Here is a 209979-nt window from a genome sequence, read left to right as displayed (position 1 = left end):
GAAAAGGAGCCAGTTTTCCCATTTATGCTGATTATTTAATGTAATTGCATCATGTGTTGAGACGAAATGACTCAGTGTATCTGTCACACAGTGCATGGTGAAGCCTTCCGTTTCTCTGCGGCGTATCAGTAATTGATTAACAGTTTATAGTTGATAAGAGTAGTTCATTGAAGATCAAGTAAACAAACAACAGCAATCAGTGGCTTACAAAGACAATAAGTATACATATATAATATCTGGGTCAGGCACTCAGAACCTCTAACATAAACAAGCACAACATTTGCATTAAATTGTTAATACACAGACATTATACATATATAATGTATATGTATAATGTATATGTATATGTATTATATATATATATATATAATTAAATATATAATTGAACAATTATTTAATTATAATTGTTCAATTTGGCTTACCTTCAGGGTGATGTGAGCAACAATCTAATGATTTAGTAAACTCACCAAAGCTGCTGTTTATATTCTTTTACTGGTACTTTCAGTTTCTGTCTGCCTCCGCCCCCTCTGTCTCTCTCTCTCGCTCTGCCTTTCTCACTGTCTTTCTGTCTTGAAGAGTTTCACCTTCTTGTGGTCAGTGAAGTGTTTCTTAACGAAACACACAAACGAGACCAAGTGCAGGAAACCACCTCATTGCCATGACACAAAATTGCCAGATTTTTTTTTTTTTTTTTGACTTTACAGAAACATTTAGATTTACGGCATTGTGTACCCCAACAGTGAGATTAAACCAAGGAATTATTATTTTGTGTAAAACTTGAACTCCTAAATTCTGAAACTTCTGCCTTTTTTTGTCAGTTTTTTATTTTGTTTGTTTGTTTTCTTTTTTTTTTCTTTCTTTCTTTTTGTCAAGAGGATAGCTACGTTCAGCCTTCACTGTGCATTTTGGGGAAATCTTTCAGGACTCTGAGTAAACATGAATTACTTAGTTTCAATGACTCTCACAAGTGTAGAAAATTACTCTAGAAAAGACCGTGTCATCATGATTATTTGGTCACTCTCATTCCTGGAAACAGTAAATATTTTCCAACAGCTGGAATTGATGAGAGAGAAAAAACATGGCTTTCTATTATTATTATTATTATTATTATTATTATTATTATTATTATTATTATTATTATTATTATTATTATTATTGTTGTTGTTGTTGTTGTTAGTAGTAGGAGTATTATCACTGTCTGAACCTAACTTCTCCTTTTTAGGTCAATTAGACTTACCAAACCTATTTCTATTTTCTAAATAACAATAATTAGAGAAAGAATATGTCATTTTTATTAATTAATGTCTTCAAAGTGAGAAGTTTACATTCAGAATAATTTCTATCTCTTTAAACAACGGGGGAAAGAGCTGATGATGATGTCATGACTTTGTAAACCTCTGTGAGATTAACATGGCGCATCCGTCACCTGCGGATGTATTTCAGGAAAATACCTAGAACACACTGCTTTCATTTTTAGAAAGTCCAAAGAAATCAGTTAGCCAAGACACTGGGACAGAGATGTGGAGCTGCACAAGTCTGGTTCATCTTTGGGAACAAGGATAAACCAGTATGAAATTACTTCAGTGCAGTTAAAAAAAAAATGTTTTAAAGATTTTTACCAGATTTTTAATTGCATATTAATTGTAATCACTTTAAATTTATATTATTTATGTACAGAGTGCAAGAATCTAATTAAAAAAGATTATATCTATCTTTAACTCATGGTTGCTTCCCCTATAGTGGAAATGGTTTTTCAACTGGACTTGTGTATGACTAAAAACAATTGTGAATATTGTCAAAAAATTAAAACGCAGCCACAGCTCTCACAAAAATAGCTACAATCATGCAATTGTGAATAAAATAATACAAAAGTTGTAAAATAATAAAAATTCTCCAAATACCCTGTTGTCATATTTGACTGACATTTATATTTTTTTCATTTCTTCATTTACATTGACTTATTTGTACCAGTTTTCCAGAGAAAGCTGAAATGAGATCTCTCCTTCCTGTCAGTGTAAGACCAGAGGCCTAACAAACCTGTTTTCATTAAATTGAGTTTGAAAAGTCTTCATAAAATCTCATCATAAGAATTTCCACTTAACGGATATTCATATGTATGTGGAAAAAATCTCAACTTCCCTCAAAAACTCAGTTTATTTCACCTCTTAAACATGAAAAAAAATCTTCCTCTCCAGCATGCTCCAGTAGGACTGACACACTTCTCCATCGCTTTATCACGAGAAGGTTTCAACATCATTTTCAGCATGACACATCAGGAATTCACCCAAGCTAAGCAAGCTTGTCTGAAGACTTTCTTGATACTGGCCAGTGTTGATTTTCAGGTTGCTCAAATTATGTGAAATTCCAAGTTTAGTTGTTGACAAAACTTTATGTGTTTTTTGTTCTTTTGTAGGAACCAAAATTTCCTTGATTCTAAAATCAGTTCATTTTAAGTAGTCAAAAATATCCTGGGCTGGAAACATCAGAGATAAACCTGGAAGACTTGTTATCAGACGTTTGCCCAGCACTACATTCTAAAAACTGCTTTAGTTAAATTGGCTAATTGCCATCTTCCATAATCCAAGAACACACATTTTCAGTCTGAAAGCAGGATTTCATGTCTTTTGTTCTCACAACTTTTAATACTTTTACTTAAATTTTTATTGTTCGGACTCTCCTCTCTTTTCTGCTTGCTTCTGGAACAAAATGCACCGTTGCCTGGCAACCTCTCAGCCAATGGAATGAAAGTGTTGTACTGGGTGCGTTTGTTTCCTTTTAGCGGGTGTGCCTGTGTAACTACAATCGATTGTAGCAACCTGCGCCACCCACTGGATGTAGGGAGAAACAACGGCCTCAGCTTTCTGCTCCATGTTACACTAAACGTCCGCTAGCAGTGTGCTATTTGTCGCTAACAGCCTTCTAATATTAGGCAGGAGTTTGTTCACCCGACCAACTTCAAAACCAACCAAAAGCAGAAAAATTTTCCTAGAGTGTTTTGGATGTGACAGTTAAGGGGTTAAGCACCATAATTTAATGATGTTATCGTTTCTTTTTAAAATTAGCTCACTTCTGTCCCGCCAGCATACACCCAGCATTTGGATTAATAATCCAGCTGTTTCTGTGATCGTTAAAACCAAGTCTTCCTGAGGGGAAGTCCCGTTTTTTTCTTTAAAAAAAAGAAAGAAGATAAAGATAGTATAACCTCTTATGTCTATTTAAAGTAAAGCATTGCTCAGCTTTACAGTGATAGTCTGAGAGTGTGAATCAGTAGACTTCCAGTGACTTATTTACTGTCGAAACCACAGTAAAGCTCACTTCCGCCAGTACAGAAATGAGCTAAACATTAAGCAAGCTAACAACCCACATGGCTAAACTCTCATTTTTGTTCTATATGAATATTAGAGACAAAGCTACACTTAAAAAATGTTGGCTTCTTCAAGTATAAGTAGTTTTAATCAATTGTGACTCCTTGGTTGAGTTACATAAGACCGCCATTTTGAACAGCCTGAGCAGCCCCATAGACTAGGGCAGGGGTGTCCAAAGTCGGTCCTCGAGGGCCGGCATCCTGCACGTTTTAGTTCTCTCCCTGGTGGTAGTAACAACCTTTTCAGCTTGTCAATGTTCCTCATATGGCTTCAAACGAGCCATCATTTGATCCAGGTGCATTAAACCAGGGAGAAAACTAAAATATGCAGGATGCTGGCCCTCGAGGACCGACTTTGGGCACCCCTGGACTAGGGCGACTCTTTTCCCTGGACATGTCCACTTTCCACAGTCTGTGAAGGGACTTCATCAGTTTATGACAATGCCCAGGTTTTCATTGTTTTTCAACAGACATGTTGAAATTGACTAGTGCAATGAATATTTGACATCCTCTTGGAGCAACTGAGTAGTGGGTGGATGATTATGTTCTTAAATAATTTTATTTGGATAATCTTTCTCCCCAACTGTCCAGTTTTACGCTCAAAGCCGTTTCATTCCTGCATTCCATTTAGCTTTAAGTTGGATGTTTGAGAGATATTATTTTCTTGATTCCCTACAGTCAGGAATGGCTTTTCATGCTAAGTGTTGTCACATAGAAAGCAGTAAAAGACTCTGTAAACCCATTCCAGAACCTACTCTTTAATAGCTTCCAGATCATGTAACCGGAAGAGTTCAAATTAATGCTCAGTTGTGTTACTATGGTGGACTAATGAGAGTCACCAATTTCTATTCATTTTAATTCATTTCCTTCTTTATGTTCAAATTTGATGGAGAAATAACTGATCATATATTTGCTATAGCTTTCAATATCACTAAAAAATTGAATGTCATGAAGGAAAGTATTAAAATAAAATCCATAATTCATGCCGTCCAGCACAACAAATGGCTGAGAGTGCATCTTTCACATCGCTGACATATGTGTTTCTTTGTATGAAGGTGTCAAAGATCCTGGAAGTCACATGGACACAAAAAGGCTGTGCAAAGAGAGTTCATTTAATCCCTCCACTTTTGACACTGTGTAAAAGTAACAACACAGCCTTCATTGTATCTCTGCTTTAGTTAAACAACACATAACCCTGTGCTGCATCACTATAAATGTCACATGACTGAACAAATACCACATGGCTTCCACTCTCCTCCTGAAACACACACACACATGGTAACAACATTAAAATACACAGGTTGTTCATGTCCGACCAGTTTTGCTTATTGGACTGATACCAATGTTGATACTGATATATTGTGAATTCCTTGGTTATTTACATTTGTCCTAATCTCAAATTAGATTGCTTTTTTTATCCCACAGTTATTAAATTAACTTATATAAATGTTCTGAATAAAATCTGGAATAATTGACAGTAAAACAAACAGTGCTAAATATCTCTTATCGAGACATGACTATGTCTTATCTTGCTGGCAAATTTTATTTAAAATTCTTTGTCACACTACTTTTCTTCAATGTACGGTTGTGTTAGCATACATTACTGTCTTATGAGCACGTAAATAAGGGGCATAATTTCCCTCTTGTGTCAACCATTACATACCACTGAAACCACAACCTAACCAACATGCAGTTTTTAATGCCAATTTCTACTTTTATGTTATTTCAAGCTTTTCTGTTACTCAGCAACATGCATGTACGTTTCCCTGTTATTTGCAGAAAGCATTTCCACTCAAAACATATGGGATTTTAAAGTTTTCTAAATGTTAACAAAAATTTGTATCTGTGTGGCTCGTTGATTCATTTGCCTTGTAATTTCATGTGTTCTATTTTGTAAAGGAGATATTGGTTCTGATGAAACTTGCTGAATGTGTCAATTTTCCAGAGGCAAAAAATAGTAATGTAACTAAAAAAGACATTAAATTTCCTCCTTATAAACTATTTGTGATGATCAATACATAATATCTAACTGAATGAAAACTGCAAGAGAATTTGCTTGCCATGGGTGATTCCTTTTGGGGGGAAACTGATGTTGTGGTTAGTAAAGGGGGAAGATCTGCATGAAGAAGGGCTTTCCTCATTTTCACTTCCTCTTTTGAAACTTACCGATATGCTAATACTAGCTTTCTCATGTGACACTTGCAATTTACTATCAGCCTATTACCAATCTGGTTCATTTGTGGTTTTAAAAACCGCTTGAGCTTTAGTTTTGCTTTTCCTTCCAAAAAGTGCTTGCAAGTCTGAACAGACACCCACTCACCAAATTCATTTTATCGTAAATTGCATACAGGCACATGTGTTAATCATGTGCGTGGCATTGCAAGGAGGGATAAGTCATGTGGCTTTTTTTTTCTCCCTTTTAATTGGTGTTGTTAAAGGGCTAATGAAGCAAGCAAGAAAATAGCACTCTGTTTAATTTCACATACAGATTGTGGTCGTTTCATTCAAAGTGTAACTCGCAGGACATTAATGAATGAGGAGACGGAGAGAGAGAAAGTGGCACAGGGGGCGAGGGAGAGTATACACAGGGGAACAGGAAGCCCATCTAACCCTAAAGAATAACTAAAGAAACATAAAACTAGAGTATGAAGAATAACTATGAACAAGAAATAAACTTAACTAGAAACACTAAGAAGAACTGAACTAGAATGATCTAATCAAAGAAAAGATAAGGAATGCAAAATAATCAGAGTTGAATAAACTCCAAAACAATCCGGGATTCTAATACTAACAAATATAAGAACACAAAATGAAACTAGAATAACTAAGAAAGAACTAAACAAAAACATGGCTAGTCCAAATAAAAGAGGAACTAAGAAACATAGAAATAAACAAAACCCAAAACCGAGTCTAACAAGCTTTGTCCACCTTAAAGACTTTCATACACCAGGCTGTTTTTCATTGTTCATTGTTGTCCTGTGCAAATCAGCAATGTTAATGTTACAATGGGCATCATGGCTAATTCCCTGACTAATTACATTCTTTACAGACGCATTATTTACTCACCAGATGGATTCTGGAGGCAACTGGATGAATTGGATTCTTTTTTCAGAATTAAATTTATAAGGAACTTTTAAACCACCTATAATATTTATTCACACATTTGGTGTCGACAGTGGCGCAAAAAGTGGGCATGCAGCGCATTCAGCGCATAGGGGCGCTGCATCGGAGGGGGCGTCAAAACCCCGTCTGGACGGCGCGGCGCGCCGATGACGTGTTCGCATGCACTCGAGCGCCCTTGCTTCTTCACCTCGCGCCTATAACGGGGTAAATGTAGCGGCGAGTTTTACCTTTCACGTATATTGTGTACGCATCCACCTGAGAAACGTAGCACGTGCCTTCCTTCGGTGGGGGGCGCCAATTTATGTGTTCGCATCCACCTGGATAATATGTAGTTGCAACCCTGGATGTCGGTGTATCATGCAAAATCCTCCAACCATATATTGAAGTTTGTGACTGTATTGCAAACACATGACAAAAAATTTTTCAAACGGTATACATTTTTTACCTGCTATAGGCTCAGCATACACAATATGCAGAAAAAATGTATATAGCCAAAACATTTCCTAGCATTAGCATTAGAAATAATTCATCCAGACTGTTAAAAACAACTTTAAATGGTGTCATCTGTTTAAATGTTAACATATATTTTGATTAATCAGACTTTTTAAACAATCCAGAGGATGGATATTAGATCTTCTTACCATTACTAAAGAGAAAGATACAAACACATGCAACACACTCAAAGATTTGGGAACAAAACAAATGCGCTAAAACAATGTCATTCTCTGTTTGATCCTATTTCTTACCTTTTAACTACATAAGCAGTAAAGTTTTGATTTAGTTCAATTAAGCTTATTTCATTTGCCTGTCACTGAATTACAGCAAATGTCATCTGAAGGTACTGCAAAATAAAGACTGTCTAATGTTTTTAGACCAAGTAAACCAAAGTATCGTTACTTTGGTTTACTTGGTCAGCACTCCGTATTAAATAAATGTCAAAATCTGCATGACTTTATGACCTTCATCTTTAAAGTAAATTCTACCAGTACAGTTTAACTTAAAATGATAAGTTTAATGTTTTAGTTTCAAATCCTGATTGTAGTTCAGGGAAAAATTTACTTCCTATAAGATTGCCTTTTTGCAGAACTACTCTCCCCTTTAGTGGCGAGGCCCCTTCCCGCTCCCTCTCATATAATGACTCATAAAAATAATGACTCCTTGGAAACGTATTCCAAAGTAGTTTCTTTTCTCAATTTCTTTTTTGGATGACCCAGGAGTTTTATCAAGCATACACATAAAAAAAATGCTATATCTATGTTGATCTCCAGTGCAGAATACTGTATATTCACAAACAGATTCAATATTGTATAACAAAAATATATTTTTAATTCATCTATCCTACTTGATATGTATTGAATTTGTACGAAGTTGACATCTTTCAGAAAAAGTACGGCCTCTGTATGGTACACTTTTACAATTTGTAAAGTATCACTGTTTTCCTTCCACTTCACAATCATTCACCAATTTGTGTTAGTCTTTTATACACAATCTTAATCACATATTAAAATTTCTGATTTTAAATTGAAAGACCTACTAACATATTTTACTACAGCTTTCTGTGTCTTTGTGGAGATGTCATTATTGAAATAGATAATGATTTAAAAGCTCTTTGCAAACCAGAATATTTCAGCCAGCCATGCAAATAACCCATATTTAGCTGCAGGCTCTAATTTCCACCTGCAGTCTGTAGCAGTTTGATGTACAGAAATGATTGAAGCATTAAATGACATGATTGTTGAATTACAAAGTATTGGAAAAGTTATACAGGAGAAAATGAAAATATACTGCTAATACGCAACAATTACAAACCCACATGTGCTTATAAGTTTGCCAAGAGTCTAGTCACTGTCTTACAGAAAATGTCCTGCACGTATTGTTCCAAGTATAAGAAAAACGTTGGAGGCAAAATAGATTTTGTGTAAAATATTATTAATTCATGAGGGTCCTGATCATGTAACAAACCTCTGGAAGACCTTGTTGCCCATTTCCCTAAAGCTCTATTATGTCTAAGGAACATCACTGCCTTCTAAAAGACATCCAAGCATATTTTGTGGTTGTGTGCTTTACCTCACATGAACCTTTCCTTCCCCTTAGAGGTCATGCTCACACTGAAGGGGTCTCGAAGAAGGCAGCGAGACGTTGAACAACAGGCAAGGACAGCTGGACAAACACAACAGAGAAGCTGGACTAAACATTTGATCATCTGGGTCACCACCTGGGGAGTCACAAGTTGAGATGCTAAGACGATGTGATGTTTGAAGTCCAGGAGGGGGCTATCGTCCTGGGTATTCTTTACACAAGCATCGCACTCTGTGCCAGGCTCTGGTTCTATAAAAGCAGCTGTTGGTTCACAGACAGACAGATGTGCTCTTGGTTGCTTCCTTTTTTGCCATCTCTAACATTATTTTGTCACCGTTGTTGGATCAGGAAAATGTTTGCAACTGCCGCGCTGCTGGTCTTTGTGTGCCTGACCACCACCACCACTCATGCAGACCATCATCACGAGCCTTGTCGTAAGACACTTCTAACACTTCTGTTGATACCCTTTTGTCTATTTAAATCTGAGAATGTTTGATGCTTTCTGCAAAGGTTGTACAATTTTATTTTTCAGTGTGGTTTGCCTGGTGGATAAATTTGCCTTACTCTTTTGTTTCAGATACACACAACATGACTGGATTGATGAGTGTGGTGAGTCTTTATTATGATTAAGATCTAACCAGGAATGCAAAAAAAACATGTAAAATGTTCTTGTCTTTGGACAGATGAACCTAAAAGGTGAAACAAAAGCTTTTGGGTCGTTCACTTACGACTCAGTGGGCAGAAAACTGCGTTTCACCTCCAACGAGAGTCACCCGGCAGACACATCACTTGGTTTGGATCTGCTGATGCTTTTCGATGAGGTAGCTCATAAATTTTACCCCTTACTTCGCTTCAAATAAATGTCACGTTGAGGTTGTGTCGTGACTTGACAAGTGAATATGTTTTTGCTTTCAACAGGGGATTTTCTATGAGATTGACATCAAAAACCATAGCTGTGAGAAGAAAAAGCTTCAAATGTCCTTGCATCCTTTTGACATTCCTGATGACGCCAAGTTTCACAGTACAGTGACCACCGGGAGCTCCTCCGTTAAAGGCGAGGGGCTGAAAGTCAATATCTGGACTGGACCACTGACAAATATGAAAGGTGGAATAGTTTCTATGAGATGTGACTTCAGTACGGCTTCATAACTTCAGCAGTTTTCAAGTCTGACTTCTGATTTCTCTGTCAGGTTCTTACTCCATGTCTGTAACCAAGGGATGTTTGCCAGTGTCCACTTTCTATTTCACTGAAACCACATCATTCCTCTTCAGGTTAGTTTTAGGTGGTTCTTTTGGGCATGTAGAAACAGGATGTAATGGGTAACATCGCCAAATTTCCCTGTAAATTTCATGCTTTTTTTTTTTTTTTCTTCACAGCAACATGGATGTCGAACTGGAAATCAAGGATCCTGACCTCCTTGTGGTGCCCTCTGTTTGTCACGGAAAGCCTGTGGAAGACACCCCCGAGGGAACAGTAAACAGCTTCCTCAACGAGTTCATGTAGATGAAACCTGCCAGTGAAAAATGAAACTCACATCAAATCATGACTTCCCTGAATTTTTATTTTGCTTTTCTTTAGTTTTTATGCTTAGCTACAGTTTTTCTCTTGATGCTCCTCTTCATCCCATCTGCTTTTATCACGTCTCTCTGCCCTGAGAAAAAAAAAAAAAAAAACCTGTGCTGAATTGATATTGGATTTTGATGTAAGGCTAAAAGATATGGTAAGGATTGCAGAATTTGAAAAGAAAACTAACAAATGGTGGCTGTTCAAATTTGTACCACTGACAAAACATGTAAAATATGATTCATAAAAATGTCGAAGCTGCCAAAAGTGTGATGTGTTTCATTTTTGCCAGTTTTTTTGTTTGAACAAAATGATTTTACAGCAGAGGTGTGGTTTGGATCGTGGAGCATTGCAAACTTAGTCAAGTCCAGAAACCCTTCTACACATTTGTTTTTTGCACAAATGAATATTAAATTAATGTTACGCATGTTGCCATGAGCGTCCCAATCCAGTAAGGAAACAAATTGTTATATGCTTCCACATGGCATTATTTAAATAAAATCATAAACAAGCACATTAAATAATCAATGGAAATATCAAAGCATTCTTTGTGTCACCAATATAATATAATGCATAATTACACAATTAACTGTGTCAATAGAGTTTTAATTTTTCACTTGCATAATTGTTTGCAATTTATTTAAGATTTCATTGTACTTGTGCTGTGTGTGCGCTACAGCGGAACACTGAATAAAAGTGTCACATGTGATTGGTTACCATAAACAGCATGTTAACTTACAATCAGTCACTTTAACTGTTGCACTTCTACAGCAACCCACTGACCAACTCCCCAGAGCCTTCAGGAAAAAAGATTGATAAATTCAATAAATGTAATAAATTATCAATTCTTAAATTATTGTGAAACATGCAAAGAAATTTTAATCCCCCTCCGCACCCAAAAATGATTCTATTATTGAGTTTGCAAGAACTTTTCCATTGTTTTATAGGCTTGACGCTACTTGTCCTCCGATTCAGGGACTTTCTGTGCAATGCCTTATTACACTCTCATTTTTCTGTTTTTCAATTAATCTTCATCATCATGTTAGTGTTAGTATGTGATTTCCCTTTTGTGTTTTTACTTATCTTAGCAGCTTTGAAAGTGAAAACATGTTTTGCTGAGTTTACTTAAAATTTAAACAAAGCAAAGTGGAGAATGAAAAAAAAAAGTGTCAGGCTTAAAGAACTAAATAATAAGCACAAAAAAATCCCCCACGGGACCTGAAGGAAGTATTATATTTCCGAAGATCATCAATTTGTGTTTGAGTAATGATCTCAAAACACAAAGTTATTTGATTGATTGCTTATTTTCCTACTGCTAATAAAAATAATGACAAACTACAGAAATTGTTTACCATCTTGGTCAGAAACAGCTTAGCAAGAGGAGATATAGAAAGTATTGTGTATAGAAAATACACAATACCACCTCTTTAATGTTTCAGGATGCGGCCCTATCTGCTTTGACATGACTTGCAGAAATAAAGCACATCATTCCTTTGACAGCTTTGATGTTTTGGGATTGGTGTGAAACCTACGACTTCATATTTTCCAATGAAAAACCTCAACTTGAGCTTTATTTTTTGCCAGCATTGTTGAGCAAAAGAGTCCTTGGGTCCCTCTTGTACAGGCTGCACAAGTCAACAAATCCTGTGAAGTTGACATATTTCATTATTTTTTTAAATAATAATCTCTATTCAGAGAAATAGAGGGACAGACTCATTCAAAAATGTTTTACTTGGGACAAAAAAAACCCAAGTACGTAAACGGAAAGGGGGGTTTTGAATACGTTCAGAAGTAAAGTCGTTAATTACATTGGAAAGGGTTAAATAATCATCTCGAAACAGTTGCAAAATGACTACAAAATGAGGAAACCAAGACCACTATTACCTTCCTCTGTGGTGGTTAACCTTAAAGTATCATTCTAAGAGTGAAGTGTATGACAAGGTCACAGAAGAACCCTTGGTAATTTTTAAGCCACTGGAAACACTTCTCACGTGTCGGGAGAAAGCCAGATGATTGATATTAACTGAAGAATAGTTTCTGAAACATCCTGTTTATTTGTGAAGTCCACTGGAGTTTTCCATAAGCTTCAAAGTGAGCATGATGAAAGTCATGGTAGTTAGATACATTTCTCCAAAATGGTTTGCTGGACAAACATAGTTCATGTTACTGCCACAAGTGTCAAAGTCTTTTATTTGAGCTAAATATAATTTGGATGTGGAAAGAGAATGACAAAAAAACAAGATGTCACAAATAAAAATCTGAGAAGTGTGATGCACACTGATAATCTTCTCCCTTTACTCTACTACCCCAAAATAACATCTACATCTTGTTCTAATATTGCTTTGCAGACTGGGACTATTTTATGTCATTTGGTACTTATGACTTGGAGCAAAAAAAGAGAGAGAAAATCTCTCATGAAGTTCCTCAAAGTCTTTTCGACTTACCTGCTGTTTGGAGCAGAAAGTGGTTCAACAAGATGAGGGTGCTAAATGAAAATGTATGCCACTGTTTTGAAATGTTGACTTTTTGAAATTGAACACCAATTATCCTCTTTCTACCAGAGGTCATTAAATATACTTTATAATACATTAAAATGAAAACATATAAAACAAAAAAGAAGACAAAGAAGAGGAAGAAAAAAGTACTAAGAAGAGTTATTCTAAGTCTACAGCAGGGCAGCCTCTATGTGCATTTATTTTCATGTCATTTCTAATTAATTCTGCAATAAAGAAAAACAAACAAACAAAACAACTACAAGGGACACAAGCAAACCATCAAACTTTGATGAAAGTTAATATTTTCCATCTAAGTGCCTAATTCACCGTACAGTTGTATGTTTCTGTGTCGTGTATGTGAATTCTTACCTGCAGTACACCGGGCCACCAAGAGGTGTCGTTGTGCGCTGCATGAACAACGACAAAATACACAGTGTACCTTGCTATGTTAGCCACCAAGGGGCTCCTTTACGCTAGCTTAAAATTACCCAAATATTTAGAGAGGTAGAAAGTGACAGCTTGTTCTGGAAATTAATGAAAACAATCAATGTACAAAGCCCGCAGCGTTTTACTTATTTGGTTTCTGTACGTCTTTGAATTAAAACGAGGTAAGTTGTAAAATGGCGGATAGCTAACGTTAACATCTTGGTAGTTTGTTATTGATGCCACTGTTCTTGGTCACTGAGGAGATACTTGAGAGTAATGTCACCTGTAGGTGTTAATGCATAAATCAACTCCTGTAAGAATACTTTAAAAATAGCATGGAAAAATAACTGTATCTTATGGCTTCAGATAGTTTTTATATGCTAATAGTCTTGTTAGCCATTCGCTGCTAACGGTAAAGCTAGCCAAGCTTAAAAGTATTGGGATAATATTTATACATGTATGTTCAAATATTAAAGTGAATATCTGTCTTTTCAGACGGGTAGCAAAGCTTATAAAGAAGTGAAGACTGTTGTCTAATGGAAAACATTGTCAATGTTGAGAGTTAATGCCTCGTATTAATAACATTGGCTCGGATTAGGCAGATCCGTCATATCCAAGACGTACATCAGACAGAGCTGAGAGTGAGCAGGAATCACCCTCCAGCCTCCCAAACATCTGCGTCTGGGATCTTTTTAAGTCGACAACAGCGCTTGACAGAAATGTACTGAAATCATCCGCTAGAGTGAAGAGTCAAGGTGGCGTGAAACTAGACTTTTCCTGTAGTGCGATGTTTATTTTACAGAAGTAACTGTTGTAGAGGCGCTAAAATCCAGTTGACATGTCCATTTATGGAGGTTAAAATCAGCCCCTCTCTGCCAGATAGACTAATCTGTGTACTCTATGTTTGGAAGCCCAATAATGTGAAATTATGATTTTTCAAATAGGTCCCGTTATTCAGAATACAGATTTCAGGGTGGCAGTATATCATAGATAAGATAAATATCATAAATAAGATTTGGCTTTTTTTTAGCCCATCTACAGCCACAGTAATGGTTGTGGTAAATATAACAGGCATTATTACAAGGAATGGAATGGCTGTGCTAATGTGGATTTATTTACTACTGGCAAAAAAATAAATACTTTTTATGTTTATAGTCTTTTTTGTTGATTCAGTGGTTATCAAAATTCAAGACTGTTGTGTGGCCTGTCAGACAACTTATTTTTAAAATTTTCGCTAAGGAAATAAAAAGTAGTTAAAATACTGAGAAATATAGCAGTAAGTAAACTGCTTTTAAAAGTGAAAGCAGTTTACTTGTAGTCTTTAGGACATAACACAAGCACAAACACCATATAAATATTTCTTGGTAATATACAGTAAGTACTTTAACTTAGATATCCAAAAGACACTGAAATTACCCGAGAAATTACTGATGTTAAGGCCTGGGGTTCATGATCAAATTCATAAATTTTATTGTGTTTTATCAAAGAATTATACACACATTCTTCAGTAGGTAGGGAAGCCTAAATTAAGTAGACCAATCTAAATAACACAAATCAAGACGGGCTAGACAACCTGTCAAAACAGCAATGGCTTTTATTAATTAATTAACATTTTTATCATGCCGTTTACTATTTCTTCTTATATTGCAACTTTCAGGACACATTGGTATGTTTATGTTTGAGTCAGATAAAAAAATATATATATGACAGCTATATATATATATATTTATGTAGAGAGACAAAGTTTGTGAAAAACATTTCTGAGTTAGTATAGACTGGACTCAAGTCTGGGAAGTGATAAAATTGTGAAATGGAAACATGTAGAAATCCAAAATTTCCTTTTTGTATGACAGCTAATCTTAACACTGAGTACCACAGTGATCACCATCACAAATAGTTTAGTTTCATTGTAATTATTGAAGCAGAACAACATGCGATTATTAACTAGTTTGTTTTTGACTATTTTTGTTGATATTTATGTACTATAAACAGCCATAGATGGTTGTCAGAAGTTTGTTGAAAATCTGTTTTTGGTAACTCAAAAGCTTGTGAGGTGTACAGTACACAGTGCAATCTTTTTACATGAAAGCTCATTTCAGCTGAATGAAATGGAGAAAAGTAAAACTGATGCATCTGGACAGCAGCAGCCTCTGTGCTTTACCACTAATTCAAATCAAATATATCCCATTCTCCTTTCTGAATTAGCTCAGCAAAAGGCACAAAAGGTGTAGTTTTACTTGTGTTTTCAGGGACCATCCAAATTTCCTCCACGTTGCTGCTAGTGGTCATAGAAAACACAGTGGATAGCATTTTTAAAATAATAAAAATGCTATGGTAAATAATCTGCACAAGCAACTGGCTGTTTTACGCCAGCAGAGATGATTAAATATCTCTTTTTACATTCTGCTTTTTTAGAATATGTTTACAGTACCAATATTAAAGTTAAACTAGCGACCGTTGTTAGCTGGAGATGGGCACCAGCAACCCTCCCAACCCCACTAGGGACAAGGGTGTACAGAAAATGGATGGATGGATGGATAGCGACCATTGTGAATAATTAACTGAGTTAAAGCAGAAAGATGTAGTAAATTTGCAAGTCCTAAGTGTAGTGGAATTTCATCATTTCATGCTATGTGTTTATGGAAAAGTTTTCACACCTGTGCATGATCCAACGCTTGCTTTTTTCATGACAGGAAACAGACGGTGAAGTAACAGCGTGTGTACTCTTTGTCTAGGACGTTTGTTCCTTCAGTGATCTGTGTTTCTGTATAAGATGTGGAGGTAGAGGAAATCTTTTCAGCGAAAGCTTGTCGGCACACTAGCAAACTACAGGAAGTGATGTTACATCCCTAAATGTGAGAGATAAGAATGATTTACTGCTGGAGGAGGGAAGAAGATGTGCATATGTTTAGGCTGACTGTGTGCTTTCAGAGCAGATCAGAACCGTGCAGAGTTCTCCTTGCCCGTAAAAAAACAACCTGACCAACTCTGAATACCTTTTCCCATCCGTTTTTATTCAATTAGGCGCTGACGTTCATCTTTTCAAAACACAAGCAAGTAGTTAAACAAAGAGATAAAAAAAAATCCTGTTGGTTTATTTTTCTTTTGCGTTTCAGGCTGATGAATTCATAATGGTGAGAGACGAAATGAGTCAGTGCAGTACTTGAGGAAAGCACCTCGTTTGACCTGGTTGTGGGAGATTCATTGTTTCTGTTTTGCTTCCTTCTTGTTTTTCATAATGAGAAAAAAAATTAGAGCTGCATCACATAACAGCCAAGGAAGGGAAAAAGAAGGTCTCTTTTTCTCAGCTGGAAATGGGAAGGTGCGGAAACAATGGCTGCGTTCCACTTGGACGAAGAATTTGCTAATGCAAAACAGAAATTTCTGCTGAAAGTGGGAACGCATTCCTCTCGTGTGCTTTTGTATGGAGGTTATTTGCTGAACATTTTCAAAATGCAGAACTTGATTCATAAGCTATATAGATTTAATTGTACACTTACTGCAATATAGTATAAAGCTTTTATGCATGCCATGTTGATTATTATAAATTAGAGCTCATGAAAACAAGAAATCAAGTTTCTCAGAAAATTTGAGAGGAAGACCAGTAAAAATCTAATTTGAAGTCATGCCACAGCCCACACAAAAGTGCTGACTTGACGCCCTCTACGTGTAAGGTAAAAACCACTAAAGGTCAATGGTGAAGAAGCAGGGAACTCCCAGAATGTTGCATCAGAAAGTATTAATGGAAAGTTGAGTGGAAGGAAAACGCCTGGTAGAAAATGATCCACACGTTTTCGGGATGCAGCCCTGAGACAACTATGAGGCAAAACGCAAAAAACTGTTGGAGCCAGCGCAGAAGTCATCAAGCACCGCCACACAGAGGTGTCTCCAGGATAGGGACTAGAACTGTTGCATGCCTTGTTTTAGGCTCAAAACAATGCATGCAAAATAGCTGCATAATTAATATTTTATTGCTTTTGTGTATTTTTAAATTTTCTGAGAAACTGACTTCAACGTTTTCTTTAGCTGGAAGTCTGCATCACCAAAATGACAGAAATACTGTTGAAATATGTTGCTGTGTGTCATTACTAAACTGAGAAACAAACTAAATGTTCAATTATATTCCAATTTATTAAGATACACTGGTACGCGTCAGAATGTTTGCAGTAAAAAAAAATATTGTCAACTGGCTATTTATTTATTTTTGGCAAAACTACAAAACTAAGCTGAATTCATCTGTCATGATGACAAGAAAAAGAAGCAGCACATTTCTCTGTTTAGGACATGAAGCTAGCAAGTGTGGAGCATTTACGGATTTATGGGACTTCAAAAAAGTACCTGCTAATATTAAAACTGTTGATGTTTTATTTTTCCCATTTCACCTTTTCAAAGTCACTTTTTCTTTTTCATCGCAGGCTTTCTGACATAGCCGTAAAAAGCCCGGTGTTATATTACGAACTGAAGCGGTGCTTATTTTGTCAGGTGTGTCCCACAAAGTCCTGGCAGTTTGACAGAACCACAATGCTTGGAACAGATATAGTGAAACTAAAGTAGCTGCTGGAATTTAGCAATCATTCTTCTTAATTTATCCGTTCTTTCCTTTCAGGCTTTGGTGGTATTTTCTGCGCTTTACTGGAAATAATTGAGTTGTTTTTGTTCCTGCTCAGAGCAGAAATCATTCCCGTGTCACTTTCCTTTCTTACTGATCTTTTGATAGAAATCATAAGCTTGTAAAAAAAAAAAAAACACAGCGTTTTACTTTTTTTTTTTGTTCAGTTCTGATGTAGATAAGCTAACAAAGCAAAATGTCAGAAAACTATAAAAGTGTGTAAATTCTCCATCATATAATTTTTTTTACAATTTAAAGTATGTTTAATGATAGATAGATAGATTTTTTTTTGTTGTTGTTTTGTTTACATTTCCATTAAAGTAAATGTTATACGTTTTTCCTCATTTCCGTTTAAAAGTTTGAATAGTTACAAGAATTTTGGTTTAGTCCATTTATTTCGGTGAATAACAAATATGCGCAAGTCACACTTAAAAATAATGACTATTGTTTTGAACAATTATCCTAATAATTATTCTCATAATAATAGAAGAGTCTCTCGTTTGTCTCATTTATTCCTAGAATTTTTTTAATTCTTGAAGATAATCTTTCAAACTAACTGTAAAGTTATAATTTTAATGTGCAGCGCTGTCTCTTTATGGGTAGTTTAGTGATCTTTTGATGCATGTTTAATTTGTGGTGTTCTATTATTTCATCCCACTTAGATCTTATACTAAGCGGGTTTTAATGTTTTTATCTTTTTTAACCTTTTTTCTTCTTTTAAAAAAATTCTCTTTGTCTTTCTGTTTATTCACTGTCACATGCTGTTTTTATTTTAATTATGTAAAGCACTTTGAAATGCCTTGCTGCTGAAATGTGCTATACAAATAAAATTTGATTGATTGATTGATACTTCCACGTTGTGTATTGTTGTTCTGTGGTTACTCAGCGTGATTCGTTTCTGTCTGCAGGTGTGACTGAACCGATCTCTTCTTGCCTGGGGGCCAGAGCAGACTGAGGTTCTACTTCCACAGCTCCAGAAAATGTTGCAGAAATGATAGCGGCACAGGATTTGCACGCAGAGTTCCAGTTTCCCCAGTAAGCAGTAAATCACAGACATGTTGGCGGGTGTTTATCTCATCTCTCTGATGGTAATGGATTATTTGAGCTGTGATTTAACATCTCGTGTTTTTTTTTTATACGCAGAGAGACAGAATCTCAGTTGTCTTCAGATGCAGACCTTGAGGATCCTGATGGAAGAAATGCTACAGCGGGCAGAGGCATGGTAGGTTCATTGAGCTTATTGTTAAACGTTTGGGAGAGCTCCTTAATTATTTTTTTTCATTTGGTTTCCCGTAGCCAGATTGTCTTCTCAGTCTACTGTTTCACTGGTTGTACTCAGTTATCATTATTGCGCCTTTAAACATGTTTAATTTTTAAACATTGTTCTCATTCACAGGGAGCCAAGAGGGGGAGGAAGGTGCTGGGAGACAAGGCCAAAGGTGGGGGAGCAGGGAGGGTCTCTGGTACCGGCTTAATGAACGGCCATCATCAGGAGAACGGCTCGGAGAATATGAGCCTCTTCGAAGTGGTCAAAATAGGGAGGAGCGCAACACAGGTGAGTACGTTGCTCTCATTTTTATACCTGTGTAGCTATAGCTGCGTTTCCATTACAAGTACCGTATTTTCCGTACTATAAGCCGCACCTAAAAACCTTCAATTTCCTCAAAAGCCGACAGTGCGCCTTATAATCCGGTGCGCCTTATATATGGACCAATATTGAGCCACAACAGGTCTAGCAACTACGGTAAGCAGCCACCGACTTCATTTTCCCCCGTAGAAGAAGAAGTGCGCGGTGCATGCTGGGATAGTTGTCAGAACGCTGGTTTGTTAAGAAAGTTTGATAATGCATTTAAAAGGGGGGGGGGGGAGAGAGACAGAGACTGCGACGGCAGCGTGTCAGTTGATCTGTGTTACCCAGAAAGCAGTTGGGCACAATATCGCAACACCATGAGTGAAACAACGACTGGGGCAGCCTACTACATAAAGTACTCGGACACCTTCTTTACACATGTGGATGTGTAATAATAGAGTACGGAACAAATTGGCAACCCAAACTGAAGCGTCTATTCTATGCGCCTTATAATCCTTACAGTGCGGAATATACGGTACGTATATTCCGCAATCTGCTATTGTCAGATTTTGCTATTCCGATGTTTCTATTAAATAAGAAGTAAGAACAATGAATAAGCAATTACAGGGGAAATATTTATATTTTAGCCATGATGCTAGGGCTCATCATCATCATCATGAGCCATCAGAAAAGTTGTTGGCGGCAAGTTCCTTATATTTGGAAGTGGCTACATACGCAACGTTTAGAGGAAACTGTAGCAATTTTACAGAAGAGCTATGGACTCAGCATTTTTGAATGACAAATTCAACTTCTGAGAGCTTGAGTGGAGCCAAACTGTCATGACGCAAAATAAATGTTTTCGTTGCAGTTTTGAGAAATATGCAAATTTCAGTCCAGCTGAAAAACCACTTCACTCTTGTGCAAAAACATTTTGTTGAAAAACACGAGGTTTTTTTGTAATTTTCATAAGTCCAGTTTGTGGAGTTTCATGGTAAATGGAAACGCAGTTTCCATCGGTGTAAAATATGGAAGGCTAATAGTCCCAACATTCAATAAATTATTCCATATTTATTAAAAGCTAAATCAACTTCCACTCTTGCAGGCTATTTCTATTTCAGTTTGTATTTGTGTGTATTATATGAACAACTTATGTTGTAAATTGCTGTTCTGGTGTACATCTAGTCTGTTGTTGATGAATGGATTGAGGCCTACAAGCAAGACAGAGATGTGGCGCTTTTGGAGCTAATCAACTTCTTCATCCAGTGCTCGGGGTGTAAAGGTACCTGTCAGACACGATGTTGGCAGAAAGCATTGATTTTTGCAGAGTTTGGCTGAAATTTTTTTGTGCAGGTGCTGTGAGTGAAGAAATGTTCAGACATATGCAGAATTCTGAAATCATCAGGAAAATGACGGAGGAGTTTGATGAGGTGAAGTACTCCGTGTCTGTTTGTTTGGTTTGTCTGGAACGACCCTCATAGACATCTCAAACATCAGCCAGCTGGATGTTTTTGTCCTCAGTCTGATTGACTCTCTGGTCACCAAACAGGACAGCGGCGACTATCCTTTAACACTCTCAGGGCCACAGTGGAAAAGATTCCGGATAAATTTCTGCGACTTTATTGCCGTTCTCGTGCGCCAGTGCCAGTACAGCATCATATATGACGAGTACATGATGGACACGGTCATCTCTCTGCTCACTGGCCTGTCCGACTCGCAGGTCAGGGCATTTAGACACACAAGCACACTAGCAGGTCAGTTTCTATCTGCTTATTTATGTCGTCTACGTCTTGGTGGCATTGTGTCTTCGGACTTGTGTTTGAGCTCCGCTGTGTTCCCCAGCCATGAAGCTGATGACCGCCTTGGTGAACGTCGCTCTGAACCTGAGCATCAACATGGACAACACTCAGAGACAGTACGAGGCAGAAAGGAACAAAGTCATTGCAAAAAGGGCCAATGATAGGTTGGAGCTGTTGTTACAAAAGCGAAAAGAGGTAAGAGAGAAATCTTGCAGAAGTTTTTTTTTTTTTTTTTTTCCCATTTATCATTTTAAAACCACTTTCTCCTACATTTATGGCTAAATGTCTGGCAGTTTTTTCCATCAGTGTTGCACTAATTCTGATTTTTATTTTGATCTGGACTTTGACTTGACCAATACAAATGTTCACCGAACTTTTCAGAATTTTATCGGTAAAACTTTTTGAAAGCCATGACTCACTGTCCCTGTGCTTCTTTCGTTTGGTCTACCACAGAAAATCCCAGTAAATTAAACTGAAATTTGTAGTTGTAATGAGATAAAAACATTAAAAAAAACTTTGATACTTTCTGCTGGGTATTTCAAACTTTTAGATTTTGAATAGCTTTTAGCTAGAAAATCCATATGTTTGAATTATAGTCAGATTAGACAGTTCATAAGGAGCAATCTTCTTATAGCAAAAGTCTTTTTACTAGAAAAGAGACCTCATTTTAGGGCTTGAAAATTAGATAAAGTTGGTGAGATCAAGGTTTTTCAAAATATCTGTCAGTCTTACAATAATTACATTCAGTCCATAATGATAGAGTCTCACATTATTCACTTTTTCTTCTGCAGCTATTAAAACCAAACAAGTACCAATCTATTTTTTTGAGTAGATCTTAGTGAAACTGTAAATGCTACTGAATTTATTTTGCAATTAATTTATTCAACTTATTTCTACTACATGCTTAAAAAGAAGCCATGGCATACAGTTGGACATTTCTACTGTTTTCAAGTTGCATTTGCTCAACAAGAATGGTATATTTATAGAAATAATTTTTGCAAGATTCCTTACTTAACAGACTGAATGACGGTAAAGGTTTTGGTGTAAATAGGTTATTTTATCATTGCTTCATGTTTATTTTTCAGCTCCAGGAAAATCAAGATGATATTGAAAACATGATGAATGCGATTTTCAAAGGAGTCTTTGTTCACAGATATCGGTAAGTATAAAATGGTTTGATGATTTGATTTGCAAGGCTGTAAGACTTGATGGATCTCAGCTGAGCTTTAGGTTCAGACCTTGCTTTTCATATTTATGGCATTTTTGCTCCACCTAGTGGAAAACTGGTGTCACTACAAAATGTCGTCTGAAATTTTTGTTGAGAACTTTCTTTTAGTGTGTCTTTTTCCTAAGGGAGTAATGATGACTTTTTCGTATAAATATCAAAGGGTAATATTAGGCCTCACTCTTTATGCTTTCATCTTTTCCAGTGATGCCATTGCTGAAATTCGAGCTATTTGTATTGAGGAGATTGGAGTGTGGATGAAGCTGTACAGTGATGCCTTCCTCAATGACAGCTACTTGAAGTATGTTGGCTGGACAATGCATGACAAGGTGAGTTTTTTTTATATATTATTTTTTGAGAGCTTCTATTAATTTAGTGGTAACACGGTAGGAGAGGTTTAAAGGTTATGTTTTTTTAATTATCACTGGTGAGCTTCACTGATGTTTTTGTTCATAAGAATAAACAACTTTTTGACATCTGCATCTTTTGCTACATTTAATCTGTTCCAAAATACTTTCTTTGGACATGATTGGGAGAAGCTGTGAATGAAAGGTTTCACATTCAAAGAAAATTCAATTTTATAATTTAAATGTTTTAAAAAATATATATTGAATAAATAATGCATGTATAATTTTTTTAATTTCTCAACAATTTATTTCAAATTTATTTCAAATAATTCATTATTTGATTTTTTTACTATCTGTATTATGAGATCATTTTTTTTCAGATCACAGAAATGTTCAGATGGTACATATTTTTTACTTATCGGTGGATGACTCTTTGACCCTTCACCGCACAGGCTCTCAATCGTTATGCAGTGCTGTTTATCACTTGTTATTCACAAAGAAAGTTGATATGCAAGTTATGACTTGTCTTTCTGTCATGCAACACATATTTGAAGTATCATGGGTGTAATTTCAGCAAGGTGAGGTGCGGCTGAAGTGCCTGACTGCCCTGCAGGGCTTGTTCTACAGCAGAGAGCTCGGCTCCCGCCTCGAACTCTTCACCAGTCGCTTTAAGGTGGGCCAACAGCAGGGCCAACCTGTTGCTTAGCATCACACATCTTTAACTCATACCATTTTTAAATAGTAATTAAACATATTTGGATGTCTAATCACAGCAAAGTACATTGCTTTAGCTTTTTGACACTCAAATCTAATGTGTAACAGTAATCAGGTACTAAACACTGATGGTTTCTTTCCGACAGGACCGCATTGTGTCCATGACTCTGGACAAAGAATACGACGTTGCAGTGCAAGCTATTAAGCTTCTGACGCTTATTTTACAGTAAGCACTGCTCTATTTTTATCTTTATGACTGGGTAATTCCTGAACATACCAATGGAAGTCACTGTGCTAAATAAATGTTTCTACAGATTCAAACATTAATGTCTAGGCACAAACTAAGGAAAATAACATTTGTAGTGTATGACTTATAGATGTAAATCTATCACTTTTTTTGCTAGGAATAGCAGGAATATGTTATAGAACATAAAATAAATCAGGCACAAATGGACAAAGCTGGTTTTATTCCCACTGCCAACAGGAGCAGCGATGAGGTTCTGACAGCAGAGGACTGTGAGAGTGTGTATCACCTGGTTTACTCAGCGCACCGACCCATCGCTGTTTCTGCAGGAGAATTTCTGTTTAAAAAGTAAGTAATGTGCTGCAGTGACAAGACTGGAAGAAAAATTATATGATGGCTTGTATTCCATCAATAGCCTTATTGATCGACTAAAGTCTGATTGAAACGAATGAATCAAAGATTCAGCTATTCAGAAATAAAAAGGACTCACAGGAATTTTACAACATGCCGTTTTATTGGCTTGATGGTCCCTTTATGTTTCTTCTTTGTGTAAGATTTGGATAGATTTCTTTACAATATATAAAAAAGTCATACTGCACTAATGGCACTATTCTGAAAATAATTCTCATACAATATGCAGACAGCTAAAATAGTTATAAATCAATTAAGTTAGGTATTAAATAGTGCATTTAATAAATTGACAAAAATGTTAACTTTTTCATTAATCAATTAAGAAATCTGTTTTATGAATTAAAGCCTAAATCCTAACCAGTTTTATTTGCACATTTTTATTGATGTTTTGTTGATTTATCTCTAATTATGAGCTCCAAGGATTTAAGTTGGGAAGTCCTCTTTACCATCACCTCAAAGCATATTGAAGTCTCTCACTGGTCACTCCAAAACATTAATGTTACGTCTGGTCATAATAAATATGTTGGTCAAATAAGAACAATACACCTAAAACTTCCAAGGGTTTGAGTAATTTGAGGCTAAACTCAAATTATAAGTTTTTAAGTTCAACATTTAATGTTTCTCCCACCTCAGAATATAACATTACCAATCCATTTCACCCTGCACTGTTTTATGTGTAGCCCGGGAAATACTTAGCCTCACAAGACACAATAACTGGGGTTGTTAATGTGCCGTATATTTTATTTTCAGTTGGGACAGATTGAACAAAGCTGTCTTGTTCCTCACTATTATTCAAAAATCAGAACATAGGTGTACCAAAACATTAGGTAAATATTCATGAAATGTGGCAGATCTCCAAAATAACAGGGAAAATACACAAAAAGAAAATACAATATATAAAAGAAAAGAAACAGAAATACGGCAGTGGCCTCTGAATTTGACAGTAATGTCTCTGTTCACTCTTAATGCTGGAGCACACCTATGATCGGACATCTTATGGTCACGTGCACAAAATGGCCGCCCTGCACCGCACATACAGGCTCCCGAATTTCTGCCGAAACTATCACCTGCAGATAAACCACCTACAGTTCACGTCCAAGTTCATCACATAGCATAGCAACACAGGAAGAGAACAAGATGCATTTCCTGCCCCGTCTTGGGAAATGGTAATCACTTTGAAACACTGCTCTCTGGTGGTCAAAATGTGCAGCACCTGAGGCCAACTACCTGAACATATTTAAATATGAAAAACATAGACAGGAAATAAAATTACATAACTGAAACAAAATCACTCAATAGCATTGCTACCGTAAGATAAAAGAAAACCAATACTTTGAAACAGTACAATTATTTAACCTAAATTTACCACCCGTCTGCATATTGCTTATTTATAGCAGCTTTTTTCTAACGCTGATTAAAGGCTCTTCAGCCATCGAGGTCCAGAGGATGAAGGTCTACCGAGGAGGGGCAGACAGAGCCTCAACGGCAGCCTCATCAAGACGACCGTCTTCTTCTTCTTGGAGAGTGAGGTAACCAAGCCTTTGAGGCTTTGCGTTTTTGTATTTTTTTTTTATGCATTTTTAACTCTAATCTTAAGATTTCATCATAAATGTGTTGTCAGTTTTATTCACTTTGCTGTGTACGGTTTTTTGCTGGGAAGACTGTGTTGTCCTTGTGGTGTTGCGTTGTGTTCAGTAACAGGAAATCTGATTTTTCATTAGCTCCATGAACACGGGGCTTATTTGGTGGACAGCCTGTGGGAGTGTGCGTCAGAGCTGCTGAAGGACTGGGAAACCATGATTAGCTTGTTGCTGGACGAGCCCATGCCAGGAGAGGAGGGTAAGGAGATAAACACTGAAGCAGATATAAAAGTAAATGGAAAGAATGAATCATTTCATATCAGGTGTTTTCTTTTTCTTGTTTTTTTTTCTTGTTAGCCCTCACTGATCGACAAGAGACGGCTCTGGTTGAGATCATGCTCTCTGCCATTCGACAGGCTTGTGAATGTCATCCTCCAGTAGGCAGAGGCTCAGGAAAGAGGGTGAGAGGCGTATTGTTTGATAAATCAATTATAAAAATAAAACCAAATGATTTCTGAATTAATTTGTGTCGGTAATTGGGTGACCGTTTGTGCATTAGGTCTTGACTGCAAAAGAAAAGAAAACTCAGCTGGACGATCGGACACGAACCACAGAGATGTTTGCGGTTGCACTACCTCTGTTATTAGCAAAGGTGACAGCGTGTTACAGCCTTTTCAGAGTTGATTTATTTTGAAAAGTTTAATATAAGCCAACCTCTTTGGTTTTCACGTCTCAGTACTGTGTGGACATCGATAAGGTGACCAGCTTACTCCAAATACCAAAATACTTCGATCTTGACATCTACACCACCGGCCGGTTAGAAAAGGTTCGTGATGTTTCACTTGCTTAAAGATTTTTTTTTTTTAATACGACTCTTGTAGATTTTGTTCAGTGCCAATTAAATTATATTTCTCAATTCAGCATATGGATGCCTTGCTGCGCCAAATTTGGGAGGTTGTGGATAAACACACAGACACTGAAGTGCTGGAGGCCTGCTCTACAACCTACCACTATCTGTGCAACGAGGAGTTCACCATCTTCAACCGCGTGGATATCGCCCGCTCACAGCTTCTAGATGAGCTGGTAGACAAATTCAACAGACTTCTGGAGGACTTCCTGCAAGAGGTAGGTTTGAATTAGTTCGTTTTTTTGTTGCTTTTATTACTTTAGAAATGTTCTTGGGCAAAAATCTGAAGGGATTTCACCTTTGGTTCATTCAGGGGGAAGAACCAGATGAGGATGATGCCTACCAAGTTCTATCAACACTTAAGAAGATCACTGCTTTTCACAAGTAAAAAAAAAACAAACAAAAAAACACTCTCGTTGACATTTAAGTTATAAGTTGGGGTTCTTGGATTTACAGAATTTTATTTTTTATGACAACTGTGTAAATATTTCCGTGTAAATATTTCTATTCGCATTTGTTCTCTTTTTGCTTAACCAGTGCACACGATCTTTCCAAGTGGGATCTGTTCACCAGCAACTACAGCCTCCTCAGCACAGGTCTGCAGAACGGAGACATGCCTGAGCAGGTATTACAGCACTAACAATGTCCTTAATGCCACAAATGTTCCTAAACAAACATGGATTTTATCAGTACTTTGGATCACTTTTGCAGTATGAAAATCTGATGCCGAGAATTGAACTTGTGAACATTTGGTTTTTCTGTTTACGCACCGCTTCTTGTCAACTTTTGTCTCAACAGATTGTGATTCATGCAATGCAGTGCACACATTACATAGTCTTGTGGCACCTGGCTAAAGTTTCAGAAGGCAGTTCAATAAAGGTATTTATCAACAAACTTGCTGGGTTACTTAGCGAAATTATTGATTTTAAGAATTACATGACATGACTGGTATGGTCTGAGATGCATCTGCTTCTTTTAGGGTGATTTAGTGACTCTGAGAAAACAGATGAGAGCTTTCTGCTTAATATGCCAGCGTTACCTGAGCAGCATCAACACGGCCGTTAAAGAGCAGGTGGGATGACGACGGACCCATCCTGCCTTTCTTTTCCTGCAACTCGAAATGCAGTCGGTTCGCGTTTATAAACGAGTGCTGCGTCTATTCTAGGCTTTCACAATACTGTGTGACGTGTTGCTGATCTTCAGTCACCAAATCATGTCGTCAGGCCGGGAACATCTGGAGAATCTGGTCTACGTGCCAGACTCCTCCCTGCAAGCGGAGCTGCTCAACTTCATCGTGGATCAAGTTTTTATCGACCAGGATGACGACAGCAACAGCACAGGTTGGAACCTGTGCCAGGTTTTTCTTGTTTTACACCCTTTGCTTCACACATCTTAAGACGTTTTTTTTATGTGTTTTATTTGTTTTTATTTATTTATTTTTTCTCAGATGGACAACAAGATGATGAGGCCAGTAAAATCGAGGCTCTGCACAAACGGAGAAACCTTCTTGCAGCCTATTGCAAATTAATCATATACAACGTTGTTGAAATGAATACTGGAGCCGATATATTCAAGCAGTACATGAGAGTAGGTGCAAATATGGTAAAAGATTTATTATATGTGCAGTTTTCTACAATTATTTTAATTATCTTTATCTTTTATTCCTCAGTATTACAATGACTATGGTGATATCATCAAAGAAACGATGAGTAAAACAAGACAAATCGACAAAATCCAGTGTGCAAAGACGCTCATATTGAGCCTGCAAACGGTAAAGTTTCTTACAGAGACTTAGTTCAAGATAGATTACAGCTCAAGATGACATAGACTCTTAAACAAAGTCACCGCTAAACCTGCTTCTCCCAGATTTTGTTGTGTGCTTCTGTAATCTAACTGTCAAGTTTTCAGCTCAGTAAAACACATTAAAATTGATTTATGTAATACTTTTCTCAAGTAAAAAGGAAGTTTCAGCAATTTAACGAATTACAGAAGTAAGAGTTTGCTGTGTGGGACAGCTCACCACGTTTCAGGAACTGGAGTTTCTATCAGGAGCTCAACTTTCCTGGAAAATAAACCAACGTATCACCAAAAAAATTAAACTCCTACATATCTTCTAAGATTGGAAAACACCTAAAACACCCGTGGGATCTAGTTAAGACGTAACAAACAGTCAAAATTATATACATTTTTTTGTAACTAGTGCTTTACACTGTTGAATCTAACAAAGTATGTTCTGTTGTTGTCATTCTGTGTTTTTATTCCAGTTATTCAACGAGATGATGTCTGAGCTCGGCTTCAGCTTTGACCGCTCGTCGTCGGCTTTCTGTGGAATCAAAGAACTGGCTCGACGTTTCTCGCTAACCTTTGGTTTGGATCAGTTGAAGACAAGAGAGGCCATTGCAATGTTACATAAGTGAGCACCTGCTCTGAGAAACAGCTGCAATTCCAACAGTGTGTGTTTTAACAAGTGGGAAAATGCCATTTGTTTTAGGGACGGCATTGAGTTTGCATTTAAAGAACCCAGTCCTCAAGGAGAAGGGGGTCCGCCACTTAATCTGCCATTTCTGGACATCCTGAGTGAGTTCTCAAGCAAACTCCTTCGACAAGACAAGAGGACAGTGTAAGTTTCTGGCCTGTTGTGTCATTTCTGATGAGCTCTGAAAAGACTCTTGACGTTGCTTTGTCATTCTGAACTCTGCAGTCACCTGTACCTGGAGCGATTTATGACGTTTCAAATGGCCCTTCAGAGAGACGACTGCTGGCTGCCCCTCATCTCGTACAGGAACTCACTGCAGGCCGGGATGGACGACGACACCATGTCTGTCATCAGTGGGATCAGCAGTCGGGGGTCCGTTCGAAGCAAGAAGTCCAAACAGTCCGCTGTAAGCAAAAGAAAACTGCCTGAAGGTGAGTTTTATTGAAATTACTTATTACTGCACTTGCATTTTGGGCCAAATCCAGATTATGAGTGCTCTTAAAGGGCCGGTTGTGCCATAATGCATTGATAAAACCTGTTAAACTGCTAAAATATCAATGAATCCTTAAAATTAATTTCTATTATTGAACAATTTCTCAATCCCTCCAGGATTTCATGTTTCTTTTTGTAATTCTTTTGCAATACAAATCAAAGTGCTTGTGGTTCTAATTTGCTCTTATTTATGACGGTAAATGTGACTTTTTATTACTCGTTTTATAGATCATGGACTATAATCTGACATCAATCAAAGCTGAAGCAGCTGTTTAGTAAAAGGAAGAAAGGTTTTGACAATTTTTGAGAAAAATCTGCAACAAACTCCCAATTATGTATTAATGACAAAATATGCAGGGATTTGTTGATTTTACATGAATTTCCACGCTAATTCTCAAGAAACTGGAGGGACTGGTTGATATAATTTGGTAGTAAACAGATAAAAACTCCATTGATTTGATTGATAACATGATATTTAAGCATATGTAGTGGTTAATCAAGTGAAAAGTTCTGAAATGTTCGATTCACATTTGTATTTACCCCTGAACTCCAGAGTTTGTAGAACAACCTTTCACTGTCACTTTTTGGAAGTACGTCTCCAGAAACTGAGATTTTTGATCATCCTTCCTTGCAAAGTAACTCGGGCCGATTTAAATGTGCTGAGACAGATTCTACTTTGGATTTAGGTCTGGACTTTAGCTAGGCTATTCTAACCGACTTTGATCTAAAGTACCCAGCTTTAGCTGTGGCTGTATGTTTAGGCTTGTTGGGCTGATAGAAAAGGAACCTTTGCACCAATATCAAGTTGTTCCTCTTTCTTTGTTTGCATCCTGCAATGTGTTCTCAGTACATTATAGGGACGGACTGTATTTAGCTCCATCTTTCTTCAGATCAACTCTAATCATCTTCCTTTTCCCCACAGCATAATGCTGCCACCACCGTGTTTTCCACCAGGGATGTTAATATATCGTCTTCTTGCAGAAGAGAACAGCAGCAGCAGTTTTGACGGAGTCTGGATGAATCGTGAGCAGAGTGTGCCCACGCCGGTCATGATGCACTCGCCCCACCTCACTTCCACTGTGCTGAGGGATCCAAAGAGGATGAGGCCGGAGGACGGCTACGCCGCCACGTTCTCCATGCCAGCAGAGCAGCACCTTCATCAAGCGCTTCCTCCTCAACCGCTGCCTCATCACCATCACCAGGCTGCCATGGATTACAAGTACAAAACTTCCCTTAAGTAACTTTTGATTAAAGCCTGCAGTTGTTTTTGATTGGAGTGTCCTGTGCTTCTTGAATTGTTTGAAGCAACTTGTGAATGAAATGATATCACCTCCCAGCACCCAGGTTACCTGGATGTTGACGCAGAGGCAACAGGCTGAAGCCCGTCAGCACCAGGAGCGGATCAGCATGCACTACGCTAAGATGAGGAACCACATGCAGCAAGCAATGTGAGCCAACTCGCGCTTTTTCGTCTTTCTCTGTGACAATAAGAAAACAGGCTAAATATCACTGCTGATTTCTTTTGTGTTTTCCACAGTCGCCGAGGATCCGGATTAATGGAGGATGACGAGGAACCAATCGTGGAGGACGTGATGATGTCATCAGAGGATCGCTTGGAAGATATCAATGAGGGCATGGATTTTAATACGATGGAGATCGATTTGGTAATTTATAAAATATTGACGTAACTCAGCTGATTTTTTGGGACAGCATAGTGTTGAGCTAAAAAAGCATTTTTGTCCCCAGTTTCTTGTATGTTGTGATTTGTTTTCTAACTGAGCTGTTGCTTCTCAGCCTGCATCTAAGAATCGAAGAGAAAGAAATGAACTAAAGCCAGATTACTTTGATCCGTCTTCCATTATGGATGATTCGGTAAGAATAATTTCTGCATTACGCTTGTACAGTAGTACATTTGTTATGAATGCTTCATTAAATATGCTTTTATTGGCTCAGTGAATCTGATTGCTCTCTTGTTGCAGCATGAGATGAATTAATATGATCTGAGTCGCAGTTGCGTAAAACGTCAAGCAAAACAGTTTTGTCGACGTTTCATATATGTGGTTTGTCTAATTTACGATGCATGTGCTGCAGAATGGTTTATAGCTAGGAAATAAACAAAAGTAAACTAACCACTAAAATTTTTGTTCAGGATGTTCATGCACCCACCCACATAGACGTGTTACTGAAATAGCAAAATGAAACTGTTATGTTTCTATTACTATTATTAAGTCTAACTCTACCTCTGTCTGTTTTTAGGTTCTTAATGTTTCAATGTTCTAACACGAATTGGATCAAAGACGATGCATCATGGAAATCCTCTTCTTGGAAGAAGAAATGACCGTTCTCTGTGAAATCTTTGAAAGGAAAAGGTTGAAAGGAACTATTACGATGGTCTTTTGAGACTCCAGCATTTGCCTCTTTAACACTTAAAGACTTGGAGGGAGAGCCTCGTGTTAAATCATCCTGCTGTTTTCAAACACTGTCGTCAGTCAAGATTCTGTTTCAGTACCTGAAGTCTAGAAGAAACCTTTAGAGGCGGGTACATGTGGCCGGGGTGTGCAGGCGTTTAATGTTTTTCATTTTCCCCTTTTCTTGCATTTGGTATATAAAGAGTTGTCTAATGTAAATACATAGTGGCCAACAATCAGGTGACGCGAACACAATTTCATTAACATTAGACGAATTTCTCATGATTTTGGTGTTCAGTGGTTGTCTGAGAGTCTTTAATAGGAACAGATTTTGTTTTTTAAAGACAAGGCGGCTCATCTTTCTTATGGATGTTACTTACAGGGTTGATTCCAGGTTAATCTAAAGACAAACTTGCCAAACACATGAACATGGAGTAGTTTCAGGATGACAGGACTTCTACACGGCCACTAAATGAAATAACTCAGTTAGTGCTATTGTGTTCACTTCTTGTACTGGTGAACTGTAGATTTTGGCATGGCATGTAGCCATATATTCAGATCTGTACGCAGTAAATTATAACGTGAACTAGCTTGTCATACTGTTCAAAGGATTTGCCACAAGTGGAATACAGCGTTTCCAGATTTCTTTGTGACGGTATTTTTAAGGAACATGTGTTCTGCTTTTATACCCTATAGATAACTTTGATTTATAGATATTTTGTATTGACAATCAAGTGTAAATTAATGGTTTATAATCATGCTATTTCACCTAGAAACATAAGTAATCCTTTTTAATAGAATGGTGTTACTGCAGATGTGGCCAGTTGGTTCTGTTTTCGTTTCTTCTCTCTATAATGAATGCGTGCAAAAGGTATGTATTATTTCCATGTAGTTGTAAATCAAATGGATGGTTGATTCTAGAAATGTTTTTTTAGAATTGGAAACCTTTACAGTTCCATCAATGGAATCTTGACCCACAGTAAACATTTAATCTTTCCTATAGCCTGTTTTTACATTGTATAGTAACTAATATCTGATATTACTCATGCCATATATTTACATTTTTGTTAAAAAACAAAAACAAAACAAGAAGACAAAAAACGCATAAGAAAGTTGGGTGGTGTTTGTTATTTTTTTAATTCTAGTATACAGTTGTGCAGAGGATTTTTATACATTTTGGTTTTCCACTGTTGATATTAAGAAATGATGCTCAATTACTAAGGCTCAGAGTACTTTAGTAAGCTATGATAGTGTCTGGATTGTAAATTGTACAATTACAAAGGTGTAATATATTGTGTGTGCGTTTATATGTGCACTTTCCTCATGTGTGAAATTTTATGTAGCGGTTAAAGTTAAAACAATGTTACTCCGACATTAACCCACTAATTTTTAAGTACAGTATGCATCCATAGTTGTTTTGTTTGTTGCTCAGTGGGTTGTTGTGTTAATTCTTTTTTTTTTTTTTTCCTGTACTGACCTGGCTGGCAGATTCTACCTTTATAGATGACGATATATACGCATATTGTAGCTAGACGCAAATCCCTAATTTCTCTAAACTGAAGACGGATATCTTGGTCATATACAATAAGTATTCACTTTGGGGAAATAGGAATGGTACACCCTCTAAAGCATTTCATTTGACATTGTTTAGGTTTTGCATTGAACTGCTAAACATCTGAATACATCTGTATGTTTATACATATTTAAATATTTGCATATATTAAATTTGTGTTCTTTTTTTTCTATTTACAAAGTGCCCATTGCATCTTTTAATATTTGTATTTATGTCTGGAGATGTAACACAACCAAATAAATCCTTTAAAACTGTGTGATGATGATTGTGAGGCAAGTCTGGAAACTGTCCTGCTTTGAGACATTTTTATTTAGCTGTCGAATGGTAAAAAATTATTTTCCATTACAAAATTACAATCCATGCTATTTGTCTTGGATGTTGGAGCTGGGATGTGGGAGTTAATTCAAATCTAAGTGGAGCATGTTCTAGTTGTAAGTTGGATAATCAGTGGAATTTGCAATGCAAGGTGATAACAAATTTCTCTAAAGGAACATGTTTACAAATTAAGATTGCACAGCACTATATGTGGCACTGGTTGAGAACCAAACTGGTAGAAGTGCTAATTATACAGCTTATTCCTGCAAATATTTCAATAGCACAGTTCAGAACCACCAAGATTTCCCCAGAAAACTTGTTAAGCCTGGTGGTTGGGCGCCAGGGCAGGGCAGTCATTCATCCAGCGACCCGTCATGTTTTGGAGTTAAAAATGTTTAAAGTTGACAGGAAATGTGAAAATATCACTTGATAATTGTGTTATTGAAAGATTGGAAGATTAATATCTGTACACCAACTATAAAATCTTTTAAAAATGCAAACATTTTAAAAAAACAAAAAAAACTTGAATAAATAAGCAATGTTTAGCCTGATGGGGACACAAGTAAAGTCTGGTGGCCCGCCTGGCTTATTATACCCTGACCACTTTAATACTCACAGTCAGTCTGAATTCTGAATCCAGAAAGCCTTTATTTTTCGTTTCTAACTGGGATCTAGGAAAATACATATTCATAGTACAAAGAAAAAGCACAATTATTGCAGGATATAGTGGTTGGGAGGAAGTTTTCCCGTTTTGTTTACAAGGTGAAACTTTATTATGTACCTACAAACAGTTACAGTGCATGAAATGTGACACCAGGCCAAATATAAACAGCAGAAATATATTAATTGGCATTTGTCTATTTACATACTTTAAATCAATAATTTTTGCTGGTATATAGGACTGGTTGATCTGTAGGCTAAATCTGAATTTGATCCCACTTGGGCCCCTCACTCCAGCAGAGGCAGATAAAAAGTTTGCATGTCACAGTTTACAATATGCAATATTCTGTCGTATAATTTAGACACATTGTATGTTTTCTGACTAACGACCTGTTCTTATTTTAATTAACTATTGTAAAGGTCATATTAACACCTCTTTGCCATGTGTCTAGATATTAATCTATATTTACGCCAAGATAGCAGCCCAAATTAACAGTAATTTTGCATAGGTAAACTTAAAAATGAAAGCTTCCCTCACCTACTACTTAAAGTAAAAGACGCCACTGTTTGGCCATTGATTTTTGTGCTGACACTTCTCTCACGATCCCACCATGCAACAGCAAGCTAGCATTGGCGGCTAACCGCTACATTTGACCCTGCAGTGTGTTCCATGATGCTCAACTAGACATCCGGACAGTGTGTATGGAAGATGGCGACACTTATCCTCCCCGGTGAATGGATCAAAAACTGGGAAAAATCAGGAAAACACGAATTGTGAGTACATTTGAGCGTCAATAAATTTCCGTATAATAGAGGGGTTTTATCGTTTCCGTAAAACAAAACAAAAAAAAATTGAGAGCTAGCACTAAAACGCCCTGCGGGCCAGTGTTTGGAATATGCTAGCTGTAGCAATCGAGGATAACGTTAGCAAACAGTTTAAGTGGCCTAACTTGCATCGCCGTAAGGAAATGTTGAATGTACATATTATAAGTATACTTTAATATAAAGCATAATCGTTTGACTCAATTTTATAACATTTTGAATTTGACGTATTCTAGCAAGCTAACCACATCTGCTCGCTAAGAGACTAGCTAAAATTGTAAACACGCACCAAGCTAGTTAAAATCCACCTAGCTAAGTCTTGCGCTAAATTTATCTGATCCCTAGTTTGTAAATAAAGTGAAAAATAGTGCCAACTTTGGGGGATTGTGGCCCACTGACGTCCTACAGACGAGTGATAAACAGTTAGTAGAAAAAAAACTTCGAAGGCAATCTTTAATAATGTAAAAACTAACAAATCATGTGGAGGGAAACAACGGAGCTTGATGCTACAGCTAGTTAGCAGTAACGTTAGCTTCGTTATTGGCGGTTTCAAGCGCTTTATTGAATTTTCTTTGCTATTATCAATTTTCTGAACTCGAAATGACGATTTATTGTTAATATTGTTCCCCTAATCTTTTCAATATAATGACTCGTCGAGGAGATACAGAGACGGTGTTAAAAAGGCGACAGCATTTTGTTTTGACATGACAGTCAATCGTTTTTTATATATATATATATTATTATCTGAAATTAGATGCATTTTTAACAAATAGCAAATTAGCAATCGAAGCTAGTGTAAAAATCTAATTCTTGGTTTCCACCGACGGAATATCAACAACAAGCATCAAACTTTACAGTATCCAAACAGTTGCCTCTGGATCGTCCATACCCCGTGAACGATTTTTTTTAAAAATTTGGGATAGAGGGATGTTTTCACACGACTAGAGACAAACTTGGCATGAGTGAAAATTTACCAGATTTTTAATATATCCGTCTATACACAGCTACAGTAGCAGTTGGTAACCGTAGGCCTCGCATATCTGAGAAAGGCCTACAGTTGAGCTAATGCTAAAACTCGTATGCTACAAGCTTGTGTATGTGGCCGACAATGCATTCGCACAAAATTGTTTTGCATCATTCAAACATATAAATCACATTTAAACACTTCTGTTCAGTTACATCAATGCATGTTTGATTAGTGAGACATTTGGTGAAGACATTCAGAATGTTACTTTAGCAGCAGGTGGCAAATGAAGTGAGGGAGTTTCCATTTTCTGTGTGTAGTTTTGAATGTTTTTCTAAACCATAATATTAAATCTGGAATGCTCTGCAGTAAACAAATGGAAGTTAGAAGTGATTTTGAATAATATATTCTTATTGAGAGATGAACTGTAGCCACAATTGGGGTATAAATTATATATTAGATTTAAGTGCTATTTATGTAGCCATTGCGCCCTTGTTTAAATGTAATAGTTTAACAGACAAGTCCACATTACTAGCAATTCACCCCTTTGCCTATTTTTACCCTCATATGCTTATAAGCAGATTATGGAGGGGAAAAAAAGTTGCTTTAAATATGACATTCCTTGTTTTTTCTGCAACAAACTCTGCAAAGTATCATGGTTGAAGTTAAGATCGCCCCTGTCCAGTTTGTAGTTAATTTAGCTTTTTATTGTCATAATTTTGAACAGTTGTGTATTAAGTGCTGTCACACTTTATTTGATGGTAACGGGGGTAAACATGTACATTTTTTTCTGCTCTCTTAAAGATCCGTAGGTGGCATGAAAATAATAATAAATGACTTTTTGTTTCAAAGCCAGCAATGATTTGCATTTGTTTTTAGCTGCCTTCTGTCACTAAAAACACTTCAGAAGGCCTTTTCTTCATCGGAAACCGGGTCACGTGGGCACATCTGCAGTTAACAGTCGTCACCGCAGTGTTGTCAACTTGGCCACTCTGTTGCAAGATTTAGCGACTTTACGAACAAATAATCGGTATTGACCAAAATCAGGAGCACTGACTTTTAAAATAAATAAATAAAAATAAAAAATAAGTGATCAGCCAGAAAACTGCAATCGGTGCAGAGTTAGAGTCCATCCAACTGGCCAAATATATTAACATGCAGAGGGGATGAATGAGCGATTTTAAAAATCGTGCCAAATATTTCACCCAAGTGGTCCTTTGCGATTTCCCACACTGATTTTTGCAATAACTGTTGAGATTAGATACATTTTGCAGCTCCGTGTGAAAATCAGCAGAAGCTTTACTTCTTGTTTGTGGGTCGTTGTCTGGCTGCAGAGTTTATTTCCACTGTGCAGCTGGTTTTCAACAACCATGAGGCACATAAGGGCGTTATCCGTCACAGAGACGTTATCAAGTGCTTCCTGGTTTGGTTAGTATTTGGCTTAAGAAGCAGAATAAGGTGAAACTTGTATGGAAATATGTTCTGTTAAATTGATTTTGTTGGCCATTTATTTCTTGATTAAACTGTAAAAAAGACAAAACAAGCAATTTTTTGTCATGGTAAGTTGGATGAATTAATCTCAGTTTGTCTATTTTACTTCCCAGTGTGCAACTCTGCAAAGAGCTAACAGAGAAAACTGATCATGGGAATGAAACTAAAGGTAAGTCGGATAATAATTTTCTTGTCAATGTGAGTTTGGCTGCGTAAAAAGAAACTTTTATAATATTCATCAATCATTTGAACATTTTCTGACTATTCCTCAGTCCCTGTTAAAATCTCGAGCCAACACTAGAAAACCTGATGGCAATGACGCTCAGATAAAATCTGTTATTCCAACCTGAAAACATCTCCACTCTAATAATTTGAACCGTGCACTTTTCTCATGCGTTCTCTGAAGTTGGTTTTAGCTTGGACGTGTTGTGTTTTGTCTCTTCAGACATACAGGCCGCTCTTTATGAGGTCTGCTCGCAGGTTGTCCAGGGTAACCTGAAAATTGATCTCGTTTCCGCTGTCCTCGGGGAAATGATGGTAGGAATATGTCCTCTTTTTTCACACAAACCCTCCGCCTCCATGAAGCAGAGCAGTACTAGCAAAACAGTCGTTTGCTGCTGTTCATTTGCAACATTTTTTGTGAATTATAGCTTTTTTAAAAAGTCAGGAACGTAATGACTTTATGTTCCTTTTGCCCTTCTATAACATGTAATTGATCAACAAAAGCAATACTAAAGTTTTTAATACATTTTGCAACAAAAATAAACCTACAACACAGTTTGCTCCAATGAGTCGTATTTCTTTATTGCACTCGCCTTAAACATGTCTTTGTTTTGTTTTTCAGGAACTCAGAGATGATTTGCCATCGATTTTAGCAGATGTGTTCTGTATATTAGGTAAACGATACAGTTTGAAACAATAGTTATTCAATTGAATAAAACAGAGATTGATATCTTCATCATGCTCTCTTCCCCTTTACATCAGATTTAGAAACTGGTGCACTAGAAGAAAAGAACAAGCGGGACCATTACACTCATTTAGTGGGAGCCTGTTTGGTAAGAACAACATTTGATTTTGGTTTTGAATTTTTTAGTGACTTGCTTTCTGATGAACTGAGTTGTTAATTCAAGTCAATTTTCCCAGCACAGCAGCTGAAACATTCCTGCTCTTCTGGTTGTTTTATTTTCCAGTAAAAGACGGCTTATATGAAAAATGGGTCATTTATACGAGGCATTATTTACTGTTTTATCGTTGGCACTTTAGTATTTGTCGTCTTGTATTTAACTTTCCGACGTCCACCTTTTGTTTCATCATGTCAGTCTTTTGTACCGGAGGCCATCCTGAAAGAACGACTCGACCCGGAGACCTTGGAATCTCTCGGATTGATAAAACAAGCTCATCAGTTTAATCAAAAGATTGTAAAAATCAAGACTAAGCTATTGTAAGTAAGAGCCGTCCGCCTCTTGTTCTGTGTGACGCATGTCTAGTACTTTACCGTACTTTTTTCACCCCCCCCCACACACACACACACACACACAACTTTTCTTTCTTCTCAGTTACAAACAGCAGAAGTTTAACTTGCTAAGAGAGGAGAACGAGGGCTACGCCAAACTGATCACAGAGCTCGGCCAAGACTTATCCGGCAACATCACCAGCAACCTCGTCCTGGAGAGCATCAAGTCCCTCATAGGTACTGATGTTGAGCTGTTTCATTAAGCATTTATCGCATTGCTTCAATGTGAGCTACTAATTATCGATGATGATTTGATCGTACCGCTGTACTCACCATCGATAATCGACAAGTTTTCCGCGTCGTTTTAAAGCAAGCTCTTATCGTCTTCTTCTTCCATCTCGTGTGTTTTCGCTGTAGGCTGCTTCAATTTGGACCCTAACCGGGTTTTGGACATCATCTTGGAGGTGTATGAGAGCCGGTCTGAACAAGATGAGTTCTTTCTGTCCCTCATCAAGTCCTACATGTGTGAGCCAATCACCCTCTGCCATATTCTGGGCTTTAAGTTCAAGTTCTACCAGGTGAGTGAGCGGGAAGTCCAGGGTTTTGTAACCCTGCAGTTTATTGTTTTAGTTAATTGAAAGCTGAATATCTTGGAAAAATTATTTTATTTCAGTAATTCCATTCAAAATTGTTCACCTTTTGTATCGCTTCATCACGCAAAAGTGATGCAGTTCAAATGTTTCTATTAATTTTAGTTATAACTTACAACTGATCCTTTTGCAAAAGCTGGTCACAGTACAGGCACTCAACTTTCCATCATTATGTCTGGATATATCAGTCTTGTGACGTTTTGTGGCGTTTTGTGACTTACTCTACATGTGGAGGGTGTGCATTGCTTTTTGGCAAGACAACTCTACAGTCCTCTCCATGACTATGTGAAAAGAATTTAACATGTTTGGTCGTTTTGTAATAATTTTCTCAAAAATTGTAGCATAGATTCTGATTATCATCAGTATTAACAGAGGTAAAGAAAATCTACTATATATATATATATATATATATATTAGTGATTTTCATTGTTTTGTTAAAGCAGTAACCCTGACAGGTTCTACTCAGCTTGGATAAAATAAAACAACCAGATTTAAAAACGGATTGTTTTGCCTGTTTCCGATAGATAATTTGCTGACACATCGTGTAATTTTTGTCCAGGAACCTAATGAGGAAACTCCAAAGTCACTTTACCACATTGCTGCTGCTCTCCTGAACCACAAGCTGATAGAGCTGGAGGATCTCTATGTTCATGTAAGGAGAATAACTGCAACCCAGATTCTAAAATATTTACATTTCTTCACTGGTTTCTTGGTCCCTTTACTGGACATTTCTAATGTGTTAAGTAACTGCAACCCTTCAATAGTTATTTCTTTTTTAAATACACCTCTTTAAAATGATTTCTGCCTGTTCTCCACTTCCAGCTTATGCCAGTAGATGCCACCATCGTAGAAGAACACAAACGGGAGATTTCAGAGGCCAAGCAGATTGCTCGCAAGCTGGTGACAGTCGTGCTTCCCTCGGAGAAAAGCGAAGACAAGGAGAAGGAGAAGGAAAAGGAAGAAGAAAAGAACGAGAAGGTGAGTAACTCTCGTGTCCGCTGCCTGTTTTAGGGCAGTCAGGGTGTACTCCATCCTGCTTCGCTCTCAGCATCTTCATTAGCGGGCTCCTCAGCCCATCAAATGATCGTCTGAATAATATATCGCTGCAGTGTGGCTCCTTCTGTGCTGAGCTTCATAACTAATGTGCTCATTATTTAGCTTTTAATTAATCTTAATTACTTTAATAACCATTTCTTTCTAATTCCTAAAGCCACCTGACAACCAGAAGCTCGGTCTTCTGGAGGCTCTGCTCAGGATCGGAGACTGGCACCACGCCCAGAGCATCATGGACCAGATGCCGTCTTTTTACGCTACTTCTCACAAGGCCATTGCGCTGGCGCTTTGCCAACTTGTACACCTGACCGTGGAGCCTCTTTACAGAAGGTGCTTATTATCACGTCGTACAGATTGTCCAGTGTTTGTTTTTTGTTTTTTTTTCCCCCTACAACAGCCAGACAAAAACAGAGATTTATTTGAGAGCTTCGAAGCCAGTAATCCCTGCACAGAAAACTGATATGGTGCTGCGTTCGTTCCAGAGCCGGCGTTCCGAAGGGAGCGAAGGGCTGCGCGCTGCAGCCGCTGCAGAACAAGCGGGCTCCTCAGCCCACCGAGAGCTTCGAGGACCTACGGAAAGATACGTTCAGCATGCTCTGCTACCTGGGCCCTCACCTCTCCCACGACCCCATCCTCTTTGCCAAGATAGTCCGACTGGGCAAGTCCTTCATGAAAGAGGTGAAGCCGCTTCCTGGTGTGTTGCCGCGCATGTGTGATGGTGACCTTTTTGACCCATTTTCTTTGTTTTTGTTTCACAGTATCAATCCGACGGTAGACCTGAAGTGAAAGATAAGATGGTTAGTGGCAGACTACAAATCCTCTGAAAGATGACTCCTCGTGAAACCGTCCAGCCAAGCTTGGTGTACATGAACCCTGTTAACACTGAATGTGTGTTTATTTCAGGAGATTTTGCTGAGCTGCTTCCTGAGCATCGCAGACCAGGTGCTGCTGCCCTCTCTCTCCCTAATGGAGTGCAACGCCTGCATGTCTGAGGAACTGTGGGGCCTCTTTAAGCTCTTTCCCTACCAGCACAGGTAAAGACCGTGCAACGCTGAACGCAGCTCTGTGAAACGTTAAAGCTCAGCGTCTTGTTTTATATGCGAATCCCTTCTGATAATCCGTTTGCTGAAATGTAAAGGCAACTTTTGTTGAGTTTTAAGATGTGATTTTCTTTGCAGGGGTTCCAGAGAAAAGGAATGAATTCAAGAGTATATTGATTTTTTAAAAATATGTTTATATATATATATTAAAGTATGAAAACAGAATTTTCTTCCTTTTCATAATTGCTTGGTGTGGGTCTGTCAGATAAAGTTCAGCCAAAATACACAAACGTTTGATTAAATATTAAAAAGTTTCAGTTTTTAATATTTAATAGGAGAAGGTCACCAGGTTAGGAATTCAACCTGATTACCACATATTAATATTATTAATTACTTGCTTTATGTTGTAATAATTTAAAAAAATGTTCCCTTACAGATCTTGAAGCTGTGGATTGTTCAGGGCTCTATTATCGTTGTTATATACCAACTTCCTGTAAGTGTCTGTTCTCTGTGTGTTTGTGCTCTAAGGTACCGGCTTTATGGGCAGTGGAAGAACGAGACCTACTCCGGCCATCCACTGCTGGTCAAAGTAAAAGCCCAGACTGTGGAAAGGGCCAGATACATTATGAAGTAAGGAGACTCTTTTCTGTCACTTTTCTAATATAAAGTTAGTAACTCACTAACGGCAACGTGTGAGTTGTTGTCGTTTCTGGAACTTAATATTTAAAATCTCTAACTCTAGTGTTATTTCTTTTTCTTGTCTTCATCTTTTGGGTGGAGACACATTTCAATGTTCATGTTAAGTATTTATATCGAAACTGAAGAACAGCAATATTAAGCTAATTGAAGCATTGCAGTTTTAGTTTCTATGTATTACCCACATGAGATTAAAGTTTATTTAATCTTTAACTGGAGTGACGTGTGAGGTTGCTAAGTATGTATCTTGTTAATGCTGCGTAATTACTTGCAAACCTCAATTACCGTATTTTCCACACTATAAGGCGCACCGGATTATAAGGTGCATAGAAGAGACGCCAGTTTGCCAATTTGTTCCGTACTCTATTATTACACATCCGCATGTGTAAAGAAATGGTCGCCGAGTGCATTATATAGCATCCTGCCCCAGTCGTTGTTTCACTCACGGTGTTGGTGTTGCAATATTGTGCCCAACTGCTTTCTGGGTAACACAGACCAACCGACACGCTGCCGCCGCAGTTTCTGTCTCTCTTCCCCCGCCCCTCCGCCCCCCCGGCTTTAAATGTATTATTAAACTTTATTAACAAACCAGCGTTCTGACAACTATCCCAGCATGCACCGCGCACTTCTTCTACGGGGGAAAATTAAGTCGGCGGCTGCTTACGGTAGTTGCTAGACCTGTTGTGGCTCAATATTGGTCCATATATAAGGCGCACCGGATTATAAGGCGCACTGTCGGCTTTTGAGGAAATTGAAGGTTTTTAGGTGTGGCTTATAGTGCGGAAAATACGGTAATTCGAATATTATATTAAAATTTGCTCATTTCAGTGACTCAGTTGACTAAATGATGGATATAAATACACAAACTGATGTTTTTAAGTCATTGCTTTTCTTATTGTTTTCTGCCTGCAACAAAAAGCAATTAATACTGAAGTATAGGCTTAATGAAAAGCATGTTGGATGTCTGCTTAAAGGTCGTTTAAAAGGTACTTTAAATGTGACAATCATCATCTGAGCACACGTCCTGATTGGCTGAGAGTGTTTCGCCTGTTATAAGTGTCCCACATTTTACTGTATATTATTGCTGAAATCACCTTATTTCTTTTGTTTTGTCTTTTTTCCTCTCCCCCAGGCGCTTGACCAAAGAGAACGTAAAACAGTCTGGACGGCAGATCGGCAAACTGAGCCATAGCAACCCCACCATCCTCTTCGATTACGTTAGTACAGCTGGCTGTAATTATTTCACTCTGAATCGTTCGGATAAACTCTGAAAAGACGCACAAACGCCATATTTTTGATCTAATAAAGTAGTTTTTATCACGTAACAGGATGCTAGCTTTATGTGGGTTGTTATCATTGTTGTTGTTCATGTTGTGGCAGTTGTCTGCAAAATAAAAACTGGCTTGGAAAACTCCATGAACAAAATATTTAAAATCAATTCAACTGGTTTATTGTAGTGTAATGTCCTATTTACTATAAATTGTTGTTTTTAACACCTCTGAAAATGAAATTGTATAAAATTATGGCATGTTATAAATTGTATGCCATTAGGAGTAGCTTGATTGTTTAGATCCTCGAACCGTTTCTGCACATTTACTTTTAAAAACAGCGTTTTTGTTTAGCTCTGCTTTTAAAAACGGCAGCTGTTGTCAGTTCTTTCACACTAAATCTCCTCCGCCTTCGACTTGTCTGTCAGATGTTGTCTCAGATCCAGTGGTACGACAACCTCATTGTTCCGGTGGTGGACTCATTGAAATACCTCACATCTCTCAACTACGACGTCCTGGCCTGTATCCTGCACTTTCTGCTCGTAAATGTTTCTGTTGATGTCTTAAAAGAAAAAAAAAAAAGAGCCATGTTTCCGTGTCGTTCCTCTGAACTCTGACCTCAGATTGCATCATCGAAGCTCTGGCCAATCCCGAGAAGGAGAAGATGAAACATGACGACACTACCCTCTCCTTGTGGCTTCAGAGTTGGTGTTTTCTCTCTTAAGAATCTGCATGAAAATGCAGAGATGCCTTTTTGACATTGAGCGTATGATTCACATCTGAGTGTGTGTGTTTTTTTTTTTTTCTTTTTTTTTTTTTTGTCATTCAAGGTTTGGCGAGTCTGTGTGGAGCTGTGTTCAGAAAATACCCGATTGAATTGGCCGGCCTGCTGCAGTACGTTGCCAACCAGCTGAAGGCGGGAAAAAGGTCAGAAAAGCCTAATGTGTCCGTACAGCAACGTGTTGCCTTATTCCGCATTTTACCATGATGCATTTCACTAATGTATTGAAGAGAAGCTTTCTAACGTAAACATTTGTGATGTATGCTAATGCTAGGCATTGCTAAGGGTCACTTTTTTATTAATTTGACTTGGAATGCTTTATTTATTTTGTTGAAAACAAGGTATGAACATTCTTTAATTCTTTAAATGAACAATTTAATGTAACTAGAAGACTTCCTAGCTGCTGTCCGTGTTTTTCTTATGTGGCTTTTCGTTGTTGCAGTTTTGACTTGCTGATTCTGAAGGAGGTGGTGCAGAAAATGGCTGGCATTGAGATCACAGACGAAATGACTTCAGAACAGTTGGAGGCCATGACGGGAGGAGAGCAGCTGAAAGCCGAGGTACAAAAGTCTATAATATAATCTGTGTGTGTGTGTGTGTGTCCTGCAGTGATGTCGGTGTTTATCAATGCGACCGTGTTCACAGGGCGGCTACTTCGGCCAGATCAGGAACACAAAGAAATCTTCCCAGCGCCTGAAGGACGCTCTGCTCGACCACGAGCTGGCGCTGCCGCTGTGTTTGCTCATGGCCCAACAACGAAATGGAGTCGTTTTCCTGGAGGGAGGAGAGAAGCATCTGAAACTCGTGGGGCACCTTTACGACCAGGTTTGCACCTTCTCAGTAGTCTATTTTTAAATACCTTTGAGTTTCTAACTTTTAAAAAAAATTCACCCTCAAGAAACTTTTCTGTTTTTTGTTTTTTTTTCAGTGTCACGACACACTGGTGCAGTTTGGTGGCTTTTTAGCCTCCAACCTCAGCACAGAGGATTATATAAAGCGAGTTCCCTCCATCGACATCCTCTGCAACCAGTTTCACACCCCGCATGACGCCGCTTTCTTCTTGTCGCGCCCCATGTACGCACATCAGATCTTGGTTAGTGGATTCCCATTTGCTACTCGGACCGTTGAACCTGCTCCGTCACCTGTAGCGAGGCCGAGTCTCGGATAATCGATTCAAATTATTTCATTTTCTAAAACCTGCAGTCAAAATACGAGGAGCTAAAGAAGGCCGAAAAAGGCAACCGGCAGCAGCAGAAGGTCACCAAGTACGTGGCGGCGTGCGAACAGGTGATGACGCCGGTGCACGAGGCCGTGATGTCGCTCCACCCGGCCAGAGTCTGGGACGATCTGCGGCCTCAGTTCTACGCCACCTTCTGGTCGCTCACCATGTACGACTTGGCCGTGCCGCACGCTGCGTATGAGCGGGAGGTAAACAAGCTGAAGGTCCAGATCAAGGCCATCGAGGAGAACTCTGAGATAGTAAGTGTTCGTTTAACTGGAATGTGTGCCGGCTTCATCAACAAACAGAAATCAGAGTAGTAGACGACGAAGAGCTGCTCTGACGGTTTTTCTTTTAATTTTAAGCCTTTAAATAAGAAGAAGAAGGAGAAGGAGCGTTGCACAGCCCTGCAGGAAAAGCTACAGGAGGAAGAAAAGAAACAAATGGAGCACGTCCAAAGAGTTCTGCACCGTCTCAAGCTGGAAAAAGACAGCTGGTTGTTAACCAGTAAGTGTCATCAAGCACACGTCTCAGTGATGATTTAACCATAAATCTTCAACTTTTCATGAAGTCTCATGTTCATCTTGCTCTGCGATCTCACGCAACTCTAAAATATTTCACGGCAGAATCCACAAAGAACGAGACCATAACGAAGTTCCTGCAGCTGTGTCTGTTCCCTCGCTGCATCTTCTCCTCCATCGACGCCGTGTACTGCGCCCGCTTCGTCGAGCTCGTCCACCAGCAGAAAACCCCCAACTTCTGCACGCTCCTCTGCTATGACAGGGTAAGAGATTCAGGAAACCTGTGAGAATATTTCAATACTAACATTGCGGGGTTTCTTCAAGCAGAGGTTCATCGATTTTGAGATTTATTTTTTTATTGGTTATTAGCGTTGGACATGTAGAAAAGTTGACAAGGACATGTAGACTCTAGGAGTGGGTGATGTGGCTTAAAAAAAAATTTTATTTCAAATTTTTATTTTTCATACAAGATGCAATTTTCTGATTTTAAGTGATTAAGATTTTTTATTTTTTTACATGATTTCGTTTCCCCCCCCAAAAGCTGTCTTTTATTTCAATCATCCCTTCTGCAAGTTGTATCAGTATCAAAGTATCAGGCTGTGAGGATTTCTGTTATGAGAACATCGTCATAATATTAGCAGGAAAAGGTCACAATTTCACCAGAAACATCACAAAATTGAGCGAAGTTGTCCTCAATTAGGACTGCACAGTGGAGCAGTTGGTAGAGCTGTTGTCTTGCAGCATGAAGGTTCTGGGTTCGATTCCCGGCCCCGGTCTTTCTGCATAGAGTTTGCATGTTCTCCCTGTGCATGCGTGGGTTTTCTCCGGGTACTCCGGTTTCCTCCCACAGTCCAAAAACATGACTGTCAGGTTAATTGGTCTCTCCAAATTGCCCCTAGGTGTGAGTGTGTGTGTGCATGGTTGTTTGTCCTGTGTGTCTCTGTGTTGCCCTGCGACAGACTGGTGACCTGTCTAGGGTGACCCCGCCTCTCGCCCGGAACGTTAGCTGGAGATGGGCACCAGCAACCCTCCCGACTCCACCAAGGGACAAGGGTGAAAGAAAATGGATGGATGGATGTCCTCATTTAGATAAACGTTACCAAATATGTCGTAACCTTCCTATTAACTAAAAAAAAAATGCTGTTTGAGATGCATAAAAACCCATAAATATTCTGTCTTTCGTTATATTTTTCATCGGTGGAGGTCGCCAATTTCCCACCTCCCGCTGTCGATGACCCGGTTCGTTCCGCTCTGTACTGAAACCTGCAACGTAAACGCAGGAAGGCTCAACTTTACCCGAGTTGTCGTACTGCGTTTGCTGTAAATTCAGACGACGCCAAACTACGTCGCTGTTGATTGTAAGAAAAAAACAACTAGTAAGATGAGTCTGCATCACTTCCCATGCGAATAAAAATAAAGAGGGAAAGAGCTAGAGCAATCGGATCTGGCATATCTCATTTACCCAGAATGCATTGTGGTGTAAACGTGACGACAACCGTGTGACGGTATTTTATTTAAATTTATAAAAACAGCCTACGTTATACCTAATGCTTTGTTTCTGCATCTAAAGTAAACTTTTCTCAAACGGAGCATATTGTTGCAGCTGATCCCTTTAAAAGCTGCGCTGGATCGTTTTGCAGGTCTTCTCTGCCATCATTTACACGGTGGCCAGCTGCACAGAGAACGAGTCCCACCGCTACGGCCGCTTCCTCTGCTGCATGTTGGAAACGGTGACCCGGTGGCATAGCAACCGCGCCGTCTACGAGAAGGTTCGCAGCTCTGCCCAATTCCTGCGCTCATTTGCGATAAACGACGTTTTGTCGGTTATTGTCGGCGGGTATTTGATGAGTTTCTTCTTTATTGCTCAATTTTTTAGGAGTGCGTGAATTACCCAGGCTTCCTGACAATCTTCCGAGCCGCAGGGTTTGATGGAGGAAACAAAGCGGATCAGCTGGATTATGAGAACTTTCGGCATGTGGTCCACAAATGGCACTATATGCTGACTAAAGTGAGCTGGCCTTTTTAAGATTCTTTGTTTTTTTTTTGAGTGATTTCTGATGATGACAATCAAGAGAAGATGCCGCATTTTCATGAATATTTCTAATCGATTCTCTTCTGTCTAGGCTTCAGTCCACTGCCTGGAAACGGGAGATTACACCCACATCCGGAACATTCTGATCGTGCTTACCAAGATCCTACCCTGCTACCCAAAGGTCCTGAACCTGGGCCAAGCGCTGGAGGCCCGGGTCCACAAGATCTGCCTTGAAGAGAAGGATAAGAGGCCAGACCTCTATGCCTTAGCAATGGGGTAACACAGCATTGTGTGCTCCATGTGGAGCCTTTAGCTAACATCTTTTTCTTCAAGCTTTGAGATAACACAGATACATACATGAAGTCTCTTGAGAAGCTTTTGCAACTCACTGGCAGGATTACAGCTTATTGATTCACTTCAGAATTATTTCTCAAAATAAGATAATCGTATCTGTTTGGGAATATTTAATTGAGTTCAAATTTTGGTCTCTTCTAGCTTGCATGCAATATATATATATATATATATATATATATATTTTTTTTTTTACACTTAGCCTGAAGGAAGCTTTTAATATTAGACAGCAAGGAATTCAACTAAAACTGAATCCAGTCTGATGTGGAGAGGAGGGCAGTTTCTGACCAGTCTGAGCTTGACCAAAGCACTTCAGGGTTAATTGCAGGGGGCTTCTCTGCTTATCCACATTCCTACTGCTTAGTTACTGATAGACGTTGTAGCTTTGAATCCTTCAGAAAGTGAATAAATGACTCAATTCATCCATTTTTAGGGATCAGTCACACATTTCTAACCTCTAATTCAGAACAAAGAACAATAACTGATGAATTTACAGAGGGAAAAAGTGGGATTTTACAGCTTTGTGCCCACTTCCCACATAAATATTTTACATTTTATTTAATTGCAAAGCAATCGGAGGATCTCATTTTGGCCCTGCAGAGAGTAGACCTCTGACAATACATCTGTGATGGTAAATAGGAATGTTTGACCAGAAGAAGAAGTGAGCTGCTCTGTGTGAGAATCAGAAGCTGTTTTTTGGGGGTTTCTCGTTCCTTTGTGCAAACTGCGTGTGCGTCTTGCAGTTATTCAGGTCGGTTGAAAAGCCAGAAGGTGCACATGGTCCCTGAGAACGAGTTCCACCACAAGGACCAGCCAGCTCGCAGCGCCACGCCAGCGAGTCAGCAGAACGGCCCTGGGAGCGCCGGCAAGCCCGCCGCCAACACCAGCAAGACCGAGGAGGGGGGGTTCGAAGACGGGGGTGAGTGATTAGTAACTGTTTATTACTCTTATCTGTTGCAAAGCCGTCTGCCTGTTGAATTTCTAATATATGCGACCGTGTGTTGCTCAGACCGGATCAAGGATAAATCTCAGGGGACCACAAAGCCAGTCAACAAAGCCAACAGCACAGCAGCCAAAGTGACCACCAGCAATGGGAACGGGGCCCTCAACAGGTAACCTGCCTCATCTGTGACACGTGAAGCACATTCCTGACACAATGTAATTCACAGGGTTCATTTGCAGTATTCAAAAGTATGGAGAATATATTCCAGGTTTGCGTAAGTGTGGAAAGATGACAAAATACTTTGGATTTTTCTGCAGATTTTTACTCCCTGTTCAGCAATAAGATCTGTCCATTTCTCACGCCGTCAAGTTTATCTGTGATCCGTCTGTTAGCCATCATCCATTCTCCCATCTGTTTGTTTTCATGCATCAATTTTTCCATTCAAGTCTCTGATCCATCCATCCATCATCCATCCATCCATTTGTTTGACTACCAAACATCCATTCATTCATTCATTTCTGATAGATTTAATCTTTTACATCTGACCCACGGCTGCGTGATAAATCAATTGATCAAAACATTTTTTAATGAAAAATCTGGAATGTTTTTTTTTGTCATTATTATTCCATCAATGCTCTTCTTGTGATTTTATTTGTCAGCCCACCCAAGGCCTGAAATCTTGCTTTATAGTTTGTAATTATTCAGACTTTGACTTCAGGTGAACTGCCAGATGGAACGATTGAAACTAAAGAAAGTTTTTGAAAATATTTTCCATCATTTTTATTTCTTTTTAAGGGAAAAAATTATCTGGTATGAAAAAAATCTGAGATTTTATTTTTAAGCTCTCAATAAAGCCGTCTGTGGTTAAATTGATTGTTTTGTTTGTACTATTAAAACTCATAAAGAATCCCAAGAAATCCTAGTCTGAAAAATCAATTTTAACATAAAAAAAAAATTATGCAGGAACTCTGATTCAACTTTATCAAATTTTGTCTTTAACAACTTTTGTTTTAGTGTTAGAAAAAAAACTGCTTGATTTTGTTAAGTTAAAAACAAAAAAACAACTTTGTTCTGCTTGCAGCACCAAAGCTGTGAAAGACGACAAAGAGAAGAGCGGGAAAGAAAAAAAAGAAAAGAAGGAAAAGACGCCAGGTAGCACTCCAGAGACAAAGGCGGAGAACCGCAGGGAGAAGCAGAGAGACGAAAGAGCGGGAAAGGAGGAGCGGTTGCTGCGCGAGGGTAAGGAGAAGACCCCGAAAGCAGACCGGGAGAAAGTCAAGCTGGACGAAAAGAGCGGCAAAGACGACAAGGCCAAAGCCGGAAACGGGGAGCCAGTGGAACCAGCCAGAGACGCCGTCAAGGAATCCAAGAACAAGGAGAAAGGAGACAGAAATGCTGCGATCGCAACCCTCAAGTCACCAAATCCGAGATCCGATTCGGCCGAATCTGAGAGGGGTGAGGAGCTGTTTACACTTTTGTCCTCCAAAGGAGTCAAAATTTCGTTTGTGATGCTCTTAAGTCTTACATTTGAGTTGGTGAAACCTGGTTAAAGGAGGAGATGAAGCGGCGGGTATTTTCATCGTGGACGCCGGCTGTGCAGATCAACAACTTCTGCTTTTCTCGCCTCTGCAGATCACAAAAGACGAAAGCTCGACAGTCACTCGTCCCCATCCCACTCCTCATCTGTTAAGGTTAGTATGGCCTGAGGAAGGCCGTGCCCGTTTCTACTCTGTCTGCCGGAGCATTCCCTGCCTTGCACATTCCAGCAGCTCCGAAGATCATCCCGGGAGCGTCGTCTCGCAACGCAGGCACGGCATCTGGAAGCCTCCACCCTGACCCATGGGAGTTGGAAACCATTCCATGGACTTGAGCTGAAAATTTTCCAGAATTTGGAGAATTCCTGAAGGACTTAGTCAAGAGAATATTATGTATATTATATATTTTCATATTGGAGAGAGAAAAAAAAGCCTATTTTCATAGAAGTGAAAGCAGTCTGTGTGCCTTCGGAAGAATTTTTCGACCACGTTTCTATATTCCTGTGGAGTTTTTTTTTTGTTTGTTTTTGTGCTTTTAAAAAAAAAAAAAATAGTATTCCCGCCCCGTCAAGAAGTCTCCAAAGGCGAAGTGTTTTTTCCTCCGACCGGGAGCCATATTCAACCAGTCGAAATAGTCCCCAAGAGTTTTTCCCCTCCATTTTTCTGAGCTCTTCCCTCTTTAACGCGATGTAAAGTACCTCGGTGTCCCCCTCAAAGACGGATGGTGTCCAGCAGACCTCTCTGGCGCCGCCTCCAGAGAACCTCCACGTCCGAGCCGCCGGGCCCTCTTCCTTCTTCGCTTCTCGAGACCGGCCCATGCCACCGCCACCACCACCGGCTTCGCATCGCACCGAGCACGCCCAGCCGGTCCCAGCGCCGCCACGCTCAACTCTACATCTTCCGGCCGTCTTCTTCGCATCCGTCGCTCCTGGCAAGCCGTACGCGGAAGAGAGAGCCGCCAGCGCCCCGGGGGAAGACGGGAGAATGAATGTTGCGAATCCACCAGAAATGCTGTGGAAAATAGAGCCTGCCTCCCCTGCCTACAAAGAGAGTGTGAGGGGGAGAGTGGGTGAGACCCGAGTCGTCTGGAGCCTCGGCCCAGCCGCTGGCAGCTTGTGATAGGCATTTATTTAACCCTTCCACGAGAGAAATAGGCTCCATGTGTCTTATCCATTCCTGAACTGTAAGTGACAGCAGCAGTTATCTCTATAGGGATGCACTCCAAACACACGCACACACACACAGGCACATAACTGCACTCCAAACACACACACACACACACAGGCACATAACTGCACTCCAAACACACGCACACACACACAGGCACATAACTGCACTCCAAACACACACACACACACACAGGCACATAACTGCACTCACACACACACACACATACACACACACACACAGAGGCACATAACTGCACTCACACACACACACACACACAGTCTCAGATATGACCATTACTAACAGCACACGCACTTTAGAAGTATCGTTATACCAGCTGCGCTGATATAGCAGACATTGTTTTAGTGTTGAGGCTTACTCCACATTTTACACATGCTCAGGGTTTTTCTATTAGATCTTATCTATTTTCTAATTGTTGACATTCCAGATGTCGAGTCTATGAACTCTCCTCTATGTAATAACTTTGTCAAAGCCTCAGTTCCTGAAGGTCAGAGATCAAGGGAGGAGTTTGCTGTTGGATCGGCTCCGCTCCTCCCCCCTCCTCTTCCTCTTCTACCGACTTTCTACTGCTGTCTGACAACCTCCTCCCACCTCCCACCCCCTCCCAGCTCATCTGTCATCTCCATTCATCCCTACAGGACAGTAGCAACGAACTCAAGGATCCTGCAACCAAGGTTGGAACCGTCTCTGCTACTCTTACGTACAGCCTTCCTGTTCCAGAGATCTGATTCTGTGCGTGTTGGCGAACTTGCCTTTTTGCCACATAACTTAGTTTCATATTTATAAACGGTTCTCCAATTGTCGTCGACAGTATTCATGTCTCAGGAAATTCCGCACACGTTTTACAAAAAGTGGTGGATAATCCTGAAGTGGAAAAGAAAATGATGCGCGGTTTTTCCAAAAAAAAAAAAAAGTACAAATAAGAAATTATGGTAACACTTTATTTGAAGGGATATGCATAAGACTGACATAACGGCACTCATGAACATGAAGTCTTCATGAATGTTTATGCAAATATGCATTAAACGTTACATTAAAAGTGCTTAAAAAGTGTCAACTTAGCATAATTTGGTAAATACATTTTTTATCCAAAGTTGCATTAAAATGTCCATTAAAGTCCCTCGGGGTTCTTATCCCCAGAGATACAACCACTATAGCCAAGTCTAATTATGAGGATCTTCTGACCAAAGTTAAATCAGATATACAACGATGGACTGTCGCCCCTTTCATGAGTTTAACCCAAAGAATTGAAGCTATCAAAATGAACCTACTACCAAGATTTATTTTCTTGTTTCAAGCCCTACCAGTAGAAATGGGACAAGAGTGGGACACAATGCTTTCCAAATTCATATGGCATGGATAAAAAGAATTTAAAAAGAAAGGTTTCATCCTTCAGGAGGTGTCTATTCTCAATATAATATACATAAAAGTATGTCTCTCCAAAACAATACCCCCTTGTTCTCTTTTTTGTTTTACTTTGTTTGCTTTTTGTTGTTTTTTGTTTGTTTGGTATTGCTTTCATAAATAAAAATGTAAAGAGAAGAAATGTATCGGATCACAGACTGAAACTGTGCTTTTGTAATCTTCTCAATACCTCAAAAATAAAGAATAAAAAAAAAAAAGTCCATTAAAGTCAACTTTGCATTAAAAAGTGTCATTAATTACCGAATGACACTTTAGGACAATGTTCATAAAGACTCCTTCATGTGTTAGGTCATGTTATGACGGCGTCCTCTCAGTCTTATGCACACCCCTTCGAATAAAGTGTTACCAAATTAATTTTTTTTACTTTTTTGCCCCTTCTACTCTGATTCTCCAAAATAAAATTCAAAGCAGCCAATCGCCTCCAGAAGCCGTTCAATTAAAATTTTAAGTGACTGGAGTTCAGCAAGAACCTGTCAGTCAGACACCAGTTGAAGTCCAGCGCGCCTCAATCAGACGAGCGGCTCGTTAGAAGCTGCATGAATTTAACTCTTGGGCATCATTGATCTGATATGTGTAGAGCAGTGCGCCAAGGTAGGACAGTACTGGAAGATGAGGATTTTTCCTTCCACTTCGGAATTATGTGTGTTGGTTTCAGAGATATTTGCATCTTTTTTATTTTTTTGACCGCTTAATAAGAAATAAATATATTTTTTTTTTTTGGGATGAACAAGGCAATTGTAGAAAGCTGGACATTTAAACATACAAGAGACGATCATTTTATTCATAGTTTAGTAATACAAGCCGTCTCTGCCTCCTGCTGACAGCTCTGCTCTTTGGAGTTACTTGCTTCTATTGATGTTTTTTATTATTATTATTATTATTATTTGTTTGTTTTTTGATGAACCAATGAGTTTAAATCAATATTCCCTGTCTTCAGTTCCAAGTGACATTGTTAAAAAAAATATTTTGTTCTGGATAGTTTTTTTGTTGTTTTTTTTTTTGGTGCAGCAAAAAACTTTTCCTTATCTCAGGTCCCATTCAGTTAAGTCATTTTACTGTCTTTAATTGTAAATTTCCACACTCCAACAGTTGTGGCGATTGCTGTTCTAATTAGACTTTTGGTTTTCTTGGTGATATTTTCATTTTTGTAGTAGTAATAGTAAATTGTTTCCCTTAGGGCTAAATCTGCTCGTACCCGTGGGCTGCTGTACGGATGAAATGGGGGGGAAAACTGTTGCCACAGTAGAGTAGAGCATGAATTTAATTTTAAAAACAAAAAAAACCCTGATATTATCCGTGATAAATTTGCAAGAATGAAGGGTAATAATTTCCCACGATGAAGTGCATACATTTGCAGTATTAAAACTAACATTCTCTGAAATCGTAAAGTCAGAAATGTGCAATAAAAAACCCCTCAAGTTTACAGAGGTCATAAAGTCAAATAAATTGCGACAAATAAATTCAACTCCTCTAAGGTGAAGTGGTGAATTTAGGAGAGGTGCATCTGGATATTTTCCAAAGTGTAACATTAGAACGGTTTCTCCACGAATGGCTTGGAAAAGGATCTGGGAAAAAAACAGCTGGGGCTGCGAGGAAGGAGAGGCTGTAACACGGCCGCTTTGGATCTGAGCCCGGAAGATGTTCTGATGCAGGGAAACGGACTCGGACATTTTGGAAAATGTTTATTTCTTTCCTACAAATTTCTGACTTTAAACTGTCACAGAATGTCTTGGTAAATGTATTCATTTATCATGGGAAAGGTTCTCTTTTTATTTCTTGCAAATGTGGATTTTTTTCAGCGTCGGTATCCATTTCCTTTATTTTGTAATTATTAGAAACAAATTTCTAAGGAGGTTTTTTTTTTGTTGTTGCTTTGGGTGGAGATGAACTCCTCCTTGTCTACATGGAAGCAGATGGAGTGTGCTTTGTGGTTTAAGGAGTCCTCTCTCACACACACACACACACACACACCGGTGTGAGGAGGACGATGGGAATGTTTGCTGGCTCTCGTCAGGATGGTAGCTGCAGAGTTTGGGACGTACTGGAGCCTCTGGAGGCTTGTGAGAAGTGAAGTGTGTTTCAGTTTTCTGGTCTGCAGGAGACAAAGACTTTTCACCATCTGAGAGGGAGAGAATGAGGCAAAGTTTGGAAATGTGCAGAAGTAGCTGATGTGGCATTCAAAAATGAGTCGGGGGTCCATATGTGTGGGTTCTTACTTATAAAGTTTGATCATTTAGAAGATAAAAAAAAATGTTGCCGGTATTTGGGCTTGACATTTTCTTATTGTTTTTTTCTTTGCAATACACACACAGGTCTAGAGGTGTTTGCTTTGCACTCTACTGAATTCAGAAGTGCATCGTTTGGATGGTCCAGTTCTGTAGAGGGCAGGTGTAATGGCTGCTTTCTTTTTTTCTTTTGTTTTTACCTATTGATACGTTTCTAATTTAAATTTTTGGCACAAAATGGATCAAATGCATGTTCTATGTCACAAAAGAAGCCAAAGTCTAAGTAATGTTTAAGAACTGAGAGTTCTCTCTAAGCAACTCATAAAGGGATATTCCTCGTTTACATGAAGTGTTCCTGTTGGCACAGAGGGGCTTCGACACAATAATCCTCTGCTTTAAACTTTATGCTGTTCATTTATGAAATGCAGAATGTAGCAAAAATATACTTTCAAATGGTAAATTCAAATCGGTTTTGATCTAATAACCAATCGGCTCCAACAGTGACGGGATGTTTCCCAGCTTTAGGCTCCAGGTCCGTCAGAGCAGGAAGTCTTGGTGGCCGATATGGACTTAAAGTTTTCTCAAGCTATTTTGTGGCATAATTGTGATCATGATAAAAATTGATGAGAATTATTTGTTACCTCTTTCATGGCGATCACTGCACAGCAACACATTCGTAAAAACTGCTCTTGGAAAAACAAACCCATTTGTGATGTTCTTCTTTAGGACATCGGTCACATAAAGAAGACGGATTTGCATCACTAGACTGAGTTTAATCATATTTCAAAATGTAATATTCGATATTCCCATTGAGCCAAACGGTGGAGAAAATGGTAAAACTCTGACGTCTACCTGCTCCTTATCCCGTCTATGAGATGCAACATAAAAAACCTTCAGTTTTAGTGACGTCATGATCAGCAGATCAGGTTTTGGATACGTTTGGTTTGCATAGACTTTCTTCCTCGTTTGCATCTGCAGAACTCGATGTGCTCAGATGGAAGATGGCATTTTATTTCTTTTATGACTCGTGTAAAATCTCTTATTCTCGGTTGTGATATTTTCCGATGTTGAATGTTTGGGAAACGGAAGAACTGCAGCAGCTGAGTCGATCTGTTTGCTAATCCCCGATTGTGTTCCTGGAAATCCCTTACGTTACTTTAGACGTGGTCTGACCTCACAACTATGCCTTCTTTTCTAATTGGCTGCGTTTTGTGACCGTTTTGTATCGCTCTCTCAACGGCAGAGTAAACGTTGTGTGGGGTTGAGTACTGATGACTCTAAGAGCGAATTAGAAAACGAGATGTTTAGGGAGAAAATGAGAGAATGGTGTCTTTGCTTCATCTTAAAGTGTCAAATCTACATCGACTTAGATTTTGTTAGGCTAAAAAAAAATAAATAAAAAATTGAATCGGTCTGAATTAAGGTTGATGAGCAAATCGATGTTTGATGCTCGTGTGGCTTTAGTGGCACGAAGCTCTTTCGTCTTGTTATTGTTGCCGTTGCGTTTTTTGGTGTTTTTCCTCCAGTGCTTACAAAAATCGTTTTAACTCAATTTTTTTTTTTTTTTTTTGAGGGAAGTGAATCCACCGTCTGACATCAGAGTGTTATTTTTCCTGTTCCCCTCTAGAGTAGGATAGAAAGAAGACGCATCGCATTAAACTGCAAACTCTCTGAGGCCACGGCAACGGGTCATTAAAGCTACAGAGTATGTTAGAGGAGGATGAAAAGGAAAAAAAAAAAATCAAAGACAAGTTTTATTGAAGATCCCTAATGTGATTGGGTTCATCCTCCAGAACCGTCCTAAAAACCCAGAGCATCTAACAAGAGATGAGAGGGATTTAGGCATGAGGCCATTTGGGCTTTTGAAGGTGAGCAGCAATGTTTAAAAATCAATACAAACATGGGGAGGAAGACGAGCTCAGCGATGAGTCACACTGGCAAAACCGAGTTTATATTAATAATTTGTAAGGATTGCTTACATCCTGACTATGTTTAATAGATTAGCTGTATTGAATTTAATATTATTTATAAAAATAAATAAAAAAAAAAGGTGTCTGAATACGCTGCCTGGACACGAAACGGATACCGACGTCGTCTTAGAGTGATGCAAGTCATTATTGAGGCGTCGGGCAGCAGTCAGGCTTCAACTTGTCTGTGTTCTGTTCATGTGGGATTGTTTCCAGCAGCACATCAACTTTAATTCAGTTGCCCGGTCCAAGAGCAGAGAGAGGGAAGTGGAGAAGAAAGACACAGAGAGCGTACAAGGCCGATCCAAAGAGAAGAAGGAGGAAAAGGAACGGAAAGAGAGAAAACGAGTGAGCGCTTTACGCTTAAAACTACTGACCAGTTAGAGACCGGACGGGGAAGGCGGCTGTTCAGCTCAGAGACTGCCACCGGCATTGAACTGCCACCAGCGGCAGAACATTTGAGCATTTTTAAGCGCAGCGATCCGCTCAACAAACGGCTAACGACGTCGCTTCTCTTTTAGGATCACGCCGTCAACGACCGCGAGGCCAGCCAAGAGTCCAAGCGGAGGAAGGACGAGAACGGCACCAGTAAGCGCTTTCTGTTCCGTCTCGAGTCGGCCGCGGCGAAGCGCGAAACGTGACGGCGGGATCGTTCTCTCCCCAGATTCCTCCAAAAACAGCCAGAGCACGAGTCCTTCCTGCGACTCTCCTCTGACGCCGGAGAAGGAGAAGACCAAGAGATCCAAATCCTCGAGCAAGGAGAAGGCCGAGTCCGTGAAAGCCGAACGAACGTCTTCCGGAGGCAAGAAGGTCAGCCCGGCGTTCGTTGCTACGGCGACGCTCATTATTTACCTGCGTTTGGGTAGCCTGTTGAGATGAAAACCCATACGTTTTATTGTTTGCATAAAAAAAGAAACGGGCGTCTGTGCAGATTTTCACGTTTGTGTGAAGTGAAAGAAGAATACTTTGGTTTCATATTTGTTATTCGTAAAGTGAACCTTTAATTTGTCCTGCAGGAGTCCAGACATGAAAAGTCTGAGAAGAAGGAGAAGAGGGACAGCGCTGGAGGGAAGGAGGAGAAAAAGCAATATCCTTGAGTGAACAGTGACTTGAAAATCTTACCGGTAATCTTCTTTTTCTTTTTCTTTTTTGACAAGTTGTATATTTTTGACCCAAGCAGTCTCAGTCGGACGCTCGTCTTTACTTCGGCACCCTAATCTAAGCAGCCATAGTTTCCTCCGTTGCTCTGTCTGCCGTGTGTTTCTGAATCGAGTTAAACTCGGGTTTTCTTTTTGCTTCCATCCTGATATCATTTCTCGTGGTTTTACTCGGCCGTGTTGCTCAGGTCCAACGAGTGTTGCTGTGTGCAGACAACAGAACTGGTTCACAGGTTCCTCTTTTAACAGCTTCAAGTGTCTAACTGAGGTCATGTTGGGGTTTAAACCGACCGTGTTCTCTGTGACTCGAACCTGATCCCTGATGGGTGAAAAGTTTTTGCTCTGTATATTGATAATTTGCCCACACTCTTGACACAAATCAGTGTTTTTTTTTTGTTTTTTTTTTGTGACTGTTTTTAAATAAACTTTTAGGAGATACTAATTTAAAAATGTTGAACGATATCAAAGGAAGCAGTTCTGGTTCCCGCCTGAGCTTTTTTCCTCTGAATATTGACGGAGCACATTTTAGACAATCAGTCGACAGTCCCTCGTCTTTTTATTTTTTTATTAAATTTTTTAAAAAGTGATTCAGTTTCCCTTAACGATCACACTCATAAGTCGTCTGACAAGCACAGATAATGTGCACTAATCAGTGAAGGTAAGAACCGTTCAGCTTCTCTCTCATCCGCTCTCAATCAGCCGTCTTTGCAGTCGCCTGATGCTCTTTGTTTCCTCCCCTCTCTGTGCTGCAGCAGAAATGGATAAGCTGTACTTTTATCTGCAAGACATCCACAACTCCACCTGTACCACTTATTGACTTTCATTCTTATTTACGATTGTATTTTTCTTTACTTTTTTTGTTTTTCTTTCTTCCCCACCATGCCTGTTGTTAGCTGTGGTTAATTCACACAATACCCAATTATTCTTCCTGTTTCAGACGATAAACCAGCTGAATAAAATTTGTCTTCTTTTTTTTATATATCTATATATATATAGGTATATATATATAGGTATATATAATTATATACATAAAATAGTTTGGGCACAAGGTGCTGCTGTAATCACAGTGTTACTCCTACCAGAAATGTGGTTACTGTATGAAATGATCTTTTGGTAGCAAATGGTCATGGATTCAATAATCTCATGTTTGAAAACTGTTTTTATTTTTGTTTTTGTACAATGTCTGGCCTTGCGTTTTTTTTTTTTTTTGCTTTTATTGGATATAACCTGCGTTTCCATACTCACTTACCTCATATCCTTTTTGAGCTACTTAGATCCTTTTATTTATTTATCTTCACCTTTTAATCTAAGTAGGACAGCAAAGCATAAGTGAGGAAATAATACCTAGGACCAGTTTGTATATTGTGTACAATAATAAAAAAAACATAACATGAAATTTGCATCATGTTATTTCATTCTTTTTATTTTTTTTTTCTCCATGTCCCATGCAAGTTCTTCTGTGAATTTGTGTTAATCAGGTTTTTACATAATTTATAAAAAAACAAAAACAAAAAAAAAAAACAGAAAAATGTCGGTTCAACTTTGATTCAGATGTAGAATTGTAAAGAAAAATTCTGACGCTCTGTACTCCAAATGCAACTGTTTCAAAAATGACGTTTGGAGATTTTATCTGCTGTACTCAATGAGTGTATGTTTTGTTTTTTAAGAAAAAAAAAAAAAGAAACTCAATAAATAATAGTTTTCTTAGTGTCACTTTAACACTGTGTCTGTCCTTTTTTTTTCTGTGCAAGAATGAAAGCTGTGGATTAGAGAAGTTTGATAATCAGCATGAATGTTCAGCCAGACAGGCTCAGTTTACATTTGACTAATTAACTGAAGAAGCCCAACAGTAATGATGTCTGAGTCTGACTTTTAGAGCATTGACATTAAACCTTGCTTTGCTAAAAAAAAAAAAAAAAAAAAAATGATTGAACTTTATAAATAAGAGTAAATATTTCTTGACGGTTCAGTTTAGTTTACATGTTTTCCTTTTACCATCGTTTAACTTTTTATGTGGTTTCTATTGGTGACTACTTGCCTTAAATTATTTCTAATCTGAAATAAATCCAAAACATTTTCTATACACTGCACATTCGCCACCACTAATATTTGTTCAATAGCGACTTGTATTAGTGCCACAAGCAACAGGCAAAATTCTTGTAGAGTTCCTTATAGCTGGTTTGTTTCCTGCTGCTGAACTGGCTTTTAAACATAAATGGTTAAGTTTTTGTTTTTTTTCCTCTCCTTTTAACAAGCTGTGAGTTGGAGACGCTCTGAAAGCTTCGTAAAACCCTGTTTGCTGCAGATTTGTTTGGATCTTTATCAATATGAAACAAGTGTATTCAAGATTTAACCATCTGGAAATAGTTTATTGCTGCGTCCCGCTGTTGGACCCTCATTGTGATGCTGCCACCACCATGTTTGACAGTGATCCCCTTTCGACGCTTCACTTTTATTTGTCCAACATCATTTCTTGTGACCAGATTGTGGCTCAATCAGGGCGATTCTGTCTCGGTCCGCATTGATCTACAGCTGGATTCGCTTTGTAGTCGCACTGGTGTTGCTGCAGTTTCCACTTCATGAGAAACATGAGCCCAGGCTCCGTCACCCGAGGGCAACAATTTGGGACGCATAAAGTTTGAACATAATCGGATGTTTGATGTCAAACATGCATCTAAACTCAGAGTCGTCTAAAGCGGTTAAGAGTGGGAACTAAACACACTGTCGGGTCGATGCCAGATAATTAAAACACTTTAAATGAAGCAGGAACCTTGTTGATGTCTGTAAGAAACATATGTTTGGGGTGTAGTTTGATTAGAAACATTCAACCAGTCATTAGTTTGGCTGTATTTTTATGTTTGATGAAAGCTTTTAAACTTTGTGCAAACTGGGGGGAAAAAAATCCACAAGTACAGCATCAAAACCTTCAAATAAACCATCGAAAGCCCAAATTTAAGAAATAGTCCCAGCAGATGAGTTCACGTTGCAGGATGATGCACTCTCATTCTGCTTCCTTCAAGTTTCTTTTGTGTTTAGAGCAATTCCTCGACCTCAATAACATACACCTATTAAAACACGTCAAGATTTGTAGTTTTAGAAAAGCAGCAGAAGAAAAATCCCAAAGCTGAATATAAATCTTCTTTTATTAAGGAAATGTAATAAAATCCTTTGTACAGGACCTCTACACAGAGGTTTGTTGTGTCCATACATGCAACTCTCATGGTTGAGGTATCAATAAATTAACCCAAAAATAACCCTTCCCTAAAATCAAACTGGAATAAAAGTCATTTTAGAGCCGACTAAACCGGGGTCCGTTTGGAGTTGCTATTTGATTAAACTACCACCAAATTCACATGCACTTTATGAAAAGGATGAGAAAGAGCTATCAAACAAGTGTAGGCGCAAATGGTTTGTAATGTCAGCCTCTTCCCTACGGACTGCAGAGAGTTTTAGTCGTACAAATGTTGGATTCGTCGCGCGGCCTCTGCGAAACGCACAGGAAGCTCGTCACGACCAAAAGAAGCTACGTCACACCGCCGTTTACCAAAACCGTTCGATGAAACCGCACCTATACGAGAGCAGTGCTGACGTGTGTACAGAGTGTAAACCATGAGCTCTTTAAAAATCGACTTTAATGCTCTGTTACGTAAAACGGGGTCTTTTTCTTCTTCTTTTCCTCCAAAGAGTTGGGAATTGTCTCGATCTCAGTAACGCGGCGCCAAGTTGAAAACAAGCCGACCTCTTAAGTAGAAATCCCCCCCTCCCCCCAAAAAAGTGGCAGTTTTAAAGAAATGACATACTTGATTTAAAACAAGCATCCAAGTAAATACAGAGTAGGTTGAATGTCCGGCAGGCTATGAAACAAACATCATCCCAGCTGTTTCAGATGTACACAAGCATGACGTGTTGAAGTTGCAGTAAAAACAAAAACTGGTAGAAAATGCTGCCAGTTCAACTGATCCTTAACCTTATTATTGTTACTGATGCTTGTCCTAAATGTTCTGACACTGGAAATATCCTTATAATAACACAAGAAAAGGACTTTACCTCACTAAACATAACATTTATCCAACTTAAGGTTTCACCACAAAAATATCTCTTTAAAGGATTTAAATTACTTAAGTACCTCAGGGATTTCATTGCAAACCATGGCTTTTTTTTTTTTTTGTCGTCTTCAAAATATAAAACAGTAATTACATCAGTCCATCTACATGAAGCCGTTTCTTATCCAATCGCCGCCATTTTTTTTTTTTTTTTTGTTCTGTGTTTTATCAAGTTGATTTAATTTGATCTGCATTGCCATGACGCCAAAATGCTCCTTAAGGCACTACAAGAGGCAATTCCCATGTTCCCGCAAACAGAAGTCCAGATGCGTGTGATTGCCCTCTGTTAGTGTGACGGTTCATAACCCCAAATGAGCACTTGTTGACTTATTGGCTTGAGTCCAAGCTGATGATGAGGAAGGCGTCGCTTCCAGGATTGCCCACCTTCGAGGGGTGGAGGGTTGTCGGGGTCATGGGTCACGTGTCGGAGTGGCTCTTTCTATCCTTTATGCACCAGTGGGGTTTAAGAATCACCTGCGAAACAGAAAAACCACGCAGATCAATTTGAGCGCCTCTGATTCCCAGCTGCTCGAATTTGGAGGGATGATCTTTTCGATTTAGTTGAGAGGCGACAAATCAAGGAAAATAGTCTAAAAGTGGTCAGTGTCAGCTGTTGTCCATTAGTATTACACTGGAAAATGCTGAAATCTTCTAATTAAAAGTGACCAGTTGGTATTTCTATTACTAGCAGACAAAACAGGTCAGATCTGACCTATATATTGTTTCATATCAGGATTTTAAACCGGAGCTGTTTAGAGGCAAGAGAAGAACAAATGCCCACATTTCATTAAATGACATTAGAACTTCTCACAATGTATATGACGGAGAAACATCATTGCAGAGAGACAAGAAAGACAAAGATAATTCTGTTATATTCTATTTTTACTAATCAACTTAAGGACCCACAGACACTGAGAGCAAAGGAATCTGTGTTTAATGTTCAGATTTTTCTAGCAAAAAGGCTAATCTAAGTTTGTGGCAATGCACGCTAGATAAATATTTTCTTCTTAAATATTAGGAAAACTGTAAAGTCTGGAAAAGTGTGGAATTTCCCCACTGGGAAATACAGCAGAGGAACACAACATCATTCTGTGAGAGCGCTTTTCATCTGGTCGTAATTAATGGGAGAATAAATGAACCTTGATACGGGACTCTCTCTGGAAGAAACACCAAATCTGTTAGATCCTGTAAAAAGTTTGAAAGTGTGTCTGGAAACATTTCTCCAGAGTTGCACGTTCCAACTGATCTATCGGAAAGAAACCCACCGGTGGCGGTGAATGTGAGAAACGGACGCGAGACCTACCCCTTAGATTTTCACGCTCTCCGTCCCGTAGACGTTGTAGCCTTCACGGTATGTGGCAAAATTCTGGGCGTTTGCTGGAGGGGCTGGCTTAAAGTTTTGGGCGTTCTTCGCCAGCTTGAGTTTTTTTGTTTCCTGCCGTGACTTATAGCAGAACTCTATCAAAGCAACGGTCATAGCCAAGCCGAGCCCTCCGACCAGAATATAGAAGACGCCTGCCACGTTGCTCAGGCTCAATGCACTTGTCTTGTCCTGGGGGAGGTACAGACCACCATTAAGGGGTTTTAAACGGACATTGAGAGGCACAAAACCAACATGAACACGGCTACTCTATCACTAGCACTTACTCTGAGGAGGTCGCTAACTGTGTGTATAGACATCCTAAAGTATAACTGCCTAATCTGACTAAACACAGTACATGTACAGACCTCCTCCTCTTAATCGATCTAAAAAAGAAAAAAAAAATCCCTGAGAAGGTGAATGTAGAGAGACTTGTCGACTATCCTGCTTTGTGGTCTCTTTACGAGGCCACACATAGAGGAAGGCGGTCGTGGTCGTACAGGTCTACAGATTAGCTTCAGTTCACTACCATAGCTGCTGAGCTCAACCTTGACAACACTGCATCTGTACAGTCAGAGTAGCAAGCTGTAAAAAAGGGGAACTGAACCATTTTGCTGCTTTTAAAAGCCAAACAGTAAGATTGAAATTCATTTCTGCAAGCGTCACCATTTGCATTAAAACCCAATGGAACGGCTCCAAAACCAGTTAAATCTGCTTTTATGTGGTAAAAGTCAGATTACTTTTGTACGCAAACTAGTTGTTTTATAATTGAAAATGCATAAAAAATGTTTGTTACTCTGACAAACATCATACGCCACTTTATGACCATTAAATACCCCCCTGGCCACTTACTTGCTATTTAAGGGTCACTTTGGTTTTGTCAGGGCAACAATGGCTTTTTCTGTGCTCAAAAACAAGGGCAGCTGCACAAAATGCAGAAAAGGTTAAGAATTTAACTTATTTTTTTCTTTTTCAATAACATAATGATTGTTGAAAATAGCTTGAAGAAATTTTTAGCAACATATCAAAAAGAAGAGACAGGAGGCTAAAAAATAGTCCTTCATTTCACAAACTGAGTGTTATCAGAGTAACAAAATTGCTGCCATTCTTCCTGATTTATTCATAAATACCAGAGGCAGCTCAGTGAAGCATTACTGTACAAATACGCATGAGGTTGCATTGCAGAACTATTTTTGGTGACAATCGTGTCATTGGCAAAGGACCAATCCAAATAACTGGAATCAGGCCTTTCAGTCCCTCCCAGGTTGATAAAATCCAGCATCTAGATATGCAGGCTAATTCTACAAGCATTTGGGAACAGATGGGCTGTTCTCTGGAGTTCAGTAAATCCCAACATGGTAGTCTAATTGGATGTGCAATTAGGGCTTTAGTGAAATTTCCTCACTTCGCGACAGTCAGAAGTCAACTGCTAGTGGGAATATAACATGGCTGAAGTGATTAGAATTGAGGTCCACTACTTTCTGCAAAGCTGCAGCATTCGCACTCCACGTGGCCTTTGGATTGGCTCAAGAAGATCATGGACCAACAGCTGCATCCAAACTTGGTCTACATCCAAGTGCAAAGCAAAGAGTCGTGTCAGTGGGTGGATGACATCTGTGGCTTTTTGGATGCTGTGTAAATGTCCATTTACAGTTTCCAACGAAAAATGTCTCCCAATACATTTTGGAGAGTTTTAGGCTAGCTTAGGGGGGAATAGTTTGGAGATGGTCTCTTCCTCTTCCAAAACAACTAAGTTTCAGTCAACTAGGCAAGGTCCATAAAGACATAAATGAGTGAGGATTTTATGAAAGAACTTGATTTGAGTCCTGACACTAACCCAACAGAACACCAAGAAGAAGTAGTGGAGATCTTGGGCCAGGCCTTTTTGTCCAACATCGGTGTTTGATCTCCCTTTTGCACTTTTGAAAGAATGGTTAAAGCGACATTCTCTCACCTAACGTTTTACCTGCCTGAGCTGGAGTGATATGAACCCACGTTCTTGTTTCGTGGAGTGTTTTAGTTGTGATCTTTTCACACACAAACTACCCCAGATATAAAAATCTCACCACTGCTTAGAGGAATTTTTTTCCCCCGCTAGATTCCAAAGATACAATAATCCAAAAGAAAATGTGCCAAAAAAAAAAAAAAAAAAAAAAAAAAAAAATATATATATATATATATATATATATATATATATATATATATATATATATATATATATATATATAATTTTTTTATCTGAAAACCTTCATGGGTAATGAACTGCACTCTAAAGAAACAAAAATTACAAAACCTGGGAGCCAAGGTGGTTTGTTTACAGGATCCTACCAAAAACTGTAACTAGGGAGGTCCCAGACAAATCTGTGCCCCATCTTTGATGCCACCCTGGGCAACCACCTAGATCCTCCATATTGAAAATACCACTAAACATTACTTGTCCTTCTTTTTATAAAACATGTTGCTAATTACTTGTATGAATTTCTGGTTTTAGTTCAGTTTTGGAACATTCTGCACAGCAGCCCAAGTTTTTATCGTTTGTTTCCTTTTTCCTTTTCTGTCAAAGGGTTTAACAACAACTCCACATACAAATGAATAAGACCAACAGCAAACTAAATTTCAATAGAAGTTTGGATGAGAAACAGCAGTATAATGGTTTCAGTTCTTGTCGTTAAACTTTTTTTTTTTTTTAAGAGTTTAATGGGGTGAATACAAACTGTGTGTAATCATGCTGCAGTTTTATGTGTCTGCACAGAGAGAGGTAATGGCGTGGAGCTAAAAGTAAAGCATCAATGCCCTGTTGTGTAAATAACCTAAGCTGCGGTGTGTGAAGGTAATCTAGTCTCCATGACTGTGTTTCATGCCAACATGTCTGAGGATGTATGCGCTACATGTCTGCATATGAACAGTGAAGGTAAAATGCATTTTTTTTTTCCATCAGTATAAGAAGACCTGCAGCGACTGACCTTACTTCCAGAGTCCTTGGTTCCACATTCACCCTTATCGTACCACCATTTGTTTTTCAGCTTGTCTAAGATGCCTTGTTCACTGAGTTTCAATACTGCAAGGTTTACAGGAGTTCTTCACGTGGGAAATAACATAAATAACATTGTAATATGTTATTTTATGTTATTCAACTTCTTTAAACTACTTTATACTGTACAAAGCGATAGAGTAGGGTCCTGGCCAACATGTCACAGATAGCAAGCAGCACTACATCGTATAGCAATAAAAGACTTTCACCATCCATGGCTAAACCTAGCATGCCAGACCCCACCTGTATCGCTTTGAGTAATCGGCACACACTGATCACAAGAACAGAAGAGATTAAAACTGTGCAGAATAAAGCAGCTGCTGCGTAGCTTTCAAAGAATGAAGGAGAAACAGAGGCAATGATTGCTGAGAGCACTTCTTTTTTTGGCTGTTTGGTAGCCTTTTGTTGGCGTTTGGCAAAGTGGATCTAACAGGAACCCTTTCCTGACTAACAGACGATTAACAGCAGTCCGATAATTACATAAACACCGACTGAGGTTAATGTCTCGCAGATTGACCTGTTTAAAAGGGCGAGCGGCCCCCAAAGGAGTTCTACAAATTTGGGTTTTTTTTTTTTTTGCTCTTCTGACCGAATTGTCTGCCGCTGCGCAACGTTCAGAGACGCCGACGACGCGAAGCTCTACGCTGAAGGCCGATGTCAGACGTCAACTTGTTCTGCGAGACATTATGCTCGAGTTTCAACTGCTCCATTTCCAAGCTTATTTCCTCTCAGAAAAGGTTCCGGTGTCTATAATCTCAAATCAAATATATTGTATTCACCACTGTGTTTCTGCAGTCGAACAGAGAGAGCCCGTTTTGTAAAGGAAATTGAAGGGGGGAAGGGAGGGTCGGCGTTTCGTCCTGGTTTCCAGTCAGAAGAAAGAAAAGTTAATCTATGACAATTTTGTTGGGGCATATTTTCACAGCAGCAGACAGAATTTAAAGTACAAAGTGAAATATTAATCTCAGCTCTTCACATGTTATTCAAAGTAAGAGGAGTTTTTAGGTTGTCTTTAATTTAATGAGTTATCTGAATCAAGAAATTTGTATGTAAGACTGTAAGTACTGCAGTTTGTAGCCGAAGACATTTTTGGATTATGAGTCATTAAAATGTACTTAAACAAGGATTCCTGCAAAGCTTTGAAAAATCTGCCAAATATGTAGTTTGAATATACATTTTCATATTTATTACAGCTCTATTCTTTTCAATTTCCCCATCCAGTTCTCTCCATACAAAACCATTTTCTACCCACGTACATCATCACTGGATATCAGTTTATGCCTTTAAATAGTTTTAAATTTAGATTAAATAGGGACATAAATAATGCCACAAGTATAATTTAATTGAACATTGTGTTCTCAAAATTTCATATTACACCACCCGGGCTTCCAATGATTATTAGCCAGTTGAGGTTTATTAAAAATGACAGACTGGAAACTCTGATCAAACCAAAACACGTCTGAGCCACTTCTTGCTGGGAGGCATCATCTGACGGACTCACATAACTACATTTCCTGTGAGTAGACCGCCAGCAGATTATAAAACACTGCTATAAATCATCAGGTATCAAAGTTGGCATTAAGCACGCCCCCCAAAAAAATAAATCGTAAGAACCGATTCAAGATCGGCACAGCGGACAGCTTCTTCAAGTTTGATACAAAATGACCCAATTTACAGTATGACAATATGAAATGGCAAAGGGAAGAAATGAGAAGAATTATCAGATTTTCCATGAGTTAAAATGTCTTTTGAAAATACACATCAGTTGGATCAATTTATTTTAGACTGAACCAGATCAGCAAAATGACCCAAAATAGCCATTTTTAACAGGGAAATTTGTATAAGTGTATTTAAGGGAAGCATTAAAAAAACATCTCAGCAGCTGTCAGTTATTGGTATACTCTACAACATTTTTACATTTACTTTTTTACAACATTCCTCTTTCTGATTTTCATACTCCGGTTAATGGATTCAGTTTAAGCTTTGACTGATGAAACTTTTTAAGACATCACTGTGCCGTCTGCTATGTCACTGTGTACCTTACACAAAATATATATTATTATAATTATTGGTATAATTAGAATTAATTAACCTAATTATGGCTATAAAAGTCTTTAAAAAAGTATCATTTTGCACCCCCCTGATCAATTTTAATGCATTCAAAACCCTGTATCATATTCTTTACTTTGGGAACATTTTATAATAAAAAACATGTCTATTAATTCTAAATATAAAAGTTTTACTTTACTGATGAGTCTGCAAACAGATTCCAGGTTCAACTAATAAAGAAAACCATTAGAAGAGAAAATATGACAAACACCTGTGCAAAATATCATGATGGGGGGGAACGCAATATTTTTATGTTACCGTTTTTATGTGAAGGCTGTATTTCCTTTGTCTTTTTTTTATTTTATTTTGAGGATGGCTGGATTACATCATATCAAATCTAAGAGCCAAAAAGAGCACATTTGTTGCTCTGTGTTTTGCACAGGAGTTTGATTTGATGCAAGAATGTCAAATCATGACTTTACCTTCCAGTCTGTCTGCAAAACAGGAACCCGGGACGGGGGAGAATGGAGTCCGAAAACACTTAAGATCACTCGCACAAACACAAAACAGCTCATGCAGACAAAACGACGACTCAAAATCACAAACCATGAGGACGAATGAGCACACAGGAGAGTACGGGACATGTTTCAAAAATCATTCGTTTTAAAGATGGACAGAAACAGGATTTTAAGCGTTCTGTCTGCATTCCGCTTTTTCCCTCGCATCGTTTTTGGGTTTGCTTTGGCGTCAGTGGTTGTTACATACAATATATTTTCCTTTCCTTCCTACACAACACGCATGCTTTTCTGAAAGCGAAATAAGGAAGCGGAAACGTGGCAGTCGCGTGTGGTACTGTTTGACTGATCGTCTCGTCTCCTTCCAACCATGCCTGAAAAGCGCTGAGCCGAGCAAGAGGAGGAAGGCGTCTTTGCGTTATTCTCTGGTTGCTTCCACGCCCTGCTCACTCAGAAATGGATATCGACAGAAAATGACAGCAAAGTCGCCCTGCTCTCCTCTTTGATGGTACTGCTGTCGTGATGCAAGCTGGAGAGCAGACATGAACTCAGAGGTACCACAGTATGGCGTCTGAAACAGGAGGGCGGGGGGCGTTTCATATCGCCAAAATGACTCTGATGTAGGAAAAGAGCTGAGGTGCTCTGCAGGGCCGAGCTCATGTACGGCATCATGCTACTAAATCTAAGAAATGCTCGCAGCATGACAAATGAAAAAAGAAAAAAAAGAAAAAGTTCACAAAAATAGAAGTTCATCTTTAACATTAAATGTCAGAAGAAAATGTGAAATTTAAATTATAGGAGTTATTTGCTCATTTCGACATTTATTGGTACATCTCAGTGAATTAGAGGATCATGAAAAAGTTAATTGATAATGTAAAAAAAAATAAAAAATTTGCTATTATGTAAGACATAATAGCTCTACAAAATATTTTACAACGGAAATGTCAGCCTACTAAAAAGTGTGTCCCACAGAAGAGGTGTCCAAAGTGTGGCTCGGGGGCCGTTTGTGGCCCTTGAGATTATTTCGTTTGACCCCTGATCACACGGAAAGAATGGTACAAATTTGGCGGAAAGAAACAGAAAACAATTAATGTCCAAACAAATTCAACCATGTTCAATGTTCAATAAGGCAACATTCTGAAGTCCTATTTATGTTTTGGATATTTAATGATGCACAGATTTCATTTTAAAAAATTACATTTTAGCAAGTAAAATAAAGAAAAAGCACAGACTTTTTCTTTTTTTATCTATTTTTTGGCCCACCAGTAGATTAAATTTGTCAGTTTTGTCCCCAATGGTAAAAAGTCTGGACATGCCCATCCTACAGTATAAGCACCAAATTCTTGATCTGAGATCCTTTAGCATGAATTGCTGCATCAGAGTGATGCTGCCAGTCAGTCTGTGGCTCTGCTGACGAGTTAATATTGGTCATCAGCTCATCTGCATTGTTGGGTTTGGTGTCTCTCATCTTCCTCTCAGCAATACATCTTAGTTTCTCTGTGGGGTTCAGGTCAGAAGACATGGTAGGTCAGTCATGCTCAGTGATATCATGGCCATCAAACAAGGTTTCAGTTGTGAGAAGCTGCTCTAAAACGTCCTGTGCTGAATTTGGACTTGATGAAAACCCAGTGGACGACCACCAGCAGATGGCGTGGTTTCTCCACATCATCACCGACTGTGGAAACTAGAATCAGGTCCTTATGTCTCCTTAGTTGGTTTAAGAGTCTGCTAACATCGTCTCTGGTTCAAAAGTGGCATTTTGTTGAAAATATTTTTGTGGCACTACTGGCATTTATTCAAAGTAATACAGACAATAAACAGGCACAGAGAGAAAGTGGCAAGATGGAACATCAAGAATAAAAACCACAATAAGAGTGAAGATCTGACACATCTTAAAACCATCTCCCAAACTCATGAATGGATTTTGTTTCACAACCTGCTAAAGGCTTGTTTGTTGCCACATTTTTTTCTTCCACACAATTTTCAATAGCCATGCTGGGACCCTGTGATTGTTTTCTAGTTCTTAAAAGGTTCATTTTTCATCAGTTCTATGTAATATTCAGATCAAAATGAACAGGAATAAATATCTGAAATATATACAGTAATTCTGTGCATAGCAAATTTAACAAGCATTATGATTTCACTTTTTGATTTAAGTTAGTGAATTAATAACGTTATCAATGATTCTCTGATTCATTAAGATGTACCAGTGTCACAAAAAAACTCAACTTAAAACGAGTCATGTGTCATTTTGGGCTTTTTGCCGGATGGGATAAGTTAGCAAAGGTTGTATAGTCTCAGTTTTCTGTTGCTTACCATATTTGGAGACAACATCTTACTGACAAGAGGATAATCAAATCAAATCCCTTCATACCCCTCTGGTAGTTCTCTTTACTACAGCGGGTTTTTACCAGGTGAAGGTGGCCATGGAACGACTTTTACTGGTCTTCAGACCAAGCAAAAGGTGGGAAAATGTTAGAGGAAATAAAAAAATAAAATAAAATAAAGACAAAAATAAAGTTTGTCCTGTTAGTTGTCACTCTGTCATTAGAATTCTCACGTTTGCCTGAGATGCTTAGTCCCCTCAAGACAACGCTGTTTCCCGTGCCTGCCCTAAACTCTGAGGCGGCAGATCGGAGAGTGGATTCCTACCGGCGTTCATCACATAGAGACATGTGATTGGCCTGTGGGTATAAAAAACGGAGGAAAACGTCGTTTCTGCCTTTCATAACCACAGGTCAAGCTGCTACTCAGTCACAAACACTGCATATAGTACTTTTACATCACAGAACTTCAGGTTTTCTCACATACTTTTTTTTCCCCTCCTCCATTAGCCAAGTAAAGGGTTCCCACGTGATCACAGCTGTAGATTAAAGTATGACTAAAACAACCTTTTTAGGCTGTTTTTTGTTTTTCTTTTTTAAATCAGTTACACTTCAGCGGGCGCTTGGCCCCTGATTCTGCAGTCAGTGACGACAGCCTTGCCGATTACTCTGTTCTAGGATACCCGATTTTGGTGACATCGAGGCTGACCTTAGAGTCACCTCCCCCGCTGCCGCACTCTCCCTTGTCGTACCACCATTTGTTTTTCAATTTGTCCAAGAGGCCTTGCTCATTCAGTTTTAACACTGCCAGGTTAACAGCATTTCTTGAAACGATAAAACATAGCTTGTAAGAAAATGAACAGGTCCGTGAGAAATCTAATATGAAATAATTAGTAGGAAATAGTGATCAATATCAATGGTTCAGAAGGGTAGCACGGGAGGGACAAATTGGTAAAAGAGTTCCACAGGAGTGGAGGGGTAAAAAGCACTTTTACAGCAAAACGAAATGTTAAATATTAGAGAGGTGGCATGGAGGGTTACATTGCTTGTAACTGAAGTGTGCGGGATGGGGACATTCTGTCATTGTTGAAGTAAGTATTAAAAAAAACATCCAGCATGCAGCTTAACATTCATCACAACTGACAGACCAGCATGTAAAACTAGCAAAAATGACTCAGGAATAAATCAGAGTTAAAGTAAGGGTGATGCAAAAAATAAATAAATAAATAAATAAATAAAAAAAATAGGAGCACCACAGACAACAAGGAGGAGGAGAGCTTGTAGGAGAAACTGAAAGAACAATCAAGAGGAGGTGGAGTTGCACACTGACATCCAAGTGGAGACACAGAAAGTGAGTCATATACCATAACGTTGCGGAACAAAACAATAAAAACGACACAGTCAAACCAGAAACATAGGACAAGACAATAAATGTGTTGATTCAATTCAGATAACCCATAATACTGTTCACCTAGAGATGCACTTGGAAACAAAATAGAAGAATTAAGGAGTGAAGGAAGAAGAGTATGACAAAAGGAAACATCAGGGTAGGTGGAATACTATAACAACAAAGAGGATATTGTTATATTATCCCACCCACCTTAATGCTGAGCTTTTAGGTGTGGCCACACCGTAGCCCTTAGAGTCGAGGTTGCCGCCCACTTTCATGGTGTCGCAGGGCTTCCGCTGCTCTATGTACTCGTTCATTGTGGATTCGAGCAGAAAGGCAAACTTGCCCTTCGACTTCCGGACCCGGGAGACCCCATCCGGTGTCGTCTTGACAAACACGGTGGGTTCGGCCGATTTCATGTACGACCACATTTTCTCATAAACGGCTATTTTGGAGCGCTGCATTCAAAGGAAGAAGGAGAGAAGAGAGGGGAGGTTTAGTTGACGTCAGGCATGAAAACTGTCACACAAATCTGCTGGAGACAAGAGCTGTCATTCAAAGTTATCACAAAAATATAGGAACTATTTATAGAAGGGATAACTTAACCTAAGTAGAGCATTTTTAAAAAAAAGTCTGTTTACATAATGGATTAAGTCATTTTTGCCGTGCTGCTAACGGTGCTAACGCTGTTAGCACGGTAGCACCAACCGTAGCTAATGGTTGGTAACACCGTTGCTTAGCAGCAAGAGGGTCTTGGGTTCAAGATTAGCACCGACCATCGCTGCTAATCTTTGGTGGCATCGTTGCTCAGCAACAAGAGGGTCCTGGGTTCAAATGACAGCTTTGGGCATTCACATTCATGTTCTCCTCATGCAAGTGTTTGTTCTCTGGGTTTGCACTCGATTTCTTTACACTGTCCGAAAACATGCATGTTGGATTAATTGGTCAGTCTAAAATGCCCTTAGCGGAGAAAGTGTGGTTGTTTGTCCGGTGTCTCTCTGTTGTCCTCTTTTGGATTGGCGATCAGTCACTGCAGCTCAGAACAGACTGTGCTTTGATTTTTGCGGCTAGTCGTGATCCTTGTAAAACTGCTTATAGAACCTCAATAACCAGCTTTAATATACGATAAATGCTGGTAAAAATCTGTTACTACTGCTGGAGTCTGGTTTACGGTTCCCAACACTATTGCATATCTTCACGAGAATATGGTACAGCTTGACTTCTGGAAATTTGCTGTGGAAGTTTATAGAGTTACAGCAGTGTGGTAAAATTCTATCTTTAACTGAGGAAGCATAGGGGTAATTTATATTTTATTTGAACTCTTTCACTAGAGCGTCCATAGCTGCTTCACATAGCTTAGAGTCTCATGAAGTAAACCTTGAACTAATAGCAATCATGTCTATCTGAGGAATGTTAGTATCAGTAGTTAAACAGAAATGAATTTGGACTGTGGAAGGTCGAAACGTGATAAATCCAGCAAATACTTTCACAAAACACATAAACTTTAATGCTTACCAATATATGAACATGAAATCAATCATGTTTTTTGTCTTATTTTGGTTCTGCAAGTGTTATTTATTTTTTTAATTTCAAAAGGCAGAAATTTGGGTTATGCAAAGAAATTGTAAAAAAATAAAAAATAAAAAATCCCACGGAGAAAGAAAATCTAACCTTCTATGAATCTGATGGGTTTGATCCATGCACAGCCCTTAATGTCACCTTTCCGAGGTTCTGACTCCCCACTTAGCACTCAGGCTCATGTACCATCAGTTTTCTATTTACTTCTCAGAGCGTAATTCTGAAAGTCCATGCTAGTAATTACAAGCAGCTCTGAACCAAAGTGAAAGTAAGTGCTGCTGCTCCTCATGACCCGGCTGAGGGCACCGGCATCACAGCAGGTTTTCTAAATCATTAACACCATGCCATGATATCATGGATCGGGTCAAAGCCAGACGAGCAACGCGCTTGAACATTTCTGCATACATCAGCCTGACGGTTATTGCTCTCTCTCTTTTACATCAGAGGATTCACCGTTTGAATGCAAAGCACACGGCAGAGATATAGTGGGCTTTTTGCCAGCAGCCTGAAGTCGGACAATCTGGCAGCTCAGCAGAAGTAAACTCCAGACCCTGTTTAGTATCAATATTAATGGGCAGATGAGCCCTCCCCCGTCTCAGTTTATGCTCCGCCAGCAGGTGACAGCTGGTGACACAATCATTCCATTTTCATGTATTTTTTTTAAAGCCAATTATTCATAACGTCCTTGTCTGAGGAGAATTTTTCATGTGCCTGCACAGTGCGTGAGAAGTTTTTATATTTTAACACAGCGCATTCATCTTGTTCTAAAGTGCAGCTTAAAATGCAGCGTGAACATGTACACTTATCCATAGTAGATATCCAACAAAACATCCTTATGAACATTTTTATAGTGTGTGATGGCAATAAACAATTTATATATATATACACACACACACACATACAGTCGGTTACATCAGAGTCGATATAAAAAGCATGGGATTGGATAAAGACGCTGCCATATGGTTCATGTTTTTCATCATGAAGCATGATGAAAAACGTCATGGCTCATGATCGTTTTTCATCATGAACTGGTTTTCATGATTGTTTTTCTGGCCATCTTGTATCTGACCCTGACAAATCTGACATTCTTTACCAAGTGATGACGAATGGTAAGATTTACTAAATTTATCTCAGTAACTCGTTTCAATTGGCAACATTAATTACATAGATTAACTGTACACAGATTGATGTTTTCAAGTGTTTTTTTTCCCATCGATTGTGACTGCACTATGCAAGCCGACGTTCAAGTAGTTTATTTGTCCAACATCATTGTGAATTTCAACCACTCAGAGCTGAGTTTCCTCCTAACTGATAAAAGACATGAGCATGTCTGGTGCAAGATCAGTCTGGGTCAACTTTACATCGTTTACCAATTATAAAGTAAGGTGTGGATTTTTGGTTTCAATAGAAAATGACGACAGAAAGTGCTGTGCAAAAGTTTATAGAACTTGTTGGGAACGTTATAATCTTAGTAATATTTAGGTATTTTCCAAGTACATGGTGCCATTTTATACCACGATGATGTTACCCTCAGTTGTTATAAAAATAATTGTCGCTTAAAAGCTCAGTTTAAAAGAAATCTGGTTTCTGATTCCTTGAAATTGTACCTCTTATCTCTTTAAGAACCTACTATCCTTTCTGACACTCTCCCTTCAACATGTCATTACTACATTGTTTCTCCCTGCCATTAATAAATGCATTTAAGAGCGGTGTAGTTAATAGGATGAACTCAGCAGTCTCAGCTCAGCTGCTGCCACTAGTCTGAAGGAGCTTTGGGAAAATAGGCGGGAGATTTAAGGATTTCTTAAAACATGCACGAATGAGTCAAAGCAAAGCTCCAGGTATGTGTTTTATGAGGGAATGATAAAACATTATCAAGCTTCTGCAAGTTGATTTTTCATAATACCGCCTCTTTAAACTCCTGACAATTACTCAACTCAGACCTATTTTGATAACAACAACATATTATTGAATCCATGCCAAATGTTAAGTCGAATCTAAACCCCCAACGTTTCTGTTGTTTCCAGCACTGTTTTCTAAGGGCAGTCTGTCTTTTAACACGTTTGACCCCTCCACTCTGAGACTGACAGCTTCACCTCTGTGGCCCAGTCAGCTGCCAGCTGGAGCTGCTACAGACGTGCACAGCACAACCCCGATGACACTCAGTACGCTGCTAAAAATGGCCAGCGAGAGGCTGATCGCCGGTCACTGGGGAGCACGAGTACACAGCTGTCTACAATAGAGGAGAAAATAAAGAGGCTGCTTTAAACTGGGCTAGCGTGACCTTCTGTTCTTGAATCTAGGCACCAAGAGGAAGGAGATGCAACACAGAGTTAACGTAAGCTTGAGTCCTCTCATATTTTAACATATGACGGCAATATGACGGCATGTTTTTTATTTTATTTTTTTCGCTAACCAGAGGGTCTCGTATATTTGCTAGCTCATTTGAAGCGTTTAATGGAGCAGGAACCACGTCCCGATTTCATCCAGGTTGCGGGCATGAGTCAGCCCGACGCCTCACCTCGTAGGTCAAAGCAAATGAAAACATCCGGGCGAGCTGACAAACCATGGCAGCTCAGTGTTGTGCACGGCAAAAATAAATAATTCATCAGACATGTAATGGATTGTGGGCTCGGGCAAGTAAGTGAATCATTCTTGACATATGCACGATTTCAGTTCAGTGGAGTGTGCATGTAAACACACCTCACATGACAATAATGGCTGATGACAGGGCCCGGCCACAGTGTGAAAACAGCAGTTCTCGTTCTGCGGTGCATAAAGATGGAACTGCTTGTCAGGAGCAGGATGGTCATCTGTGTGGAAAACCGCGAGACTCCTCGAGCTGTCAGACTCTGAACAACCGCTGAGAAATTTCCTCGCAGCCGCCGTTTTTCGCAGAGACAAAGCGACTGACAAATATTTCCAATTAATAACTGACTGAACCTCAACGTGGGATCTGACAAACTGCTGACGGCCTCTGGCAAAGGCAAAATTTACGTCTACATCTAGCCGACTGTTCAGGAAACGAACTGCAGCTCCTTAGATGGTTTGTCAGCAGATGACAGAGATGAGAGTGATTCACGGCGCCGTGTATGTTTGTCACGCTACCCAAACAAAACCAGAGACGACAGCCCAAACAAAGCCGCCACGCTTTTACTGAAGTTAAATATTTATCTGGTAGCAACCACTAGCGACATGCACGTTAATTATGAATTAGAACTCATTTACTGCGTGTACACGGTCGGAGAAAACAAATAACTACAGTAGGTAAATTATAGTTTATGTAACGCATGTTGTGTTGATTTTGTCATTGTTATGCAAGATCAGGTTCTGCCATTTATGATTCCAAACAGGCGTTGAAATAATCGCCTTTGCCGTTTTGAAAAACCGATGTCACGGTATGCAATTCCTGTCCGTGTTTCTATTCATTTGGAAAATTGAATAGAAAATTTCATTTGGAAAATTTCACTGTGGAGTTTTCAACAGTGTCACAGAGGATGAAAGGTCACACATTACATGTAGTTTAAAGAAGATACGACATGTAAAAAGTTGAAACCTCCACAGAGCCTAAAAATGACAACTTCAAAGCTTCATAAAACCCTGTGGTTTAAAAAAAAAAAAAATCCCCTTTAAAGACCGTGGCGAAAAGTTAAAGTCACAGTGAAATTACCATGTTAGTTACTTCCATTTATTAAGCACCCAGAGCCCTGTGATTCATCTGTATTAATGCAAGCATCTTCCTTGATAATTAGCATGAAACTTCATAGCTGCTATCAGTCATGAAACTTTTGATCTCTTAAATTCAAAAACTGTTTCTTAAAACGTCGATTTTCCCAGTCTGGCGGAAAAACCAACTGGCTCTTCTCGTTCCAGACAAAGTCACAACATGTCTGTCAATTATCCGCTCATGAGGACCTTTAATAACCCACGTCTGCCAAACAGAGCCTTGATTAGAGCATTTCCTGATTTCAGCTGCTGCCTCTTGAGCTGATTTCAATGGGATGAGTCACTAAGAAGCCTCTAAAACATTTCATTTCCAACTGTGAGGAAAGTTCCAACAAAAACAAACAAACAAAAGCGATTTACAGACTAAAACACGTGTCAGTAATGTATAGCATGCAATTTTTTTATCCAATTTGTTTCAGGAAATACAAGACACACTACTTTTTTCTATTTCTACGACATTTTTGGTTTTTCATCTTCAATTTTCTTGTGATTATTCTTTTGTTTGAAAAATATTCAAATTAAAAAATAATCCTTGGCACAGATTCTACACTAATACACTTTGAGCTAAAACCTTCAGTTGTCGCTCTTACTGTTTGTTTGGAGTAGTTGTTGAGCTGAAAGGTGAACTTCTATCCCAGTCTTGAGGCAAACCTTCCTACATCATGATACTGCCACCACTTTGCTTCACTTTTGAGAGGGTGTTTGTGCCCCGATTAATGCTCTCCCCTCACAGGAAATGGACGGTTTGGTGTGTTTTTTAGTCTTTGTGATGCTCTTTGATTTAATTATCACATAAAAAAATAAAATAAAATAAAAAACGCTGTTAGAAATGTTTGGTTATTGACATAAAATGTACATAAAATGAATCTAAATACAGCTATTTTATGGTTTGTGGTTAGAACTTGGCATGTAAGGCATTAAAAATGCTTTCATCTTTTATTTTCAGAATGGAATATAATCATCCTAAATCCCCCTAATCAGATTTTAATTGGATATTGTTTTCCACTGAATCAATTTATTAGTACTTTTGAATCACTGCATAAGGGAGGTTCTAAGTTACACTTTCTTGTGCACAATTATTAAAAAAAATAATAATTAAAAAAATGCTTCAGGCCATTTCTTCAGAACTTGGCTAACTTTGGCACTTAAATTCATCCTGCTTGAATGCCTTCATTAAATGCGTTGAGTCACAGTGATCTTACAAGTAGTCACCTCCCTACCAACTCATTTCCTCCCTAAGAGGAGCCCATTTAACAAAAAATGATAATAATAATAATAAACGCACTCTCTCTTGGAGAGTTTTTGTCCATTTTATTATTCCAAAGCTGGCTGTGTATTAAAATAAAAAGTCGTCTCCACACAGCAGCAGACAATGAAACCCAACAGACAGAAACCTCCTGCAATCCTGCTGTTTGGATCTCAGGAGAGGAGATTGGAAGATGTGATTCTTTTTTTTTTTATAGCTCCCAGTGGACTGATGCAAGCGATGCAAAATGCCCTCCAGATTGCTCCCAGTGTCTGAAGGAGAGCTTGGTTTTTATATTTATCAAATGTCGCAGTCTCACTCGGAGCAATCGCACCACGAGAACGACAAGGGCTAAAAATAGAAACGGCTCTAAGCTGGACTCTGGATGTGACTGTCATTTCTATTTCCTAGGAACATGGCGTCATCTGTGAGAATGCACTTTTGCGAAAAGAAGCCTGCAGATTACAGTCTTATTTTTGAGTTGTTCAAACTTTGTTTTCATCAGAAGGAGCGACTCTGATGGGACTGAGACATCTCAGTTTAAACCCTTCTCTGTGTAGTTTTTTTTTTTTTCCCAAAATGACACAACTTTCTAAAGTATGAACTGCAGTTACACTGCAAATCTTACCGAGTAATTTTTGTTTAATTTCTACTGCAAACATCTTAGTTCACAAAACTTTCAAAATCCCTTTCAGCAAAATATAGGGGCTTGTTTTAAGTCAATAAAGTCTCACTGGCATATTTTTCCCACTTAAAACAAGACACATTTCCCAAACTATAAGTGGAAAAAAACTACATCTTTAAAAGTCAACATTATGGAATTATTGATTTAAAATAAGCTCTTTTCTTACTGAAAACTTAGTTTCAAGTTAGTTTTTGTCTTTTTTTTTCTTAAGGCATTTCCACTAGGAACTAGATAAAAACAATTCTTAGTAAGATTTTGTATTTTTGCATATTCTATTTCCATCTGTGCTCTGTCTTGAAAAAATATTCAAGACCCTAATTTAATTACTTTCGTGCAATTTAATCTCAGTTTAAATGAATCTGCTCTGTGACGTCATTAGAGGACATCAGTGATGAGAAGATGGATGGTGAAACATACGAAGCAATCCAAAAAGAAACTCCGTTAGAGGCTGCAAATGACTTGACCTCAACATACAGTCAGAGCTGCAAAGGAAGAGTTTGAATCAAAGCACATCCAAATTCAAAAAGACTTTCAGGATCCCAAAGGAAAAGTTGAAACAAATATTAATTCAAATTCTTCAAAGAGTTATTCTAAACGGTGATGGCTGTTGGCAGGAGAGATCTCCAGTAGCGGCCTGTGTTACAGTGAATTTGAAGAAGCCTCTGACTGAAGACACTCTGTTTTCCCAAGACATTCTCATGAAGAGGATGGCCAGAGTTGTCCAGAAATTTCTTGATTTTATTAGGAAACCTTTAGTGAATCATCATCTCCAAGTCCAGACGTAAGTCAAACAAAGAATCTGTGGCAAGAGTCGAAAACTGACATCCACAGAGATTCTCTCTACAAACTGAATGAGCATGAGCTATTTTGTCAAGAAAATAACCATACATTTCAGTATCTAAATGAGCAAAGCATGTCCTGAAAGACTGCAACTCCTCAAAAAGGTAGCTGACAAGTGACAAAATATGAAAAAGTTGTATGACTACCTTTACAAGTTGCTGTACGTCTGAGGTGGGTTTAATAACTATATTTGCATTTCAGCAGCACTCCAGAGAAATGTAAAATAGAAATGAGTGTGCATATTAGTGGGAAAGCTAATCAAACTTTGGTTTATGACTCCACAGACAGGCTCATGAGGGAGCATAATTGTCCCAGATTCATGGCAGAAATAATCCTATTGTACGGGGAAAAAAAAAAAATTTATTTGAAGAAACCAAAGTTAATCTTGTGAATAAAATGCATTGTGGACACGCCGTTCGCAGGTCTTCTCTCCTAAACTTTGTATCATCATTTAGTTGCATGTTAACGACAGCAGGACCGAGGTTCAGCTCCGTGAAAATCATCTGAGCCTTTCATACCAAAGCAAGTCGCTGAATAAGACAAATGCTTGTAATTTTTACTTCAACTGTTTTCTCCTTTAGTAAAGTGTAATTTTACTTCATAAAACCCCATTTATGATGAAGTGAACTAATCAGGTGAAACTGTAGTAAAACTTTCTTTGGCTTCTGGACTTTCAAAGTGCTGTATGAAGTAAAAGAAAAAATGCAGTTCTAGGCATTTTTATTGATTATACTTCAATCCGTTACGTGGCAGGTAATAAATCAAAACCTAAAGGAACGCTCAAGAGACTCTGAGCTTCTGGCACGCACCGGGTTGGACCGGGCCCATCTATACGCAGCGTGGGGATTACCAGCTGAGACACTCACCCTAAAGAACTCCTTAGTTGAGCCAGAGTCTAGTGTGCCGTAGGCGATCTCCGTCTGCTTGGCCAGATCCTCTGCACTCTCGATGGGAGAGACCATCCTCTCCACGGTGAGAAAGGCAGCCAGGTTGGCCGTGTAGGAAGAGATGATGATGAGGGTGAAGAACCACCACACTCCCCCGACAATACGGCCCGACAGAGACCTGGGATGAGGAGGAGGAGGAAGAGAAGCAGACGTGAGAGCAGAGTGCTCAGATCTACATGAGGAGGAGGAAGGGATCACTTCCCATTGTGTCCGATAGATCAGAACTGACTCAATCCGTAAACAACTGAACAATAAAACCACATTTTCTCTCTGGTGGCCTATGCAGATATTAATAACACGCTAACAGTCAGCTGAATACCGCTGCCTGGACAGATGATTCTTTTGTTGAGAGCAATATCAAGTCTCATTAACTCAATGTGACTGTGTCTCAACGTAGTTTTCAAAGGTGTGAAACGCCCCGAGACGGCGCAGATGACCGGACTTCAGCCGAGGGAAGTTCTTTCACTAGATGTGACATTTGAAAACAGAATAAAACGAGTAAGACCTCAACCTGGTGAAACACTACCTTTATGTATGAAACCTACTGAGGCCCAGTCTACACATCGCCGGCTTGGTTTGTTATTTATGAACGACTAAAGAACAAAACTGGTCAAATATTAAATACAAATATTAAGACCTTGCTTTACGCTGACTGCATTCACAACGTAGCACAATGATGACTCTACTGCTTAAATACATTTTTAATGATTGCCCACGGTAGGGAAGTTAGAAAAAAAATACCTTGAAGGTCGTCCTCATTTCTTCTATCACTTCTCTGACAGAGAAATTGGACATTCAAATCGGAGCGTTTCTGATTAGCATTTTTGTTCAAACGTCTAAGTTTGTTTCACTCAGTTGCTTTTAAACAAAAAAAAGTGTAAAATATTTTTTAAAACTGCGAAGATTTTTTTGTGACAAAGAAGCTGAACTTTCTGAACTTATTGGACGTTTTAGCTTAAAATATCTCTACATCAAGGAAAAATACTATGTAAAAGCCAATGTGCATAGAGAGAACTTTAAGACAGTTTGTCACATATTTGTAAGAACAAAAACAAACATGGAACAATTTGATTATTTGATAATTGCACAAAGTTGCAGAATCAACATCTGTCTTTACAGAACACATGACCTCCGCCAAGAATATATACATAATTCATAAGGTAATATGAAAATATCTGATAAACCTGGTTATTTGCTGTTTAAAATGATTTAGAAAGAAGCAAAATATGTTAAATCCTTCTTCTAGAATCTTCTAGAAGAGATAGATGGGTGGAAATGTGGAGGGACTGGATGAAAATGCAGCACATGATGTCTTTTAATGCAACATTGAGGGGGGGCGGGGGGTTTCACACAAAATACTTCATATGCGCCAAGATGATGACCGTAAAATGAGAAATGCAGCAAAAACACGGTAGCCCTCCAAGAATCGTGAGGAATTCAAGCTGTTATCTGGGATGAATCGCAATGACCTCAGTGCATTTTACAGCCCTCAGCATGGTGGATATAAGTTATTTTGTGGATGGAGGTCATCACTGACGGCATGCAGATCCAAAACAAATGAGTGAACAGAGGAGGAAGGCTTCTTTCTCTGAGAAATGGGAGAAAGGAGCAATGGAGTGAAGCATGAGGTTAAGTGGACAGGAGAAACAGCAACGCTCAAAATAACCCATATGCACCGCTGCAGGATGGAAATGCATGTACGGGACTATAAAATGCAACGAGATGATGTGACATGAAAAGGGCATCTGAGAAGTGGTGGAGACACAACAACCAACCTTGGTGAGATATCGCATCCTTGCTGCATGAAGGCGCCCAGGGAGAACCACAGGCTATTAAAAATCCCAAAGTCATTTGGAGGGTCAGGGGGGCTCTGAGGGTCTTTGGCCTCATCGTTCTCATCCAAGTGCCACTCATAGGGGCTGAAACGGCTCACCAGGAAGAGCACCACGCTCACGCCGATATAGGCAAACACTATGCACATCCAAATCTCATAGGCCAGTGGGTCCAGGAAGGAAAACACTCCTGGCTTGGACTTTTGAGGCTTCTTAATCATAATAGAGATTCCCAAGCTCATGAAGGGTTTAGAGAAGTCTATCACCTCCTCCCGTACCAACGTAATGGTGAGAGGAGCCACGGCTATGTCAGCTCTCTGTAAACATGGAAGCAGGAACATCAGGAGGGAGTTAGACTTGCAGGAGAAGCCATAAAAAACAAAAATCAAGCAGGGCTTTAAATATTAATCACTTAAAGGAAATATCGATTAAACACAAAACCAAACCAACGCAGCTTTACAATGCATTCACGGAGTAAAAAGCGTGGATCTGCAGAAATGCAGCAATTAAGTATATATTGAATAACAGATATGTTAAAAAGCCGGTGGGAGCAAATCTGCCATTTGGAAATGAGTCACTCAGCGTTTGTGTTGGTTAATGTCTTTGTCTCAATCCAAATTTCTGTCGTGAATCAAAGCGAGAGTCGGAAAACAGAGGAAGGGGGAGCTGATGCAAGCAGTTCATAAATCCAGAACCTGCCTTGAAAGATCCTCCGCGAAGCCTCACAGACATGCAATTAGTATTAGAGACCGCACTGACAAATGCTGAACATTAAGTCAGTCAAAAGCTGCTTTCCATTGGTTAATCATCAGCTGTGTAGCTGATAAACAGCAACAAAACGTACTGATGATACAGAGGTGGTCTCATAGCCATTTCAATTACAACAGAGGGGCATCTCTGTCGATCTAAATGACTAAAAACGGACACTGACATAACTGCAGACGCTCGAGAGCCAGACCAGAAATTCTGCAGTGACACAGTTTGCATGCACATCTTTTTCACAATCTGCTTTTCTGAGTTGGATTTCCAACATTAGTCATTCTGAGGTCTCATAAAAGATGCATATCATCTTTTTAGAGCCACTTCAATTGTAAGTTATTCCTGAGCCGCACGATAAGAACCGCGCAGTAGATTTCAGGGCTCAGAGTTCAAAAAGGTTTTACGTAGAAGTCACTCACTTGTAGACAAAATGAATGTACTTCTACTGACCTTCTCATGGAATGTGTTAACGTTATTGAATTTGTTAGCATACCAACGCCACATCTTCGCTCACCATAAAACTGACCATCAGACATAATAGTGGAGGAAGTGGATAAAGTATCACGTTTCGTCATAAACATAATTAATATTACGATGCCAAGCGCACTTTGTTATGTGATAGAGTACGGAACAGTTCCAATCTTCATTTTCGGGTCATGAAAGCTTGATTGAAAGTCAGCGTTACACTCCTGAGGATAAAACTGGACTACTTGAACTGTTCAGCATTTTTCTATAAAAAGGAATTCTCATGCAACACAAAAATATTGACATCCCAGCACACACTTCAGTGCTTTCGTGTGCACAGACCGATATTAAGTAAGTATTGCATAAATCTGTACTGGATTATTTCCATGGCTTTGAAAGGCTTTTCATTTATACTTTGTTTTACAAATAAAAATCTGTCCTACTAACGACCTGATGATTAGATCCAGGCGTGTTGAAGCCACGGCACATCTGAAGGTTGCAGGATACCGACCCTTAAAACTGGAGTTCAACATCCCTGGTGAATCAAGTTTTGGAAAGTTTGTGCTCTTTCTATTTTCAGCTGATGGATTGAACGGTGCTCTGTCAGATGTTCTAAGTTTGGGACTTAACAATGCTTTAAACTTCTCAACTTTATCCCTCAGCCATCTGCTCTGTTCCTGTGTCAATACAGCTGGATATATACTGAGAAACAAAAAAATATGGACTATCAACTTATAAGGTGACTTCTGAATATGTCTGATTACACTTGAGTTTAATTAGGAATACTAATTATATATTATTATATAAAAATTATTTTATGTTCTGTCAAATACAATTCAAATTCAATAAATTGTTCAATGGGTATGAAGACCTTTGCAAAGCACTATGACAAAATCGCATGTTGTTTTTCAGCATTGTAATCGTTTGGTTTGGTTTCAATTTACTGACTTGTGGAATTTCTCTTTTAAAAACCAATAAATGAGGCAGGCAGACACTCACCCCATACACCAGTTCACCCACCATCCCGTTCCACGTCTTGGTGTCCGGGTCTCTGGCTCCGTATTTTCCATCTGGCACTATCGACAGCTTATATTTTATCCCCACATGCTTTGCAATTTCAGAAGCTAAATCGACACAGTAGCCTTCATATCTGTCATTGCCGTCCATCTGCATATAGTTTTTCTTGTACATCACATACGGCGCTTCCTGTTAATTAGACATAGTTTTGAGTTCACGGTGAAAGCAACAGCACATCCACAGCGGCCAGAGTTCATGGGTTACACAAGGCCTAAATCGGTAAATAAGCATGCATGCATGCAAGGCGAAAACCAAAAAAAACAATTGTGGGACACATTAAAAAGAAGGTTCAAGCACCTCTCAAGCATGCTACAGGGGGACAGGACATGAATGAGCGAGCAGGATGAGGGAATAGGTTGTTGACCTTGGTCATGCTATCTAAATGTGTGGAAATGCTTATTGGACAAAGGGTTGCATGTAGATTGTAGGACGAGCTGAATGGAGCACGTTTCCAGTTCATAAAGTAACCGTCAGTGACATCCGAGACATTAAAGTCATTTAAACTCATATAAAATGTGTTTGCTCGAGTAACCACTGGTAGCCACATCAGAGTATCTCCACCACAGTATTCTAAGAGAAGTAATTGTCTGTCTGCTTGTTGTCTAAATTACATAGTTTGAAAGATACACAAACCCTCTGCTTGTAAAATTCAAAGAAAACATCAAATTGTAAAACATGTTAGCCATTAAAGATGAATCAATGTCACCTTGAGGTATTAATCAACAGGGATTTACTGTATCACATGGCATGTACATGTTTTTCAGAGGTTATTTGACCCAAGAGATCGGCTATCATGTTCCACATCTGCTGATGTGGAACAGTTTTGCACGACACGTGCTTATAAAGCAACATGAAAGAGTTATCTTTCATCCAATATGTCATTCTTTAATGTTATGAAGAGTTGAACGTGAAGTCAATGAGATGACTGTGATGTGTCTAAAATAACAGCTGTCTCTGTTTAAACCAAAAGCATGCCTGACAGACAGTAACGCGATGGCACTACACTACTACTTCTCCTCTCTCTCTCTCACTCTGAATAGCACTTCCACTCTAGCTGAGATGACAATGAGTTTTCAGAGGCTGAAATGGGAATGTGTGACTATTACATTCTGAATTTGCCTAATATGCAGACATAATAGACAAAGTCAGAAGGAACGAGAAAGCCATGGTTTTAAATGTACGATAAGGAGCACCTTATCGTACATTTAAAAATGGCTAATGATTTCTAACCTGAAGCTAAAGTCGCTAGCGCTATGTCTTGTCCTGACCCTGGCCTGTTTAAAAAACCTAACCCTCCCTTACCTACTGATCATTTTAACTCTATGTAAACCACCATCACTGACAAATTACTTAATGAGGCGGAAAGATTTTTACTTACGTACGCACTGAATGTGAATAAGATGATGTCTATCTTTATAGTTAGTCTTTACCAAAGCCGTTATTGTGATGTCACTACTACAACAGCCCACTGTAATATAAAAAAACCAAAATGCTTTGGCACCCACACGGATACAGTTGAAACACTCTTTGTGAGTCGACTGTTTCAACATGTAGTGAGTGGATGGAAAGCAACTGAAAAGTAAAATAATTCTACCCTCCCAGGACAGATTGCAACAATGGACACCTTGACCTTGAGTGGCAGAAATCTTATGGTGAAACACTTAGAACCTGCTTTGAGAGTGAGTACCATAATAGTAGTGACCACAATTGTTCGGTTTTCCACAGAAGAGGATTCGTTGGTGACCTGCTGATCCATAATATATACAAATTTTTCGTACTCATTCCAGTAGCCGATCTGAAAAAGTGACAGAGGGTTCACAGTTATCACAGGAAGTGGAAAGCACATTCTGCAGTGGACTGGTCAGGATGATCCAAGGTTTTAGAAAGTTATTTTTAAAAATTATAAACGCTTTTTGCACCCGTGTTACTTTAAATAGCAGAATGACAAAAAAAATAAAATAAAATTGTATGAAACATATTGCTGTTTATATTTCTGCTCATGTCAACTATAAATATTTATATCATAATTATTGTTACATTACTTTAATAGCATTTGGAATAAGCTAACTGTTGTGTTTCAGTCAATTGTTTTAATACATATTTTTAATTCGAGGTCAAAATTGTTCAAAAAGCATATTTTCAAACAATTGTTTATTATTCCGACGTGCTGTTCAAGGTAAAAACAGTGAATTTCAGTAAAAGCGACACCTGTGTAACATGAGTATCAAACTTTAAAAAGCCAGGTGAAATTAATATACACAGACTTGTAGGTAAATAAATAATTATAATTAAAGTCACTAATGACTCTGTGTGACTCTGTGGAAACTGGTATTATAAAGGTTCTCACGCCTGCTTGGACGGTAGCGCCACCAAGCATGTAAAGTGTCGTTCCGCTCCGTGTGTACAGCTGGAGACAGTTTGGTTTTCCTTGATTTATGATTTAATAAAAAGCTTGTAGCTGCACTCCTCACTTCACCTGGGCTACACTTCAGCAGAGTAGGAGTAATCTATTCCTGGCTCAGCAAATGTTCTCTTACATAACAAGAAACCAGCACCACTAAAGCAACCAAACATGAATAAAATTAATACCAGTGACAAAAAAACCCAAGATATATATATATTATATATATATAATGACTGCACTTGCTATACAAGGCATTTGTATATACATGTATGTATATACAAATGCCTTGTATAGCAAGTGCAGTCATTCTGTTTTACTTTAACGTTATCATGCGACAGAAAGCATCATTGGACATAAAAATGGCCTTGTTCCGTCTTACCCTGAGATGATTCCGGTAGCTGCATTGTTTATTTCAGCCACACAGATTTCTTTTTTTTCTCCGGTGGAAATAATACACTGCAGATACTCTGTTGTCACTGCATATCGTCTCACACTGAGACAGGACATGAGGGGGCTGCTGATGTACGCCGTCTTGTGAGCTGAGCTGCACGGACATTATGGGGCCGCTCCCTTTTGCTGTCAGCTTCTGTGGGGGCTTCAGGGTCATGGAGCTACTGTAGCTACGCGCTAGAGTTAGCATCTTCTAGACAGCGCTGTTCATGCCTTTGGCCTGCCTAATAATTAGTAACGCAAACACAACCACTGCACTCAAAACCAGTAGCTAAAATGTAATTAATGTGTGTAAAGGTTCAACCTAAATATGTCTTTGAATTTACATACGGGTTTGTATGACTGTCTTAATGCTAACTGTTGATTGTGGCTTACAGGCAAACCGTTGGCAAGCTAACTTTATTCTACAGCAGCCCTGTCAGTGCTATAAAGAAGCTGTCCAGCATGTAAACTAACAAGCATTGACGTCTGTTACAGATGTCAAGTTAACAAGCTAAATGGCTTTTCCAAATGAGTGCAGCTCCTGGTAGCAGGCGTTTGTTTGCTAGCTCCTTACAGCAATCCCAGGCTCAAGGTCCAAGCTTGTGGGCAAAATGGAAAAGCTCCAGCTGAATGTTAATGTGAGCTGAAGTTCTTAACTCATGCCTATATTTGTGAGTAACAATGGCAGCCTACTTTTTTTTCTATTGAGTTTTAGATAGAGAAAATATACTCTTATATTTGGACACAGTACATTTGATTTAACAAGCAAGATTTGCTTTGACTTTCATTTTCCCAAAATAGGAACAGCGGCAAATTCTTTACATGCACTGCACTCAATCAAAAGACACATAACCTTTAGACTGTATGACCTAAAAAAAAACTTTTGACATCAAGCATGTAAAGTTGGCAAGTTAGTTACAAATTGGCTAAAGGTAATTGCAATGGTGCTTCAGTTATATAGTAATTATCCCAGCATGGATTTTTTTTTTTAATGTGCACAAATTAAAGGCTCTTCATTAAGTGTGAAATTATGCTACTGCAATAAAAAGCGAATTAATTTTAAGAGTTTTGTCTACATTATTTCAGAAACAAACAATACTGATTATTAAGTTCTACTTGGAAATGAGTTATGTAATCCTAACTGATGCAGTGGTTGCTTTTTTATGAATTAAATATTCAAAGGAGTAACATATTTTCACTGTCCATCTCATAGATGAGCATTTAACTATATGAAGCCTTTTTGAGACAAGCAAGATTATAAGTCAAGACATTAAAAACAAGTTTTATATAGAAGAAATTGCTGTTAAAACTGCATTTGTAAGCTTATTTAAACAATATCACATGCAAATGTGCTCACTAATCAAAGCTAAATGTGGTTGCAGAAAAATATTATGGTGTGAAAGCTATACTTTGGGCTGGGTAGCATACTCTCTTTTTAATGATTTCTATTTTTGTTCTACTCCAGGCTGTTGTTTTTAGCTGAAAGGATAATTTCCAAATCAAAATCTTTGCATCTCAGGTGACACAAGAAGGATTTGCAAGACTGAGCTACAGCCAGCAGCTGTAAAGCTAGTAAGGAAAAAGAAAACAAACCACACAGTGGTGTCCTACACTTCCCCGTATTCATGACTCAATGCACACAGTGCTGATAGTTACATCATATGCTGGTCCTTCAAGAAACAAACTCATTTAGAATTAATTAAATTATGATTGTTTTTGACGCTACGTGCTCACTTACCCTCCTGGGACCTTTGGGCTTCATCTCGTACACATCAATTGTGTAATTAGACCGTCGCCCAAATGTGTCAAACTGGATGTTTCCTGTCATACCTGGTACTTGAACCTGCCGTTGTACCAAGAAAACAATTATAACACCTGTTCTGAGCGCACAGCAAGAAGGCAAACACTCAGCCTGGCAGAAAATGAGGCAAAGACTCAGCATGTTTTGTTGTCACACATTAAAAGAAATAAATAAGTAATGTTTCCATTTGCAGCAGAGGTCTATCAAGAGTTGTTATTTGTAAGTCTTCCCTTGTAGAAATGATAAAAGTAATGGCACCAGACATAATCTAACGAAATAAGAAACAGACATTCAGAATGGATCAAAAGTGGAGAGAAAGTTTCTCCTCAGTCCTACCATTTTGAGTGCCCTCTCTATGTCGATGCCTTGGCTCCAAGGCACTGCGGGGTTGGCGAGGCAGTCACCAGCACTTCCTCTGCGTGACACGTCTACTCGCTGGCGCCGAAGATACCGGAAGGCCTCCGCGATCACAAGGATGGCATCATGGGTCAGCGCTGATGTGTACTGAGACAAAGGCCAAAAGAGAACCTTAAAGCAAGACGTTACGTCACAGTGACCGGACGCAACGCTGCACCATCACGGCAAGTAGCTGCTACAAGTACAGCGCACCGAAACAGTATTCATAACATTTTCACACTTTGTCTCATGACAACCACAGAATTCGAAAAAAGCAACAAGTTTTTTTTCTTGTTGTTGTGTATTATGTGTTTTTATGTCCGTCAATCAATCAACACATAATTGCGAGGTGGTAGGGAAAGGAAACAGGGTTTACAAAATTGGTTGCAGGTGAAAGTCTGAAGTGTTTTGCTTAAGGACCCCTTTACTTTGCTCCTCCTAAATAAAAATCCAGTCTGACCTACTTCCTACAGAAGACTCACGCAGAGCAACAACTCTAAACGTACAATCAGAGTTACAATGCAGTGGTTTTTTTTAGATTAATGCACGATCATGTGCTTGACTGGTCCAGTAAATTTGAGAATAAAAAATATAAGTCCACAGTTGCTTTCTAACTTATCTGATTGACACTTTTTGGTGTCCTGCTGTTTAAAGTTGGAACAGCCACCAACAGTCTCGCAGCCCTTTTGCATAAAAAGGAACACTATTCCAAATCTTCTAAAATATTTGTTAAAATGAAAAAAAAAAAGCTAAAATCACGTAGGATCTTCTTTCCATCACAATTATGCGTTACCTTGTGCTGCTCAGACAATCCACTGAATTTCAGGGCACAGGTCATCAAAGGATTTTTCAGCAAATCAATAAGGAAGAAATACTTTTTTGAGTTACTTTAAAACTTCTGAACTTTGGGAATTGAGCAGTAGGCCTGCCTTTGAACATAAATAAGAAATAAAAAATAAAAGCTTCTGCAGTATCGGCAGCTACGCCTCGCTGACCTTCAGTGGAGTGTTTTTGGCTTCTGGAAATTCTCTTTCATCCAAGCGCTCCCAGCGCTGGAGGAACTGCTGCACGATGGGGCTGTCTGGGTTGATGATTTGGAAGCTTGTGATGTTGGCCCCACCAGAAAAGACCTTGTCCAGACTCGTGTTGGAGATCCCCTGATAATAAAGCAAGAAACTTTAGAAAGCAATTGAGCATTTCCATCGTGGCTGTAGTCGTGTGACTTTTTGCCATGGAGTTAAATGCGAGAGTTACATTCTTTTTTTACTTAATTGCATCACACCGAGCACGATTGTGTGTTGAGTCTGTGCTACATCTTACCAGGTTGGCTACGATATAGTGATATCCCCTGGTGTTCTTCCCTAAGGCCACCACCTTCAGTTTTGGAAGAAAACACACAGTGAGTCGGAGAACATTTACAAAGCAATGAATCAGAAATGACAGAGACCCTTAATTAAAAAAAAAAAAAAAAAGAAATACGCGTCGGAAAGAAAGCAAAAACAAAAACATTTCAAGCAACGTCCACTGGGGCAAGTAGGGCCATGATAGCAAATTTGTTTGTTTGTGTATGTGTGTGCACCACATGCAGGGTGGGGAGAAACCGCAATGACAGTGCTTGTTCCTTCCCATTAACTTCAACATGTAAAATAAGGTCATGGCTCTGGCAGGCCTCCCTCTCTCGTTCTGCAGCCGCCTGAGCTCCTGCAGTCTGCTTCTTCTCAGTCGAACATTAGACTTAATTAAACCCAAACATTGTGAAATCACCAGTAGGAGGAAGTGAAGTCTGAGAAAGCTCAGTGATTTCTTTAAACTTCAGCTCCTGAAAAAAAAAGTATATTTCTCTGCATTACAAAAAGCTTTAAAAAGATGCCATGGGGGCGGGAAAAGTTTTTTTTTTCTACACTCCTCCACAGCTTGATAGATTCAAACTGCTTGAATAGCCTAAACATGACGTTTTGAGGTATTGCAATAGAAAATCTCCCTTTGTTTAATGTAAATCAGGAGCTAACGTATTCAAGTCATGCTGAAACTTCCATGCATTTTCTAAAGAAAAATGCTTTGGAAATTCATCTACAGCTTATAATTACTCTCTTACATTTATCCAATATGAGTTGGCTCTGGCATGACCTTCATAACAAAACTCTCGCAACTCTGATTCTTTACATCTCTCTTCCTCCACACTGTGGCATCTTGTTTTCCACATAAAATGCAATGAATAGAGGACTTTGGACTATCGAGCAACAGTTCAGTCATTTTTCTCCTTGGCCCATCGCAATGCTTCTGGTAATTCCTCTGGTTACTGACACATCTGTGTGAAACGTTAGTTTTTTGTTTTATATTGAGCTGTCATTTTACTTTTTTTTTTCTATAGTTAGTGCTTGATGTGCAGCTGATCTCCTGTAGTTCTGATGTTAAACAGTGGACGATAGTGCAGCCTGTTTCAAAGACTGTAAGCAGAATGCATCTCTAATACATCTCTAATTACAAATTTTGGCCTCATAAGTGCAGCTTTGAACCGTTGTACAGGTCTGTCAAACTTGCAACAATTCCCTGTGTGTTTTTCTTCACATGCTGGTAAAACAAACAAGCTTTCAGCGTCTCCCTCGCTGCTCTTCTTGTTTGATAAGCACTACTTGCGGACTGTTATAAAATGGGAACGTGCGATACAGGCTGAAGGACCCCGAGACGCCCCCCGCCCCTGACCCTTCCCGACCATTCCCCCCAAAAAATCTTTTACTCTAATCGCAAATCTTTCAGTGCTGGGAGTAGTGACCTGTCAATCACCTTGGATGGCACCAAGTGAGCTTTCCAACCAGTTTCCAGGACAACACTGGCCACCACCTCTAGCTCTGACCCTGGATCTGCAATGTATTGACTCGGAGATACAAATTCACACCACACTTTTAAGATTTTTCTTTGCAAAGCATTTTGTGAAACAAGTGCTCTCATAGGTAAATATCTGTGCGATAATCAACATAAAATCCCAGTAGATATGCTGTCACAATGTGACAAAATGTGAATAAATATTTTTTTGCAAGGCACTGAGTTGCGTTCAGTGTCTTCGTTTCACATCCAGTTTGTTCTCCCCTTACACCTCTGCACCCCGAAGCCCTTTATTTACTCTCGTCTCACAGCAGTCTCTGGAGGGGGACCGTCCCCGATGCTCCGAGGCTGAACCCACGACAGCTTTATAGCTCTGAGCAATTTCAACAATAAATCCAATTACCTCTCTCACAGATACGAACTGATTTCATTGTGCCTCAACATTCTGCGCTCAGACTTCACTTTTGAAGTCGCACATCATAAATTTTCAACACAAGCACAAATTCCCGGCACTTTCTCTGACTTATTGTTTCCCATATTGTCTTGAAGAAGCTTTCGATTTGCTTTCCAGTCATGCGAGAGGCGAGTCGCCATGACCAAAGTGACATTTAATGAAGCTGCGGTATCTAGAGACTAGCTACAAATCTTAGTGATGCGGCGGTGAGACACTTCCAAACGAGCAAATAATCCACACAGAGAAACATGCAGAATGTTCTCTTTATAGAATAAAGGATTATTAAGACGGCCGTTTACAATAAGACGAAAACATTTGCCGTTTACTGTAACATGACTTATAAAGAGCCCCAAGCAAAAAAACAAGGATCTAGAGAGGGAAATGTGCAAACAAAGCACTTCAGTTTAATGCTTTCATGTTAGCTGTAGCAAGCTTCAAACGCTCAGATTCACTAATAAAATGGAAATCAAATGAATTTTATGCATCTGGGTTTTGTCAGTAAAAGCTGACACTATATCCTCAATCAATAAATGCTGACTCGGTATTGCTTCACGCACATTTGACTGCTTCGTTTATCACTTTTTCTTTCACTTAAGTAACTCATTTCAGAACAATCAATGCTGCAACTTGAGTGAAAACAAAAATTCCCAAACAGCTTAATTATTTTGCGCTCAGTTGGCAGCGCATCCACACAAGAGCAGCACATAAAAAGTAAATAAGTCTATTTCAATTATCTTAGCTTCTTAATCTTGGGGGAGGTAAACGATGGTTCAGTGTTTGTAGCTGCTGTTGGATTCTTTTCTGTGCTTATTAACTTGTAATTGTCAAAAAAATATATATTTACTGTGGGTTGAGTTACATATAGCTAACATTAAGGCAGTTCTTTATAACCACTCAATTTCCTTTGAACTCACAGGAAATATGACTGAAAAGTAAAAGGTGAAGAGACCTCCACGTAAAGTTTCTAAAAAGCTACCTCAAACCGACTTTCACCCAAGTTGATTGAATTAAACCTGGATGGGACCCCGAGTCTAAAAAAGTCAAATTTTTAAAGAATTTCTCTTGACAAAAAAAAGTCAAAGTTAAATATGCAAAGGTTACATTTGCATGAAGATGCTTAATTTTCACAATTTTCCTGTTTTCTCAATTACATTTAGCATGCATCATGTTCTGTAAGTCTACTGCCCTTTGGTGAAAATTCTTCTTTTTTTTTTTGCTCGTGGTCAGTATAATGTAATGCTTTAAGAGAGGAAAAAAAGACTTTTAAATGAGTTAAACAGTTAATTATTTGGTAAGATTTTATTTGAAGGGTTGTGCATGAGACTGACATGACACTGTCATAAGCATGAAGGCGACTTTATGAATGTTTATGACTGTTGTCATGAAGTGTCATTTGGTACATAATGACACTTTTAATGCAAATTTGCTTTTAAGGTTTCATTAAAAGTCCATAAAAAGTTCCAACTTTGCATTTTTTGAGTAAATAATGACACTTTAATGCAAAGATGCTCATAACAGGTGTTATGTCGTATCTATGTCAGTGTCATGTCAGTTTTATTTAAACCCCTTCAAATAAAATGTTACCAATTTTTTTTTTTTACTTTTTATTTAGTTATTTTTTATTACTGGTTTAGCCGTTTCTTGATTTTTTATCACTCTGGGTATAAAAGCAATCCAAAGGGGGTAAGAGGTATCCAATATGGCAGCTAACCCTGTATAATTAAACTATCCACCTCTAATAATCTCCCATTTTCCTGCTGTAAAATGTAATTCTATATAATCCCTCTTTGTGAACACATTCCTTTAGTAATGCAAAGAAATGTGTAATTCTTAAACTGCTAACAGCAGCCAAAAAAAAAAACAATTACAAAACCGAGTTTTAATTTCAAAGGCAAATCAGATCTGATATGCCAATAAATCAAATATGTTTCCTTTTCCATTTCTCACTTGCTCTCAGATTCTGTTTTGTAAACATTTTTCATCATTCTCTGTTTTTATATCGATATGTTGTTAAACTTATTTTTGATATTCTTATGACAAGTTATTAGATTTACTACACTCACAAACTTCCTCTCTGATGTCAGGGTTGTTCTGGGAAACAAAAACAAACAAACAAAAAAAACAAGCATGTGGGTATGAAAAATATTTTTAGGACTCTGCTGCTCCAGTTTCAGCAATCCCTGGATTCAAAACATTTTTTCTGTCTGTGTAAAAATCGCTCACAGAGGTTAGACATCACCACAGTTAACAGACTTACTAATTTATTATTACATGACCAGAAGAGCCTTGGTAAAAAAAAAAAAAGAAAGCTGTTTTAAAAGCAATTGTTAACAGAGAGTAGAAAGGACTTAAAACAATATGAGGTCCTGAAGCAGGCACCAACTAAACTCACTTGCTTTTAATTTTTAATGTTCATTAAATGGAAGAGAAAGCAAAAGCCCCATGGCTCACAGCTCTCCCTGCAGTCCGTGTTGGCAGGAATTCAAACAGGATGCCTGAATCACAAAACACAGAGTCGGTTACTTTAACTCAAACTCTTCAGATCGTCCCAGATGTCCTCGGAGGGCCACCGGTCTAGTCAAATCAGATTTATAACGGCACTGATCCTGAGGTCTCTAAAATGATCAAACCATCTCAACGACATTTCAAGGTTGCCTATGCTGTTTGATTTTACAACTCTGACTTATTTTTAATTATTTCTGGTGTCAAATTTTAAACCTTTGGTGTTTTTGAGCCGTTCTAATATTTACTGTAACATGTCCCTGTGGCCCTGTCTGACCCCATGATCTGACACCAGGAGGAGGGGAAATGGGACAAATTTCCATGCTGAGAGCCAGGAGGAGTGTCTTAGGGCTGTCAATCATGTTTGTGTATGTGCTCCTTTCCTGCAGCAGAGCCTGCCATGAACACTCAGGCTAGTTAGCATAGCCACCAGTGACGGCAGACAAACAATTTTCCTTTAAGGGTAAGTTGTTTCTCCATAATCAGTAGCTGCTGCAAAACATTAATCTTAAGCAGCGCATACATAAGTGTGATTGACAGTATTAAGACCTCTCTCCTGGCTCTGATTGGTTGTTTTCTGACAACAAGCATATTATTCCTGCATATGGCACAGAGAGAAATTAGAGGAGCTCAATTTTCTTCACAAATAATCTGTTTCATATTTTACTGTCAGGACACACTGAAAGTTTTAACAGATATGTTAAAACTATAAATCACTGAACGGTTTAGCACCACAATACATTAAAGATCCGTTATCGCTGTATCAACCGTCTAAACCCCTCAGATCTTCTGGTTTTGGTCTGCTCTGCATCCCCAGATCCAGAACCAAACGAGGAGAAGCAGCATTCAGCTTCTACGCACCACAAATTTGGAACAAACTTCCAGAAAACTGCAAAACAGCTGAAACACTGGGTGCCTTTAAATCTCAACTTAAAACCTACCTGTTTAGAGTTGCTTATGGTTAAAGTAGGGTTAGAGTGCGGGTTTTGATGTCTTCAATGTTTTTATCTTTACTTTTCATCTAGTTACTAACTTCTTTTTATTTCTCTTTCACACTGTCTATGTAAAGCCCCCCAGAAAACGTCCCAGTTAAACAAATCTATATCTAGGGGTGTGAGAATACTTGTTAAATGACATCTTGACTAAAACTCGGAGGTGTGAGAATCCTTGTTAAATGGCGTTTTAACTAAAACTCTGAGGTGTGAGACGTTTAACTTAAGTCCTACAAGGGGTGCGGGTTTTAATGTTTTTTATCTTTAACCTTTTTTTTCTTTTTCTTTAAAAAAAAAGAAAAAAAATTATCTTCGTCTTTCTGTTTATTCACTGTCACATGCTGTTTTTATTTTAATTATGTAAAGCACTTTGAAATGCCTTCCTGCTGAAATGTGCTATACAAATAAAATTTGATTGATTGATTGATATGTAAAAAAAAAAAAAAAAAAAAAAACTTTTTGGAAAGGTTAAAACAACAGAGTAACCTGTTGCCGCATGCTGCCGGTTAGCTTACTAAAGGAAAGTTACTTTTAGCTTGCTTGTTAGAAATACAGCTAAAAACTATTTTCTTTCACACACAAAAAAAGACAAATATTTTGCACTTATAAAAGTAATTACTTGAAAACCATCATTAAATTTAACTTTTGGTTTACTTCTGTTCCTTTTACCGGCCAAGTCTCCTAATATTTTGCTTTATAGGATGAGATGTTCAGGCTGGAGAAACAAGAACCAATTCACTGCGCAAAGATGCGTAAAACGCACGATGTGAAGTTCAGACCACGTTTGTTTCAGGTTTTCTGGACTTGTCCATCTTTAGGGCTCTTCCCGCCCACTGTGTTGTCTGAAGCACGGCTGAGCTGCAGGACAATCGACCTAAATATTCCTGGGGGAACTGACTCTAATTAAGCAGGCTGGAGCCATAGTCCTGCACAGAGTTGGATGTCTGCCCGAGTGTCTCAAAGAGGATTTGCCTCTCTTCTCACAGATAGTGGCTTTCCTCCGTTACACTGATTTGACTTATTCAGAACTGGAGTGCACATCCTGAAGTCAATGACTGTCCTGTTACACTGAAAATCTAATTACAGTTATGATGCTCAAAAACTGGGCAAGACGAGAAAAGGAATTTAATTGTTAACAGACCTGGTTACAGAGGAAGAAGGACGTGGCAACATATCAGACAAACGTCGCTTCAAATACCTCGGTGGAAACCCTCCGCAAAGCCGAATCTTTAATCAAAACCTGGCAGCAGCGCGTAATGAAATCTCTGCCTGCATCAGCACGTTTGCAGGAATACAGAAAAAACATATTACTCTTACCATCTCTCAACGTATTTCAGCATAACACAAGCCGCAAAGCGAGAAATGTTTTCCCTCTGTGCATTTTGAAGCTGCTGAATATTCTGTTTGTAGTAGCCCACCAGCTGCATAATTTTAAACATCACAGTTTTCTTACTGAGCAGCAGTTTCATCAAAACAAAAAAAATAAGAAGAAATCCAAACCTGTAATGTTCTTAAAGTCTTTGCTGTAGCTGTACACCTGCCTGCCAACTCTCCTGCTATAAATGCGTTTGATGTTGTTTCTTTTTCCTGGATTTGCTTTCAACGCAGACTTCTCCAGGGTCTTCTTTAGATGCCTGACAACAAACAAACCAGTGCTAAACCCTCCTCCATTACGCTCAAAGTTGAACTGTTCCAGAGGCCTGAAGCCTGTCCTCTTGATGTGAAGGTGAAGCCAAAGAAAATTAGGCTTTATGTACATACAGTGGTCTTGTAACTGGGATATATTCGACAGGCAGTAGAGTAGAGGCTGGCGCACCACACATACACTTTTCATGATGATATTTTTATATTTAATTTGTTGCTCAGGCAGAAGGTCGCTGCACTGCAGCTCCTGTTAAATAAATAGAGCAGGATGTCTTAAGGTTTTTCAAAGTTTAGATTTCTGCTGCATTTGGTCTGTATTCAGACCAGTTCAATTTTTCAACTGTGATCTCAAAATCAACTCCAAGACTGGCAAAAAAAAAAAAAAAATTTAACTTATACACAAGTCCAAAATATATCTCCAGCAGAAAAAGCCGTACCAGAAAATCCATCCAGACAAAGGAGCTCAGCGATGCGCCATCCTTTAGTGTGGCAAGTTTTCAGCTAATAACTCCTGGGAGAAACAAATTAGCGCTAATCTGCTAGTTTAAGTCTTGCCAACTGTTTTATATGAAGTTATTTGAAAATGGGAGTAACTTAAAAGGGAATTTCACGTTTGCCTTTATTGGGAAAGATGTGACAAGCTTAGAAAGACAGACCCATAACATTTGCTTAATTCTTAGTAAGTACACTAAATTAAGTAGACTAAATTTGGTTATTTGGAGTTAATCTTTCATTCATTCACTATTTGCTCAACGCCAGAATATTGAGAAAAATATTTTGTACAGAATATTTGTATTACTTTTTTTATAAAATCACAAGTTTACATACACAAATATTACATTCATGTTCAAAACCTTACAAAATATCCAAATGAGGTTTGTTTGGCAAAATCACTATACAGCTGGTACGTCCCAACTTGCGACATCTCTCATCAACTGAATGTCCAGAGAAAATAAAATAGCAGCAAGTATTTACCAAAAGCATCAGTGCCAGTACAGAGTTTAAAAACAATCCAACCAGATTCCAAAAAGACATTGACAAAACGCAATGATTTCAGGACTCTGTGCATGTGATCCTCCCCCTTCTTTAGCTGGAGTGTAATTCCAGGGCGCCTCTGGGTGCTGGGCTCTGCTCATGTTTCCATCTAGGCATCAAACTGACTCAACAAGATCGATTCCAACCGGCTCCCCGGCTTTCCACTGCACAGGAGGAAACACAGCTCTACATCACAATGTCACCAGGAGACTCTGAACCCATCCAAGCACTGAACAAATGCTTAGAGCAAATCAATGCATGGGTGTGCCATAACTTTCTTCGGCTGGACAGAAACAAAACTGGAGTTATTGTCTTTGGACCTAAAGGGGAACGATCCAGAATCAGCGAGCAGCTTCGGTTATTACATCTAGAAATAAGTGAAAATCTGGGTGTAGTGACCTGGAACTTCAGGCACACATGCAGAAAGTTGGCCTTTTATCAACAGAATTAAAGGACTAATGTCTCAGCAAACTCATACATGCATTTATCTTTAGTTGTGCTGATTACTGCATCAATGTCTTCACACTAAAATAATCAGACAGTTGGAGCTGATCTCGAACGCTGGTGCTCGAGTTCTCACTAAAACTGGGAAAGTAGAGCACATCACCCCAGTTCTAAAGTCCTTACAGAGGCTCCCTGTAACTCAGAGAACATACTTTAAAACACTGTTGTTAGTTTATAAATCACCAAATGACATAGAGCCTACATACATCAAAGATATGTTGTCTATTATGCAAGGTTTCCCACAGAAAACCTGCTAAGCCTGAGGGTAGTCATTCATCCAGCAGCCCGTCGTGTTTTTGAGTTGAGAAATGTTTAAAGTTGACAGGAAATTTTAAAATATCACTTGATAATTACGTGTTATTTAAAAGATCGGAAGATTAATACCTGAACACCAACTACAAGTCTTAAAAAATGCAAACATTTTAAAGAGACTTAAAAAAAATAAGCAATGCTTAGCCTGGTGGGGGGCACAAGTAAAGCCTGGTGGCCCGCCAGGCTTATAATGCACTGGGGGAAACCCTGATTATGTTATGCAGGTGTTCTGGTTCACGTCTCCTCCGCATCTCCAGAACCAAACCCAAGCATGGAGAAGTAGCATTCATTTTTTATGACCCTTGAATTGGGAATGAACTTCCAGAAAACTGCAAAGATGCCTTTGATTAATCGTAACTGGAACATTGACTTGACGTGCATTTGATGGCATTTAACAAAATACAATGTTTATTGCTTGTTTCATGATTGGTTACTTTATGTTACTCTGAACTTTGTCTGCATATTAGGAACGTGCGTCGATGGTTGGATAGGGCATTTTGACTGCATTGCATTTATGAAAAGAAAATGAAAGGTAAACGTCTCACTGATTGAAAAACACATCAAATCCAGAGCAGCTGATGCCTGACTGATCTAAGTCGCGTTTGCTCACTCCTGCCTTCATGAGAGATCTTCCCTCAGGCTAGGAGAGTAGGCTATTTATAGTAGGCTCATTGTTGTTGCTGCAACGGGACAGTGTGTCCTACTTACACAGGAGCTGATATTACATTTAAAAAAGTGTTGATGTCACTCTCGCTTGTATAAGGAATCATCCTCACAAGGCGAGGGCGTGGCCAGCAGAGGGACGAAAATCTGCCGAATCTGACTCGACTTCAACGCGCCGCAGGCAAGAAATCCTCTCAGAATCTGCTTCATGTGCTGCAGAGAGAGAGAGACCTCCGGTGTCTAACTGGACGGCTTACATTTAATGGGAAGGTAATCCAAAACTGTTTGAAGAAATGCTTTGTGTGACTGTAAAGGGCAGATAGAGGAACTCATATTTCTCTTGGTTAATCACACATTTCCCGGAGCTGCATAAAACATACCCCCCCTCCACCCCCTCGCGTCCAAGGTAATGGAAACCGATGCAGATGAAGGTCAAAGTAAAGTCTGTCTGTCCAGCTGTGATGAAGATTCAGAAATATCAACAAAGAACAGAAGGTTAAGACACTGAAGCTTTTATATGAGGATAAAAGTGTCTTAACACTCATAGAGGAAGCACTGACATGTAAATCCAGCTACAAAGATCTTAAAAATGATTTGAATTTGAGTTATTTTTAGTTTACACATATTTCTCAGCTTTTATCTTCTATGTTCTCTTTATTTTGTCTGTAAAGCACTAGTATTTTTTATTATTAATAATACCTGACTGCACCTCATTGGAATTGAATCCAAGACTAAAGTTTTTTTGGTTATAAATAATCAATTTACATGCAGATATCTGTATCTTCATGATGTGTAGAAGTCTGGATATTTATCAGAATAAGGATTTATTTCATCATAAAGAAATTACACATAAGAATGTTAATGCTATTACTAGGTTTTCACTGGGTAAATGGTTATATATAATCCGAAAATACAAATTAGAGAAACAATTATGTTTGATCCAGTGGCCAGCCTACAATAAATATTTTATTCAGGACCCACAATTTAAACAATGGCTAGAAAGAGACTTAACAGCATTATGCGTTGTCCTTAAAGATGGGCACTTTAAAAGTTTCCATGAACTACAGCAAGAGTTTGCTCTAAGAACTCAAGATCATTTTAGATACTTACAATTAAGGGACTTTTATAACAAAGAAATAAAACAAAAAATAGACCCAAATGAAAATGGGATTGTCAAAATGCTGATAGAGACCTATAAGGGTAAAAAACATAGAATAGTGTCTTTACTCTATAAATATTTGTTAGAAAATAGAGGCACTAATACATTGAATATTAAAACAAAATGGGAGAAGGAATTTGGTATTCAGCTAACTGAAGATGGCTGGCTGAATATTTGGAAGACTCAAATTACAACATCCTCTTCCAGAATTTGGAGAGAACATTGTTGGAAAAATATAATTAGATTTTTTAGAACACCTCAAATTACTAGTAAATTCAAATCTAGAGACCAACCATGTTGGAGAGATTGTGGAGCTCTTAATGTTAATCACACGCATATTTTCTGGCTTTGCCCTAGAATTACACAGTTCTGGAACAAAATACACAATAAGATTGTAACGATTTTGGGTTACTCAATACCCAAGTCTGGCCTGGTCTTATATCTTGGTTATTTGGACAATGCTGTACTTAATTATGATTGTTATTTGTTAAAAATTCTGTTGGTGGCAGCCAAAAAGGTCATAACCAGGAAGTGGTGCAAACCTGAACCTCCTACCACAAAGGAATGGATACAGACTGTGAACTCATTATTTGAGATGGAGATTCTAACATATAGACTGAGGACACAGGAACAGCAATGCATGGACAAATGGGAAAAATGGACAAACTTCACATCGAGACAGGACTAATTTTGGATAGGAATGGTCCCCTTCTGTTTTTGTTTTGAGTTACAAAAATGAGTCCCCCCTGATGTGATTTTTGTTTTTATTCTGTATTTTTTGTTTCTTATATTTTCTATTCTCTCTATTGTTTTATAATTTCTATTGTTTGATCTTTTTTCTTGATTGTGTTCTAATAACATTAACAAAAATAAAAATAAAGTTATAAAAAAAAAAAAAGAAATTACACATAATAAAAAATTAGAATTATTACTCAAATTAAGATAAATGGTAAATGACCTGTGCTTCCATAGTGATTTGTGTAATTTTTGAACTTCAAAACACTTAAAGCTAGTTGTTGATGGGCTGAACTGGGGGTGAGAGGGCGCGCACCAAACACACCTGGTCCACCCCTGCTCTTTGCACCTTGTGCGTTGTCGTGGCGCCTGGTCTGAATTTTCACTCTGGCATTTGTGGGAACCCTCTATGAGCGCTCATTTTCAGAGAATACTGCACCGAGGTACACATCAAAATTAAAAGCAACGAAATCGTTGGGTTTGCTCCATGCGAGACACCTAGAGCACGACTATAACGCAGCCTTTACACTGCATTCAGTCTCCATGTGCTGACTGCTTGGTGTCCACAGCTGGCCAGGTGCTGAGTGACAGAAGTAAAGTGGCACCGGAGTCTCTGACCGCCTGCAGCGGCGAGGCAGATGAAGCGTCTTGCCCAAGAGCACAACGACAGATTGGGAGTTCAAACCAGCCACACGAGGCCCATTTACTTAAAGCACAAACTTTTCAGTTGCCTTATTCTTAAGCACTTAGGACTCTGAGCTCATTGATTTTCCCAGCACCAGAATACCACCTTAGCATAAAAAGGCAGAGAAGAGACGACCCACCTGACGGTCAGGCTGTTGGCTCGGTCAAAACTAATTTATGTGGATTAATGAGGCTCTTCTTTCCAAATTATTAAATGACAAATATTCACATAACAGATTAGACACCAGAGATTTTTTTTTTTTTAGCAAGAGCCATAACATTCAGCATGTCAAAGACTTGGGAAAGATCCTTCGGTGTGGGGTGAAAGGTCAAGATTATTTTCAAGGTAGTTGGTGAGAGCAGTTAAATGTGTGTGAAAGGTCAGATTTGGCGTGTTGGAGGCCACTACACGTATTTTCTGCTACACACAAGCAAAGACGCAAAAAAAGCACTTTGGTCATTTTAGTGAAATTATACACTTTAAGTCAAAGTGCTCAAACAGCAACCCTGGTTATTTTCCTTTCCATCAGACACTCAGTAAAAGGGCTAATTAGGCTAAACCTGTTTTCTGAAGCAATGACACAGTACATTTTAAAATGTTACAACTCAACAATTAATATGTTTTGCTATTCCTGGATTCAAGTCTTTTCATTGAGATGTTAGAGCAACGCATCGCCAACCATCCCCCAACTGCTACTGAGCACTGCTCACCAGCTGGCTGGCAGAGGGCAACTACAATTATCCAATGTTTACAATAAACATGAATTTGGGGGAATATTTAAAGTCTAGGGGGAAAAAAAACACAAAAAGTGACAATCAAAAGTGCCAGTGAGTTAATATCAGCTTGTTACAATTATGCTGCTCTAAAACGAACAGCATAACTTATGCTGCTAATTAAGCAAGTGATGGAGCTAAGTGACAACAAATGTCACTGACATTACAACTGTTTTAACTAATATGCGACTGTTGGAGATAAGCAAACTTGTGACCTTGTAAAGTCAAGCGTTTAGATAACGGATGGATAACTTATGTTTCTTGTTTTTAGCAGCAAAACATTGAAGAATGGACTCATTTACTGTAATCATCCCATACCCATCTATCTCTACAACAGGCACAGTAAGGAAAAACACACCCATGTTTCCACAGACTGTGCTCGGCGTCAAAGAAAAAACAAGTTATCCGACTTAGCCTGCAGAAATCCAAAACATGTCTATTATTTTAAGCAGGAGATTTGGAGAAGTAAAACAACAGAAAGCTCTATGAGTCACCAAGGGAATAGGTTTGGGAATGACATCAGTGTTTGTGGATCTGGCTGCCCAGATCCCCTGACTAACACTGACAAGGAGTGATGAAGGTAAAGCGACTCGGTCAGACAGAATGCCATAAGGCTGAGTAGATGATACAGGCGGACAACAATCAGTGCACTGCTCTGTGAGTCTGGCAGTGTGGTCAGACAAGAGTCAAGGTTTAGCAAAAAAAAGCCACATAGCGGTCAGCTGGAGATACCCCGAACAGAAGAGGAAAAATCCGGTCTTAACGAAGCAAGTATGGAATTATTTGGCAACAATTCCCAACTGTGTGTATGTAAGAATTCAAGCTGCTCATTTTGATTACCATCTCTGCATTTCAGATGCATCGTGTTGCGGGGATGGTTTTCTTTTCGGATACAAGCTCAGCAAGTAGTCAGGGCTGAAGTGTGGAGAATGACAGGATTCTTTTAAAGAAAACATAGAAAGTGATCACAATGTTATACTTCATTGAAGATTTCAGCTTCAGAAAATGTTCAAGAACTTTTCCAAGGTGGAAGAATCCCAAGAGGGGCAGAGAGAGCTGACTTTCATTGAGCAAAGTCGTCTTCATGGGTGAGGATGATATAATGGTGCGAGTAGCAAGTTTTTGAACTCAAAAGTGTTAATAAGCAGCTAAATATCGTCAGCAGCAACTCACCTTTGCAGGTTTATGACAGAAATATTAGATGAAAATTTTTTTTTTGAGAAAAAGCCTCTAACCTTGTTGACATTTATGGTGATTTTGGAGCAGCTGTGGAGATCCACAGCTCAGGTGAGTGAGTGAATATGTTAAATGGACAGCTATTAGTGATGCACCCCACAAGAAGAAAGTTACTGCTGAAAGAAAGTCATAAGAAGTCCTGTTCGCAGTTTTACAACAAACCAAGTAGAAAACAGGTGCAACAAGGTCCTTTGGCCAGAGGAGGCCCACATTTTTGCATATAGGTCAACTTTTTGGCCTACATAGAAAATTCTTTGTGTAGCAAAATGACTAACACTAAAACATCCCCCTAAACACTGCAGATGCTGCTAAATACTGGAGAATTGTATTTGCAACTTATTTTCTTCTTCACTGAAGTAAAAGCTACAGAAACATGAAATACTGCCCTGGGTAATCATCTTATTTTAATATTTATTAAATAAGAGAAAACAGTTTTAAAAAACTATTCTGATAGTACAGCCACTTTTTCTTGGTGTTTTCAAACATCATTAGGAATTTATAGTTGTTCAATCAAATGATCAAAATTAGCCACAATGGCAATAAATCCCTGCTTCAAATAGATACAGTATAATAACAAAAGCAGGTTTTAAATGTTTTTATCTTTTTTCATGACATAATTACATTGAATTCTATAATAAAAAAAATGTGGATTTTTTTTTTGTCAGGCAGGTGCGGCAGAGCCTCACCTGTCATCATAGAAAAATAATATACAATCATTTATATTGCTATTTTCATGTGTATAAAAGTATCTATTTCTTACTTAGCTTAACCAATTCGGATTAGTTTTTTTTCAAAATCGGTGAATTTTCGCATTTTCCCATTCAAATGCTGAGAAGCGAAGCCGGGGAGGCAGCAGGGAGCTGAGCCTCACCTGGGATTACGCAATCTCTAGCTAACTGCACTGGCTGCCATTATATGAAAGCATGTTCGTCCTGTCTGTACGCCGGCAATAAAATGCCTAAGAAACATTTAATATATGGACTGATTTTCCATAATTTTGCTTATGTCTATAATGCACAGTGGTTTTTTTGTCTCCAACTGTGTGTGTATCATGTTTTGTGTACATGAAAATAACAATATAGATGATTTTATATTATTTTTTCATGATGACAGGTGAGGTTCTGCCTCACCTGCCTCCCCTGACCGCACGTCACTGATATATATATATATTTCCAGTGAAGAAAATGTATCCATCTTCTTTTTCCAAAACCTTAGGGAAAGTAGTGGTTCTTTAAATATGACAATGAATTTTCTACAATAGATATTTATCTTTTTTGCTAATCCTCATACAACATTTGGGAATCTAAGCAAGGTTTCTTAACTGATCCAAGTGTAAAAATAGTTGTAAATGTTGCAGCCTCCTGTTTTAGGTCAACTAATATTTTTGTGTTAGAAAGGCCCAGTCAAAGGAAAATCTGTGGTGCTGCCTGAAAAATTAACATTCAATCTGACTGAACTTGAACCAAAGAAATTAAACGTGCAAAAGTTTCAGTCTAAATGTTTAGAAATGTTTTGGCATACGATTTTTGCTACCTACCAAAACATGAAAAACTATACCAGGCATTGTAAATTACAGGTTTTTGGACGAATCTTAAAAAGTAAAACATTATAAGCTCAAATCCTGGGTTACCCACATTGAACCAATCCAAGAAAGTCAGAAAAGTCTTAACTTGGTTCCTATTTAATAGGCTACATTAAATAAACATTAAAAATTCTCAACAGTGAAGCAACAACAAGCAGACATGTCGTGGAAAAAAGGGACTGATGATCACCAACGAAACACGGACGAGCAGGTTATCTAGTTCCTCTATGTGAATTAAACCCAGGTGACCTCTTACTACATACACACACACACACACACACACGCACACACACACACACACACGAGCGCAATAAATAAAGAGAACAGGGAATAACAAGCTTTAATTGAAAGCGCCCAGTTTGCCTGTTTTAACATCGCTTCCAAAATGAGAATTTTGAGATGCGAGGCAATCATGATGCACTCGAGGAGCTTAGGGTAATAACGAGAAAACGGGGGGAAAGCGTGAAGCCAAATGCCAGGAAAATTGTCCTATTTTACAGAGTTTGTTTAAGGCCATGAAGTCTGCAGAACGAGAGGAATAAACATGTTTTCTCTTTTTCAAAAGATAAAACATGCAGAAAATTTGGGATAGAGGGGAAGAAAAAAAAAACCCATCACAATCTTAAAGATTTATTTTCTGATGTTCAAGGGCAGGTTTGCTTCCAGTGTGCTACTTTTCTTTAGCAGAACTAGGCCGAAGCAGCAGTGTGTGTTGGCTCAGTACCTCCTGGAGTATTAAGTCGATCCTATCCACCTCACAGTCGATGAGAAAACGTTTCTCCTGCCGGTTGTCCATCTCCCTGATGATTTGTGTGTACGTTGAGACGTTCACGTTCCCAACAGAGCGAGCCGTCACCTGCCAGTTATTGGCTACAGCCGACTCCATTATGGCCTGGAGGATTGCAAAGCCTTTGGGGGGGGGGGGGGATAAAGAGGAGAGAGCTCCATTACTGAACTGTGTGGTTTTTTTTGAAGATGACAGAGAAACACACAAACATAAAAAAAGTGAACAGGATTGATGAAGAAAAAAGAAAGGCACAGATTCAGTTTGCAAAAGTTTAACATTTTCATAACAAATGTGATCCTGCAGTTAGGTTTTTAAAGAAATCTCAGATATTTGTCACATTACTACTAGAAACTTTTAAATATTTGTTGCAGTTTTAGTTAATAGACCAACACAAAGTATTGCTTAACTGTAAAGAACAAGATTTTTCTTTCACATAAAACAAATCATACATATGCATTTGTATTCAGCACCCCTGAGTCAAAACGTGTTTAATGACTTGTTGCCATAGTTACAGTCTTCTTGGGGGGCACATCTTCACCAGATGTGCACATATAACCCAGAAAACATGCTAAGTCTGATGACCTGCCGTCTTTTTTAGTTAAAAAAATATTTAAAGTTGATAGAAATGTGAAAATATAACTTGATAATTATGTACTTTAGGAAGATTATTGCTTGAATACTGACTATAAAGTCTTAAAAATGCTAACATTTAAAAAACCTAAAATAAATAAGCAATGCTTAGCTTAGTGGGGCCCAAGTAAAGCCTGGAAGCCCGCCAGGCTTCTAATACACTGGGGGAAACCTTATTACCTGAATTACTTTCCCATTGTTATATGAGAAACACCTTAAGTTCAATAAGAACGAACAGAGAGCATCTGAAAACATCTATTGTTGAGTCTTGCCAAAGCTTCTCAATTAGATTTGGGCTGTTGAAAGACATGAGGTTCCTCTGATCTACACCACTCCCCTGCAGTTCTGGCTGTATATTTTGGGTCAATGCCATGCCAGAAGCTAAACCACTGCCTCAATCTTTGCATCTCTTTGGTGGAAAAGGTAAATGGCCTGTACACATTCAGTCATTCTCCAATTCTCACACTGGTGGTACATTACACCAGCAGGCAAGCCGAGTGAAACTGAGACAGATGTAGCAGGGATTCGAACCACCACGGTCAGCCCGACTTGCTCTTCCACCAACATCTAAACTCCCACCAGCTGAACAAATGCCTTCCCACAGACAGCATTTTCTATTTAGGCCCAAAAACTACATTTGTGTTCTTCTGTGATCAGAGCACCTGGTATCTGCAAACTTTAAGCTGCATGTATTTTGCCTTGCCTTTAATATTTTCTCTACTTCTGCCACTCTTCCTTAAAGGCCAGGTTTGTAGAGTGCACAACTAACAGTTGCCTTGGAAACAGATTTCCATCCCTGAGCTTTGGATCCAGAGTTACATCAGGCCTGTTGGCTTCGTACATGATAGATGCTCTCTTTGCCAAGGCTGTCAATTTATTTGGACGGCCAGGTCTTGGCTGTTTCGCAGTTGTGTCAGACCTTCTCTAATTCCAGATGAGGGATTGAACATTATTCTTTTTGATGTGCAAAGCTTTGGATATGTTTTTTATAACCTAACCCTGCATTTAAACCTCTTTGACCTGTCTTTTCCTTGGTCTCCATGATGTTTGTTCATTATGTTCTCTAACAAACCTTCAAAGAAGAGCTCATACTGAGATGAAATTAGCCACAGTAAAGACAAATGTTAAAAATAACTGAAACAACAAAGAGAATATAGACTGAAGAGTTTCACGGACTGGTGCCACAAAAAGATTACGTCAAAGCTGTGTGTGCTTCACCCTAAATAGCAGGATTAGAGTGGATAATTAAACCATTGACTGGGCAATAACGGCATGTCCTCTGGTCTGGTGTTTGGTGACTAGATGTCTCATCTCACACTTAGCCGTTTCATGCTAGGGAGTTCAAACTAACAAATCCAAAGCCAAGAATCATCCTGAACTGCAACAATAAGACTCGAGAAACAAACTGACACCTATGCAGTAAAACGGGCTGCAGCTCAAACGACACAATTGATGTAACTTAGCGGCGTGTTGACTCTGCAGAGCTCACCGCAGAGGGTGGTGAAAGTATGTGAGGTATAAGAAAGGGAGAAGCTGAGCTGACAGTAACGGGGCTGAGCTGTGATGCTACAACGTCTCATCACAATGACGGGAGAGTCTAAACGGTCGCGATTTATTAAAGGCTTCGGGATTTATGGTCAGCAGTCATGACAGGTTGTCTATAAATCAGCTGAAAAAAAACACAACTAATTCTTTTCTTTTACTTCTTAATATTTTAAGTTCAATTAAATTACATAAATCAGTGTTAGGGTTCAAAATTTGCTTGAAGCACTTGAATAACATTTCAGTTAAATATGTTATTTGTAAGCAATTTTTTTTGTGGCCACACAAAAAAAATGTGAAAAAAAAAAGGATGTGAAAAAACTTCATCTTTTAGTGCAGAAGGCTAATTTCTGAAAAAATCCAACTTTCAATTCAAGGATATTTATTGAGTGGAGCAAAATCCCCAGTTCAGAAGTAATTGCTTGAATTATAATTATAGTAATATTCTTACTGTTTTAAAAACCATTGCCATCCTTATTCTTACTGCAGCTCTCTCTTCTTTTCAATGTACACTCTAATATTTACTTTTTTATTAGTAGTCTAGTATTTATTAGTACAAGGAACTTTACTTCAGAAAATTGCTTGTACTTTCTGAAGTTTAAATATACTTAAATATACGTGTGTCGTGTGTAGCTGTTCTTCAAATTGGGAAAAGTGGAAATATGACCAACAAGGCTGGTCAAAGTCTCAGGTATTATGGAATAAATGCAGTAATAATAAAAGCAAATAGGAGAACCAAATACCTCCAAGTAGAACTAATGTGTGTAAACTCCACAATAAACCTTGAAAGGAAATTAAACTAACATTATGTCACACAGCAATTGTTTCAGCACCGTTTTACAGTCAGAAGTCCATCCATCCATCCATTTTCTTTACACCCTTGTCCCTTTATGGGGTCGGGAGGGTTGCTGCTGCCTATCTCCAGCTAACGTTCCAGGCGAGAGGCGGGGTCAACCTGGACAGGTCACCAGTCTGTCGCAGCAGTCAGAAGTCACCTTTTCTAAAGAAAAAATGAATGAAAAAAAATACCCCCAACTGAAGTCCAATGATCAACGTTTTGCTTCACTGAACTGTGTGAGTTGATGGTGAGAATGGATGCCCGCAGAAAGTTGTGTGTTGTAGCAAAAAGTGGCATATTCAAGTCACCAACTGTCCATAACAAACATCAGATAAGATCTATCTGCCAACGAGCGACTTAGGAGGCATGCTGGGAAAAGAACTAAAATCTGTTTGTAGATTCTTTCATTCTTTCATATGCTGCTAAAAAAAGGCACTTCAAGGATACTCTGAAACATTTTTCTGTACATTTTTGGTCATCTGTGTACTTGTCAAAATTTGACAGATGGAGATGTACCTTGATCATCATCGACTCTCATGGATAAACATTTCCATAGAAGTAACTGATAGTTAAGATATGTAAGCTAGTCTTTTGATACGCTATGTTTTACCTGTTTGTTCTTATTTCCAAGTACAGAAACTTGCACTGATTTTGATGCTGAGTGACGGCTGTCTGACGGTACTTTCATTTACAATCCATTTCCTTTATTGAAATGAACAGCAATATACGACTTTGCTAAATAAACGGGAACTTTACTTCAAACTCTGCGTGTGGTGCTGGCATGAAGCAGAAGGTGAAAATGTTGGGAGGGGAAAAATAGCTCATGCTCTGTTAGGCATGGTGGGGGAACCGTTATGCTGTGGACCCTGGAAATTCTGTTGGAGTGATGACATCATGGGCTATTTGAAATACCAGATTTTAAATAAAATGTGGTCACTCCTGCTTGTCAGTGAAAATGGTTATTTTGTTTTTCTCTCCAAAAGACAGCGGCTGAAAACACATATGAAATTTAAAATCAATTGTTCCCCAAATGAAGCAAATTCTTCCATTGCAATTTCAGTTGTTAATCTTATACAACTAGAGATCAGAACACAAGATTTAACCAGACAAAGGAGAGAGAAACGGCTAAAGATGTCTCCATATGCATCAGACTTATAAACAATAATTATGGCACAGACGATTTTGTAAAAAAAAAAAAAAAAAAAAGAAACAATAAGGCTTCTGCAAAAAAATAAAAATAAATCTATACTAGAGGTACAACACAGCACCGGAGGCTGCTGCGTGCTAATTGAACATTTCTAGATTTGTACATGAATGAACATAAAACAACACTTCTAATATTGAAAGCGTAATTTTTATTTTATAAGCTGCTGTGCAACAAGAAACATTATTAGTTTTTACACTGAGTACAGTAAGTAAACTAATTCCTACAGGTTATTTACATATATTTAAATTACATTTACTTTTCTGCTTCCTGGGTAAGATCTTTGTAAACCCTGCATTTGGCTAATAAATGTGCATGAGAGAAAAATGGGACAGAGCCACAGGCATGAGGCTTTTTAATATTATGTGTCCCTTGTCAAATGTGTGTATGCCTCAAACTGCACAGCTAAAAACGGCTTTATTTAGATGTCAAATGGAACAAATACATTCAGCTGCTCGTGTCATCCGTGTTAAAATACCTCACATTGTAAGCGCTCTAAGAGTATCATGCATGACTCACAACATTGGAAATAGATCAGAAATGTGGATACAGAAAACATGTCAGGCGGTGGAAAAATGTAAGAATCTTATTGAGTTAAATATATGTCCTAGTTAAAAGACAAAAAATACGCTCCAGAATAGATACTGGTTATACAAAATGAGAGGCATCGTAGTATGTTAGAGGAAGAATTAAGCTGCAAGAAATTGTAGACATTTTAGTTGCTGAATAAGGCAATTAATGAAAATATTAGTAAATCAATGTTCACAGGTTATCGCTGCAAGAAAAGGAATTTTACGGTAGGTCAATGCTAACTGCTTATCATTAAACACATAAAGCAGAGCTTCATAAAAAAAATGCAAAACTAAACTGACTGGAAAATGGTCTTTGACGTTACTGTGGAGGAATTGTTGCACCCACTCTTTTTTGAAGAACTGTTTCCATTCACCCTCCTTTTTAAACTCAAATAAACCATTTAAGATTATGCCACAATCAAATTTACGTCCTAGGGAACTTGAAGACATTTATTTTATATTTCAAGACATTCCGAGGCAGAGTTGTGAGTGTGGTGCTGCTGCCTAAAGGCACAACTTGATGACCAAATAATTGTTTTGCAGCGTTTTCTGAATCCATGGTCCCATTATTTGCAGCAAGCTGACCAGGTACTGAAACAAAAAGCTAAGTTTGACTTTCTACACTGTTGTTTTATATCAAAGGTTCCACTTAAAATACATGGGAGTTTGTAGTTTTAACATGACAATATGTGGAAAACATCCAGGGGTATGAATACTTTAGCCGTCCACTGTGCCTTTCCTTACCTTTCATTTGCTTCTTGTGTTTGAAACGCATCTTTTTCAGCTACTTTTTGATCATGTAACTTCTTGATCTGGGCATTAGTTAGAAAGCTCAATCACCTGCTCCCCAGTCTAACAACCCTGCTGCTACCATGGTTACTCATCATAAAAGATTTGTAAAAAAAAGTGGCAGAAGTACCAACGGAAATGACTCAGACAACACAGCCTCTACATCAGAGCAGAAAAACCTCTAAAAAAAAAAAAAAAATCGCATTTTTTTAACCAGATAAAGAGCTCAACAGAAAACCTCAAAGCTGACCGGAGCTGCTGCCGCTGAAGCTACATCTTTCCAGGGGGAGTTTCTAGATGCAGCAAAAACAACGTGTTTAAAAAAAGGTATAAAATCATTTAAAACAAGCATATCTCTGAGCATTCAAAGGATCCAGAATCAATATGCGGCACTGTCTACAATTTGGCCGTTTCTCTTTGTCGCTCCTGGAACAGAAACAACCTGCTGCTGCCCGTAACCAGCTCGGCCGTCTTACTGGTAATCGTTTCAGACCTGCGAGTTGACGTGTTCGGCACGGAGCTGCTAAGTATTCAGAGCACAGCAAACTTAGCTGACACATCCGCCCTCCCTTCCCCCTGCCGGTGACCTTCACAGTGAAGTGCTCAGCAGACAGCGCTCAGATCAGATTTGGCCTTTAAAGACAAGTGGCTCTCGCTGTGTGCCGCCACGCCAGCCCCTCAGGTGGGTGGGAGTTGGGGGGGAGGGATGTGAGGGGGCTACGGAGGCGAAAGAGACCCACGTTTCCATGTTTGATACGCGCAGAGGTTAAGCAATCAAACAAGGGTGTCAGGAAGCTCTGCGAGAAGGTCTAACGATTAATAAGAAGCTGACCTCAGTCTGGACGGTACCAGCTTACATTTGCAGCAACATGTGGTTGTGTTTATACTTGGGGGGGCGGCAGATTTCCTCCCAGTTCTGCGACGTGTGGCTCTGAACATCATAAGCTGGGATACGTATGACATTTTAAAATGTATTAGCAGCTGCTTTAGAAAAAGGATTTGGGGGGGATTTGCACGTTTCCCTTGAGAGTTATTTCTCGTCCTTTTTCTCGCACTAGAATGAGCCTGTGTGATTTTTGGACTGAGACGTTTATGCGTGCAAGCTGTTGTCGAGCTGTTATTTGTAAGAAATGAACTCACACGGCCTGACCTTCTATGAATTCACAAGTATGTAAAAACCTCCAAATAAAGATATGTTAGCCTCTTGGAAAGAAGTATAAACTCTGCACGGCCTTATTGGTTGCTGTCCAAAATGACTCACAGTTGTGGTTGACTTTGCAAACAGATGGTGCATTTTACAACAGGCAGGACGACCGTTAAAGGGCGCTTTTACAGACTCAATTATTCAGCACTGACCCGAACAATTATACACATTCAAAATTGGGAGCGTACTGTAACAATGCTAATTATAGGACATCACACATCTCTCCCGCTGCAGCACTCAACACAACTACCTGGACGCTAATGGAAATGAATTCCAGCGAGCTCCACAAGATGTGCTCCAGTCTGCAGGGCATTTAGCTGTTATTAGCGCTTTTTTTATTTTTTTATTTTTTTTTACTAAGGTTTTACAACCTGCATTTGTGCTGTTCGTTTCAACCTTCCCTAGTAGGTAGCAGTTTGCAGTAAACAAAAACGGAAAGTAGGTCAAAACATTTTAAGAATCCACTTACTTCCCTCTTGCTGTTCGGTGGAGACCGAAGGCAGCAGGGTTGCTGAACTGTTTGCTTAAAGAGTGTTAATATTAAATGCTGCAGTGTGAGGAAGCGCTTGAGGAAACTAAGATGACCTCGCATTGATATGTTTAATTATAGGGATGACTAATAGATTAGTTTTACATGCGGTGCAGCTTTTGATTGACTGATCTTATCTGAGTCGGCGCCTGACTGAACAGATCTGCCTCAGCTCGTTTGTTAGTCAACAAGCGGCTCCACGTGGCTCGTTTGCATTTCACCTCATTTCTGTGTTTTCTAGGAGGTGCTTGATGTTGTTCTGCAACTTGCAAATAAATATTTATAGTCCCCAACTTCTTTCTTTCTTTTTTTTTTTTTTTGTAGGTTTGGTCACACTACGACCATAACATTTATTGCATATTATGGGAATTTCATGTGATAGACCAACACTGAGAGGGTCATACAGTGAAATCTGAAGCAAAAGTTTGTGGCGTTCCCTTGGGAATCCCAGCTGCAGGTATTTTTGGGATTTGTCCCCAGCGATTCTGCACATTTATACAGAGAGAAGGGTTTCCCTAAGCCTGGCAGGCCACCAGGCTTTACTTGTGCCCCACCAGGCTAAGCATTGCTTTTTAAGTCTTTTTAAAATGTTTGCATTTTTTAAGACTTTATAATTGGTGTTCAGGAATTAATCGTCCAATCTTTCAATAACACATAATTATCAAGTGATATTTTCACATTTCCTATCAACTTTAAACATTTTTAACTCAAAAACATGATGGGCTGCTGGACGAATGACTGCCCTAGCACCCAACCACCGGGATTAGCAAGTTTTCTGGGGGGAAACTGTGTAGAGGTTTTTGTCTAATAGGACTGAAAGGATCTGTGAAAAAAATGTCAGGTATTTTTTTTTTATTTTCAAATTTAGGTGTGGACTTTGACTAGGCCGCTGCGTATGAGAAATATGGTTCTTTTACACTATTCCATTGCTGCTCGTTGAAGGTCATTGTCCCAATGTAAGACGAACCTCCATGTTGAATAATTGAGTCTGTAAAAACGCCCTCCCGGAAACAGAAAGGGAGGGAAAAGTCTCCAGCGACGCGACATATGCTTCCTCTGAAGCTCATTTTGCACCAGCCCTCGAACCGACAGTTTGCTCTTTTATCAGCTGAAATCAGTTTTTATAGACGGCTACTCAAAGAGACTCTGAAAAGGACAGAGTTTTCTCTTGAAGAGATTAATGGCGACACGAAGCAGGCGTACGACGCAACTGCATTGGTTAAAAAAAAAACCTCACATTTTAGATGTCATGCAAATGAGCATCATAAGAACCAATTAGACGGAGAAGAAACGGCAGGGCTGCTGTGTCACATCAATTGCTCAAACGGTTTGGAAAACTTCTCACAAATCTTCACAAATGTGTTCCGATTCTGTAGGAAAATTACTGCAACTTATTTCATGCATAAAATTGACTTTCTTTGGGAGTTTGCTCACCACAAAAACCCAAAGACAGCAGCGACTGCTTGGGTGTGTAGCACAATGCAGAGTTGGCTGCTACGTGGGAATCTCTGGAATATATGAGCTTTGCAGCCCACACAGCTCTGCCAAGGCGATCAGTATGTACTCTGCTGATATAGTACTATTTAAAGCTGGGACTGCTGGCTTTACACAGCAGAACATTTTAAGATCCAACTGTAAGCAAAATAAAATTGGAGAGGGCTCATAATCATTTATATTACTTTGGAGCGGGGATTTTTTATTATTATTATTGTTATTGGCAAATTACTGGACATCATTAATTAATGGTTCCCACATTGCTTGAGTTAGACTACGATGCCAGGCTTACATTTTTTTAAGTAGTGCAATAAAAAAAAAAGAATATATATTTTGATTTAAAATGAAATGCATTCTGTTGGGCTGGAGGCTCATTTTCAGCCTGGATGGATGGATGTAGATGAAAGCATGAATTTCCGTAGCATAACCAAAGTTTGTTGAATGCCAAAATATTAACACATCGCTTAATAGAGGCATAAGTTTGCATACACCTACATTACTGTGCCTTTAAATGATTGTGGACCACCAAAAGCCGCGTTCATTGTTGGGTACACCAATATTCAAAAAGATCATATGCAAATATAAAAATGGTGGAAATGTCCAGCCAGTCAACAGCGTCATTAAAATGAGTCCTGAGCACAGGCTGAAAGTTCGCTCAGTTAAGAAGAGGTCACTACTTCAAAAGCAACATGGCAGCATCATGTTGTGTGGGTTTGCAGAATGGACTGGTGGACAATCATGAGAACAAAACATTCTGTAGAAACATGAAGCGAAAGTTAGTTTTTCAAATAGAAAATAACTAACTCTTTTGATGTAATTCATGTAAATGCCTCCTGATGGGATTTATTTGTGCTGCGTCAGATCCGTTCTGTTCTAATACCTTTTTCCTTTCTCTGTATCAATAATCAAAATATGTAATAGATGTAATATCTAAAAAAAAAAAAAAAATGGGATAGGGAATTCCATCTGGAAGTACAGATTTTCCTAGACTCCCCTTTTCTTCCTCCGCCCTCCTCCAGAATTGTAACCACAGGATTTGCATCCTCTGTGTGTTACTGAAGCTGCTCTGGCACCAGGCTGTGTCCTCCTTCCCTTCAAGTCTTGGGCAGCGGATCACATGACGAGTCACGGAGGAGCGTAGTGTGCAGCCTCAACTGTGACTCAGTCGATCCTCCCCCTGCGCCGGAGAAGGTGACCTCCTTACGATCCTCTCGGAGGCATCCTAACAGCACCGTCTTGGCGGGACGCTCCGAGCCAAGCGTGACATCAAAGCGACCTTAGATAAGAACAACCGAACCTACTTATGGAAAAATCTCGAAAAAACAACCTCAGCCCAATCGTGTGGCTCAACAAAAGAAGGCGTATTTCAGTGGGCCATTCAGACGGAGGCGACAAATTAAAATGGATTCAAGTTGGCAGATGACAGCGAAAGGACACTTTTGAGTACAATTAGTCTGACAACACCCACTCCAAGTGAAGTCCAGCGTAGATAGCAGCTCCTTGCTTCCAATTAGATGAACTGCAATGAGCTCGGTCACCTCCACGCCACCCACTCCTACTATATCTCACATCTGAAATAATCAAATAGATTATTTTCTACCCAAGCTGAAAACCTCCTGAAAAAAACATTTGGCGGAAGCCGCTTTATACATTCTTATGGTTTCATTCACAAGACACAAAATATCACTTTCACATTATAAAAAAGGATAAATCCAAACAGAACTCTGGTCAGAGTTCTGCTGGCGTTACAGGACGGCGTGATGTGCGTCTTGGTTTTTCTTCTCAATAAAATTCATGCGTGGATACTGGTGTACATCTTTCAACTGCATTACCTGAACCCAAAAGGTGTTTAAAAAAAATAAAGTGACTGAATTTTGCATATATAAATATTATGTTATGCTGCATATTTACCAATCAGCTAATCAGAACTGTTTTCATAAAATTTGGGTCAGCAATTCATTTCTATAAGACAGAATTACATTTATTTGAGTCCAGCAAAACTGAAATATTTTATACTGAAAATTTTTAGAAAAATAGAAACTTTAGCTTAATGCATATATTTTTTAGAAAATTATTGTTTTTAGTCAAATCAAAAGCGCCACACTTGCTGGTGCCCCCGCTGTCACTACTTTGCACAGCATTTTCTCGCATTATCTTGAAGAAATGCCATTAAAAAAGGGTCAGCAGAAGCTGATGATCAGCATAAAATGAAGCTTAAAGCCCAATAAAAAACGAGAGCGATGGCTTTTAGAGCGGCTCTCCTGTCTGTTGGCAAGCCGAGCTCCTGCTAACCCAAGCAAAGTTCAGAGGTTAAAGGATGTTTGAAATTTGAAGAGTTAAATGGCATCTGATGCATCTGACAGCACGTCTGATTGGTGCTCAGCATTTATTTTTTTATAAAAGAGGCACAAAGGATTTGCTGACTCTTCTGTTCCTCGTCTGTCTCATGTTTCCATGAGATGTGGTCCTTCTGTCTGTGAGACACCGAGGCAAAGCTAAGGGGAGGATAAAAAAAGCCTTTGTCTCACCTGAAATAAAACTTGCGCTACCTCCCCCATTCAAACTCTGAGCAAAACAGGGAGAAGATGGATTTCTGTTCTTGTTAGAAGATGCAGCATTAAGATTCACTCCCATACATCCCCTACATGTCATCTTTGGTCTCCCTGGACCAACTGAAGTTTAATCCCTTTATTTATTTCTGGTAAACTTCCTTTGTTTTAGCAGAATTCCTGTTTCTCCTCAACAGGGCTGTAATTATTCCTCAACTGATTCGAGTACCTCGATTAGTAAAATTCCTCTAGGAAAATGTATCTGCCTCGAAGCTTCGTTAAAATTATGTTTTATTATTTAGCCGCACCGTGTAAAGGCCGGGTCGTTATTTGTGGTGGGCAGCGCTCTCACTTCCACCTATGAGTTGTTGCTACGTGCTAGCAGCATGACGTTGAATTTTCCAGCTTTTTGCCAGGTGTTGGGGGACAAATAAGCAAAGTTTGTTAAATTCCGTGGCGCGATGCTGGGAGTACGACAGCTTTTCTGCTGTCGGAACGGAGTCGTTACGTTTCAGAGGGAACGGTAGGAAGAGCGCTGGAGAGACAGAGAGAGAGAGACAGAGAGAGAGAGAGAGAGAGAGAGAGAGAGAGAGAGAGAGAGAGAGAGAGAGATCCGAATACTCGATTAATCGTAAAAATAATCTATAGAGTACTCGATTACTAAAATATTTACATATGCCCGGCCCACTTTTTAGAATTTTATTCATAAAATAACTTCTAAAACCACAAATCCTTTTCCTCCCACTTCATAATTATTGCTACTTAGGTGTTTACCGATCACATAAAATAAAACTAGAATTCTGCATGACAAGGATGTCAAGGGGCGTGAATACTTTCGCAAGACAGCAGAGGGATACCGGGATGCAGACAATGCCTAAAGGGTGCAGCGAATAATGAATAGTGAAGGTTTGCACGAACTCTCCACTAAAGATTATTTTGGTCTTGCTTGGGTTGTGACTTACCATTTTTGCTCAAGACTGCAAGACTGACTAAGCCGTGGCTTTTTTCCTCAAAACAAATTTGGGAACACGCGGTGACGCATAAAGTGGAAAATCTTTGGATGAGACCGAGAGCAAAGGGTGCAGCTCACCTTTTTTTTTTTTTTTAAAAAACAAAAAAAAACAAACACACTGAGAAGACGGCTTAGGATTTCTGCTCTGTCAAGGCCGTCCACCAATCATTTCAGGAAAAAAAGGGTTCATAAAGACACACAATGAGGATTTTTTTTTTCTCTAAACAGACACAAAAGACAGAAAATTGGGTGGAAATACACCACCTGATCTGCAGAAAACCTTCTCAATTAACAATTCGGTTTATAGGCTCGGTGCTGCACAGTGGAGATCTACGTGTTGTTTGTTAGCTTATCTTATAGCCGCGCAGCCTCTCCGTGTTCGAATGTGCGCGGATCAATCGTTGCCATTTCGGGTGTCTGGCAGAGCGGATCAAGCGCAGCGTAAAGAGAGGAGGCTCGGTTCATGCAGAAACACTTGGAGACGGCCAACGCCTCAGCTGTACCTTCTCAGTGGATGCACAGAGCTCTTTGAGGTTTTCACCAATGAGGTCAACCACACACACACACACACACACACACACACACACACACACACACACACACACACACGCACGCACGCAGACGCACACACACACACACACTCAAAGATAAACATGCAGCTCTCAAACGGCTTCTCCAAGCACACTCTGTTTGCAGTAAATCTTAAGGCGAGCTTAGTCCCGCAGAGAAGCTCAAATTTATTCAGCAGGAGTTAAAAAAAAAACCTTCTCAGATGTGACTTCAAAAAAACACTGCCCAATTGTAAAGGTCTAACAAATGTGATTGTTCTATTTAACCTTGAAGCTCACATCAAATTCATTTGAATCCTTTGAAACCAGCATAGAGGGGGGAAAAAAAGACCTTTTTTTGTTATAATCGCCTCTTTTCTCTTTGGACGTTCACTATGAAGCCTAAAAGAGTCCTTGAACGGAAACAGATAACAGCTCTCTCTTCAAGCAGAGCCTGGCTGATAAATTGGTGTCTAAATCCCAATATAAGGGTCTCAGAGTAAAAAAAAAAAAAAGAGGTTAAACAGAAGGGCGGCGGCTTCATAAAAGGGGGAGAGCAGGAAGTCAAGACCCAGCGCTCTGTCTGGGAGTGAGGTGACGGCGCAGCGTTCTCGGGGAGGCACAATCTGCTATCTCTCTTCCTCCCTTTTTTCTTTGTTAATCAGCCCGTATGCTTAACTGCTGAGTGCAGCGCTTTAGCCATATGCAATTAATCAGATGTTTCCTCGCGGAGACGAAACCAAAGAGACATTCAGCAGCAGGGCAGTGTGATTACACATCAAATGCAGGCCCTCCACCAATCCCACCGTCCCCATTTGTCTGCAGGAGATAGCAGGGAGCGCTGCCATTAATGCTGCTAAATGGCGCTGCTTCATTTTGATGGCAGCCAAAGATCTATTTTTCATTATGCAGAGTTCATTAAGCAGCAGGAACAGAGAGGGAGACGGAGAGCATTACAACGGGATCTTTAACAAGCGCATTTGCTAATGCACTGTGCTTTAATTCGGTTTAGATGAGCATGTGCTCTGACGAGGTACGCCAAGTTGCTCTTTTTGACTAAACAGAAATATTTATTACTTATAGGCTGCATTTATTTAAGCAGTTGCATTTATTTTACGCACTCCCAACGGCTGCAAAGCTAATAAATAAACATCACTCATTAAAAACTAGATCATTACACATATAACTTTATGTAAAAGTGTGATGGATCTCTATCAACCCCAATGGGCTCTGTGGTCATTAGATTTGATCTACACTAGTGTTCAGATGTCTTCTGCTTAACCAGGTACTGTTTTTATGAAGCTACACCCATGAATTTTATCATATTTAATTGGGATTTCATGTGTAAATCACATGAAATATGCTCAAACATAGCCGAGCATAGAGAACCAACCACATTTATTGGCATCCCTGGTAAAGATTTGTGACAAGCTTTAAAATAACAGCACCTTGTATTGCATAATTCTGAAATGGAAGGAAAAGAGGACATCATTTTTATCTATCATAAATGAGAGAGCAAGGTTGAACCAAAGTCAAAGTCCCTGTTTGTGTCTGCAGACATGGCCAAGAACAACGACTCTCTCATTCTGATTCTGATATTCTCAAACGAGAGCAAAATGGATCGTTTTGGCCCGCAAGCAAAAACAGTATGTGTGAAGGAAATGACAGCAACACACACATCCTTATCTACAGCCTAACATGGCACTGACAGCGTCGTATGTGAGGGAGTTATTCTTCAGCAGGGACCGGGAAGCTGGTCAGAGGGGAGGGGAAGATGAATAGAGGTAATTACAGAGTAATCCTGGTAAATCTACAAAAGAAATGTGTATTCATTCACTTTTCATCATAAAAATGATCCTAAAAGTACAGGTAGAGCCAAGATGAGCCAGGCAGATCAAAACATAACCATGCATTAAAATGGGCCAAAAAAAATGCTGAGATGAATCTGACAAAATTAAAAAAAACTCAAAGTTCACAGATGCTCTCCATCTAATCTCTATAAATTCAAACTGCTTTGCAATCAGAACAGACAACAATGTCAATATCTAGATGCAAGAAGCTGGTTCTGGTTCGCATCGACTCATTTGTACTCAACAAACGAACGCCGCGCTCTTGAAAACTCTTAAATCGTTTTCTTTCTTTTGCAAATACGGACAAAGTTAAAACCACAAATTATTTCGAAGTGCAAAAACGTTTGAGCTGTGAATACTTTTGGAAGGCACAACCACACATCGGGGAGGTCAAAACAGTATAAAACTGTATTGGGGAATGACTGCAAAATGGCTCCTGTTAACAGTTAGGGAGATGCTGGCGAGCAGAACATACCCAACGATAACGATGCACGTTTGAAAAGGAAAAACTATTGGAGCCGAAGGAGACAGAAGTCATTTGGAGCCAAACAACTGTCAGTGGGAATTGTGGAAGCCTTGTTATAGAAAAAGAAAATACTTTAAATCCTTTTTAAGAAATATAAATGATTATTTATGACAATATCAAATGCTGCATGGGAGCAATTTGCAGTAAATTTGCAACAAAAAAAAATACAAAAAAATGAAAAGAGTTGGCAGGATCCTTCTATGAGCGGCCAGCTGGTGCTGACCAGATGTTCTTCGGTTCAAGAGGTCTTTTCTGCCTGCAGCCATTATTCTATTTAATGAGGCCATTTCAAAGCCAGCACATCAGGATAAATAGGTAGTGTTGCAGTGCAGCACAAGAGCCTATATGTTTAATGACCACAACCTCTTTTTTTTTTTTTTTTGCCTCTTTAGCTTTTCCTTCTGCTTAACTTCTGTTAATCTGCCAATCGGTTCCTTGAAAACGAGCTGCATGAATCGGAGGAGGAAGCCCTGTGAAGATCGGCCCGAAGAAAGAACTCTTCTTGCGGTTTGATAATTAATGCAAAGATGTCAGTGGAAAGTGTTTCAGCCTGTCGGAGCAGGCCAATCTCCAGCATCAAAGCCAGGCTGAACCTATTTGATGTCAACACCATTTGGAATTTAAAATCTGATGTGAAACCCCAATGCTGGGCCACGTTTTGAAAAAACAAAAATAAATAGTAATAAAGTCCTCTGTTATCATACAAATCCATTAATATGGATAGAGGTTTGGTAAATAAAAGAAAAATGTTTCATGGAAAGTGTATTTTATAAGATCTAAAAAGGGATAGAGAGAAATGCATTTTCATGCCTTTTCTGACTCCAGGGCGACTTTTCGATGCCCATGCTTTGTTCTGCATATTTTAAAGGTAAAGCACCTTCTACATACCAATTTTAAATCCTTCTGCTGCGCCATTACTCGGTCATTGTCCCAAGCCAACCATCAGCACTCACATCAGCATCTCTCAGAGACTCCTCACTTGCTCCATAAATAAGCTCCTATAATGAAGATTAAAGTGACTTTTGAATGAGGAATGGCTGCTGCGCCGACTCCGGAGCTCGGATGGCAATGAGCGAGACGAGCCAACACGGGACGACTAAGCCATCTCTCAACAAACACAAGCTGTGCAGCACAAAGAAATACATCCTCAGCTTGGGCTTCCTCTGCGAAAGTGGCTAAAGTGTTACAGATGGTGGCCTGTCAGCCGCCACGCAGCGGCAGGTGAAACAGGCCAGCAAAGTGAAACAGGACAAGCATCCAATGGCCGCATCAGGGAGGCACTTCAGATGAGGCTGATAATACCAATGAGAGGCAATAAACTGGGTAAATATTTTTGTCTCACCACGCCACACAAACTAATTATCAGACGCCCGCAATCTGCCACAGACACGTCGGCCAGATCAATAAGACCGAGGTTCCCGCTCATGTGGGAGCGATAACAAGCTTCTTAATGAGGCCAAACGTAGCTGAGCGTACAGTACCAGCCACACTTATTGGCAACCCCTGGTAGAAAAGACTTAAAGTAACACCATCTTGTATTGCACAAATATAATTTCAAATCGGCATTGAAAGATAAAAGTTGGAATATATTCAGTGGCGAGAGGAGTCTTTGACCTTTCCCATTTTGCGCATATATATATATATATATATATATATATATATATATATATATATATATATATATATATATATATATATATATATATATATATATATATGTATTTGGTATAAGTACCAAATACATGTGTGTTTGTTTGCGTAATCACAATGCTGCCTTACAGTATTTTCTGTTTTGATGTGAAGTGTATATAGTCCATATATATATATATATATATATATATATATATATATATATATATATATATATATATATATATATATATATATATATATATGTATATATATATATATATATATATATATATATATATATATATATATATATATATATATATATATATATATATATATATATATATATATATATATATATATGGACTGAGATGGACAAATGAGCAGGTTGTCTGGTGAACCGTGTTGATCTAGCCTTACACTTAGAATGGTTACTTTGTTGAAAGATCTCATGACAACCTATTTTAGTTTACTATTCGAGTCTGCTGGATTTAAAAGAAATGTTCTAGTACTTCAGAGAGTTAATGATACCATTAACTCTGTGCTTTTCTGCAAGCTCTACATATTTCAGGTTTATGGCGGTGCTCTTGTCACGGTTTCCATTTCCAACCATTTCCAACCCTGCTAAACACATAAGCTGGTGTTAAAGTGAGAAATTGAACATTTCTGTGCTCTGTGTGACATCGTGCTTTACTATTTATTTTACATTATATTTCACATTCCAAATTGCACCTTCTGAAGCATTTGGAAGAAGGTTTGGTGCAGTTTATTTCTGCAATTTTAACCAAGGTAATCAACCTATTGTTTTCATTAGTTTCATTTTCTTTATCATTTATTTATTTACATTTTCTGCTGCACTGGATGAACAAATTAAAGTTGTTTTTTCTTGTTTCACCGAGCTTGTGAAGCTATTGGTGTACTTAAGTGTGATGCTCTTGTGAAAAGTTATTAAATGATTTTGTAATTCAGTAGATTTAAAAAAAAAAAAGAGACACATTTTAAGTCAATTCAGCACCATTTAAAGATCTGAATAGGACGATTCTAAACCTCAGATGTCCTTGTCGGAAGTGAAAAAAAGTGCATCATTAATCTTTACCAGATGTAGCAAAATAGATAGCATATGGCTGTAAAAACCTCTCATGTTGATGGGATTTTTTTTTATTAATACATATTTGAAAATTCATTTTCAAGTGGGACGATCTGATTCCTTGCTGCAGTAGATGAGACATCTGTGCTGAAGATGCATGAAAGAAAGCAGAGGAAGTCATAAAGGACCTTAGTTGTCCTAGAAATGCTCGACGAAGGTTTAAAAATAGCTGGAATCCACAGTTGTGAAAAGTTTGTCAGATTTCAAAGTCGGGCTGAAGCCAGCAAATCTTTATTCCTCTGAAAGCGGTGACATTAAAATATGTTGCGCATAACATCACACGCTGTACAGTTTCACTAACCTCCACCTGTAGCAGGTGTGAATGTCATTGAGGATTTCAGGAACGTGTTTGAACTGTCAAAAGCTTGCAGGAGTTTTACTTATCTTAAGCTCTCTAGATCAGCATGTGTTTGGCTGTCATTATCAAAAAGGCTCTCGCTGAACTGATCAACACACACCTACACAGGTAAAGACCAAACAGCCCAGAATCTCCCTCTTTTAAATCTGTTCAGAGCCACTTTGCAAAGTTTGGAGCACAACCAAAACTGCTACTGAGCTCTTTCTGAACGGGACGCAGAGGGAAGACTGGAGTCAGTCAATAAATTTAACCTTAAGGTTTGCAGCTGAGCCCAGGCATAAAGAAAGATTTTTCTGTTGGAAAGTCATTTTCCGCTTATAAGACAAAAAAAATGGAATGTTTAAGAAAAAAATAATAAATCTGAGAATGTTTTTACTTTTCAATAAGTTCTGTCCTAATTTCTTTACAAAACACATGGACATTGTTCAAAAGTTCTTAAAGCTGCAACAGAATCAAAAAAGTTAATCAAAGTCAGTGGATATAGCCAAAAAAAGAGAGATGTGAAACATAGAACCAATTCCTGAAGTTTTCTGATTGCCATTCAAAGTATAATAAAAAGGTTGGTAGCTGTACCTTTAAGTTGTGATTGGCCCTGTGATGATATTAGACGACTTGTTGTAAAAAAAACATGTATTAAATTAGAGACGCAGCAGTCAGGTTTTTGTTAGCCAAAACCAAATGTTATTTTTTATGAGGTTCGCATTCTTTGCATTCTTGCAATAAAACTAGAGCTGTATGAGATGAATACGTAATGTGAAAATGTAATTATTGAATATTGTATTGCTGTTATTGATTGAATTTTCCAATTTCCCCATTATTTGCTCTCTTGCAGAGCATCTTGATCACTAAGATCTATACTGGATGAGGGCATAAAGGGAAATGAAACTCCGTCCAACTGGCTAAACGTATTTTTGGCAAGCAGAGTTTGAATGCAGGGCACCTAAACCTTTTCAGCAAACTAAACACTGCATTCAGTCACTCTTTTACAGTTGCTGTGTTATCTTTGATGTGCTAATGCAAAATTATTTGTATAAACTTTGTTTTAAACCAAAACTTAAGGCAAATTCCACTAAAAGAAAGAATTTTGCTCAAGCTGGAACAAATCTCTTTCTCCAACATCGGCGACCATTTCTGCTTCTCTGCACAGGTGTTTGAACAACACCTACTGCAAGAGCTACCAAATGAAAACTGCAAAACACAATGACGCCATTTTTTTTTCCAGCAACACTGGAAGAGAGAACACGTCTTTGCCTTGAGGGTACAAAGCATCAAACCATGTGATCCAAATGTTAATCTGAGTTTAGGTTTATGAGAGAGCAAACTGTTACTTGTTGCATTTCTCCATAAAAAAAAATAGGGGTTTCCAACTTATTTATTTAATTGCGTGGAGCGAATACTGATATTATTTCACAAAAAAACTCAGCAAAATATTAAGGCATTGTTGTTAAAACTGTATCAGGGAATGTTATCCCAGAACATCAAACTTTAGTTGTACGAAAGATGTCATACCAGCATTATTTTTTTAAGTAATTTGAACTATTGATTACTAATCTGAGCAAATTAAGGAGAAAATGCTGCTTGGTTTATTGGTGCATCATTTTATGCTCTATATCTGCTATCTAAATAAATCCAAGTAAATTAATAATGAAAAAGCTACTGATACCGATATCCTGGGGCAGATCAGAGCTGCTTGTGTTCATCTACAGCTGGTATGTAACTTGCCTGCAGTTTATTTTCTAACAAACTGCTCTGCTGTTTCTTAACGCCTACAAATGGCGACCCTTATGGCCCTCGCCGCTGCATAGATGGGGCCCACACGAAGAAAGTCCGAGGCCCTAAACCACGTAGAAAAGTTGGAGGTTTTTGCACACTCCCTTTACCTAATTCAATTAGAGCGAAGTTATAATCTGCCAGGTTTTTTTTTTTTTTTTGGGTGGGGTGGGGGGGTGGAATTATAGACTCAGACGGCTGTAGTCAAACTACAGCAGCACCTGTGAATGACTCATTTACCAGAAGCAAGGAAGTATTGAGTGCCTCTCTGAGCCGGATTCACCCACATACAGACGCAATTTAGGATCATTACTGTCAGAGAATAAAATGCATCTGACTGCTTCGAATGAGGACTGAAATGAGGGATTTACATATTAAAACCCAATCATATACAGTGTGTAATAAAACATCTGCTTGAGCTGGCTTTTGGTCTGAAACAGATTTTTCTCCTTTCTCCCTCCCCACCCCCCGCTGTCCGGATGTTTCTCTGCCGCGTCACATCTGTGCTCCTGATCTTTAGCTCGCTCGCGTTGCGGAGCAGCGTTCCAACGGTTTTTGTTGTTTCCCCAGGAGGGGCCCGCTCACCTCTGTCGGTGTCGTAAAGATAGACGAACCTCTCCCACTTGTAATGGTCCAGCAGGCTGAGAATGGCTCCCCTCAAACTGGGCCTCATCTGGATGACAAACTGTACGTCGGCGTCGATGGGGAAGCTGGGCGTGATGAAGGAAGTGTGCAGGGCGCCGCAGAAGGAGGTCAGTGTGTTCATGGACTTGCGGTCGTAGAAGCCGAAGATGGCGTAGACTCCCCGGGAGAACTGGGAGCAGACTGGTGACACAGAGACAAAGAAAAAAATAAATTAAAAAAAACAAGGGCATATTCAGGTCACAGAGGAAGAATGCAGGCCTTTAAGTGAAAGTTTTCATGTAAAAGTTGCAGTAGTTTGCGTGGGAAATGTTTAACGTGAGGTCGTGATGAGTGTTAATCATGTGGATAAAGTAGCGAGTATCTGAATAAATGTTTGCCATGTGGGATGTCTGCTCCCTGTGGCCATGCTCTGCTGCCCACTGCCCTTCACTTCTCCTTCCTGCAAATGCTTGGGTAATCAGCTAGAAATAATAGAGAAGTCAGTGCTCTGGTCACATCTCTTAATGGACAAATTCCCTGAAACATGAGCATGCAAATGTTCCAGCGCTGAGCCTCTCTGTGCTATAAAAGATTTATAACAGGGCCTATCTGTGGCCATCTGCGGGTCTCTGGAAGCAAATTTCAGCCATAAAAATATCAGATACTGATTGCCTTAAGAGACATTAGCTTTGTTTTATTTGCACATGATAAATGGGAACAAAGACAGTAAAAATAGACCCCCGAGGAAATGTGGCGAATCAAAGAATCTCCTGTTACGTCCATAAATCTTAACGCAACTCTGAAGCCTGTCCGTAACATTAAGTTGCTAAATGAGGTTATATACTGTAAACTGCTCATTAGGAGGAGTATTGTCTACATTCATTGTCCAATCAGTGCTAATAAAAGTTTGTGGAGGTGAGTTCGCTCTGCCTACATGTGCTTCAAAGCTTGCTTGTGCTTATTAAAGACATTTATCATGTGTACTGTGACAATAACTGTGCTTTCATAGGTTTCTGTGATGTGCACTCAACAGTTTCCTGGTCGGAAAACTGAGATGGGAATGTTCAGATAATCTTCTTTAAAAGGATTTTGAGCTGATAAGCGTATTTGTATCAAACCTCCCTGAGGAAATACTTTGCCGAACCAACCGTTTGCGGCAGTTGTAGCTGATAATCTTTTGGAGTGTGACTCCATCAACTTTGGACATCTAGAGGATAAAATTTCAGCCCATTCTGTAAAAACACTCCAAGCTCGGTCAGTTTGTGTCGACAGCACGTGGAATTATCCGTAAAATCTCACACCAAGTAGATTTATAAAACCGATCCCAACCTGGACGGTTTCAACACATGACTATGCTTTGATCGAAACCATTGTATTGTAACTGGCTGAAAGCTTTGGGTAATTGTCCTGCTGGAAGACGAAGCTCCACTCTGATTTTCAGCCAGGATTTCCCTGTATTTTGCACCAATCATCGTCCTTTCAAGTCTGATCAACTCGTCTTGTTACTGCTGAGGAAAAACAACCGCGCTTCATAAGATCACGTCTCATCATTGGGACGGTGCGCCGCCACCACATGGTAAGTACATTTTTGGATTAATCTGATGATTAGAGTGACTTTGTCCACATATTTGTTGCGGCGCCTGCAAACAGGACTTGTGATCGACTCAATTAAGATAGAGCTTTCCTCTTGTCATTCTTCTGTAAAACTGAGATTTGTGGATTGCGTGACTGTAAATGCCATGAAAGGCTTGCAGTTGTGCCTCACTCTTTCACATGATGAACTGGACAGAGCTTTGGCAGCTGGTCAAAGACTGGGAAGTTATCTGGTAACCTAACCCGTGAAGTTCCTCTCAACTTCATCCCTGACCTGTCTCGTGTGTTCCTTGGTCTTCGCAATCTAAAAAGTTCTAAAAATCTCTGAGACCTTCAGGGAAGAGTTGTATTTGATGTTCACACAGAGGTGAACTTTAGGCGACTCCTGAATGAAGTCACATTTATTTTGGTATTAGTTTTGGTTTTTTTTGTAAAATATGTTGAATATTTTCCTTGAACTTCACAATTATGTGCTACCATGCTTAAAAATTGGAGAGAAATGAACAGTTTGGCCACCTATTGCTATTACTTGATGTGATGTTCGCATTTTCGAAAAAATATTTTTCGCACCGTTTCTTTCTTTAATTGCCACCATCGTGTTCACATCACATCTGTTGATGTTTGTCTGAAAAAGCCAACGTTTCTCTTTTATAATTAGAAAGCAACAGATTACAGATTGCGATCAATGAACCTTTTTGAGCGGTCAAAATCTTCATTGCTCCACTTATAATCAGGAAAAAGGTTAGGGTTAGGGTTTTCTCTACAGAGAGACCAATAAACTCACAGGTTTCTCTTTGCTTCAGCTTATTAGAACAACGCTGACAACCACAACACGAACAGCTCGTCTAGCATTAATCAATCCTGCGAACATTTTAGTTTCTCGTGAAGCTAGGAAGCCCACTCTCCTGAAGGACTAATAAAATAACGCATTTCAGCTCATAAACATCAGCCGCCATGAGTAAATTCCCCTGATCCCAGCCTTAAATGAAGACACGCATCATTTACTTTATCGCAGAGGGGATGCTGTGGTATTTTTCTGCTCTGTGCGTTTCAGTTCAGATTATTAACATTGGATGTTTTTGTGCATGACTAATATCCAGATGGAAAATGCTACCTCTTCTCACTTATTTTTTCTTCTTCAACTCCAGGCTTATTCATCGCTGTGCAAACACCCACATCTGCCTGTCATTGTTGGGTTTGTTTTTTTTTTCCTTTTCCTCCATCTCTCTCTCCTTTCTCCCTCACCATCTGTTTAGCTTCAGCTCTCGCCACCTTGTTAGGCGTAACTGGCAGGTACAGCATCCTTAGCAGCACCCCCGTTTTAAACACAACTTTGAACTCTGCTGCGTGGATGTTTGAGCTTTCCACCGCCTCAGCTAATGGAGGGACGCAACAACTGAACTCTGAAAGCTGCATTTCTGAGCAGAAGCAGCGTTGGAGCTGCTGTGCTGGCCTGCGAACGAGACGCAAGAACGAAGTCTGCGAAAAGGAAGCGGCATTAGGGAGCTGGGTAACAAGGAAAGCCCCAAGACGAGGAGGTGACATTTTCTAGGACAGAATCGCCAGTAGGTGCCAAAAGATTTAAAAGATAAAACGCTGCCTTGAACACTGCAGCATTTTTCATTTTTTTTGTGATAACAGCTCTTTGTGTGTATTGATGCTTGGTGGGAAGGTATTGTTACACCTTGTAAAGTAGGATAGGAAACTAGCTGTTCTTTGGGCTGTTATGTATGAAATACAGAACTGTGAAAAAGTATCTTCCCCCCTACAGAATTTTTCTCTTATTCTGTGCGAAAAAATAAATGCTCCACACCCCCACCAAATCAACCTACTTGTTAGGGTTGAGCTGTCCTGCTCTAGAAGAAGCAAAACACTTCCAGGCTATAATACCATCATTACAGTGTTTAATGAGAATCATGTCCTTTTTTAAAAATGTAAAATAAAATGCTGTCTTTGTTTTCCATTAGCTTGGATAAAAATCTTCCAAATAATTCAAGTTGTGTCTCAACGTTCTGTCAAATACTTTCACAAACTCTTGGGAATCATCAAAACTTTTTAATGGAAAATGAGAAATGCCTTTGTGTTTGTTTGGTTACTTTAATTTTTTTTTTTTTTTTTTGGTCTGTGGTGGTTTTGGGCTTTGGACCTCTTTGCCTTTATAATAAGTAACAGTGTCAGCTTAGTTTAGCCATCCATCCATTTTCTTACACCCTTGTCCCTCAGTGGGGTCGGGAGGGGTGCTGGTGCCTATCTCCAGCTAACGCTCTGGGCGAGAGGCAGGGTACACCCTGGACAGGTCGCCAGTCTGTCGCAGGGCAACACAGAGACACACAACCATGCAAACAAACACTCACACCTAGAGGCAATTTAGAGAGACCAATTAACCTGACAGTCAAGTTTTTGTACTGTGGGAGTACAAAAACTCCGGGAGTACCCGGAGAAACCCCATGCATGCACAGGGAGAACATGCAAACTCCATGCAGAAAGACCGGGACCAGGAATCGAACCCAGAATCTTCTTGCTGCAAGGCAACAGCTCTACCAACTGCACCACTGTGCAGCCTGCTTAGCTTAGCAATATCTTTAAAATAATTTTTGTCTCCATTTGCTATCTAACTAGTTGATTATTGGCATTAAAGATGGGGTGAACCGTACAATATAAATATATGTGTATGTAGAGGGGTGAAAAACAAGTTAATAGTAAATAAAACAATAAGTAAGAAAATAGGCACCCCAACATACTTTTTATTTTTGTATCTGTTTATTTTGTATCTTTAATTTCTCATTGTAATAAGTTCTTTAGTGTTATTTTAGTTAGTCCTATGCAATGGACTCTTTGCACCTCAGCTTCCGCGTTTGGGGAAAAGCGGTTCAATTGTTTCCGATCCAATAAAAATATAATTTTACACTAGGTGCTTGTAGGGCTTGGCCAAGGTCTGTACATTGATCCGAATTCCCAACAAGTAAGCTGGAGAACGGTTTTAAGATGTGTTATACATTCACTGATTGTGAGTTTTACGTAAATTTTGTGGCTAACATTAACCTTAGCTTATGCTAGTAGGCAATATTCTCAGACATTGTTCTTGTAAAAATGTGCTATTTAAGTATCTAAACATTCTAACGGACAATGTTTTTATCTTATTTTCAAATATATTATGTGTGTTTATTGTCGTTAGTGTCAGAGACTAACGGGGGAGGTTACGGTTTGGGCTTTTAGCTTCCGAAGCATGACGAAGCACAACAAGCCTCATAGCTTAACAGTACCGCAGCTCTGGTGTCAGAGTTCTGGTTCAGCTGACTGTTCAGGTTCAAAGTTGCTGCTTTTAGAAAAATATGACCGTGTCTCTTAAGGTCTCCGTGTTATTTCGTTTCATTACCTTTGCATGTTTCATGTGAAGAGCTCAGATAGGATGGTGTTTACAGCAGTATGTACAGGCGGATCAGTTGCTCGGCTGTCTGGCTCTGGTCTGCTCACTCGTTCCCATACACTGGCTTTCAGGCTGAATACAGAAGTGATTCCATGGAAATAACTCAGGGACGGCTCCTTTATTTACCATCCATATCCCCGGTATTTTTAGGCTGATCCGGAGTGAAGTGAAGGCTGCAAACTTTGTGTTGTGCAGCGTTAGCTTTAACTGGTAGTGACAAATATTTACAAGCCACCATCTTCTTAATTCAGGCTCGCTTGGAAATTAATTAAAACTTAAAAACCCATTATATTAGGAAGACAACAATGTTCATAGTATTGCTTTTTTTGCATCTGAAATACGACTCAGTCTTTTCTAGCAGTCATGGTAACTCAAAGCGGAAACAAGTGAGCCGCATTAGTTCCTGGAAATGTGACGTCAACACTGTAGGTGCAAAGAGCCCATTCCGCACACAACCGCTAGAGGCGCTGCCGCGTTGGTGGAATGGAGAAGATTGAGCACACAAGAAGAATAAATCTTCCTGTTCGATGCTAAAAGAAGCTCGACGTGTGTGTCTCATCTTTTCTGTATCACAGGTCAGTAAAAATGTATTTTGATGCATATATACTGGTTACCTTTAACAGTTGAAGAGGTTAGTATATCAAGAGTCAACTAGTGAGTCACGTTATGCAGTTTGTGATTAGTGTTGTGTAGAAACGGGACATATATTTGGAGGCTACTTAATGCTAATGCTAGCAGACTCTGTTGAGCTAGCTGAGAAATGGCTGAAGGACTACTGAATTCACATTGAACTTATTGTATTTTGAACTTTTCTGAACAGTTGTCACACAAAAGACATTATTTTGGTCTCTTTATTTTTAAAATTGAGATTTATTTGTGGGTTATTGCAAAAAACCAGATGAACAATATTATGGCATTCAGTGGCTGCTTATGTGAAGCTTAGTAAAGAAACAAAGCATTAAAGGACAATTGCACCTTTTTCAGTTTTGTAGAATTTTTTGTGTAAGAGATGAATGCTAGCTATTACAGTTACTCAGTGATACTTAAATTATTTGATACCTGAAGTATTGCATAAGAAGTATTGTATATGGAGTATTTTCATTACACAATGAGAATAAATCTTCCTGTTTGATGCTGAAAGAAGCTCGACGTGTGTGTCTCATCTTTTCTATATGACAGCATCACACGTTGAGGGAAGATCATCTAATAGATTACCGTCAGCCATCCAAGGTTGCAGGGTAACATGTATAATTAAATTTTTGGTGAATATTGAAATCACTTCAAATTAGGAAAGTTAATCAAGGAGTTTGCACAGCAAAATGAAATATTAGCAATTAAATTGTCTTTGGCCAACATTTTAGGGTTGAAATGCAGATTTAAATACAAATCTGATTAGCGGGTTGGTGTGCTCATGGTTAACGAATTGGAAGAGTTTATTTCTATTTCTAATCTGTCGACCACCGATCCCAACCATCCAAGTAAAAACTTACAGGTAATGTTGATTATAGATTCAGTCAGAACCACTGTAGTTGAAAAGACTGAATCCATAAGAAGAACTTACGTCTAGATGTTTACAGTGTTACTCACCTTTTCATCTGCAGCTGAGGTATTTTAATTAGCGTATTATATTTACACAAAATAAGACCGCAGCGAGGGTTAGCGGAAGACACTAAACAACAACAATGACAACGACGAGTCGTTCACCCTTTTTCAGTGACTAAACTGCCCGTCGATGTATCTCACACCGTCCAAAATCATCTCGACTCATTATAATGATCCTCTGGTTCAGTTAAGAGTGTTAAATCACATGGTCTGCAGTATAGTCGAAATGTGACTCAGTGAAGCTAAAGGCAAAGGGCACATGGCTAAAATGATATCTTTTTGTAATAGCATTTAAGCGGTTTTATATGCTTAAACACATCACGCTCTGCAATGCTGCACAATTTGTCTCAGATGACCAACCACATTGAAAGAATAGGGCGCATATAAAGTGAAGGCTGAGTAGGTGTTCCTCCTCAGGCGGTGCTGTTACATGCTGGCTGGAGTTCCCTCTTGTGAAACTACATGTTTTCCCTCAGTGTGTGACTCCATGTATATATATATATATATATACATGGAGTATATATATATATATATATATATATATATATATATATATATATATATATATATATATATATATATACACATAATGAGCACTCTTTAAGTGCTCATTATGCACTTAAAGAGAGCGGCGACAGTCGCTGGATAAACTCTAATGTGAAGAATACCACTAGATGCAGTCCACATGCTAAAGCAACATGACAAGGGGGGGGGATCTACAGCAGTCGATACATACTGTCGTAGACTTGCCCTGCGGCCATTGGGGTGTTAGGAAGACGAATAGACTTGAATGTTTCACTGCATGAAGAAGCAAAGCAATCCTTCCACCTACACATTCTTTACATAAACTGCAAGAACATCATCCGAGGAGTGATTCAAGAGGAGACAGAGAGGGAAAAAAAACACTTAAGATGGCAAAAAAAGCACTGAAAGTTTGTGAAGGATGAATAATTTTGCTTTAACACATGAGATAGCGCTATGTGATGCGTTGAAATCCTGTTTTTAATTAAAATGTTATGGATTGTTAATATTTCATCTAAGTAAGGAGTTTGAATCAGCTGAATCTTTGGCATACTTGCAACTCTTTATTAAAAAGGTTTTAATTTCAACTCCGCCTCTTGAAATATACTACTTCCCGTTGCGCAATTTGTCTGCGTTTATCATTTGAACACCAATACTTCAACCGCTTTCACGACAATGCCCCAGCAGGAAATGAATTGTCTGACTCAAATGCTGATAATCAGCCTGACAGAGGGAAAAAAAATATATATATTTTTTTAAATCAGTCTAATCTTCAAAACTGACTTCTACAAATTCACAAAAGCAGCTCTTTAAGGAGCTCCCTAAATTATTCACTGCACGGATATCATCTTTGGATCCCTCTCTTTGATACTACTCCGCGCGGCTCACGGCTTGTTGTCCTTGAATAATCCCAGGCAGCGCTGAATGAAAAACAGAGATTTCAGCGGTCGCGGACATTGTGTAAGCCTGCAAACGAACTGCTGCAACATCACTGTAGCTTGTCAGTAGCAATCACCGTCGCTCTGTTACAGCACTGACATGTAAGCACATTTAGATGCACGGGATGAAAGACTAACTGCACATCTCCAGAGGTTTGCCCCCGAAGCTATTCAAGACTATTCTGCCATTTCACAGCCTTATCTTCGCTCAGAGTTTAGTGATGGGCTGGAGGAAAACTAGAAATGAGATTCGGAGTTGAGATAAACAGGCTGTGAGCTTGTTTGGATAGGAAAGTTGGGATTTAACTGATAGCCGCAGCCTCACTCGGCTGTTATTTAAATGCTGCTGCCGAAGTTAAGGACATTTACTTCCCTTTTCAGAGAAAGAAATGTATTTATGAACACGATGGCGCATGAATCATGTCTCACCCTGCAGCGGTGGACGTTAAAAGTTCTTATTAAACTAAGGGTCAAACACTCTATTCATGTCGGTGAATACACTGCTTGGAAAATGATGTTGTGTGCATGATTTTCTATTTCGAAACGCCACAACAAATCTGAGTACGACTGCTTTTCAATTCCTCACAGTTCACCGAGCTGATAACCCACTGGCTGCAGCAGCTAAAACTTGAACATTTCTAGGTTATTATCAGAAGACATTTGTGGAAAAGTCTGTATCCCAAAATAAAAGACGTATGCAAATTAGAGATGCACGGAGAAATGTTACGCTTGCTTAACAAATCCAACGCTCAGAGAGGAGTGTTGAATTTGGCTGTTTTTAGTATCTATAAAATGAAATCAGAGGAAACACTGGAGCTATTGAAAAGGAAACTATTTTCCGCAGTATGTTGAGGTGAGTCAGAGAGAGAGCAAGACTTTCAGCAGACAACAGGAAGGGTCACTGCAGTCAATCAGTTTTATCCACAAGCATTCTTATGTCCTGCGAGCAGGGCATATACTACATATATTCATATGCATATTCGTATATAAAATTTATGATAGCTAAGATTCCCCAAAAAAGCTATGATTTCGATCATATCAATCAATCAATCAATCAAATTTTATTTGTATAGCACATTTCAGCAGCAAGGCATTTCAAAGTGCTTTACATAATTAAAATAAAAACAGAAATAAACAGTGAGAAAGAGAGAAATTTAAAAAAAAAAAAAACAAAACAAACTCTTCTTACCAGAGGACGCCGCCGTCCCACACAGAATTTAACTAACTTATAGTTAGAGGAGTCTGCCCTCCCGCGGACTTTAACTGGTTCCATTCCATTTCCATTCCACTTTAATTTTTATCGTTTTCCACCCTCATTTTTCACTTTCTTCCCCATACATAAAAGAAAGAAGAAAAAAAAAAAAAAAGACATAAAAACATGGAAGACATCAAAACCCGCACTCTAACCCTAATTTAGCCATAAGCAACTCTAAACAGGTGGGTTTTAAGTTGAGATTTAAAGGCACCCAGTGTTTCAGCTGTTTTACAGTTTTCTGGAAGTTTGTTCCAAATCTGTGGTGCGTAGAAACTGAATGCTGCTTCTCCTCGTCTGGTTCTGGTTCTGGGGATGCAGAGCAGACCAGAACCAGAAGATCTGAGGGGTCTAGATGGTTGGTACAGTAATAACAGATCTTTAAGGTATTGTGGTGCTAAACCGTTCAGAGATTTATAAACTAACATCAGTATTTTAAAGTCTATTCTCTGAGCTACAGGGAGCCAGTGTAGGGACTTTAAAACTGGTGTTATGTGCTCTATCTTCCTGGTTTTAGTGAGAACCCGAGCAGCAGCGTTCTGGATCAGCTGCAGCTGTTTGATTGATTTATTAGTCAGACCTGTGAAGACGCTGTTGCAGTAATCAATGCGGCTAAAGATAAATGCATGGATGAGTTTCTCTAGATCATGCTGAGACATAAGTCCTCTAATCCTAGAGATGTTCTTCAGGTGATAGAAGGCCGACTTTGTGACTGTCTTAATGTGGCTCTGAAGGTTCAGGTCAGAGTCCATCACTACTCCCAGGTTTCGGGCCTGATCGCTGGTTTTTAGTTGTAATAACTGAAGCTGTGCATTGATTCTAGTTCGTTCCTCTTTAGGTCCAAAGATAATAACTTCAGTTTTGTTTCTGTTTAGCTGGAGAAAGTTTTGGCACATCCACACATTTATCTGTTCTAAGCATCTATTCAGTGATTGGATGGGTTCAGAGTCACCTGGTGACATCGTGATGTAGAGCTGTGTATCATCCGCATAATTGTGGTAGCTAATCCTATGTCCTGTTATAATCTTTGCCAGTGGGAGCATATAAATATTGAAAAGAAGGGGTCCTAGGATTGAACCTTGGGGTACCCCACATGTGACCTTTGACCTCTCTGATGAGAAGTTTCCAATTGATACAAAGAAATCCCTGTTCTTTATGTAAGATTCAAACCAGTTGAGCACTGGACCGGAGAGTCCGACCCAACTCTCCAGTCGATTCAGTAAAATGTCGTGGTCAACAGTGTCGAAAGCTGCACTGAGGTCCAACAGAACCAGCACTGTGGTTCTCCCACATATATGCCAATAAAAGATCATAACTGTAGACGCTTTGTCAAACTATTCTAAAATGCAAAATAATGTCCAACTCACCATTCAAAGCCTCATATCCTTGAAAGAAGTGAGACATCACAAGCCCACAAAGCCCTTGTGAATTCTTACATCCACAAGGGTTCAAATAATGTATAATTCCACAACACTCTAGCATCCAGAATGCAACATAATCTACAGCTGGAAACCTTACATCTAGTTCTCACAAATTTCCATCGCAATTTCCGTTAGCGACGACGTGGCTCGTTCTTAAGTGTTTTGAGTAAAAATTTTAAAGCTTTCAACTTTTGTGTATTACGAAGCAATGTTTGAAAAGGAAAACGTTGGCACATACCTGTCAAGTCTCCCGTTTTGGCCGGGGAAACTACCGCTTTTTACCCTCCTTTCCCGCCGTGCTCCCGTTATTAGTATTTTACGGTAAACATCCCGTATTATGGCGCACCCCATCCTCTTACGTTAGATTCACCCTCCGCTCTTAGGCTACACTAGCTTTAACCCCCACCTCCACACCTGAGTGAAGTTGGCCCCCCCACCTTCTTCAAATCAGACAAAATTGGTGTCAAACGTTTGTGCTACGTTTGTGCTGGTTTGTGCAGCAAAAATTTTCGTTTGTGCCGCTATCATTTTAAAGATATAAAGAAATGTTTCTAGAGGTCATCCAAGGTCAACCACCCCCCCACCTTCTTCAAACCAGACAAAATGGGTGTCAATCAACTCGGCTACGTTTGTGCTGGTTTGTGCAGCAAAATTTTTTGTTTGTGCTGCTTTGGCTTTGAAGATATTAATGAAAGTGTAAAGGGCAAAAGGTCAACCAGCCCCTCAACTTTTATGAAATCCAACTTTCTTTAAATCTTTAAAATGATAGCGGCACAAACGAAAATTTTTGCTGCACAAACGTAGCACTAACGTTTGACACTAATTTTGTTTGATTTCATAAAAGGGGGGGGGGCTGGTTGACCTTTTGACCTTTACACTTTCATTAATATCTTCAAAGCCAAAGCAGCACAAACGAAAATTTTTGCTGCACAAACCAGCACAAATGTTTGACACTAATTTTGTCTGATTTGAAGAAGGTGGGGGGGGCACCTTCACTCAGGTCACCGCCACTTTTCGTTAGTTTCCCCCCACAACACCACCAAAACCTGAATGAGTTGGCATCCTACTGGAAATCTCAGGTAATACTATTTCTTTCACACTGCAACCTTAAGTGACCAAACTCCGATTTTATTTTCTGTAATGCGACCTGTATCTGATCTTTTCATGGCAGTTTGAACAACACAAGTCGGTTTTTTGGGGGGGGGTTTCCGAATGCATTCCAGGCCAATACGTATCCGATTCAAATGTGACCTAACGTCCAGGTCGCATTCATCTGTCTTGAACGTCACTGATACTCGAGAAATATCACTATTCTGTGTCCTGATACGCTCAAGCGAGAAGAAAAACAACAACCATGGCAGACGATAATGAGCATTAGGTTATTAAAGTGCTGGCTCCGGTCAGATAACAACTTCAAATGTGTAAGCTATGTTCCACCGTTAGCATCAACATTTACTTCCACAAACACTTCCTCTTCTTTATGGCCGTTGGCAGAAAGCTGACGCTATTGCACCCTCTACTGCGCACGCGGGACACTTTCAGGTCGCTTGCAGTTCACACTGAAGAACACATACAGGAAGTGTGAACGACCATGGCAAAAAAAATCAGATTTGACAAAAAATCGGAATTGGATCACTTCAGGCTGCAGTGTGAACGTAGCCTATGAGGCTGCTAACTTTGTCATGCTAGCAGTGCTAATCACTGTTATAACAATCTCGACAGGTAAGCTAAAAACAGCTACATGATGTATGACTCTTCAAGTCAAAATATGATCACCACCAAATACGACCATTGCATCCTAAATCCAAATGTTTTCTTTCCTACTGACCTCAGCACTATGCGGAAAACCAAAGTGAGTAAATATTTTCTGTGTGCCTGCGCTATTATCACTGGGGATTAGGATGGAAGCTATCACAAGGACTGCTCTCCTTCATGCCAAACAGTTTGACAACCTCGTCTCTGATGTTCATGCATCATTCATGACTGTCGGTTCACATGAGTTCCCAGGGTTATGATGAATTCAGGGTTGTTTTATGTTGTTTGGTTACGCTCGAGCGTGCTTGTTTTTGCTTCACTTACTGCCACAGAAAATTATGTAAAGCATTGTCAATCGATGTTTGCCCATGAGATATTACAATATCCTCACAAGTTCCAAAACTCTAATCTAAAATAGGAAACAAGATCAGATGATTAATTTATCTTTTCATGTCCAGTAGCGTCACAGCTTCATAAAAAAAAAAAAAACTGTTGGAAGATTTTAGTAAAATTATTAGGACTCTTGACTCTCATAGGGGCATTGCAAACTTGAATATTTGTTCATCTAATTTTGGTAAAAACAAGCAAGCTTGGCTCAACATAAATAGTCATTATCTAAAAGTCTGATGAATGTGGAAATTAGGAAATGTTTTCTGCCAGATCTTCACATTAAAACTGAGCTAAAATGTTTCTACAATTTGTAGAAGCAGTGTTTCTCTTATGATGTTCAAAATAACAATTGCTGATGTAGTATTTTGTTTTAGATGTATAAATTTATGTACTTTCCTCTGAGTTATTAGGCCTAAAATCTGCTATTGGGATTATTTAAAAATGACATTCTGCTGCAATTCTTCTACCCATTGCTTCCAGCTTCTATTATGCAATTAACACAAAACACTTCAAAATATGAGGGGAGAGTTTTAATCAAGTAAACACCCACATTAGCTTACGCCATCAAAGTTGTGTGCACATCTTTCACACATGCTAATGTGGATGCGACTTCTGCAAAGACTAAAAATGTCCTAATCAGGGGACGGCTGCTAATGAGTCAAAGTATTGAGCACAGTGTTAACAATGTAGAAGAAAAAGAGCAGAAGGAGGATGAGGAGGAGGAAATCTGGCTGCATGAACTGGTCTGTGCTGCATTAGTGGGACTGTCCGTTGCCTACACACTGAAGTGCTCTAACATTAGCCTCTGTCTGAACGGCAGCACACTGGTTGAGTCACGGCAGGGGGAGGATTGATAGCTTAGAACAAACACTTGCAAGAAACACCATGAATATTTTGGCTTTCCTTCCTAAAAAAATAGCTTTGAAATGTAGTTTTGAAATCTACAAATGTCTTTTATTGTGCTACACAATGACATAGCTGATATACAGCAATAAAAATGAGAAATTAATGTTTTTTTTTAGTAAGCATGAGGTCATCTTTTGTGAACTTACAGGACCCCAATACAGACAGGAAGTAGGCAGAATCATAAAGGAAGTGATGAGGAACAGAGGAAGGAAAGGAGTCTAAAGATAAAATAAAAAACTCTGCTGTCAGATCTCTGAGCTCCAGAGAGCTTGAACACCTGATGCTTAGTGGACTCAGGAACAAGTGGGTGTAAGAAACAGCTGTGTGGAGAGCACAACTGGAGGAGCTGAGGGAAGATGACTAACTGACACAGAAAAACTCTTAGCTAAGCATGGGGAGCCAGTGTTATGCTCAAAAAATAAACTCAATAAAATACCAAAATAATAAGAATGAACATGTAACACAAAATTGAAAAGTAAATAAGTAAACTCTAAACACTTTAGGATCCTCAAATACCGTTTACTGTTTTCAATTTATACCAATATTTTAAAAAGAAATTAACCGTTTGTACAGAATTACTGGCTGTGCACTGCAGGTAAGCTGGTTGAAAACAGGTTAATTCAGACATGTTTATTTGGAAAATTTTCTGTTCAAGAACAAACATGGACAGAGGAAACTAAAGGAGTGTCCCGCATCACTCTTTTGAAGGTCACAGCGTTTAAATACAAGAGGTGATTAAGCTACAAGCAGCATGTCTGTCTAGCAGCTGATTCTACAATCAATGAGCAGATAGGCTGCCTAATTAACCAGCTAATTAAAGTTTGTTTGACCAGAAGAAATCTTTATTGCAGCAAATATTTTTTTATGACACTGTAAATCTGATAACTAACTTTATTGTATTGGAAAAGCAAAGTCTTGCGTTATTTTAAGAAAATTCAGGGAATAAAACAAATCGGATCATATTATGTTTTCTTTCATCACAACACTGAAACCAAGTTATCTTTATCCACGGTTATCGTACGAATGCCATGCCACTCTGTACCTAATGTCCAGCTCTCTCTTCCCTTGTGTTTTCCACTCGTAACCTTAGTCTTGATGGATATGACCTTCCCATTGCCACTTTTATGCATGCAATCAGTCCCAGCCTGCAGCAACGTGTCACGTCAATACGTTCTGCAGCCTCTCTCCAGTCACAAATAGGTGGCAGAGAGACAATACGGCACAGCAAAGTTCTCTTTGTCAGAATTTATTCAGTCACAACTGGGAACTGTTTGCTGCGGTGCACTATTGACCTCATAGTTTTATAGTCACTTTTACATGTGCGGTCAAAGCGTCACAGCTCAAAATGCAAGCGTTTCTGCTCAGGGGAGAAAGTTGAGGGGGTTAAAAAAAAAGAAAAAAGTTTGGCGTGAATTGATTTTTCCATACTAGGGGACAAGCCAGAGTCGAGCACAAACACAAACACGCCACCGCTGCCGGACGACGGCCGTCCACCTTATTGATCCTCTCTGCCAGCAACAACAGAGTCATTTGCCATCAGGGATTTGTAAGTACCGACCCAGCTGAGGGGTGAGGGGGGTGAGGAGCGGCACTGTCCTGTTTTTTACTCCAACCCAAATCCATAAAACAAAAGACGAGCTTTGACCTACCACTAATTACTCTGACACTTTCATTATTGCCTCTCTCTCTGTCACGTCTCCAAGAAGAAGAAGAAGAAAAATACTGAACATCCTCTTTAACATCTCAGTCATCATAACACATGCTAATATTTTTTTCTCAATCGATGATGCGAGTTGTGGGAAACAGCACAGCTCGGACTTTCCTTCAGTTCTTGCCAAAATAAGATATGTGTCACATCCTCATCACAACATCCATCGGAAACATCAACACCTGCCAAGAAAAGCAGGCCATTATGCAATCCCGCCTGCTTTAAATGTAACCGTGTAGCTTGGATGCTATTTGGAGTCACCGGCTGACCTGGCTGGTCTGCATAATGAGCCACTCAATGTTCTTTGTCAACTAGTGAGTATTATCCTCAGCTTGCGTCAGCTTATCACACTGAAATTAATCCTTCTGATTATCACGGTTTTCCTTCTGATCCCCTAAAAAGGAAAATCCATAAGCTCCTTCCAAACACAATGGCGTTTGGATTTAGTCTGTGTTAATTCAGGGGGGTGGGGGGGAAATGTCGTGTTCCCCACCAGATCCGGACGATCCCAGCAGGTAACGTGCGAGTCTTCCTCAGCGCCGCCTGCTGAAGTGCCCTTGAGCTGAGCACTGACCCAACAGCTGCTTCGGTGTAATTACTCAGCTGCCGACGGAGCAAGGTTGCAGTGGAACACGGGCAGCTTCGTGGCGTGAGACTGTGAAAGTGTGTCAACCTGCCTGTGGCAGCGATTGCTCCCCTCCGGCTGCTGCTGCTGCTGCACGCCAGACTCCGCTAAAATGCAGTTTGCGAACACAGCCACCGCTTACCGACAATACGACAGCAGTCCACCTACAGGACAGCCGATGGGGGGGGGGGGGCTCTGAATGTGGGGAGGCGCCACTGCGTTCAAATTTCCCTTTCTTTTTTAGCAGGCTCGTTCTCACTTCATTAGCTTTCGCAGTCATCTCTGAGACAGCTGACAGAGTTCAGAGAGCTGCGGCTGATCTTCGAGCGTAAAGTGTTAAGTGCTGTTGGTGGGAAGAGAGATAACAGATTAATTCTCCAGACAGGACTCAACACCCTGCAGGGGGTGTGGGATGGGAAGGGGGGGGCCCGTCGTGCAGCTATCAGGCAGCGTCACGCTCCTCGCTCCTTCGCATCAAAACCATCATGTTTGCGGAGACTGCCACGCAGATTTCACCAGGACACGGATGGCACAATGAGCTATTTATATTCAGAGATGTAGACAGAGACACCTACAGGCTAGGGTGCTGAGGGAACCTCATGTGATCCTCAAGTGTGCCTTACAAAAATATATTTTGCTAGGATTTAATGGAATAGATCAATAGGAATCAAAATCAAGCAAGCTGGAAGAAAAATGACACGTGCATTTTCAAATCCCTTTGCTACTCGTGCATGCATGTGTATTCAAAACCCCTCTTTATATTCACACCCCGAAATAAAATCCACTTTTAACTCTGAAGGATCTGTAGAGATCCAAAGCTGGGATTGGAAGAACATGCCCCATTATTTGTAAAATGAGTAATTGTGACATGGAGACCAAATTATACGTATAAAAAAACGTGGGAAGTATTTAGACTCTGCATTCCAGACTGAGATGCACAATGTATAGCGTGGATGAGTCAGTCAGTGGTAGGATTTAATGAGCACCGGCTTCTTCCTACTCCTTTTCAAACCGAATGAGCAAGTTTTAGTTTTGTGTTTTGGTGTTGTTCCTGTGTTTATTTTCGTATTATTTTTCTTCTCCATTAACATTAGTGTTTTTATACGTTCGAAATAAAGAATTCATCGACATCAAATCTGGCATTTAGAGAAGAGAGGTAAGAAGAAATGTGTTGTTGGAAGAAAGCCCTGTTAGCGGTTTGTCACAAGGTGGAAGAAGGTACTCTGATTAGACAAGACAGAATTTGAACCTCGTAATCTAACACCTTTACTTTAGCCCTGAATACACCATACCAGTAAATAAACATGGCGGTGGCTGCATCATGCTGTGGGGATGCTTTTTTTTTTCAGCAGGGACAGGGAAGCTGGATTAATGGGAAGATGGATAAAGCAAAAAAGGCTTCCTTCCAGCATGACAACGGCTCTGAACGCACAGTCAGGCCTAGTCAAAGTCCAAACCTGACAATCTGAGGTCAGAGCTAAATTCTGAAATTCAAGTGAATCTGATCTATTTTGCAAAAAAAAAAAAAAAAAAAGCATAATTTACAGTCTCTAGGTGAACAAATCTAGATGACAGATACCTTTAAAAAATTGCAGCTCAAGGTTGGTTTGTTGTATGAAATTTCAATAAAATATGGTACATTTTGTGGTTCTAATGTCAGTGAATATGAAAAGGTTCAAAAGCTATGAATTCTTTTGCAAGGCACTGCATGACTTCGGACGTTGATGCCAACATGGACAGCCACCCACAAGACCCAAAAGCAATGAGGAAGTGGAGATCTGAACCTTTAAGTGATGCAACTGACTTAAACCAAATCATTATTTCTAATTTAAACTATTAAAGTTAGCAGGGAAAATAAGAAAAAAAGTTTTAACTTAAGATATCAAAAGCAATTTTTTAAACATTTATAACCAGCCTCATTTATTCAATGTGCACTTTAGCACGATTTGAATAGGTTGAGAACATTGCACAAATATTCCGTTTGTTTGTGACGTGGACCTTCGTTACCCACTAGATATAATTAATCTCCCCACTTCAACATAAACTAAAACGTTTTTTATTGCTCCTCTTTAGTTCATAGCACAACAATCTCAGAACTGCTTACTCTCTTTTAATTATTCAATTGCTTTGTTTCCAAAAAGAAGGCCTGCTTGGCCAGTGAGAGACCATCAGGTTTCATAATCCAGCTGGAGGATCCTGGATGCCATAAGCGAGAAGCGAAGGAATCACGCCAGTCGCTTTGGCAGTAGTTTCAGTCCTTTCTTTTTCTTTTCTTTTTTTTTATAACCACGAGTGTCTTCATAAACCTCTGTGCAATTGTTTTGAATGCAGCACAGACAGGCTTAGCATAACCTTTGCGCCGTTTTGTGTTTTTGCTTCAGTGATTGCAGTAATTTTGCATCCATCCAGGGCAGGACGTGAAACAACATAACTGAGAGAAGAAAGTCAACAAAACAAAAACAACAACAAACAAACAAGACGATTACTTACAGGCATGTGTGACCGAGAAACTGTTCGAGGACTCCAGGTTGTCAACATTATAATTGAGGTGAAAAGGTTTTTCTGTCACATTCTGGTTGGTGTTGTAGAGCTGGACAGCGAACCTAAAGGCGCTGTGCTCCTGCACTGTGGAGCGCATGAACAGTCCACCTGCAGGAAGTGTCACACAGAAAAGTGCCCTGTCAGATTTTAGAAAAAACTAACAATAGCTTCTTTTTTTTTTTTTTTTCTTTATTAAGCTAAATGTTCTGAAAACATTCCAGATCAAAGCTTCTCAATAAACATGTAGCCATAAACCTCTTGTGGATCAAATTGAATCCTTTGACGTCACAAAACGATGGGCCTATGTGTGTGTGTGTGTGTGTGCTTTCAGAGCACACGGCTGAGACTGTGGAGCTAAAGGGGCGTGGCTTAAAAATCTCAGCATTCTCCTGGACCATGTTAAGATCCTCATGAAGGCTCCTCGAGTCCATCAGGCGATTTAAATCAAATGTGTTGCTCACCGTCCTCAACGTTTTAGGGTTAGAAGGTTTAAAAACATTGAAATTGGTTTGTGCCTATTTACCAGTTGTTACAGTAACATTTGTAAAAGCTGTTATGATTTCACCACTGGCTCCATTGTTCCCTTAAAAATGCCTTCTACTTGAGATTTGTATCCATCAGAACCATTATTAATTTACCTGAAGAACAGTGGAGTTTTATTTTTTTTAATAAGCAAATGTGTTTGTTGAATAATGTGTGCTTAGCTGGTTACACAAGGTTAGGATTCCTCAAACAATTGGAAATAGCTTATATTTTAATGCCAGGACGTAACTTAAGGTAAAATATTCTCCGCTGCTGATTCTGAGGCTGAAAAATATAATATACAGCAACAAAAAATCATTTGGCTGAATAAATGGCTGATAAAATTAATCTAATGGACACTTATTTGGACCACAAAAACGGCAGAACATGTATAATTTTATGGAAATGTCTGAAAAATCATAACTATGTATCTACAGAGTTCATCATTACCCGTCAGAATGAGTGGCCTGGGTGTAACACTGGCACAGAGTAGCTGATTGGTCTGCAATTGACCTCTGGTGCAGATTAACCAATCAGACATCGGGGTTTATTTGCAGCGCCATAATGACTATTAGCGTTGTTTAATGATGGACTGCAGCACAGGTAACAGGAAATAATTCATTAAAAATAAAAAGTGATCAATTCTTTCCGCACTAATTCTAATTCATTCTTTGTGAAGCTATTTTTTTAATGGTGCAAAAGTGACGAATTAAATAGTTTTTATTTATTCCATTAACTAACGTTTTACTTTAAACTTCACATCTAAAAAATATTTATACAAAAAATATTTATTGTGTTTTCTGGCAGTTTTAGGCCCTCTTTAGATTTCAAGCTAGTTATTAATATTAACATTAAATATTTAAAAAAAAATTAAAAAAGCATATATATATATATATATATATATATAATATATATATATATATATATATATATTATGAGGACACTATCAGGATTTGCCCTATTTTTTTTTTTAAATCCGAAATCGCTTGGGTACAAAGAAGTGGACTAAGTTCGAAGCCGTCTAAGTGGGTGAATACCAGGTGCCAAAAACTCGTCCTTGATGGACAAATGTGAGCCTTTAAAAACACTCGAGTTGAACTTACCGATGTTGATTTGGTTTGGAAACCCTGCCAGCGAGTCCCCGACGAGATGAAGTAAAACCAGGACCGCCGCAACTCTGCGACTCCACATTTTCCCCCGAGAAGTGAAATCAACTCCTGGCGTGTTTGTGGGCGAGGAGAAGCAGGGAGAATCATGAACACGGACTGGAGCGCAAAGAAATCCACAAGATGCGGCGGCGGCGGCAGATCTCTTTCTCTCTCTCTCTCTCACCGTGTGCGCGCCCACGTTGAATGTGTGCCAGCGCAACTGCAGCGCCAGCCCACTACTACTGCCGCTGCTGCTGCTGCTGCTGCTACTCTAAGAACCTAAAGCCAGTGGTTTATCTCAAAGATGGTGGTGGTGGAGTGGAGAGCAGCGCAGGAGACGGGCCACCGGATCTCCTCACTGTGTGGATGGAGACCACTGAAATGGGCCAGAGCGAGAAAGAGGAGGATGAAGGAGGGAGAGGACGGGGGGGGTGATGAGGGGAGGAGGCGTTTATCAAACTTGTTCTGACGTTGAATTATAATAAGTGCAGCCTTCCTCCCCGCGTCACTGCAGAATTGGTGTGTGTGGGTGGGTGGGTGGGTGTGTGTGGTGCAGAGGCTGAGCGGCACGCACAGGCATTAAAGTCAAAAGGGAGCAACGATATACCACTGACTGACTTGTGTGTGTGTGTGTGTGTGTGTGTGTGTGTGTGTGTGTGTGTGTGCGTGCGTGTGTGTGTGTGTGTGGCCAAGTAAGTATGTTCTCTCCATCTTCCCATCCATCCATCCATCCGTCCATCCATCCGTCCATCCATCCATCTATCCATCCATCCTTCCCTGTTGTGTGTGGGTACAGTGTAGTTCTGCACAGCATAATCCTGCGCTGTCCCCTGCAGGTGTTGCAGAGCAGAAACTGTAACTGCGGGGCCAAATGGGCTGATTTATTCCCGTTTAATCACAGCCTGTCTAACCATCTAACCGACGTTTTATACGAACAGAAGCATAGAGTGATTAAAAATAAATAAATAAATGAATGGAGGGAGGAGGAGCTTCAGGTTAGGTTATTTGCATGGGCAATTCTAGAATGTTTATTTATTAATAAAATGTCGGGATAGTCAAGCAGGACAAGAACGAAGGATGTTTAAAAGTGTTTCATTTGCCTGATTAGTTATTTTTGTAATAATGATATTCAGTGGTACTCAGATGTTCTGAAACTTGGAAGCTGCAGCTTCGAGGAGGAGTTTTGTCCTTTAAGGCGGCGCTTGGTCAGCTGGGATATTAAAGGATTACTCAAAACATGCGTGAAATAATCACAGCGACACTCCAGGTATGTTTCTGATGAGGGAATCAAATTATAACATGATGTATGTAAAGCTAAAAAAAAAAAAAAACACTGCCCCTTTAAATATTAATTCAGACGTTATGATCAATTAATTACTCAATACTTGGCTAGCCATTTCTCCAAATACTTTTGTACTCTCACTTGAGTATTATCATTGGACGGCGACTTTTTGCTTTCACTCTAGTAACAACTGAAGTAGTAGTGCTACTCCTGCTAGAGTACAATTCTGCCTCTGCACATGAGGACATAATGGCCATCATAATGGACATCTGAGGACTAAACAAAGAAACTATATATTTTCCGTTGAGCTCAAAATAAAGTTATGGTTTAAAAATCAAAATATTACTGTCTTCCATTCAGCTGAGCTACTTCGTATCGCTGCATGGTTGTAGTTGTTTACCTGCTGCAGCTTTCTGTGGCTACAAATTCAGACAGACCGTGACGGTGCATTTAAGTACCACTCATGGTCTGCGTAACTCATATCATATTGAGTGTAACAGATTTAGCTCTCATAATCCATAATTGCCTTGCAAGCTCAGAATCATTTCCCCCCACCCCTATTCTCTTGTAATCATGAAGCTCCTTTTCTTGTGATTGCTGTATTGTTTTCTTGTTGTGCCGGAAAAAAATATTTATTGCACAGAGGGTTACTGTTTGCTTCTGATAGTTTTCTTCTACTCTATTAAAATGATATTCATATTCATAAAGCATAGGCCCATAACGCTGCCAGGGTGCCGGTGGAGAGGCCAGCATATTTATTTAGTTTGGTGGCCATTGCAGCAGCTGAGATAAGAAGGGGTTCGGCATATGATTTCAATTTTATTAAACGTGTCTTTGTAAATTAGCAGGAAATAAAAGTGTGAATACATGAGACGTATTTTAATGTGCAGAATGTTTTTGTGCGGATCACTGCTCAGGTTCTCTACTAGTACAACCAGTTCTACAGTGAAAAAGTGGAGAGAGAGGCTAAGGTCGGTTTCTGTACAGCGCACATAAAAAGGGTCATTTTTAATAAAAAACACAGTAAAGATTTTTCAATCCAGGGAAGTTCTTCTGAATTCAGGTGAGCCGACTCAAACCACACGCTGCACCTATAGACCAGGATCCTCCATAATGTACGAGTGTGGGAATTAAACTGACCTGCCTGCAATGCAGACCCGCACATTGTGGTGCATTGTGGGACGAGAACACATCAAGGCGCAGTCGGTAGTGCTGCAACTAAACCTCTTTGTCAAAAAATATCATGTTGGGCTCTGAAAACTGTTACATAATTGCCTTAAGTGGAACAAGTTAACCCACATAGTAGTAATTAACACATGTATTTAATTTGAAATAAAAAAAAATGCAAATAACAATGAAATTATTCATAACTGAATGGTTTTTTGTGATCAACAAAAAAAAAGGTATTTAACTCTGACATTACGTTTTATAATAACTGACAACATTTCATATTTGCAAGTATAATGAATCCCCAAAATATTGGCAACAATAGCAAAGATAAAGCTCTAAATTAATCTTTTTTTTCTTTTCTTTTTTTTTTTTTGCAGTGGCATCATGTAACTAAAATACTTCAAAAAAAATAGACATTTCTTTGACGTCCCTTTCAGTTCAGTTCAGTTTTTGAAACTACACATGCCACAGAGATATCTCACCTCTTAGCATGACCCTAAAATCAAACAGTTATCACATTTTTGGGCTGCTTGACTTCCCATACCCACATGTTCCACTTGGTGAGACTACCAGAAACCATCTAAAAAAAAAAGCTTCCCATTTACGTCAAATGTGAATTTTCACCGTTTGCTGTTCAGCTGTTGCTCTTCACGTCTTATCGCACTTTACGACTTAAAACACATTAAGATGCTGCAGCGTGATGAGGAATGACTTTACGCTGAAACACCCTTATTAGATTCCTCCAGCTGAACTTCCACTGGGGTGAACATTTATCTCCCTAATGATATGGAAAGTTAAATTGTTTTATCCACTCTAGTATTGCTTACTCACCGCAGGAGGCTGATGTAATTTGATAAATGAGCTGCAGAAATGTAAACCGATTGTGTAAATGAGGCTCTTGCGAAGCATGCACTCAACTAGAATCATCTGCACATCAAATAAACCTCAAAAGTGGAGCTTTACCACTCGCTAAGCTGCAGGTCTCCCTGCTACAGATCTGCGCAACGTAAATAAATACGCAGACTCTTTTCCGTCGCTGGAAGTTGAGCGCGTCCGCCGTGCGACGCGGAGGCAGTCAGTGCAGGGCTGACATGTTCAATGACTCGCCAGCGCCAATGCATCCGTTTCTGAAAGTGGTAACCTTATTTTATAAATAGCAACTGCTTGTTATAACCCTCAGAATTATGCACACAAGTTGTAAGCCTAAGGGAGCGAAGTGGCCTAAATACAGGCACATCCAGTGTGAGAATTAGTTTTCAGAGATCGCCCGTCTGCAATCGAACACGGTACAATTTGACTAAGTCATCAAAAAAAACCAAAAAAAGTCCAATCACTGACTTTTAATTAGTTTAGAATCAATTGTGAAAAATGTTAGTGTATGAGACCTTAATAGTACAGATGTAAGGGTGTGTAAGGACATTTTGTACAGAGTTTGGTTGCAGTTTCAGAGAATCAGGATGAGTAAGTGCAAGTGTATTGTGCAGGTTTGGCGTTAGTCAGAATTCACAGAAATATGGTCTCACTGAAGCTGCATCTCTTTTTCACCTCGATGACGGTATACCGTCTGTCTGAAATTTCAGTGACTGTCTGTAAATCAATAACCCCCAGTGGCTAAAGCCCATGAATCTGTGCTTTGGTGTATCCAGAAGTGAACTGCTGGATCAGTCTGTGTCTTAGATAACAACCTTCACAACTTCAGTCCCAACGGCTGGTCATATTTTCTTTCAGTGGTTATTGTGCTAACACCGGCATATTCATTAATGTGCAGAATTAAACTTTATGAACCAGAGCAGAGGAAGTGGCCTCTCTTCATTCACCGGACATAAAAACAAGCAATAGAAAACTTATTTTAACCTTCATGCTGCTCCGTTATGAAATAGAGCCCTGGGTGGAAAGCCGTGTCATCTATTTTAAAACCCCGCCTCTACATCTATCCGTCTGAAATGATTAGCTTTGCCTGACGTCTCTGAGATTTAATTCTGGCTCAGAAAAATGTAATTAAAAAAAAAAACAAATCCTGAATTTGTTTTTAAAAGATACAATAGCGTATCTTTTGTAACATTCTTTTGTGATTTAACAGGAAGCATTCATGTCCAAAAAAAAGACAAATGGTACTTTCAGATCAAATCCAGCAGACAAATATTTTTGTGTTTTGGACTTAGCTACTGATAAATAAAAGCCTGTTGAGTTTTCTTAACTTTTCTTTGCTTGATTGCCAGTCGATGGAAGGAAAAAGGAGGCATCATCCTTCCCCATAAATGCACACAACAGCCTTGTTGAAGCGATCTCCCTTTTGCCCCCTTCAAAAAAAAACAACAAAAAAGAAGAAAAACAGGAGCATGTTAGATTTGTATTCCTCTGAGAACCGCACAGATCGTCTCAAAGTTGCTTCGCACATTTCTGTGCATTCACAAACACTAATCTTATCTTCTGAAAAGCTGATTGCAAGCGCTCTTATAATCATCTACAACAACACTGACTGTTCTGGGAAACACAAAGCAAACCATTTCTGTCGGTAAGTCCTTGACCCGCCGCCGTAATGTGCTCCTATTTCATCTCATGCATCCTTTTTGCTGCATTACAACAGCAAACAGCAGCATATGCGAAGGGGAGCCTACGGCCACGTTTTTCCCGTGGAAGAGTGAATCACAGTCGCCTGTTATGGCAGAGCTCATTTCTTCAGATCTAATGCTGACAGATATTGTGTGCAGATGGTGGAGACGATCCTCCACATCACCTCGGTTCAGTGTGCGGTAAACTATGTCTGTTATAATAATAATAATAGTAATAAAAAGTAATAATGCACCAGTGAAAATGGCAATAACACTCCAAACTGTAAGTGACTTCAAAAGACAAAGTAGCAGCTTAATAAAAAAAAGAAAAAAGATTTGGAGTGATTTTAAGAGAAATAAATCTGTCAGAATCCGCAGCTGCACTTTAAAGCCTTATTTGACTCATAGAGAGAACTACATGGTGAGAAAGAGATACAGATGAAGGATATTATATAACAAATTGACAGAACCACAAGATAAATTGCTTAGGTACCAAAATATACAATGACATTTTCTGTTATCAGTGTACTAATCGCTCTTCCTCTTTATGATCTTCAAGACTCATAAAACCCGTTAGGAGGTGGGATTTGATTGCTAAGATTCAATTGTACAAGCCTTCCCATTTTAACGCGCCGGATACATTTGATTGAAACATGTCTTAGCTATCACGTTTAAAAAGAAACATTATTTTTACACCCACCTCAAACCCTGATTTCTTGTGCAGGTTTGGGTTGGATGTAAAAGTTTGCGTCCTGCTGTTAAACACAGATTGGTTTTACTCCCAATATTACATTTTACACTGACAGTTTTGTGCGGAACATGCCAGATGCTGATTAGGACTATTTTCCTGATCAGAGTAAACACGTCTCTGTTTTAAGCCCAGCTAGGCAGGTGACATAATGAGATAAAAAAAAGGGCTATTATTGTGTTATAAACAAATGAAGCTTAGTGATAGTCCTTCAGTTCAGCCTCTTAACAGGGTTGAAGCTCAGACATCTGCAAACTTGCCTGCGGCAAACCAACACAGCAGCGGCAAAAATAAATAACCAGCTAAATAATTAAAATTCAAACAACCCCAGGAAGGGAACGGTATAAACCTTTGTAGTGGCTTGAGATTAGACAGTTCTCCTTACTGTAAATGCCTGAAACAATGCCCCACATTGCCTGGCTGCATCTATAAATAGGACTCCTTGGCGGCCTTTTCTCACACAGCCACTGAGGCTGCTGTTCTGCCCCGCAGCACAGCCTTCCACGGCAGCACACAAGCATCCACTGAGGATCTCATGCAGCACGCAGCTCTGGTGGTCTGCGGCCCTGACTCGCTGGATCACATCAGCTCGGTTTGCCACGACCCCGAGGCCCGGCAGAACTTTACAAGATATTTTGGATTACCAGCGACACTTTGGCAGATCTGAAAAAACAAAGAAAAAAAAATCAAATCAGAAATCTGTGGCTGAGCTTGCAAATCGCAGATGGATAATAAGCAGCACATAAGGTCAGATGTTTTTAAAAATAAGCACAGTGGTGTGAAAAAGTGTTTTCCGCCCTTACTAACTTTCTGTTTGGGTTTTTGCATGTTTGTCCAGTAGAGGCAGTGAACTCTGGTGTGATCTGAGGGGCCATTACTTTTTCGCACAGGGCCTTGTAGGTTTGGATTTTTCTCCTTTCATAATAAACGCCTTCATTTAAAAACTGCATTTTGTCTTTGACTGATATTTAAATTGAATTAAGTTTACAGGCTTTCTCGCTCACACATGCCTTCTCTCCCCTGTCTAAACATTTTCTTTGGGGCTGATGCTTTGTGATGGGCAAACGTTAACTTTGTCCTTAAGACACTTTGTAAATGATTCAACTATGTAATCTGGGTCGTTGTCCATTTGGAAGACCGTTTTGTATTCCAGTTTTAACTTCTTGGCTCATCACTTAAAATGTCTCCTCAATATCCCCCCCACCCCCCAAAAAAATAAAATCCTTCAGGCTGTAATGTTGCTGTTGGATCAGTGGCTTCTTCCTGTCTGAGTGGCTAATCTGTAGCCTCATTCGTCGTGAATAACGACATTTTCTTAACAAAAACACATCCAACTCTGGAACATGTCTACTTCCTGATGGCTGCACATTCCCATGGTGTTTAACTTCCTGTATTTAAACACCTTTAGGGATCTGGAAATTGCACAAAAGGATGAAGCAGACTTATGGAGATACACATTTTTCTACCTTATGTATTAGCTTATGCTGTAAATGTTTTCCAAGGAGCAGCGTGGATGTTAAAAAAAAATAAAAAAAAACATTTACAAGTGTTCCTATATTTTACAAAACCATCACATTTTCAATTTGGGATTTCCCAAATTGCTAAAGACAGATTAACCTTAATGTATGTAAACTTATACATGTGTAGAAACTTTATTATTATTATTTTACATCTCATTATTTTGGCATTTATTGTTGTCATATTCCCAACCAGCCTAACACAGTAAAGATTTAATCTCATTCAACGTTAAAACAGGGAGAATAAAAATGCTTTTTTTATACGTTGCAGGCAAATAATTCTGTTTCAGCTGCAGGAGAAGTATGAAATAAAATTTAGAAAACACAATAAGATTTTAATTTCAACATCTACAAGAGCTTGCGGAGGTAAAAGGGAAAAAAACAGCTCATTTAAAGGCTTGCCAGACTTAAATGAGGACTGCCCCCAAGAGGAGTCTGCTTTGGGGATTTTTGACAAAGTGTGACAAAATGGATCGCAGGTGGTGTCATTTCTAGCTTTCACTAAAATTAAAGCTCCAAGCGCGACTTTTGGATAAAGCAGCCAGTGTTACGGGAAACATTGGATTTCTGATGAGAAGCCCTGAAAGGTAAAAGTGAAAATCACAAGGAATAAATCCAAAGACTGACACTTATGTATATGAACAGAAAATGAAATCAATATTGTCTGTGGGACAATATTGGCCTAAATATTTTCAATATGATCTCCATAGATCATGAGGTAGCTAGTGAACATTAACGTTTCAAATAGCAAGATAATTGTTTGTGCAGCTGAAATACTTTTTTTTTTAATTTTTTTTTTTTTACAGGAAATATGATGTGATTGACAGTAAAATCTCCTCCTGGATGTTGATAACACATGTCCTGATTTTGCACTGGTGCGACTGCAGAAGCAAACACCAGTGCAGACAGCACAGCGCTTTCCAATGGTTTGATACCAACATTAGTCAGTGAAGCAGGAATTACACAGCTGGTTTGTTTAACGCCAGAGGGAACACGTCTGCAAGTCCTCCATCACTTCGTTGGATTTTTTTTTCTCTTTTGGGCTACTTGCAGTAATTTCTTCACACCTAAATTGCTAACAAAATTTGTCTTTGCTTTATTACCTTTACAATCTAATTTTCCCCAGTGGACTGAAATGCTAATCAAGTATTTATGAGTTTCCCCAAACATGATGCACTGGCCCCCTTTCTCTCCCCTGCTCTCTCTAAAGGCTTATTAATGCGTTTCTCCAGGCTGCTTCATGCAACGTTCGTTTTTTTTTGTCCCTCTCAAATGCAGAGTTTGAACAAAAAAATAAAATAAAAAACAAAATCAACTTGATTGTAACATGATTCCGTAATAAACATAATTTTCCTATTTATTTGTATCTTCAGAAGTTAGCTAATTACTAAATGAGTTCAACTAGACCTAATTTAACCTCAGTATAAACCCAGTTGTTCCGTGAAGGCTTCAGAGGTTGATTATAAAATATTAAACAGCACCAGGAAGTTCAAGGAACACAGCAGACAGGTCAGGGAGAAAGTTGTAGAGAAGTTTAAAGTTAGGTCTTAAATATCTCTAACCGTCGTAAAACCCATCGTCGAAAAACCGAAAGAGTATGTTACATCTGAAAACTTACCGAAACAAAACATGGAGAAGGAGACCATTAATCAGAAAAGTGTCTCATTGCGCCTCCGGAGGAGGTTCAGAAATCTGTTGCCAAGACAACCAGCAGTGACGCTGCTCATCACTCTGGACACACCTGTTAGAGGAAAGTTGAAACCGATGCAAATACAAATGCTTAATCCTGTTTTCACGTCTGCCATCGTACAAAAACAACAACAACAACAACAACAAAAAAACACAGGAATTCAATATATTTTTCTTCTTCTCCGCTATTATTTGCCACTTTAAGCTAGATTGTTCCATAAAATCTCAACTTTAAAGTTTGTGGTTGCAATGTAACAAATGTGAAATAATTAGAGGTTTAATTACTTTTACGCGGCACCGTAATCGAAACGCCTTTCGTTAATGTCTTTTCATTTTAACATGACTTTGAAAAGTGGACGATTATACACTATAATGTTGTTATATAGCTGAAAAACTAAATGAAAACTTTTTAACAGAAAACCAGAAGCAGAGACTAAATTGACACTTCAAAGAAAAGAAAAAAAAAAGGCCTCAATAATGGATTTGTAGACATAAAAGCCTTGAAGTTATAAAGCTTTAGTTGAGCTGCAGGTAAGAATAGCAACCAGTAAAACATACTGGTCCTACTGGAATTCATATTGAATTTCAATAATATCCAGAATCCACTCTCCAAACAGGCTTAGACCGCTGGAACGTTTTCGATGCTGACAGTCTTGACGAGACTGCCCCCTGCTGGATTTAAGATGCATTACAGGACAGACGGCGTGGTTGAAGCGGCTCTGCAGGAGCAGCTGCTAACATGACACGGAATTATTAATCTTACTGGGATATTTATGGCGCTGCCTAACATGTATGGCACACCGCTGCTCGCAAGATGAGATTTTAAATACAAGCCACAGTATTACCCCGACGATCAAAGGTTAAATATTAATTTTGGTGACAATAAATTATACATAATCTGGCACAGGTTTAGACTAAAATTGCTTCACTGTTTTCTCTTACATCTCTCTGATCTTGCAAGTCAAAAGTGAGCAGTGACAAAGTTTCTCAAACCAGCATTATTCGCCCAGCGTTTGTGCTCTGCTTGAAATGATGAATCACCACCTGAAGTAATAAGTGTCCCAGCAAATTATCTCAGAGAAGAAGAGTCAGGAGTTTATTAGTGCGCTCACTCTCACAGGGATCTCCATTAGCGGGCTTTACCTGAGGCCTGAAACTTTGAACTACTGAGAAATTTACCAGAACCCATGACAACATGACAAATAGCACAATTACCTGGTTTATCATGGAGTTTATCATCATCATTCCGCATGACTGCTCTGTATTAAAGAATTTTGAATAGAGTATACACACACATACACACCTTTCCGCAATATGTTTCCCTAGAAAATGTTCACAAATCGTGCAAATCTGCTACAAATGGTAAGGAGAAAGACTACATAAAAGTACCAAATCTGTACAAACACTCAAAAACGCAGATTAGGGAATAACATCTGCAGTACGACGACTTTCAAAGTCCAGTTAAAGTTGGACGTAACTGTTTGTCTGTGAAGGATTTGGTGGGACTTTCTGTAACGCCAAAACTCAATGACCGGTGACAGAGGGGCATTTCTTCACTTAGTTCCAGAAGAAAAATAAGCCTTCAGTTGTGGTAGAGAGGGCAAAGCGTCAACATTCAGTTACGAACCAGGATCCTGGAGAATTTTTCAAAGGTCAGTGGTCACGTTGTTCCTCAGGTAGCTTTTTTTTTTCCAAGGGAATCTGTGTTCACAGCTCACTGATAAACTGGAAGTGTCAAGCACACAGATATAAACTTATGAAGTCTAAAATTGCACCTTTTTTTTTGTTGCATTTTTAACAACTTCTGAGTGTTGTTGATGGTGCATCCAGGCACTTATTTGCTTTGCAGCATCTTGGTAACTTGGTGGAGCTCTGCCTCCTAGTTCTCCTCGCTGACTACATAGTGATGCAACATAAGCAGCGTGCGTGTTTTGGAAACTTTTTTTCTGAAACCTCTCCTTTGAGTCTCAAACAGACATGATGGATGTTTTTGCAGAACCTCTTAGACCAGACATGGAGAATATACATAGCTGTTGTCACGTGTGGAACACAACCTGAACCTGAAATCCCTGCTTCTCCTTCAGCATAGCATCCATGTTTTAATTTGGAAGACTTCTCTTTATAATAAATTATGGGAAAACAACCAGTCTTACTTACTTTTTCCAATTATTGACGTCTGTCTTATTGTACCACGATGTGATGAGGCTATTCACCTTTTGATGCCCTTGCTCTGACAGTTACCTTCCACAGTAAGATCACTTAAATTATTTGGAAACTCTCAAATAAAAAAACAAAACAACTCTATTGCAAACTATACTTTACGTAGTTTTATTGAAAAAGGAACTACAAGGATTTAAATACATATATTCAGTAGATAAAAACCCAGTATGTTTTGACAGATTTATAATTTAGCAAAACACATCTACACAGTCCCTGCCCACCTCGGCTGTTGCATCTCTAAGCACAGGTTCTCTGATGTCTGGCTCGTCCACCTGCTCCAGTCGGCTTTAAGAGGCATCAACACCACTTCCCACCTTTTTGTACAAATGCAATGCGCCTTCTCCTTGGCTTCTTCAGTGACTCATCTCTCCAGGTATTACTTGTGCAGACTGTCTGCTGATGGTTTCACACCGCCGTCGCTCTGTCCGTCCTCCTCTGCAGAGTCCTCTGAGCTGTTTACCACGGCAACGCTCAGCGTATGGAGCTCCTCCAAAACGCTCAGCAGTCGCTCTGTGAAGATACAGACAGGCTGCTGGTCAGACCGGAAGCACCTGTGTAAATGTCAGAACTTCAAAAAAAAAAGAAAAAAAAAAGGTACCTGTCAGACACATGCAGGATTAGGACATTTATTAATACCTGTAGGTAGATGGGCTCCTGGGGGGATTTCTTGGTTGAGGTGAGGAAAAGAGTTTTGTCCAGCTGTTGTGTGACCGTGCCTGTAGTCTCCTGTCGGCCATCTTTCAATAACTCTGAACTGAAACAAAGTTAGTTTATATGGTGAAGCAAAAATAAAAACATTTCAAATAATTTTTTTTGATTTTTTTTTTTGTTTGTTTCTTACAGAAGCTGAGTCGTAGCTCTGCTCCATCCCCTGCGGTTGTTTATTAAACGCTTCAAGCTTGTCAACATCCAAATGTCGGGTTCCTCTCGTCTCGTCACGTCTCCTCGCTGCCTCTCGCTGAAACTCCCGCAAAGTCATAACTGCAACAGACAACACACATCCCATAAACCACGGGGACAAGCTGGTATATCACGCCGCTACGCACTACGCAAACAGATCCGGTCGCGTTATATTGCAGACTGCATTAAAAATATAACCTCCTTCTCCTTCGTTGAGGTTTCAGGCGGCACTGGGGCCGAGCACAATACCTGCTTTGGTGTGTTCTCTCCTGGCCACATTAACTTGGACCTCCATCTCTCTCAGTTTCTCTCCACATCGGCTCTCGACCTCGGACACTCTTTCCAGCAGGGCTGAACGAGAAGAAATAATAACAAAAAACATAACCGCAGCAAAGAGGTCAAAGAAAGCCACCACTGTTTCAAGTATAAATCAAACTGCTTGTGGTTGCAAGCATGTCTCCAGTTGACTCCCTGTGATTCCAGCCTTCCCCTTCAAATCTGTTATTTGTGTCAACTTCTGTGTTACGAGTGCAGCATGGATTCTCGGGTCTGTGCCCCCATCATTATTTTTTCTTTAGAGCACAAACACCCTCATATTTAAAGAGATCTAATGGGATACAGAATCACAAAGCAGTGATTAATTGTGAAAAGATAAATGAAAAATTGGAAAAAAATCTGAAAAGTGTGGGGTGCATTTGCATTCCACCCTCCTAACTCTGACACCCCAAATAAAATACAGTGCAACCAATTGCCCAATCTTTCACCATTTTGTCAAGTTGTCAACCTTTATACCTGCAACATAAAACGTACTTAATAGTAATGAATTAGGTTTTTAAAATTATATTCAGCTTTTAGCGGTAAAAGATTGTGAAAACATTTTCTTGAATGAAACATTCTAATACATAGAAAAAAGGATTTAGTTTGTGGCCTAATGACAAAGAAATCACTTAAAATAAAATCTTTCAATATTAGTGTCGTTTTGTTGAGACATTCCAGGCAGAATCTGCATAAAAATACACAGAAAAGTTACTAAGAGTGTCTTAGGCAGCTGTTAGTGCAGCCACGTTTCAGGCCTTTGACTTAAACGGACAAATTTGGCAGTGAGAGCATAAATCAGAGCAGCGACCCCATGACAACTGTTTTTACAGCCTCCTTATAAACGTGCAAAGAATGGATTAGTCAAAGTATTTTAACGCGTGTTCTGTTTGAAAGGTGAACTGTAATGGCGAGCTGAGACTGCCACCAATAAATGATTCAAACTCATTACATCTCTGGCCCCACAATATTAAGTACAGGAAAGAGAAGCGCAGGAAAGATTATTTAAAGAACCCCACGTGGAAACTGAAGAGGGCCTCAGAGAACCAGGAATGTAAGTGATTACTAAAGCAAAACGCACCTAAAGCAGCAGCGCCAACTTTAGTCTCTGTATGTGCCACTTGCTTGCAACAAAAACAGTGCAACACAGTGAGAGGACGTTCATCCTACATTTGGATTCGGTTGTTTTGGGACAGAGGGAGAGTCAGAACTGTGCGTCAGTGTGTGTCGCATGTAGAGATGTTTGTGGTGACGTTTAGCCGGAGCTAACAAGCAGCGCACAGCCATGTGAAGGGAGAATGACCGACTCTTTATAAGTTGGTACGACTCAGGAGCCCAATTTAACTGCACCAGAATTTGAGAGCATAATCTGGTGCTACCCAGTCAACAATCAAACATAATTATTGTTTCATTTAGATTGATCATAGCTGGAAAAAAAAAAAAAAAAAAAGAAGCTGGGCTCCTATAAATTTTTCATTTCCATATTCCAGATTGACTCACCCGAATTTCACTCGGGTTTTCTGTCATTCTGAAGTCCCGGGCGGTTTTTATTGTGTTTATGTGCAAAAGAATCAGTTGTTGGGTCGTCCTCTAACAGAAGGTTTGGCAACAACTGCATTAGGTTGCTGTTTAAGGCAGTGTGGGTCATCACATGTCTGCCTGCCAAACGGTCATCCAGCCGTGCCTGCACATCTGCGTCTCATCCACAAGAGTCCTACTTATTCAGAAACAAGCTTCTGATGCTTTCTTCCTTCTGAAGTACAAAATAATCCAATGAGAAACTAAACATTTAAAAGGTGGTATGATCATGTAGCTTCGGTACATTTACGGCAGTATTAACGATACTTAGATTTTTGTGCATTTTTGGATAATTTAGCAATAAGAAACTTTTTTCTTCTTCTCAGAATCAAGTAGAAAACAGGACAAAGACGTTGGGACTGAGATATTAAGATAGATTTTTTTGTTTAAAAAGCTTAAATTGTAATAAAATACTATATGTAGCATTTATATATCATCCTATAAATGACTTAAAATGTTGCTCTTGAACAACTGCATAAAATGGGAAGAGGATAGTTTTTACAAAGAAACCAATCGTGTTTTCATCACTATATTTTATTACAGTTTAAGAAACAAAACTGTAATAATAACGGCTTACATAATTGATAGGCTATATGTATAAATTATGACGTGTTACATTTTATTAGGTTAATTAAGAATAAATTATTAAATCCATTAATAATTAATGCATATATATATATATATATATTCTGCTCTAAGCATCCTACAGTCCCTATGAAATCCTTTTAATGCAAGTTTTGGCCAATTAAAACAAAAAACACGACAAACAAAACAAATTTACCCATTTTACGCATCTATAAACAAGACAAATTTGCATGCATTTTTTCAAGAGTATGTTTACTGGTGGATATTTAGTTTTGCTTAGGGGACCGGTTCTTATTTTCCAAATCATTATGGCTGTTTTACAAGAAGCTGCTACTCAAAGCTGCTTCTTAACAAAGAAAATAGTTACTTTTCTTTGATTCTGAAATAAAAAAAAAGTAACTAACAAACCCTCAAATTGTTTCACTACAGCTCCTGATTACCTGGGTCAACATGTGTGACCCCAAGTGTGAAATACGACCAGAGGAGGAAAAACAAGGGAGAGACAAAAAAAAAGGGCAGTGAAGGATCCTAAAATAGCCGCTGCCTCACCATGCTCGCTTTGCTCTTGCTGGCGAAGCAGTTCACAGCGGAGTCTCTCCAGACTGGCGTTGCTCTCCTCCAGCTGGGCTTGGATCTCCTGCAAGCTTTGCTCAGCCTGCTCCTGAGCAGCCTCAGCCAGCCTGACCTCCGTGCAGCTGTGTTCCCGGTCCTGCTGCTGCTGCCTCACTTTACTCTCATCTGTGAAGGACGTTTAAAAAAAAAAAGAAAAAAAAATCACATTCATCAGCTTAAACATGGATTCACAGTAAATTATAAGTGACATTTTATCAAAAGGGTCTCACATTGTTGCTTCAGGTCAGCCAAGGCTTTCTCGATGAGCTCTGGGGTTCTTCTGAGCTCTTGAGCGAGTTTGTCTCTCTCTTCGCACACCGATCGGTGCTCTATCTTCAAGTTACTGATGCTGCCAGGCAACAAGAACCAAGATGGACGAGAAAAGGGGTAAAAACTTTAGGCTAAAAGAACCACTGAGAGAAAGTGACTTTCTATATGCATTGCTTTGCAAAAAAACATCAAAAAATGTTTCACAATTCTTTACAACCATAAAATTCAAGAAAAAAAAAGCCCTAAAATTTCAAATCCTACCTGTCGTTATCCTGTTCCAAATATTTGGAAGCTTGCTCTACTTTCTTCAGAGCTGTCCTCCTCATGACCAAACCTGCAAAGCAAAAAGTGTGACGAACTTTCTCTTCCACTCAAATGCTACCCACATTAAGCTAATAACAATCAACAACCGCCTCCAGCTGTAGCATCACTACCTTGGATTATCTCCACTCTCCTATTAGCAAAGCAAAGTCTCTGTGCACAGCTGCTCAGCGTCGCTTTAGCTGCTTCCACTTCCGCCAGCTTGGTTTCAAATTGCTGTTTGAACCTGAAAATCAGGAATTAGCTGCATTAAAAAAAAAAAATCATGTTTGATAAAAAACATTTGAGAAATGCTGATGATGTCATTGTACCTCTGAAGAGCCTCTGTCAGCGTTTTACTGTCAGTCTCCACCTTCAGGTTCTGTGACTTCAGTTCTGTGTTTTCTTTGTGAGCCTTGGCGAGGTTCTGTTTTAATGTCTAGTATGAAAAAAAAACCCAACACATCTGCAACTGTATATGCGGGGAAAAAATCTGTTAAGGTCGCTTTTTTCAGATCTCTGCTGACCGCGCTTGTGATGAACACACCTTTTCTCGTTTCCTAACTAGACCCAAATGTGTGGCGTGTCATCAGGTTTTCAGGCAACAACGTAAATCACGTTCTCACCTCATTTTCCACTCTCTCCAAGTCCAGCTCAGCTATTCTGTCATGCAGAGTGTGCTGAAGCACGCTCGCTCGGTGCTGCTCCTGCTGGAGCTGCAGCTCCGTGGAGCTCACCTGAAACGAGCAACAACTCCCGTTATCCCCCGTTCGAACGTTCTGGATTAGATGGAAAAGGTTTTACATACTTCTGAGAGAAGTTTGTCCTTCTCTCTTCGTATCTCGATGTCTTTTGAGCGAAGCTGGACGCACAGCTTGAATACTTTCTCCCTCCACAGATGAAGCACCTGAAGGCCCCCGCATCCGCTCTTCATCAGAGGATCTCCTGAGGTCTGCAAGAAACTCAAACATCAGTCACTGTAGCCAAAGCTCAACGCAATTACAATAATTTCAGAGCGTTATATATTATTTCCAAAGGTAGACATTTATGAAGTTCAAGGTGGAAGGTAGAAGTTTGTTTTAACAACTGTCTTCTCCACAGATTTATGTGGCATCTTTAAATATATTTATAGGGTTGTATAAGTAACCTTAACATTTGATTTAACTGTTTCGCTTTGACTACAGGCCTGTAGTTCCTTGAACTTCCACCAGTTTAAAGCTAAACTTTGGTCATTTAAAGCTGTAAGTAAATTGGTTAAACTGTCACTATGTCCTGACAGATAATCTGTGAAAAATAAAAAATCAAGCTCCTCTACCTCCTCTCTGTGGTCCAGCAGCCATCCTCAGAAATACACCGCTTGTTCAGAAACAACCAATCAGAGCCCAGAGGAGGGTCTTAGAACTGTTAATCATTCTCATGTATGCAAGACTCAGACCCTCTGCCACAACATAGCCTGTCGTGAAAGCTAAGCAGTATAGCATGGCCACTGATAATGGCGACTAAAATGGTTTTCCTGGAACCCTGATGTTTGAATCCATCTAGGGCTGAAACGATTCCTCGAGTGATTCGAGTACCTCGATTATTAAAATTCCTCAAGGAAAATTGACCTGCCTCGAAGCTTCGTTAATTTATGTTTTATCATTTAGCGCACCGTGTTTCAGCCAGAACATTATTTGCGTTGAGCGGAGCTCTGACTTCCGCCTCTGAGTTGTTGACGGAAGCTACGTGTTGGCGGCATAACGTCCAATCTTCAAGTTCGGCCCGCGGGGATTTTACTGATTGGTGATAATTCCGGGTTTTCATCGTTTTTGTGGGACCAATAAACATCCTTACAATGACCGGCGCGATGGCGGGAGTTCGGCAGCCTTTCTGCTCCGGAGCTGCTGGTTGAACGGCGGGAAGAAGCTGAGGAGGATTTATACAGGTGAGCGGAGAGACTGAACACGGCGGGCGGCTGAGGGTTGATGCTTACAGGGTAAGAGCAGCTTTACGGATGAACCGCACAATAAACTTATATCATCCCGGTCTGAACAAACGGGAGGCGGAACATGGCTGGTAGATGAGTTTCTGAACGGAGGAGCCGTAAATATCCCGTATTGCTCCCCCGGTCTACAAAAAAGTAACTGGTAGGGAAGCTCAAATGTGGAAAAAATATAACCAAAAATATGGAAGATTTACCAATATTTTATTTCATAATTGTTTTTATCCGATTATTCGATTAATAGTAAGAAAAATCTATAGATTACTCGATTACTAAAATAATCGTTTACAACAGCCCTAAATCCATCCACTGACACGTGTTTCCAGGAATTGAATCTTATGGTCACTGCTTTTTTTATGCAGCAGCGCATCACTGAAGAGCAACTTCCTCTTTAGAAGATGAAAATCTCATTACACCTAAGATTTTAAGGCATTAAGACATTTTCAAAGCAACGTTTTGCTTAACTACCTGTAATGATGGCATTCAAAGGTTAAAATGCTGACGACGACATATACATAATTTTTGCAGCGCCATTCAAGTCAGCGGAGGGAATTGGGGTTTTGTGTTTCTGTCTGACATCGTTCCTGTTCCCACTTAAACCCTCTGTGACCTCCAATGGAAAAATGAGCAAGTTGATGATTTATTTAGCCTCCCTCCACATTTAGTGCCCCCCCCCCGATATGGATGTGTGAAAAGCTCTGGAAATGAATTCATCTTTTATATCACTAGTTTAACCGCACCAAGAAATTTTAGAAAACCTTTCACTTGAGCATATTTTTTCAGCAGGTGAAAATATAAAAAAACAAATAAAATAAACAAATAAAAAGAAAAAAAAAGATTTATTATGATTGTTTGTTGTTGGTTTTGTTCTGTTTGTTATATTACAAAAACATTGCTAGCATAATATTTCAAGGTGGAAGAATACAGAGAAAGGACTTTTGGAATCTTTTTTTGAAGCTTGAAGGGGACTTTCAGAAGAACAACTATTTGTGGCACTTGTAACATAACGTATTGTAAACCAAATCAGTTTAATCAAATTAAATGTGAGGGGGAGATTTTGCTGTTGCAAAAAAAAAAAAATACACGTTTATCTTTAACTTTTTTACCAGGGGTGCCAAAACATTTTCCTTCACACCTGGATGTTCTAGTAAGACTTTCTTTGAAAACATTGCAGATGGCTACAGAGATGCAGCAGATGCTGCTCAAAGTGTTCAGTTAAAAGGCTTCTGACCTGCATTGCTGTGCAGAGGGGGGGGGAAAAAAACAAAACACTCACACTTTTCACTATCTCCTCTTCTTGGAGGGCGAGAATCTCATTCACAGAGTTAAGCCTGACTGTCAGAAGCTCTGTGGTCGTCTCAAGAGCCGCTTTCTCTTTGCTCAGCCTCTGCAAAATAGACAAGATTAGAACAGAAAAGCTGCGGATTATTGTGATACAAGCGTTGCTGCATAAATTAGGTTTTCACTTGCTTAGTTAGTGCTTCTTTTAATAATGTGAGAAGAGAAAATAAAAGTGTCACACAGCAACATCGCGGAGGTTCATTTGATCAGTATTGCTTAGATTCTCTTCACCTCAACAGCTTCGTTTAATCGCTCTCTCTCTCCTTTCTCGGGGGCGAGCTGGCCGATGTAATTTCTGAGGCTGTGCAGTGTTGCAGATTGTGTCTCAAAGGCTTGTCCCATTTGGCTGAAATATAAGCAACATTATCAGACAAAGAGGAAAACAAGGGAATCTCGCTACAAAGCGCTTTGGATTCTTCGCTCCATTTAGTTTTAAATTGATTGTGGGACCTTAAATGTTCTCTCAGCCCGTCTCTCTCTGTAGATACCTCCATCAGAGCACTTTTCAGCTGCAGCACTTCAGCGGTCAGTGACTGAAGTCTGTTCTGCAGGTCACTGTTTGCTTTTATGGCTGTACCCAGCTCTGCACAATGGGATACATTCAACTGCTGAAGCTGAGAGAAAGAGAGGCAAACAAGGAGAATTTCAGGGCACCAACAAATAATGATGCAATAGCTTAAGGTGAAGGTTTCACTCCACTTGCTTCACCGTTTCAGCTCAGCTGAGTTGATGCCACCTAATGAGCATTTGTTAGTCACATAGCATTCGCCTAAAAGGAAGATAATTACAATTTGGATATAAAAAAAGTTTAGGATTATGACTGCTTATATTTCCTAAACAACAACAACGAAAGAAGATTATTGTCATACCTCCAGTTCATGTCTCTTCTTCAATTCTTCACTTTGCTCCATCAGTCTGAGACCGTGCTGTTTGGCCTCCTCTTCGGCCAGCAACCGGCTCATTTCGGCCTTAAGAGCGAGCTCCCTGGACAACTCCTCGCTCCTCTCTGCATCTCTCCTTAGCTCACTGGTCTCTATTTGCAGTTTTTCAACCTGCAAAAGAGGTTTCAGCCCAAACGACAAAGCAAAAACAGCAAAAACACCCTTAATTTCGGAGTCTCATCATGTTTAAAACCTGCTAAATTAAAGGTCACCGTAAGCTATTAGTAAGACTGAAAGCTGTATTAAAGCAGCAGAGTGTCTTGCAAAGATGAGTGTTACAAGAGGAGCGTAACTCTCAGGTGGCTGTTGTCTGCTGGAGTGTCGAAATGAAATGTTTTGTCAGTCAACATCATTACCTGTAAGCTCATTTCCTCCTTCTGCTCACTGCTGAGACTGAGCTCCTCTCTGAGTCGGTCGAGTTCAATCTTAGCCTTTGACAGTTCGTCGTGCATCATTTCCATCTCCTGCCTCTGTCTGCTCCCACATTAGGTTGATTGAAAAGAAAATATGTATTTACGGCTCATAGTTGATAAATGTGCAAGTTCAAAAGTGTCACCCCTCCCACCCCCAAAAAAATGACTAACTATAATCATTTTTACAATTAATAATTAAAATAGTATTTTGAATAAATGAATATGTTAATATTTTATTAAACGTAATTAAAATGAGGAATAAATACAATTTTGAATGCAACTGTAGCTGTATGTAAAAGTGTAGACACTGGCTAGTCAAAAGTAAACACAATGATCGACCATTTTATTAAAGGGGCAGAATAATGTATTTTCCTGTTACATAATGTTATTTTATAGCACAATCAAGTAACTGTTAAATTCAATTGTTAAAAACATGCAATATATATATCAAGTGCGACTTTTAAAAAAATTTGACTTTGAAATTTGAGGTGTTGAAATTGTGTAAGAAACTCCTACTTTTTCTGAAACTCCGTCTTCAGGAAGTCACAACAGCTCTCCTCTGTTATTAACCCTTTAAAAAAGTTTTTAACCAGCATTTCACTGAGAAATGGTTGTCTAATTAGCTCAGCAGTTGTGCAGTTCCAGTAGGTGTTTGCTAATTGCTGGTGAAGGAGCTGAATGGGGGGAGTCGCTGCATTGTGATGCGGAACCTCGGAAGGTTGGAAACAGCAGCTCTGAGGAAGAGCTGCATCTCTAAGCCGGCACTAGATCCACCATGGCATTTTGCACAGCAACATGGTGCTATGTGAATGGCTGAACAGCTAACTGTGTAAACATGGAGTAGAACAGGTCTGTGTAATAAGGTAGTTGGTTATTTTATAATTATTTCAGTTTGTACGACTTAGTTTTTTACTGGGATGTAACACGCAACAAACCTACTTTAACTACTACGGAGGAGCTAAATGGCTAAACGGCACAGCAACCTCACTTTCGATAAATCATCTTGACTGGAGCAGTTTTAGCCCCGCACATTGACTTTAAATGGGCAAGACTGGCAGATTAAATGACCTCTTCATGTGCTGCATGAAATATTTCATTTACCAGGGATACTATTTGCAAGCCTCCCAATATAAATATAAATGCAATATAAACTTGACACACTACTTTGCAATTACTTTTTACTTATAAACAATTTATGACACGTAAGAATCTATTGCTTTATTTATGAATTGAATTGTGACACTTTTGACTCCCCCTAAAGTCGAACAAATGTAAAACTAAACTACGACAAAGTTTAATTGCACAACATGGACTGTTCGGATACCTGCTCAAAGTGATGTCTTTGTCTCTCAGTTCTTCCCTGTACCTCTCTGATGTCTCCTTTAGGGCCTCCACTTGACCCTTTGACCTCTCAGCTTCGGCCTTGAGCTTCTCTGCCTCCCGTAGCCACTCTGAGTCCCATCGAGGCCACTGTTCACTCCACTCTCTAGATCTGCATTAGAAGAGAGTATAACATCCAACCCACCTGTGCTTATTTTATGTCTGACAATATTTCAAAGAAACACAATGGAAATACCCAGTTCTAACATCTGGCAGGGGATCTGCAGACATCCCTCCTCTTCTGCTGTTTCCTTGTAGCATCATGATTCTCTGATTTTCCTTCTTCATCTCAAAAGTTTCCTGCTGGGTCTGTGTGATGGCAAGCCATGGTTTGAGAATGCTGGGAGCCCCTGGTGGTGTTCTTGTTATTGCTTGGTTCACCCAGCGCATGTGTGGAGGATGTGGTTGGGATGTTGATCCTGAGGCTCTCTGAGCTTCAGTCGATGGGACAGTCGATGCAAAATGTGACGGAGGCACAAGATCCTCCTCAATATTCCCTAAATTAAGTTACACAAAGTGTACATAGACGTGCATTAACAAGCAGGACGAACCATCACTAAATGTCCCTTGTGTTTCAAAGCAAAACCCGATAAAATCCACAGCTGTTCAAAATGCTGTCTCATACTCTCAAATTAACCAGAATATACTAATAGGGTTTTCAAAGAGTACACAGGACAAAAAAGACTGTTAATTTTGCTTTTTGTGGATTTCAGTAGATGGCATCCTAAGGGGCATCAACATAGTGGATTGAAGCTGAACGAAACATTGGACTTCTAAAAATATCTTAGTAGAATGATTTAACCAGACAACATGTTTTTATAGCAGCTTGACTTGAAATGATAACTTTTTAGACAATAAAATCTGCCAAATCCAGTCTGAACTTGTTCTCTTCACAAACTGCTCTACTGTAAAAGGTTTCTGCAAAAAGATTAATTCAAGAGTTAAAAAAAAAACACTGATATGGACCTATGTCGATTAATCATTTATATTGAGCTTACTTGAAAAATTAAACATGATAACTCTAACTTTGTCAACTCAATTGTGTGCTTCTATGTGTGACTTAAATTATTTCAGACCCCGGATACGTAACTTTGACACTAACAATATATGGTAGCTTAAAAAAACTGTGGATTCAGTATTGAAATTTACGTTTTCAATTCAAACCTTGCTACATACTTGAATGGAAACTTTCCTACGACTAAGCAAATGATAGGGAATAACAAAGGAACATTTTGATTTTAACTGCCTAATGTTACAGTAAGCCAGTTTCAGAAGCAGATTGACTGTATTATTGGTGATGCATCATGGGGCTTGTAGTTTTGTCACAGAGTAAAACAAGCCACATTTCCAAGCCAAAGCTTAAAACAGCCAAGAAAATAATAGATCAATCAACAGATATACAGAAGCAATGATTGAGCTAATGTACAAAATTAAGACTAACACAAATATTATTCAAGACATAGTATTGAAAAAGCTGGTCATCATAGTAGTAAATTGAGATTTTTACATTTAAAACCTTCAAAGCTGTTATATTTTCTGAAATCCAAACACCGTTCATACACTTGGTTCAAAAAGCAGCAGTCGCTCGGAGTACAAATAAATATCTTTGAAGGACGAATGCATACAAAGAAAAAAAAAGTATATTCAAAAACAATATTCTTTTTAAATAACTGAGCAATTGTCTTATCATTTATGTGATGTCACTAGAAGCATGTTTGCACAGAAGCACTTTAAAGGACGGGGTGGGTTTTATCGAGACTAAATAATTTATGAACAAAACGATACAAAATCTGATTGTGACATGATGTTTTTAAGGGATACCTATTAAAAACAGACATCTAGGGTAGATGGGACCTTTCTCCTGGGAGTTAGTAGGAAAAGCTAAACCGAGATTAATCTAACATGAAGTACGGAACATACTTGGTGTAGTGAAGTCATTTGGCACTATAAGCCTCTCCTTTCCGAAGATTTGGTTTTCCATGTGCAACAGGAGACTGAAAATCCTACAGAAAACGGGACACTGTTGTTCGGACGAATGTTGCTGTTTTACTCTCCGTCGTGTTACATCAGTCCTCGTTGCCGTAGTAACGAGTTATAGCATACTAGAGGTGACCGTTAGCATTACATTTTAACTTTAGCTTTACTTCACGCTCAAAACACACTTGACATGACGACGTTTGTTTAGCAGCATGTCTTAATATTTAACAAACAACGTTCAAATGCTTCTTCAGCAACAAGCGCAGTGCATCACGGGAAAGTAGAAGGAAGTTACCCAGAAGTAATTTCGGGTGTTCCTTTTCCCTAAGTACTGTCTCGCAGGTTTTAGCCTCTCAGTAGCTGAAGTGCTTGACTGTCATAGTTCTCACAGGTACTGGTAGCATAGTTTGGACTTATGTTACGGACACTCTTAAGATATTTGCATATTTATTTTGCGCTTGGTAAACATAAAAATTTACGTAAAGCTTAGCAACATCAGCAGCCAAAAAGCTCAAACACATTGGTGCGTCATCATATACTTTTAAAGGAATGCAACAAAAGGTTTATTTATTTATTTTAAATGTGTCTTCATTCATTAAACAATTCAAAACATTTTATATAACACAATTGAAATGTTGGACAATTATGAGGTAATTCCAATTCAAAAATAACCAAAACTATAAAAGAAATACATTTCCTGCAAAAACACAGCATGAATGCTGAGCTGAATGTATTTGGTTAAAACTGCTGAATAATCTGTAGTAAATTGCAGAAATGTAAGAATTGGGCAAAAATGCATATAGGACACCTGTTGAAGAGGAGTGAAATTTTTCAGCAGAACACTGTTTTCAAAACTATACTCAGATAGGTAAGATAAAATGATCTAAAATGCTAATGCTGGCTAAAATACTAATAATAGCATGTAGGATATCTCTAGCAAGTTGACCTACATGTGGTGTGAAAAAAACCTCGTAAAAGTTAAAATTAGCTAAAATGGTAAAAGTAACTAAAATACTGATGACAATATATAGGCTACACTAGCATGTTGACCTACTGTGACATATTTAATGCCGTGTGAATAAACCCATGTAAAATCTAAAACTAGCTGATTGCTAACACTAGCTAAAAAACTAATGATAGCATCTAAGCTAGAAGTAGCATGGTGATCTATTCATTTGTGTGATCTGGCACATGCCAATTAAGTGACTTATATGGCGTAAACATTACCACTCTGGTCTTTGAATCTAGTGATCAGAATTGAAGTCTCAGTAGGACTTTCAGGCATTGCTATGTGTCTGCTGTACAGACACATAGCAGGAAGGGATAGCAAAAAGCCACGTTGTAGGGTTTAAAATTTGAATACAAAAACTCATTAAGCTGTTTTCTGTTTCTAATAAGTTTTATGATTAAATTTTGAGTGCTGGTAGGGTGCTATTGATCTCTGAATTTATCTACATATTTGTTACCTATACCCATTGACTGTTTTTATGCCTTAAATTGTAAATGCATCTCCCTCTGACTAAAAGATCAAAATCCTAACTTCATATGAACAGGATAAACGTGTTTCTTGTGCTTTATATTTTCCTCTGGCAACAACAGCAGCCATTTCTATCTGCACTTACTAACAGTATATCCTGTTCCCCACCGCTGCCATGACCCACTTTCCCCCTGGGGGTTCATTAAAGTTTAATCAAATCTAATCTATTTATGCTTTATTCAAGGGACAAAGGGACATTTTAGTTCAAGTCATTTACATAGCTGATCACATATAGATTCAAGGGAGGGGGAAAGAACAGTTGCAACTAATGAATAATTACCTTTAATAAAAACCAAAGTATTGGGAACCATAAAGAGAGATTAGGGGTGGCATAAAGGCTGTGGATCTTATATGATTTAGTAATGAAGTACAGCACAAGAGGTGCTTACTGAACACAGTAGGAGTGCTGGAAATGTTAATAATGCACCTTTGAACTAAAGCTGTATCCCTCTGGCACAGGGCCTCTGCAGAAGGTCCTGAAGTACAAAGCAGAGGAATAAAAGAATTAGAATGAGCCATCAGGAACAGAATGAATAAGATCTCTCGCTCATCAAAATCAGGCCTTCTGCTGAGGACAAACGATGGATGATTGGAGCATCCTGACAAAGCCAAAGATCAGTGAACTGTCAACAAAAATATTCACTTCTATAGATCTGAAATCAGAATATCTCATCAGTCAGCTGATTGTGATTCACTTCGTGCCACCATGAGTCTCTTTCATTTTTATGACAGGTTTTGAGAAAGCAGTGTTTACAGTTATTTTTTAAATTTAATTTTAACTATCAGCTCTACTTATTAGTCTAACAATTAGTGTACAATGGCAAAATAAACACAACATAAATAGGTTCTTACAAAAAGTGTTCCATAAGTCATGCTGACTGTACATGAAAAATCCCAAATAAAAAGTATTAATAAAGAAATGAATGCTCCAAAATGTGGTGTACGTTGGCTCTAAAAGAAAGATTTCTTGATTTGAAAGTCACACATCTTCCTTTAGCTGCACTAAATCAGTGATAAAACCATAAATTACTATTGTAATACAGCTTTAACAGATACATGTCTTTATTCATATAACAAAAAATCCTACGTCCTCAATTCAGCTTACATATTTTCTCTCGTTTCTATGTTTCAAAAGAAAAAGGCTGCCAGGAAAACTTGTTATTCCAGTGGAGTCCCACCTTCACTGTGTTCTCTGTGTGGAACCTGGAGACACCCTAAGCAGATCTACTAACACCAGGAGGTCGTTTCCAGTTTGATGGAAGAAGTCCTCAACTTCCAAAATGTGAGCAAAGAAACATCGCATTTGAAGAAATGCAAATGTTTTCATGGCACAGTAAGACAGCACAGTAGTCCCCTGTTTTGTGACAAAACTACATTTTACGAGTGCAACAGAAAAATTTGAAATAGTGGAAAGGAAAATGGTCTATGAAATTAAAAATAGAAATCTAAATAGAAATCCAAAATCCCTTCACCACAGCATGTTCCCAACGCTAGTTTCTATACATCGTGATTATACGATGAACTCTAATTGATGGCGTTTAATCAGCTTGTTATTGCTGAGAGAAGCGATAAAGATGCTTCTCTCAGCTCCAAGATGAAAGCCTTTCCCCAACAAGAATAACATAAAGGTCTTGTTTGTGCTGTTTAGTAATAAAATTGAACGTATTAATGCAACTGGAGGTATAGCCAAAATATCTGCAAGTTATTCTTTTTTTTCTTTTTTTTTAAAAAGCCATATTTGTGTTTGTGGGGCTTTCATTTCAGTGCTTTACAATCTCAGTGTGATGTGACAAAACTTGAACAAGTTCACAGGGTCTCAATAGTTTCACAGAGAAGTCTAAAATGCCTGTGAAAACATCGCAACTGTCGTCATGGTTTGATCCGTCTCTGTCATTTTGACACTTAAAAAGAGTGTTTAAATTATGACCTGCTACTGTGGAGCTTATTACTTTTCATTAGGAAGGAAAACTTCAAAACAAAGAACACAGGACGTGTTAGCCAACCCTTTGGTCACGGAAGCTGCTTTAGCTTTATCCCCAATCAAGCTGATTCAGCCTACACTATAGGGTTTGTGTGGAGAAAGTGTCAATGGCTGCAAATATGTGGACCGGAAAGTGTGTCTTTAATTAAAATGTCTCAGTATGCAAATTAACTTGGACCCTTTATATGTGACAGGGGTGCTAATAAGCACCGTGCACACATAAAAAAAGGAACAATATGAAACCACAGGGAACATGTGCCTAACTTGCCTACAATCAGCCTCATGCATTAATCAATATCAGCCACAGCAGAAATGCTATAGAAACCCATCTTTCAAACAGTGCATCAGCTTCTGAGTGTACGAAAAAAAGATAAAATAAAAAAATAACCCAGTTTAGCTTGTGTTAAAAGCTTTTGTACGGTAACTGAGCTTGAAAAAAAAAAAGTTGGCCAGCATTTCTCCCAAGAAGTGTGAAAATCTCCCCTCACTTATGCATCACATCTATGACCACAGGGCGTTATTAAAAAAAGAAAAGTATATGGGGAGAATGTCTGCTCTGTCAGCAACTGTGTCTGGCCCACACAGACTACTTACTGTAGGTTAGTGAGTAGTTGCCGTGGATCTTTGATAGCATTTTCTATGTTTATACTGGGAGAAGAGCGGAGGCTTGAACCAAGTGGAGCGCTCTATTCTGGGCACAGTGCAAGAAGCAAAAATCACTTTACTTTTCTCACCTTTACACCCTCTTTTAAAACCCCAACACTGTCGTGACAAGGCTAAATTAATACCTGAATATCCTTCTGTGCAGATAAAAATAACCCGTAATGCAGCGTGCGTAATACAGCAAGGGAGTTCAGGTACAGGTAAAACTTATTATTTCTTTAATACATACAGAATCTTGTAAAAGTATTCTCACCCCTTGGACTCCTTTCCATTTTTTTTCTTGATATCACCACAGACCTTAGTGGATTGGAAGATTGCAGTGAGATATTAAAAGCTTGGGATATTATTATTATTATTATTATTATTATTATTATTATTATTATTATTATTATTATTATTATTATTATTATTATGCTTTAAATTTGTCCCTTACACTATCTCGGTCTTCGTGTTGCCGTTTAGGAAATTACACAGTTGAACAACATTTACAAATTTGGTTATTTCTGAAGGCAAATGATTGCACTGGATTTTATTATGGGTATCTCATTAAAGAAGAGGAGCAAGCAAACGCTTCCTTCCTTTATTTATTTATTTTATTTATTCAAAATCCATTTTCATGTTAACGTCTATAAAGTTCAAGAGTTATGAATGCTGTCACAAAGTAGCGAACAGTTCATCGGACTGTTTCCGTCCTTATTTTTCTAGGGTGTATTCATTTTTTCTTCATGGTCACAGTAAGCAGAAACGCTGTCTCCAATGCAAACCGTGTATTCCAAATGCACGGCATCATCTCTCCTTGCAGACCTGCTCACCTCTTGAATAGCCTCTCTCTCTCTCTCTCTCTCTCTCTCTCTCTCTCTCTCTCTCTCTCTCTCTCTCTCTCTCTCATTCGGTCAAAGGCAGATGGGTTGCACCCGTCAACAAAGCGCTGGGCTCGCATGAGTGCTGTCCGAGGTCGAAGGTGTTTAGTTGATGGTTTGTAAATTGGAAATGAGTCGGGGATTTTTTTTCTCTCTCTCTCTCTCTCTCCCTCCCATACTGTTTTATTTATTTTATTATTATTATTAGTTTTTGGGGATGGGGGGGATTTAATGCACTGGCGTATCCCGGTGGTTGCCTGGTAACGCGCTGGCAGTGGGCGCCGTAGAGAGATCTGTGTGGTGGGCGCTCCATTAAAACCGTTGGCGCTCCTGACCTTGGCGTCGTGAATGCGCAAAGCACACAGGCTGTGCGAAGCGGCAGATAAGAGCGAAGATCCGTGTGTTTGATATCCTAAAGCCGGAGGAATATTCTATACAGATCCCCCCCCCACACACACACACACACCGCCACTACCACCATCACCTCCTTCTCCTCTTTCTCCAGCTCTCCTCGTTTTGCATCCTGACTGACGGGAATGGTATGGAGGAAAATGTTGGGATGGAGCGCGTTTCAGCTGGTGTAGAAGCAGGTGAGTTAACCTAATGATGCTGTTTTTTTTTTTTCTTCTCTCTCTTCCGAGAGACGAATCTCTGTCCTGATTGATAGCTGACATCTGGGCTGATTGTTCCACAAACCCATTGCTCTCTGTTATGCATTGGTTTCCTTTTTCACTCTCGATATTTTCCTTCCACGTTGTCCGATTTTTTTTTTTTTTTCTTCACCCACCGTCCTAGACCTAGATTAAACAAGCATCCCAGTCACACCGTGAGACACAACGCGCACACACTACAGCAGTTTTGTCGATGCTACGTGGGCTGTGGCTTGGTTTTCTCTGTGGGTTTGGATCCTTGCGTTAATTTATGAAGCAGTGATTATTATGCTGAGTGATCCCTACATGCTCCCCTTTATCCATGCATCCATCCCCACTCTTGTCTAGTCCACTGGCAAATTCAGGGGGTTGGGAGGGGGGGACACACCGTTTCTTCCAAGGCAGTCGAATTACAAGGACATTGTGCAGCCTGGTCCCGTTGTTTGAAATCATCTCAGCTGCTTTCATTTCTAGCCTCCCCCCTCAAAGGCATCAAAACCCCTACAATCGATGAGATGTCCCACAAATTTTTATTTGCACTGAATAGGTGTTGAACTGTGTGCTTGTTGTCGGTGCTGTAGGTGTAGAAATGGTATTGGTAGAGTGAAACATGATTATAGCAATCCCTCTAATAGGTTTGTAACCCTGGATTGAGTCAGCTAAATTGGAGTTTAAGGGTTTAAGGATTTTCCTATATGAAACAGGGACGCCTCCAGAAACTTTACAAAGGGGTTGTTCGTACATTCACTTACTGACCCCCACCTTTCCGGCCCCCAACCCCCCAGAAAAGGGAAAAAAAAAAAAAATCCAACAGTCTTTCAGACGCTTTATTATGTTGTTATTAAATGTTGGATGCGAGGGGGCTGGTAAGTGATTAGCAGACATTCAAGTGAGCTGCTAAGTAAGTAATGAATAAATAATACATTAATGAAAGCATTAATACGTTAATAAATAAACAGTTGTTGAAGACAATTGCTCCAGCCATCGCTCTTCTTATCCCGCTCCCTGTGGGCGCCACTGTGGGAAGTAATTCCCCAAACCAACGTGGCATAATTATAAACATCTGGCTGTAAAACATTAAGATCTAATTTTTTTTGGTGGGTATGCTGTTCATTCAATTCTGGGCATAATGTCTGTCTAAGCTACCCAGTCAACTTAACCCGTTCAATGCTCGCCATAAAGCTTTTTTAACCTTCTTTCCCATTACAGATTATAAAAGTGCTTCTTTCAGCGTGTGCTGTGGTACATGCGAATAATGTCAGAATGCTTTATAATAGATGTACTGATAAAGCAAACCGTTTGAACTTAACTAACGCAATCGGTAAATTGGTACACCTTAAAAAATATGTCCATCCATGTTCTATGACGAATGGAGGATGCAAGTCTTCAGTGGTCAAAGAGGTGGGGTACACCCTGGACAGATCTAGTTCAACTACAATCATTTAAAAATGAAAAAAGAAAATGATAAAAACAACAACAAAAAATGTCCAAGAGCCACATGGTAACTGGAGGAGCTGCGGAAATTGGCAGCATTGTGCTGTGGAAATGTGCTTCATCAGCATGGACAGGGAAACTAAGTCAGTGTGACACACAACAACCACACACACATGCACACGGAGCTTTAATAAAATGGCTTAGATCTATTTTGGAGTGACCTAGTCAAAGTCCAGGCCCAAATCTAATTGAGAACCTGAGGCAAGACTTAAAGACCACTCTCCATCTAAACAGACTTAGCTTGAGAAAGTTTGCAGAGATAAACATGCAAGCAAGTCTCTACCTCTAAATATGCAGCGTTGCTAGTTACATACCTAAAAGTAATTGCTGCATAATTGCAGCGGAAAGAGGTTGTAAAAGATTATTGAGTCTGTGGGATCTAATGTCTGCATGTTTTGATTTTCAGATGCGAATTTGTAAAACATTTAATCATATTTCTTCCACTTGTGTCACTTAGTGTTGGTAGATCACACAAAAATCCCTCAGCCGGTTACAACTAGTTTTCAAAATGTCAACACAATTCTAACTAACATTAAATCCTTTTACACAAATAGATTTCAGTATCATTCAAGAATCATTGACATGCGATATCTGTCCATTTATATATAAATAAATCCAGATACAAATATTTGCCAGTCAACAGTGAATAAAAAAAACAGTGACAGCATGTTTATAATATTTTCCACCCCGAATCACCTTACAAAATATAGCACACATCTAAAGCCTATACGCAATCAGATCGATCTGCACCAAATAATCCCAAAGATACAGTTTCACAACTGCAGTCATGAATTTTTAATTTTATTTAGAGAAATAAATTTTAATTTTCAAAAGAAAAGAAAATCATAAAAAGTTGCATACAAAACAACAATACACGTGGATATTAAAGTAAGGCTTCAAAATGTGTAAGACAATAAAGAATTGCAAAGATCAACATAAACCTCTGTTTGGTGCTACTTGGCAGAAAAGCTGTGACCAACAAGCATGTTTTCTGTTTCTGTCATATCTGCTGTGTTCTCCATGTTAGAAAATACAAACATAAAAAAAAGTCTTATTTTTGGGTCATTAACCTTCAAACTTTATTGAAATAGACCTATTTTATCGCTTAAGTTATAGTTTCCACATCTATTCTAACACGATGTCTTAGCCTGCTAGCATAATAGCTGGATTAGCACATTTGCTAATGTAGCTCAAACTGGACACAAGTTTAAATTCTTACTCCAAAATACAAACTTTTGGAACATTTTGTGAGAGTAGTTAACTTGTACTATGTTTTTTTTTTTCCACAATAAGACCAATTTTAGCATGTGTATTAGTAAACCCCAGCAGTTTTCTAATGGGAACTGGATTTGACAAATTGGAATATTGGTGGCAGACAAACCAACATCGTGTTGTAGGTTTCAATCAGACATGTGGTTTGTTAACAAAACAAAGCAGTTAAAGTTGTCAGAATTTAACCTTAATTAAATATTCCATTTACAAACTAATAAGTTTCATTAAAATTTAAATAACTCCACTATGAAAAAAATCCTGTTTTATAGTGTATGCCTCTGAAATAATCCACAATAGCTTTGCACGGCCAGTTAGATGTTTGGTTTGAAGTCAGATTGAAGAAAGGCGCATGCTGACTGATACTTGCGCCATGTCTGTGTAATTTAAAGGGAAATCATTTTAGGAATTCATTTAAATTTTCTGGACCTCCAGTTGTTTTTAATCTCTTCTGCCGGCGCTTCCTCAAACTTCAGGCAACTTACCATTACAACAACTTTTCCTAATAATGCAATTTTCCACAACGACTAAAAATAAATCCTTTTGGGGCGCATTGCCCACGTTACCTGCAGAAGACGTGTCCCTGTCTACACAGAACAAAACCAGGTTCTCTGCTACTTCCTTGTTAGTGTCGTAGGAGCTTTACATCATTGTCATGGCAGATAAATGACAAAAGAAAGCCTTGTCCTTTTCTCTCTTTTTTTTTTTTTATTGGCCGTAGGGAACATTCATGACTGTTAATTAATACAGACAAAGCTGGACCCGGAGCAGACGAGTCCAACTCCTCTCACATGAACCTCTGTGATAGCGAGAGAGGGAAAGTGATCTGATTTGTCTCATCGCTCACAAATTGGCAGGCAGTAATGATGTTGTTGTTAGCTGATACACAGCACCTGTGAAAGATAGACAGAGCCACCTTTTTTTTTTTTTAAATGAGTGTGTGTGTGCGTGTGTGTGTGTGCGTGTGTGTGCGTGTGTGTGTGTGTGTGTGTGTGTGTGTGTGTGTGTGTGTGTGTCTGTGTGTGTTTACACTCCCCATAGTGCATACAAAATGGTGCAGAGGCAGAGGAAAGCTGGGTGCATCAGAAATATGGTTAATTACTTTAGCGAGTTAGTCGGGGGAAATTGTCCCCTCTGTTGATAGGTTCATCAGATTAAAAATTGAGCTTGTAGTAGCAGTCTTTTTGACGAAACTCATCAATAAATCTGATTAGGTTAACAAGCTTGTTTTGCTTTGTGCATTGACAGGCTGGCATAAGAAGTGGCACAGGTTTCTTTCATCACAAACCAGCTAAATGGAAGACAAGCAACGCAGCTGTTCCTGTCAAGCTTGTTTTAATGTCCGGCTTGTTAACAGTTTGGGTTTAGGGTTGTGGTGGTGGGGGGTTCATTGTCATAAAGAAAAAAGCAAAAATAAAAAAAGTCAGTTGTTAAGGACAAGCAGATATAGATGATGGATGGATGATTTTTAACGCAAACTGTCTGTTCAGGTAGATTCCGGTGTTGGTTGCTTACCAGGTTTGCTGTGTTTGCTTGGCAAACTGTGGTTTTAAAACATCATTATTTGAAAAATATTGGTATAAAATTGACAAATGGTACTTCTTTAATTTACACACTAAGGTTTTCCATGTTTTTTATGACTGGAATCATCTCCAAGTTGCCAAATTTGTTTTTGACGTAAGCAAAGAAAAAGTATGATATCTTTTTTTAGCCATCTGACCAGCAGTGTGCAGGAGCAGGTGTTGAAGGATAGTGCTGGACCACTCTATGCGCCATAAAGCTGCAGAAACTGACAATCTGTAGAAATGGCACGGCAAAAGTTTTAGCAGGTTTGTAATTAACTTTCTAAAATCTTTGTATACCCCGATACCGGTAACCAGATCATAATCTTTTTTAAAGTCTTCAATAAGTTAATATCTTATTACAACATTATAATATGATGTGGCTCTTTTAAACTCCCTAGCTCTTCACAATCTCGGTTGTTTCTACTTAAGTCTTACTCATACTTTAGATGTGGGCAAGTTTAAGCAGTTTTGATTTCTTTTAGTCATTCCCTGACTTTTATAAATCAATACATGGAACACAAATAGCATGTTCTCTTGTCTTTCCCATTTTGAAGAGCAGCTAAGTATCATAGAGCCCTATAAAGTTTATGTGAAGACCAAATAAAGAAGCAATGCTTTATTTATTTTGTAGGAACTGTAGGAATATAGCTCTTGCATTTGCATCTAAACATTGGATTTTTTTTTTCACCCATACTGAATAAATGCACTCAGATTAAAAGTTGGACTTTACAAAAAAACAAACGCACAATCAGTGACATCGATTCATGTGTTTGACTTAAGGATGTTAGAAGGTGCTATGTTTGAAACCGGAAAATGATTAGATTCTTAGATAAAAAAAAATCTTTCTCTCTAGTAATCAGTTTGCTGTTGCTGAAACGGGGACAAATCGGAGCTAAAGTAAAACAAAACCACATTTCTTTTTTTGTTTTTTTGAAATCCACCACAAAGAGACCTTCGGCACAGATTGTTTCAGCTTTCTGGAAGATTTCGTGGGATCTTTCAGCAAGCCTAAATTTACTCTGCTGTATGTGGAGGGTTCGGTGCCTGTGTGGTCCCATCAGACATGTTTATTCTGGGAATGTGCAACACTTCCATTATGCATCTCCATGTCAGCCTCTAACAGAGCTGCTTAGATCTACAGAAAGATACACGAAAGATACAAATAATCTATTCATCGTGCAGAGGTTTTGAAAATTAAACAGTGAAAGCATCGGCAGGTCAGGAGCTTTTCTTTTTTCTTTTTTTTAAATTTTATTCCTGGAGAGTGGGTCTTTTATATCTGAAAGAATTTTATTTCATTTGCCGTTTGTCTTGTTCCTTTTACCAAAAAATCAAAAGGAGCTTTTAACGCCTTTTATCTTGAGAAGTGCTTTTCAGATTTCGGTTCGACTGATAAGATAGATCAGCGGAGATTAGTATTCTGCAGTATAGACATGTTTTTTTTTTTCCATTTAAGTGTAAAAAAAGCGTGTGTGTATATAGCTTTGGATGCTGGGAAACATTAGATTCTCTAACTCAAACAATTCTCAATTATCTCCCTTTTTTCCTCGTATTAAACAAAGACAGAATTGTGTGCACAATGTGATTAAATTAAAATGCACTGATTTGCAACTCAGCCAAACGATGTGTTTACATCTAGAAAGCACAAGCCGAAAGATGGAGCTGAAAAATGTAAACTTTCAACAAAATACGTGCTCGTTCCAAATTGGATTCCCACCGCAAAGCTTTGAATCACTTCTGATGAGGATTCATGTGTCGCCGCGTGGCTTCGCCTCTTCCTGTAAAAACAGTCGGTACGCTTTTGAGAAAAGCCGATGTTAATTGCTGTAAGTTGGAAAGTAAATCACACTGCTTGATACGCAGATCCCGCTGCTGAGAATACATAGTACCGTGGATTTTTTATTTTATTTTTATTTTACAAAGGTTATGCACACAAAGTTTGAATTAATTGTGGATTTTTTTAATTTTTTTATCATCCACGCTGGATCAAAGTTTTTTCAATGAGTCCATGTCCACACCAGTGAATTAGATGTTAAGCCTTATAGGTACCGCCTTCTCAGGTTTGAAAATCTTACCTTGATTTCTCCAAACATACTTCTTTTCATTGTTTCCAAAAAGCTCAATATCTGCCTCGTCTGGCCTCAAGAAGTCCCTCTATTAGGCATTAGAGGTGTAGATATTTAACTTCTTCCTTCCGATTCATAGCTATAAATTACATCAACACACACGCTACTTTAATAAAGCCAGCCAGCAACAACGCTGCAACCAGCGACTTTAACTTGAACGCAGCATATCAGAGCACGATTTTACAGCACTTAATCTGCAGTTTAAATTTGTGGTGACTCAGCACCGGCTGCGGTTCAGCCTCTCCAAAGACAGCCGCTCTGCATCCGCGATGCGCCTCCTCCGGTTCACACAAACACGCTTCCCCCCCCTTCGCCCCCTTGACACAATTCTCCACCTTCGCTGTGTCATAAGCCATCCAGGTCAGCTGCCCTGATATGTTCTAAACACCCTCAATTATCCTCTCGAAATCCTTGCTTGGCTCAAACGCTGCAGAGGCGCCGTGGCACGAGACAAATCCTCCATCGTCGCGGAGTTCAAAGCTCAGAAGGAAAGTTCTTGGCCTGCAAAAAGTACAACTGAAATGCAGAAGCAAAAGCTGGAAAAATCAAAGTGATCTCACTCGGACCAATGAGAGTCTGTCACTGCATGCTCCTCGTGCTGTGAACTGTCCTTCAGACGTAAAGAGAAGCTGAGCTTCTGAGCTTCCCGAATAAAATTGTCACACTTTGGTAGCCAAACCAATGTATCATAATGATTATCGCTTGTAAAGTGTGTAGCTCACTCGTCCCATGAGCAGCAGTGCACCTTGTTATAGCCGCAGGTTATTGTTTCTTGCGCCGTTGCATTGATGACATCCTGTCCTCCTGTTTAGCTTAGAGGGAAACAGACCATCATTTCAAAACAGAATCCCAGAGTTCAATTTGTCACAGGATATTTTTTCTACCTCAGTCAAAGAGCATCTCAGACATCGGTCTTCAATTTTTATTAGACTCACATTTGCAATAAAACACATACAATATGAATTGTAAACTGTAGACTCTCTTCTCGCTTTAGATTCCACCCCCCTGCCCCCCATTAGCGTATTCGTTTTTGCTGGAGATTCAAACTAAGTGCTTAGTTTTCACTCCGATTTCTTCACTGCACAGTAAAGATTTCAAACGATTATTAAATGTTGTGTGATCTAATTATATTACTGATCTCTTCTAATTTTCAGATCTATACGCACTGCCATGAAAACACGCAGCGGGGCAGATCCATTCCTGACCGAGGTGCACCCGCATTCGATAACTATTGGATTTCAAGACGAATCGAGTGATGCCTGTTTGACGGGGTCAGTGCAGCGGGTCTAATCAGACACTAGAGTGTGCGTTTGTGTTGTGTAACAGCACTGTCCTGCCCAGACCATGTGGCTGGCTACACTCAAAGGCCATCTGTCGCCTGCACACCTGCTCCATCAGCAAGGGACTGCAACCGTCGCTCACTGTGCTCTTCTTTGGTGGATGTTATGCTCCTCCTGGTCTTTGACCAAAGCCACAAGCCAGAAATTCTACCCGACTGTGACCACCCAGTTTGGGAAGCTGCGGGGCCTCCGGGTGCCCGTGCCCAGCGAGGTCCTCAGACCCGTCGATCAGTACCTCGGGGTCCCCTACGCCGCTCCGCCCGTCGGCGAGAAGCGCTTCATGCCCCCCGAGCAGCCCTCGCCGTGGTCCGGGGTCAAGAATGCGACCCACTTCATGCCCGTGTGCCCGCAGAACATCCACAACACGGCGCCAGAGATTATGATGCCGATATGGTTCACCTATAACCTGGACACAGTAGCCACGTACATTCAGGATCAGAGCGAGGACTGTTTGTACCTGAACATCTACGCGCCGACGGAGGATGGTGAGTGGGTGGGGTAAAAAACAAAACAAAAACGAGAGCCGTGACCGTCCATGTCTGCCGCTCGCCGCCGCCGCTGCTCGTTGTTCTGTGATCACCATGAACTCTGCGACCACTGCTCATGCCACTGCTGCCACCGAAAGGCTGGTTTATCATTCTAAGCAATGCTGCCATTTTTCTACATGATGCCATCATCTCACAAGCAGAAATGTTTGGTTTGTGAGTTAACATGATGCTCTAAAACCAACACAGCGTGTTGTTATAGAAAGTAAACGAAGCTGCTTTTATAGATTTGAAAATAATTATTTTTTAAATCACAGCCTCGCCATCAAAAGTGTTCAGAAGGAACAGGGGCCGACCGGTTGCCGGCAGGTTATAAAAAGTTATATTTTGAAAACTTCCTGCAGTTTAGAAACCTTTTAATGAGATGTCAGAGAAAGAGCCCGAGTGACGGCAGTTTTTTTTTTTTTTTTTTTTTTTTTCTCGCCCTGTGCAAAACAGAGAGTAATGTAGCTTTCAAACCAAAAGCATCATAAGCTGAGCTTGCTGTGGGAGTCAGTGGTGGACCCTGTTTTCCCCACAGCAGAGTTTTATGTAGTAGAGCACAAAAGAGACAGGGTGCTCAATATAGAAAGAATAGATAATGGATGTGGGGGTTTTTTGTGCAAAACTGCAGTTTTATCAGCTATGATGGTGCATTTGTTTTGTGTTAAAATGAATAGGAGGACCAGTTTTAGTGAGTCAGAGGCTCATCTTGATGATCAAACCGGGAACATTTGTCCACGTGGACTTATTTTCCTAAAACTTCCATTTATCCTGGTTGTTTTTCTTTTGTGAGAGGTTCCCGCTATGGAGGCAGGAACAGGACCATTATCTCCAGAGAGTTTAAGTGGTGACTCCTTACGATTCAGCAGTTCTTTTTTTATATATATATATCCAGTTCAGCCACTGAGCACGGGTGAGCTGTTCCAGGCCTCATACTGCAACCAATGATTGTGTCACAACTTTAAAACTTTAATACAGTCACTACAACATCCAACCTAGCACTGCCCTTCCCTTACATTTTGCTGCACACTGCCTGTCAGCCAGCAGAATGAAAGCTACTAAAAAAAAAAAGGGGAAAAAAAAGAAAAAAATGTGGCTGTCTGGAAAAGCAATTGTGAAAAACACAGTCATTGTGCAAAAAAAAAAGAAAAGCAACATGCATCAATCTTATTAAAGGCCAGCAAGCTGTGAATGGCTGGCCTGCTTAGTGTCATGAGGCGGTGGTTTACGGTGAGTGAGAACGCAGGCAGGACCCAGGATGTAGCAAAAATAATAAGTATTTAATGAAATAAACTTAACAACCAGGAACAGCGGGGAAACAGCACGAGGAAAACTGGCAACACGGAGACAGGAGACATCAATTGACATTCAATTGACAAGGACCCGACGAAGAACACAGACAACAGGGGAGACTAAATACACACGGGGCAATCACGGGAACGAGACACACCTGGGAGACAATCAACGGGGAAAGACGCAGAGACAGGACTAACAGGGAACAGGATCACACAGAAACTCAAAAATAAACACATAGAAACACGGATCATGACAGTACCCCCTCCTCAAGGGGCGACTACCAGGCGCCCAACAAGAAAAGTCCAAAAAACAAAAAACAACCCAACAGGGTGGGCGGAGGGGCGACGGCAGGAGGGCCAGAGTCCAGAAAACAAAACTAGATCCAAACAAAAAAAACCCTTCCGGGGGCCGTCCACGGCACAGGAGGTAGACCTCTCGTGGGAGCTTCAGCCGCGGTGGGCGGCGACGCAGGAGGCGGAGCTTCAGCCGCGGTGGGCGGCGACGCAGGAGGCGGAGCTTGAGCCGCGGCGGGCGGCGACGCAGGAGGCGGAGCTTGAGCCGCGGTGGGCCGGTCGGAGCGCCGGCTGCTGCAGGCGCTGGGGACTGGGGTTCGGGCGGAGCAGAGGCCGTGGGCTCGGGCGGAGCGGAGGCCGTGGGCTCGGGCGGAGCGGAGGCCGTGGGCTCGGGCGGAACGGAGGCCGGGGAACCGGCAGGGCGGCCGGGCGGAGCAGAGGCCGGGGGACCGGCAGGACGGCCGGGCGGAGCAGAGGCCGGGGGACCGGCAGGACGGCCGGGCGGAGCAGAGGCCGGGGGACCGGCAGGACGGCCGGGCGGAGCAGAGGCCGGGGGACCGGCAGGACGGCCGGGCGGAGCAGAGGCCGGGGGACCGGCAGGACGGCCGGGCGGAGCAGAGGCCGGGGGACCGGCAGGACGGCCGGGCGGAGGCTCGGGCGGAGCGCCGGCTGCTGCGGGAGCTGGGAGCTCGGGCGGAGCGCCGGCTGCTGCGGGAGCTGGGAGCTCGGGCGGAGCGCCGGCTGCTGCGGGAGCTGGGAGCTCGGGCGGAGCGCCGGCTGCTGCGGGAGCTGGGAGCTCGGGCGGAGCGCCGGCTGCTGCGGGAGCTGGGAGCTCGGGCGGAGCGCCGGCTGCTGCGGGAGCTGGGGACTCGGGAGGGACACTAGGGGACTCGGGAGGGACACTAGGGGACTCGGGAGGGACACTAGGGGACTCGGGAGGGACACTAGGGGACTCGGGAGGGACACTAGGGGACTCGGGAGGGACACTAGGGGACTCGGGAGGGACACTAGGAAGCTCGGGGAGCTGCGCGCCGGCAGCGGGCGCGGGAAACACCGGAGGCTGCACGCCGGCAGCGGGCGCGGGAAACACCGGAGGCTGCACGCCGGCAGCGGGCGCGGGAAACACCGGAGGCTGCACGCCGGCAGCGGGCGCGGGAAACACCGGAGGCTGCACGCCGGCAGCGGGCGCGGGAAACACCGGAGGCCAGGCTGCGGCGGCTGGAGACGGGCAGGCTGTGGCAGTTGCTGGAGCTGGGTGGGCTGGCATAGATCTTGCAGCCAGCACCGCCTTTACTGTCTGCAGTTCCAGTTCTACCTGCCTGAAGAACTCTACCAAGCCCAGCTGAGGGAGAAATGGGACCCACCGGTCCAACTGGATCGCCATACGAGTGGCGGCATTGAGCCGGCTGAAAGGCGCATAGGGCTTGTCCATTTCATCGCCGTATCTCCTGATCTCCCTCATCAGGTAACGACGGTCCGCTGGGTCCATGATGAAGGTGGCGTTCCTCACCGTTTAGAGGTCGGGTCCTTCTGTCATGAGGCGGTGGTTTACGGTGAGTGAGAACGCAGGCAGGACCCAGGATGTAGCAAAAATAATAAGTATTTAATGAAATAAACTTAACAACCAGGAACAGCGGGGAAACAGCACGAGGAAAACTGGCAACACGGAGACAGGAGACAGGAGACATCAATTGACATTCAATTGACAAGGACCCGACGAAGAACACAGACAACAGGGGAGACTAAATACACACGGGGCAATCACGGGAACGAGACACACCTGGGAGACAATCAACGGGGAAAGACGCAGAGACAGGACTAACAGGGAACAGGATCACACAGAAACTCAAAAATAAACACATAGAAACACGGATCATGACACTTAGTAGTGCATTGCTGACTTGCTACCAGAGCAGATAGCCTGACTAATCAACCAGCTTGTAGTTGTGCTTCTCAGAAATACACATTTAAAGGCGCAGTATGTTACTTTGATAAACAATCTTTCTTTCCTTTTACTTATTTGTTCAAACTTGTCATTATATGATGACAGTGTAACATGAAACAAACAATCTGTGAAATAAAAAAATCAAGCTCCTATATGTCTCCTCCCTATGGTCCTACAGCCATCTGCAAAAATATGCTGCTTCTGATCAAAAACAAGCTATCAGAGCCAGGAGGAAGGTCTTGGTGCTGTCAATGATGCTCGTGTATGTGTTGGCGGAGAAACAACTCACCGTCACAGGAAAACTGGTTATCCACCATCATCAGTAGCCATGCTTACTCACCTGTGTATTCATGACAGGCTCTGTTGTGGGAGGGTGTGAGCAGTGCATACACATGCATGATTGACAGTGCTAAGTCCCTCCTCCTGGCTTTGATTGGTTGTTTTTAACCAATTTCTAGAGATGACTGTAGAACCACACGGAGAGGACAGAGAACCTTTATTTATTTTCCGTCTCATGTTACACTGTCATGGCACATGGTTTCAGCAAACATGTAAAAAAACAACATGTTTATAAAAGTTACATACAGTTTTAAAACTGCAAAAAACATGTAACAGGTGTTAATTTTATATTTTGTTTTATCTAAGACGAAATACCAAAATAACAACCACAAAAAATACACGCTGTCAGTCAGATAATCATTTTCCCCAGTTTACAACCAACAATAGCAACTTGTTCTAGACATGTGATAATAGATATTTCAGAACAATGGCCAGGGTGGCATTTCATCGGAATCTCATTTCAGCCTTTGCCTTATAAGGGCTGCTTAGAAATAACTTTCCTTTATTCAAATCCATTTCTTTTTGCCAAAATCGTCTTCTTATTAATGAGTCACTGCTTTGTTCAGACAGTGTGTCTGCTGGGGGCCAATTAAAGAAGCGCAGGAGTCAACTGACTATTGCATGTTGAATCCTTTCCTATTTCTGAGCTGTGAAATGAACCGGCGAGGGAACACTTTGTGTGTCTGCTGCGAATCTGTAGATTAACAGAACATTGTAATACGGCAGCAACGCTGTGTGATTCGGAAATCCAGCTCTGACTAACAGTTTTCTCCTAATTCCCGTTACTTCAAGGTGCTAATTAAGCACAATTTCTGAGAGGCTTTCACCTCCCCTCGCAGGCGCTCGGTGCAAAACATTCAACATTCAGAGCTGAACCGGATTCTGTTTGTGTTATTTGCCACACCGCTCTTTGAGACTGTTTTTCTTTAATTTTTATTTTTTACCCATGGTAGCATAGCAACAGCCGATAAACAGCCTGCTTGAAAGGTAGCTGTCCAAAATGGTGCAGGCTATGCATTTCATAAATCCCCTCGCCTGAGATCCCTACGGGCCTGGCCACCTGGCACAAAAGCAGGTCAATTAAATTTCTCCTTTTCAAATGCGTTAGAAAAGCAACATGACCCTTTTGGTCCTCTGTTTTTTTTTTTTTTGTTCATTTGAAATGCACCTCGTGCTTTTTGTGATTCAATATTTATTCGCTTTTGCTCAGGTGTTTTCTCTAGGACTAGTCCCCAGTACTTCCAAACGAGGTATTTTCCCGATTTCTCAGCTTTTTAAAATGCACCTTCTGTCTTGTTAATTATTCATTATGCTGAGCAATACACTTTGTGTTTTTTTATAATGTATTCTGCAGGAATAATGAAGGATTCACCTTCAGTCACTCCCGTCTAAAGAATAATTTCTGTGTGTAATCCCGTCGCCTGCAGCAAAGATGTGAAGATGCTTCTCACAGATTTCTAACATTTTTGAATATTTTTGCCACACTTAGACGTTTCAGATCATCAGCAAATTTCAATATTAGACATGAAAGATCAGCTTTTAGGTCTTTATTTAATTGATTGATTTTAAAAAAGCTGTCCAAACCAGCTTGTCTAAACGAGTTATAATTTTTTTCTTTTATAGAAAGCTGAATTCAGTTTCACCAGACCCAATTACTGCCAGACCTGCAGAATCAGGGAATCAGTTAAACAGAACTTCCTTAAATTAGGCTAAAACATCTCAAAACAGACAAATGTGGCACCAAGGCTAAAGTAAAGCTTGTCTGTCTGTTGCCTGATTAATAGACATTTGTGGAATTAATAATATAATTACTCATTCGGGGGAATTAAAAAATGATCTCATTAACATGCAAATTATGCTCTGGATGGAAAATCGTCTTGGAATTCATATTTAACACACAGAAGAATTACCAAATCACATCGGCTTGACATGTATAGCCTGTAGGGGATTTATTTACAAATGCAGTTGTGCTTGACAGAGTTATGAAAATGATTTCCTGACATTTAGAGTGAAATTATGGTGAAAAGTCATTAAATAGGGAATCAAAGTTTGTAAAAGCTTGGAGAAAATAATGCAAAAATGATCAAAATAACATCTTGGAATTGATGTTGAGTTTTAAATCGTTTGAATCTATGCCTATCAAACGTGATGGAGCTCTATTGGTTGCAGAAATGTACTTAAAAAACAAACTTTTCCTTGTTTCATAGCACCAGTTTGTCCATTTTTTAACTGCCATACTTAAAACTGTCTGATGTTTTTCTTTTGCCAGAAAGAGATTCTGGCTTTTTCCTCTTCATGCTGCCTCTTTGATTGGAGCGGTATATTAAATAAGAGGCGCAGTCAAATCTACCTTGCTTTTTTTGAATTTTGTACTTCTTTTTTTTTTTCCTCCTTTCTGAATCCCAGGAAGCCAACACAAGAAAAGGGGGGCGGCTTTCTCACACGCTGAGATTCATATATCTGAAGGTATTTTTTCTACCAGCTCAAAAGTTTTGATGCATGGATTCTTCTTGTTCAAATCTCTTTTTTTTCCCTTTTCCAAACAACTGTGTTCTCTTTTTTTTTCCTTCTCTCTCTTTGAGTGAAATAAAAATAAGGCCATCTGATTTATGACTGCATAGGTTTTCTATTAGTGCATCTCCTGTCCTGAATTGAGAATTGTTGCAGTCTTTTCAGTAAGTGCACCGTATCTATTGTTTCACCCATTGATCCGCAGACTGAAATATCTGCTTATCTCCCTTAAAGGTCCGTCTAAAGAAACTCATTTGTCAGTATAGTGAACTGGATTTTTTTCCTTTTCTGGTTCATACAACCAGAGAGCATACGTTTAATGTTACCTTGTGCGTATGAGTCCATATATGGATAAAACAAAATATCGTGTGTAATACTTTGATCAAAGCCTTTTTCTCTTTTCACGTCCAATAGAGATAACTTTAGATTTAGTGCGTATGGCAAGTCTGCTTGGGCCGACACCTCCATGCCTCATAAAAAAATTTTTGATTAGTTTCATAACTCTTGTCAGAGTGTATTTACCATGCATTTTTTGATTGTCATTACAGCTTTTATGCCACAGGTCTACCTACCACTCTGGCTTGCTTCCAAGCACATTTTCCTAGCAGACCTCTCTCATACCTCATACTGGGCAGTTGTGATATAAAGTTTCAGCAACAGTTCTCGATTAATTCTCCACTTCAGTGCTGTTGTCCCTGCACTTGTTTTCTGAGCATGTGTGTGTGTGTGCGTGTGTGGGGGTTGTGCGCGTGTGTGTCAACTTTGCAGATATAAGGGACTCTGAAGCCCGACCTGTTATGGTTTACATCCACGGAGGCTCCTATATGGAGGGCACTGGGAACATGATGGATGGCAGCATTCTGGCCAGTTATGGGAACGTCGTTGTTGTCACTCTCAACTACAGGATTGGAATATTAGGTAACTATACTGTGTGTGTGTGTGTGTGTGCGTGTGTGTGGGTGTGTGTGTGTGTGTATGGTAACTTCAAAAACGCAGTTTAACCCTCTTTAGTCTCATTAGCGCCTCGGTTTCCAAGCAGGGCCGATCCGAAGCACAGTTTAACCCTATCCTAAACGGAGCGTCGGTGTTTTGTTTATCTATGCTACCCGTAAATCCGTCCTACCAAATCTGACGAGGTAGCACTGATAGAACAGCGGCGATCCAGCCTAATTTGCAGTACAGTAATTCCGCCACACGTCGCGCTATCTGAAGAATTCCAACGGTTTCTGAAAGGGGAGACGTTGCGCTTTCCTGCCAATATTGGGTTATTACGGTAATTTCTCTCCCGCCGTAGCAGGGAGTGAAATTAATCTGAGGGGCGCTCTTTAAATAGACGGTAAACTGCGAAAATAACTTGCTAGATATTGAAAGTTCCAGTTGTTACGGATAAACGGGCAAATATATATTTACTCACAGGATATTTAAAGAACTGTGTACAATTAAAACAAGCAAAAATATCCAGGCAGAAATTTTAACACAAACTCAGAAAAGTCAGGAAAGATTGGCCTCTTTTAATTAGTTGTGCTTGCACATATGTATGTAAACGCATTAGTTAGTAAAGAAAATAAAAAGAGAATCTTACAAGATTACAAATTTGCTAACAATTTCTGTCAGTGTGAAGAGTTTAAAGTCTCACCAGATGACAAAGAATTAGCTGGAATGAGTATAGATTTCCTTGCAGGTGTGATTAGCATAGGGACAACAATGGCCACCAACAATCAACTGGTTGAAAGGAAGCTATTTCCATTTCTTCTCCACCTGAAAGAAAAGCAAATTTTGTCTGTCTAGACATATTTCCTGCAGTGAAAACCCTTAAACATCATGGTATGAAATCTGAAAGGAAGCAGCATCCATTAGACGTAATTAATGCTGTTTTCAAAATTCAGTTTTCAAGCTTAGAGCAGCATTCTCTCAGGCAGCGAGCCATTCAGTCTACCTGAACATGACCTACTAACAAGCTAATAATATGACACCTGTGTTTCTTCATAAACAGCAGATTGGCAAAAAAAAAAAAGCTATAATATCCTATTAAGACTCAATGTCAAAATCAAAAAGCCTATTATCTGAAATAATGAATTTCATGGTATTTTATCAGCAGTACAGCTTTTTACCTCTCCACATGAACCTCAGAATTACCTGCCAAAGTGGTCTTTACTTTCCACTTTTCACTATAAAATAACACGCAAATGCATGGGAAAATCTAACTAAGCTAGAAATGCTGTCATTTTATTTGTGGAATAACAACACAAATCCTCATAAATGCTTTTTGCACAAAGTCCTTGTTACCCCCAATTATTTCTGTTCACCGTATATTTATCTAATCGGGACAAAATTATCAACCTGTATCGTTCTTGGGAGTGAAAATGCTTTAAATAATAAATGCTGCAGCATTCACAAGGTCAGTCAGTGCTGCTGTTGCTGTTGCTTAGTCTGCTTCCTATCCGGGAGTTTTGGATGCAACTAGACGGGGAGAACAAGCAGAGGGATCAAGAGCACCTCTGAGTTTGATGTTATTTTATCAATTTAATTCATGCACATTACATGGGATAAAGTGACTATTCTGAGAGGAGATTTCAGATTTGATGAGTAGCCCATTCACAAAGAGGGGTGCGGTGCTGAGGGACTACCATGAGGAGCTGACTACAGCAGAGAAACACAGAGGGAGAGCGTAAAAGCATATTTACACCTGAGGGGAACCTGTCTCTGTTCATTGAGATTCCCTGCAGGGAAACAGACTTGGATCAAAGATGTGACTGCACTGTAGTACATAGCCTTAATCTTGGCTTTGCCTTTGTTGCCTCCTCGTATACATCAGGATTCCTCAGTACCGGTGACCAGGCGGCGAAGGGAAACTACGGCCTCCTGGATCAGATTCAGGCTCTGCGCTGGATCAGTAAAAACATCGGTTACTTCGGAGGAGACCCAGGCCGCATTACCGTCTTTGGGTCAGGGATCGGAGCTTCGTGTGTCAGTCTGCTGACGCTGTCCCACCACTCAGAGGGTAAGAATGTGCAACATGTAAGCTTCATCAGTCAATATCTGAGTCATTCATTTCAATATGCTCCGACTGTGCTTTCCCATGTTTTTTTGTTTTAAATAATAATCATATTCAAACCAAGTACTTTTATTTTGTAACTTTCTTCATGTTTTATGCATAGCTCTACATGCTCTGGCGGGGAGATGAAGTGTTATGATGACAGGGTGGGGTAAATGGGGTATTTGTTAAGTAAGTGATTGCTTTTGTTCCTCTCCACACAAACTAATCAGTCTAAAAGCTCTCTCTCCCCCTAAAATGTGAATCTCTCAAAGAAGCCTGTTGTTTTTATAAAGTTCTCAGCATGCTGTTGGGTCCACCTGAGTTTTTTTTTTTTTTTTTTTCCAATATAGCTGATTTGCTTTTCAGATGCGCTGCAATGGAGTTGTTTACAATTGTGTGCATGTCAGCAAAGTTGAATAGATACCAAAAATAGCAGTGACTTTTTACAAATCGGTTTAGCTTTATTTCAAAACTTTAAAATAAGGAGTATGTTTTCGCCTAACAGACAGCGCTGAAATAAAAAAAAAAAGTCTTTAACTATTTGAATGACTTGTAAAGGTATTGATATAATATTTTGTCACTTTGTAGCCACAAAGTGTCATTTGTTGGGATTTTATGTAATAAACCAACACAACAGAAGTATATTGCATGGAAATTAAAATTATAAATTGTTTTAAAAATACAGCAATGAAAATCTGAAAAGTGTGATGTGGATTTTTTTTTCTGTTCCCATTAAATGAAAACAAAAAGCAAAAAAAAAACATTTGCTTAATTTAGAGCAGCAAATCTTCGGGGCTACGTCCAGCTTTGCTCATTTTGAGAAAATTATTTTTTTACCTTTCTGATCACAAATTAGCTCAAGACTAGTCAAACTGGATGGCTCTGGACATCACGTTTTTAAACCTGGACACAGATTCTCAATTGGATTAAATTTTTACTTTGACTGGGCCATTATAACAGCTGAACATGCTTTAATCTAACCCAGTCATTTGTAGCTCAGGCTGCATGTTTAGGACTTTTGTCCTGCTGGAGGTGAACCTCTGTCCCAGTCTCAGGTCTTGACCAGCCTCAAAAACGTTTCCTTCCATAACTGAAATGTATTTAAACTGTAAAAAAAAATACTATTTTAGGTATATATTCTCCCACTTTTATACCATGCATTGAACTGCGCCCTGTGATGTACTATTGTTTTATAATCTAACCCTTGTGTTGGCCTCACATCAAATCCCAGCAAAATATATTAGACAGTTTTGCTGGACGCTGCAAAACGGCCCGTTTTGGTAATTTAACGATATTACCCAACGAGAGAGCAGATACAACCCACCGCACTCTGTGATTGAAACTCCTTGAAAAGCAGGTAGCACACGGCTGTTGCATTTGATAGACGCCCTCTCAAAGCCTCCCTGCGAGTCTCAGATGTCTGTATTTCAGCATCTGAGAATTGAACCCTCTTATTGTTGCTTTACTAATCTTCCAGCTCACTCAATGATGCTGCACAAAATCAGAAGAAGGGCAGAGATTGTGTTTTCATCAGTGCCAGAGAGGTTGCAGCAGCTGTCCTTTGTAGGAATTTGTATTGGATGTGCTCTCTCTCTCGCTACAGCCAATGCACAAAGACCTCCAGCTGTCTTTGAAGTAAACCCACTCACTGCTGCCCTGAAATTGAGAAAAATGTATTAAAAAAAAACAAAAAAAACTGCAGGAACACTACGGCTGCAAGATTCTTCTGTTGAATGTACACATTCAAGCACCTAGGTAGAGTCGTGTCGCTTTACATGCAAACTCCCCAGAGACGGAGGTGATGCACCACATGTAAACAATTCAAAAGAGCAGCTTGTTTCCTGTATCAACATTGAAGGATCAGGGTTACTGCATATTCAGCTCTCTGCACACACCCGCCCCCTGTACAGTTGGCGTCAGCAGTCTGTGTAAGCCCCGCAGCTTGTTAGAGACACCATATTAACGATTCTACAATTACAGTATGTTTGCAAAGAACTGGTGGAGTAAAAGCGAGACGCCTACTCGCTGACACGGTGTTGCAAATTGACCATTAGTTTGACATGCCCAGACGTGATCTGCATAGAGAGGCACACGCATGAAAGACATGAAAGGAAGAGCAGACTAAATGTTGGACATTTTTATCATTACATTAAAAAAAAAGAGACAAGTTCTGCACACTTCTATACTTACCAACCTTCCATTTGCTCTGGTTTCATCACTCTTTGCTCCTCTATGCCTTTCTGACCAGTTATCAAAGCACATCACAAATTTCCTTGTTTGCTTTCATCTGTCAATCCCCCAATCTCCTTGCTGTAAATAAATTTGGGGTTTTTTTGCCCAGATTCTTTTTTTCAGGGGTGAATTTTATCTTTTTTTCCCCCCATCAATTCCATTTGTTCAATATGCCTTTTCAATTAAATACAAGATTCTGTTTACCTTTCTGCTCTTTTTTGTGTGATGAATTCCCCTTCAAAACACATTTTTAAATGCGCCACAATTGTATTTTGATTTCCCCATTTTTTTAAAATTTCCACAGTTGAGATCCCTTTAAAATTTCTTGTTTTTTCACGTATTACCAATCTACTAATTTGCATGCACTGATTAGATGGAAGAAAAATAAGTACAATAATAAAAACAAACAAAAAAACAAGGACTTTAATTATTAAAATGAGGATTTTACATTTTAAAAAATCAGAGGATTCACAAATATTTTGTTTGCATGGTGAGGACATTAGTTCAAGGTTTCCCCCAGTAAACTTGCTAAGCCCGGTGGTTGGGGGCTAAGGCATTCATCCAGCAGCCATTGTGTTTTTGAGTTAAAATGTTTAAAGTTGACAGGAAATTTTAAAATGTCACCATGTCTGAACACAAACTATAAAATCTTTTTTTTTTAAAAAGCATGCAAACATTTTTAAAAGACTTAAATAAATAAGCAATGATTAGCCTGGTGGGGGCACAAGTAAAGCCTGGTGGCCAGCCAGGCTTATAATGCAATGGGGAAAACCCTGTAGTTAATACTCATTCATGAAAAAGATGGAGCAGCATACAATTGTACACATAAATTAAATTTATGTCTGTCAGTCACCATATGTGTAAACCGTATATATGGAATGTAAAACCAAAAACAATCATAACTGTGAATCTACATCAATGTGACATGAATCAGGATTTTGCTCAGGGCTTTTCTGAATGAATCAGAAAACATTTATTAGGTTAAACACAAGCTGTTATCCTGTGTTTTCTTTTTTTGTAATTTAGAATTTTCTCTTTCCAGGTCTATTCCACAGAGCCATCATCCAAAGCGGATCAGCGCTCTCCAGCTGGGCTGTCAACTACCACCCAGTCAAGTATACTCGCATGCTTGCAGAGAGGGTTGGCTGCAACGTGTTGGACACCGTGGACATGGTGTCCTGCCTGCAGAAGAAGAGCGCCAAGGAGCTGGTGGAGCAGGACATCCAGGCCGACCGCTACCGCGTGGCTTTCGGCCCCGTCATTGACGGCGACGTGATCCCGGACGACCCAGAGATCCTGATGGAGCAGGGCGAGTTCCTTAACTACGACATCATGCTGGGCGTGAACCAGGGCGAAGGGCTGCGCTTTGTGGAGAACGTGATGGACCTGGAGGACGGGGTCTCCGGCAGCGACTTTGACTTTGCCGTGTCAGATTTTGTGGACAGCTTGTACGGCTACCCGGAGGGTAAGGACACCCTGAGGGAGACTATTAAATTCATGTACACGGACTGGGCCGACAAGGACAATCCGGAAACCAGGAGGAAGACGCTGGTCGCCCTCTTCACAGACCACCAGTGGGTGGAGCCGTCAGTGGTGACAGCCGACCTGCACGCCCGCTACGGCTCGCCCACGTACTTCTACGCCTTCTACCACCACTGCCAGAGCCTCATGAAGCCCGTGTGGTCCGACTCGGCGCACGGAGACGAGGTGCCGTACGTGTTTGGCATCCCGATGGTGGGCCCCACGGATCTGTTCCCCTGCAACTTCTCCAGGAATGACATCATGCTCAGCGCAGTGGTCATGACGTACTGGACCAACTTCGCAAAGAGCGGGTGAGTTGCATCAGCAGCTGCCGACAAGCTCCCTCATTGTGATTTGTTTATTTGTTGTAGTTGACCTTCTGATTCCCATCCAATATCTAATTTTACCTTCCCGGTGTGACTGAGAAGTGGCCTCAGCGCTGGTTTCTCTCTGAAGTGGAGTCCACTAATTAAGTTCAGCCTGAATTCCCACTTACGCCTCTCTCACCCTTATCTCGTTTTTTTTTTTTCTTTGTTATTAAGTTGAAATTCTCTCGTGGAAAAAAAAAAAAGCTTAACTTTTTATTAAATTCCTTAAAGCCTAAAAACTGAAACGAGGATCTGCTTCCTGTGCTGTGACTAATTTTAATTAGGATGCATGTCAACAAGCTCTTTAATTTTATCCGGTTTTTCGTGTCACTATTCACGTTGTACACAACCGCAAGTGCGAGATTTTTTTGTATTTAGACGTCAAGCAGATGCAGGATTTTACTGATCTAATTTATTTTACAATTCAATGCAGTTCTAAGGTCAGTGCATTGTGGGTGGGTGGGTGGATGGATGGACGGACGGACCTTCCTGGTTCCATTTATGCACAAAGTTTGCATTAAATGTAACACAAACTTAAACTTTATTAAGTATTTAATAAAATGTAACGATTTAACCATAAAATGTATAAATTTCTAATTTTACAGAAGATTTTCTCTTTCATATTGTTTTCATGATGCTGATGTAGAATCCTAATTCACTGATATCGGTTTATTACCCCAGGGCAGAAGCAAAGGATCTCATAATCTTTCCCTTTGGGATCTCTAATTTGTTATGAAAATCAATTATTTCTTTTGATAGGACTAAAAAGCAACAAACATTTATCTGTCTGTCTCAATGTTTTTGTAGATTTCTTTCCATTTCATCTTGGGGAGATTTGAAATCGCATCAAAAATAAAATTTTAGAAAGTTGTCCATGGTGTGCAAAATGATGCTTATTATTCAAGACAAGCTTCAATTTGATGCCGACTGTTTTAATAAAAAAGGAAAAATTTTGTTTCTCAACAGTGCGAAGCTCTGCAGGCCTTTTATCTAAAGCAAAGCCTTGCTGGGTCTTTTTTCTTTCTTTCTTCTTTTTTTTCCACTGAGCCAAGAGACACTTAAGTGAGTTTCATTTTAGTGGAGGACTCCTCTGCTGCTTTGCTGGAAGCACTCTACAGCTGTAATAAATCTCTGTGTAGGTTGACCCCGGCAGAAGGCAAAAGCACGGCGCGGGTCACTGTGGGCTGCTAATGCCGCTGCGTAGGAAAAAGTAAAAGCTGTTTCTTTGAGGAGAGATGGGAATATTACACTGTGTGCACCTATTTGGCTCTATCATTTGTAGAAATGTGTCTTCCCTTTTGGTAGAATTTCAGAAAGGCCTTCCTTAAATGAACATGGCACCACAGCAGTGCCTTACAAATGTATAGACGCTCCACGGATGGAGTTTTGCCTTCAGAGATCATATTGTTTGTGAATGGCGTCCAACTGATCTAAAAGACCCCCAGATATATGTCGGAGAGTATTTGTGAACATTGAGCAGTTCGTGGAGCACTCTTCAATTCGTCATTTTCAAACAAACTATGGCGCAAAACAAAATCAACAAAACATTGCCTCTAGGAATGGTGGAAAATATAGTGGTGGCAGCATCATGCTGTGGAGATCCCTTACTCCTGTCCAGCAGGACAGCAACTATAAACACGCTGTCAAAGCTGCAGTTTAGGGATTTAGATCCTAAATGAAATCCATTTGTGAATCTGTAAAAAGGCAAGAAAATTTCCTCTAGCCACACTCTCTATTTACTCTGACTGAGCTTTTGTTTTTGCAAAGAATGGGGAAAACATTTCCCTAAAGACTTGAAGCTGTAATTACTACAAAATCAAATTCTACAAAGTGTTGACCGAGAGGTTGAATAAAATGCACACCCACCCTTTCTCTAAAATGATGTCTACTTGTTCTTATTCTTCACAATCATGCTCTGCTTTGTGATCTGTCACATACATTTTCAATCAAAACATTGAGAATTGTTGCAGCATGACAATATGTAAAAACATTCAAAATGTATGAATACATTTTGCAAAATTGTGTAAAAATTCTTATGTTTTTCCTAATGCAGCTAAAATCACTATCAAGGATCATATTTCAGGAATAGTTCATGAAGTGGAAATTAAAATCATTATTTTCTCTTTTAGATGTTTTAATATGCTATAAAAGGATGACATCAGAATTCCTTCTGTATTTTATTACTTTATTCTAACTGCACATGTCATCTATGCTGTGCATAATGTGCTTGCTGTTCTTTGTAGAACTGCTAAGATGCTAAACTGTATTTTGCTACGTTATAGATGTGATGACAATAATCTTTAAAAACTATAATCTAATCTTGGTCAATGTCAGCTTTATTTATATATCACATTTAAAAACAACATTTAAAGTGATTCTACGATCATAAAAGAGCAACGAGAATAAGCCATAATAAAAGTTTATGAAACACAGAATTAGGATTTCAAATAACTGTTTAGTGGGTGGGATTTTTATAAAAACTGACGATAACATAGCTACTGGATTGTGCTATAAAACAGCCCTATGTGCCTGAAAAAGACATAACGCTGCCCTAAAAGCAAAATTAATAGCATTTTCATCAAAAAACATGTATCCACAAAATAAATATTTTCAATTCAAATACTGCACCAAAATGATCTCAACAACAAATATTTAATTGTTTTAATCTGCACTTGCAACCATCATATTGGTGCAAAGTGTTATTAGGTCTATTCAGCTTCCAAGTGTCTCCACTTGGAAGCTGAATAGGTCTAATAGATCTGTAGAAATGTGGAAATGAACACTGACTGACATTGGCATTGGGGGACGTTTTGTTGGGGATGATGTATTTTGTTTTGAGGTAATACTTTAGGCTTTAATAACTTCAGTAATTGACTAACTCCTTTTTTGCACAAAAAGTACAGAACAATAGTCTTTTTCGAAGCAAAAAGGAACCTCCACTGGGCCAGGAAAAGGAACTACTACCACTGTTGTTTGTGGATGTATATACAAAAGTTTTATTTTAGGACTTTTGTACGTGGAAAAAAAAAGGGTGATTAAATGCACTGAACATTTTTTACACATTAAAATCTAGGTTCCAACCCTAAATCTAATCTAATCTGATCTAATCATGAATCTACTGTGCGCTAAGGTTCTCTGTCTTGTATTTACAGGGATCCTAACAAGCCAGTGCCGCAGGACACCAAGTTCATCCACACCAAGGCCAATCGCTTCGAGGAGGTGGCCTGGTCCAAGTATGACCCCTACGACCAACTGTATTTGCACATTGGCCTGAAGCCTCGGATCCGCGACCACTACAGAGCCACAAAAGTAGCTTTCTGGAAACACCTGGTGCCCCATCTCTACAACCTCCACGACGTTTTCCACTACTCCTCAACGACCACCAAAGTCACCCCTCTGGACCCCACCCAGTCCAATGGCAAGAGGTCCGGCAGCACCGGCCGGCCTCCCATGTCCACGTCTCATGGTGACGGTGAGGCCGGCAGAGAGATGGGTCCCCTGATCATGCCCAACCCCAGGGATTACTCCACAGAGCTCAGCGTCACCATCGCCGTGGGAGCGTCGTTGCTTTTCCTCAACGTCTTGGCCTTCGCTGCCCTGTACTACCGCAAGGACAAGCGCAGTCGCCAGGAGACGTCCCAGCAGCCCAGCCCCCAGCGCGAGAGCAAAGGCAACAATGCCAGCCACACCAACACGGTGGACGAGACCCTGTCGTCCCAGCAGAGGAGCCCATGTGAAGCCCTCCACAATCCTCTTCACGCCTCACCCAGCTACTCTCTAAGCCAGCGCCGCTCCCCTGATGACATCCCCCTGATGACCCCCAACAACATCACCATGATCCCCAACTCTCTGATGGGCCTCTCCAACATGAGTCCGTACAGCACCTTTCCCGCTGGCTACAGCTCCACAGGCTTGCCCAGCACCCACTCGACCACTCGGGTATAGCCTGGCACGAGGGCGGATGTGACAAAACGCGAAATGCGAACATTTACAGCTGTCTTTAGAATGTGTACGTAAATTAGGATCGAATATGTTTGTTTCGTCTTTTTCCAAAGGTGTGCAGCCAACAACATCCTGCCTTTGCTCTCTCATAGTAGGAAGTCTTACTTGCAGAGTCATTTTATAATAATCATTGTCAAAGGCAGTTTAAAAGAGAAAAAGAAGTGCATTTCATTTTCCACTTTCTGGAACTTTACCTAGCAGGAACTTAGTATAATGTTTATACAGTTGGATTTGTATGGGAAGCTTTTTCTTACTCTGTGATATCTATTTTGCTCTCGTGGAACAAAGTGACATTACGACTCACGGCGGCCGGAGGGGAGTTCTTGGAAAAGCGGAGAAGCATTACTACTGTTGCTATTATCAAGCTATTTTATATGCATTTCTCATGTCATACTGCTTATTATGAAAAAGTATTTTTACTGTAATTACTTTCAAAAATGCCTTGTACATCGCTTAAACACTGACTTACTGTGGAATCTTAGCTGCAGTGAATAAATGATGGCCACACTTGATGAAAATGTCCAACTTCAGCCAAAATGTTCCGATCCAGTGGTGCAAATATGGCATCCGCATGTGTGTGTGTGTGTGTGTGTGAGTGGGTTGGCGTGGGCGTGTGGATGTGCTGGAAATCTGTGCTACAGAAATGTAAATTAGGCATTGGTTAAAATTAACCTCTCAGTTTTGCATATGTAATGTTGTGTACTTTATTGTAGTCCACTTGAGTATCCTTGCTATATTTTGGCTCTATGTGATTTTCATTTCTTTTCAGCAAAGTACACTGTAGGGATATAACTTCTGCTTCACTATAAACAAAAAATATTGCTTAAGATGTGTTTTCCTACTCTAACTAACTCATGGTTTTGGCTTTGACTTGGCTTGTTTGTACAGAGTAAACTTAGACTGATATTTGATTTGTTGTTTGTTTATGAATACTGTAAGCCCTTCAGAGAGATGACTGTAATTACTTTGTAGCTGTATGTATACCACTTCAGTTATCCATCATTTGAAAAGAACAGAAAAAGGAGCTCTATGACTCTTTATGGCAGAACAGTGCTCCTTCTGCAAGTGGTTTGGACCCACGCTCTTGTTAAATACAGGAGTTGTCCAACAGTGAATGAACTGGATGGACATGAAGAATTGAGCTTTGATTTCTTTGAACCTATCATAACATTGTTTAACCTAAATGAGACAGCTATTAAAAGATTTTTGAAACTACATACGAGTCTTTTCAAACATTGAGATTTGACCGATGGCCATTGCTCTATCCTTATATCATCATTTTGTGATGGATCTGCATTGGGATCTTAATGTCAAACACCTGTGAAAGGATGAATTATGAAGGAGGTTGAATTAAATTTTATGAAACAGGTGCGTATAAAGGTTTTGAGTTTTAAGAGCGTATTGATGGGATTTTTTCAACATTCTTCCATAAACATATTTATGAGGTCAGGCACTGATGCTGGATGAGAATGGTTAGATTCACAGTCACTAAATCATCCCTAAGATGTCCAGTCAGACGCTTTTTTTTTGTGAATGTTACACGTCTCAGCATATGATGGACAGTTGTAACAAATGATGTTTTATTTTTTTATTTTTCTTCCTGCGGTGAATTTCTGCTTCCCCTTTGATCCTGACGGAGAGCCTGTAAAGACGAACAGCGTCAGAGATAGAAAAAAAGGACAACCGCCGTCTTCTTCCCCAAACTCGGTCTCTTTATTACAGATTTTTGAAATCATGAAATTATTAACACTTCCTAGAACAATTACATTCCTGTGTCCCTCTGCTGTTACCAAAAAAAACACACAGCCTTCACCTGAGTAAAAAAAAGTATCAACTCCCACCAATCAATCCACAGCGCAGAGATGTACATTTAAAAAAAAACATTTCTCAAATAAGAGGATTAATTATGTTAAATAATGCAAGATGGAGATGTTATAATGAACAAGACATTAAGCTCTAATGTGTTTTGACTAACTACTGACCGACTGAATAACTACAGTTTAATTGATTACATAGAAAGGGAGAAAAAGTAACGTCTATAATAATAATAATACTAATAATAATAATAATAATAATAATGATAATTCACTTTTAACAGATAAAACAACACAATGTATGTCAAGGTACCTATGTTTGTTCGGGGAATGGAACGGAGCTAAAAGATACATGTAGCGATCTTCAGAACGGCCGTTAGTTGACCGTTGTAGCCAAAATGTAGCTAACAAATCCTTTTTTTTTTCAATGTTTCAGCACATCTATCAAATTACAAATCCTATCCAAATATACATTGTTACTCCACATTTTTACCAGGGGGGCAGCCTTCACCAGTTTCTCATTACTAACCTGTAAAGACGAACAGCGTCAGAGATAGAAAAAAAGGACAACCGCCGTCTTCTTCCCCAAGCTCGGTCTGAAGAGCAGGGGGCGGGGCTCCTCACTTCCGGTCTCCTGGTGAGACGTTGCCCGAACCTTGGTTACTTTTTTTTCTATTTAACAGGGTAATTTGGTCTGGAGTGATAATTAAATTTTCTCACTTTGTGGTGTATCACATGAACATTCAGAACCGGTGCTGTAAGTGGTCCGGTATGAAATGGGGGTAATAGAACAACACAGCACTTTTACATTTCAATAATCAGAATACCGAAATAGTTTCCGTTGTTTTAAAAGGTTTATGTCAGTCTGCCTTTTCACCATCGATGTTTCCCGACCGCCCTGCACCTTAGGGAGTTAAAAGAAAAAAAAAACCGCAGCGCATTGCGCAAAACTCTGAAACGTGAGAACATCTATAGATGTGAATTATGGCATAAAAACTAAGAATCCGACGCTGAACAGTGAAAAATCAATACATGATGTGAAACACATGACGATTAGGTGGCGCAGCAGGTGATGAATGAATATTACTGATGGTCAATAAACGATCAAATAAATCTAGCAACAGGAAAGAAACTAAAGTGGACATAGCAATAAACCAAGAGAGGATAATACTAATCAAAGGAAACTAAATGGAAATGAATGAAGAACAAAATGCAAGAATAAACTAAGAAACTAAAGTAAATACAGAGGAATAAACTGGTATGGCAAGACCTTTCGAGCAATGATTAATACAGAGACTGTATGGTAAGAATAAACAGACACTATTTCCAGATAAAAGGTAAAATAATATTGTTGAAGAGCCATGGGCAGGGGCGCAACTACACATTATTCAGGTGGATGCGAAAACATAAATCGGTGTCGTCTTTAGGGCGAGGCTTAGATAGCGGCAAACAAAAGAAATAAGAAACTATTGTTAGGTTCCTCATAAAAAATTTATTGATGAGGAAAACATTGTTGAGCAGATTTAATGGGAAACCAGGTTATTGTGTTTTGCACATTGTAAAGCCTATATCAGTTACAGCCACATTGGCTGAAGCTTGTCTAAATTGTTGAAAAAGTTACATTTGTATTAATATGAATGAGTTTATTTGGAAACGTTTCCTTTA

The 209979-nt window shown here is 39.5% G+C and overlaps 6 protein-coding genes across 21 annotated transcripts; 4 read left to right on the top strand and 2 right to left on the bottom strand.

Moving 5' to 3' along the window:
• The first annotated feature begins 8723 nt into the window (after nucleotides 1-8723).
• On the top strand, nucleotides 8724-10397 carry epd (ependymin). The gene is made up of 6 exons (XM_008427588.3): nucleotides 8724-9000; nucleotides 9144-9175; nucleotides 9250-9387; nucleotides 9485-9671; nucleotides 9757-9838; nucleotides 9944-10397. Exons 1-6 carry the CDS (start codon nucleotides 8739-8741, stop codon nucleotides 10068-10070), a joined length of 828 nt encoding a protein of 275 aa, XP_008425810.1. The 5' UTR covers nucleotides 8724-8738; the 3' UTR covers nucleotides 10071-10397.
• A 2619-nt stretch (nucleotides 10398-13016) lies between these two features.
• Nucleotides 13017-33657, top strand: stag2a (STAG2 cohesin complex component a). The gene is made up of 34 exons (XM_008427589.3): nucleotides 13017-13233; nucleotides 18569-18695; nucleotides 18804-18882; nucleotides 19057-19215; nucleotides 20413-20509; nucleotides 20581-20657; nucleotides 20777-20981; nucleotides 21070-21221; nucleotides 22112-22185; nucleotides 22457-22580; nucleotides 23173-23271; nucleotides 23459-23538; nucleotides 23797-23904; nucleotides 25388-25496; nucleotides 25689-25806; nucleotides 25905-26008; nucleotides 26107-26199; nucleotides 26284-26373; nucleotides 26469-26672; nucleotides 26768-26838; nucleotides 26992-27079; nucleotides 27253-27333; nucleotides 27434-27526; nucleotides 27620-27794; nucleotides 27902-28041; nucleotides 28124-28225; nucleotides 28719-28867; nucleotides 28946-29074; nucleotides 29156-29361; nucleotides 30404-30641; nucleotides 30760-30870; nucleotides 30960-31086; nucleotides 31217-31294; nucleotides 31679-33657. Exons 2-34 carry the CDS (start codon nucleotides 18652-18654, stop codon nucleotides 31700-31702), a joined length of 3828 nt encoding a protein of 1275 aa, XP_008425811.1. The 5' UTR covers nucleotides 13017-13233; nucleotides 18569-18651; the 3' UTR covers nucleotides 31703-33657.
• A 1336-nt stretch (nucleotides 33658-34993) lies between these two features.
• thoc2 (THO complex 2) lies at nucleotides 34994-60878 on the top strand. 7 transcript variants are annotated; one of them, XM_017308548.2, is made up of 39 exons: nucleotides 34994-35152; nucleotides 37769-37824; nucleotides 38101-38192; nucleotides 38500-38551; nucleotides 38640-38710; nucleotides 38975-39096; nucleotides 39212-39345; nucleotides 39526-39686; nucleotides 40318-40410; nucleotides 40581-40736; nucleotides 40969-41141; nucleotides 41294-41489; nucleotides 41570-41608; nucleotides 41715-41845; nucleotides 42380-42481; nucleotides 43680-43764; nucleotides 44244-44337; nucleotides 44439-44519; nucleotides 44646-44742; nucleotides 45039-45156; nucleotides 45242-45421; nucleotides 45525-45689; nucleotides 45800-46075; nucleotides 46181-46322; nucleotides 46442-46599; nucleotides 47977-48105; nucleotides 48213-48344; nucleotides 48460-48644; nucleotides 49463-49638; nucleotides 49729-49831; nucleotides 50744-51117; nucleotides 51295-51353; nucleotides 53024-53059; nucleotides 58222-58350; nucleotides 58524-58590; nucleotides 58667-58812; nucleotides 59019-59089; nucleotides 59771-59817; nucleotides 59915-60878. In XM_017308548.2, exons 1-38 carry the CDS (start codon nucleotides 35088-35090, stop codon nucleotides 59796-59798), a joined length of 4674 nt encoding a protein of 1557 aa, XP_017164037.1. In that variant the 5' UTR covers nucleotides 34994-35087; the 3' UTR covers nucleotides 59799-59817; nucleotides 59915-60878. The 7 variants fall into 7 exon arrangements, 4 of the variants coding, with proteins under 4 accessions (XP_017164037.1, XP_017164036.1, XP_008425813.1 ...); XM_017308547.2 differs by having other exon boundaries at nucleotides 58219-58350; XM_008427591.3 differs by having other exon boundaries at nucleotides 58219-58350; nucleotides 59912-60878.
• Nucleotides 60879-62284: 1406 nt separating this feature from the next.
• On the bottom strand, nucleotides 62285-160167 carry gria3a (glutamate receptor, ionotropic, AMPA 3a). Of its 9 annotated transcripts, none has more exons than XM_081615377.1 (20): nucleotides 160061-160165; nucleotides 157311-157588; nucleotides 155824-155925; nucleotides 151129-151242; nucleotides 149453-149611; nucleotides 130785-131024; nucleotides 109943-110127; nucleotides 93440-93493; nucleotides 93115-93276; nucleotides 92060-92227; nucleotides 91661-91765; nucleotides 88774-88881; nucleotides 87009-87215; nucleotides 84729-85102; nucleotides 82873-83071; nucleotides 74142-74389; nucleotides 73225-73365; nucleotides 67586-67700; nucleotides 64566-64814; nucleotides 62285-63736 (listed from the first exon to the last, which is right to left on the bottom strand). In XM_081615377.1, the coding sequence occupies exons 2-19, from the start codon at nucleotides 157444-157446 to the stop codon at nucleotides 64569-64571; spliced, it is 3063 nt and encodes a 1020-aa protein (XP_081471503.1). In that variant the 5' UTR covers nucleotides 157447-157588; nucleotides 160061-160165; the 3' UTR covers nucleotides 62285-63736; nucleotides 64566-64568. The 9 variants fall into 9 exon arrangements, 8 of the variants coding, with proteins under 8 accessions (XP_081471503.1, XP_017164039.1, XP_008425816.1 ...); XM_017308550.2 differs by lacking the exon at nucleotides 67586-67700 and adding an exon at nucleotides 151358-151549 and having other exon boundaries at nucleotides 73251-73365; nucleotides 160061-160164; XM_008427594.3 differs by lacking the exon at nucleotides 73225-73365.
• A 2268-nt stretch (nucleotides 160168-162435) lies between these two features.
• On the bottom strand, nucleotides 162436-175240 carry cchcr1 (coiled-coil alpha-helical rod protein 1). The gene is made up of 19 exons (XM_017308440.2): nucleotides 174888-175240; nucleotides 173164-173464; nucleotides 172912-173079; nucleotides 171531-171648; nucleotides 171103-171285; nucleotides 170684-170847; nucleotides 170465-170579; nucleotides 170169-170279; nucleotides 167720-167863; nucleotides 167538-167648; nucleotides 167244-167350; nucleotides 167046-167158; nucleotides 166873-166945; nucleotides 166572-166690; nucleotides 166279-166467; nucleotides 163501-163602; nucleotides 163193-163332; nucleotides 162988-163105; nucleotides 162436-162861 (listed from the first exon to the last, which is right to left on the bottom strand). Exons 1-19 carry the CDS (start codon nucleotides 174946-174948, stop codon nucleotides 162728-162730), a joined length of 2571 nt encoding a protein of 856 aa, XP_017163929.2. The 5' UTR covers nucleotides 174949-175240; the 3' UTR covers nucleotides 162436-162727.
• Nucleotides 175241-180026: 4786 nt separating this feature from the next.
• LOC103475751 (neuroligin-3) lies at nucleotides 180027-207715 on the top strand. Of its 2 annotated transcripts, XM_008427603.3 has the most exons (7): nucleotides 180027-180575; nucleotides 188244-188914; nucleotides 195236-195295; nucleotides 196109-196258; nucleotides 198156-198341; nucleotides 201652-202441; nucleotides 205651-207715. In XM_008427603.3, the coding sequence occupies exons 2-7, from the start codon at nucleotides 188434-188436 to the stop codon at nucleotides 206441-206443; spliced, it is 2460 nt and encodes an 819-aa protein (XP_008425825.2). In that variant the 5' UTR covers nucleotides 180027-180575; nucleotides 188244-188433; the 3' UTR covers nucleotides 206444-207715. The 2 variants fall into 2 exon arrangements, with proteins under 2 accessions (XP_008425825.2, XP_008425826.2); XM_008427604.3 differs by lacking the exon at nucleotides 195236-195295.
• The last annotated feature ends 2264 nt before the right edge of the window (nucleotides 207716-209979 follow it).

The sequence above is a fragment of the Poecilia reticulata genome, chromosome 14 (assembly GCF_904066995.2).
Source record: "Poecilia reticulata chromosome 14, P_reticulata-male-v2, whole genome shotgun sequence".
NCBI classification, from domain to species: Eukaryota; Metazoa; Chordata; class Actinopteri; order Cyprinodontiformes; family Poeciliidae; genus Poecilia; species Poecilia reticulata.
Note: the sequence above shows the minus strand (reverse complement) of the source record. Positions and strands in the feature narration are given on the sequence as shown.

Excerpts from the sequence above, each read along its gene's own strand:
- epd (XM_008427588.3), top strand. The coding sequence starts at position 8,739 with ATGTTTGAAGTCCAGGAGGGGGCTATCGTCCTGGGTATTCTTTACACA. Across the intron at positions 9,001-9,143 it reads CCATCATCACGAGCCTTGTC|ATACACACAACATGACTGGA; the intron begins GTAAGACACTTC and ends CTTTTGTTTCAG. Across the intron at positions 9,388-9,484 it reads TGCTGATGCTTTTCGATGAG|GGGATTTTCTATGAGATTGA; the intron begins GTAGCTCATAAA and ends TGCTTTCAACAG.
- stag2a (XM_008427589.3), top strand. The coding sequence starts at position 18,652 with ATGATAGCGGCACAGGATTTGCACGCAGAGTTCCAGTTTCCCCA. Across the intron at positions 29,362-30,403 it reads CAAAAGAAAACTGCCTGAAG|AAGAGAACAGCAGCAGCAGT; the intron begins GTGAGTTTTATT and ends GTCTTCTTGCAG. Across the intron at positions 30,871-30,959 it reads AACCACATGCAGCAAGCAAT|TCGCCGAGGATCCGGATTAA; the intron begins GTGAGCCAACTC and ends TGTTTTCCACAG.
- thoc2 (XM_017308547.2), top strand. The coding sequence starts at position 35,088 with ATGGCGACACTTATCCTCCCCGGTGAATGGATCAAAAACTGGGAAAAA. Across the intron at positions 46,076-46,180 it reads TCGAGGAGAACTCTGAGATA|CCTTTAAATAAGAAGAAGAA; the intron begins GTAAGTGTTCGT and ends TTTAATTTTAAG. Across the intron at positions 48,345-48,459 it reads GGCACTATATGCTGACTAAA|GCTTCAGTCCACTGCCTGGA; the intron begins GTGAGCTGGCCT and ends TCTTCTGTCTAG.
- gria3a (XM_081615377.1), bottom strand. The coding sequence starts at position 157,446 with ATGCTTGTGTGCTGCCGTGGAAGGCTGTGCTGCGGGGCAGAACAGCAG. Across the intron at positions 155,926-157,310 it reads CATTGTTTCAGGCATTTACA|GGGGCAAAAGGGAGATCGCT; the intron begins GTAAGGAGAACT and ends TTTTTTTTGAAG. Across the intron at positions 64,815-67,585 it reads CCAAGGACTCTGGAAGTAAG|GACAAGACAAGTGCATTGAG; the intron begins GTCAGTCGCTGC and ends TACCTCCCCCAG.
- cchcr1 (XM_017308440.2), bottom strand. The coding sequence starts at position 174,948 with ATGGAAAACCAAATCTTCGGAAAGGAGAGGCTTATAGTGCCAAATGAC. Across the intron at positions 170,848-171,102 it reads AGAAGAGACATGAACTGGAG|CTTCAGCAGTTGAATGTATC; the intron begins GTATGACAATAA and ends TCTTTCTCTCAG. Across the intron at positions 163,106-163,192 it reads AGAGCTACGACTCAGCTTCT|TTCAGAGTTATTGAAAGATG; the intron begins GTAAGAAACAAA and ends ACTTTGTTTCAG.
- LOC103475751 (XM_008427603.3), top strand. The coding sequence starts at position 188,434 with ATGTGGCTGGCTACACTCAAAGGCCATCTGTCGCCTGCACACCTGCTC. Across the intron at positions 196,259-198,155 it reads CTACAGGATTGGAATATTAG|GATTCCTCAGTACCGGTGAC; the intron begins GTAACTATACTG and ends CGTATACATCAG. Across the intron at positions 202,442-205,650 it reads ACCAACTTCGCAAAGAGCGG|GGATCCTAACAAGCCAGTGC; the intron begins GTGAGTTGCATC and ends TTGTATTTACAG.